General features: G+C 45.0%; 34 protein-coding genes across 58 annotated transcripts; 17 read left to right on the top strand and 17 right to left on the bottom strand.

Moving 5' to 3' along the window:
* Nucleotides 1-22,722: 22,722 nt before the first annotated feature.
* On the bottom strand, nt 22,723-24,934 carry brcc3 (BRCA1/BRCA2-containing complex, subunit 3). The gene is made up of 8 exons (XM_047020239.1): nt 24,716-24,934; nt 24,199-24,318; nt 23,917-24,004; nt 23,722-23,810; nt 23,540-23,595; nt 23,301-23,432; nt 23,121-23,164; nt 22,723-22,891 (listed from the first exon to the last, which is right to left on the bottom strand). The coding sequence occupies exons 1-8, from the start codon at nt 24,818-24,820 to the stop codon at nt 22,743-22,745; spliced, it is 783 nt and encodes a 260-aa protein (XP_046876195.1). The 5' UTR covers nt 24,821-24,934; the 3' UTR covers nt 22,723-22,742.
* zfpl1 (zinc finger protein-like 1) lies at nt 24,373-28,604 on the top strand. 3 transcript variants are annotated; one of them, XM_047020238.1, is made up of 8 exons: nt 24,373-24,444; nt 25,381-25,501; nt 25,645-25,756; nt 26,066-26,259; nt 26,357-26,435; nt 26,598-26,798; nt 27,047-27,170; nt 27,789-28,604. In XM_047020238.1, exons 2-8 carry the CDS (start codon nt 25,400-25,402, stop codon nt 27,973-27,975), a joined length of 999 nt encoding a protein of 332 aa, XP_046876194.1. In that variant the 5' UTR covers nt 24,373-24,444; nt 25,381-25,399; the 3' UTR covers nt 27,976-28,604. The 3 variants fall into 3 exon arrangements, with proteins under 3 accessions (XP_046876194.1, XP_046876193.1, XP_046876192.1); XM_047020237.1 differs by lacking the exon at nt 24,373-24,444 and adding an exon at nt 24,967-25,188; XM_047020236.1 differs by lacking the exon at nt 24,373-24,444 and adding an exon at nt 24,967-25,146.
* Nucleotides 28,605-30,479: 1,875 nt separating this feature from the next.
* LOC124468107 (phospholipase A and acyltransferase 3-like) lies at nt 30,480-32,454 on the bottom strand. The gene is made up of 3 exons (XM_047020686.1): nt 31,895-32,454; nt 31,314-31,582; nt 30,480-31,000 (listed from the first exon to the last, which is right to left on the bottom strand). Exons 1-3 carry the CDS (start codon nt 32,013-32,015, stop codon nt 30,899-30,901), a joined length of 492 nt encoding a protein of 163 aa, XP_046876642.1. The 5' UTR covers nt 32,016-32,454; the 3' UTR covers nt 30,480-30,898.
* A 491-nt stretch (nt 32,455-32,945) lies between these two features.
* On the top strand, nt 32,946-46,147 carry LOC124467727 (neutral alpha-glucosidase AB-like). 3 transcript variants are annotated; one of them, XM_047020118.1, is made up of 25 exons: nt 32,946-32,989; nt 33,424-33,525; nt 34,256-34,364; nt 34,791-34,918; nt 35,052-35,231; nt 35,629-35,694; nt 36,443-36,509; nt 36,822-36,897; nt 37,005-37,101; nt 37,285-37,465; nt 37,606-37,726; nt 37,962-38,197; nt 38,626-38,752; nt 38,999-39,078; nt 39,453-39,593; nt 40,037-40,133; nt 40,482-40,583; nt 40,872-41,115; nt 41,315-41,379; nt 41,526-41,602; nt 41,794-41,868; nt 42,091-42,204; nt 42,680-42,792; nt 44,582-44,682; nt 45,000-46,147. In XM_047020118.1, the coding sequence occupies exons 1-25, from the start codon at nt 32,970-32,972 to the stop codon at nt 45,107-45,109; spliced, it is 2,829 nt and encodes a 942-aa protein (XP_046876074.1). In that variant the 5' UTR covers nt 32,946-32,969; the 3' UTR covers nt 45,110-46,147. The 3 variants fall into 3 exon arrangements, with proteins under 3 accessions (XP_046876074.1, XP_046876076.1, XP_046876075.1); XM_047020119.1 differs by lacking the exon at nt 32,946-32,989 and adding an exon at nt 33,010-33,131; XM_047020120.1 differs by lacking the exon at nt 35,629-35,694.
* Nucleotides 46,148-46,830: 683 nt separating this feature from the next.
* LOC124467729 (solute carrier family 25 member 45) lies at nt 46,831-51,610 on the bottom strand. 2 transcript variants are annotated; one of them, XM_047020123.1, is made up of 7 exons: nt 51,355-51,610; nt 48,797-48,859; nt 48,622-48,665; nt 48,450-48,521; nt 47,960-48,148; nt 47,409-47,646; nt 46,831-47,206 (listed from the first exon to the last, which is right to left on the bottom strand). In XM_047020123.1, the coding sequence occupies exons 2-7, from the start codon at nt 48,831-48,833 to the stop codon at nt 46,923-46,925; spliced, it is 864 nt and encodes a 287-aa protein (XP_046876079.1). In that variant the 5' UTR covers nt 48,834-48,859; nt 51,355-51,610; the 3' UTR covers nt 46,831-46,922. The 2 variants fall into 2 exon arrangements, with proteins under 2 accessions (XP_046876079.1, XP_046876078.1); XM_047020122.1 differs by lacking the exon at nt 51,355-51,610 and adding an exon at nt 50,260-50,636.
* frmd8 (FERM domain containing 8) lies at nt 50,722-56,606 on the top strand. The gene is made up of 11 exons (XM_047020121.1): nt 50,722-50,912; nt 51,133-51,217; nt 51,637-51,804; nt 52,164-52,265; nt 52,535-52,593; nt 52,764-52,930; nt 53,157-53,372; nt 53,505-53,628; nt 53,805-53,954; nt 54,215-54,440; nt 54,803-56,606. Exons 2-11 carry the CDS (start codon nt 51,133-51,135, stop codon nt 54,913-54,915), a joined length of 1,410 nt encoding a protein of 469 aa, XP_046876077.1. The 5' UTR covers nt 50,722-50,912; the 3' UTR covers nt 54,916-56,606.
* A 51-nt stretch (nt 56,607-56,657) lies between these two features.
* Nucleotides 56,658-62,802, top strand: vps51 (VPS51 subunit of GARP complex). Its single transcript, XM_047020810.1, has 12 exons — nt 56,658-57,021; nt 57,249-57,378; nt 57,497-57,643; nt 58,276-58,495; nt 59,095-59,992; nt 60,469-60,684; nt 60,950-61,033; nt 61,292-61,426; nt 61,581-61,702; nt 61,792-61,879; nt 62,066-62,164; nt 62,289-62,802. The coding sequence occupies exons 1-12, from the start codon at nt 56,830-56,832 to the stop codon at nt 62,448-62,450; spliced, it is 2,493 nt and encodes an 830-aa protein (XP_046876766.1). The 5' UTR covers nt 56,658-56,829; the 3' UTR covers nt 62,451-62,802.
* A 300-nt stretch (nt 62,803-63,102) lies between these two features.
* tm7sf2 (transmembrane 7 superfamily member 2) lies at nt 63,103-67,027 on the top strand. The gene is made up of 11 exons (XM_047020416.1): nt 63,103-63,191; nt 63,455-63,522; nt 63,720-63,916; nt 64,116-64,170; nt 64,547-64,741; nt 64,933-65,036; nt 65,193-65,312; nt 65,493-65,661; nt 65,770-65,850; nt 66,225-66,347; nt 66,476-67,027. Coding segments are annotated over exons 1-11 (1,275 nt in total). The 5' UTR covers nt 63,103-63,189; the 3' UTR covers nt 66,637-67,027.
* Nucleotides 67,026-69,320, bottom strand: znhit2 (zinc finger, HIT-type containing 2). Its single transcript, XM_047020415.1, has 2 exons — nt 69,150-69,320; nt 67,026-68,961 (listed from the first exon to the last, which is right to left on the bottom strand). The coding sequence occupies exon 2, from the start codon at nt 68,899-68,901 to the stop codon at nt 67,060-67,062; it is 1,842 nt and encodes a 613-aa protein (XP_046876371.1). The 5' UTR covers nt 68,902-68,961; nt 69,150-69,320; the 3' UTR covers nt 67,026-67,059.
* Nucleotides 69,321-69,656: 336 nt separating this feature from the next.
* On the bottom strand, nt 69,657-71,202 carry mrpl49 (mitochondrial ribosomal protein L49). Its single transcript, XM_047020418.1, has 4 exons — nt 71,004-71,202; nt 70,597-70,747; nt 70,219-70,343; nt 69,657-70,071 (listed from the first exon to the last, which is right to left on the bottom strand). The coding sequence occupies exons 1-4, from the start codon at nt 71,112-71,114 to the stop codon at nt 69,925-69,927; spliced, it is 534 nt and encodes a 177-aa protein (XP_046876374.1). The 5' UTR covers nt 71,115-71,202; the 3' UTR covers nt 69,657-69,924.
* A 97-nt stretch (nt 71,203-71,299) lies between these two features.
* LOC124467907 (ubiquinol-cytochrome-c reductase complex assembly factor 3) lies at nt 71,300-73,262 on the bottom strand. The gene is made up of 3 exons (XM_047020417.1): nt 73,007-73,262; nt 71,587-72,858; nt 71,300-71,491 (listed from the first exon to the last, which is right to left on the bottom strand). Exons 1-2 carry the CDS (start codon nt 73,121-73,123, stop codon nt 72,727-72,729), a joined length of 249 nt encoding a protein of 82 aa, XP_046876373.1. The 5' UTR covers nt 73,124-73,262; the 3' UTR covers nt 71,300-71,491; nt 71,587-72,726.
* Nucleotides 73,263-78,291: 5,029 nt separating this feature from the next.
* cnih2 (cornichon family AMPA receptor auxiliary protein 2) lies at nt 78,292-81,816 on the bottom strand. Its single transcript, XM_047020894.1, has 6 exons — nt 81,706-81,816; nt 80,456-80,524; nt 80,058-80,105; nt 79,222-79,334; nt 78,778-78,921; nt 78,292-78,319 (listed from the first exon to the last, which is right to left on the bottom strand). Exons 1-6 carry the CDS (start codon nt 81,784-81,786, stop codon nt 78,292-78,294), a joined length of 483 nt encoding a protein of 160 aa, XP_046876850.1. The 5' UTR covers nt 81,787-81,816.
* Nucleotides 81,817-85,149: 3,333 nt separating this feature from the next.
* Nucleotides 85,150-88,903, top strand: wdr74 (WD repeat domain 74). Of its 2 annotated transcripts, none has more exons than XM_047020333.1 (10): nt 85,150-85,320; nt 85,601-85,707; nt 85,872-85,996; nt 86,367-86,430; nt 86,516-86,659; nt 86,854-86,955; nt 87,196-87,352; nt 87,725-87,867; nt 88,049-88,102; nt 88,350-88,903. In XM_047020333.1, exons 1-10 carry the CDS (start codon nt 85,260-85,262, stop codon nt 88,611-88,613), a joined length of 1,221 nt encoding a protein of 406 aa, XP_046876289.1. In that variant the 5' UTR covers nt 85,150-85,259; the 3' UTR covers nt 88,614-88,903. The 2 variants fall into 2 exon arrangements, with proteins under 2 accessions (XP_046876289.1, XP_046876290.1); XM_047020334.1 differs by having other exon boundaries at nt 85,281-85,320; nt 85,585-85,707.
* A 5,472-nt stretch (nt 88,904-94,375) lies between these two features.
* Nucleotides 94,376-107,930, top strand: ehd1b (EH-domain containing 1b). The gene is made up of 5 exons (XM_047020479.1): nt 94,376-95,183; nt 98,997-99,094; nt 105,201-105,613; nt 105,827-105,991; nt 106,209-107,930. The coding sequence occupies exons 1-5, from the start codon at nt 94,786-94,788 to the stop codon at nt 106,728-106,730; spliced, it is 1,596 nt and encodes a 531-aa protein (XP_046876435.1). The 5' UTR covers nt 94,376-94,785; the 3' UTR covers nt 106,731-107,930.
* A 205-nt stretch (nt 107,931-108,135) lies between these two features.
* On the top strand, nt 108,136-113,875 carry adssl (adenylosuccinate synthase, like). Its single transcript, XM_047020358.1, has 13 exons — nt 108,136-108,413; nt 109,024-109,126; nt 109,462-109,530; nt 109,694-109,744; nt 109,862-109,928; nt 110,319-110,426; nt 110,697-110,778; nt 111,053-111,179; nt 111,325-111,479; nt 111,607-111,731; nt 111,888-111,985; nt 112,253-112,402; nt 112,791-113,875. The coding sequence occupies exons 1-13, from the start codon at nt 108,186-108,188 to the stop codon at nt 112,841-112,843; spliced, it is 1,416 nt and encodes a 471-aa protein (XP_046876314.1). The 5' UTR covers nt 108,136-108,185; the 3' UTR covers nt 112,844-113,875.
* Nucleotides 113,876-114,255: 380 nt separating this feature from the next.
* Nucleotides 114,256-119,132, top strand: stx5al (syntaxin 5A, like). Of its 2 annotated transcripts, none has more exons than XM_047020359.1 (11): nt 114,256-114,357; nt 115,044-115,272; nt 115,421-115,491; nt 115,594-115,649; nt 115,739-115,809; nt 116,096-116,212; nt 116,302-116,358; nt 116,524-116,599; nt 116,856-116,956; nt 117,425-117,546; nt 117,769-119,132. In XM_047020359.1, the coding sequence occupies exons 2-11, from the start codon at nt 115,063-115,065 to the stop codon at nt 117,926-117,928; spliced, it is 1,041 nt and encodes a 346-aa protein (XP_046876315.1). In that variant the 5' UTR covers nt 114,256-114,357; nt 115,044-115,062; the 3' UTR covers nt 117,929-119,132. The 2 variants fall into 2 exon arrangements, with proteins under 2 accessions (XP_046876315.1, XP_046876316.1); XM_047020360.1 differs by having other exon boundaries at nt 114,321-114,411.
* A 487-nt stretch (nt 119,133-119,619) lies between these two features.
* Nucleotides 119,620-120,462, bottom strand: LOC124468236 (protein RD3). The gene is given in 3 exon segments (XM_047020895.1): nt 119,620-119,902; nt 120,172-120,252; nt 120,254-120,462. Coding segments are annotated over 3 exon segments (573 nt in total).
* A 7,313-nt stretch (nt 120,463-127,775) lies between these two features.
* LOC124468237 (potassium channel subfamily K member 4) lies at nt 127,776-131,106 on the top strand. Its single transcript, XM_047020897.1, has 6 exons — nt 127,776-128,002; nt 128,237-128,354; nt 128,666-128,826; nt 129,215-129,401; nt 130,031-130,173; nt 130,465-131,106. The coding sequence occupies exons 1-6, from the start codon at nt 127,814-127,816 to the stop codon at nt 131,104-131,106; spliced, it is 1,440 nt and encodes a 479-aa protein (XP_046876853.1). The 5' UTR covers nt 127,776-127,813.
* A 774-nt stretch (nt 131,107-131,880) lies between these two features.
* LOC124467805 (hatching enzyme 1.2-like) lies at nt 131,881-139,250 on the bottom strand. Its single transcript, XM_047020252.1, has 9 exons — nt 139,215-139,250; nt 134,328-134,471; nt 134,161-134,193; nt 133,921-134,061; nt 133,444-133,561; nt 132,845-133,023; nt 132,530-132,611; nt 132,166-132,287; nt 131,881-131,965 (listed from the first exon to the last, which is right to left on the bottom strand). Coding segments are annotated over exons 2-9 (762 nt in total). The 5' UTR covers nt 134,413-134,471; nt 139,215-139,250; the 3' UTR covers nt 131,881-131,963.
* Nucleotides 137,449-150,518, top strand: esrra (estrogen-related receptor alpha). Of its 2 annotated transcripts, none has more exons than XM_047020249.1 (8): nt 137,449-137,998; nt 139,604-139,716; nt 143,978-144,361; nt 144,743-144,859; nt 145,054-145,167; nt 145,361-145,528; nt 146,195-146,464; nt 147,398-150,518. In XM_047020249.1, exons 3-8 carry the CDS (start codon nt 143,983-143,985, stop codon nt 147,649-147,651), a joined length of 1,302 nt encoding a protein of 433 aa, XP_046876205.1. In that variant the 5' UTR covers nt 137,449-137,998; nt 139,604-139,716; nt 143,978-143,982; the 3' UTR covers nt 147,652-150,518. The 2 variants fall into 2 exon arrangements, with proteins under 2 accessions (XP_046876205.1, XP_046876206.1); XM_047020250.1 differs by lacking the exon at nt 137,449-137,998 and adding an exon at nt 139,314-139,519.
* Nucleotides 150,519-151,051: 533 nt separating this feature from the next.
* Nucleotides 151,052-154,546, top strand: prdx5 (peroxiredoxin 5). Its single transcript, XM_047020801.1, has 6 exons — nt 151,052-151,300; nt 152,130-152,264; nt 152,390-152,521; nt 153,081-153,119; nt 153,457-153,521; nt 154,034-154,546. Exons 1-6 carry the CDS (start codon nt 151,208-151,210, stop codon nt 154,140-154,142), a joined length of 573 nt encoding a protein of 190 aa, XP_046876757.1. The 5' UTR covers nt 151,052-151,207; the 3' UTR covers nt 154,143-154,546.
* A 910-nt stretch (nt 154,547-155,456) lies between these two features.
* Nucleotides 155,457-165,994, bottom strand: nxf1b (nuclear RNA export factor 1b). Its single transcript, XM_047020798.1, has 21 exons — nt 165,798-165,994; nt 164,778-165,015; nt 162,579-162,723; nt 162,376-162,459; nt 162,144-162,248; nt 161,735-161,815; nt 161,449-161,518; nt 161,258-161,346; nt 160,955-161,062; nt 160,708-160,817; nt 158,304-158,340; nt 157,734-157,805; nt 157,546-157,601; nt 157,287-157,394; nt 157,135-157,193; nt 156,712-156,827; nt 156,576-156,618; nt 156,382-156,454; nt 156,095-156,277; nt 155,731-155,791; nt 155,457-155,639 (listed from the first exon to the last, which is right to left on the bottom strand). Exons 1-21 carry the CDS (start codon nt 165,829-165,831, stop codon nt 155,601-155,603), a joined length of 1,911 nt encoding a protein of 636 aa, XP_046876754.1. The 5' UTR covers nt 165,832-165,994; the 3' UTR covers nt 155,457-155,600.
* A 429-nt stretch (nt 165,995-166,423) lies between these two features.
* Nucleotides 166,424-171,021, bottom strand: bscl2 (BSCL2 lipid droplet biogenesis associated, seipin). Its single transcript, XM_047020799.1, has 10 exons — nt 170,507-171,021; nt 170,207-170,285; nt 169,826-169,969; nt 169,241-169,375; nt 168,906-169,003; nt 168,530-168,671; nt 168,330-168,408; nt 168,168-168,242; nt 167,870-167,926; nt 166,424-167,691 (listed from the first exon to the last, which is right to left on the bottom strand). Exons 1-10 carry the CDS (start codon nt 170,821-170,823, stop codon nt 167,483-167,485), a joined length of 1,335 nt encoding a protein of 444 aa, XP_046876755.1. The 5' UTR covers nt 170,824-171,021; the 3' UTR covers nt 166,424-167,482.
* On the top strand, nt 170,958-175,258 carry gng3 (guanine nucleotide binding protein (G protein), gamma 3). 3 transcript variants are annotated; one of them, XM_047020807.1, is made up of 3 exons: nt 170,958-171,039; nt 173,893-173,992; nt 174,256-175,258. In XM_047020807.1, the coding sequence occupies exons 2-3, from the start codon at nt 173,894-173,896 to the stop codon at nt 174,382-174,384; spliced, it is 228 nt and encodes a 75-aa protein (XP_046876763.1). In that variant the 5' UTR covers nt 170,958-171,039; nt 173,893; the 3' UTR covers nt 174,385-175,258. The 3 variants fall into 3 exon arrangements, with proteins under 3 accessions (XP_046876763.1, XP_046876762.1, XP_046876761.1); XM_047020806.1 differs by having other exon boundaries at nt 171,034-171,121; XM_047020805.1 differs by lacking the exon at nt 170,958-171,039 and adding an exon at nt 172,540-172,719.
* Nucleotides 175,259-175,260: 2 nt separating this feature from the next.
* Nucleotides 175,261-177,321, bottom strand: banf1 (BAF nuclear assembly factor 1). 2 transcript variants are annotated; one of them, XM_047020803.1, is made up of 3 exons: nt 177,183-177,321; nt 176,562-176,731; nt 175,261-176,345 (listed from the first exon to the last, which is right to left on the bottom strand). In XM_047020803.1, the coding sequence occupies exons 2-3, from the start codon at nt 176,685-176,687 to the stop codon at nt 176,199-176,201; spliced, it is 273 nt and encodes a 90-aa protein (XP_046876759.1). In that variant the 5' UTR covers nt 176,688-176,731; nt 177,183-177,321; the 3' UTR covers nt 175,261-176,198. The 2 variants fall into 2 exon arrangements, with proteins under 2 accessions (XP_046876759.1, XP_046876760.1); XM_047020804.1 differs by lacking the exon at nt 177,183-177,321 and adding an exon at nt 176,865-176,956.
* Nucleotides 177,322-181,915: 4,594 nt separating this feature from the next.
* sart1 (spliceosome associated factor 1, recruiter of U4/U6.U5 tri-snRNP) lies at nt 181,916-183,867 on the bottom strand. Its single transcript, XM_047020800.1, has 7 exons — nt 183,461-183,867; nt 183,195-183,249; nt 182,991-183,046; nt 182,755-182,881; nt 182,465-182,567; nt 182,262-182,339; nt 181,916-182,084 (listed from the first exon to the last, which is right to left on the bottom strand). The coding sequence occupies exons 1-7, from the start codon at nt 183,738-183,740 to the stop codon at nt 181,941-181,943; spliced, it is 843 nt and encodes a 280-aa protein (XP_046876756.1). The 5' UTR covers nt 183,741-183,867; the 3' UTR covers nt 181,916-181,940.
* A 247-nt stretch (nt 183,868-184,114) lies between these two features.
* On the bottom strand, nt 184,115-187,151 carry si:dkey-175m17.6 (N-acetyllactosaminide beta-1,3-N-acetylglucosaminyltransferase 2). Its single transcript, XM_047020527.1, has 2 exons — nt 186,751-187,151; nt 184,115-186,137 (listed from the first exon to the last, which is right to left on the bottom strand). Exon 2 carries the CDS (start codon nt 186,126-186,128, stop codon nt 184,773-184,775), a length of 1,356 nt encoding a protein of 451 aa, XP_046876483.1. The 5' UTR covers nt 186,129-186,137; nt 186,751-187,151; the 3' UTR covers nt 184,115-184,772.
* Nucleotides 187,152-193,130: 5,979 nt separating this feature from the next.
* Nucleotides 193,131-200,503, bottom strand: si:dkey-175m17.7. Its single transcript, XM_047021014.1, has 6 exons — nt 200,117-200,503; nt 199,188-199,238; nt 198,362-198,446; nt 195,144-197,222; nt 193,994-194,299; nt 193,131-193,396 (listed from the first exon to the last, which is right to left on the bottom strand). Exons 3-6 carry the CDS (start codon nt 198,414-198,416, stop codon nt 193,131-193,133), a joined length of 2,706 nt encoding a protein of 901 aa, XP_046876970.1. The 5' UTR covers nt 198,417-198,446; nt 199,188-199,238; nt 200,117-200,503.
* Nucleotides 200,504-201,548: 1,045 nt separating this feature from the next.
* On the top strand, nt 201,549-222,768 carry mark2a (MAP/microtubule affinity-regulating kinase 2a). 12 transcript variants are annotated; one of them, XM_047021015.1, is made up of 20 exons: nt 201,549-202,349; nt 208,371-208,544; nt 208,963-209,016; nt 209,729-209,777; nt 210,023-210,088; nt 210,471-210,541; nt 210,694-210,750; nt 210,894-211,028; nt 211,170-211,271; nt 211,421-211,540; nt 211,989-212,130; nt 212,748-212,860; nt 213,047-213,182; nt 213,723-213,871; nt 214,061-214,149; nt 215,383-215,523; nt 218,097-218,360; nt 219,016-219,042; nt 220,804-220,842; nt 221,259-222,768. In XM_047021015.1, the coding sequence occupies exons 1-20, from the start codon at nt 202,302-202,304 to the stop codon at nt 221,683-221,685; spliced, it is 2,403 nt and encodes an 800-aa protein (XP_046876971.1). In that variant the 5' UTR covers nt 201,549-202,301; the 3' UTR covers nt 221,686-222,768. The 12 variants fall into 12 exon arrangements, with proteins under 12 accessions (XP_046876971.1, XP_046876973.1, XP_046876976.1 ...); XM_047021017.1 differs by having other exon boundaries at nt 220,807-220,842; XM_047021020.1 differs by having other exon boundaries at nt 211,989-212,091.
* A 418-nt stretch (nt 222,769-223,186) lies between these two features.
* On the top strand, nt 223,187-228,310 carry zgc:110782 (uncharacterized protein LOC541358 homolog). The gene is made up of 2 exons (XM_047020309.1): nt 223,187-224,129; nt 227,859-228,310. Exons 1-2 carry the CDS (start codon nt 223,599-223,601, stop codon nt 228,198-228,200), a joined length of 873 nt encoding a protein of 290 aa, XP_046876265.1. The 5' UTR covers nt 223,187-223,598; the 3' UTR covers nt 228,201-228,310.
* Nucleotides 228,311-228,388: 78 nt separating this feature from the next.
* On the bottom strand, nt 228,389-230,667 carry bada (BCL2 associated agonist of cell death a). Of its 2 annotated transcripts, none has more exons than XM_047020310.1 (4): nt 230,214-230,667; nt 229,894-230,041; nt 229,554-229,768; nt 228,389-229,393 (listed from the first exon to the last, which is right to left on the bottom strand). In XM_047020310.1, exons 1-4 carry the CDS (start codon nt 230,244-230,246, stop codon nt 229,295-229,297), a joined length of 495 nt encoding a protein of 164 aa, XP_046876266.1. In that variant the 5' UTR covers nt 230,247-230,667; the 3' UTR covers nt 228,389-229,294. The 2 variants fall into 2 exon arrangements, with proteins under 2 accessions (XP_046876266.1, XP_046876267.1); XM_047020311.1 differs by having other exon boundaries at nt 229,894-230,037; nt 230,214-230,659.
* Nucleotides 230,668-241,121: 10,454 nt separating this feature from the next.
* On the top strand, nt 241,122-256,975 carry slc8a4a (solute carrier family 8 member 4a). Its single transcript, XM_047020434.1, has 8 exons — nt 241,122-241,430; nt 242,074-243,099; nt 243,278-243,801; nt 254,007-254,113; nt 254,877-255,001; nt 255,136-255,235; nt 255,587-255,859; nt 256,175-256,975. Exons 1-8 carry the CDS (start codon nt 241,122-241,124, stop codon nt 256,552-256,554), a joined length of 2,844 nt encoding a protein of 947 aa, XP_046876390.1. The 3' UTR covers nt 256,555-256,975.
* An 8,838-nt stretch (nt 256,976-265,813) lies between these two features.
* ppp1r14ba (protein phosphatase 1, regulatory (inhibitor) subunit 14Ba) lies at nt 265,814-270,369 on the top strand. Of its 2 annotated transcripts, XM_047020793.1 has the most exons (5): nt 265,858-265,879; nt 266,151-266,508; nt 268,065-268,148; nt 268,486-268,518; nt 268,625-270,369. In XM_047020793.1, the coding sequence occupies exons 2-5, from the start codon at nt 266,314-266,316 to the stop codon at nt 268,709-268,711; spliced, it is 399 nt and encodes a 132-aa protein (XP_046876749.1). In that variant the 5' UTR covers nt 265,858-265,879; nt 266,151-266,313; the 3' UTR covers nt 268,712-270,369. The 2 variants fall into 2 exon arrangements, with proteins under 2 accessions (XP_046876748.1, XP_046876749.1); XM_047020792.1 differs by having other exon boundaries at nt 265,814-266,508.
* Nucleotides 270,370-270,435: 66 nt separating this feature from the next.
* Nucleotides 270,436-273,659, bottom strand: fkbp2 (FKBP prolyl isomerase 2). Its single transcript, XM_047020790.1, has 6 exons — nt 273,430-273,659; nt 272,235-272,395; nt 271,919-272,031; nt 271,587-271,633; nt 271,125-271,160; nt 270,436-271,028 (listed from the first exon to the last, which is right to left on the bottom strand). Exons 2-6 carry the CDS (start codon nt 272,391-272,393, stop codon nt 270,967-270,969), a joined length of 417 nt encoding a protein of 138 aa, XP_046876746.1. The 5' UTR covers nt 272,394-272,395; nt 273,430-273,659; the 3' UTR covers nt 270,436-270,966.
* Nucleotides 273,660-274,106: the final 447 nt, after the last annotated feature.

Below are 274,106 nucleotides of genomic sequence, written 5' to 3' on the forward strand. Positions count from 1 at the left end.
CCGGTTCAGTCTTTTGTGCAACCCAACAAAGGTCTTCCAGGGGACGAGATGAGGAAGAAGATGAAGTGTCTTCAAGATGGACACCTTGGCTTAGTTCTGGTCGTGCGTCCCCCAGGCTGAAGTGACAGAGATGTCCATTTGAAGGTTGGGACTGAGTTCTCAGCTTCCTGGTCGCCCCACTAACCTTCTCTTGCTCTCCGGAGACCACTGGGAATAGGCAGCTGATTGAGATGTGCTTTAGCATAGTTGGTCTAGGGCAGGAATTCTCTTTTTGTTTACAGTGCCTGGTAGCTGAGATGCGGTTACTTGGCGATATTGCTTCTAAATACAGACTATTCCTAGACTCTGACCATTATAACATTGTGAGCTATGCACTTCTGATGTACTCTCTCTGTGCACTATTGGTACGTCGCAATGGATGAAAATATCTGCAAAATGTGCTAACCATCAATGTAAGCAGAGACAGGGCATCATGTGCAGTTGAAGCCCCTGTCATACTGGCCTTGATCTGCTGAACATAAAGAACCCCTGCGTCTTCAGCATGGACCCACCTTCTCCACTGTGAAAGAGAAAGCACCCACAGAGATTGAGTTCAGATACATGAGAGGGGAATGTATGAATTCTCCACAAAGAACAAGCTCTGGGATGGCTCCATGCGATGGCTACACGCTTTGATGTGTCATTCTGAGGACTGATCTCTCCAGAGAATTTACCTTTTCATGGTTTCCATCTGTGGTCAATCCATTAAACAAACAACACATCTGTTGAAAACAGCCTGTGCAACATGTAATATGTCATGCTGTTTGTAAACGTTTGAAGTGACACAGTCCATTCAGACACAGCCCTAACCGTAAACCCAGAAGCCCATTGGGTTATTGACCAGGTTTTGTGTTCTAGAAGCTTCCAGTATTCCAGAATGTGTGGTATTCCAGATGTGGTATTCCAGAAGGTGTGGCGTTCCAGAAGGTGTGGTGTTCCAGAAGCTTCTGATATTCCAGAAGCTTGCAGAGCATTCTTAGGCTGTATGCGAGGGAGGGAGGGAGGGAGGGAGGGAGGGAGGGAGGGAGGGAGGGAGGGAGGGAGGGAGGGAGGGAGGGAGGGAGGGAGGGAGGGAGGAGGAGGGGGGTGTATGTACAGCCCAGCTGACCCGTTGGTGACTGCTCTACACTCGCGCTGCGTGCTCTTTACCAGGTTTTATGTGAAAGTAAGGAGGAAGAAATATAACATCGAAGGCTAATGAGAATCTACTCGTTTTTTTAAGCTCGTGGATGCTTTCTCTAGCATGTATCTGTCAAGGCAGGATGAATAATGAAGCAGATGAAATGCGTCTGAAACCAGCCTCCCATCCCAAACAGATGTTGTGGACGTCCCTTATTGAAGCTGGCAATTCACAGAGTTCCTGAGGGGGGAAAGAGGGGAGAGGGGGGAGGGCAGAGTGAAGGGTGAGGGGCAGGATGGGGGAGAGGGATTGTGCTTCAGGGAGTAACTAACCTAACTTCAAGGGCAGACAGGCCGACCAGCTGGTCAGAGTTACTCTGACCTGACTGAGTGACAGTCCGGTGTCCATCCAATGTTGTTAACCTGCTCAGTAGCCACGAGCAACTGTGGGAACAATTGTTTTGTGAAGCAGAAGACTAACTTAAACGGATGGTTAAGTATGATAGGATAGAGTTGGGTCTCTTTACAGTGGATACAGTACTGCATGGATGCGTGGTATCAACTGTTAACAAGTCAAGTAATGAAACTAAAGTGCAATGCTTTCTGGTTATGTTACATGGAACCCTTTCTGGTTTAAGCTTCTTCAACACGTCAGAAAGGGCTCATTAGTATTTTGTTTGTTTGTGCTGTTCTCTGTAAAATGGCCTAATCTGTGACATTATGTGACGTGAACTCACCCGGGCTTTCATGACAAGCTGTGGAGAGATGAGACGTTTAATCTTTAAAGTTACAAGTTGCTGCATGGAGAAGGCTCCAGAGGCCTCTTTCGTTTGATCTGTCCCACTAAAAGATTAACCAGGATATCCATCTGGTTCCCTCCTCGTTGAATTGCCAATACTTCAACAATTTAAGACCGGTTAGTCATCCTCAATCTGATGGAGATGAAACATAAGCTTTATTGGTAATGTTTTGGGGCCTAAACTATTATGTTAGAAATGTGTGACTATAAGATTAAATTTGTGAGTCTAATAAGTCACTGAATATGAAATCAAAGGCAGTTGAGTTCTGTCTTCACATTAGGAAATTGAAATATCTTTATTTTAGCCAGAACTGTCAGGCCGGAAACACCAGGGTTTGGTCATCAGTTCCAAATTTAATACATCACTTATATTGAGCCCATTCAGTCGTATGTATTTAAATTCTTTATTAAAAAACGGATGTGTCCTTTCCACAGAGAAATACATTCTTGTCATTCTATGAAAGAACTTCGAATGAATGAACGTCAATAAAACCAGGCATGAATTACTGAGTTTCCTTATGCAGGTCTGTGTGAGTGCAGTGAAAAACCAGAAAAATCAGGAGCTATTAAGATGTGTTCAACATCAGATCAACATAGAATCATTAGAAAACATTGCCATGTTCCGTTGATTCAGGCCGGAGCAGTACCTTTATCGAACACAGAGTCCAGAGTCCAGGGCCATTCCTGGTTCAATATCTGCAGTACATTAACCCTCCACCAGTAAACAAATGAATGTATTGATCTTTTCTGCACTGAGTACTGTATTTGAATTGTGCAAAAGGAAAAGGATCAAATAAGCAGCAAGCTCTCCACTAACCTTCACTAGGTCATTTCACTGTCAAATAACAGACTGGACAACTGCATGTGATGTTAAACAGGCCCACTCACTCCAAACATTTGACTGTGTAATTACCTTAATCTTAACCAGTACATTTAGTTTTATATTGTGCATTCTGACCTAGGGACTTTTGGTTAGCTGTAGTTGATTGTTAATGACAGACCTACCGTATGGAGTTCATGGTCTATTGTTGTAGCTTACAGGTGAGACCCCCTAAAATCCTCTTCTGTTTGAGCCAGTGACTGGTTACAAACATGGTGTCCATTCCTTGAATGTTGAAGGGAGAGTAAGGCGTAAGAGTTTTTTTTTTTGTGAGAAGAAAACAAATAGTGTTGAGAAGAACCAATTGTAGGAGATAGTTCTTGCCAAATGCAGTCATTCACTACCGAAGTCTGAAAACTTCGGACCTTGAACGTTGAACAGGGCCAGCGAGGCTGCAGTAAATTGTCGCCGAGTGGCAGTTCCCTTTGAGATCCCAAGGAGAAGTGTTAGAGTATGTGTACAGTTTTCCCCGGTTGCCAAGCACCGACGGAAAATCATCAAGGCTGAATTTTCTTCATGCTGTATATCAGCGCGTCCAAAATGTTTTTTTTGTAGCTGTTGCCGGCGAGGGGGGAGGGGGCGACGGGGGGGGAAGGGGGAGAGGGGGGGGGGGGCGTGGGGTAAACAGTGTAGAGCACATGAAAACAAAGCTCTTATCTACAAAAAGCTTTCAGAAGGCTCTCTCTAACTTCCTCTAGCTCTCCAGCATCATTACACTGTTCCCAGTGCCTCAGATGCATGGCTGTGCAACAGCCAAGGTGATTAGTGGTGCCATGAAATGCATCAAGCTGGACAAGTCTATCACGCCTTAAGGACACAGGAGCCCCGGTACGCATCCTGAACGGTTTTCGCCATACCGCACTAGCGCGCTTCCCGCCATTAGCAGGGGAATACCGGCCCACTGACAGTGTCTGGTCCCTGTTAAAAAATGCATTAGGGTAACGGATGAGCAACGGAGCCGGCCGAGTAGAGAGAACGGTCGCCAGCTTCTGCCGTGCAACCACAGAGGGATAGCAGAACATTTAAAAAGCCCCTCAGGGAAATGACATCTAGGAATGAGTCAAATGTACAGTTGGATTTACACCTTTGTGGAACCCTGATTTCACCCTGTAACACATCCCTTGTCACGGAGGAGTCTGCTCTGAATACTGATGTTTTGTTAAGGTTTCTTAGGGTTATTGTAAAAAGGATGTGGTAGAATACAAAGCTGGAGTCTTAGCACAGGGTAGGGGAGTCTCGCTAATCTGAGTTCACTGAAGGGAATCTTAATTTAAACTCCTATTTTACGATTGTTGGACCGCACCTACCACTTGATGAGCACCGATGACATTTAAATTCAGTGAGTCACTTCACAGGAAATTGTGAGAACCCAGAAGCAGCTCTGTCTGGTTTTAAAGCCATCTCACTTAGAACCTCATTATCGTGTCCTTCTGAATATTGTCCAACATTTTGAGAATGTCTCTGTCTAATAGGAATTAATTTGTCGGAATTATCGTACGCCATTTTTTAAGAGAAAAAAAAAAAATCCGCAGAAAGTCAGTGATCCTGCATTATGTGTGACTTCTAATGCAGTGATTTTTAACGTGTGGAAGGAGAGTCAGCATGTTTAGGATTAGTTCCCACTGTCAGGAAGGGTGATCATTCCAGGAGGCTCTTCAACCATAAATTCTAATTAAAAAGGCCAGAATCCAGATAACGTGGCTCTCGCGCCACCACACAAGACATCCTGTGTGCCCTATCGCAAAGATCACATCAGTGTATTAACCATTCATCTATTAGCATATTAACAAGATGTTTGAGGGGAGCTCGGGTAAAAATTTATACAGCTATTTGCCGGAAAGGAAATAAAAATGTTGAAGCGGAACATTAGCTCTGTCTGAAAAATTTCTGCTAAAAGCCCGGATGGAGAGATCCTGTCTACTGGGACTAATTACCAGGCCAGGAGGTAACCGTGAGTCGCTGTCTGGTCCTCGTAATCCCACTACTCCGTGCTGCAGGTTGGCTTTCAGATTCCTCACCAGCCTAGATAAGGAGAGTCTGTGGTACCTGTAGACATCCTGACAGACCAAACACCATCCCAACACTGCCCAGACAGACCAAACACCATCCCAACACTACCCAGACAGACCAAACACCATCCCAACACCACTCAGACAGACCAAACACCATCCCAACACTACCCAGACAGACCCAACACCATCCCAACACTACCCAGACAGACCAAACACCATCCCAACACTACCCACACAGACCTAACACCATCACACTACCCAGACAGACCCAACACCATCCCACTACCCAGACAGACCCAACACCATCCCAACACTACCCAGACAGACCCAACACCATCCCACTACCCAGACAGACCAAACACCATCACACTACCCAGACAGACCAAACACCATCACAACACTACCCAGACAGACCCAACACCATCACACTACCCAGACAGACCAAACACCATCACAACAATACCCAGACAGACCAAACATCATCCCAACACTACCCAGACAGACCAAACACCATCACAACACTACCCAGACAGAGCCAACATCATCCTAACAACACCTAAACAGCCAAACACTACATCAAATTTCTGGCATTTCCAGCGTAATTCTTTTTAGGAGTAGTTTTTCCAAAATTAAAATCACAATCTAGGAGTCATTGCCAATGGGCGCTAGCGGTTACCATGGTGATTGTTCACGAGGAACAGAAATGTACTTTAACCCTGCCCACCCAGCCCATACACCCCTAGCACGCCTCACGGGCTGCGATCATGACTAAACATGAGCCAGGACAATAAAAACAAACAATGGTGGTTACCATGGCTCCAAAACCAACGCACCGAATAAACCCATCTCCGAAACGAAGGAAATCTTCTGGATCGTTCTGTCAGTTGGAGCGCAAGCTGGTCCAACCACAGGATCTGTTAATTGGCTGGTTATGCAGCTGTGACATTTAGTGGACATTTCGTAGACGACAGTTGGGGGAGACGTTGTCTTTACATCAATATCCTAATCAGTGTCTTTTTGGGGAGATTCGATCACGATACGATTGTGCCTCCATCTCCAGGTCTCGCTCCTGTCGAGGGATCTGTCCCCAGCCAAGGAGACAGGAGAGGGGGGCTCCTCCTCTCCTCTGTAGGGGGCTTCCAGTTCCCCGAGGCTCCCGGCCCTCCGAGGCTGACAGCCAGACCTTCTCACGCCTCACATCTCAGCTGGGGAACCACGGGACCTCTCACGTGTAAGGCCATGTTGCTCGGTAGAGCTGACAGCCAGTTTACCCACAGCACTTCCTATGATGTTTCCAAATCCTTAAGATATGCTACTGTACTTTAGTCCAATTAGCGACTTTTTCGGCTGTTTTTTTTTTGCCTGGATATGTGAAGCAAAAAGCTTTGATTTGACACTATTCCTCTATTCTATACTATTCTATTCTATACTATTCCTCTGGCACAAACAGTACTTGACACTGGGCCACATAGACAGAGAGAGCAGGGACTTCTGGAGGACTGGCAGGGCAGTGTTAGCAGAGAGGCAAACACGCTACATCCATTCAGTGTTTCCTCTCGTTCACCGGAGATAATTGATTCTCTTTGTGAGTCTTGGGGGACAATGCATCAGTCACCACAGCATCATCACACTCTCCCACTGATGAAATCCACTAATTTGATTGGGAGACAGAGACTGTGTATGGCCATCTGGACCCCTTTTCCGCATTTGCCAAAGCCAGTGCTAGGAGGGAGCTCATAATAGAACTGCCGGTCAGAATTCCCAAAGACAGGACAGGGGAAAGCACCAGAATGGGAACGTGTTTTCCTAACAAGCTTCCAATCAAAAATGTCATCTGGCATAAATGGGTAGGCAGCGCTGATGTTAATTGATTGGATGCACTTTGCCTGTTGGAGAAAACTGTATTAGGTTGACCAGGATATTCCATAAAGTTTATATTTGCTACATGTTATTTGTATACTACAGAGATATCTACTGTACACTTTGTGGAAACTTGTCTTTGGATTCTGGCTCTGGAGGGAACGATTTAGTCAAGTCATCATCAGGTCCATTTGTTGAGAGTCTAAAAAAACTCAATAACTACGATTATTTTGGTCAAATATCCGACAGCATACGGATGCTTTGTCTCAGCCTGGCAAACAATTACTAGTTGGCCTACAGCAAAAACGCCTTGTCTACACAAGCCTCTCGTCTGATGAAGCTACAGTCAGCTCTGAACCATTTTCATCAATACATTAGTAGCACTGAGGGTTTCTGTACCCTCAGAGCAATGATGCTAGCCCGCCCCCACCTCTTCCTCTTCGTTTGCCATGGTAACATTTCACTTAAGACAGATGCAATGTGTTACCCAGCATGCATTGTGGATTTGCCAGCTCACTCTCTCTCTCCACATGGCCTTCGCTCTGTGTTTATGGCAAGAACTGCTGAACAGAGTTTATGGTCTAATGTCAGCAGAACAAAAAATGCCTTATCAAGGTAAAAGATTGTACCACCTTACAATTGTCTTCTGTTAAAGCCTGGGCAATCATTTGAACTTACAACTCTGGTTTTGTCCCACAATCTTCTCTGTGCTTCTCCTCCTCAACATAACCCTGACACAATGCCTCCTTAAGCTTCAATAGTACGAGTTTAAATCACATTTAAAATGTTGTTTGGTTGTTGTTGTTGTTGCAGTGAAGTCATTGGTGGAATCTGCAGCATAGTGCAACCTTGCACCCAATGCTTTCTAGTGGAGCCTTCAGCACCAAGGACAGCTCCCCCACACTGTTCTCCAAGAGACATTGATGTTCTTCTGTTCTGAAATACAGCTCTCCAGGCATGTTTGTCATCGCCTAGCTGTTCTGTGAAGAAGTGTTTCCCCTGTGTGTCTTCTTACACAATCACTTGTAATTTCTTACATTCTGACTGAAAAGTTGTTACAGCAACATTCACTCTATTATTCGTAGGTATTTTGAAATGACTGACATTGCCCATAACCATGATAATAGTAAATGTGACAATCCTAACCAAGATAATCCTAACCATAATGACCATAACAAACATAAATACTCATCCAAACTGCTTATTTACATCTACATGCTACATCTACAATTGAACTAAAACATTGGAGCTCAAAAGTAGACTTAATCGGCACATTTTATCACTCAGATTCTGGTTTCTCAACCTTACTGTGTGAACATTACCTGTACCATGTCTGACAATACCTGGCTGATGTTGTCAACGCACAGAAGAAAGCTTCCTTGCCAGTTCTGTCCATGGTGCGATTATACTGGTGGTGACAGTAGTCCATATTTATGTTTATGAACATTTAATCGAATGTAACTCTGGTTCTTCATCTGTTTGATAGTCAGATAATCATCAGTCAACCCTGTTTAGTCACAGCAAATAGATCTGCGCATCGGTCCACATAGCATCGTCCAAAAGCGTTAAAACAAATCAATTATGCTAAGAAGGGGGTCGGCAATCCAACTAAAGCAGTTCAGACAAAGTAAGACTCGTCACATGGAATCTATAGGAGTCTGTGTAACAGGGTCTGTCAGGTATGTCTATAAACGCTCTGTTGACAGAGAGCCTTCCCCTCTGGAACACAGCATCTCTCCAAAATGACTTCTATATGTTTTGAGATGATTCTGTCATGAGTCAAAGAGATACAGCTTGCCTGTCGATGAAGAACACTGAAAGCTTGTGATTATAATTTAGGGGGTGTGAAGTGGCTTTTAAAAGTCTTTACACAAATTAAGTGGTTATACTATTCTAGTAAGAATTGTATTACAGACAGATCTCACCTTTCCTTTAAATACATTTGAAATTGACGTCCATGTACGGATGTTTTTACAAATAAACATATTAAAACCTTCGTGATTGACTCATGATACCTCAAAGGAAGTCATTTGATCCTTCAATTCAAAATTATCTATTCAAATAATATTTTTCTGTGGATATGGTAACCTTCTTCAGTGCTAGATGATGACACTACATTGCACTGTAACAGTGGTGTAACAGCAATTGTTTCATGGTGGGGATATTGTCATTTCACCATGGCCCTTCCTCCTCCTCCCCCTTGCCATCCTTCACCCACGTATCCACTGTTCATTTTCTGGCAGGCATACAGCAAATCCTGGTGGATACACAGCATGGCAGACAGTGTGTCACACAGACCACACAGCCCTGCCCAACACTGAGGTGAGGAACGGCCTTCAACCTGAGCTCAGAGAGGGGGAGCTCTGTCCTCAGGCCCACAGACCAGCAGAAAAACCTTACACCCTGTTCTGGAAGACTGGGAGTATATATTTGGGGAAACAGAAACGTTTTGACCCAGATTTGTCATTTTGAATTTATCGGTGAAGGATCATCGTTGAGTAGGAGGGACTGAGTCGTTTCAGGGAGAAAACATCTCTGAAGTTGAGATGAAAAACCAGTCTGAACACGTACTTGGTTCTAGCGGATAGGAGCAGAGGAAACATTGCTGCTTGCATAACCGGTACAATTAATCATTTCCGTCCTAGCATCTAAAATCATGAAATTATTCAGACTGGATGAAAAATGGAAGATGGAGAATGAAAGATGTAAAGTGAAAGATTAAGCCCAGTTTAGAGACCTCGAGCTAGCCAGAAGGGCAAAAAGTCAAACTCTTAATCTGACGAGATAATGTTAAATCACTCTGTTCAAGTTTTGCCGTTAAAAGTGCTTCTCTCACTTTGTTAATATGGGACTGTTTCTAGACAGAACGACTCTCTCTGCCTTTTATTGGTCCCTTGGGGCTTCTCTGTTTTTGTACGCCAGCTGAAACAGAAGATGACAAATGGCTCTATGCGTGTTGTTTGTGTGCTTCCTTGCTTTACAGCATTTCCACCAATTATTTTCCAGCTCCTGACTTGGGCTCCAATCAGTGTTGACTCGTTAGAGGTCCAGCGTCGAGCTTTAACGGCGTCTCTAAACTCTCCTCTGTTCGGTCTCTGCGCGCTGCACATTAAGGATGTTTTCAGTCTCGTTCGCCCCTAAAACTTTTCCCTATCTCTCTGGACTGCATAGTTTTTTTTGTACGGTAAAGATAGAGATACTGTAGTCTTGGGTAATACTCATCTACAAGCCTCGTCGTCAAAGGTCAATTTAAAACGTAACTTTGCATGTTGTTTAGGCACTCATATCGGATGAATATTGACGTATTTTTAATGATCCGGGGTTTCTGGATCTCTGTGTACCTGTGCCTGTTCTGTTCCGCTGACATGTCGGGTCGTCTTTGACTGTGGAGCGGAAAAATCGGATGTCCCTCTGCCAGCGCGGGGAGGGGAAAAGGGGGGGGGGGGGGCTTGTGGAGCCAATGACTCCACAGCTGTGCATTGTCCTTGGAAAACATGAAGAGCGAAATGGGAGGGGGTTAGAGAGAGATACAGAGAGAGAGAGAGAATTTGAGAAAATTTGATGTAGAATTACATATCAAGATAAACTGCTATGCACACAAGACAAAATAGAATGTTGACAACTATGTGAAACACATTGGTAATTTCATCTTCTTGAATGGGTGCTATAGTTGTAAACAATTCCAAGGTATCGAGTGTTTGATGTGATTCTCAAACAACAGCGAAAAAAAAAACTAACCACGCACCTGTCTTTCTAATCCCTAATTCCTTATTGAACCACCGACTGAAGATCTGAAGATCTGAAGTTTCAGTAATACAGACTACAGCAAGGCTCAGTGATTTTGGCAAACAAACACAGTTGTAATAACGATAGTCCCTTGGGTGTGGCTTGGATTGTGTGTGTACTTGGTTCCTGTCCAGACCACCCCCACCCTCCCCCAAGCCCCCCACCCCTCCCACCCCCCACCTCCCTTGGGAGCAACACGGATGAGCAAGCTCATTCTCCTCGCTGGCTGTTCTCCATGCATGACTGATGTTGGGTTGGATATCCTTGACTGATTCCTGTTCCGCGGTGAGGGAGTGTGTCAGACCCTAGCCGTACCCTCAGCAGCCCCGTAGGTTTAAGCAGTGTCATGACCGCCCCGGGCCCCCCAGGGGACCCAGGCTGAAGGCCCTGACCACTGGGCTGAGTGGCCCTCCAGGGCCCAGGCTGAAGGCCCTGACCACTGGGCTGAGTGGCCCTCCAGGGCCCAGGCTGAAGGCCCTGACCACTGGGCTGAGTGGCCCTCCAGGGGACCCAGGCTGAAGGCCCTGACCACTGGGCTGAGTGGCCCTCCAGGGGACCCAGGCTGAAGGCCCTGACCACTGGGCTGAGTGGCCCTCCAGGGCCCAAGCTGAAGGCCCTGACCATTGGGCTGAGTGGCCCTCCAGGGGACCCAGGCTGAAGGCCCTGACCACTGGGCTGAGTGGCCCTCCAGGGCCCAAGCTGAAGGCCCTGACCACTGGGCTGAGTGGCCCTCCAGGGCCCAGGCTGAAGGCCCTGACCACTGGGCTGAGTGGCCCTCCAGGGCCCAGGCTGAAGGCCCTGACCACTGGGCTGAGTGGCCCTCCAGGGCCCAGGCTGAAGGCCCTGACCACTGGGCTGAGTGGCCCTCCAGGGGACCCAGGCTGAAGGCCCTGACCACTGGGCTGAGTGGCCCTCCAGGGGACCCAGGCTGAAGGCCCTGACCACTGGGCTGAGTGGCCCTCCAGGGGACCCAGGCTGAAGGCCCTGACCACTGGGCTGAGTGGCCCTCCAGGGGACCCAGGCTGAAGGCCCTGACCACTGGGCTGAGTGGCCCTCCAGGGCCCAAGCTGAAGACACCTGCCCAGGTGACGCTGCAGTGTCTCTGTCCTCCTCTGGCCTCTGACTAGTGAAAGTACTGCGGAGACTGTGTTCAGTTCAGTTCAGTCACCCTTATTGTCATTCAATTTCACTTTACAGTAACAAAGAACAACACTTTGTTTTAATAGGCTCATGATAGTGCAGTGATGTGCTTACATAAATAAATGGGTATACACACTATGTATAGAGTCTAAAATATATATTACATCTGTCATTCTATCTATCGATACCGGTATCTATCTCTCTTTGACTCTCTCTCTGTCTCTACATGTATCTATACATATACACACAGTATATACACTATATACACATATAAAAACAGGCAATTCATTGGCTGGTACCTTCTGTTAGGATAACATTGTCTTCATATCTTGGTTTTCAGAGCTATCCTGCATTTGAAACATATGCATTAAAGACACGTTTTCTGTGTCAAATCAAACAAATGAATAGAATGATTGTCCAGATGAGGTAAGGATGCAGAGATCCCATTCTAGATCTTTCTTTCTTGCTTTAGTTTCCACCTTGAAAAACAAGCTGAAAGTAGACCTGCTGTGTACTTGGTTTGGATCAAGAGCAACAGCAACATCTCCTGGTGATACGTGATATGCTGACATCACAGATCTCACCAATAATTCATCCTGATTTGTCAATCCATGTGTCAATCTGACCAAGTATCGTGTTGGATTTCTCCACCTACTTGTGTTAAACAGTTTTGTGTTGAATAAATCGTTTTTTGTTCTGCGTTGGACGCGCTCTGTATGAACAAAGTGTCTCTCCTGACCCATTTATGTTACGGACAGGAAATGATAAGCTACCCCCTGGTGAGAACAACTCAGAACATAATCCTGTTCAAGACTTTGACTAAGATTTTCAACAAATTCCAGTATGCGTGAAAAGAAAAAGTCTGTTGGATATCTCTTCAGCACGTGTGCATGACGTGCTAGAAAGCCTGCCTGTTTGTTCTTCTTCAAATAAGCCCCACCCCACCCCCCCTCCACCATCTCAACCAGAGGACATGGCTCCGATGATCTCATCAGGTCGACGGGAGATGATCCTTTGACCTTTGGGACATGTTGATCAATCGATACTCAATTACACATACTGACGTTCTGGCTTGCTAACCTCCCGCCACCTGCATCGTTTTTCAATATGCTGTATTTAGCCAGGTGTCATCCGCACAGGGAACACACAGGCTGTCGTTTATCACTGTCTGGTTTCACGCACCAGAAAAGGTACGGCCACCGTGAGAGGATGAGCAACAATGTCTGCTTTCCTGAGGGGGGGGGGGGGGGGGGGGGAGGAGCAATGGGGGGGGGGGATCTGACCTGCAAGGCTGTAACAACCCCAGGGGTGCCTGCTTGGTCAGGGCAACAACAAGAACTGAGGGCCTCCAGTCTGCTGAACAAGCAGCCGTGTTAGCGTAGAGGTCTCAAGCTCTTAGCGAGGTGGCAAGGGGGTGGCGGGTGTGTGTGTGTATGTGTGTGTGTGTGTGGGGAGAGCGGAGGGAGGTGAGTGAGGGTCATGGTGTTAAAGTGCCAGACCTCCCGGGGTCAGTCCCTCAAGGACTCTCACCCAACGCCAATAGCCCTCCCCCGTATCCACTCTCCAACACCCAATCAAATCACACATCCCCAATCACTCAGGAGCTCGACACAAGGAGCCCCAGCGGCGGCAGAACGTTCCAGAGCTCCCCACGAGCTGTGCGGACCAAGCCGAAGGCTCGGTGAACTGCATGCTGGGGGAAAACACAGCGCCACATCAAAGAAGCGGATGAAAACAAGTATATGCTCATCGCGTGGTTAAACACAACAAAATGGAAAGTTTGTTTTGTTCTTTGCAGTAGCCGTTGGGGACCGGGGGAACCACCTGGTAGTGTAGTGTTTCCCTCCCCCCCCCCCCTCTAGGACACTGAGCCGGGTGAGTGGGAGGGGGGGGAGGGAGGGGGGGGGGGGGAGGGAGGGGGGGGGGGGGGGATACATGTATTCTGGTCGTGCTTGAAAGTGTGGCTGCAGGATGGTGCGCAAAAACATCTCTGCTTTGCTGACTGGGGCGCTCAGACAACACAGCCATGGGTAACATGAGTGGAGATGTGAGTTTGCGGTTATCAAAGAGGGAAAAATAGCATGTGAGAGCATAGCACAATAGCGGGAATAAATAAAAAAGTTGATAAAGTAAATGGTAAAACACTGAGTCGGGTGCTTCTTCCCTGAACAGTTTTCAGATATTCACAGTAGGAAGAATGGCCTTGGTAGTTATCACAGTATCATTGTCAATTCACTCCCTGTGCAGTACCTGGTTAGTGGGCACACTGAGGGCCAGTCGGACAAGTGACAAGGCTAAGCATGCAGTTATCTTAATTTACAGTTATGTGACATCACTGCACTGAACTGATATGGCTGCATTTACTCTAAAGTCATATGACACAGCTGTATTTACGGTCCGATGATATAGATGTATTTACAGTTATAGGATAGAGCTATATTGACAATGATAGGATACAGCTGTATTTAAGGGGGACACTAGAATGACATCATATTTTGGATGGAAACAAAGTACCCCATATTAATCCATGTGTGCCAACGAAGCCTCGTCATTTAGTTCATCTGCTCATGAAATGATACAGCTGTCTGTAAATACCAACCACTGAGCAAGTCTCCCATCATTTCATGCTCAGGTAGTCAGAATGATGACCAGGCACAGAACAACAGAAATAATCCTGCACCACGAACACTGCAAGATAAATGTAACACGTGTGAGTGTGTGTGTGTGTGTGTGTGTGAGCGTGTGCGTGAGTTCTTTCCGGGTTATCTGCGTGCAGCCTATGAGAATGAACACTCTTCATGTGCCCGTACCCTCTTGCATGCACTAATGGCCTAGTGAGTGACTGGGGCCAATTGCGAATAAACTAGAGGGCACTTCAATAAACGCTGTAGAACTGAAGAGACGAAACTCGGAGCAGAGTGACTAGGGAAGGAAAACTACAGAAAAGGCTTCCACAGACAGCTGAGGGGCCCGGGGGAGAGGGGGGTGGGAGGGGGAGAGGGGGGTGTGAGGGGGAAAGGGGGGTGGGAGGGGGAGAGGGGGGGGGAGTAGGGGAGTAGCATCTGATCCATCTCCCTAGCGACCGCCTCTAACTTTTCCCTCTGATTCCAGAGTGGGTCCGGAACGTCTGTCAGAAGGTATGTCAGAGGCAGAGTTGAACAGTCGGTACTCTCAAGCTGCAGAGAAGCCTGTCTGAGGTAGCTTTGGTGGATAGAGAGGAGGCAGGAGATTAAAAACAAACATATTTTTTTGGGGGGGGTGGGGTCCCAATCTAGCCATTTCTCCTTCTCAATATTCTTCCAGGAATAAAGAATGAACTTGATTTTAATACAGCAATAAATAAAAGAATACAGAATGAAGAATAACCTGACTTAAACAGAGGATGGAGTCCAGACAGCAGGGAGACAGATGGTCTACTGTAAAACCATAAAGTTGGGATTGTGATGTGGGGACCGTAGCTCCAGTCATATGGTCCAGCAGAGTCTTTGTAATTCCTACCACACATGAGCCCGAGAGGAGAGTTAAGCTTGAGAGGGATGGAGTGTGAAAGGAGACGCCCCCTTCCAGCTCACACAGTCCTGCCCCCTCTCCCAGCATCCTCTGGGGGTTGAGCACAGAGACAAACAGGGGTAGGCCGTTCCGCTGTATTGACTTTAATTTGTCGAAAGTGCCTGATACAGCAAAACATCTTTTATTTATTTGCTTGGTAAAGCTCCCCCCATCAAATGAACCAGTGAACCTGAGAATAGCCTGCCAGACGTCTCTCAAATCTTACTCATCCCGTCTTTTATCGCTGTGACTCCCTTTTCGCTCCCTTTCGTCTTTTCAAAAGAGGCTTTTCTGTTTGCGGAAAAAGAGAGCGCGATGAGTAGCTAAAGCTTGATTTTACATGCAGACATAATTAGCGATAATACATTATTCATCTATTATGTAGCCGTATTTAGGTACGAGCGTTTGGCTGCCAGCGTAAAATTGGACGTTCGTCGCTTCCGTGGTAGACACATCAGAGGGAGGGAAACCAGCTTGCACTGAGGAAGTACAGTCTGAAGAGAAGGCCTTTTACTGTAGACCACGATCCACTGGCTGTGCTGAAGGACAAAATCACCAGCTGGCAATATCTAAAAACACTGTGCTAGCAGATGAGATGTGTTGAGAGTGTGTCGTAGATGGTTGTTGTTAAATGGTAAAGCGTTTGACTGCAGATCTATAGGTCACAGGTTCAAATCTCTCTCATTGCATGATACTTTGGATGAAAGCATTGGCTGAATGGATTATTGTATTTTATTATTATAATAGTCCATAAAACTCCCACATGACAAATAAGACTTGGGAGAGTGTGACTTTACATTTCTGCTGCATGTTGGAATGACCAAATGAGACTTCACTGAAAACTATTACAAACATGAACAAAAAAGAAGCAGCAAAAAGCTTATATATATTTTCTATTCTCTGAACTGTTGGGGAAGCCTAAAGATCAGGCACTTGATTGCCAAAAACTCTCTGTGAATGAGCATGACCACAAACCTGAACCTGAACCACTCCTATGATATTTGACCAGATAGCATTTTACATGTTGCTAAGGCTGTCTGCCTAGATAAAGAGGATTCACTCACCTAGGAGGGCCTAACTCTGTGACAGCTGACATCCCTCACTAGCCCGGCCATGCGTGAATGTGCTTCACATCTCGTCTGCGGTGACAAAACAAACTGTGATGATTGGAAATAATGGCCGGTGCATGCTGTCATCCTGTGTTGGCCTTCTTCTCGTCACACTAACCGAGTGAGACGATAAAACAATCGATCCACGGCGAGCTAAATATGACCTAGGATGGCCTCTTCACCACCAGACATGAAGTCAATGCTTGTGGCTATTTGTGTCTATGTGAAGTCTATCCAATCTGAGAGCATGATGGGTCTACTATCGACTGCTTTACATACAGTATCGTTAATCTGCCTGCAACTTAGCTCCAACAAAAACACTGTAAACAAACTCTCTCATCTTCAAACCGACAGTCGACCATTTTCACAAATGAAGCAGTGACTATGATCAACTCTAAAGCCCTCTTGTCACAGTGGCCTAAATGTCCTAACCCATTTCTAGGCTATTTGGTTTTGTACGGGGTGATGGAGTCCTAATTCAAAGTGACACCCCATCTTCGTGACACAGGAAGTGTAGTCACAGTAACACGCTCTGGGCACAGTAGATGTTCTCTGTGCAGAGTTCACAAAAGCCTGCCTCCTCCGCTTCACTTTAATTTGGAGGACTAGTTGATCTGTGTTCCGAGCCTGAGCGCTCCATTCACCTCATTTCTTTGTTGACAAATGTTTTCATTGTGCTCTTTAGTCCTAATCACTGTAGGCTTAATGACCCTCGCAACTGTAAATCACATTGCTTTCCTCGTCGTGATGGAATGGGTTGTGTGGACTGTGACAGGACATTGGGTTAATACTCCAAAGAAGTTCAGCCGGCAACAGAAAAGTGTCTTGGCATTTCCCCAAAGGTAGGGCAAACCCCAAAGGCAGTCTACAAACCATACCCATGAGAAAAAACATACTTAAAGTCTGCATATTACAAGAGAGTACATAAAATGTCAGTTTAATAAAGTTTTTATATCTTTAAGAGAGACTTCCACAATAAAAGAACAACCAGTTGAAATAATACTGCTTAAATCAGATTACCGCGCCGTAAACACACCTACCCTTGAGACCAGAACGATCCACACAGACACACACACAGACACACACACACAGACACACAGACACACACACACACACACAGACACACAAGACACACACACACAGACACACAGACACACACACACACACACAGACACACACACAGACACACACACACACAGACACACACACACACAGACACACACACAGACACACACACAGACACACACAGACACACACACACAGACACACACACACACACAGACACACACACAGACACACACACACACACAGACACACAGACACACACACACACACACACCACAGACACACACAGACACACACACACACACAGACACACACACACACACAGACACACACACACACAGACACACACACACACAGACACACACATCATCACCCCACCAGACAGGGGTCTGAATGCAGCACTATAATAATAATTTGGTCCATGATGCATCACGGTACCTGGGAGGCACATATGGATCCTTGTGAGAGGAGCAAAGCGACCATGAGTCCCTCCATGCTCACTGCATCCCCGTGTCGGAGGGACCAAAAGGACCCTTCTTTCATACATGGAGCCACTTAGATGAAATCACTCCGGAAAACGCATCACATTTGTCGCACTTGACTAATGTTAAACAGAACATGGAAAATGCCCATATTTTTCACAGAGAAGATTCACGACTCCAGCCCTCCAGGGAAGGTAGAGCTCATTCATTTCAGCTGAGCTCCACTGAGCCCGCCTCCGTACAACAATAAAACAACTGTACTGTATGGATCTGGACCCAGGCACCAGACACTGTCTGGCCAGAAGTGTTTTCACTGTTCCAGACAGAGACAAGTGATCCACACATCCCCATCTTGTTTCGTTTGACCTGTTTCTCCCAGCCTGCTGGGGTTGTTCACCCGGGGAGAGCTTGGAGAGGACTGCAGGCAAGAGTTTAAGACAGGATGTGTGTACTCTGTACAGAGCCTCTGACGTATGACTGGCCTTGCTCACAAGCTCATCCACTTTTTATTGTACTGTATGTCATTTATTGATCATTTTCATCCCCAATATTAAGGCCGACCTCCATGCTTTTCGTGGTTGGCCAAGTGTAGATTAGTTCTCAGGTAATGAACTTGACTAATGAACGGTGGGTTGAGCATGTGGGTGGTGAGTGAATGTTCACAGAAAGACCTGGAAATACTTTAGAAGTAACAGGAAAACTAAACTTAGATAATTCACGGAACTGGTTCACAATAAACTCTTGAGAGAAATCAATGGTTCTCATATGAAATCAGTCACTGGTCTCTGTCCCCTGCAGTTAGAGCTATATCTCTGTGGTTATGTTCAGGGCAGGGAAATGCAATCCCATTTTAGTATTCACTTCAACTTGTGCCTCACCTATAACATCCACCGCGGTTGGCTGTTACTGTCACATTCATCTTTTTTCTATTTTCAAGCGTTCCTTGATTTACGACGTCACCGGGTGTTATTAAATGGAAATAAGTAAATAAAAAAGCGGGAATGCCGACACCTCCGCTGATTGCTCACGGTAAACCACAAACTGCTTCAGATCTCAATGCATAGTGAGGAAGCATTCTTGTAATGGATTAATAAATCTTAGACGAAATCAAAGACGTAAATACTAAGAGAGCTTACAGGTTCGGAGCTACAAGACAGCTGGGGCTTTGAAAGATGAAGGTTTTCATGGCAGTAGATTGAAACACTCAAACCCAATCTCGGGGGGCTGTTGTGGCCATGTGCTGGAGCCCGTAAATAAAGTAAGGTACTGGAGACAGAACACAGAGTACAGTGGATTTAATTGAACAATTCATAAAATATATAAAATTGTTTATAGGCATAGGCTTTTCTTTTTTTATTGGAGTCAGAGATCAGAGCCGTTCTCTCGAAGCCAGTGTGACGTTGGCGAGGGATGCCCTTCAATGTAGCCCGGAGGCTCTGACACCGGAGACCCATATATCGCTTTATATCTCTGGGGACAAGGGGCACTGGAGATGGCTGTCTGACCTATTTAAATAAAGGGAGGATTGGAGAGAGTGTGGTGAAGAAAACTGGGGAGTGGATGAAACACCCCACGGAGAAATGGAAGAGGGGGTGGGGGGGGTTCACTCGCTAACTTCCAAGCTTAAAAATAGACACATTGTCTAGACAAGAAAAATCTCCCAAACGGGGTTTGACCACAACAATATGTTTTCATGAGCTGGAGTTGTGTGAGCCGTGTGAGATCGGCCCTGTCTATTACAGATATGGTCATTTGGCACAGTCGCTATCTGGGACGGAACTGTTCATCAAGATTTCACCCTAAGCCCGAGATGCACCTGCCTGCCATATCTGTGCCAGCCGACCTTGGCCCCCTGCGGCGTCCCATCACAGCCCGTCCGGCGATCTTCCGTTCCCGACCCTGTCTTCCAATCACTCTTTTATATTTATAGAGCCCTGCAGTTCCTCACTCCGTCCTATCATCACACTCGATTAAAGGTGACCTTCCGCCAGAAGCAATAAACACAGAAAAGATGGTTGGAGAGAGGCTGGGAGGGTGGTCGAGCAGCACTCTCTCTCTTTACATTTATTTGCATTTGCCTCAAAGGCCTAGTCAGACTGTGGGACTGTGTACCACTGTTGCAATGTTCTTGTACAGCGGCAGAATACAGATTTTGATCAGGCTTGCACTGCCCTCTTTTGGTGAAAAAGAATACAGCATGTCGTTTTGAGAGCAGGCAATCTTTGTTTCATCACAACTGATGCTGATGATGATGATGATGATATTCACAGTGCGCACCATCCAAGTCGTCCATTTCCATACTGAGACTGGGGAGCTGAAACATCTATGAATATAGCTTCCTTCCTCTGCAACCCCTCTGTAGGGCATAATAACATCAGTAATGGATGACCATTCTACTGCCAGAGAGGGTCTTCGATTGATTGAACCTTATGAACTACCCGCAGGACTGAACACAGGGTACCAACATCATCAACACACAACTTTCTTATGTTTCATATTTACATATTTATCTTTTTTCTGATGCATGCTATGTTATGCTCACGGATGTTCCTAGCACGACAGTGTGTCAGTTACAGATGATTCTTATTGTAATGACTCCATATGAAGCTTAACCTTTGAATTCACTTGTACACGGCCGTCCAAGGCTGGGGTCCCAGAGCTGCAGAAGGAGGAGTGTACAGTCTGTGAGCACCGTGTCATGGAGGTGGCTCTCTCAGAGACTGCAGAGCAATTATAGCAAACACTCAGAATTATATTACTACAATGTCACTACAGTGTCATGTGTTTTTACCCGATTATTTTCTATCTGTTGATTACGTGTGGTTGTGTCCGATGGATTAAACACATGTACTTCCGTTGCCGTAACTGGTGTGATATGACACACATGCATCATCTAAAAACAGTATCACCCATTTCTGTGAACCCGATAAAAAAGTCACCTGAAAGATTAAGCACGCAATGACTTTTCAGCATTCGTCTCTTCCGATGCAGTATATAACTGTTCTCTAACCTTGGCCCAGCTGAGACAGAAGTCACTGCGAGTTACACCCTTCTCCGTCAGCAGTTTAAAGTAATCAACCTGTCAGCTGGACTCTGTTTCCACAGAATCATGAGTTTTATTTCATTCCTACGCTGGAGGCTCTCTGGTTCACATACAGCCAGAGCCACCACACATTAGCAACCCTGTAGAAAGACACTCCATAGTCAGAACTACGGTGTGTAGACTGTTGAAGAACGGGGAAAGCTGCTGGTGGGGTTAGAATGGTCTGGTTTTTGTTTGTTTTGCTCATATCATAAGACTTCCTTTTGAGATAAATAATGGTTCTCTTTTCTGGAACAGGGGCATGAGACGAATTCAGAGATGGTAATCACAATATGGGATTGGAATTATGACATAACGGTCTATTGAGAATAAATTGTGTCGTTAGATTTGAACGGGCTTTTCACATTTTGACAAATGATTCCAACAGGAATTCTTATTTCCTCAAAAATACACATGGAACTAATTTACCTATCTACAGGCAATTTAGCATTGTGAGATATCGCTCAAAAACACCATAATGAAGATGTGTCTCTCAGGAAATTACTCTCTCTCTCTCTCTCTCTCTCTCTCCCTCTCTGACTGAGAGCACCGTTGCCATGACGCAGCCTGAATATTCAACCACAATCATGGGCACAGCTGTTCCTATAGCAACACTGACAGAAATGTTCAGATGAGACTCTTCTCAGAGAGCATATCTCTTTCCAACCTCTTAACGCCTTGTACAGTACACAGACAACTAGACAACCAAACAGAGCAACCAAAACATTAAACATGTTTTGGTTAAGAAAAGGGTCACAGTCCTTCGTTTAATCATCTGTATCAGATATATTTTGAGACATGTCAAGAGATGTGATGTATCCAAGACCTGGAATTGGTGGTGCATCAGTTGACAATTTAAAAACTGTAAATCAGCCCGAAAATATCTACATCTACAAAAACGTTATACTCCTCCGAACAAACAACAAGAAACATAATCATGACCGGTAAACTTTGAATGGACAAAGGGAGATCATTGACAGGGCATAACCAAAAACGTGTTTTAAAGAAAATAAATAAATACAACAATATGTATACACAAGCATTTCAATTGACTTAACAGGAGGCCTTTGTCATTTTAAGAAAGAAAGAACAAAAAGTTAAGTACAATAACTATTCATCTCTTAAGAATTGGCAATATACAGTTTCTGAGGGAATTCTTTCTTATCGTATCATCCTTCAATAAGGACTAACATCTAACTATGACATCCATCATGCTACTGAACCAGTGAGAAACCACGTAATTACATTGTGTTCTGAGGAGACAAATAAACAATTCAGCATCACACTGAAAACAGATGTCAGATGTGTTTATAGAGCATGGAGTCTCATTAGTCCTTCTCTGCCATCTTCACCTCACAGTGAGGAGGCCTCTTCAGTACTTGATCAACAGTTTATTGGCACTATGTCTGAGGAAGCGTGTATTGTTCCTTCTCCTCCTTTAACTCCTCACTTACCCCCCCCCCCTCCTCCTCCTCCTCCCCCCCCCCTCCTCCTCCTCCTTCCCCCCCCCTCCTCCTCCTCCTCCTTCCCCCCCCCCTCCTCCTCCTCCTCCTTCTCCTCCCCTCCTCCTTCCCCCCCCCCTCCCCCTCCTCCTCCTTCACCCCCTCCTCATCCCTCATCTACCCCCTACCTTCTCCTCCTCCTCCCCTTCTCTCCTCCCCCCTCTTCCCCCCTTTCCTCCTCCCTCCCCCCCTCCTCCGCCACCCCCCCTCTCCTCCTCCCTCCCCCCCTCCTCCTCCTCCGCCCCTCCTCTCCTCCCCCTCCTCCCTCCTCCTCCTCCACCCCCCCTCTCTCCCCCTCCTCCCACCTCCTCCTCTTCCTCACATGGCCGCCAGCTCGTGTGTGAGTCTGTCCTTCTCGTGCTGCAGCTCCAGGATGCTCTGCTTGTTCTGCTCCAGACGATCCTCCAGCCACTGCAGCAGGGGGCCGCTCACGGCTGACATCTGACTGCACAAGTTCTTAGTGAACACTGGAGGACATGCACAGAGAACATGTAGATATTTAAGGATGAAGATGTTTGTTTAGTAGATGGTTTTATCCAGAGCAATGTAGAACAATTATTGTATTAAATACAAGAGACAACCAAGGACTGGAAGTTCTACCAGTATTACAGTTGTTACTGCCAAAGAAGTCTGTGTTATAAGGCACAGTGAAACAACATCATATTTCATATACAGGAACAACAAAACTTCCTGTACCTGAGCCGTTGTGAATTTTTGTAATTGGATCCAGGTGAGTTAAGCTGCAAAAGGGAAAAAAATAAGAGTAGAAAAACTACAATTACCAGTAACCCAGACCTCCGCAGCCTTTACACAGTGTCTGTGTATCACAACTCACATGAGAACACGCTCATAACCTCTCAGAATGTGGCTATGTACCTGTGAATCTTCCTGTACGTGTCCTGTTCTTCCTGGCACAGGATTCTGGGTAATTCCACCGCTGATTCTAGGCACACTTTCCCAATGGCTTCATGAGGAACCACGTGAATAGGGATCTCAATTCTCTCGTAACTATAGGGACACAGAACATGGATGTTGATCAGTAATTTTATGCACAGGCAACTAAGAAACTGCCTTATTTGACTACCTTATTTAATGATAATGAAAATGCTACGTACTCTGAGCCTTTCTGAGCTTGCACAGACTGGAAGCAGGTGTACAGTACTCGTCCAGTCTTACATGGTTAAAAGACGATAAAATAGAGGGTCATAGAAAATTAAAGATGTAGCTTGAGCACCTTTGTGTAGAACTCCCAAGTTTATTTTTGTTGACGTTTAAAAAGTAATTATTCAGTCCTTACTTTGGTGTTCTTATCTTCTATGAAACAGGAGAATATCAGGCCCACGAAGCCCTGATCCATCATCTGGTACATCGCCTGCGTCCTCACATCTGTTACAAACAGTCCGTTAGAGGCAGTCTTCTTTTTCCAACAACCGGACATGACGTATACCAAGAGTCCGCAACCGCAGAGCTAGAATCATGAGACGATGCTTACCTACATGGGATGGCCACACAGTAATGTGGGGGTGAGAGTGGTACCAACCGACAACGCGCATGGGTCGTCCAGTCATCTCTGCTAACCTGTAGCTCTTGTTAAGAAAAAAGGGTTGATACAAATGTAGGTTAAATGTATTTTTACTGTTAGATGAACTAGACACAGAAAGGGAGGCGCACACTTTTTAGAATTGATCGAATTTGTCTCAAGTTTACACTCACCTAAAGCCCACAATCAACATCTTAATATTTTCAAGTCAGTCAAAAATCTAATAAAGGATATCTCTGCTTCTGTGGAAGCTGCTGACAGCTGCTCGGGTGAGATTTCTACACGGTCCTTCCTCTTGTCCGAACGACGAAGGATAATCACAGAATGAATGTGTACAATGCGGTTGGTGTCCACCTGTTGGACATGTAAAGGCATGTCTTAAGAAGCTTGGTACAAGTAGCGATCTGTGGACGAGTTATGGTGAACGTGTCTGTTTGAACTAAAGTCTTGAAATCAGTGGGTCACCAATAGTGAATTGGGGTAGGTAGCAGTGATCTGTTTTACTGCACAAACAACAATCTTCATGTTTGTAACAAGATAGAGCTATCAATAACATGGCTAACTAGAGAGCTGTTTCATGTTTGAAGTAAGTTAGCTACATAGCTTTAGCTAACCACACATCCATAAGAAAAATAAATACAGAGAAATGCAGTCTCAAAGTCAATGAACTGCATTTCATGGCAATTTTTTTCTTCATAATCATAGCTAGCTAGCCATCAAACAGTATCAAGAGTTGGCTAGCTAACATTACCTCCCCGATACAGAGTCCCATTACTTCTTCCTTCTCGGTACTTAATGCATGATTCATGCACACCAAAAAAGCATCCGATTCTAGATGAACTGCGCTAACTGCCATTTTTAGAAACTAACTTTATTGTCGTTTATACAGTATGCAAACTGCACTGGTATGTAGCTAGATAGCAGGTTACAAGGTTGTCACTTCCTTGTTCCCTAGCCTGTTACATCATAAACATCCGTCTGGAAACGTATGACATCATAGCATCGCGACTGTGCCCGGAAGAGACGTGGCAAAATATTCGTATCTGGCTGGGAGAACTGTTTCTTAGAGCATTTGCTAGCTGTTAAGCTATTTTTTTAGACATTCTTGCTACGATAAATTACCGTTGTACGCCGTCCTTGGAAACTCTGAGGAACCGTGTAGATAACCTGGGTGACACACAGGTAGCTAGCTACTTAGCTATGCAATTTTTATGGAATTGCTAGGTACAGTACGTAGCTCTAGCTAGCTAGCTAGCTTTACTAACAACTCTACTAACAGCTGATTATGTAGTTAACAAGCTATGGTTGTGAATATTCCTTTGAATTGTTATCTGCCTTGTCGCTTTTCAGATTTACTTTGTATATCATATGTATGGTTTGATTATAAATCATGATTCTGTCTTTTTGCTACTGTAGCTAGCACCAAAGACAGACCATGGGTCTGTGCAAGTGTCCGAAAAGGAAGGTCACCAACCTATTCTGTTTTGAACATCGTGTGAACGTGTGTGAGCACTGCCTGGTTTCAAATCACAATAAGGTCAGTAGGAAATTAAACCAGTATTAATAATGCGGCCAAATTAAATGTTGGTCAAGTTAAAACCAGCTGTGTCCTTTAAATGTACACTCGCATTTGCCATATTTAACGTATGTGTGTTCCGTGTTTTCCTATCTGGCCATTAGTGTATAGTGCAGTCCTACCTCCAGTGGCTTCAGGACAGTGATTACAACCCCAACTGTCGTCTGTGTAATAATCCTCTGATCGACCAGGACACTGTCCGGTTAGTCTGCTACGGTAAGTCACAGTCACTGCTTGTTATTGCTGCACAGTACTATGTTATTATTGCACTGTAGCTGAGCTTTAATTTTTGTTACACCATACCTGGTAGCTGAGATGTGGTTTTGTATTTTGCACAATGTACATATCAAATAATATATAACAATATAATATTATAAAATACATGATATAATAATTGCTCTGGATAAGAGCATCTGCTAAAGGACTACATGTAAATGTAATAACAGAAAATAACGTCACCCATAAAATAATAACAAAATGGCAAACATAACAACTCTGTCTCCACGCTTCTTCTGCCTTTCAAAGATGTGTTCCACTGGGCGTGCCTTCATGACCAGGCGGCACGGCTGCCCCTGCACACTGCTCCAGCAGGGTACCAGTGCCCCAGCTGCCAGGGGCCCGTGTTCCCCCCTTCCAACCTGGCAAGCCCAGTAGCTGACACACTGAGGGAGCAGCTGTCCTCCGTCAACTGGGCCCGAGCAGGACTGGGCCTTCCGCTGGTGAGGGCTGGGGCCTAGACAGGCGAAGCGTGTTGTCGTTGGCTGTCGGATGTTTTCGGTATTTGATTGTGTCGTGTTTTTACTGTCTGTCGGATAGATTGAGGAGCCAGAGGGAGGATTCGAAGACAGCTCGTCGAACGATGTCACAAATTATGCTGACTGGTCTACATTTGATGGTGAGTTTCTTCTTGTGTTTTTTCTACTTCTCCCTGTTTAGAAAGACCCCGTGCGTTGCCTCAATGCGACTGTTATAAAATGCTTATTTAGGATTTTCACAGGTGGTTACTGCAACATAGGTTTATCTTCTTCTTCTACTATCCATTCTTATTCTACCACAGCTACAGCCCCAGAGCCGAGTGAAGCTTACCCCACCCAGTCCTACAGCCCGGAGCCCAGCCCGGCCCCCACCCCAGCGCCACCTCCTGCACAGGAGGAGCAGGAACGCCTTCTAAACAACAACGGAAGTCTGGTGACACAGGAACACTCTGTGGCCAGCATGGCCACTGCACCTACCAGTGACACCATCACAATACATGCTGGTGAGGGATTATTATTATTATGATATTTTATTTTCATTAGGGACTCTGTATGTTACTCATGATCAATCTGTATTTTACGTCAGATATCTGTATAGAGGCTTGATTTCTTAACTATATCAGAAGTTCTAGAGATACTTTTTAGCTGATGTAACTGATATTCCTCATAACCGCTGCAGTTTTTTTTTACAAATATACTGTATCCTTCTCAGCTGATGGTTGTGTGTGCTACTTGGTGTTTGTCCATCCAGTATCTTCACCCAGAAAGATCTACGACACCCGTGAATCTGCTCATAGCTCCGTGACACAGATTGACTTTGATGATGACAAGTATCGGCGAAGACCTGCCTTGAGTTGGTTTGCACAGATTCTCAAGTAAGTAATATAATCTAATGATGCCAACGGTGGTTAGGGATTAGGGGTGGCCAACCCTGGTCCTAGAGAGCCTCAGTCCTGCATCTTTTAGATGTTTCCCTGCTCCAGCACACCTGATTCAAATGAACGGTCATTCTCAGGCTTGGATAACGACCATTCATTTGAATCAGGTGTGCTGGAGCAGGGAAACATCTAAAACATGCAGGACTGAGGCTCTCGAGGACCAGGGTTGGCCACCCCTGTATTAGAGACATCAATGTGTATAATATTTGATTGTGTTTTATTATAAAGTCGTTAATTACTAATACATTTGACAAACTCCTCCTCTTTACGTTCCTTTGGATAAAAGCTTCTGCTAAATACAATTTTAAAATATATACAATTTAATATTTTATTTGTATATATTTTATTTATAATTTACAATTTTTAATGTAACCTGTGCAATAATTTAGATTGTTAGTTCCTAGGATTAGTTAGAATACTGTACTTTTATACTTTTGATTGAAGATCCGTATATGTTTATTGTTGGCACCTCCCGGCCACAGTAAATTCCGTGTTTGTGTAAATTTACATGGTCAAATAAAACCAATATTCTGATCAAATAATGTACTCATTCAGGAACCGAACGGGTTCAAAGAAGACATCCTTGTCGTGGAAGCAGAGGGTGTTCATGATCCTCCTGGTGGGGGTCCTGGGCTTCTTCACCCTCATCATCATCATGGCTAAACTGGGGCGAGCCTCTGCTGACTCAGACCCCAACTTGGATCCTCTCCTGAACCCTAACATCCGCGTGGGGAAGAACTGAGCAGCGCCCCCTGGTGTCACACACGCACCCCTACAGGCAACGAGGATCTGGACAATGTACTTGGGACTAGGCGAGTTCGACGGTCAGATCTTCTCCTGGACTCGAGCGTGAGAATGAAATGGAGCGATCTGCACTGGGAAGTTTTAGTAGTTGAAAACACTTGTCCTTTTGTTTGGATTTGGCAGATGCTAATTCCCTATGCATATACTGGACAGAATTAATATATATATGTATAACGGTTTTGGGGTGTTTGCATTTGCCGAAACCATTTAAAACAACTTATTTTAGCAGATCCATATCTTTCCAACTGTTTTTGAGTGAAAATGGGTTGGTGAGGAGGTGATAAATATACACTTTTTCATAGACATTGTATTCTATCTATGAAACTATAGGCAGATGTATGGGGTAATTGTCATAACTTAATGAGTTCATTATTACCACAACCCCAACAAACAGTGATCTGTTATAAATATGAATCTGTTGGCTCATTTAGCTGTAGTTATTTGTTTGGTGGTGAGACTGTGGTTTGGGTTTAACTGGAAGGACAACACTGCATCTAACTCAGCAAATGTTTAGTCTTTTCATTAATTCCACACATATGTAAATAAGAAATTGAATGAAAGAAGAAATTGAGTGTGTGTGTGTGTTTTTGACCGAAAATTAAATCAGGTTGGAACAATAACTGCTTTCTGCACATATAGTAGTCTACCTTTTTTATTTTTCAGATCGCAACCTTTTTCTTATCTATTTTTCATTTCATGAAAATGATGGGTTTGTACACTGTTGTCGGTCCGTTTTGATTGTAAACCACAAGGAGATTCTGTTTGAGGCATCTTTTAAATCAAGAACAGAATTAATTTTACTTTGCCCATGTTTTCCCCTTTTTTTAATATTTTGACAAACACAGGTGGAAATCAGTTTCTTCTCTTACATTTTACATTTAGTCATTTAGCAGACGCTCTTATCCAGAGTGAATTACAGTAAGTACAGGGACATTCCCCCCGAGGTAAGTAGGGTGAAGTGCCTTGCCCCAGGACACAATGTAATTTGGCACGGCAGGGAATCCATCCGGCAACCTTCTGTTTACTAGCCCAACTCCCTCACCGTTCAGCCATCTGACTCCGATTCTGACTCTTGATTGCTACTGGTGACAGTTGGTGTCAAACTACCAAGTTCCTGTGAGAGATTGGTGCTTTTGGAGTGGTGGATTGTGTTAAAATGAGAAGTTACGTTTTATTTTACTGTACCACTCACATTACTTTCCAAATAAACAACAGTCCTTCTGAGGACTTTAATGGTTTGAGTTACACCACATCTTTTCATGAATTTTTGTCAGTTCACTACAGCCTCTCGCCCAGGGCATTAATGAGCAGTCTATTCAAATGTCCGTTCTTCAGAGGAAGTAGGAAGTCTATTTATTGCTGTCTCAGAACTCCTGTTTTCTGTACTGGATCGTGATGAACTCGTAACAGAACCGAGTGATGAACATCGCCAGGTTCAAGACTAAGAAAGAGCAGAGGTTGAAGCATGGTAGCAGCCATTAAGAGAAATTAACAGAGTATCACCTAGGTGATAAAGATAAGAATATCAGTGAGCAAGCAGGGAACGTTATTTACAGACTGAGAGAAGGGCATAGAACCCCATCTTGCGATATCCTGCTTGAAGGGAATACACAGAACCCAACAGGGACCAGTAGAAACTGACTACCAGGAACACCTGCAGGCAGGAACCAGAGGAATTCATCATATAATTGAAGGATTTAATAGTTAGTCTTACAATGTGATTGATATAAATATATAACAATTACTCATACATTTAATGAAATGATCTCAAATAAAGCAATAGAAAAGCAGTGCAATACTTTCCTATCTATTTTGGTCAAAGAGAGAAGAGGTGAGCTCACCAATATGGCCTCTGTATGGTTATGGCTGGAAAAACTAAGGTCTTTGATGACAAAATGCAGGATCATATCAACGCCCAGCAGGATCAGCTGGAACATGAAGAGCAGCAGAGACATAAAGATGTACAATCCTCGTTTAGAAACCGATAGAGACAGCAGCCACTCCTTCACAATCCACCAGCCGTCCTGAAAAGCCATAAAACAACCAGATGCATTTCAACTAAATGTCTGACAATCCCAATAGGGTATGGAGTTACATACATTTATATTAACTTGTAAATTACAGTTTAATATGTCCAGTAATTGTGTTCTATGATACTTTAGCATAATTCATACATGTTTCATTCAGACAAATACAAAACCATAATACAGTTTACATTCTTATGTTTTGAAATCGTTCCATATTGATTGTTGTCCATGTTGTAGACTGCTAGAGGCTCTGATTCCAGTATGGTCTCCATGTCTGGAGAAACAGCTGAGCACTTCCAGCTCAGGTAAAGAACAACTAGATTTGACAAAAACCAACAATGGAATTTTCAAACATCATATTCAACTATGACATCACATGAGACATGACAAATTAAGAACCAATTATCTTGATTTTCAATTTCAAAACTGTTTATTTATTCTTTTCATTATCTTATTATTTTAGTTGTTACAACTAGTTACAGTGTTAGTACACTTTATCACCAAGACAATCATGTTTAATACATCGAAAAATAATTCAATTTTTTACATGAATGAAATACATAATTTTGGGATTTGGGTTTACATATTGTGTTGATGTATCAAGTCAGTAACCAACACTGCTGCAAGGCATTACATCCACTCACTGGGTCCTTGTGAGACAAACATACACAGGCCATAAGTATAGGCACTTAGTCTCATCTGACGAGTGCAGTCTCATAACATGAAAGTCAGCTACAGTAGTTTGCTCTGTGGCTAAACTGTATTGTCTGTAAATCTTGAATGAGGCACATTCAGGGTTTCCAATGAGTCCTGTTAGAACGCTAGAAGGTTTCTCTATTGTTCTATTGTTCTGATGCAAGATAAGTTTGAAGCTGCAGTTAGTGCCTTCATACCAACAGCCACTGTCCCAACACCGACACCAACAGCATAATGAATCTGCGAAAACAAAATATCCACGTTGACATACAAGGGGAGATTTTATGGAAGCAAATCAGTGACATAATGTTTAGAAATTGAACATTTCTGAATAAATATTATTATTATTATTAATCTTTTTAAATTTTGAGGGGGGGTCTGAATTTTACTGTTAAAATTTAATTAACCTGAATTTCCGAACCTTTGATTTTTAGATTAGATTTTTTTTACAAGAAAAAATGAATGTTTCAATTTTAAAGAAGTGTATTCAAAACCATCAAATTCGTTGGTGTTTAAATGTCATTATTTAAGTAAGTATAAGTATTCAATGCACCTGTTGGGACTCCGCCTGCCCGTATCTCAGCTGAGTGACAAAATGTTCGCAGTTCCCTCTCAGGATGCAGTAGGGCATCTCCAGACCCAGCAGGCTGTGAGCGTCCCTCAGGATAGCGCACACTTTGCGGGGCTTGTGTTTACTGTCCAGCTGGTTGTTGACGTGGAACCTGCTCTGCCCCACCACCTCCACCAGGCCTTCCCTGGTCACCACGGCCCGGTCACACAGCACAGACATCAGGCTCCGAAGACCAGCGTCGGCAGCCTCAGCTTACACGTCAGGATCAGAGGGATGAACAGGGAGCAGACGGAGATCACATTAAGGATTGAGAACGCCCAGGTTATTTTAAAAAGTGAAAATGTAATTATGAACACCTCATAAAATGTAGGCATGGAATATGTTTGCAATGTTAACATGAACACCTATAAACACCTTATAAATTGGCATGACATGAGCGTAACAATTTATGAAAACATAATCACTTCACTTTCTGAAATGGCACATTCAATGTGACCATTATTATGCATGGGGTTAAAACATTTTTCAAGGTGTAGTAAACGGAGTGTCCTCCCACTACTTACTAGGAGGACACAGGTGGATGATGTCACCTTCGCCAAGATACAAAGCCCAGTGCTGATATGTCCCCCGGAATATCTCAATCAGATCGCCAGGCTCGGGCTCCGTCAAATAAGCATAATACATGATCAGATATGGCCTAATAACCAAGTAAACTATTCAAACGTATAATACAGTCGTACTAATACAATTAAGCGTGATTATTTTCATTGCCTTTACGCTTCAAATGTGACAACCAAAACAACACCAAAAGATAATGAAAACTAACCAGCTCCAAGACAACCGGACCTGAAGCGATTATTAATTGCATTTTTTCTTTATGTTGACTTACCATTTTGGGGACAATGACATTACAGTTCGTACAGATGAAAGACAATGTCAGATATCTTCGCCACTTTACCATTGATGAAACCTGTTATAGCACACAATGTTCTTCTGTTACACCATCGAGAAGCCTTTTTGTGATGTGCTTTCTCATCCCTCGTAATATAGTTCATATCTTGCTGTAAAGACACTCCAGACCCTCGCTGACAAGCAGGGAGCTGCCGCAGGTTACCATTATAATGTTTAGATGTTGCATGTATAGCCTAACTGATAGAGATCACACTAATCGGATCGTCACCGTATTTATTTATAGCTAATAGGCCTATGTGATCTTTGACCCGAGTGAGTACCTCGGAGCTCCTTACGGATAAAAAAAATACCACCAATCGCTTGCTTTTTAAGGTGAATTACTTAGGATGATTAAACCCACCCTTCAAAGGTGTAATAATATTAATAATAATAATAATAATAATAATGCACTTTATTTGTAGAGCTGTTTATAATATATGTTTACAAATTAAATACAATTGCAGAACATGTAGGCCTACATACAGTTTCTTGAACACAATCAGGATTTTGGATCTTGCTGAAAACGTAAACTGGTTTGTAATTCATGCAGGAAGCGTAGTTTGTCCAGTTTGACGTCCACCAAAGAGAATAAAAAGTATAAGTTATTTGGGTCCACTGAACTACAGCGCTCTGATTTGACCACGTGACTACATTTTGCACTGGGCGTACGAGTCAAGTGCAACCAAGATGGCGTGCTTTACACAGAGGTAGTTGTCTATCCAGTTTATTCAAAAGTCTATTTAAAAACAAATTATCGTTACGATACAGCTAGCTAAGGGATAGCGCTATACATCTGTAGTGTTTGTGTGTCCTTCTCGAAATGTGTATGCCTTAATATGCGTTTTGCAGGTAACAAACAACTCCTTAAGAACAAGTTATTGCTGGCTAGCGCGCTGGAAAGCTAGCTGCTTATGCTAATCATGCCTCTGGTTGTCACTGTGTCAGTGTCACTCCCAAATGCACACACTTGTTTCTTGAAAACATTAACTATTGCAAGCTACACGGCATGTTAAAATCACCAATCAACACAGGGTTTCAATAAGCTATCCTGTTAAGTTAATCTAGATTCCTTCCATAGCCTATTGCTAAAATGTCTCCTCTCTTGAAGTCTTGCCAATTTTTCTCCTCGCACCTCTTTCAGGATGGACATACCTCTCGTTCTGTTGATCTCAGTGATCCTCAGCTTCACCCAAGCTGTGGACCGAGGAAACTTCAAGACATGTAACCAAAGTTCCTTCTGCAGGTGAATGTCAATGTGATTGTGTGACGTATGCTTGCCATGTCCATTTTATTGTTCAGAATGGCCTAGTGTTATATACAGTAAGACAAATGGAAAGGTAATGTCTGGTTTTCAGTGAATTATTTAGGTTAAGACTAAAAAGTGGACCTAGTTGGAATTATGTTTAATTAGGCAGGTATTAGGAATAAACTGAGTTGGCTCTCGTGTCCAGTGAACTACCCTACTGTAGTTTCATGAAGTGGTCTTTCTCCCTCCATCTCTCTTTACCCCTCACCCTCTACATCCATCCTACCCCTCACCCTCTCCATCCATCCTACCTCCCTCCCTCCCCCTCCATCCATCCCCACTTCTCTCAACCTCCATCCCTCCCTTTCTCTCTCCATGTCCATCCATCCCACCCTCTCCCTCTCTCTGTCTCCCCTCTCTCTCGCCCTCTCTCTGTCTCTCCCTTCCCCCCCCCCCCTCTCTCTCTCTCTCTCTCTCTCTCTCTCTCTCTCTCTCTCTCTCTCTCTCTCTCTCTCTCTCTCTCTCACACTCTCTCGCTCTCTCTCTCTGTCTCCCCCTTTCCCTCTCTCTCTGTTTCTCGCTCCCTCTCTCTCTCTCTCTCCCTTTCTCTCTCTCTCTATCTCTCTCTCCCTCTGTCTCCCTCTCTCTCTCTCTCTCTCTCTCTCTCTCTCTGTCTCCCTCCCTCTTTCTCCCTCTCTCCCCCGTTCCCCTCCCTCGCTCCGTGCAGTCGTCTGAGAGGCATGAAGCCGGCCCAGTCCCCATACAGAGCTCTGCTGGAGACCCTGCAGCTCAGTGACTCTCGTCTCACTCTGCAGCTCATCAATGACAACAACAAGGTCAGACACCAAGCCAACTGCAGCTTCAACATTTCCCTGGTTATTGTGGGTTTCTGCAGACACTTTAGAAGGAGAATATATATATCATTTTAAAGTTTCTCCCGTGTTGAGTTTGAAATGGAGAAGCTCACAGATTTGTCAGATTCCATATTTTCTTATTATGCACCTTATCATTGCAGTGCTTTTCAAACCTTTCAAGTCAGGTTCCTCTTTGAAACTGGAAAAACATTCCAGGCTCCCTCTACCATTACAATCTTATCCTCTTTCTACAGCAGAGTACTTCCTGTTTGACAGCCCTGTGGCTTTCACATCCCACAGTTTGAGAACTGTACTCTGTGACAGAGAAACGTAAACGTTGTGACCTCTGTGAGAGCGAAACGTAAACGCTGTGACCTGACAGCGAAATGTAAACGCTGTGATCCGCAGGTGCGTCTGTTGCTGGAGCTGTACAGGCTCCAGGGGAACATGACCCGGGTCAAGATCAACGAGCTCAAACCCATCAAGCCTCGCTTCGAGGTGCCCGACGTCCTGATCGCGGAGCCTCCCACCGAGCCGTGAGCGTGCCTGTTTGTTTCCCCCCCCCCCCCCCCCGTTTCCCAGGTCGGCATGGAAACAGACAATGTCAGTCTCTTCTTTTCCCCCCTAACCTGCTGCACCCCCCCCCCCCCTCTCCTCTCCACCCCGCAGCTTGTCAGTGCTGACGCAGGATCGGGGGGCTGTGGTTCTGTCCCTGGGCGGGGGGGACCGCCGCGTCATCGTCAACGCTCAGCCCTTCCGCCTGGACATCATGGAGGGGCCACAGGTGCTGCTGTCCCTCAACGCCCGCGGCCTGCTCGCCTTTGAGCACCTCCGCTACCGCAAGGACACGTGAGTCTCCCACGGCCGTGACCCTCCACGCACGCGCCTCCGTCCGCACGCTCGCAGGTTGAACAGAGGGGACAGAAGTCGAATTTGGTTATCGACGCAGAAGAGTGTTGTGCTGTCGATTAGCTTAATGCATGCAAACTTTTAACTATACTTTTCTATCGTTACTTGTTAAAGAGGCATAAGGATGTATTTAGAAAGGATGATGTTGCATTGTTTGAATATTCTGTACGATTTCAGGAACGTTTGAGTCCTCCAAAGGCTTTTCACCTTGAATATGACAACTGTCCCTAACAACGATGCGCTCATTATTGACCTGTTTGCCCCTTCTGTTTCCTCCCTCTGTTCCTCTCTTCCTCTCCTCCTCTTCCTCTCCTCCTATTCACGCCGCGTGCTCCAGCATTGCTCACAAAATGAGTAGCACAGTCGGTAGCATGTGGGATAGGATCAGGAGCGTGTTCTCTAGGTAACTGCTGTCAGTCTGCCTGTTTCGTGCTGTCTCTTTTGCACACGGTCCTAACTGCTCCATAGGCATCTGCCTGTGATGGAATATGAATTGAAAACATTTGTGATTCGGTTTTATGCATAACCCCTTTTGTTCTTCTATCATTTTAAATGAACGTTTTCAGACATTGAAATTAAGCATTGTGTTGGCCCCAAATGGGACGGCACATGTTGCATGAAAGAAAAAATCCAAAGTCAATTATCAAATTGCTAAATTTCTGTCAACAATTTATCTCTCACCCGTGTTCAGCAGTTCCCTTAAGCCTTAAAGAGGAACTAAACACCCCAATTATTATTATTATTAAATTTTTTGTAAAATAATTTAGTTTAAATTAAACTTATCACTGCTTGTGTGTATTGATCTAACAATCTTTGACCAGAAATAATATCTGAGTATGTAGGAGCTGGCTAAGGCTGAGTTGGGGTGTGTAGGTACTCTTCATCATTCATTCAAGCACGCTTTAGTTTAAACCTAATCCTAGTTAACCCACAATCAGTTGTTCGGAGGTTGATTTGTAAACCTGTCTTGTGAACAAGATTGAAATGTAAAGCCATAGGGTCTGATTCCAGGTTTGCTGCAATCCTCAATGATCATGTTCAGAATCTCAAAACTTAACTCCCAGTCACCACAAAATTAAGCTGCTTTTGAATTCTGTCACGCCAGTCTGCTCTTGGTTGTGACCGCGGTATTTGTTTTGGTAAATATGCAGCAAGACTCAGGCAGACACTGAAGAGGAGGAGACCACAGAGACCACAGAGAAGCTGAGTGAGGAAAAGGTTTGTTGTGACCTTGTTTATATACACGGAAACACCCATGTTATCATCCCACACCATGAACTGACTAGTTACTGCACAGGCTCAGTCCACGCTCCGGAGGTCAGACAAAGACTGGAGCTAGCTGGAGCTAGGGTGGATTGAATGTGATGAAGACTTAAGACCTCAAACTAGACTTCAGCTCTAGATGTTCTAGATCTCTCCGCCCACTCTCCTTCCCTCCCTCTCTCTCTTTCACACACACACACACACACACCCCTGTACATGTGTGTTTGATGGTCATCCAACCTAAACTACCTCACCTTTGATTCTCAGGTCGCAGAGGAGGAGGAAGACCTGCCAGGTATGTGGGAGGAGACCTTCAAGTCCCACACAGACAGCAAGCCCAACGGTACATCCCACATCCCTGTCCTCACCTCCCCTCACAACTGCCTAATGTTTCTCAATTATTCTCAAACACAGAACATGTATATCTCACTCTAACCTTGTGTTCCACAGGGCCGTCCGCCATCAGTCTAGACTTCTCTCTGGCCGGAGTGGAGCACGTCTACGGAATCCCGGAACACGCAGACACTCTAAAGCTCCAAAACACAGAGTGAGAATCCGTCACGCCAGAGTCCGTCACTGCTAGCATCCACTAGCTTAACTATGTCCTGTCGGAGACCTCCACTAGCCCACTACATCTTGTGGCACGCATTACATCTGCCAGGTATTGTTGAAAGATCATTTTTGGTGATCCATCCGGTGCTGACTTCCTTTTTCCGGCCCGGTCCTCCAGCGGAGGTGACCCCTACAGGCTGTACAACCTGGACGTGTTCCAGTACGAGCTGGCCAACCCCATGGCTCTGTATGGTGCCGTGCCCGTCCTGCTGTCCCACAGCGCCCAGAGGACCATGGGCCTCTTCTGGCTCAACGCTGCCGAGACCTGGGTGGACGTGCGCTCCAGCCCTGCCGACCAGGTGGGTCCTGCCGCTCCCAGAACGCTAATCACTTATCGCTAATCACTTATCGCTAATCACTTATCGCTAATCACTTATCGCTAATCACAATGGGATTGGAGCTGTAACCGCTTGTGTTGTTGTTGTTTGCCGTGGAGCAGGGTGCCAGCCAGGCTGCCCACACGGACGTGCGGTGGATCTCAGAGAGCGGGATCATAGATGTGTTTATCATGCTGGGGCCCAGGCCCTCTGACGTATTCACCCAGTACGCTAGTTTGACAGGTACACACACACACTCCCTGACACACACACCCTGACACACACACACACTCCCTGACACACACTCCCTGATACACACACACTGACACACACACACACAGTGGAGCACAGGTGTTCCCCACACACTGAAGAACACACACAGAGAAGCACAAGTGTACCACACACACACACACACACAGAGAGAGACAGAAGCACCTAGTGTTCCTCTCCCAGCTAACACCCTGTGTCTCTCCTCTAGGAACCCAGGCGTTTCCTCCTCTCTCTGCTCTGGCCTACCACCAGTGCCGCTGGAACTACAACGATCAGGAGGACGTGTTGGCGGTGGACCGGGGCTTCGACGAGCACGACATCCCGTACGATTTCATCTGGCTGGACATCGAGCACACGGACGGCAAGCGCTACTTCACCTGGGACAACAACAAGTTCCCCCGGCCCAAAGACATGCTGCAGACGCTCAAGGACAACAAACGCAAGGTGCGTTCCTGAGGGTGGATCACTGAGGCTAGGCACATCATCATCATAAGCTATTATTTCAGACACTTACTAGGTCCGTAGAATAAAAGACAACATGCAGACAAACATATAATGGCCAGGGTTTCCCAGATTTGTTAAGAAGCTCTTAACGCTAAGAGCTTCTTAAGAACGTTTGAAGAGCGCTCTAAAACGCTCTTAGAATGCTCTTAGAACGCTCTTAAGAAGCTCTTAGCGTTAAAAGCTTCTTAAAAAATCTGGGAAACCCGGCCAATAACATCACGAAGTACATCATTTTTTGAGGAGGCTCAGACACCAGTGAGTCCACATATTAGAAAAGTATTGTACTGAACTTAATGCTGGATTGGTCAGTACCAGGATGATACTGTTCATCAGATGTATTGTTTAACTGTGTAACCCCCTTTCCCTAGATGGTGACTATAGTGGACCCTCACATCAAGGTGGACAGTGCATACAAGATCCACTCTGAGATTCGCTCCAAAGGCTTCTACATCAAAAACAAAGATGGTGGAGACTACGAAGGCTGGTGCTGGCCAGGTAGGCATGGCTCTTAGCTCAAGCCAGGCCAGTATGCTACGTGGCTTATTGTTATCCCAGTAAGCTATTTATTACAATGTCTTCTGAGGACAGAACTACACTTTTTACAACACTGTAAGCATGCTGGTCTTCTACACTACATCATAAAACACCTTGTTTGTGCATGGTAGAGTTAGGGGTGTGGTGATCGTGGTGGTGAGTTTCCTCACCTTGGAGACTAAGTGACTGTGTTATTTTGTTTCCTAGGGAACGCTGGGTATCCCGATTTCACCAACCCTGAGATGAGGAGCTGGTGGGCTAGCATGTTTGGATATGACCAGTATGAGGTGAGTCCATCCTGTCACATCTAGCAGGGGGTGGGGGGTTAGCCACACCTCCTCGTTCTCTCTCTTGGTTTAGCCCTCAGCCTGTCGCCCCCCCCCCCCCCCCCCCCCCCTTGTCTGTGCTCTGTTGCACCACTCAGGAATCTTTGTACTCTCCTGAATCTTCAAGGATGAGTAGATAGATAGGTTGCCCCCTCACTACTGATTTACCTTTATGACCCATGATACGCTGATCTGTGTGTTTCTGCTGTCCCGTCGTGCCTCTGTGTCCAGGGCCGCATGGACATTAACCGTAACAACAATGTATTCATAGATCTGTGTGTGTGTGTGTGTGTGTGTGTGTGTGTGTGTGTGTGTGTGTGTGTGTGTGGTCTCAGGGTTCCATGGAGAACCTGTTCACGTGGAACGACATGAACGAGCCGTCCGTGTTCAACGGGCCGGAGGTGACCATGCACAAGGACGCCCTGCACGGCCCTTGGGAGCACAGGGACGTGCACAACCTGTACGGCCTCTACGTGGTGAGGGGGGGGGGGGGGGCAGGGCTCACAGGAGGGGGGGGACCCAGGGCTCACAGGAGGGGGGGGGGGGGGGGGCAGGGCTCACAGGAGGGGGGGGGGGGCAGGGCTCACAGGAGGGGGAGGAGGACCCAGGACTCACAGGAGGGGGGGGGGGGTGGCCCAGGGCTCACAGGAGGGGGGGGGAGGACCCAGGGGGGGGGGGGTCAGGAGGGTGCAATGGTTGGGGAGGGGGGAAGGGGAGAAGGAGAGGAGATGTTCCTTGCTTTATTCTACATTGTCCATCGATCCGAAATACATTCGAGCAGACATTTTATGACTCGACTGTACTTTATTGCTCCGGGTACTTTACCTCAACCCTCCTGCTTCATGAATAATTAATGACTCGTTTAATTTTCCATCCATCTGTGTCGTTTTCTGCTCTCCTGTTTGCTGCCTCCTCCCAGCACATGGCCACAGCGGAGGGGCAGGTGCAGCGGTCTGGAGGCCTGGAGAGACCGTTCGTCCTGACCAGGGCTTTCTTTGCTGGCTCTCAGCGCTACGGTACCAGACTCACACCTCCACCTGACACCATGAAAACATTTGGCTCTTTTCCCCCCCACACACACACAATGAAACGACAAAGCAACAATTATTTGCGTAGAAACAAACGTTCTCACGTCTGAGAAATGTGCATGACCCTGTGGTGTCCATGTTGGGCTGTGGGTACGGCTCGGTGGGAGAGCATGAGACTGCAGATGGAGGGATCCCAGGGTCTGTAGTGCAGCAGGTGTCTTGACGTCCCTCAGTAACGCAGCGTGCTGCTGCTCCTGTCCTGGCAGGGTCTGTAGTGCAGCAGGTGTCTTGACGTCCCTCAGTAACGCCGCGTGCCGTCTGGTCCTGTCCTTGCAGGGGCGGTGTGGACGGGGGACAACGCTGCGGAGTGGGGCCACCTGAAGATGTCCATCCCCATGTGTCTCAGCCTGGGGCTGGTGGGCATCTCCTTCTGCGGAGGTCAGACTCGGATTCCAACCCTGTGAACCTCTTAATAATAATAATAATAATAATAAATTATATTTATAATGCACTCAATATTTAGACAATCTCTGAGTGCTACAAAGCATATAGTAATAAAATTACAAAAAAAGAATCAAAGTTTATTAATTTGTTATTTTAATTTTAAGATCAAGGTCAATAAATACTTCATTTAAAAAAACACATTTCATGAAAAGCTTATTTCTTAATGCGACACGCTCCCCCCATTGTCCTGTGGGTAACTCTGGCTCCTGTGCGTCCTCCTAGCTGACGTCGGGGGGTTCTTCAAGTCCCCCGGGGAGGAGCTGCTGGTGCGCTGGTACCAGGCCGGGGCTTACCAGCCCTTCTTCCGCGCCCACGCCCACCTGGACACCCCCAGGAGGGAGCCCTGGCTGTTCGGCCCCCAGAACACGGCTCTGATCCGGGATGCGGTGCGCCAGAGATACGCCCTGCTGCCCTACTGGTACCTCTGCTTCTACCAGGCTCACCGCAGCGGGCAGCCCGTCATGAGGTCAGAGGTCAAACTCCTACGGGACAGCTCAGATCTCACTGGGAATACTACGAGTTAATGAAATGTGTTCATTAAAGGTTGTGTTCCCCCTTCCTCTCTCACACTTTCACTCTGTCTCTGATCTCCTTCTCTCTCTACTTTTCTCTGTCTATCTCGTGGTCGCTCGCTCTCTCTCTCTCTCTCTCTGTGTGTGCTTCAGACCGTTGTGGGTGGAGTATCCTGAGGAACCGGCTACATTCTCTATCGAGGACGAGTATCTGATTGGTGAGAAGCTGGAGAAGGTTTCCTGAGTGTACACCGTGATCTAAGCTGTCTGGTGAAGCACAGTGATGACGAGTCTTGGATAAATGTTTATTACTACTGAGGCGCATGTAACAGTGATCATTAATGTTCATGATTCCCTGTGTCAGGTCGGGATCTCCTGGTTCACCCGGTAACAGACGAGAAGGCGTCCGGGGTCACCGTTTACCTTCCTGGGGAAGGAGAGGCAAGTGTCCACCAGCACAACCTCACCTTATATATTTCATTTGCTTAACAGACACTTTTATCCACAGTGACGTACAAATAGTGCATGTAGAAAATACAGATCCGTTGATGCGGAATACATCTGGAGTTTCTGCTAACATGGATCAGTTTTCTGCTAACATGGATCTGTTTGTGTTTCTTGTTGCCGGGCAGGTTTGGTACGACGTGCACACGCTCCAGAGTCACCATGGAGCTCAGAACCTGGACGTCCCCGTCACCATGAGCTCAGTGAGTTGTGTGTCCAGAGTTGTGTGTTTCATCCAGAGCTCTCTACAACAGTGCATGTAAAGTACAGCAGGAATTCAGAAGTACATGGTTCTGACAGTGCTTTGTTGGTCAAGGAAGTCGGGGAACAGTCTGTATTTACTAGCCACAGTGCAACCATGACAACACCTCCTCTTCTCCCAACTCTCCCCTGGCTCCTGTCCCATTCTGCCCTCTCCTCCTCAGATCCCAGCGTTCCAGCGAGGAGGGTCCATCATCTGCAGGAAGAACCGTGTCCGCAGGTCTTCACTCTGCATGGAGAGCGACCCCTACACTCTCTATGTGGCCCTGGACACACAGGTAAACACCTGTGTTATCTAACTACTATCACAAGACGGTAAACACCTGTGTTATCTAACTACTATCACAAGACAAGCTGTGGGTGTGAAGACTAGTAACATACTGTAGCCAAGGACAGAGAACACTTGTCAGATTACGACATGACTGAAGTGATAGTTTACTGAACTTGACTGGACTGTACTCATCTCTACTCAAGTTTGAGGCAGTTCACCGTTAGCAGAACATTGCAGACATGCAGTGTAGGGAAATGCCTCACGGGCCGACGGCGCTACATAATTAAATGAAACCAAATGAGTAAGCTCATGTAAAACAAATATGCAACAAAAACATCGAAGACAACGAAATAAAACATCAATAAATCCAGTGTGGGGAGGGGGAGGGTCTGGTGGGCTTGTAGCGGGGTGAGGATGTGTGGGGAGGGCTCTATTTGACTCTTCTATTCTTCTCCAACCCCTGGTCTTCCTCTCTGCTGTAGGGCAGGGCTGAGGGAGAGCTCTACATAGACGATGGCCACTCCTTCAAATACCAGACTGAGCGCCAGTTTGTCCACATGCGCCTGAGCTTTGCTAGCCACACCATCACCTCCAGGTAGGCCCTATTACATCCCGTGCATCAGGCCTTCTGCACTGTATATATACCCCCCTCTGTGTTCTCCTCTGGTTGTGCTGACGGTAGGATGACCTCTGGTTGTGCTGACGGTAGGATGACCTCTGGTTGTGCTGACGGTAGGATGACCTCTGGTTGTGCTGACGGTAGGATGACCTCTGGTTGTGCTGACGGTAGGATGACCTCTGGTTGTGCTGACGGTAGGATGACCTCTGGTTGTGCTGACGGTAGGATGACCTCTGGTTGTGCTGACGGTAGGATGACCTCTGGTTGTGCTGACGGTAGGATGACCTCTGGTTGTGCTGACGGTAGGATGACCTCTGGTTGTGCTGACGGTAGGATGACCTCTGGTTGTGCTGACGGTAGGATGACCTCTGGTTGTGCTGACGGTAGGATGACCTCTGGTTGTGCTGACGGTAGGATGACCTCTGGTTGTGCTGACGGTAGGATGACCTCTGGTTGTGCTGACGGTAGGATGACCTCTGGTTGTGCTGACGGTAGGATGACCTCTGGTTGTGCTGACGGTAGGATGACCTCTGGTTGTGCTGACGGTAGGATGACCTCTGGTTGTGCTGACGGTAGGATGACCTCTGGTTGTGCTGACGGTAGGATGACCTCTGGTTGTGCTGACGGTAGGATGACCTCTGGTTGTGCTGACGGTAGGATGACCTCTGGTTGTGCTGACGGTAGGATGACCTCTGGTTGTGCTGACGGTAGGATGACCTCTGGTTGTGCTGACGGTAGGATGACCTCTGGTTGTGCTGACGGTAGGATGACCTCTGGTTGTGCTGACGGTAGGATGACCTCTGGTTGTGCTGACGGTAGGATGACCTCTGGTTGTGCTGACGGTAGGATGACCTCTGGTTGTGCTGACGGTAGGATGACCTCTGGTTGTGCTGACGGTAGGATGACCTCTGGTTGTGCTGACGGTAGGATGACCTCTGGTTGTGCTGACGGTAGGATGACCTCTGGTTGTGCTGACGGTAGGATGACCTCTGGTTGTGCTGACGGTAGGATGACCTCTGGTTGTGCTGACGGTAGGATGACCTCTGGTTGTGCTGACGGTAGGATGACCTCTGGTTGTGCTGACGGTAGGATGACCTCTGGTTGTGCTGACGGTAGGATGACCTCTGGTTGTGCTGACGGTAGGATGACCTCTGGTTGTGCTGACGGTAGGATGACCTCTGGTTGTGCTGACGGTAGGATGACCTCTGGTTGTGCTGACGGTAGGATGACCTCTGGTTGTGCTGACGGTAGGATGACCTCTGGTTGTGCTGACGGTAGGATGACCTCTGGTTGTGCTGACGGTAGGATGACCTCTGGTTGTGCTGACGGTAGGATGACCTCTGGTTGTGCTGACGGTAGGATGACCTCTGGTTGTGCTGACGGTAGGATGACCTCTGGTTGTGCTGACGGTAGGATGACCTCTGGTTGTGCTGACGGTAGGATGACCTCTGGTTGTGCTGACGGTAGGATGACCTCTGGTTGTGCTGACGGTAGGATGACCTCTGGTTGTGCTGACGGTAGGATGACCTCTGGTTGTGCTGACGGTAGGATGACCTCTGGTTGTGCTGACGGTAGGATGACCTCTGGTTGTGCTGACGGTAGGATGACCTCTGGTTGTGCTGACGGTAGGATGACCTCTGGTTGTGCTGACGGTAGGATGACCTCTGGTTGTGCTGACGGTAGGATGACCTCTGGTTGTGCTGACGGTAGGATGACCTCTGGTTGTGCTGACGGTAGGATGACCTCTGGTTCTGTCTCCCTGCAGCCCCCTGTCCCCTGAGTCCGTCTTCTCCACGGCCTCGTGGGTAGAGAAGGTGATCATCCTGGGAGCCCAGAGACCCAGCGCCGTCACCCTCACCACACAAGGTCAGTCATGGGACAACTCTGGGACACCTACCGTCTCTGGAGATGGGGAGACCTCGCTGAATGGCTCCTCTGTCTTCCTTGGGGGGTAGTTTGGTTATGTGCTGGTCTGAGGGTGTCTATGAAGCATTCTGTGACTTGTTAAAGCGGCAGTACAAATAAGATTTCATGAACTGTCAGCTCCAGTACCAGAAGCATCTGTGTTTGGGTTTTGTCAGCAGTTGTTTTTGTCTGTCTTTCAGACTGGTGAAGAGTGTGTGTACTGTTATGAGGTGATCCCACAGTGACTGTTCCCCCCCCCCCCCCCCCCCCCCCCACAGATGGGAGCGAGTCTTCTCTGGAGTTTGAGTTTGACGAGGGCTCTGCTGTGTTGAGCCTGAGGAAGCCAGGCGTTAACGCAAGCCTCAGATGGAAGGTGCAGCTGCAATAACACAGAAAAACATCTTTCCAGTCCTCTTGAGTAATGGGGTTCTCTCTGAACCACACACACACACACACTACAAACAACACACACAAACAAACAAAATACACTTTAGAAAAACACACACACGGCCCCACAGACTACAAACAAAACAACAAACCGAACTAATTGTAGAAAAATGGACACTAGAGATGAGATAGGAATACTAGTAGGACTGGGATCAAAATATCACTTGAATCTAACTGTGGAAAGTGGAAACCTAATTGATTTATACTACTGGAAGTATGTTGGAGGGCAAGTGAGGAAAAATAATGGTGTTATAGATGGTAACTAATTATACTTGAACAGATACATGAAGCTGCAATCTCCCTCAGTAAGGGTTTGACATTCCCCAAAGCCAGCTGGCCAGCTATATTGTCTGTGTCGCTAGCCCACTCTGGGCCAAACAGAAACCAAATTCTGATCTGGGTCACAGTAAAATGTTTCATAAGCATATTGCTTAACCAGGAAACAAGGGATTTGATCAAAACGTTGTTTAGTTTTTAACTATTTATCCTCTCATCCCACAAAAGAACATTCCGGTGGCAAACAATTATTGTCAAGCCCTGATCAAAGAGTAGTGATTTTGGATACTTGCCTAAATGAATTTTGGAATAGCACAAATGTTTGATTATGATGACAATGATGTGCATTAGTATATATATTTTTTAATGTTTACATAGTTCCACAATTAAAGAAGTGTGCAGAACAATGCACCTGTGTGCCATGCCCCCTCCTCCCTGTCTGTGGGGCAGGCGTGTTGAGGACAGATGGTCCTAGTGTCCACTGTGTTTACACTCCCTCTCTCCTGTCAGGTTTGGAAGGGGGAATTACCAAAGGCACATAGAGGGGGGAGGGGGGGTTCGATTCTCTGGAATCGCAAGCAATGATGTAATCTCGAGGGGAGAGAGTATTTCCAAGGTTGTATGCATGCACTCATGACATTAGCACGGGTTGCCTCTTGACTTGAAAATGATCATGTATTAGGTTCACTAACCAAATTGTAAGGGGGGGAGGGAGGGATTTAAAAGTGTCTAATATGAGTTGTAATAAATGAAATAAAATGAAATAAACTACAATCACTGTTTTGTACGTTTATTATAAAGTCATATGAAGGCTTATATATGATATGAATACTACATACATACAGAACATCCTGGTTAAACTAGCAGCCTCCTCTCTGAAGGAAACGACATGCTGTCTCCACCCAGGGGGATGTACATGCAGTCTAGTGGACCATAGTGAGTACCCGAATCCATGATACCTAAAGAAATATTCACATCAGTCTGGTCACAGTATCATTTCATTAGGGCATACCGCTGAATGTTATGGAACAATAATGTGCCAAAAAGATAAAAGCTTATATCAGTTTTAGCATCTGCTAAAATAAAAATGGAACACATTCACATTCCAAAAAAGGCGTTGCCAAAACGAGGGCGCTAAAAAGAGACTTGAGGCCCAGACCGTAGCTGTTGTGTTCTTTGTTGTCAGCTTATCTGTCCAGAATTTCCTGCAGAAAATGTGTTAGTTAAGGTGGTAGGGTGGGGTTTACCGGGGGAGGGGGGGCTAGTTTGTGCGATAGACTAATGCGTTCTGCGGAGAAGGAAGACTGGCATTGGTCACGGTTTGGAATGGAAGGGAGAAAACAGGAGAACTGCGGATATCGCTATTTAAAAAAAAGAATGTTTTTTTTGGGACTACGTAGTTAAGGCGGCGGGCGTGTGTTGCTTAGGCGGCCGCAGTAAATGAAAAGTGCTGTGGGAAACCCTGCTGTCCTTGCGGGTCAGTCAGCTGGCAGGGAGGTGAAGGACCGCATGAGGCTCTCGTAGCTGAGGAAGGTGACAGCGTTGACAGGGAAGGCTCTCAGGCTGTTGAGCAGCAGGCCTTTGAAGAACACCCTGGGTCCCTCCTCTCGCAGGCTGACACGCATGCAGTGAAGGACCCCGTCATACTCCTGGCCCCCAGCGCCCGACATCTGCAGACGGGCTTTCACCACGTCCATGGGGGTGGCGAAGGCCCATGTGACCACGCCCGCCAGCCCGCCCGCCATCAACACTGCGAACGTACCTGAGGGTGACCGACCGACGTTTCAGACATTGTACAGTGTGACAGGTGTCATTGTGGTGCTCGTCGGTAGGACTGTGCCTGAAGATCAAGGATCAGGCAAGCACAGTTAACAACATACGCATACTCATCCACACCAACATGACCTCTGAGCAGGGGAGCGAGCTGCGACACGCAAACCGAAACCACGAGCGACTCCACTCACCCGGTTGCTTTCCGCTCTCAGTCAGGGCCCTGCATGTCATCTCGTAGGGCAGGAAGTACAGTCCGTAGCAGGGCACGTCCCTCAAGGCCAGGGCAAAGCCTCCCCGGAACAGGCCCCTCAGCCCGTCCGCTCTCAGGATCACCGCGGCACAGTGGACGGGGCCCCTGTATCGGCCTCCCTCCTGGGTCTGCGTCTGCAGGCGTACCTTCACCAGGTCAACGGGCGCTGTGACCAACACCTGGAAGCAAAAGCCTGTAGTGAAACACCTGTAAACGAGCTATGTTCCACATTCATGCTTTCACGTTTTAGTTAACGTCCACCCCTCCGTTTAAATACAAACCTCTTTAGAAAGGAAGGTACTTCTGTTCTTAACCCCTCCCACCTCTACCCCATCCCGTCCCCACCCTCGCTCCACACCCCACGTCGGGACTCGACCACCATCGTTTGAGAACCAATCACATCTTCACACTCACATTGTGTCACTTCAGCAGAAGCTGATCCAAACTCTCCTAACTTTTTATCCACGCTACAGCCGCAGCCCAGCAGTGTACCTGCGTCGCACCAGAGAAGCACCCGGCCGCGAACACAGCTGCCGCAGAGGCGTTGTTGCCTTTGCTCCTCTCGTTGCCCTGGGAGTGAGTGAGGTAGTCTAAAGCGTTGCTATAGGAGCCAAACACCACAGAGTTGGTGATGCCAGTGGTCAGGACCGGAAAGGCCATGCCTTTGAAGAACCCATGGATCTGATTCGACCAAGAGAAAACAAAACATAGATGAAAAAGCTGAATGAAGAGAAAACAAAATTACATTACTGGCCTTTCGATATGTGTATGTGAAGATCTTGTATTCGGTACAGTTCATTCTACAAAATCTAAGATAATTTTTTTAAATGTTCCCACCTGTGGATTATTAAAGTTTTATTTTATATATAAATAGATGTTAAAGAGAAAGAAAGTCATTTGTAAATGTACTACTGATGTTACTGACTACACTTGCATACACAAATTTCAAGCTTCATTTAGGGTTAGAGTATGCAAAGCCTACCCCTTCACGAGAGTAGGTCCTTGTTATGCAATCAAGAATCCCTTTATATTTACTCTGGGTCTGCAGACGCACCTACACAGGTATGGAACACGGAGGTTAGTAATGGTGCCTAAAAAACTGGAATTTAAACGTAAAACATAAAGATGACGTTCACGCTGACGTATATTCTGACCTTCATTGTGTCTATTGGATGGCCAACAGCCAATCCAACACCACCTTCATAAGGGGAACACAAGAACGTTCTGTCAATCTAGACCGCCAAGTATACCATTCAAATACAAATGTCATGTAAAGTTTTGATGAAATCTAGATTTTTCGATTTGACACGAGAGGATTGTTCACATTACCTGAAACGCATCCTGCAGCGAATTCCACCAAAGGCATGGCTTTTCCCGTCTATGCACAACTCACTGAAACGTGAAGCGTGTTGTTTATTACAGTTGCTCTCAATTGCTAAAACACTCAAACCCATTGGCTGAACTAAGTGCTCAGTTCCCTGAACTAATTGAGCTAATTGTGCTTGTCTGTTGTCAATACTGTAAACCATATCACCATGGTAAAACACAATTTGCAGATCTCACTTACACTTTTCAGCAAAACTCTAAACACATTCTCATTCTCAAAACACATTTTGCACTCTGATGCACATGTCATCCATACTGGTAAACACAAGTGGCAACAATCAAATACAAATAGAGAAAACATGTCAGTGACTGAACACAATCATTCAAAATTGATTTCACTTGTTTCAAATGATGGGACATAACCAGTATAAGACAGTTCAGAGAGCAAACAGCTTATTGAAGGTGAGAAAATATTGCTTGTGATGTTGACAAAGTGCTCTGGCCTGACCCAGCACAAAGACAAGAAGAAGCACATTGATCCCGTTTGCTCCTTAAATTTGAGTCCCTTTCAGTATTGTATACTGTAGTACAGTCATAGAGTACAGTGCATTGTAGGCTGTATACTGTACAATGAACAAATTGTATGGCCCTGAACATTGTGCTTTCCATTTGTTACAGTAACAGCACTGACTGCTCAATATATTTTGACTGGTTGCAGGTTTATATCAACAAAGGAGGAGAAAGAACAAAGAAAATTGCAAAGAGCAAAGCAGAGTAGTAATTTCTGATCAATTTTGAGCTATTATGATAGAACATGTTTTTGTTCATCAAAAGCCAATGACGGATAAATATGAAATTTGTTTTGAGATTAAAAATGTACTTCTCCCTGAGAATTATATGTTTTGAACAATGGGTTTTCTATTTTTTGGTTTACTGACTGCTTGATAGTGTATATCATTTTGATCACTTTGTTTATGATTTGAGAGCAGAGCAGTGTTTGATTTTGAGCACAGGTAAAATTGTTTTGATATGAAGTAGGCCACACATTAGTAGAATAATCTGGTGTATATTAGTGATTTTTCAGTACATTTTGAAAAAGTTATTAAGAAACTAACTTCATTTCGCTATTTAACTTCATAATTTGATGCAGATGATGATGCTGAACTTGAACGTCATACTTCAGATCGGTAATATGATCTTTGAACTCAACCATAACCTCAAACTATAATGTAGCCTATTCTTACAGTTCTAGTTTGCCAAGTGCTTTCCAAATGTTCTAATCCGGTTTATAGCATTTTTAAATTTATTTTACACATGTCAGAAATGTGAGATTAACTGATATTTGCGGAGAAGGGTCTGTGCAAAACACTTTTATGGTGAAATATTCAGTTTTTGTCTTGAACATAATGTACGCCACATAACAGTGGCAGACTGAGATTATTTACAGTAATACATTGTTAGCCTACCTGTTGCGCGTCACTTTACTGCACAATTAATACACATCCAAACTGTCTCATGAAGATCCTTATCTGAGTTTTTAACTTATTTTTAGCTTCTTCTGTACCCACGTCCTCATCTTTAGACTTGAGGCTTGCTGCTTTCACGTAATGTCCTCATTACATATCCTCAGTCCTGCCTTCCAGTGCGATTTGCTGCCGTTCCGTGGTGAAAATGTGCACTATCCAGTTAGCAAAATGTCGATAAAATATACTGTGTCGATACCCATTTAGAAAGACTGTGTCCATACTAGTAATTATTTCACATCGTTTTATTAGTTAACACATAGTGTATAGCCTACTAGTCAACCTACTTATTAGTTGCTTGCTCCACCCTTACAAATTGCAAATTGAACATCTCTTTCCTCCCATATTTTAAAGTGGTCTCCGCCGGTGCCTAAAACGTGCGTACCCCATGTGAAATACGTGGGCACGTCCAGAGGCGGTAGACGTTAGTGGGAGCTATCCTGTCTTGACATTTGGCGGTGCTTGACCAGACTTGTTTGTGTACGAGGGAATTGTTGATATTATTTTTAATTTTTTTTACAGCTTGGGAAGGAGACATCATACATATTTTACAATTTCTTACGGATTTTTGGACACTAATTTTATTTCATCAAAAGGTAAACGGGAGAAATGTGTTGCTCCACAGCGGTGGTGCTAGCTAGCAAGCTAGAACAAATCTGTCACTTCTACTGCTAGCTAGCCAGCTAACTTTAGCTTTACATTCCAGAGTTATCTGAAAGTGCTTCTTAAGAGCAGCGTCTGTCATTGATCTTGCTTAGATTAACATGCATGTCAGTTAACGTTTACAGACTTTTAATCTTTTGACTATTGCTTCAGATGGAAGGAGATGAGTGTGGTTTTGCCCCGGAGTCATCAGATGGACATTCGCAAAGAGGAAGCGTTGCCTCATCCGTCACCCGCGGTCAGTTGTGTAGCTGGTTAGCCAGCTTTTGTTTACAATCTATTGTGTCGGCTAAGATCGAGAACAATTAAGACTGGACAAACCTGTGACATTACGGTGTGTATGCAACTGAAAGTGACCTACTTCTAGTTATTTACCTTAGAAATTTCCATTAAGACACACATCTCCATTTCAAACGGGTCATGCTCGTCACAATCCATGAAATACCAAACACTGACGAACAGCAAAAACACTCCCACTGGAAGTGAAAAGTCACTCGGGGAAAGGGTTCGACAATCAACCCTTTGAATTTCCCATCCAGTTTGGAGGTTTTCATAAGACCTCAATAGTAATCCTTGATGGCCGCCGGAATGTAATCCTAAAGCCTGCTATTCTTATGAATTGTGTCATCGTTTCCCTGTGTGTGCTTTGCATTGCAGCCCAGGATGTTCTAGTCTACTTAGTTGGCGACAGTGCGGTTCACCTGTGTGTGGAGGGAGTTGGCTGTGTGAGTGTACACGAGCTGGGTCGCAGTGTCCGCGAGGCTCTCCACATTCCAGACGCTATCCAGGACGTCTTTGCCTTCTGGCTCTGCTCCCCCCTGCTCGGTAATAACAACGGTTCTTTCATACAAATACTTTTAACTGATGTGACCACCTTGAGGGACTTTTTTGTGGTTTGAAAACCATAGGATGCTGTTAGAATCATCTTTCAAAAAAAAGATGTGGTGTTAATGGAAACTTTTTACTGTTGGTCAGCGAAGATGCACAGTGTAATTTATGTATAATTCAACCTCTTGAGGTGACCTGTCTGAATGTTTCAGAATGACAGCGAATCACTATTCATAACCAAACTGATTACAGACAGTTAGAGACTAATGTTTAGCGTGCATTGTAAATGCCCTCTTCCTGGTTTAGTGAACTCTGCCATCTTGTTTTCCTTCTGCATCTTTCCTCTCCTCCCTCAGAACTGCAGTTGAAGCCGAAACACCAGCCCTACAAACTGTGCCGGCAGTGGCAGGACCTTCTGTATCGCTTCACCGAAGCCTCGCAGGAGGACATATCCGAGGGTGAGCCCGTCTGCCTAGCTGGGGGGGAACCATGCGTGCTCCCCTGGGCTCGCAGGTCATATCTCTCTCTCTCCTGCTGGAGGGTTTAGCCTTGTCCATTTTGATGATTCATTTTCTTCTAGAAATGTTGTTTGCACATTACACACAGTCAGTATGACCTGGTTAGTCCACTCTAATCCTAATCCTTGTTGTGCATCTGTCAGCAGTGGAATATGAGTCTTTTGTTTGTGTAATATCCTTTTGTTTACACTGCTTTATTCAACTTTTAGATGAACCCTGTTTGCAGTACAGAAGAAATGTGTTTTATCCCAAGTCTAAAGAACTACAGGTACAGTAAACATCCTTCCCACAACTGTGTCGACCAAACATCAGCTTTGTGCTTCCCTCGCATCACCAATACTGCTTAAAAAACAAGATTTATTATGAGCCAAAGGGTTGTAATGTAATCGGTTTCAAAGCCTGGTGTCTGCTGAGTGTATGTCCCATCCCTGGTTCCAGATTGAAGATGAGGGGGTGCTGAGGCTGCTGTACGACGAGGCGCGGGGGAACATCCTCCTGGGGCGCTACCCCTGCGACCCTGGCCACTGGACCAGCCTGGGGGCTCTGTCTCTGGCCCTGGAGGAGGGCACCGGCCTGGACAACCAGAAAGCCGCCGCTGTTGTCAGGTAACGCCCGTCTGTTGTCACATGCTGTGGTATTTCCAAGTCGTTTTTGGTTCAAAACAGCTTGAAAATAACATGTGAATGTACAATTAGCATAAGACATTTTTTTTTAACCAAAAATATAAACAAAGCAGGTGTTAAAATTTGCTTTTGTTTGTTTGTTTATGGATGGAGATATCTAGTTTTGGTCAGTCACAAACGTAACCCTCGTCTCTGGTTCGGCCCTCAGGGAGAAGAAGCTGTCGTCCTTCCTCCCCGTGCACGTAGCGGGCTTGGGCGGGGGCCTGTTCTCCTCCCTCTGGGGGAAGGGCAGCCGGCATGCGGAGCTGGAGAAGAAGCTGCTGGAGGAGTACCAGAGGATACGAGGCTCGGCAGGGAGCCCCCCTGAACCCACACAGCACCTGCGCCAGTACCTCAGCACCTGCCACTCTCTGCCTTACTACGGGTACGGAGGGGGGGGGGGGGGGGCTTAATAATTTTTTGTTAATTGCTCAAGAGGAAGTGAAAATAAATCGTTAGAATAAGCTTGTGTTTTATATGCGGGGGTAGTTCTACCTAACACCTGTGTGGTTCGCAGGTGTGCTTTCTTTGCTGGGGAGATTGACAAACCTGTTCAGGGACTCCTGCAGAGGTCTGGACGTAAAGCGGTGAACGTGGGGATCAGCCTGGAGGGCGTGTATGTGATTGACCTGAAGGAGAAGGTGAGGAGGGGGTTGGGGGGTGAGGAATAGATGAGGTCACAGGTTAAATGATATGTCATCCCTTTTTCACTCCCATGATTAAGGCCTTCCTTGTATCTCTCTCTCTCCCTTCCACTTCCTCCCTCCCTCTCCCCTCCCCCCTCCCTCTCTCTCCACCCTGACGCTGTCTCTGTCAGCATGTGCTTCTGGGCCTTCGCTTCAGTGAGCTGTCCTGGGACCACAGCTACCCTGAGGGGGAGGGAGACTCCCACATCCTGTGGCTGGAGTTTGACGGGGAGGACGCAGGCGTTCCTGTCAACAAGTTACTGAAGATCTACTCCAAACAGGTATTACATCTACACTGCAGACCAGTACACAGGCAAACCCTCAGGATCACACTGTGCTTAACGCTGTTAGTTCATGTATCTGGATGTACCGTATACCGTTCAAAACCCCCGTCTGTGCTTGGCTTTGGATACAAGCATCTTCTAGATGTACTTTGTATTCGTTGAGCAGAGGCTTCGATCCACAGCGACATACAGAATGGGATTTGAAGGAACATCATTGGTCAGTTGTCACATGACTCCCCCGTGTCGTGCGTTTCCAGGCGGAGCTGATGAGCGGTCTGATTGAGTTCTGCGTGGAGCTGCGCTCGACGTCCGAGGCTGCCGCCGTGTCGGAGGAGGACGGCGTGGCTCCGTCGCCTCAGACGGAGGAGCGGGGGGGAGGCGAGGGGGGCAGGCGGGGGGGCAGGCGGGGGAAGCTACGCAGGCAGAGCAGCGTGGTGTGCAGCAGGGTGAACTCTCTCAGCACCATCGACTATGTGGACAACGGTGAGTCATCGAGCCAGTTGTTGGCTCAGCTGCGGCACTTGTTTGGACACTGGTTTCTTTTCGTTCGCTGACTCACTTCGGCATCACTCTCTCTTACACTCTCCCCATCTCTCTCTATCTCTCTTGCTTGCTCGCCCGCTCTCTGATGTGTAAACCTCAGTGTTAACCGCAGTGATTAAGCAGGATGGGTGTTGCTCAGTGGTAGAGCCTTTTTCCTGCAGATCAAAGAACCCACATTCGAATCCTTTGTATACAAGTGTCTGCTAAATGATTAAACGATAAGCTGTAATTGTTTTATTTCAGACTTGGTGCTACGTAGACATTTAATTTATTCTTGTGTGTTTTCTTCTTCTCCTGGGCAGGTAAGGAAATTAAGCGTGTCAAGCCAAAGAGAGCTGCTTCCTTCTTCACCAGGCAGGCCCAGGCCCCCACATATTCTGCGGTGGAGGTGTCGGAGAGTCTGGAGCAGGGCTGAGGCTGGGGCTGGTCCTGGGGCTGGTCTCCACCCTCACTCTGTCTGGAGACCTTGAAGCCTTGACATGCAGGGACATGTGGGACAAATCAAAGATGTCCTATGTTTTTAGGGGTAATCACAATCAGTAGATCTAACACGAGCACGTAGGAAACACTTGGTTTCCCCCACAGACGAAACGGAAGGAGCTTAAGAGTTGATCTCCTGATATCATGCAAATGGACCAATTGAGGGACAAAAGTGTGAATACGTATTTATGCAGAAGTGTGTGTGTGTATAAAATGTAATATGAGAATATTGGGATAATGGGCGCCAATACCTACAGAAAGGATGTGTGACTGCATGTCATTAACCCTCAAAGAGGGACTCCGTGAGTAGAGCAAACATATTCCCTTTATCACGTATGCAAAACATGTAGAAACCAAACATGAATATGGGGAGAATATTATGGAATGGCTGGACAAATCATGATTGTGCAACTTTTGTAAAGACTGCTGTTATCTGTGCAACCTTACTCTAGATCAGTGGTTCTTAACCTTGTCCTCAGGGAACCCCTGTCCTGCATGTTTGAGATGTTTCTTGGCTCCAACACGTTTGATTCAAATGCATGTTCGTTACCAGGCTTCTACGGAGCTAGATAATGACCCATTTATTTGAATCAGGTGTGTTGGAGCAGGGAAACATCTAAAACATGCAAGACAGGGATTCCCTGAGGACCAGGGTTAAGAAACACTGCTCTAGATACAAACTATTTAGACAGTTAAGTTGTTTGGTTTTGATAGTGTTTGCATGTCTGTTTCTGAGCAGGTAGCTTCCCTGTTCTAGAATATTGCACATTTTATTAGTGGAGCTTGTTAATGACAACTCACCGAGTATGTTTACTTACGCAACAGGTGCTCTCTCTCAAGTTTGGTTCGATCAGAAGGATAATTTCAGTCAGTCAATACAACATCTCTAATGTAAATATAAGTTTACAAACTGAAGAATGTGGTCTTTTATAACATTGATTTGAATTGTTCAACTAACAGCTGCAAAAAAACATGGTCTTGAATGATGTAATGTCAATGTATGTTTTGTTGAGAGAAACCCATAAAATTGATAGGTTCACTTTCTGTATGATCCCATCTTTCAGTATTTTAAACTGCACTATTGATACATTTGAATACGGTGTACATTTCTATTTCTAAGTCTTTGTATCATTTTGATGTGGTCTCACTTTCACATGTTTGACCTCATGTTCACGTAAATATGAAGCAATAGGTCATGTAAAGCCTTATCCTTTCCAGTTAGCAGTGTCTGGATAGCTAGACCAAGTGCCTTTTTTATTTGTAATAAGTTGGCCTCTAGGGAACTGTAATGAGCTTGTCCAGCTGTCTCTCTGGGTAAAACGATGGGTCACTTTGGCCTTCAGTGTTTTTGTCATTAAGTTTTATTTCATCTTGTTTTGTGTATATCGAGACTGTGATTTCAATCTTAATCTTTCCTTTGTAATATCTGTAACACTATATGCACTACCATATTTAACCAGTGTCTTGTTCTACCCACGATAAATCATTCTAACAAATCTTTCTACTAATCTTTCTGAAACACTGTGGTTGAATTAAATAGTTAAAAAGACGGTTTTGTTTGTTATGTTATCCATTTTCCTTCATTTAAGTAAACATTTGTAAACAATAAAAAGTCAGTGGAAACTGTCTGGCGTAGGCTACGTCACTTGCACCCCCTACTGGAAGAATGAGAGAAAGCAGAAATACAGACAATGTTTACACTAGTCGTGGTAGCTAGCTCTGCCGGATGCTCGATTTGATGATGTGGTAGCTTTCCTGAGCAGGCTAGCCGGGTGGTAGCGAGCTGTCAGTTGAATCCACTACTTTTTCGGGATTCATATCTAATAGTACACACCGACAGTCTGTCAACATGGACAAAGATACAGGTTCTGCAGCTACGAGCTCTCCTGACTCCGACGCAGCGCGGAAGCGCAAAGTGCACGGCATGCTGAAGCTTTATTACGGTCTGAATGAGGAAGGAAAGACCGTGGATCAAGCTGAGTCGCTAGATCCTTGCGATATAAACGGGCCACATTTTGATCCTGATGTGTATCTCAACAAGGTAAATGAGACGTGTTTTTGCAATTTGTTCACTATTTCTCTAAAGCCGTATATGCTGTAGCGATTGTATAGTGTTCCATGTTGCCACACTATAGGCCTAGTAGTTGGTTGAAAGGTAACGTCATCTGGAGATGCAGTGAAGTAGTCGGTTAAGGGTGGTTCAGCTATCAGACAAGCTGTAGGCCAACTCTGTGTTGTTCATTGATTGTTTCTTTTGGGTGTTTGCAGCTGAGGAGAGAATGTTCTCTTGGGGAGTTGATGGATCAGGAGACCTGTATGGTCAAGCAGATCCGCTCCTTGGACAGTGACATGCAAACTCTGGTGTATGAGAACTACAACAAGTTCATATCTGCTACTGGTGAGAAGACGAATCTCTAGCCCAACCATGATCTTTTTATTTTCTTTCTTTTTTCACTGTAAATATTGGACATTATGATTTTGACCGTGATAAATCTTGCCCTGCTCGTCCTCACCAGACACCATCAGAAAAATGAAGAATGATTTCAAGAAGATGGAAGACGAGATGGACTGCCTCACCACCAACATGGCCGCCATCACAGAGTTCAGTGCCCGCATCAGTGGGACTCTTCAGGATCAGCACGCTCAGATCACCAAACTGTCAGGTAGAAAACCCACACAAGCAATCATCTCACGCTCGTATGCATCTCCATCACTATCTTGATAATGGGTATAGCTCAGTGGAAGAGCATTTGACTGCAGATTGAGTTCAAATATCCCCTCCCATAACCTCCCTTTCTCTCTTCTTCTCCTCGCTACCCCTCCTCTCCCCTCTCCTCTCTACCCCTTCTCTCCCCTCTCCTCTCAACCCCTCCTCTCCCCTCTCCTCTCCTCTCTACCCCTCCTCTCCCCTCTCCTCTCTACCCCTCCTCTCCCCTCCACCTCCTCTCCCCTCTCCTCTGTACCTCTCCTCTCTACCCCTCCTCTCCCCTCTCCTCTCTACCCCTCCTCTCCCCTCTCCTCTCTACCCCTCCTCTCCCCTCTCCTCTCAACCCCTCCTCTCCCCTCTCCTCTCTACCCCTCCTCTCCCCTCTCCTCTCTACCCCTCCTCTCCCCTCCACCTCCTCTCCCCTCTCCTCTCTACCTCTCCTCTCTACCCCTCCTCTCCCCTCTCCTCTCTACCCCTCCTCTCTACCCCTCCTCTCCCCTCCTCCTCCTCTCCCCTCCACCTCCTCTCTACCCCTTCTCTCCCCTCCTCCTCCTCTCCCCCCTCCTCCCCTCCCCCCTAACCCTTCAGGGGTGCACACCCTCCTGAGGAAGCTGCAGTTCTTGTTCGAGCTCCCGGCCAGGCTGAACAAGTGTCTGGAGATGCAGGCCTACTCCCAGGCCGTGAGCTCCCACCGTCGAGCCCGCTGCGTCCTGCAGCAGTACAGCCACATGCCCTCCTTCAGGGGCATACAGGACGACTGCCACGACATCATGGACAAGCTGGCGCTGGAGCTAAGGCAGAAGTTCAGGTAGGGCTTGGTCTCTCTCTCTCCAATTCAGGTAGGGCTTGGTCTCTCTCTCCAATTCAGGTAGGGCTTGGTCTCTCTCTCCAGTTCAGGTAGGGCTTGGTCTCTCTCCAGTTCAGGTAGGGCTTGGTCTCTCTCTCCAGTTCAGGTAGGGCTTGGTCTCTCTCCAGTTCAGGTAGGGCTTGGGGTCTCTCTCCAGTTCAGGTAGGGCTTGGTCTCTCTCTCCAGTTCAGGTAGGGCTTGGTCTCTCTCTCCAGTTCAGGTAGGGCTTGGTCTCTCTCCAGTTCAGGTAGGGCTTGGTCTCTCTCCAGTTCAGGTAGCGCTTGGTCTCTCTCTCCAGTTCAGGTAGGGCTCTCTTTCCAGTTCAGGTAGGGCTTGGTCTCTCTCTCTCCAGTTCAGGGAGGGCTTGGTCTCTCTCTCCAGTTCAGGTAGGGCTTGGTCTCTCTTTCCAGTTCAGGTAGGGCTTGGTCTCTCTCTCTCCAGTTCAGGTAGGGCATGGTCTGCCCCTCTCTGCACCTCCAGCCGTCTCTAGGAGGGGATCCCTCCGATCTGTTTTAAAGATCCCAGTTCAGATGAAGACACCTTGTGGTTTGTGTCCGCAGGGACGGAGGCTCCAGTTCCAAGGACCTGTCTGAGTGCGTGGAGCTCCTGCTGCAGCTGGACGAGCCGGCCGAGGAGCTCTGCGACAAGTTCCTGAGCCACGCCCAGTCACGGCTGGAAGCAGACCTCCTGGGGCTGGAGGCGGAGCTGGTCCAGCCTCCCCCCCCTTCCGCCGCCGCCGTGGCCGAACCCCCTGCCGTGTCCTCTCACAGGTCTCCCTCCGGCGCCTCCCCGAGAGCCAGCGCCCTGCCCTCTCCCAGCTCCCGGACGGACATTTTAGAATTCATTGACCGAGGTTGCAACGAGTTTGTCAGCAGTCTGTGCCTGGTGATCGCGTCTTACCAGGAGCTGTTCGTCAACCGGCCAGAAGAGGGCGACCTCGTGTCCCAAAACATCCCCGGGATGGCCAACGGCAAGCTGCATACTTTCGTAGACAACCTGGCCTCCCGCTACTTCTCCCTGGTGGAGCGTAGGATCCAGGAGGAGAGAGGGGTCGGGGATAACTCCCTGCTGGTCCGCGCTCTGGACCGCTTCCACCGCCGGCTCCAGGCCGTGACCAAGCTCCTCCCCGGGTCCGCGGTGCCGAGCCAGGGGACGGAGATCGTGGTGCGGGCGGCCAGGGAGCGGATCAAGCAGTACCTCGCGGCCCTCCAGAGCTTCTACCTGGACAGCCTGACTGACGTGAGGCAGGCCCTGGCGGCACCTCGGCTCTCTGTGGGCGGGGCCTCGGGGGTGGGGGGCCACGGGGGGTCATCCATGGGGAAAGACAACCCCACCAGCCTGCCAGAGCTGCTCTCCTCCCTGTCCGCCTCCATTCTCAACCAGATCAAGTCTGTGTTGGCGTCTGTGCACCTTTTCACGGCAAAGGACATTACCTTCTCGAACAAGCCTTACTTCAAGGTAAGGATGCTCAAGCTGAACCTGTGCAGTTAGGAAGCTCTTTCAAGATCTGATATGTGCCTTCAGATCTTGTTTTCTACCCCCAGATCTGGTTTTTATCCTGTTCCAACGTCTGTGTTCAGAGTGAGTCTAGAGCAGGTATAAATAGCTTCACCCAACCTCCCCCTCGCCCCCCCATCATCAACACCATCTCCTAGCCTCTATAGTTTGTGGGCGGGGGTCAGATGGCTGAGCGGTTAGGGATTCGGGCTATTAATCAGAAGGTTGTTGGTTCGATTTCCGGCCGTGCAAAATGACATTGTGTTCTTGGGCAAGGCACTTCACCCTACTTTCCTCGGGGAGAATGTCCCTGTACTTACTGTAAGTCTCTCTGAATAAGAGCGTTTGCTAAAATGACTAAATGTAAATGTTGTGCGACCACACCTGCTTACTGTGCGTCTGCCCGTCCTCCTGCCCGTCCTCTTGCCTGTCTGCAGGGGGAGTTCTGCAGCCAGGGGGTGCGAGAGAGCCTCGTGGTCAGCTTCATCAAGTTTGTGTGTCAGTCGTCCCGCCAGTTCTGTGAGAGCGCGGGGGACAGGGGGGGGTCCACGCCCCCCGCCCTTCTCTTGCTCCTGTCCCGTCTCTGCCTGGACTACGAGACCTCCACCATCTCCTACATCCTCACCCTCACGGACGAGCAGTTCCTCGTGCAGGTAACGGTTCACTTTGAAGATTCTTGATCTGAAGTTTTCCTAGATTTATGTTTATGAATGTACGCATATTAGTGCGTGTGGTAAAAAATAGCAGATAATCTAGTATCTGAAGTGTGTTGTTGTGACAGTGTTTCGCTGGTCAGAGTCAAGGAAAGGGTCTGTATTGTTTGCCAGGAACAGTTCAACTGTGATCTCTCAGTAAGGAGGTAAAAACAACGTCACGACAGGAACGTTGTGTGTTTAATCTCTTGCTCCTCTCCCTCAGCATCATAGTCCTGTAACCGCGGTAACAGCTTTGTGTTCAGAGGCTCGCGAGGCAGCACAGAAACTGCTGAATCATTACGTCAAGGTGCGTCATGGTTACAGTCATTATCTATTATATACATTGTTGATAAGAATATTAAACCAACATAGGATTAGAATTTATGCATGAATAGGATTAGGATAGACTGCTAGGAAACTTGGAAGAAGGCCAAAAATTAAAATGTACTTAATAATAAATAAACCTGAAACTAGAAAATACATTTATTCTGTTTTTCCAAGTACCATGGTTCCTCCCAGCCCGAACAGGGCTGTTATCTTACCCACCAACTGGCTCTGTGTGCAGGTTCAGGGTCTGATCATCTCTCAGATGCTGAGGAAGAGTGTGGAGACGAGGGACTGGGTCAACACCATCGAGCCCCGGAACGTGCGAGCGGTGATGAAGAGGGTGGTGGAGGACACCACGTCCATCGACGTGCAGGTAAAGCTCACATCCACACAGCCGGCCCTCTTCCTCATAGCATCATGTGACTCTCTGAGCAACCTCAATTTGTGCTACTGCTTCCTGACTGGCTGAATGTTGAGACCCTCCACTTGTTGTGCTGCGTCCTGATTGGCCCCCGTACTCCCTGCAGGTGGGCCTGCTGTATGAGGAGGGTGTGAGGAAGGCCCACAGTAGTGACTCCAGCAAGAGGACCTTCTCTGTGTACAGCAGCTCCAGACAGCAAGCCCGCTACGCTCCCAGTTACACGCCCAGGTTACTAACCCTTTCTGCTTGGTTTTTATACTGTAAACAATTAGATTTAGATTTTTGATATTTCATATTTGTATGACTTTCTTCTGCAGTGCACCCATGGATACCAATCTCCTGAGCAACATACACAAGCTGTTCTCAGAAAGGATTGATATCTTCAGCCCGGTAGAGTTTAACAAGGTAGGAGCGAACAAGAATAGGTTCTTAGTTAACCACACACCGAAAAAATCTGGATTTAGTTTGTATTTGTCTGTTGTATTTTCCTATCACGGCTATTGTACATTTCTTACATTGAAGAAATGTTGAATGTCATTCACCATCTTTCCATCCAACACCTTCTGTCTCTGACGTCATCTCTTCTCTCAGGTTTCAGTGTTGACGGGAATCATCAAGATTAGCCTGAAGACTTTCCTGGAGTGCGTCCGTCTGCGCACCTTCGGTCGCTACGGCCTGCAGCAGATCCAGGTACGGAGCAGAGCTTAGCGGGCAGAGCAGTCCCCTGCAGATTAAGAGGTCCCAGGTCCAAATCCCCCCTGTACATTGCTTGAAAAGTGTCTCCTTGGTGAACACATGTATTGTTCTTATCCAGGTGGACTGCCACTACCTGCAGATGTACCTGTGGCGCTTTGTCTCAGACGAGAACCTGGTCCACTTCCTCCTGGACGAGATCGTGGCCAGCACCGCCCACCGCGGCCTCGACCCCGCCCCCATGGAGCAGAGCGTCATCGAGGTCATCTGTGAGAGGGGTTAAAGGTCGAAGGGCAAGAGAGGCCTTGTCTTGAGTGGTGAAGACTGTGTTATACACTGGCTGCTATTCAGAAAGGTTTTGTGTGGATGTTATGTTTTAGGACACTCTTGAATGTTGGGACAGGGAGGCAAGTTATGGAGGTGGTGCTATATTTGAATAGTATGAATGATTTGTGAAAAGTTCTATTAAATCAAAACTGACAAAAAAAGAGTTATCTCTTCCTCATGTATGCTCTTAATCATTCCACTTTGTTCTGTTTTCATTTTTCACTGATCCTGCTGGCAAAATAATGATTATTGATGAAATGATTATGCTTTTCTGTGTGTGTACTCAATAAAGTAGGCCTATCTGACAATAGGATCGTTGACATGATTCTTCCAAAGTATTATTCAACTATATATACTATGTTCGGGACAGGGAACATTGTACATATTCAGAAAGACACGATTTGGTCGAACACGATTAAGCTTTTTAACTGTAGAAGCATGTTTCTCAGGTGTGTATACATTCTACGCTAACCGTTCAGGTACTTTTATTGTGAAAGTTAGTGTGTGTAAAAAAAGGTGTTTCCGGGAAAAAACGGTCATTTGATTGGTTAAAGGTTCCCCTCTCCACACTCATCTGATGTCCAAGACTTGATCTCATTGGTTGAGAGACGAGTCATGCACAGTGGGCCTGTTCTCGGGCGAGAGGCGTGAAACCAAACTTGCGGAGATGACAGCGACGCGCTGCTAAGGAAAGAATGTGAGAAACGATAACAGTAGAGTTAATATGCATGCTGAATGTAACATTGTCTTTATTTATTAGCATTGCGTCTCGGAATTCAGAGGGATTCTGAATTATATATTGCTAAACATAGAATTTGAACCCAAGTACCTCAGTGTTTTTTTTACAATCTGTTATTATAATCATCGTTCAGGATACCAGAGTATCAGATTTTACAACGCGTATTTATTTTTGTGCTATTCCTATTTTTCACATGTTCCCTGCCCCTGCCTTTCCAACAGGAGACGGAACATGAAGCCTACACACAAAAAATCACATTCAACTGAGAGGGAATTTGGAGGAACTTTAGGTGAGAAATGTATTGTCATGAAATAAGAATCAATTTAAACATTCACAAGGGATGAGTGACCAAGGGGTGCCAGGTTTAAACCCCCTTTCTGTGTATCACTTTGGATGGATAGTGTCTGAATGAACACACTATAATACATATAATTAAACCCAGGCTCATATTACATAACATCTTCTGCTTCTCTCCCCCCTGTGAAGGTGCTACGTGTATTCCAGTGTTCCTGCCTCTCACGGTCCTTTACCTGCTGTGTGTGTGTCGCTCTCCGGCCGCCAGCGTCCTCCAGTGGCCCCCGGTCCTGCCTCCTGCCAGCCAGCTATGGGACCCCCTGGCCCTGGTCCTCATACTGAGCTGGGTGGGCTTCCAGAGCTTCCTCTACCTGTTACCAATGGGAAAGGTGGGAATGATTACCTGGTTCAGAGATCCTGACACACACTGTATACCTTTAGTGTAGATGTTGTAGAGTGAATCCCAGCATTTAATGCAAAATAATGCATTTTATTTATAGTACGCCTTTCATTATCGAGGCGATCTCAGGGGGCTACAATTGTATGTCGTACGTATGCGAATAACAGTTTTCATGATCTTTCTTGCAGGTTTCTGAGGGATTGGTTCTGAGGGATGGATCCAGACTCAAGTATCCTATAAACGGTAAGGTAGGTCTTGGACAGAGCCCCTGCTGTGGCCAGTCCAATACTTGAGTAACAGATCAAGGCAGTTTGCCATAGTGCACCTTCTGTGTGGATGTTTTCGTTGAAGATTGATCAGATTGATGTGTATTACAGTTTAACTTGTTACTTTGCTCTTTATCTGTTTCCATGTCCTTGGCCTTCAGCCTTCGTACTACAGATTTTCCACCCAGTCCAAACTCCACACAAACGCACACACAGTACATAACCCTCGGTACATAACTCTCTCTCCCAACTGCAGTCGTTCCGTCCTTATAACTCTCCCCTTCTTACCCCATCCTCCTCACACACACGACCACCAATCCCTGACCAGCTGTTTCTCTCTCATCCTCCACCAGGTTTTTCTGCTCTTTGCATCAGCGCCGGGCTGTTTGCTGTGCTGCTATGGCTGGACATGCCGCTGGGGTATCTGTTTGAACTGATGTTGCCGTTGGCGGTGTGTGCCATCGGAGTCTCCTTCCTCCTCTCCCTGTACCTCTACATCCGCTCCTTCTGGGCCTCTGCCCCGGCCCTCGCACTGGGGGGCAACACAGGTCAGAAACTACACTAAAAGTTTCAGTGAAATAAGTTGTGAATGGAATGGGCATGGCTCTGTCGTAGAGCATTGGACTGCAGATGAAAAGGTTGCAGTATGTTCCTTTGCATTCGAAAGCATCTTCTAAATGAAATTGAAAAAAATATATATATCCACTTCCTGTGCGCACACCTTTGGTTTCCTGTCCAGGTAACCCCCTGTATGACTTCTTCATGGGACGCGAGCTGAACCCACGGATAGGAGTGTTCGATCTGAAATATTTCTGTGAGCTAAGACCAGGTCTGATTGGCTGGGTGAGTTCAAATGGGGTGTTAAATCCTAAGGTGAATAATTCCCTCCTTTATGAAATATTATTGCATAGCTGAACTGATCGGTTTGAAGGGGTTGTGTAATGTTTCCATTTGGGAGACCAAATGACCAGTGGTGACCATAAACTCTGTCCCTGTCAGGTTGTGGTCAACCTGGGGATGCTTATGAAAGAGGTGGAGCTGAGAGACTCACCATCCCTGGCCATGATTCTGGTCAACATCTTCCAGCTACTGTATGTAGCAGACGCCCTGTGGAATGAAGTGAGTCACAGGAATGGACTTCAGTATACCTGGTTTATAGTTTTACCACATCTGCATCCGTTAGAACCTTACACAGACTGTAATGTGTCTGTAGAGCATTTCACTGCGTCTCAAATACCCTAATCAACATCAGTTTAGGATAAAGGCATCGGCTAAATGAACACGTGATTATTTCCACAGGAGGCGATTCTGACCACCATGGACATTGTGCATGATGGCTTTGGGTTCATGTTGGCGTTTGGGGACCTGGCCTGGGTTCCTTTCGTCTACAGTCTTCAAGCAGCCTTCCTCGTCGTCCACCCCCAGACCCTGACCCCTCTCACGGCCACCGCTATAGTAGCACTGAACGGTACATAGCTGGCCCCAATGATTGATTGATTAAGATTTGTATAGACTCTCTTTCATAGACTGATAAAAAAAAAAGTAATTTAATCTTGTTGTATCTCACCCTATTTAGGAATGGGATATTTTATTTTCCGAAGATCCAACTCTCAGAAGAATCAGTTTCGACGTGACCCCACGCATCCCAGTGTTGCAAGTCAGCCAACATCCTGACACTTGTTCATGACATGGATTTATTTATTAGTCACGCATGGCCCAGAGGAATCAGTACCCTCTCTAAGAGCTGTTGAGTCTTGAGAGAAAAAAGAGAACTGGGTCATAGCGACAGCTACAACAATCTTATTATTGGCTATGGTTCATAGCATGTTCTTCATTATGTATCAAAGTGCATAATATGTGTGCAGTGTAAGGACGAATGTTGCACTGGAGAAAGATGAATCTAGGTCCAGCAGAAACAGCAGATGGAGCTTGAATATTTAGAGATTTTAACTATTTAAAATGGTTGCCAAAACTGAAAAAAAAAATATCAACTTAAGTCTCCACCCTTGCATACTTTTTTTGTTGTTGCAGAGCTGGAAACCATCGCCACAGCAACGGGGAAGCGCCTGTTGGTGTCTGGGTGGTGGGGTCTTGTTCGACACCCCAATTACCTTGGTGACCTTCTCATGGCCTTGGCATGGTCTCTACCATGTGGTAAGCAGCATCTCACCTCTGTTGTCCCCCATCACTGGATGTGCCACATCGTGTGACATTTCCATACGTGAATAATAAAAGTTCATCCCAGTCATAATACAGCAGGTTGGCTTCATTCATCTCTCCAGGGTTCTCTCACCTCTTGCCTTACTTCTACGTGGTGTATTTCACCATCCTGCTGATTCACCGCGAGGCTCGCGATGAGAGGCAGTGCAGGGCCAAGTACGGCCTAGCCTGGGACACCTACTGCAGACGAGTGCCCTTCCGGATCTTTCCATACATATACTGAACTGTGTCGCTCCCACCGTCAAGGAAGATTCGGCACGACGTCTTGGATGAAGTGCATTTTTCAAAACCTGATCAATTGAACCTTTCAATGTGTACATTTTCCACCTCCCTTGTGATGAAAAAGGTGGATTGGCTGGACTTAGTTTTGACCACCTGTTAGTATAGTATTTTTCTTAAATATTACATTGTACTGGGGCCTAAATAAAGAAACGTTTTTTTTCTGTAACTTTTTATTGTCATACATTAGCACTATGATATTTAGTTTGGTATAGAGTATATCACACCCAGGTTAATAAGGGAGTTGTAGGGGTTTCTGGAACAGATTAACAGAAAGGTAGGCCTGGATCATTTCTGAAACTTTGTTGAATTGTGAATTGATTAAAGGAATTAACAAATTAATAAAAAAGTGTCACAATGAAAACCTTTAATTTATTTCTTTGATCAACACACCCTTCCCTCTTCCTTTTTTCCAACTCTCTTCTACTCTCTTCTTCTCTCCTTCCAAAGCTTTCCTTCCACCCTCCCTCTTCCTCTGCTCTCGCCACAACTCCGCAGCCAGTTTACACAGCGGCTGGCCATTTTCAGACACCCAAGCTTGAAAAAATTCACACTTCTTCATGGCCAGGAAATACTTCCGTCTAGTGTCCCCGTCTCCCCCTCTCTTGGGCAGGGCTGCCCTGGCCTGAGACAGGGCTGAGCTGAGCTGGCTCAAAGCTGCCAGGCAGTATCCCAAAGTGTCCTGGCTACTCCTCCCACTCATAATATGAGCCACAGCCTTCACTGCCCTGTCTCCAGCCCCAGGGTCCTCTTGGTCAAAGTAGCCCCCTGCTAGAAGGGCAGCCTGTCCACCCTCAAGGGCTTCCGGGACCGAGTTGAATACCCGGCCTGAGCTCAGAGACTCAGACACAGCTAAGATCGTCTGGCAAAACTCCTGAGTTACATCCGGCTCCAAGTCACCGTTGAATAGTCTGAGGGCGAACGTGTAGCCGAACAGGACGTTGACCAGGCCATAACAAACGAGTGGGGATGGATTGGAGGAGAGTGAACTCAGTGGAGGGATTTGGAGGCTAACAGGAGGCACACCAGTTGTTGGTTTAGATCTTAGGACACTGCTGACAACGTTCTGTTTGCCGTTTTGTTTGCCGTCACCATCTTCAGTCACTAACTGCCCTCCACTCTCAGACAGCTCATCTGCCCACTTGACTTTTTGGCTTTCTGACCTTCGTTTTGGCTCGTTCAAAACCTTCTCCTGTTTCTGTGTGTCCTCTACATCTCCTGCACAGCTCCTTCCCTCCACGGCTGAAACACCTCCCTCCAGGTCGCTTGAATCCTCCTCCAGGAGCTCCACCAGAGCTTCCCCCCGCTCGCCCTCCTCGTGTTCCTCCCACCATGGCTTCCATAGGGGGACCAGCACACCCACCGTCCCCCCCTTCACCAGACTCAGAAACTGGTCCTTCTCCTGGCTGGTGAGGCGCTCCCACAGGGCCTCCTCAGATACAGTCTGGATGTCCAACCCAGATAGCCTGTCGACCAAATCTAGCTTCTCTTCATCCTCGCTTCCCTCATTGCTGTTTCCGTCAGCCCCTTCTTCGCCCAGCTCACCGATCTCTTTTAGACGGGCTAAAATGTCCTCAATCTCTTCAGGACTCCCGTCACCAGTTGACTGAATCTCAGCTAACCTTGACAGAAGCTCTAGAGACTGTGTGGTTTCTTCATCCTCCCCCTCAGCATCATCCCAGCCATCTTCCGTTTCCTTCATCCCACACGTCTTCATCCCACACGTTTCCACTCCCTCGGCCCCATCTGGAGCGTGTCTCAGTTTCAGAAGAATCTCTTGCATCCTTCTCTTCCCCTCGCTCTCCGTTTCATTCGTGGCCTTCAGTTCCCGCATCACAGACTCTTTGTAGAACTCCTCTGAACACACCGAGTGGTTTGTACTTCTGTAGCACACAAGGCTACAGTAGGGTACGTTGCAACGTGGGCAGGTGTAGCAGGAAAGTTGGGATAAACACAGCCCGCACACAGGCCTCTGTGTCTCGACACATGCATTATCAGAAGACCCACATTCCTTCCCGTCGTCGGTTGCCGGAGTCAAGAATTCACCTTGATTGACGCTTCCTCGGGCTGGGAGCTCAATCCCACCTCTTATAATAGTTCCAGGCTCTTCGTCAGTCCATTCGCTGCAGTGATGTTGTTCTCGGGGTCTGATGTCTGTCAATAATGTCCTAATGTTCGGGGGGATTCTCTGCCGTAGAACTGGATTCATGGTGTCTTTAAAACAGACGTGTTAACGTGGATTGAAACGTTAGTGGCGCTCTATATAATTCTGAAAAGAGACAAGAACTTCGTTGAGAAATTATGGTGGTTGGCATATGCTTACAACATGTTGCAATCAAGTTTCTTAGTTATAACCTTTTCGTTGTACTCTTAATAAAACTAATCGTCAATGTTACTGACTGGACATTTAGGTTATCTAGCTAAACAATTCGACGATAGCAGCTGTCTAATAACTACCTTAAAATTCTGAATCCATGGTATGAACGTAACCTCAAGAAACTGCAGTTATGTAGTCAGAACGTTCTACATATAAAGGTTTTCGGTCATTTGTTTATTTCATTGCCATTTTCAGAACCCACGATCGCATGTGTTTTGCCGCACGTTGTTTTAGTGGTTGTCGTAAATTGGATCTGGATGACGTCAAACTGCTGTAAAATAATTGCAAACGTAAAGTGCTTCTTTTTTTTTTGCAGTTTCTTGCTGACATAAGAAATTCATCTAGATTCAAGGCCTTTGCACTCTTTGACTCAATACCAAGTACACCAACATTTCTTAATCTCATCTGACATTTTGGTAACGTTAATGTAAAGTGGAAATGTTAAGAAAAAATGGTGTGCTGCATAGGAACGCCAGCAATGTAGTGACTAAATGTCTTGGTGAACAAAAATGTCTCATGTAACTGGCCCCTATCTGCTCCCCCACCCCCTCTAGAACCAGCTATGAATCCTCTTAAAAAGCAGGAAGTTTGCAACGGAGTATGTATTTATTATAAAATAACATATCAAAGACAACTGATGTTTTGAACTACATTTGTTTGTTGTGTTACATATAAATACTTTTTCTTGACATCTTGGACAAGCTTCATATTGTAGTCAGACAACAGTTGGATGTCTGACAGCATTAATGTTTACGTCTGTGAATCATGAAGTCGTCTCTTCCTCTGAGAAGTTACTGTAGAATTGCAGTGACTTAGCAATGGGCTTCCCCTCACTTGACTGACCCACTTGTCCTGTTAGAATCCCTTCTTCAGCAGCCACTCTTTCAGTTCTTGATCAAAGTGGCCTTTGACTCGAACTGTCATGGTCACCTCATTGACCTGTGTTGGAAGGTCTTTGCCTGTAACTTCTTTGAGGTATTCTTTCACATCCTTTTCAAGAGCCTGGCGAGACATTAGGAACATTCAATAAAGATATACCTCTAACAAAGAGAACTACTACTTAATTAAACTGCAAAAAACACCTACAAAAGATAAGTTCCTATGTCCTGTCCTTCAAACTGGCATTTGCTTGACTCCTAATCAACTCACCCAGATGTCTCCTTCTACCTTGCGTAAGAGTGTCGTTCTTCGACTGCCGTGTGTGATGTCAGTGTACACAGGGATGTTGTGCATGCGCGAGCGGCGGATCATGTACGGCAACGCAGGAACCACCTCTGTGAACAGATGTGAGTCAACAAAGTAATGTCTGGTTAACGGATTGTGAGAAACAAATACAGACATGATACATTTAGACCACTTGATGTAAACACCATCATTACAGCCTTGTTTCACATCTTCACAGATTCCCACAGATCAGCCCCTGTAACCAACCTAAATCATCAATGACATACATTACATCCATCATTTCACCAGTCTTTTTTTTCTTCTTAACCTTGAACCAATTAGTGGTGACATGTCGATTTTTACCTGCTGGAGGGGTCCATCCTGACGGGGCAGGACCATCGCGTTTAGGTGGAGTAGGCACTCGCGATGGTGGAATTAGTCTTTCTACAAATTTGTATTCAGCTTCCGACTCCTCCACTTTATGCTTCTGTTCTCCAACTGAGCTACACACTGTCTGAATTGGCAGATGAGACAGTCATTTTTCAAGTATAGCTAGCTAAATGCATATATATTAACTCGTTAGCTAAGATGTGGATAATGGTCCTATGTACTCTCTTGACAAACCGCATACATTACTTGGATAAGTATGCTGACCGTAGCAGGGTTATGTTACTGAGCTAGGTAGGTAGCAACGCGCTAGCTTGCTAATGCTGTGCTACCGTAGGTAACAAAAACAGATCTCCAATATTTTAGACAACATTCGAACTTACTCGTAATAGAGAGACATTGCTGGTTGTCTTCGGCTGATGTCTGTACAGCTGTAAAGAAGCCCTAGCCGCTCTGCATAACATTGAAACGCGGTGGTTGAAGGAGAGCGACATCTTGGTTCCAGTCGGACAGGTTGTGTGAGGGGAGATCGTTGCAGGAACTACGTCATTAAAGTTCCCTCCAGCTTTGTTGACAACAGTACCAACGACATGGTTTTCTACAAATATGATTGAAAGCGCCTCCTTTGAGCCTGCATGCCTCGACCACAACTAACACAGAGACTATTGTGTAGACGACATTTGTAGCAGTTGTTTATTGCATTGTTGTTTATTGCAGTTCATCTCTTACAATTTCAGAAATATAAGTCAGAATACAGATAGACTTGAAGTTGGTGACAAAGCTTGGAAAATGGCACGTTCACATGTTTACGTCTTCCTCTGCGATTTCCCCACCGGATCAGCAATGATCACCATTCCCCAAGCAGCCAAACCTAAAATGGTTCGAGTCGTCGATGTTAAAAATATACAGATCCACATTCAATGCTAACAACGAGAACGGATCACACAACACTAACTATTGACTCACTTGCTGCAAAAGTTATCTGAGCGACAGTTCCCACTGATGTTGTTCCGCCTTGTTTCATCACATTTCGAGCAGCTTGGAATACATATGCCGCAGACATCAACAAACCGCCACCGGTGACAGCCCGACAACTCCAACAGTTTCCAAACAACTGACTTGAATCCGGTGATACTGGGGGTGGTGATGCCGTGGCCACGGGTGGTGTCGCCATGGTAAGCTCAGATCAACTGCGTTAGCTAATTGCAATGTTCGGAAATATTTTAGGTTAGTTTGCCATAAAGCCTTAACCTACGTCACTCAAGATTCTTGGCTTGAAGTTGCATTCATTTTAAGTAAATGAACCTTCTGCAACAATTTGCACACAACCTTCAGATCAAGCATTCACACAACCGAAAAAGTGGGCAGTATTAACCGGTCGGAAATGGGTGCAGCACGCTTTTTAGTTCCCCCCACAACAGACATAAGTCTTTATGTCCCAACAATATTTTCATAGCCCAAACCAAAATGATTACGGGATTACACCAGGTTGTGTCATTACATATTTAATTTACGTACCTATACATAGCAATGACAATCAAACTTCCGAATCGGGAAAGTTGAATATAAATAGACATATCCCTTTATTGAACACATTTCCTTTCCGCGCTATGCGGTATGCTGTTGGCTATTCTAGAGAGTAACCAATGGCCAATAGTTTGACCTTCTTGAGCACACAACATCCTTGCATTGGCCAACAGGGGTTGGCAATCTCTTACTTAATGTCCTGATTGGAGAATACACGGGATATCCAAAGTTATGTACAAAAGAGCACGTCATAATTCCACGAATTTCCAGACTTGTAGCCTATGACTCGTGAAAGATCTCGTGCTTGTAGTTGGCCATAACCATAGAGAACTCAGGTGGGACAGTTCTAGCTTGAAATATAAATTCTCTTAAGAGACTCAGCAATAACTGAACACACTTGTGCTCCACAACATTCAATTCCGTTCTAACACCAATGAGAAAATGATCGTTCTTTACGGAACGAGTTTAAGGTCATTATTAGTTATTTCAGACCGTTTCAGTCACTGATGCCAGAACACTGTAGTTGACACGGTCTCTTTCCACCAGACTTCAGAGAAACCGTCCGCCTTTCCCGTAGCTCTACTTCTGCGCCCCCCCAGTTCCTCTGGCAATATTATCAGGCGTCTCCGCAGCTTCTTTAAGCACTTGCATGATGAGCGCGGTCCTCCTTCTCGACTCCTCCATTCTCACCGGGTTTGACTCTGGAAGATTCTGATCAGAGTTGCAAAAAGAGTGACGTGACAGCAATGGCTAGAGACTGCACATGTAGCTATTCATGCTAGCTCACAAAAACATGTTAGGCCTTGTTCAAAGCTTTATATTATGACTTACTCGCTCATTAGGTACGTGTACATCTTACCTTTATCAACTGATTCCTCCTGTCCTCCCCAGGTGCAACCGCTGCCCACATTGCATAGCCCATGCCAACTAAACCTAAGAGTGCAGTATAAGTGAAAATAACGCGTAGATTGCTCATCACGCTAGACAATAAGCTCCTTATATTAAGACAACGACTATTTTAACTGTATGATTTCTAAATGCGCTGTTTACAATAGTTCTTCAATAGGTCAGCGCACTGCATGGTGCATTACATCCGCCATAGATTGAAGTCGATGCAAGGCATTGTGGGATAGCCTTACTTAACAAAACATCCAAGGACATTCTGGTTTATTTTCACTATAAAGAAAAAATATAATAATACGATTATTACTATATTCCATTTGTCTTTTCTCTTTATTCATTCTTTTTTTTTTACATTCGTCCATATTTTCAATTTTCTTTATTTGCCAAAGTCTAATCAAAATCTTTGAATGACAGAAATTATTTCATAAATAATAACACGTTTTCGAAATGTACGATTCGACTTCAGTTCTATAACTGCGTTTTAAGCGACACATGGATACCATTTTGGCAGGGTTGAGGAACACGAACATGGCTAAATCCGAGTTCTCTGGCTATATCCTGTACATTCCACCAGGTGGCATTCTTGAAACACCGTTCCTTTGAAATAGCAGCGAGCAAAATTACCTGAGAGCAAGCGTTTACATTAGACATTTAGGAGAATATAGTGCGAGGGGGAGAGAGAGAAATAGAGAGAAAGTGTGTGTGTGTGTTTGCGTGTCTATGAGTCACATCGTGTGGGTGTATTGAGTGTTGAAGGGGCTTATAAAGTACATTCATCAATGTCAGATAGAGAGCAACGTGACAGCCTTTTGCCAGTGTTCAGTGCAGTAATGTAGCCTAACTTGAAAAAAGCATGATGGAACGGCCAATACATTGTGATGCATTTCAGATAAATAAACTCAGAAGAAGAATTTCTACTTGCTAACTTACAGTGTTCTTTAAACCAAAGACACTGACACATAACTGTGGAGTTAATAACACACTTTCTTGTCTCCTGTAAATGCAAAATAATGGTTTGTGTAATTGGCCAGAGGAATTGTTTGCCAAACAGAGAATTAATAACCGTCTTTTAGAGAGCCACCTTTCTCCACTCTAGTGAGGGAAACCTCATAGCTCACTGTCAAGCACAAACATATCCAATGGGTTTGTCCTGCTCATCAATCCAACCTGTTTCTCTTTGATTGAGACTGTGGCACTTGCAGATGCCTGAGCTCGTTGCCATGACACCCGTGTCTCCCGAAGGGGGTGTGCATCCGAATGAACATCCATGTGGACCTTCTTTGTTTGCTTGTGCCTTCCATCCTGTTTGCATGTTTGATTGTGTCCTATCATTTGGGGTGGGGGGTGGGGGTGGGGGGTGGGGGCGGACTGGCGCAGCACTTTAAAATGATAATGAGTGATCTGCATGCCAAGCAATGCAAGCTTTCTCTGTATCTGTTGCAGTCATCACATCTGCCATGCCTTGTACATGTCCTAAAATGTTTCTGTTTCAAAAGCAGCCGTGCAGAGAACAGGTATATTTTCCATCATGGGAAAGATGTGTGTGTGTTCATGTGGATGCCTGTATTTGTGTGTGTTTATGACTGGGTGTACAGAATGTGCTTTCCTTCTCAGAGTGGCAGTAATAAGCTTCTATTCAGCCCGGTTAGTTACATTTTGCCAATCTGGCCGAAACGTTGGTTCGTCTATTTGTGAGTTAGACTCACTAATCGCCTAAAGAGGGTTGATATGCAGATGTTATGCATGCTCTGTTTTATTCATGAGGAGACTTCTCCTTTCCAAAATACACAAACATATGTACACAAAACACGTACGTCTGATCATGTCACAGACGCCGACTCACAGTCTAGACAAACCACGACACGCCCTCGTACTGGTTTTTTCCCAGGAGTGCACGAGTCAATGTCATAGTGGCCCCTGTATTTGTCATGTCCACTTTTTGTTTAATATACTCTCCTTCTCGTGTTCCTCTTCCATTTACCTTCTAACAAGCAGTCATTTATCAGACTTCCCTCTGACTATCCATTAATCACCTCTCCTCGCTGCCAGATAAGATTTCTGCAGAGGTGTAATTATCTGTAATCTTCACTAATGTATTATTAATATTTTGCTCTGTGTGCCCCTTGTGGCATTTGAACAGTGGATATTCCGTCCAGTATATTGTACCTGTATTTTAACATGTGTACAGACTGTGTAGAATATCCAGAAATATATGTGTTGAAGACATTGTCCAATGCAATCCAAACGGGAAGCTCGACTGGCACAATGAATAAGCAAAATGTGTCCATGTGAGAGCAAGAGATAATTTGTCTATCCATGTGTGCATTATGCCAATGCTGAATGCAATGTCTCAAACTTTTCAATTGTAACCAGTTTCCATGGTAACATCTCTCTGGAGGCAGAGATGAGAGGGGGAGAGGGAAAGGGAGAGAGAAAGGACTGGAGTTGAGAAAATGATTATTACGGGGGTGTAGGGAAAGGCAGAGCCTAGACTGAATGAAAGACAGAGTATGGACTGTTAAATATGAGACAGGCAAAGAGAGGACGAGAGAGGGTGTCTGAGTGGCTGTATGCATGTCTGGGATTGCTATAATCTTTAGCCATGATTAAGTGTATGCTTTATTGAATGTTACAGTGTGTGTGTGTGTGTGTGTGAGAGAGAGAGAGAGAGAGAGAGAGAGAGAGAGAGAGAGAGTGTCATATTTAGTTGGCATTGGCAGGTAGGGGCTGTTGTAAAGAAATTGGATGTTGGAAAATTGGACGACAAAATACCAGTTTCATATTAGTTTACCTCCCTCGCCACTACTGTGTTTCCTGTACATGACTCACCACGGAACTTCGTTGCTGCCATGCATGTAAAACCTGTTTCAGATCTGGACTTTGAATGACTGAGAGCAAGTGAGTCAAATGGAATCTAACGCAATTTTGTTGCCATGGTGACACTGGAGAATGAGATGCTGTTACTGTCACTCCCCCCCCCCCCCCCCCCCCCCCCCCTTCCAATCTCCCTCTGTCACACTCTCTTCCATTGCAACCTCTGTTTCCGGTTTGGTCTCTCTCTCACCGACAACACAAATCTATTGATTACACATAAACATGTGAGGAATGGATCATTAACACATCCAGATGAGCCAACGTTAAACACATTGTTATTTTATTATAATACAGTATGTGATTTGCTGTTAATCTTTGTATTATAATGTATACAAACTAGCGCGCCAATAAATACTGGACCATACGGTAATGAAAGATGTAGAAAATACATATAGGTACTCTTAAATATATGACATTCATAGATGATCAACCTACCTATGTCTCTCTTTATTTTCTTCAGATTTTGTGCTTTAGTAATTGCCCATTAAATTTCCATCATGTTGGCACGAGTTAACACCTTATTGTCCTCTGTCTGTCTGAAGGGAATTAGACACAAACAGCACAGAGGTTTCTTGGCACAAGATCCCAAGCAAAACAATGTTGACACTCAGCTAATGGCTCCCAACATAGCATGGCTCTATCTGGTCACAGGCCAATAGAACATAATATTATATATTAATATAATATAATATCTATATAATAGAATATAACCACAATCACTACAATTCTGGCCAGCCTATGACAAACAAGTTCTCACACAGTTCTACGATGTTGGATGATACTGTGCAACTCTCTACTGAGGTTTAAATCACACGAGACCGAATTTATCTACACACAGAGCAAATTATGAACAAGATTAGCAGTGAGGCGGTGTAGCCCCCCGGTGGAACCAAAGCTTTGCCATGAACTGAGCACCCCCATGTCGTGATAATGTTACACTTAAGAATAAAGCACAGTTGTGTCCGTGCCATTGTATGACACCTATAGCAATACGTTGTAATGTTCGTGACAAAGTCGTCATTGAGTCACAATCAGCAAGTCACAATCATTTTCATCGTCATCGCCATTATTATCAACATTATTGTGCTTTCTGCTACACCCACTTTTAACACGCAAGGTAGTTAAAATTCCATTCGTACGACCCTCCGGGTTTTCGACGTCTCTGTGAACGACATTACATTGCTGTTTATTTGAAATTGCTTTTCAGAGAGAAAACATCTCGTTTGCTGTCAGAGCTGTGAAGAGGGTGGCTCTCTGTCTATAGTCTCTTCACGGAGCTAGGAGCTCTTTGGAAAGCCTAGGCAACATCAGCCCTTCCTCCCCTTGACAGACAAACGCTGACTACTCAAGCACCCTCAGCCCCCTTACTCTTCCCTCACCCCTCGCCCACAGCCCAAATATTCCTGTAATTCCTGAATATTTATCTTGGAGAGAAAAACGTCTGTTGTCCCTTTGGCCAGGGCTGGAGTTTGAGAGATAGGGCTGTGATTCAGAGAAACGCTGCTTGGGAAAGCGCTCGGGGGTGCCCGTGGTGTGCAGAAGCTTACTGGATCTCTTTTATCCAGTCAGACAGTGTGACGGTTTCATTATGTCCTCAACTCGTTTGATTGGTTTTCCTGCACTGAGAATTTGGCTGGACATTTAAATGTGGAGATTTTCAAAGCTGCGCCACTTTTATACTGGTGGCTAAAACAATAAATACACAGAAACCTATGGCATGGAATCATGGTATTTCTGGTTATATTGTATTGATAAGCTTTGGCTGTCTATTTAGGACTCAAACAACTAAATGGATTGAAATACCAAATGATTCACCAAAAGTTCAAGATAAATGTTGAACTTTTGTATTTTCTAATACTGATATGATCTATTTGTTTATTGTGAAGGTAGTATGATGTTTCCAATCTTTAACATCTGAACTAAGAGCGAGTTAAAACACAAGTGTTTGGGTTCACAGTTAAAAACTGCGCCACCAGGAACAGTCCAGAACGCTCGCAGCCCTTGAGGAACGTTACGGTCGAATAAAGGCAACACAAATACCACTGTAGCAGAGAGGCGTCTTGTCTGTCTGCGTCTCACTTCCATCCTCCTGGGATTCTGCCGTACTCCAGCCCACGTCTACGTACATGTCTGGACTGAGTCAGCAGTCTCACTCCACATATCGCCTCTCCCAACGTTCTCAGATATTCATCCGAGTCGTTCCCTCCAGAGGTTCGATGTGGATGAATCACAGAGGGGAGCTGAAGAATGGATGGAGAGGAACTGGATGCGGACCGGTAAAAAAAAAAAAAAAAATGTTTCTTGCTCTTTCTTTTGCTCTTTCCCTGCTCTCTTCACTCTTCCTTCAGTTCTCACTTGGTGTTTCGTTTAGAAGCTCACCAAGGCGTAGACCATACTTCCCACGAGGAGGACAGACACACAGATGGACAGGAGAACAAAAAAAAAAGACAGTGTGAATCACTGTCTTGCCTTCAGGAACATCAGTGAAGCCTTTTTAAATTACATTTTATCGGCCAGTTACAGAACAGCTCAATCAGATTATAATCCAAGTCACAAGTGAAGATGGCATAGTGAAGACACCATGTGAAAGGTGGTTGAAACAAACAGTTCCTTGACTCTCCCCACCAAAATACTTCATTTTGTACTTCGTACTTTAAGCTGTTCTGTTTGCTTCCATCCTGATTTCTTTCCATTGTGCACTATTTGTCTCTTTCGATAAAATCATCTACTAAATGAATACAAACGTAACGTTACGAAAGGTTCAACGATGAATTACGTTTGACTTTACATTTGAGTCATTTAGCAGTTGCCTTTCTCCAAAAAGACATTGACACTGGATGGAGGTGTTCTCACCTGTACAGGTAGTAGAAGAAGGAGAGCAGGTAGAAACCCAGCTTACACCAGGACTCCTTCTGGCAGTAGTTGAGGATGTCTGAGTTCATAACGCTGACTGGGTCGTACATGACCTCTGACCCGTCCGCCGGGCGGTGGAAGAACCTGGGGGAGAGAGGAGGGCCTCTGAGTGGAAGACTACTGCTGTGCCAGCTAAACCTGTGATCAATATCTGACACATATATATGTGGTATGGTATGTTGAACCTATCATGTATATGGTATCTTGAACCTACGTTCAGTACTGTAGTATATGTTGAACCAAATTTTGAAATGCTGTAGATTGAACCTTTAAAACATACTCTATCTTATGTGAATATGCCTATACAATACATATATTATATATACAGTATATGTATACATACATGTTGTATATGGAGCCAAGACTCCTATTGATGAGTCCTACCTCCAGAGATGGTAGAAGAGCAGAGGAATGTTGAGGCCCAGAGTGACCCACTCTCCAGCACACATAAACATCAGGCAGAACAGGCCGTGGATAGAGTACTCTGGGACCACCAGCTAGGAGGGACAGCAAGGGGTCAGGGATTGCAGAGGCAAATCCACACTCACACACACACACACACATACACACACACATTCACACACACACACACACATAAACACATTCACACACACACACACACACATAAACACATACACATTCACTCACATATCCACACACACACACACACATAAACACATACACATTCACACACACACACATGTCCAAACACACCCACACACGCAACAAAAGTGCAATTTTAGATAGGGTGGAAGCGATTTCCGACGTGATTTTCATAAAATCCAGGTGTTCCTTCCCTGTTCTTTTTCTGGCTCCACATCTTGTCCATTAACACCGACAGAGGAAATGATGGAGGGAGCTGGCAGTGCAGAGAGTTAATTATACTGTGTGTGTGTGTGTGTGTGTGTGTGTGTGTGTGTGTGTGTGTGTGTGTGTGTGTGTGTGTGTGTGTGTGTGTGAAGAAGGTGGGCTGCCGACAGAAGGGGAAGATATGCATCAATATGTCACAGTCCTGAAAATAGTCTCACAGTGAAATGTGTTCTAGGTACTTTTATGCCCTTATGTCTCATTCTCAGGTCAATGACTGTGTGTATGTGCCTGTCTGTATGTGTTTGCATGCAGATGTGCCTGTGTGTGTGTTTCTATCTGTGTGTGTGTGTGCGTGTGTGTTTGTGTTTGTGTGGGCGAACCAAGTCCAGAGCTACCCCTGCTGTACTTACCTTTCGAAGGAGATTACAGATTCTTTCAATGTTCAGAATTCTTTCCCTCTGGAAATTGAAGAGATAGAAAATGTCTTCACATTAGACAAGAACAAGAAGCCTGACAAGGGGAGATTAGAGTTCAGCGTGAGACTGACTAAAGCTGGGATCAAACTGACAGGATGACACAATCCAAAGGAATCTTGATTCCTTGTTTGAATCTATGTTTTGTAGAGTGTGTTTGTGTGTGTGTGTGTGTGTGTGTGTGTTTCTGTGTATGTGTGTGTGTGTGACAGAGTCCTGGATCTGTGTCCATGCTGTTCACAGCTGAGTGGCAGTTGCCTCTGAGCTGGGTGGATACACAGAACTGGGTCACGCTCTACAGAACTGAACTGGTCTCTTTGGGAGAGAGATCTTACCGCTCTGGTGGGGTTGCTCTGATCGATGGGGTTCTTGAAGTCGGTACGCAGCTCATCAAATGCAATTATCTGAAAGAAATGCAATGGGGTAACCTTTGTTGTTATTTGCATTTCAGATCAGAAGGGATAATCTACAGTTGGCTGTCACACAGATTTTTCCATCGCTTGACTTGTTTTTAAGTCTTACTAGATTTCTCTTAGTACATTATTGATTTAGACGTCATATGGCCTCTTCTCTCCTCTCTCGACTCCTCTCTCCTCCTCACTCTGCTCCTCTCCACTTCTCCCCTCTCTCCTCCCCACTCCGCTCCCTCTCCGATGTTTTATTGATCAGTTCCGATCCCTACAGCTGTGTTTTGTTCTAAACAAAACATTTTTTTCCTTTCCCTCCTTTCCCATGGTCTACAGAATTTCACTCCCCCTTCTCCATTTCCCTTCTCTCTGTTGTAAACAGATGCAGTTTCCATGGTGATGAGCCCCTCAGCCGGCACCATGGTTACTATAGAAGCGAAAAAGCCATCCGATTGGTTAAGAGCCACGCATAGATAGGGGGCGCGAACCACGGATAGCGGCAGATGGGGGGAAGGGGTGGAACAAAATTATATTTTGATAAGCATTTTCAATAACATGGTTCGTTGCTGACACGCTCTCACACACACACAGACTCCTTCTTTCCCCCCATCCATCTTCCATAGACACATTCTCCCACTGACTGACTCACCCACTTAATCAATTAATTAGTCAATACAAACCAATTCAAGCCTGTGGCCCACAAATAACAACCTGATAAAACAATTTTTTCCCCTAAAAATAATCCCAGTTGTCAGGTGTCTAAAACTCAGAGCAACAGGCTTGTGTGAGTGAGTGTGTGTGTGTGTGTGTTTGTTTGTTTACAGACAGACCACAGACATGAACACAGAATACTAATAGAGCTCGGATCTCCTGTGACGTCTGTTGAAAATTCCATTAATGGTTTTGCAGAGACACGGATGTGCTCCACTTAAGACAAAAGTTGGCAGTGACCGTGCACATCTCTGTCTTGCCTCCTTTCAACATCACATCCACATTAAGAATTCCTAACTCTCATTTCATCTTTCTCGTCCTCGTGTCTGCGTATTTGTGCGTGCATGAGTGTTGTGTGTGTGTGCGGTACTGTACGTGTGTGTGTGTGTGTGCGGTACTGTACGTGTGTGTGTTTACTTCAGCCTGTTGGACTTCCTTTGAAGGAATCATCGTAAGAGACGACTCACCTGCCATATGACGAAGAAGATGAGCGCAGCACACAGCACGAGGGTGAGCATGTAGCAGAAGGCAGCAAAGGTGAAGGCCATGTCTGTTCCAGCCAGCCTGGCGAGAAGATGGGTCGAAAGAGAGACGGGGAACTTTCCCCAACTCTCTCTCTCTTTCTATTGCTTTCTCCTCCTCTGGAGGCCCCTGGCTGGTCCTCTCCCTCCTTCCCAAAGGATGGGCGACCCCTACTCCGCGACCGGAGGCAGCCTCCGTGTTGGTCGTCACAGGTATCTAGGTTTCTCTCCTTCCTTATTCTAAGGTTCCTCCGTCTCTCTCATGTGTCACGGGCGGCAGGAGACATTTCTCTGGCGTTTTAAACCGTCGCTCTGCCTTGTGTGGACTGGAACGGTGGTCGATGAGGGAAGCAGATACCGCTGAGCTCTGGTTCCCGTGGCCCCTCTCAGCAGACTGGCTGGCTTAACGTCTGACCCCTCCCCCTTCTGTTACCTGCCCCCTGGACGGAAGCTAAACACCTTGTTCATAGTAACACATCAGCAGAGTACTTTGCTGATATGCCAAGCACAGAAACAAAGGCTGTCCCTGATTGCGAGTGATAAACGTTTCTATGAGGCGAGAGATGAAATGACTTGTGATTATTCAGTAGTTAGAGGGTACAGTGATTTGCAATCAATCGCTTGCTGGAAATCAATTATATACCATGATGGCATTCATTTTTTTATCATATTGGTTTCATTTGTAAACATTTGTGGTAAGCTAAACAATACGATAAGGGCTATGGGATTTTGTAAACTATTTTATTTCAGCAGTTATACAGTATATTGACCAGACAGATAGTACAATACCATTTACAGTCATGTCTATTCAAATAGGAGCTGGTTATTATTTAAAAACTTTTCATTGCATCCATGAGCCCGAAAAGAATGATCTCACAATTATAGTTGTTAATTTGTAATATACACATAGATCATCAATCTAACAAATGAATCAAATACGCAATTAAAATAGCTCAAATGAGTCAAATCACTCAAATGATGAAAGCGTCAAATCCAACAACTACAGTTAATATTGAAGTTTTCCAGATATTTCCTTATTGGCAAAGTCATCAACGGAGGAGACAGAAATGACAGTCTCCCCTTGCTGACGGTGTCTGGAGGAAACGATGAAAGATGAGAACATTATGGATGGCTTATGATCCTGAAAATGATGACCTATGATGGCGAGGATGATGAGAATGATAGGAATGATAATGCTGTTTATTTAAATAGATTTCAAAAGTGAGTCGAGTGTACCTGCATGTAATAGTAGATGCCTCTGACACTAAACATCCCTCTCTCTCCTCTCCCCACTCTGTCTCTGTCAATTTGGGTCGACACCATGTCAGAATTCTCTGCTTTGCCTCTCACTATCTATCTCAGTCGCGTCCATCTCACTTCTTCATGCGTGCGTGCTTTTCATTGCTCAGTTTCAGGTTGAAAAAAAAGCCAAAAAATCAACAGTTTAGATGCTGAGTGATGTTTTTGTTCTTATTTTGGAACGAGTCCTGTTCTCAAGATAGAAAATGTCCACAGCCCTTAGAAGTCTCTAAGTTAATTAATTCCCCTCTTCCTCCTGTCCCTCACCCTCCCCTTCCCTGTTCTCTTTTTTCCAAAGCTCCCCCTTATATTTTCACTCTTCCTCTAAAAAAAGAAGAAAACGATTCTGAAGACAGATCTAGAAACATTCTCCCTAATGCTCCTCCTTCTCTTCTTCTTCCTCTCTGACTCTGCTAGATGTTACAGTGTGTTTAAAAGAGGAAAAAGACGATCAAGCACATTCAACAGTATTTTCCTCAGTCTCTTTCTCTCTGCCCCTCTCCCCTTGCGTTTATCCGTTGTCGTAATCCCTCGCTCCCCAGAGATGGATAGGGGGGGGCAGGGGAAGCTCGGAATCTTTAATTTTTTTCGTTGGCTTCCCCTTGTTTGTCTCTATCTACCCCTCCCTCTCTCTGTGTCTCTCCCTCTCTCCTCGCGCGCTCTCTCTCGCTCTCTGTCTCTCTCCCTCTCTCCTCGTGCTCCCTCTCTCTGTCTCTCTCCCTCTCTCCTTGTGCTCTTTCTCTGTCTCTCTCCCTCTCTCCTTGTGCTCTCTCTCTCTGTCTCTCTCTCTTTCTCTCTCTATGTATTTATGTCTCTCCTTTGCATATCTCTTTCCTGCCTTTCTCATGATGTGCGTACCTTGTTAGTCCGTCGCTTACAGAAAGCCAAGAAGTGGCTTCGTATGACTCAGTGTTGTTGATTGCTTCATTTGTTCCTTATCTTACCTTCACTACACAACTCAATTTCAGGCTACCTGAGACATTTGCCCATTCCTTTGTCACTCTCTCTGGCCCTAACATGCTCAGAGGATTCCCTTAACCATCAAAACGATCATTCCCTGGGTTCTGGGTTTAGATCCCACTGGCTTTATGATTGCCTCTTTCTCCTTGGTCACCTTCTACCCTCACCAGAACCTCATCATCTCATCATGGATCCTCCGCATCAAGTCCACATTTTTCCTTCCTGATTGAGGGCCACATTGTGTCTGCCTCTCTCATCTCCCCCGTACGCCACAGATGGTACAAGCAGTGAGGATAGGATGCATCAGTGTCTCAAGGGTCAGGCTAAGGCCTGACTACAGGGGCCCAGGTTTGATTCTAGCCCAGGCCATGTCCTCCCCCCCCCCCCCTCTCTCTCTCTCTCTCTCTCTCTCTCTCTCTCTCTCTCTCTCTCTCTCTCTCTCTCTCTCTCTCTCTCTCTCTCTCTCTCTCTCTCTCTGTCTCTCTCTCTCTCTCTCTCTCTCTCTGCCCTACATTTCCCTCTATGCCGTCACTATCACAATTAAGCAGAAATGCTCAAAATGCATATTGTAAAAAAGCAGCAAGATTAAAGAGAAAACATAAAACATCAGCATAAATTAACATTGTTCTTTAATAATGTCGTTTAATCGGTTATAAAGTCCAGAACAACCATGAAGACTACAAATGGTTTGCATGAGCTTTGGTCTGTGATGCAACTCGTTTTAAGTGTTTCCGCTTTTATGTTCATAGACATTGACATTCAGTTTTGTGAGATTCTTTGTAACTGCCTTCAAATCATCTTATTGTTTAAAGCTCGAGGGCACCCCCTGCTGCATGGTTTTATGAAGGAACATAAAGGTTTTTTTCAGTTTACAGTAAAATGCAAGTTCGTTCATCCCCATTAATAAGAAGGAGTATTTAAATAGCCAAGCCTAAGTATTAGACTACGTTAAATATGTGTAGTAATGCACGTAGGCATTAACAGAAGCAGACGGTTGGAAAGGCTTATTTGCTATTAATTTATGAAATATTCCTTCATCTACATTCGTATTTTTGGTCCATCGCTGTAATTTGATGACCGTAAACATAGCCCTCACTAAACGTTGCAGGGTCGGAACCTAAATTCATGTTCGCCTTGTACCCTTTCGGAGACCATTACAGGCACACTGCAACGTGCAATCTTGTTGTTGTTAGCTACAGAGCTAGCTACTATTATTACAAACTAGCGCTACCTTTTCTGCTATGGCAGACAGAAGTCAAGTGTGTTCAATATGGGTGGGATCGGAAACAGGGATTCTGAAAGGTAAAACAACGTATTCTTCCAGAAATTCTGTGTTAATTTTGTAGCAAGACATAACGGCTAACAGATGTTACACGTGGGTTGCCTACAGAGTTCGTATTGACGCTGGACTTTTTAACAAACTACATGTTTTTAACAAACGACATGTTTTTAACTTAACTAGCTAGATAAGTCGAGCAGTCTAATGTAAACTAGGGGCCCATTGTATGCAATTAGCTTGTTACCCCTTCTAATGACACTGGCAACAGGATTACATACACTATATAGCGTTTTTCTTCTACAGGTGTCAGCCTATCCAAAAAACAGGCTTTCAATTTCTGTGAGATGAGTTGTCTGAGCCGAGACCAGGAGGTGTGCGCGCTGTGCTGGGGTGACCAACACGAGACCGAGGTGCGTGCGTGTGTGTATGTGTGTGAATGTGAACACCTGCTGCTCAGTAGTCAGAGCTTGCTGTTAAAACCAAACCAAAGTGGATGACGGACACAATCTAAGTGAACGGGAGATGAGTGGTGAGCCCAGTCCTCATACCACCCCCTCCCGCCTGTCTCCTCCAGGTCTTGGTGGGCTCGGTAAATGGTACGGTGAAAACGTTCAGCACTGAGAAAGGAATCTTCACTGAGACGAGGCAGTGCGGGGACATCGGCCAGGGAAAGTTCACAGGACTTGCTGTGACAGACAGGTATGGGCAAGTGACACTCCAGTGTAGGTCTAGGTCTTAAAGGGTCTCATTCAATGGTAGAGCATGGGGATGGGTATAGCTCAGTGGTAGACCATGGGGATGGGTATAGCTCAGTGGTAGATCATGGGGATGGGTATAGCTCAGTGGTAGACCATGGGGATGGGTATAGCTCAGTGGTAGAGCATGGGGATGGGTATAGCTCAGTGGTAGACCATGGGGATGGGTATAGCTCAGTGGTAGATCATGGGGATGGGTATAGCTCAGTGGTAGATCATGGTAATGCGGTATACTGAGTATGGTACTGTGAGGTGTGGTATGTATATCTGTTAATGAAAAGGATTAGTGGTTAAACTCTTGTCTGTCCGCGCAGTTCTCTGATCACGTGTGTGGAGTCGGGACTGCTGCGGGTGTGGAAGGAAGGAAGCACCGACACAGTGAGTGACTGACTGTGTCACATCAATTACAATCCTTCTTCACCTTTGGATCTAGTTAAGGTTCCACCTGGTGCTCTGTATCCAGGTAGAAATCAACGCCGGGAAGAACGTGTGTCGGATGCGTCAGAACCCTTCACAGCGCCACCAGGTGGCCACGGGGGGGAAGGATAATGGCCTGAAGGTGTGGGACTTGGAGAGACCTGACGCAGCCATATTCACCTCCAAAAATGTGAGCCTTCGTACCAACTCCTCAGGCATCACCTGTTTGTCTTCTTCTTTGTTTGATTAGCCCCCTGACATATTGTGTTTTGTCACGTGAGCCACTATTCTGCGTTGTCTGCGTTTTGTTTTAGAAGAAGTCATGTTTTCTTCGCAGCCTGACTGTCTGTGATAGTTGTTAAAGTTGTGTGTTTTACATGTCAGGTGCGTAATGACTGGCTGGACTTACGAGTTCCGGAATGGGTCAGAGACATGGCTTTCATTCCAAACTCTGACAAGATTGTCACCTGCACAGGTCACCACCAGGTTGGTACTTATCACTCTTTTTCTTTTCCCTCTCTGTCTCTGCCTCTCTCTTTATTTCTATCTCTTGGTCTCTCTTTCATTCATCAAATGGTAGTCTAATCAGTGGTTCCAAACCCTGGTCCTCAGGGCACCCTGTCCTGCATGTTTGAGATGTTTCCCTGCTCCAACACACCTGATTCAAATGAATGGTTATAAGCAGGCTTCTGCAGAGCTTGATAACGACCCATTTCTGTGCGCTAGGTGCGAGTGTACGACCCGTCCTCCCCTCGGAGGCGTCCAGTCCTGGAGGCTCAGTTTGGGGAGTACCCTCTCACTGCCCTGTCCCTGCCCGCCAACCAGGACAGTGTTGTGGTGGGCAACACACAGGGGCATATAGCCATTCTGGATCTGCGGAAAGGTGAATGAAGGCAACACGATTATGTCTGCTGCTTAGGGAGGGAGGGGGGGGGGGGGGGGCATTTACTTCATGTTATGTTGTTAAGTTAGTGGTTTTATGTTTGTTTTTATTTTACCCCCAGTTATTTTTTAGTGTGCACCACATCTAATGTGAACATTTCCTTAAAAGATAAACATATTTTTGCTGTTGTTCAGGGTTCCTACTAGTGCATCTAGACTCTGTCTGTGTGTGTGTGTGTGTGTGTCTGTGTGTGTGTGTGTGTGTGTGTGTGTGTGTGTGAGAGAGTCTGCGTTTGACTCCCAGACTATAATGTGTTTTTGTTGTGTAACCCCCCTCCCACTCCCCGCCCTCTCCCCCCTCCATGCGCTGCAGGGCTGGTGCGTAGGTGTCTGAAGGGGCTGGCAGGGGGGGTGCGGGGGCTGCAGTGCCACCCCTCCCTCCCTCTGGTGGCTTCCTGCGGTTTGGATCGCTTTCTACGGGTACACAGCCTGGAGGATAGTTCTCTACAACACAAGGTACACACACACACTCACTCTCACTTACATGCACACACACACACACACCCACTGAAAGAGCTCATTCAAGCACACTTGAAGTAAAGAAAGCGAAGGGGCCTTAGAAATGCCACCTACTCAGCTGTTGTTTATAATTATGTGCTGTGATAAGTGGTTCTCACCTCCTCCATCTCGTCCGCAGGTGTATCTGAAGTCACGACTCAACTGTGTGCTCCTGTCCAGCCGAGATCTCGAGGTACGGGAGTCAGATTCAGACTGGGAATCAGGCTCTTAGGAGTCGGTTTATTTTTAACATTCCATTTTAAGCTTCAATGTAAAAAAGGGTTTAGAGTTTAGACAATACTGTATGTAGTCCCCCAGGCTGTGCTCTGGGCTGCACGCATGATAAATATAATTAACGTGCCAAGTGTGATATTACTAATGTGTAGTAATGATCACTGATTACAAAGCGATTGAAATAGCTTCTGTTTTGTGTTCTCCAGCTGGGGGGCTCTGGAGAGCCAGGTGATGTGGAGGAGGTGAAGGAGGAGGCTGAGGACGAGGAGGTGTGGAACGCCATGGAGAAGGTTCAGGAGAAGCCAGAGAAGAGGAAAGGAGAGGAGATGGAGACTGCCGAATGTGTGGAAAAGATTACCAAGAAGAAAAGTGTAGAGAAGATTACCAAGAAGAAAAGTGTTGAGACGATTACCAAGAAGAAAAGTGTAGAGAAGATTAACAAGAAGAAAAGAAAAGTGGTCCAGAAGTGACAGAGCATGGAGAAAGAGAGGACTGTGATCTCTGAGACAGGGGATTAAGATATGAACGTGTGCTTAACAATGATTATTCTTTACATGCGACACATTGTATTGCTATCAACTTAGTTTGCTCATTTAACTATCTTCATTAAATATTTGATCCATACAAGACTTTGTTTTCCAAAGATAAAATGTATGTAATCTGATATGTTCACAAAAGTTACTTTGTATTGAATGTGATATTATGTAATGTTGAGAAGTGTATTAGCAACAACATTATAAAATACTGATATTCTATTTTATACAAGTTGTTTTGTTTCTTTCTTTAAGCCACAGTTATTTCGACCCTGACCGAGTTGGCAAAATGCTTCAGTCAGATTCTATTATTAGTCATTTCTGTTAGCGTGTGTGCGTAAAATGAAAGTTTTTTTTGTTTTCATAATTAACATTTTTTACTTCTTTGTTTTGCTGCCCTCTACTGAAGATTGGATATTAATCTATCTGATAATATTATGGATGTATTAATGCAAATAACCACTGACAATGGTTGGCAGCATTATACAGTTTATAAAAAGTCATCTATACAGTATAGAGAAAGTAAGAATGTGTTGTTCTAAGCCAAGCTATTTGATCATGTTTGATTACATTTTGCCAAGTATTACTGTCCGGTGCCATTTCAAGCAATGTCAACTGAATTAGCGTTTCATACGGTGGTGATGAGACCGAACTGCTCAGATTCAGGGGTAGCGTGTGATGGGTGTGTCCCAGACATTACCGTAGATGATGTCATACCTGCCTGTGCTTGGCTTTCGAGAGAAAATGGACTCTGCACACTGAAACACACCTTCCCTTGACCGGTTGAGATAAGAAAGAGTTTGTATGGGCGAGGATGCAGAAGACTCAAGTCTTTATTTCATGAACTGAAAGTGACTTCTACCGTATGTGGGATTTTACTGTTGTTACTGTAAAGAAAAAGCAACGTCCGTCAACCCACTCTCAACATATTGAAACAATAAACATTTAGAAAATGCTAAGGTTTTCATTTGATGTTGATGTGAGAGGTGATGATTCGTTGCAGAGGACGTGTTGGTGGATTTGTACCTTGTCCTTACGCCTCAGAACTCAACTGGTTAAGCTCAGGGGCAGACAGTGTTTTGCTGTAAGAGCTTAGCTAAGGTCAGGAGCAGGGTCCTGTGCAAGGCCCCCCACAACCACACCACTCAATGGTATTAGATGTCACTGTAATGATTCAAACCTTGTACCTGTTAACCCTGATTTTCAGCAATCATTTACACACACACATTAAAAGGCATTTTTATTATACTCTAATAAACGTATTTGTTCAGTGTTGAAAGTCCAGCGTCTTGATCTTACTCTTGCACTATTGCCTTCTGCCTTATCTCACTAAATTTCATCTTTGCTTATTCCAGTAATAAGGACCCTGTGACTGATAGAGATAGTGTATGCACCTCTGTGTGTGTGTGTGTGTGTGTGTGTGTGTGTGTGTGTGTGTGTGTGTGTGTGTGTGTATGTGTGTGTGTGTGTGTGTACATGTGTAAGGGAGTGTAGGGTTCAAGGTAATAATCACCTTTATAAGCTGTTACACAGATCACGTGCAAACACTGTACTTTTCTGTAATACGGTAATTTCATTACCGTTTATGCATGAGAATCTTAATAAATTGACTTCACTTGGTTCACAGTTCAAGAGAGCGGTGTCCAGCCCCTTACACTAAGCACACTGCATGGACTCAGATGGCTGAGTGGTGAGGGAGTCGGGCTGGTAATCAGAAGGTTGTCGGATCGATTCCCCGCCGTGCCAAATGATGTTGTGTCCTTGGGCAAGGCACTTCACCCTACTTGTCTCGGAGGGGAATGTCCCTGTACTTACTGTAAGTCGCTCTGGATAAGAGCAACTGCTAAATTACTAAATGTAAATGCATGGCTGTGATGACAAATCACTACTTATGATGAGTCAGGGTTGACCCTGTATGGGATATTTCAGGTGATTGAATCATTATCGAACGAAATGTGACAACAAATTATAGGAAAGCACTTTTACAGCGAGTGGACCTTATAGCTGTCTACAGCTATGTTTTTTGTATGTTGACAGTATAGAACATTGATTCACCATTCATAGTTTTGTAAGGGAAGAAAGTGTTAGTGTTTCACCCTGGCCCTACCTTGTGTGTCAGTCAATGTGGAATCAGGATGTTGGATGGAGGGGCAGGGCGTTATGCCAGTTAAATATTGACTGGGAGTGAATGATTAACCTTACTCTAACTCCAGATTACTTAAACTGGCAGCTCACCCTCTCTGCCATTGCGTTGCCGACAACAGCACCCTGAACTGGTTCTGCCTTCTAGACTCGTCTGTTCCCTTCATTGTCTTTCGTCGTCTCTTGTCTTGTCCTCTGTGTTTTCACATCTGTACCCTGGTACTGCTGCTCTCTGGCATGTCTTGTTCTTGCAAACGTCAAAAAGCCAACCCCTCCTAACTCTCCGCCCGCTGCCTGGGCCCTCGTCTGAAGGTGAGTACAGCTCCGCTAGCGTCCCTCTCCACCGCCGTCAGTGAAACTCCTGTTGTCGACCAGACCTCAGCTTCCAGCACGTTCTCTTCTTAAGTGTGCTGAAGAGCAACAGGAACTGTGAAGATAATGTAGCCAGTTAGCAGACACTTTTATCCAAAGAGCCGTACAATAAAAAGGAGAAGTTGAACTTGCAACCACTTGATTGGCAGTCAAGTGCTCTAACCACTGAGCTGAACCCTCCTTTTCTAAACCTGATGTGATGTGGGTCTGTAAGAGCAGAGAAGGCTACAGCTAGGATTCATCAGACGAATGTGCAAACTAACATCAGTGCAGAAAAAGCGCTGTGAAAATTTAAGAGCGTTTGAGGTTTATACTGTTTCAAAAATATAAACGAGCATGAGTTTTCCTCAGTTTGGCCTGCACAACATGGTCACACAACTGCCATGCAATTGCTACTGAATGATACGTTTTAGCTGTTACCGCTCATCTGATTGCTACAAAGCACACTGAGAGGGTGGATTGTGTGTGTCTATGAAAGAGGGAGAAGGGAGGCAGATGGCTGGATAATATTGATTTAAAACAATTTGTATATATGATGTTCATTAGTGTTTGAATTCCAATCAACAGGTTGGGTTGCTATGCAGTTTCTGTTATGTAGAACTATGAAGATTGATCATAGCAATGAAATGGGTTTATCAATAACCAAGGAAAACTTTTACCACTAGAATCAGGATTTTCCAAAAACAACATACAACAGTAGATGTTGGAATCAAAACTTTTTAGAAAATGCTGTTTAAGATAAAAAGGGTGATAACAGCAGATTTTAGGGACCACATCACCCCCCTTTTTAAATGGCTTTATTGTTTACAAGATATGGAGGAGATGGAAAGAGGTTTATTACCGGGCAAAGTCTTCAGAGATACCAGAGGTATACTTAGTACAGCGTGATCGTGTCATGTCGAATAAAAAGCAATGAATAACAGACTCACAGACTATGAGGGACAATGCATATGAAAACCGAATGCAACCGAGTTGGAGAAAAAGGAACATAATGGTTAACCAACTAGACACACCCAATGTGTGTTCATTCTCTGCTAAGCACCCTTGTGTTGACAACCACCATAAAAACTGTGTTATCTAGACAGGCCTTGGCCCTTTGGTCGTTCTGTTGGAAGATTGTGTGCTACAATGGCTTCTATGGCCAACCATAAAGATGGGAGTAGGGAGGGGACGGGTCAAAGTCAATTGCGGTAGCTGGCAACTCACATGTCCCAAATGACAGCCACTGGGTCAGAATCCTAACTTAACCTCATCATTCCAATGTTGTGACTCATTTGTGTGTCCTGTTTTTTTTGTTTGTTGTATCCCCCAGGTAAAGATCATTGTATGACCTCATGCCACCACCTGAAACAACAGAATAGTATTCTTTCACCAAAGAGGCAACACAACACTATTTGCCTGGCACATGCAAAATATATTTTGTCTGTTTGCGGCAGTCTGTGTGTGCACGTACTCATGGATACAGTGCTGTTAGTTGCCTGTAGGAGGCAGAGTTAGCTGTGAGGCACAGGTGACAAACTGGTGCTCTCTGGGTGTAACAGCAACTCCATGTGGAAGATTTCTCTGTTCCAGTGGAGATGCTGTTACCTGCAGAGGGTCAACACAAGCCACTGACTTTTACCCTTGTTTTTGTGTAATTTTTTAATGAAAAACACCTCCTGTTTATTCAGCTCATTAACGTATTTTCTCAAGTTTCTGTGTCATATTTTAGAGAAATTGTATTGAGAACAGTTGACCTACGTTTACAGTAGTTATTATTTCACACATCACAATTTGTGTTTCTCAACAACAACAAAAAATGAGTGTATGTTACGGAAATGTTTGTTAAGTGTGTCGAATGGTGCTGCAGCTAACTGAGAGCTCAGGGGCGCAGGGTGATGACCTATGAGAGCTCAGGGGCGCAGGGTGATGACCTATGAATTGACAGCCAGTGTTAGAAAACCAACTGCCTGTCAGTTCTGTAGGCCACTGCCGTGTCTGTCCCACTGAACACACACAGCCAACCAATAGTCACATTCCTGTTACAGTAAATGAATGATCAAGGTGTTGAAATGACCGAGAATCTGTTCACATTGTCCATGTAAAATATGATAAGAAAATGAATTGAATAAATAAATGAAGAATATATGAAACGATAATTGTTGATTTAATGTGTCTTATGTGCTTCTCATATCTTTCTTAGTTCACATTTTAATGTAAATGAAGATGCAATTCATTGTTGTATACAAATACTAGCACTAACTGGACTACTTATGCACAAGACATTGATTGATAGCTGTTTTTATCAGTTGTCTGTTGAGTTGTTTTTTGTCACTTAATTTAAGTATCTATAGTATAATTGAGTCCAGAAAAATGTTGGTTTTGTAACAGAAACCAAACAAGAAGCAGCAATGGTGAGAATCATTGAACTATCATTGGGGCTACATATTGTTTCACTGTCCTTATCCTACCCCATCTTCCTGTGTTAACTGTGATTTAGAAGAAATCATTAGTATGCACAGGTAATATCCCCACTTTCTACAGACATCTTACTTTCAGTTTCACATTGACGTTGATTGAAGGATGATTACCAGAGGTCAGTGTCACATTACACCAAGTCCCTCCCATACCGATCACTCCTCAACCTTTTTACATACTACCTTATAATTTTTTATAAAAACGTTTTGGAAACCAATAAGTGAAACTAAAAATGACCTTGGTTTCCCAGAGCTTATTATCTCATGTTTAAATAGCATTTTTAGCCGTGGGACGCAGACCACGCTTTTTTCTTATATATTTCCTTACAAATGTATTTCTTAACGTGCACAGGCTACTACAGTATCAAACCAGTAACGAGGGGGCTTTTATTGTCTAACCAAACCCTCAAAAGCTCTGGAAAAAAATTACAATTTATCTAGATCCAATGCCCTCAAGGTACATCTAATCTGACACTGGTTAAAATAGTCCAAAGGGGAATGAGATTTGATCTAACCGTAAACTTGCAAATATTTAAAGACCATGTATTTCAAACGGTTAAAAGATATACATTATTACACCCATATACATTATTACCCTTTCCCGTATTTCATATTCATAACGTACTTGCCATTCTTCTGACAGATTGGATCTTGTCGCCATCTGACGGCAAAACCATGTAGAGGGGAGGGATGCGAGAAGCTTGAGGAGGTGGTGTCAATCCGCTGTAAAAAATTCCCCTACCTTCCCCAGCCTGCTTTTTTAAGGAGCCAAGGAGATTGTAGTTGTTTAGACTCTTCTGTAACGTTATCTAAACTTCCACATTTCTTACAAGACGCGTATAGCTAGGCTGTCCATTGCTATATAGTAATAAGCCTGTGAAATTCTTGTCAATTCCAGTTCAAGAACACGTTGTCAGTTATCTCTGAATGGAACAGTGAGCTTTCGAAGCCACTTAAACCGTTAGCGTAGCTAGCTGAATCCAACAGACTTCAAGACTTGTCAGTGCAGAGCGACGTCTAGAAACTAGATATTTGGCGACAACGGACTGCAGGAGAGATAGCTATAGATAGCTGTTAACCTATACCAACGATTTGGCTTAAGTTTATTCTACAAGACAGGTTCTGCAAATTTGGAAGTCATGTTCAGCTGGTCAAATAAAGATGGCAAGAAAGATCCAGAACTATTTCAAACTGTGTCCGATGGACTGAGGCGACTCTACAGGAACAAACTATTCCCCCTTGAAGATGCCTACCGCTTCCACGACTTCCATTCACCGGCCTTGGAAGACGCCGACTTTGACAATAAGCCCATGGTGCTGTTAGTTGGTCAGTATTCGACTGGTAAAACTACATTCATCCGGCATTTAATGGAGCAAGATTTCCCCGGAATGCGAATTGGGCCCGAACCGACAACCGACTCATTCATAGCCGTTATGCATGGAGAGCAAGACGGGCTAATCCCAGGCAACGCTCTTGTGGTTGACCCCAAGAAACCTTTCAGAAAACTTAATGCTTTTGGAAATGCTTTTCTAAACAGGTAAATAGTTTCATCATTCAGTCATATTTAGCTAAACCCTTAACATGTTTATTTTATGTTGGAAATTATCTATAATTCTCACGCTTGATACCGCAAAGAGCTGAGCCCAGTGAAGTCAACAAAATATTAAATTTGAGGCTAGCTAGCTGAAGCTAGCCATTAAACTAGTAATGCCATTTCTCTCTCCTCAAATAGCTGTTTTACTTTTACTTTCAGAGCGCCCTGCTTTGTAACTTCAGTTCTTAAAGAAGGTTTGCCAATGTAACATTTATTTTGGTGTCATGCAAACGTCGCCTTTACTTCTTCCAGTGACTTCTTTTCATTCATTGACTACATAGTCCTGTGTAACAGGGGAGTGGCTCGACTTGCGCTTTAACTTTCAGCAGATCCCTAGCCCTCTCCCTTGTGTGTCATCTGCGTTGACTTTGCCGCCGCCAACAAATACAAAAGTGAAATAACCACACTACTATTTCTAGTTCCTTATTTGTGGTTAACCAAATGTATCTTCAAAGGGCACAGGGCAGGGTATTTCGCAGTGGGATTTCTAGCTCCTTGACAGTCCTCAGACGTTGTTGTAAATGGGTGTGGCATAGTTTATGCACCTCTGATTACTGAGGGTCATAGGCTAGTAGCGGTACAGACGAAGTCGTTTTCTAATCATGATTAAGCCTGTTTCCAAGACACTCAAAACTTGTAAAGAAAGTTGTTGTTATGTTATCTTGGTGTTATTACGCGGTGCCAGATAACAGCACTATAGATGTAAGTGCAGAAAGACCTCATGTCCCTTGCAACTAAAGATTGAGCAAATTTGAGTGCGTTTCTTTGGCTCTTGGATTCAATTAATCATTACTTGAAGCAGCTCACAGCTCCACTACCTCTCAAACAACTGTGGGGCTAACAGACTGCAGAATATATAAAAGGTCACCCAGCAAATATATAGCCTATTAACCTTGAAAGAGGTTTCTGGATGTATGGTCGTAAAAATATATATTTTCAAATATTTAGCATGCATCAGCACAGAGTGAGTGAACGGTTTATTTCCCTGCACTTTGAGCTTATTAAGCGGTGATAACCAGTGTGCTTTTTGCGTAGGCCATTGGTCACTGCATCCTGTTTTACCCACTTGACTACATTGTGAATGCTTTGGGTTGCTGTGATACACTATTCTAATGCAGCAGTAGGCTTTGAGAATCAGCCAATTCTGAGAAATGGTCTGGATTCACATGTGTTACTGTGGTCTTGGAAGTGATGATGTCTAGACAGGTGAAAAAGCAAAACAGGAATGTGGTGTTTGTGACAAGTTGTGACTTGTGTGACTGTCATCACATGACAGTTTTGTGCTTCAGTTTGAGTTCTCCTTGGTGACTCAAGCTAACACTAGTCTGCCTTTCTTAGGCTGATTCTGACAGTCATATGAGGAATGGGGCCCACTGTACTAAAAGGTCTCCCAGGCATGATAGGGTGGATTGGGTAGAGGTAGGGGTGATAGGAAGGCCATGAGGCTTAGTAATGACCACCTGACAGTCACGCTTGGTTGTCGAGTCACTAGAGTTTTCGACAGTGTCAAAAGAAAGGCACCTGTCTTCATGGTTCTCTGTGTGTGTGTGGTGCGGCCTCTACAGTAGAGTCTAGACCTGCGAACAAGGCCACTGACAGACTGTAAATCAATAGTAGACCTGTGACGTTTATAGAGGGTGAGCCAGTAGCTGAAAAGCCTGAGTCAGGTCTTCATTTCTACCTTGGCAGGAGCAACTAGGAAACTGACTTTGCTCTTTTTCCTCCTCCTCCACGGGACAAAAACAAGAGCTAGGAATGGCTCTTCCACCCTCTATCATTCCTGACCTATTACCGTTGTTCCTAGGCTATCTTTCACAGCCCTCCCTGTGTTCTACCTGTCACTAACCCCCTCCCTCACATTAGCAGTCCAGTCAGGGTGTGGGCTAGGCCTTGGTGCCTCTCTGGGCTGTCTCTGTGAGACTGAGCAGCTGTGCTATGCACTAACTAAAAGATGCAGAACACATGTCAGTTGGCAAACACACCAGCGAGGGAAACGCCAGGAATTCAGGATGAGAGTAAATGTGCTTTAAAGGGGGGAGGGGGGGGGGGGGGGGGGGGGGGGAGTGGAGGAGGGGGGGCGAGTGGAGGAGGGGGGGCTTGAAAGAAGAGGCAGGGGAAAAACTGAGGGAATCACCCATGGTGTAGATTGTGGGAGCTTCCCACTGCTCTGCTGAGGGCTGATACTGAGGACTGAGGATAACGTTCTGTGTGTGACGGCAGCTGGTAAACATGCAGTAGAATTGTGGAATGAGTGGGTGGGGGGGGGTCATGAATAATGCTGTAGGATCAGATGGTGGAAAGAGTGAGGTAAGGGCTGACAGATAAGAACACTGCCAAAAATGAGAGAATATCTGCGCTTCACTCATTATTTTGCCATTACTTCAGCCTAAAGTTATTTATTTAGTTTGAGGATGCAGGAGTAGTGAGGTCTTGTATAGTGGAGTATATAAACTCCTCAAAAAAAGCAACAGAAGAATATTGCAGGGGATTTTGGCAAAGAAAATTGGGCCGCTACCCACCTGGTTAGCTGTGTTGCTCACTCCACGAATGCACGATCCATACAAGTTGTACCTCGTTGTAAAGGTGACGAATCAGGCTTTCCAACGATATAAAATACAATACCAATTGGTATTATTGGAGGGGATGAATAATGGACCGAAATAACGTTTCCGAACTTTTTTGAGGAGTTTATAAGCAGTTTTAGTTTGTATGGTTGATTGATGTGTGTGTAATTTTTAATATTAGTTAGTTTAGTGGTTTATTTGAGATTGTGTTGGTTTTGCTCTGTGTCTGGTTAAATGGACTACAGTTCCTTGGCACTTACCACTGAAATACAATTATAACCATGCACTTCTGGCTCTTGACTGTCTTCTGGCCTGACTATACGCTCTGTTTGTAGGTCACTTTAGATAAAAGCATCTGCTAAATGAATAAAATGTTAAATATAAGCAATGGTGTTCCAGCGAGAGGGAGAAGGTCTACTGCTCTGACATGGATGGAAGCACATCTCCCTCCAGCTCACTGTTTTTAAATGGAGGAATCCTGTGTTCAGGCGTCACCTTCTGTCTTGGGTGTTTTTGGTAGCTGGCCAGCTTGTAGCTTAGAAGTGGGTTTGTTTAGGCAAAAAAACTCTTGATTCAAGGGGTTTATGGCAAACAAAGTGGATGGGGAAGTCTGAATTGAGTGTTGGATTGAGTGCGTGTAGGGTGGTCTGTGGCTCAATTGGAGGGTCTCCAGAAACAATAAAGACAGAGCTATTTTTAGAAGAGACAGCACCTCTCATCTATTGTCTCAAGACCTCATGTGAGGATGTAGGTTCACTTCAAAGACAAACTGCTACGAACAGATGTCAATTTTGTCAACGATCAAAACATGTTGTGTTCATCAGAGTCCAAGGCCTTTGGCAGTTGTTTAATCTTTCTAAATAATCTTTCATCGCTGATTGAAATGTATTGGACCAAGAAAAACGTGTTCATACTCTTTGGGCTGTTGCACTAGTAAACACAAAGTATACCGTCTCAGTATGTTTATGTAGTGAAGAGGGAACAGGTCGGTCGTGAGTGAATGTATTAATCCCCTTTTTAAGGTTTTAGTGAACGTATAGGACAAATGGAGAATGTATTTAGTGAGTCGACGATGTATGTGTGTATGGTTAATGCAAGGTGATCCCAAAGAAGAATTTCCATCCTGTATGGACAATAAAGTTGTACTTGATTGTATGGTTTGTTGATGTTGAGCTTTGTGTTCCTTTGGCAGGTTCGTGTGTGCCCAGATGCCCAATCCAGTCCTGGAGAGCATCAGTATCATCGACACGCCAGGAATCCTGTCTGGAGAGAAGCAAAGAATCAGCAGAGGTGCGTGTTTGAAAAGGGGATTTCAAACTGTAAATAAATAAAACATTTGTATTAATTTAGAAGACACTTTACACCAAAGCAAGGTGCAGGGGGTTGGGGGGGGGGGGGGGGGGTAGTACCTGAGACCTTTTGATCTCTAGGTAAATCTCCTCAGCCAAACGGTGTGTGTGGGGAGATCAGGGTTCTACCACTGTCAAGGTGAATGAATGAAAGTGTTTGAGAATGTACGTGTTTTTTGCACAACATGTAAGACCACACCTTCCAAGAGTGCTATCACTGAATCTCTTCCTGACTTACTTCCCATTTTCCCAGGTCCTTTGTTTTAGGATTATAATTTTTTTTACTTTGCCTTAGTGTATGCTTTTAGAGGCTAGTGTTTCCAGTCATGCAAGGGACATCTAGTCATATGGTGTCTCTGAGAATGTCGACAATGCTTCAGACACACCCAGAGTGAAGCCGTAGAAATGCATTGAATTTGTTTCATTACCATGGCATTACAACGCACATATTTTAAGCCGTCCTGTTTACATTACTGCATAACAATATCCCCCTCAGAATCATCTGTACCAGAAGACCACCACTTAACAACACGGGCCTGGCCCAACCCTTAAGTTAGGACGTTTTTTTGTACATGATGTTTTCTTTTGAGGTGATCGGTGTCAAGATGCAGTACCTTCCTGTCGTGTGGGTGTGTGTGTGTGTGCGTGTCAAACCTCGGAACCTTTGTATCCTTTCGCCCCTGGCTGGTGGGATGGCTGTGAGCGCCCTCTCTGAGATGGATGACCTGAGAGAGGAAGAGCAGCAGGGGCCAGGAAACAGTCACCCCACCAGGGATGGGGGGCAGGGGGGAGGACAGGGATGAGGGGCTGGGGGGCAGGGGGGCTGGATGTCAGATGTTGGCTCCTGTAACGGATAGCCGGCAGGGTGGTTCAGACAGGAAGTGACGGTGACTGACGTGGTCGAGTGGTGTCTTTATCAGGTGACTGACTGCTCCAGTTTTGGAGGGTGTTTATTTGTAGTCAGATCTACAGAAATACCTGTTCTTACCTCAGGGTGAGTTCACTTTGAATTCAAATGTTCTTCCAAATATGCCTTTGGCTTTCGGAAGTCTTTAGAACAGGATATGTTAAGTGGGCGTCAGCGATCAAAGTTAGAAATGCCTAGAGAATCACTTTGACCTTTAACCCTGTCTGAGTATGATGCTAAGACGTGTGGGTGTTGTGTACAGTTAGTGCCTGCTATCACTAGAGATGGCTGTGTTTTTGCACCGTAAGTTGTTTTTGCACCGTAAGTTGAACAGATCGTCAGCAAAGACTGTTGCCCTCTGGAGAGGTCAGGGAAGAGTAGGGAAGCAGAAGGAGGCCCTGGGTAGGGGCCAAGCATCCATCTTCAGCCCTGTGCAACCTTGACACGACCACGCAACTCCTCACCCTGGTGCGAGTATTTCCTCCACGTTCCTTCCAGAGCAGGGCAGCGGACACACCTGTTGATAGGTGAGGTGTGAGGAGACTGCTGCGATTGGCTCAGGGTCACCTCAGGGTGAACATACCTGAGGGGGAGATCAAGCAAAACACTTCCTTATCTGCTGTATGATATCATACAGGCTTTTTCTCTCGGGTATCTCCACGTAGCTCAACGGCATAGTTCAGTGGTAGAGCGTCTGACTGCAGATCAAGAGGTCGCAGGTTCAAATCCCACTCTGTTTGTCTTCCAAGCCATTGTCTAAATCAGTAGACATCTGTTGTTGTCGCCCCATCATTTGAAAATCACTGTTCAAGGCATAGGCTTTGGAGCAAAATTCTGGTGACTGAGAGAGAGGGGGGTTGTGGTGAGTGTTGAAAGACAGACAAGGCCTCCTGGTGAGAGAGAGGCAGATGGTCGTCCTTGAACCACGACCTTGGTAGCAGCCCGTCGATGTGTCTGTTGACTAGAGCTCCTCAGATGTTTGCTTCAGCCCCGGAGGCTGGAGAGATCGAAGATCTTTTAAAAACTCAAGAGGAAGTCTCTGTGTGTGAACCTGTACTTCTCTCAAGTGTTTACCAAGCACTTTAGTTGGTGGGTGTGGATGAGGCTATTATTGGACGTGACAACTGGTCTTTTGTGCACTTACCGAGGAGAATATTGAATTCTCTCAGGCTGATGTTCGCTTTCTCAGCCAGGAGGTGAATGTACACCTTCTTTCACCTTCTCCAGTGACTGGGATGCTGGACATGCCTAGACCTGGATACATGGATCAGATTAGTACAGTTAGTGGCAGAGCTGACAGCTGTGTTCTGATTGGTGGCCAGCAGATTTCATGTTGAAGGCAGGGCCTGACTCAGAAGACAATGCCCTGCTGTTGAAGTAGTTAAACAGTGTTGGAAAATGTGAGTTGGGCTTCGTAGTTTTCTCGAGCTTGTCTCCCTATAGCTCACATGCTTTGCACGTATGCACACACACACACACAGGAAAGCCACACCAGGGTCAGTGAAGGGTCAATGCAGTGCACTTCTCCATTGTCCTGTGGCAGAGGAATGGAACATACCAATGGATGGCTGTCAGTCTTTCCCCTCACCATCAGCTGAACCCGTCTTCTCCCCCCCTCCATGCACACCTCTATACACATGGATGCATCCATCGAGGGGCTCAGGGAACAGCATGTGTGTCGTTTGCGACAGATCCTCCTGATTCAATTGTGACTGGACTGTGTTTGAGTGTCCTGGCACAGACCTGGCAAAGATGGTTAATAATCTCCCCAAGTCTCCTGACTGTGTCTGTCCAATCCCCTCAACTCACTGACTGCTTAGCCTGGTTACAGCTCTGTTAATCATAATACCAACCCCTGGTAAAGAATGGAAAATAATATTCAGCCATCTGACGACAGCCTTGGTCATGCTTGTCCTTCTTCCTAGTCCTAGAGTTCATCACAACTTGAGAAATGTTGTATGATGTCATGACAGAGCCCATGTCCTAGACACACAAAGGGGGAGGTACTGCACTTCTTGTTTGAAAAGCTGTGAAGTTTGGGTTCAGAAGTGTTCTGCAGTGTCTCAGGCAGTGCCAGGTAACTTCACCTGTAAGAAAGGCCGTCTCTGTCCGTCTCCTGTCACTCCAGCGGAACCGACCTGGTCCACTTGGAGAGGGAGCGTTTATTATTTACTGTATACAAGCTCAAGGTCCTTAGTGACTGTAGGCTTTCACCAGGGTGTCAGGTTTCAGTGTCTCACTCAGACAATTCCTGGAAAATTACAAACTAATGAAGAGGCTTCTGTGTCTGATTTCAAGTTGGATGAGCTGAGGGTGCAATATGTGACCACTGAAATACTTTTGGAACGCTGCACTTCTGATCCTTGATCTGCTGTACTTCTTATAGAAAGGATTTGTATGTGGCATGGAGTAAAAAAAAATGGCTGCTAAATGAATAAAATGTAAAAACGCATCTCCGCCTTTATCTCAGTGTTATACGTGCTTCTGTGTGTGTATGAGGGAGAATAAGGAAGACTGGGGGTAAACTGTGTGTGTGTGTGTGTGTGTGTGTGTGTGACGGCTCGAGGTCTTAACTGCCAGTGCCTGGGAGGGCTGAATGAATGAATGTCAATTCAACCTTCGCTTCAGTTTGTGTGTTCATGTCGTACAAGTGTTTGTTTAATGTAGCGCTGTGACTGCTCATGTCATGGAGGGTCCGACTGGTAAAGACTGGCAGGTTGCCTCACTGCTCTAGACAAACACATACGTAATGTAAGGATCCAAACCAAGCTGTGGATCTGTCTGCTAACCGACAAACTATGTCACCTTATCACTGTATCAACACTGCAGTGGCACCGTCACAACCTCTATACCTCCTGCTGACTTGTATTTGTTTGAATAAAATGAGGCCAGCCCAGGTTCTGACCTATGGCTGCAATGTCAGGAAGGAGATCGCGTAGTGGAAGAGGAGGATGTTGGGGGGGGGGGGCTCGTTGATGGACTCTCTGGGCTCATGGAGGTGCCTGGGTTTACTGCGCTGGTGTTTTGACTTCATACATTCGAACAGTTAATACCTAACCCCAGCTGATGGAATGTGCAGACAAGGCTGCCGGTCATGGTATGGGCTGGGGGTAGAGGGACTGTGTTTGTAGTAAACTGGGCCTGATGTGGACACAGAGCAGCCGTCGGCCGGGACAGCTGAGCAGGTCTATTTCTGAGCCTTCCGCTAGCTGGTTTCAGATTTCTAATCTGTGCTTTCGTACAGGTTTAAAAAGCTGTGTCACTTACTGGCTGGCGTTCTGCAAGACGTGGCTCTGAGTCTGGTGCTTTCTCACGTCACAGTGAAACGGAGACTGAGGAGGCCTACCACACATCATCCTGTTTAATAACTTTATTCTCAACGAGGACTGTCATGTTGTCAGTGGAACATGATATCTGTGTGAATTCAGTGTGCGGAGTATAGTTCCTCACGGGGAATGTAGAGGGGGGAAATGTGTTTGGAAAGAACACAGGGTTAGCTGAGCCGCTGGAAAAACACGGTACAAAACACTCTCCCCTTTTCACCTCTGCCTCTGCTCCGTGTGTGTGTGTGTGTGTGTGTGCGTGTGCCTGGCTCTCTGCTTCATCAGGTCACTGGCTCAGCCGTGTTGTGTAAGCGGGGGGTCGTTTTGAGGCGTGACAACGATTACACAATATATCGAAAAAGAGGGGATTGGTTTGCCGTGCCGTTTCATCTCTCCTAGATTGGATAAGGCTGTGTTCTTTTACGAGTGCTTCCTCTGAACGCACTGGCTGATAAGAGGATCTGGTGCGGCAGGACTTTGCCAGGTCACGCCTCCGCTGGATCGGTCCAGAGATCACGCTTCCTGCTGACGTTGACAAAACACCACACAGACCCAGGACAAAACCTTCCTGTCTTTCATTAGGAGACGGCCTCTCCCGTCTAGGACAGACCAGGATCACTAATGCAACCCAGAGTTGGACTGAGAACATCCATCTCTCTAGCTGGCTTCATGTTAGAGATTATCTCAATGATTTATTAAGGATCAATCACGAGGCGGATAGGAAAAGGCGAGTTATCATACGCACACAGACGTTATCATTAGGTAGACAGTGTTCAGTTGGGAGTCATTAACAGTTGCTGTTGTCATTTAAATAACTCTTCAAGAATGTCTGCTTTGTCTCGCCATTATTGTTTAACGGATTGCTGAGTCAATAAAGGTTCCCTCTGCTCCTGGTCCCACTGTAGTTCTTCAGCTCATTTGAAAATAATTGGATGTTGATATTACAGTCCCCCCCCCCCCCCCCCCTCACCCCAAAGGGAATAAACTGAACTTCTGCGATTGTCTGGCCACTGTCTGGGCCCCCCCCCCCCCCCCCCCCCCCCCCCCCCCCCCCCCTATTGGTGTCACAGAGTCAGAAACACTCAGCACAGAATTAAAAAGATAAATTGCTGCTGGAAACAGTGGCGAGGGAAGAGGTCTCTGAGTGAGCCGAGTGTCTCCGCTTCACGATTTATGCGCCCGAGGCTCTTTCCTGTTTGTCATTCCGGAGGGGGATGCGTGTCGAGAGGGCTGAACAGACCAGCCCTGGACAGGCCAGAGAAAGGGCTGCGCTCAGAACACCACAGTTCCAGGTCACCGTTTGGAAAACACAATATACATTGATTTCCTTTTAATGGATGGTAAATGCAGTTGTTTTGGCCAGTGTCTCGATGATGAAATGCTCTTTTAATGTTAAACCTGAAAAGAAGTGGGGGTGTATTCACTGCCCTGCTCTGAGCCCGATGTGTGTTCTCTGCAGCCAGGGTCGTGTCACTGTCACACTCGGGGGAGAGAGGAGATGACAGATGAGGCTCTCTCTATTTAGTTTGAAGTTTTCCTGGCACAGGAAACACAGGCTTTGTTTTTCTCATTGTGAAATGTACCTTTGGGTAGACCTGTAGGTGTGTGTGAGTCGGTGGTGGGTGGTGGACAATGGAGACAGGATGGGAGGTGGGGGGGGGCACGCTGCTGCCATCTGAGTTGACGTATCTGCTCTTACAGAGAGAAAAAACCCACCTGACCAAAAGAAATGACTGGATATATGTATGATATCAAATTGCCATCCACTCTTGTAAAAGTCCTTGAGTTGACCATGCCCTTCCTCCTGTGCCTGGCAGGTTATGACTTTGCGGCGGTGCTGGAGTGGTTCGCCGAGCGCGTGGACCGCATCATCCTGCTCTTTGACGCCCACAAGCTGGACATCTCCGACGAGTTCTCGGAGGTGATCCGCGCCCTGAAAAACCACGAGGACAAAATGCGCGTTGTCCTCAACAAGGCGGACCAGATCGGCACGCAGCAGCTCATGAGGGTGTACGGCGCCCTCATGTGGTCGCTGGGCAAAATCGTCAACACCCCAGAGGTGATCCGGGTGTACATCGGCTCCTTCTGGGCCCAGCCCCTCCTGGTGGCTGACAACAGGAAGCTGTTTGAGGCAGAGGAGCAGGATCTGTTCAGGGACATCCAGGGGCTTCCTCGCAACGCTGCTCTGAGAAAACTCAACGACCTCATCAAGCGGGCCCGTCTTGCCAAGGTGAGGTGGAGGGCACTGGCCTTTTAGCACAGGAATGTCCTGCCTGTCTACAATTGCGGGTATATCTGTCACTTCGTTCACTTTAAAGAAGCCAAAGATGAATTTAAATATGGAATAGAACTGTAACAGAAACGTAATATGTATTCAGTGTGGCAACTAGAACATGTATTTAATAATTGATGTATTTCATCATTTCTCCTCGTCTTCCTCCAGGTCCATGCCTACATCATCAGCTCTCTGAAGAAGGAAATGCCCAACATGTTTGGAAAGGACAACAAGAAGAAGGAGCTAATCGCCAACCTGGGAGAAATCTACCTGAAGATTGAGAAGGAGCATCAGATTTCACCTGGAGACTTCCCCAAACTGGCTAAGATGCAGGTACGATACAACCACTTCCATCTTGTTTTTTCGACTTGATACTGTTAGAACGATGCACTTCTGATCCTTGATCTTCTGCTGTACTTTCTCCACGCACTATTTGTATGTTGCTTTGGATAAAAGCGTCTGCTAAATGAAGAAGACGTAAACAAAGCCTGTCCCTGATCCATCTATAACTTCATGGCCCTGATCCCTGTCTCTTCACCCTTGTCAACAGGAGATCTTGGCAGGCCAGGACTTCAGTAAGTTCCAGGTCATGAAGCCCAAGCTGCTGGAGTCCGTAGAGGACATGCTGGCCAACGACATTGCAAAGCTCATGACTTTGGTCCGCCAGGAGGAAGCTGCCATGCCCAGCCAGTCCGTCCAGGGAGGTGCCTTCGAGGGCACCATGAACGGACCCTTCGGCCATGGCTACGGCGAGGGCGCGGGCGAGGGCATCGACGAGCTGGAGTGGGTGGTGGCCAGGGATAAACCCACCTACGATGAGATCTTCTACACCCTCTCTCCGGTCAACGGCAAGGTGTCTGGAGCCATGGCCAAAAAAGAGATGGTGAAGTCCAAACTGCCCAACACTGTTTTGGGGAAGATCTGGAAGCTGGCCGACGTGGATAAGGACGGTTTCTTGGATGACGATGAGTTCGCCCTGGCAAACCACCTGATCAAGGTGAAGCTCGAGGGACACGAGCTGCCGACTGACCTCCCAGAACACCTTGTGCCTCCCTCCAAAAGGGGATTGTAGATGGGGACCGTGTCTCAGATGGAAGTATAAATGGGAGGGATCTAGATGGGGCGATAATGGGAAGGGCCAGGGTTAGGGGGGAAGGATGGGAGGAGTTAAAAGGGACTATGAAATTAAACAGGCGACAGATGTTGTTTTGTAAAGGGTAGGTTGTGAAAGCTGTGCAGCATGAAGTTATGGGGTTGAGAGGTAAAGGAATAGATTAGAGATTAACTATATGACCATTAGCGTAGTAGTCCATTTACAGATGCAAATGGTAGAGAATAATACGCATTTACTCATTAATTACTGAAAAACCTGATCCTCATGGCTATATTCCTAATTTTGTTTAACATTAGGCCATCAACACTCACTTTAAATCAATCATTAGATATTTAATATTACACATTTCTGACATTAATTTAGTCAACAGGATCCTGGCCAGTTACAACTATAGATGGAAGGATTTTCCTATGGCACAGTCATATTACTCCAATAGAGGTGACTATTGAAAAGGATGGGGCGTTTATTTTGCATTTATGGTGGGGATATGTTATTTAATCAGTTTTAGTTTCAAAAAGAAGTCACAACTTGGGTCTGGATGATTGTCACCAACCAAAACCGTGAACACTGGCTCTTTTGAATGAAAACAAGACACTCAAGCGCAAGGCCATACACCCTTCTGTTGTGTTCTGTTGTGGTTCCCAACATGGCACTACTTTTCACAATAAAGGTAGATTATCCTACAGAGAGAACCATTGTTGACACCTTGAATGATACTGTGACATAGGCGGGGGATGGCATGAAATTATTTTAGACTTTAGTACCTTTCTGACTTACCTAACCTCAGATGCTTTGTTTTAATAAACTTTTGCCTGAAGTTGCCTTCTGAAGCTATTGATATGTTATAATGCCACTATAACATTTCTGTAGTGTATTGCTTTCTCAAGCTGTAATATCCTAGGCATAGGGGGAGAGTTGCAGGCAATGGAATAAAATGACATTTTGAAGAGAAGTTCTGTACCCTCCAAATACCACTTCAGTGTTCATGGGTCGCATGACTCTCATTGTATGAACACCATTAACATCTTTGGTCAGCCTTAATACCAAAATTGTTGGAGTACTGTTTGTAGGTTTGCCTCAACTACTTTACAGTTCTCTCAAATGTTCATATGTACATTGTTTTTGGTCTATTTTGAAATAAAAGTGTATTATAATGTGCGTCAGATGTTGTACATTTATTCTGTGTCGTGTCAAATAAATAGTGTGTATTTCATATATTTTCTTTTACGTAAATTTAAGATGGACTGCAACTGTTTCCATACATGTTTGCAGTATTTTCGTGCTGTCAATGACATCACTAACTATCCATTTTTCAATCTGATCTGGGGTCCGTTGTTGCTAGGCTACTTCCTCTGCGAAACCGCGCGAGTTGATCTTCCGGTAGGCCACACGGAGGAAAGAAAGGCAGGCAGCATGGCAGCGGCAGACAGCACAGTGTCTAATGGACAAAAAACGGATTCCCTTAACGGCGAGCCTGCTATCAAAAGATCACGGGAGAGTGCACAGGTTGAGTCGCTGCGGATACCGAAAGAACCTCGTAATAAAGTTACGGTGGTTCTCGGGGCTCAATGGGGTGATGAGGGAAAGGGGAAAGTGGTTGACCTGCTAGCCATGGATGCGGACATTGTATGCAGGTGCCAGGTAAGGTTATGTCAGCTCTCTTTAACGAGTGAATCGAAAAAGTAATGAATTATCCTTGTTAGCAATGTAGATCAGATTTGTTTCAGATAATAATTTTGTTTTCAGGAGTTAATATTTGATTTTGAGTCTCAAAAGCTAGCTTACGCTTCGCCGATACAGCATGCTATCGTGTAGCCAGCAGCAAGCCCCGCTACTTCACTGTTCAGTCATGCAGCCGAGCTACAGAGCAGGTATAAATATCTAAACCAGCTAGGTAGCGATGGCTGGCTATCCAGTTACCCAGTTGGTTCGATAATAACCTGTCCGGACGTTGGCTTGAACAACTGACTGACTGCAAATGTTTGACCTTTTTTGTGACATTGCGCGCTTTCCGCCCATTCCCCCATGGTCTGATCAATTCCAAGAACAGCCACATAATGTTTGTTTTCTTGATATTATAGCGAGCTAGCTAGATAGCGGGACGCAATCACTTTTACCCAGTTGAAGCTGCCGGGCATCACGTTATTCTGTTGTCCAGTAACTTTTAGTGGTCCAGTGAATGTAATTGATTAAACAGATATAATGAGTGATTTTGTGGTTGTGGCCGATCCTATCTTCATGCTTGTTACAGGGGGGCAACAATGCAGGACATACAGTTGTTGTGGACTCTGTGGAATATGACTTTCACTTGCTGCCCAGCGGAGTACTGAACAAAAAGGCTGTATCGTTCATTGGTGAGTCAGGCGTTTCATACATAATTTGAATGTTGACATTTCCATTCGTTTATTTATTCCCTAGTTTGTGCGTATTAACTGAGGAAACTGGATTAGTTTGAATGTTCTATTTCAGTTTTGTAAAAACAGACAACACGTGGTACTTAAGATGTTGTTGTTACACTCTACTATCAGCAGAGTTTTGCAATATTGCAGTTAAGATGAAGATACTGTTGTGTCTGGAAAAACAGACCATTCCTTGGCTGTCAACATTGAAATACTGTTATAACTTTGCACTTCTGGTCTTTGATTATCTGCTACATCTTAAATGAATGCATTTATATGTAACCCCTCAGGTAACGGTGTTGTAATACATCTGCCTGGACTTTTTGAGGAAGCTGAAAAAAACTCCAAGAAAGGCAAAGGTGAGCAGAGATTTTTCAGGCTGTTTGAAATTGGCGGGAAAAATGACTGGTACAACAACTGTTGACCAGAGCCCTGTCTCAATTTCACTGTCCAGGTGACACACGTCACTCTGTATATTTGATAAACAAAAGACTATATCACTTTGCTTGTGTCCCGTTTCAGGCCTTCAGGGATGGGAGGACAGGTTAAAGATTTCAGACCGAGCTCATATCGGTAGGTTGTGTTAGTGGATTTATTGTTGAAGTATCTGGTCTACAACAACATTTCAGTGATGTTTTTTCATTTTATTGATTAATATACGTATTGTATTTCCTTTCATTGGGTCTTTAGTGTTTAACTTCCATCAAGCTGTAGATGGCATCCAGGAACAGCAAAGACAGCTCCAGGCGGGAAAAAAGTGAGTGATCAAACTGTACTGTCCAGGATTTCCCGCAGAAAATGTGTTAGTTAAGGTGGTAGGGTGGGGTTTGCCATCAGAGGGCGGAGGGGGGGGGCTAGTTTGTGCGATAGACTAATGCGTTCTGCAGAGAAGGGAGACTGGTGTTGGTCACAGATTGGATGGGAAGGGAGAAAACAGGACAACGGCGGATATCCCTTACATTTTTTAAAATAAAAAAACATCCGCCTTAACTGAAATGTGCTGCGGGAAACCCTGTGTCACGATAGCTTCTTCCTCAATTCAACAACGGCCGCTTATATTCAGCCGAGAGTCAAACTTGATCTAATGGAAAACCCTAAATTAATGTAAACGATTTATCTGCTCTTCTAATGTTCTCTTCTTTTCCAGTTTGGGAACCACCAAAAAGGGCATCGGCCCAGCTTACTCCTCCAAAGCTGCTCGCAATGGGCTGCGTGTCTGTGACCTTGTGTCCGATTTCACGGTGTTCGAAGAAAAGTGAGTGTTACATCGTAAGCCTTTAAACAACAAGAACCAGGATGCCTACCGTGTATATTTGAAGAGAGCTGTACCCAGATACAGTTTGTACAATTTGTACATATTTATTATAATGGATGCCTGGCCTGTTGAAACACCTTTTGCGGCCACGTCCTTGAATACACAAGACAAAGTTGTTAACCCTCAGGACTTGATTACACTTGACTAGCTAGCTCACTAGCCGTGAGCTTTGTTTTCATCATTTCCCTTTTTTTTCCCCTTTCCCTCCAGGTTCCGTGTGTTGGCAGACCATTTTCTTAGCATGTACCCAAACCTCAACGTTGATATTGACAGCGAGCTTCAACAGCTCAAGGTGAACAGAACATGGTGTATAAAGTACTGCAGCTAGTACGCTCCAACACCTAAGCCCTACCCTAAATGCAATTGTGGAGGAATTAGAAGGGTGTATATATATATACACATACAGAATGGCAATCACTTCTGCTACTTCCCTGTCTTACCAGCTGACTTTCCTCCTAGTATAATGAATTAACTTTTTTTTAAACATTCCCTCTACAAGCACTGATGTCATTGGATTAGTGGTTGTTTGGGGCTCTGTGGTTGCTGACTGCCTTTGTCTTTGCCAGGTCTATGCTGAAAGGTTGCGCCCTCTGGTGACTGACGGGGTGTACTTCATGCACAAGTCCCTAACTGGACCCAGCAAGAAGATCCTGGTAGAGGGAGCCAATGCAGCCCTGCTGGACATAGACTTCGGTAAATGATGGAGGGTTCTGGGATGTACATGGTCAAAGGATAACAGATGCTTTAAAAAAATAAATAAATATGAAAGTCATTTTCAAAGTGCAAAACTTAACGATTGAATTTCACGTCGATAAACAAACGTTTGTGTTCATCGCAGGGACGTACCCCTTCGTGACGTCGTCCAACTGCACCGTGGGGGGCGTGTGCACCGGCCTGGGCGTGCCCCCCTCCTACGTGGGCAGAGTGTACGGCGTGGTCAAGGCCTACACCACCCGAGTGGGCGTAGGAGCTTTCCCAACTGAGCAGGATAACGTGAGTGGTGACGGACGCTAGCGCCCAGAAACCCCGGCCTCTTTGTCACTGCACATTTGATACATGAAACACTTCGACACTGACATGATCTCTGTGTGTGTGTGTGCGTGGGGTGGGGGGGGTCCAGGAGACAGGATCCCTGCTGCAGAGCAGGGGGAGGGAGGTGGGCGTAACCACAGGCAGAAAGAGACGATGTGGTTGGCTGGATCTGATTCTGGTCAGATACGCTCACATGGTGAACGGCTTCACTGCGTAAGAATGTTTTATGAACTCTTTTGTTGTAATTTTTTTACAATTATTTGGTTTTCGAACCCCTGTACTGGTCCCTTGTTATTTGATGGTACTGTCAATCTGAAGTTGCGGCTGGTTGAATTGTAATACTTGACAAGCGTTGATCTTCTCTCCCAGTATTGCTCTGACCAAGCTGGACATCCTGGATACGCTGCCTGAGATCAAAGTAGGCGTGGCCTACACTGTTGACGACCAGCCTCTTCCTAGCTTCCCTGGTAAGCACAGCCTACTCCACATATCCTCTCATTCATGCTCCTCGAGAATCAGAATGGGGTTTTATTCGCCATAAAAGTTTGCACAGACAAGGAATTTGCTTTGGCAGGAAGGTGCAAACATTAAACATATAGGAATCTAAAATTTCAATATGAGGACTTACTATACTAAGTGTGCATAACTAGCAATACTAAGTGGAATTAGAATTAAAATAAACTATACAATAAAATATTCCCTAACCGCTCATCCATCTGACCCCCCTTTTATAGCCAACATGGACGTGTTGACGCGGGTGTCGGTGAAGTACGAGACCCTTCCTGGCTGGTGCTGCAGCACGGAGGAGGTGAGGAGCTTCCAGGGGCTTCCCCCCCAGGCTCAGGGCTATATCCGCTTCATCGAGGAATTCCTCCAGGTGCCAGGTGAGTGACAGAGAGAGCGAGAGAGAGAGAGAACTGGAAGTTGCCAAGCAACCAGGCCCGTCTCCACGTGCAGAGCAACTTCTGTCTGGGTTCTGGAGCCTCGTCTGTGTTTAGTGACTGCAGCTTGGATTCACCTTGTGTGTTTGGATTTACATTTTACATTTAGTCATTTAGCAGACGCTCTTATCCAGAGTGACTTACAGTAAGTACAGGGATATTCCCCCCCGAGGCAAGTAGGTTAAAGTGCCATGCCCAAGGACACAACGTCATTTGGCATGGCCGGGAATGGAACTGGCAACCTTCAGATTACTAGCCCAATTCACTAACCGCTCAGCCATCTGACTCCCTGTTTGGTGGTTCTTAACGGTCGTGCGTTTTCTGGTTTCAGTGAAGTGGGTCGGAGTGGGGAAGTCCAGGGAGAGCATGATCAAGCTGTTCTGATTGGCTCTGGGTTCAGGAACTGGCGATTTGCTCGAGCTGCTTGGAACAGGAAGGACTGAACCCAGCGTGGATTTTCAAAAACCCGACATCTGTCCTTAGATAACCATCACCAGCAAAGTTGTGTGTGGAATGTTTAGGGAGCCGTTTATGGTCCAATTTAAATATACCATATTTGTAACCTGCATTCCATATCTCTTTTTTCCCCCTAATGGGGCATGTTAAGAGCTAAATTGGCTCTGTTTTTGAGATGATATATCATTGTAGCTTATGTAAGGCAGCTGATGCACTGGGAATTTTCTGACCTCATGAGTTACTCTTGTTTTTGAAATTATAGACAACATTTTGGTCACAGCTTAAAAATGCAGTCTTTAATGTTTCGATGAAGCAGTCCCAGGTGTTTGCAGTTGTGTGTAGCTCCGGAGTATATCACAACCAAAAATAATCCACTTGCTTTCTCTGCTTTGCTTTTTGAGGATAAACAAGGTTGTTCATGGTTTAAAGGGATACAAAGTTAAATGCACCTCGTCAGGCCTGGCGTCGATCTTTCCCAATGATTTCTATAACTTGCAAATAGCTTCTAATATGATTATACAACTGCATGATTTTTGTTTTGTTTCAAATGTTCTAGTTTTAGATCTTAAATGGCCTCACAATGTAGATTTTATTCCCCCACAAATGTTGCTTACCATGACATGCAGAATCGAATCCTCTTGATTTGAGGTGCTTTGATGGACTTGGTTGTGGTAAAAAAAAAAGTTGTTTTGGCAAGGTGGATGATGCAAAAGGGATCATGTCTTAAAGCCTTAGCTTAATATTGGATCAAGAATGTTTAGTGCACAAAAACACATTGACCTGTGTTTAAAACAATTAAACTTAAAAATGTATAAATAATTTGGAGTGGTCTTCCACATAGTCAATGTATATAGGCTTCATTTACACTACTGTTGTCTAACATTCCATTCATTGTGTCAATAAAGTTTAAAAAAAACTTTACTCAGCTGTTCCAAATATATAAATAAAACGTTGGCCATCTATTGTCGCAGTCTTCACTTAATTAACACAAAACTTTTAAGGCAAGGGAAGTTTATTTCTATTGCACATTTCAACAACCAGGCAATTCAAAGTGCTTTACATAAAACCATTAAAAGCATCAAAACATAATGCAAAAGAAAACAAGATTCCCCAAAAAATTAAGAACATTCAATAGCAATTTCATGCTGATGCTATTACACTGTGGACACAATTCAAGATCCCTTCTACACTGGTGTGGCAGGAGGCATATTTTACATTTATTAAGCAGACGCTGTTATCTAAAGTAAATTATGAAAGTTTTTGAAGTATGTGCAGCGGATAATCAATCGGTTTATTTAATAATGGTCTGTCTAGGCTTCTGTACAATCAATGTCTCTTTATAAGGGGACGTGGCGCTGACGTCAATGCTTCGAGGAAGTGCCCGGATTTTAACATAAAGACGTGAGCAAATTGAGAAGCGAAAGACGAAGTACTTAGTAACGGTAAGGGATATTTGACTAAAACTTTCATGAACAAAATGCGGAGGAAAGTGTCCCGTGAGTTTTACTGTGTAATTTATTTGCAGCATGACAAATACTAGCTAGGTAGTAACTTGAAGTAGCCTAAAAGCTAGCTACAGTAGCCTACCTGTTAACTCTACAATATTAGACAAGTCCAGGTTAGCATGCTGCTAACTATCAACAAGAGAGACTGATACACCAACGTTTACCATCCTGATGTCAGCTGTTACTACTATTTGCTAGTTAAAGCCAGCTAGCTCTAGCCATCGTTTCTATTCGAACTTGTCATCCCGACCCGTTGCAAATGTATAGAGCTAGCACTACCTGTACTAGACTAGCTTCTGTACTGTACAATGATTTGGGGTTAGCTTTAATTAATAGCTTGGAACAAGATACACACTCTCAACCAAGGCTGGAACAAGATTCTTATATCAACTGTAGTATGTAGCTAAACATGAGTCATTTAAAACAGACTTTAAGACATTGAACGTTAAACTAAAGTCAACATGGGACGGTTGCTGTCTTATCTGCGTTATCACATAACCAAGCGTATGTTCTTGTTGTGTAATCGGAACAAACAAGATGATCAAGTCTTTTTGAAAGACAGCGCGCTGGTTTGTGTCCGCGTCGGCCACACTCCCAATTCATCCTACACTGTTCTCAAACAGGTGATGTGTCTGAGCAATCATGAACACGAGACGGCGCCACGGTCCTAGGAGTCAGGAAGGGGTTTATCAAGGACCTTCCCAGACACAGCCGCCCCTGCTGCAGACTCCAGACGGACTGTCTACCTCTGCGCCGTCTCCTCCAGTCCCATTGATGGACATAAGCAACATGTCTGGGAGAGATCGCACCAACGAGTTCCAGTCAGTTTGCCGGTCTCTTCAATCACGACAGGTGAGACCAGAGGAATCAGTTATGTCTTTAGCTATGATACTGAATTGCCTTACTGCTATATCAGTTTCAACCTGTCAAGTTCAGGAACTATAGATTTTGATTGAACATTGTGGATATAAGTTCTTACTTCTTGTTCTTTTTCCCCCAGAATGGAGTCCAGGCCAATAAACCAGCCCTCAGTGCAATCAGACAAGGCAGTGACTTCACCCTCATGGCTAAGTTAGTAACTAGCAGTATTTACCCATGTTACTTCTTCTGCTTTTCTGTTTACAGGAACTTTGTTCCTGTTTACATAATTTGTTTTGGTACTTTTCTCAACAGGAGAATCGGGAGGGACTTGAGTAACACTTTTTCCAAGTTGGAAAAGCTTACCATACGTAAGGATACAAACTGTTTTGTGTTTTATTTTCTGTCTTTTAAATCACATGTACGATGTTATGGATATTTTAATATTTCGTTCACACAGTTGCCAAAAGGAAATCCCTCTTTGACGACAAGGCTGTGGAGATTGAAGAGTTGACCTACATTGTTAAACAGGTTGGGAGAAACACATTTATAGGGGAAAGGCATTGTATTTGCATTGGCACATAATACATGAATTGCATCTTGCAGTTGCAATAGGTTTGGATGAACATATGTATTGTGGCGTTGATTACAAGTGTCACAAAGGTGTTGTATCCTTGCCTAGAGTGTAGTCTAGTAGTATAGCTTCCAAGTTGCTATATCGATGGTAATTTCAACATTAATATAGTTAAGAATTTCCATATGGATTTATAAAGTTTTAGATGATCTTAATTGAGATGTTGTGTGTTTCTCTTCACAGGACATTAACAGTCTGAATAAACAGATAGCACAACTACAGGGGCTAGTTCGATCAAGACAAAGTCAAAATGGACGACATCTACAGACACATTCCAACACCGTGGTGGTCTCCCTCCAGGTCAGGCCCTAGTTAAGACACCAGCACTTCTCTCTACAAGAGAAACCACCGTTGTCGCCCAACTGAAAATGCTTTTTTCCCCATTTCAGTCAAAACTGGCGTTGATGTCTAATGACTTCAAATCGGTGCTTGAGGTCAGGACTGAGGTAGGACTAGACCTCCAGACACACCTTATACACATTACACTAATTTGATAGTGATTTGGAAACTCAAATATATAAATGTGTCATTTGAAACCCTTATAATTCCTTTGTCTTGTTGTCTCAACTGTGCGTTATGTACCTCCCTCCAATGACGGTGTTCCCCCGCAGAACCTGAAAGAGCAGAGAACCAGACGAGATCAGTTCTCCCAAGCCCCCGCCTCGTCCCCTAACGTCAACAACTTTGGTGAGAGGAAAACCCATCGTCATGAAAGTAGCATCATGTATGGAAATAACGTATGTATTCATCTAGCAGACTCTTTTATCCAAGGCAACACACACAGGGACTTGAACCTGTGACCTCTTGATCTTCAGTTCAATGCTCTACCACTGAGCTACATATATCCTCCTGTGTTCAGTTGCTGTGCTGATTTGTTGTAAGGTATTTCTAACCTCACTATGATCTGGGGTTTTTTGCCCGTGACACGCCCACCCTCCTGTAGGTAACTCTGTCCTGATGCAGGACGACTCTAAATCGTCTGCTGATGTCGCTATAAACATGGATGGACGTGCCAGCCAGCAGCTGCAGCTAGTGAATGAACAGGTATTACCTCAGCACATCTCTTTGAATGGTCTCACCTAGCCAGCCTTTTTTTTTTTTTCAAACATTTCACGACTACTTCAGTTCCCACATTGAGAACATATTGCAGCACATCTCAGATGTTAAATCAATATACAAATAGTTAGTAAATCGTTGTGTGTATGAGTGTGTGTATATAGCCGCTGATCGATGACACAGTAACTCATTCTTGGCTTAAATGTCATTGTGTATCAAACCGCGCTCAGTAATCTGAGTAATATAGAGTCAGATTGCTGAGCAGTTAGGGAATCGGGTTAGTAATCAGAAGGATGCAGGTTTGATTCCCGTCCGTGTCAAGTGACTGTGTGTCCTTGGGCAAGGCACTTCACCCTACTTGCCTCAGAGGGAATGTCCCTGTACTTACTGTAAGTCGCTCTGGATAAGAGCGTCTGCTAAATGACTAAATGTAATCTAAATAATGTGTTTGCTCAGGACTCTTACATCCAGAGCCGGGCAGACACGATGCAGAACATCGAGAGCACCATTGTGGAGCTGGGCTCCATCTTCCAGCAGCTGGCCCACATGGTGAAGGAGCAGGAGGAGACAGTGCACAGGTGGGGGCAGGGGGGCAGGGAGGGATGTGTGCATGTGGATAGATGGTTGAGATGGAGGGATGAGATGAAGCTGATAAAGTGGAAAGGACCCTGGAGAACAATGGGGAAAAAGGTCCTCAAAGTTCGTGCCCCTACAGCTTTTGTGTTGGCTGGGCACAGGGTGGGTTCAGATTTGGGTTCAGTGTTCGGTCCTCATCTGTGTCTCTTTTCCGCTTCCTGTAGGATTGACGCCAACGTGGAAGACACCCAGATGAACGTGGAAGGCGCCCACACTGAGATCCTCAAATACTTTCAGTCCGTCTCCTCAAACCGCTGGCTCCTCGTCAAAATCTTCCTTGTCCTCATCATCTTCTTCATCGTCTTTGTAGTCTTCCTCGCCTAGGGGAACACCCCAGCTGGGGGGGGGGGGGGGGGGGGGTCTTTGAGTCAATCGTGAGAAGTGGACTAGAAAAGGGAGGGATGTGTTTAGAGTGGAAAAACGTGTGAGAAAAGAGGTTCTTTCATGTCTTTCTCAGGTTTCAAACTCTCACCCTTTTTGGTTTATACGAGGTGAAATCCAACACTTTGTGAACCAGGGATGTCATCTTCAGATGGATCGATGTACGCAGGAAAGGACATGAAGTAAACTGTGTTCGCCCAGTATAATGGTTACAAATATAAAGGCACTATTTCAGTTAGACGTAAACTCTATCTCGGCGCCTACTTTTGTAGAAAACATTCCTTTTTCTTGAAAGTCACGGTTAATCCAAAGAGGACATGGTCACAGAGAGACAGCTCTTGTTCTGTGTGGCCTTACTGCCGTCCTGACTCCATTCTGGGCATTCTTTCCTATGAAGCACCTCACTGCCGTCTGTGTTTGTGTGTGGAGTGGGTCAAGGGCCCAAGTGAATCATGTGAATGAACTTGACCTCCTGTGGTTCTGCTCTCATGGTTGGAAGAGCTGATTGGCCATGTTTTGGTAATGGCTCACCACCTCACAAGTCTGAACATGCAAGAATCTCACACATCATGTCGGTCGAATTGGTTGTCTTGGTAATGAATTGGTTGTCTTGGTAATGAATTGCGAGCTAAGTGTTTCGTTTTTTTTCTCATGAAGACTTCATGTTTTTACTTGTGCTGCTTTACTTGTCAAACTACAGGTACTGTCAGTACTGCTTTTACAATACAGCTGTTGTCTAATGTAAAATACAAATGTTCGTTTTATTGTAATTGTGTTCTTTCATGGATTGGACTTTGAGTGGTAGTAGACATATTTTCCTCTCAAACTCGTTCACTCAAAAATTCATATGGACAATTTTAAGTATTGTAATCTGTTTAAAAACTGTTAACACTTATTTCCTCAACAATTGTAACTCATGGAAGCACAAAAAACATTCTGAAATCAAGTTAAAGTACAGAACCCCCAAATGTAGAGCAATTATATGTTCCAAACATTTCCAACTAGCTTGTACTTTTAGTGCCACTTGTCAAGAAAGAGTTTTTGTTCTAAAGGAAACATTTAGATGCAGCTTACATAGAACTGTAATCTCTGCTTTCATGTAAAAAGTGCAAATAATATAAAGAGAAATAAATAAGATTGAAACTTTTTAAATTTTCACTGTGATTTGTAAGAATGTTCTGTCATAAACTTTTTCTTGTGATTTTTTTCAATAGGGTCCAGTTTGTAACACAGAATATCACATCCAGAAAGATGATTCAGGAAGGGCCAGTGGCAGTTCTAGACAAATTGTACAGGGACATTTTTACATGTAGAACCACCCTTGGAAAGTCCGAGCCAGACAAATTTAGCTGTTATCTATTTTTATTTACATCCGTGGATTATTTACTTAAAAAGCATTTCCAAAATGAAGTAAAAAGGAGGTCAAAGCGTTGTTTAAAAACCTACCAGGAGGCTGTTGGGCTGATGTATTTTGGCACTTTAAAAGATACATTCACGATTTTAATCTCTAAATGTGACGTGTTCTCTGTGTTCGCTCATCTCCTCCACAGCATGTGACGTTCCCTCTCAGTTGTCCTCTCCCTCCTCCATCGGGCTAATGTGGGGCATGCTCCTCGTCCTCCTGCCCCTCCTGCTCACCCCCACGGCCGCCTCCCCCCCTCCTCATCCCCGGACGCCGTCTCGTCCTCCTCCAAGCCCCCCGTGCCCCCGGGGCTGACCATTAGGTCCCAGAGGGGGTTGATGCGCCTCTGGAAGGTGATGTAGGAGAGGCTCTTGCTGCGTTGGTGTTCCCAGCGAGCAGCCCTCATCCTCATGACCTCCTCCTCCACGCCATCCAGACACTCGCACAGCACGGAGCGGAGGATATGGGACACCTCGCTGACCTCAGGCTCAATCTCTGTCACCAACTTCCTTGTCCTGAGGCAAGGAGGAAACATGGCAGACTGTTCATCTTATCGTGGGTGCAGCTCGGGTGTTAGAGCATTTGACGACAGATAAACACACCCACGGTTCAAATCCCTACTTTGTATCATCGATTTGAACAAAATGGCATGCTATATGAACACATCATCATTGTCACTGCTGTGTTTTTTCTTTCGATCTATTAAACTAGATTCTCCTCATACAACCAGAGTGTTAACATTGAAACTTCCCCAACGCAATTAATCATTCTTCTCCCCACTTACTTCAGCAGGACAGGTCCACACTGGGAAGGAGGGATCTTGGCCCACAGGTCTCTCAGCTCCAGCTGCTCCCCGGGGGTTGAGCACAAACGAGGGCCGGGGAGGGTCAGCCAGCCAGCTGTACTCTACCCAGGAGCTCCCGTGGCTCAGCAGCGAGGCCCTGTCCCGGGGCTGCCGCTCAGTGCGCCTCAGTAGGGCGCCCAGCTCCAGCATCAGCGTGTTGGTCACCTGGTCCTCCGGCGAGCGCTGGCACGACACCGCGGCCTCCGAGGAGAACACCAACCTCTGGAACATCTGAGCGGGGCGGGAGACGGATGTGAGAGAGAGGGAGTTTAGACGGATGTGAGAGAGAGGGAGTTTAGACGGATGTGGGAGAGAGGGAGTTTAGACGGATGTGGGAGAGGGAGTTTAGACGGATGTGAGAGAGGGGCTTTAGACGGATGTGAGAGAGAGGGAGTTTAGACGGATGTGGGAGGGTTTGGTTTAGGCAGCCCTGCACATCCAAAGGTCCCAGGTTCAAAACCCAGCCTCTGTTTTAGAGGAACATGTTTGTGTAAATCTCGTTTGTACTTTGATATCAAATCAAATGTATTTGTATAGCCCTTTTTACACGCAAGTATGTCACAGAGGGCTTCACATATGCCCATAGTACTGCCCCTCAGACAACCTAAACCCTCAAGCATGTGGCACTGTCGCAGGCACTGTTTGTGTACGTGCTCATCAGTAGCTGCACAGAAATTATACCTGAAGATTATTTGTAATGGCAATTATTGTAGTCCTCCATTGGTACATTTACAAAGCAATTCACACAAGTTTTGGACAGATCGGTCGTTATTTCAACAACAAAATACATGTATAAAGAAATAATGGAAAACTTTATTCAGTTTCTGTTAAGTGTAGTATTATATTGACTCTTACACCATGTTAACTATGAGATGGCAACAATGACAGTGCTTTCACTCACAGCAGGACAGCTTCAGATCCAGGGAGAGAGGCTGGAGTCTGTCCCCTCGGCCTGCATTCTAACTCCCTATTAATACCAGTCTGAGAGAGCATTTTCCTGACTGGATCAGCACTTCTCTATCCCTCAGACATCTTAATGTGCTTCAATGCCGTTGGTAAATAACGTCTGCAGTCTAAACCCAGGAGTATTTATAACGGGAATTAATTATTTTTTGTTATAATTATTATTATTTTAGATGTGATCAGTGTACAATATCTAGCCAAATGACAGAAAGCACGTAGAAAATGGTCTTGTCATGAGAGTAATACAGTTCTACCTCCCAATATGTGAAAGATTGAATTCTAATTATTGGAAATCCAGTCATAACTCTTCCAGATAAATAACGTTTTACGTCTTAAATATGTCTGTATATTGAACACCTTAGATTACAGTACAACTCAAACACATTTTGTATCTTGGTGCTGGCAGGTCAGGTCAGCTCCCTCTCTTTCTTTAAAAGCTTTTCCAAACCAGCTGTTATTAAATTAATGTGGAAAGGAAGTTTTTGTGAATCGATTCAAGGTGTAAGTGTGTGCTGGATGTTGTCAGGTGTCTTGCTGTCTGTGGTCTGGTTGATTTCCTGCCACGACTCTGTCTCTTTGTGGTAAGTCAACAATTGTAATTTAAATATTTCTTTTTTAGAATGACCTGAAATCATCTCTGAAATCTCAGTAATAATTACAATAAGAGTATTAAATTGTATTATAATTTTGTGTTAGTGATTTCATGCCATACAAAACACAGCAATTCATACTAGAAATCCAGAGGATTCACACCAAATGGTTCTTGTTTTTTGTTGTTTTCAGTGTGTTTTTTTTTCTTTGTTTTTTGCAAGCTTTCCTTTAACTAAATGGGTGAAAATTGCAGACGTCTACAAAATAATCAATTTCATCGGCTGAGAAGCTCATGCATCATCAGAAATTACAGAAAAAGAGGTTTAGAGGAAGAAGGCCCTAATGTGCTCAGGACGCAGATCTTCATCCACCACATCTTAGTTTCACTCCCCTCTCTTTCCTTGTTTTTAACTCCCTCCCCACCACCCCTTCTCCACCCCTTCTCCACCCCTTCTCCACCCCTTCTTTTGCTCATGTAATTGCTGGTAAACATGCAACTCATTCAATCAGTTCTCTGTAGATGTTTCAGCCCAGTCCTTTTCCTTGCTTCCAGGGGCCCTCTCCATGCGTTTCACCTCTCCCCGCTCATCACTTCTCTCTCCTGTCTCTGTATCGTATCAGGTTCTGTTCTTTCAGTCTCTTTTCCATGAGCCTCAGTTCTCCTAGTGCTTACAAACTGCAGAAAGGAAATATCCTAACTCAACGCAGAGGAAGGCGTTTGGAATCCGGGTTGTGACCATCTCTGGGGGATCAGAAGTAAGAACTCAAACTTTTCCTCAAAATTGTTTTTATATGTGTCATGTCTGTAGTTGATGATGATGACATCACAGCCATGAACTTTGACTCACAACTTGGACTTGATGTAATACAGTTAATGTGATAAAAAGGTTTTTAAAAACCATAAAGATAAAAGTGTTGCTACTTTTGTGTGATATTTTGAATTTCAAAAATTAGAAAGTATTTGTACGCACAAGCCCGGCTTAATATTATTCAAGTGGAGGCATCATTTTTTGTCTTGAGGGTCACTAATGAACAATGACTTGTTTTTACACTAGCCACTCAATCTTTCATCCTTTTAATATTCACAGTTTCAACTCTCTCAGAGAGTCTGTTTTCTGATGACATTGTGAGCCCACTAGATGATTTCACATTCTTGTCTATTTCTCTAAGTAAACAGTTCCTCACTTGTGTTTACTTCAAAGTGCTGTATATCTCCTGTGTCGTTCTAACTCACTACTCAGACTATGGCTTGATTTACTGAGTCCAAGCAATACGACTCCTGTTTCATAGCATTTGGATTCAGTTCAGATTTTGTGCCCAAAGGGAGGCAGCAGGCTCTCACTGAGATTGAATTGATGGAGCTAAGTGTACCTAAGAATTTAATTTGGTGGTTTTATTTATAAAAATCCAATATGTCCCATATTATCCTCGGCTCCTTTTGAATTCCAGTCAGATGCAAAAGTTCTCCATGAGATTACCGCAAATCGAAAGTAACCTTACGAACTTACAACTTTAAATCCCTGTTCATGTTGATGAGTTACTCACAGCCGATGACAAAGCAATAATTATTGATGTAGTTTCTTTGCGATACAATTCATTAATTAATTAAATAAATGTACACTGATGAAGTGATAGGATGCACATGGATCCTTGCCCGGGAAGCTGAGCTGGCCAGGGAGAGAAAGAGAGATGGAAACGTTTTTGTTTTCCTGTCAAGGCCTTGTTAAACTGAGTAGTAGACTGTGATCAATCATACCACCTGACGGGCAAGGGAAGTCTGCCCAGACTTTGCAGCATCAAGCTACATAAGTTAATTACATGCGGAGCTTTTTAATCTTGGGGAAGGTCTACAAAGAAGGTCTTTCGGGTCTTTGGAAGAGTGTCCAGGCTCCTCCTGGTTCTCCGAGCGGCTCCTCCTCTCCTCAGCGCCCCAGTGTTGTCCACAGACATCTAACTGTGTTAACGGTTGTCAGAGTGCTTCTCAAAGGTATTCTTGTTGTTTGCTTTCTCAGCATAACAGTACGAGTTTCTCATGAATAATATATACCCGTTTATGCATTTAAAATCCAGTTACATGTGTGGCTTCTCAGTGGAGATGCCATTTTGATACAGTTTATCAATCATGTATCATGGAACTTTTATTACGTGTGCTGCTGCGCTGCAAACTGCGTTCAATAAAACCCAAAGCGACGTACATAGAGAAGGAAGCCTGAACATGCACCAACATTTCACTTCATTTCTACATCCCCAATCAATTTCGACCTCCATTTTAGTGGTCTGTAAGGATAAACAGACTGGCACTCGCCCAGGTGGGAGGAGAGAGAGACAGAGTGTGAGAGAGAGAGAGAGAGAGAGAGAGAGAGAGAGAGAGAGAGAGAGAGAGAGAGAGAGAGAGAGAGAGAGAGAGAGAGAGAGAGAGAGAGAGAGAGAGAGAGAGAGAGAGAGAGAGAGAGAGAGAGAGAGAGAGAGAGAGAGAGAGAGAGAGAGAGACATGGCACACAGCAGGCTCCTGCAGGAACTGCAGAGTTACACCATCAGACCAACAGAACCGAGAGAAGATCTTTCTCTGGTCCTTCCTGTCTGGGGAGGAGATGAGGAGGAGAGCAGGAGAGGAAATGAATAAAACTGCCGATATCAAGTCAATGTAAAGTAATCACAAATATTGAGAGGTTTAATGCCAAGAGAACAAATCAGAAGCTGTTTTTTTGTTTATTCTTATATATGATCTTTTGACTTGAGCCTGTAGATTTTACTGTTTGTCTGACTTGGTTGTTCACGCTTCCATCTGTAGTTTCACCCAGGGGTGTAGCCCAAAAAATATTTTTGGGTAGGCCTAGAAAAATATGGTAAGGCATCTTTTCAGTTTTTTTTTTACTTATTTAATTTACGATGTGCAATGTAATTTTTCGGAGATAGTTTCGTTTTCGGGTAGGCCTTAGAACAAATTGGGTAGGCCTGTGCCTACCCGGGCCTACCCGTGGCTACGCCCCTGGTTCCACCTGTTCTAATTGCCTGTGTGTTAGATGACTTTGACGGTCAGAAGGTAAGCCAAGGAAGACAATCAAATGAATCTCCCTCAGTCCACAACAGAGTGATAGGCATGAGTGAGAAACATGTCTCTCAGATGGCAATTACATACATTAGCTGGACAGCACAGATATAGTAACCACCACAACATGCCCTTAAACAGCACACATTCCACGCATGATGCACAGGGGAAATGGCACACAGGTGATGCGGTCATAACTAAGTTTGGAGAACTATTATCTACTTCCTCGCTCTCCAGAGGTTACACAAAGTGCATTCCTAGATCTATCCATGTCCTTCGAGGGGCCCACGAGGCGACCTCTTCCTCACTGAGACATGAGCTGTGTATACAGAAAATCTGCATATCACTGTGTTAACAGGATTAAGAGTGTAGGCCTGTAACCAGCTTCAGAGTTTAACAAGGTGCAACCACTGATGTAAATCCTAACTGTAGGACCTTTTAATAATAATTAATATTTGCACCAGGGCACCCGTTAAATAAATGATTCACCAAGGTCTGAACCTTGGGCATGTAGATTCGGCGCTGGAACCATGTTTAAGAACCCTGAAGACACAATGAAAGGAAAGTTCCAATATCATCCATCCTTACTCTTTGTGTGCTCCAGTTTAAAATGCAACAAAGTTGTCAAATGCAACAAATATTTGGAACAGAAAATAAAGCGGCAAGCTCGTTTCAGCTGAAAGTATCTGCATTGACCCCTCCCTTCGGATCTGGTTCCTTATCTCTGACACATACATTTCTCTCCCTCATCTCTCTTTATTTCTCTCTCTCGCTCTCTCTCCCAATCTCTCTCTCTCTCTGTTGCTCTCTCTCTGTTGCTCTCTCTCTATCTCAATCTCTCTCTGACACACACATTTCTCTCTCTCCACCTCTTTCTGCCTGTGAGCCAGTTTGATGGAGGATCTTTTGGATTCTTGGGCATTCAGCAACAGCCTCTCTCCCGCACGCTCATACACACACATACACACACATACCGGTTAACCCAGCATCTGTCTGAGTGTTAGAGCCAAACACTCCACACAGCAGCCGATCAGTACGTTGATAGGATCCTTAATTTTGAGGTAAGACATCTCCCTGGATGTGTGTTGGATCCTGCATGGTGCCCTGTTATCATCCTGCTATCATCCTGCTATCATCCTGCTATCATCCTGCTTTTCATAGTGCTATCTTCCCGCTTTCATTCTGCTTTCATAGTGCTTTAGAAGTGTTTTTATTCAGCCTCACGCAGTGTGCTTCTCAAGAGTCAGCAGGGAGCTACCATATGCTATAAAATGGGAATAAAACGTTGTTATGGTTATTGGATGCAGCAGATTCTTGTAGAATGTGTCCACTGTGGATATTAACACTGGTTTCATGTCATGTCAGATTTGTCTGTTATATTTTGTGCTGTAGACCGTCAGATATGCAGCATTCACCACTCCTCAGCTAAAAACATGCATGTTGATATTACTACAGTATGTATAGTAAGACGCATTAGTCTGTGTGTAAACGAACATCTAAGACACAGGAATATTTGAGAAAAAAATGTGTGTGCTGAGACTGGCACATTAGAATGTGTGCCATTGCGTGTTGCAAGTATTTGAGTCATTCAATTGATGTATCCTGAGATGGTCTCAGGGTTGCTTGGGAGGGTGTATTTCACTCCGGCTGTGTGACAGTTTATTGGTCTCAGTTTGAACGAGGGCCAGAGGATCTGCTGACTGATAGACTGCTCGGGCGAAAGTTACACTGGCAAAGAGGCACATAGACCCAACCAATATCATTCCAGTCCAAATTCAGACTGCTTTATACAATATCACAGATGGAAGCAATACATTACAGATATATCAATAACAGGTTCATTGATTGACTGTAGAGCCATTGATTGTGTCCCAGGGGCTTTTAATGCTTCCACTTGAAATATGTGGCCGTATCAATGACTGGATTACCTAATTACTCACACTTTAGTGGCTGGGAGAAACCTTCCCACTGAAAACCTAATTCAGCTCTGTCATGGAACCGAATTGATGGGCCATTAGTTCTTAACACAGCCTGCAAATACTGCAGAGTATGTTGTAGGACGACTGGGCGTGCTGTGAAATAACATGCTGTAAGGCCCTAAGACAGGTAACTCATATGGACAGACACACACAAACACAAACACACACACATGTGGTTGTCGATTTTTTTTCTTTTCTATGTCCACTGGTATTACCTCTCTTTGTTCCCTTCTGCTTTGGCAGAAGGGGGTGTTTGGTCTAAAACAAAGTGGTTTCCATAAGACCTGTCAATACACCAGCTGTTTTCCATGTTCCACACCCCAGGCTCTCTGTGCAACCCTTCCCTGCCACAAACAAGAAGTCACACTTAGATCTCTTGGATCTTATCCGTTGAGGGGTTGATCTCACACATAATACAGTGTTAACAAACAGTGTGTTCAGTGTTTTCGTGTACACACAAAAAGATGATATGTTCACGAACATGCTCAGACAATGCTCCGCTCTCCTTCCTGATGGCGAAACTGCTTTCTTCTTCTTGTCCACCTCCCTCTGCTCTCCTGCTCAGTGTCGCCCCCTTCAGACGGCGAGGAGGGGCTGCCTCGTAGCTACGGGTCCAGAGACTCCATACTCAGCCACCGAGAGAAGAGGGCTTGGAGGAGTAGAGGGGAAGAAGGGGGAGAGAGAGAGAGGTAAACGTCACAGAAATGAACTGGTGGTGGTCAGTGGTGTAGCCAGGAAATCTTTCACAGGGGCTGTGGTTGAGGGTTGGGGGGCAGAAAAACAAATCGTTTGTGTCAGTCAGTGTTTGGGTGGAGGTGGCCCTGGGCGCTCACCTTGGCCCTGAACAGTAATTGTTGCAGTTAAAGGTCAGCGTTTCACCCAGGCTGCCTGATGACCACGCTGCTGCCTCCACAGCTGGGGTCCTGAGCGTGGGCGCTCTGAGAGAGGGGGGAAGAGGCCTGCAGCTCCAGTTCCGTCCCTGAGCGGACGTGGGTCAGCCATGCGCTGCTCCACCCTCCTGGGCATCCTGACCGGGGTGTTGCTCTACCTGATCCTGGGGGCCGTGGTGTTCCGCACCCTGGAGCTCCCCCGCGAGGAAGGCCAGCACATGCAGCTGCACGACACGCGACGCGCCTTCCTGGAGAACTACACCTGCGTCAGCCCCAACGTCCTGCAGGCCCTCATAGAGGTACGCTCACCTGGCCAGACCTGTGGAACACTCTGGTCACCTGGCTACGCCTGGAGAACAACCTGGTTGCCTTGGTTACCCATGCAGAGGCCTACCCTCCATGGTTTATGTACCTGCACCTGCACTATACACACACACACAACATGATGAGAGGTCACACAGGGGGGGCCTAGATTCACTGTCTCAGAGCCACTAAACACTTGTGTGATTCTTGTCTCTCTTTCTCCCCTTCAGGAGGTGGCCGATGCGATTGGTGCAGGCGTGGATCCCAGCGCCAATGAGACTTCCTTCAGCAGCCAATGGGATCTGGCCAGCGCCTTCTTCTTCTCTGGTACCATCATCACCACCATCGGTGTGTGTCCAGAATGTTCCCTGCATCCATCCAAACTAGACTACAGCATAATATCTTACCAGCATTCCGCCTCAATTCCTACAGTTTCCATCCAAATGTAATCAATTTAATCAACGCTTTCTTTCTCAGTTCTGCTCTTCTAGTTTGTCGTATGTCGTGTGAAGTATGCTTGACATCCCACTGTCCTCACACAGCACAGTTCATAGTCTTCATTTAACACCAGGAAGGATCTACAGGTCCATCTCGTGAGAGTGACATTAACCTCCCCCCCCCCTCTAAAAAACTGACATTTTTTACATTTGTTGCGGCAGGTTTTGGGAACATCTCCCCAAAGACAGAAGGCGGGCAGCTGTTCTGCATCTTCTACGCCCTGGTGGGGATCCCACTCTTCGGCTTCCTGCTGGCCGGTGTTGGAGACCACCTGGGGACAGGGCTCAGCAAAGCTGTGCTCAAAATAGAGACTCTCTTCCTGGTCAGACCTCTTACTGCTGTAACTGGTGCTGGATTTGCTGTCTGTCTCTGATGTTTTTCTGCGTTTTACCATGTGATGTTAGTTAATGATAGTTTACATGTTCCTGTTGCGCTATAATTGAGATGTTGTTATTGTAGCACAGAGCTTGGTGGCTGAAAATTTGGTAATTTTTCACTGTGCCTGACGAATAGAGACCCTTCCTTGACTCTGTCAGTTATGAGAACACTGTTAGAACCATGCACTTCTGATATTTCTATCCACCCTATTTGCATGTCTCTTTGGAAAAAAGCTTCTGCGAAACAAATAAAATGTAAACATCTCTCTCTGTCCGTCTATCTCCACCTGTCCACTTCTATCACTCCATCTTGTGTTCCTCCCTGTTTCCCAGAGGTGGAAGGTGAGCCCAACGATTGTAAGGGTCATCTCAGCCGTCTTGTCCATCCTGTTGGGGTGCGTACTCTTCGTTGCCGTGCCGATCATGGTGTTTAAGGAAGTTGAGAAGTGGTCTTTCCTGGAGTCCGCCTACTTTGTGGTCATCACCTTGACTACGGTGGGTTTCGGAGACTATGTAGCAGGTATGTTTACCATCGCCCTGAGCAGGGCCTAACTTTTCCCCCCTATACGGCGCCCCCGGCCCTGAGACAATATCGGTTTCTCATTATCTGTTATCTGTTGTTCTTACTTTTTGAATCCACGCTCGATATAAAATACAGTCAAAATGCAATTTTTTATGATTTTTATTTCATAAAATGTTTTATTGACACTTATAATAATTGAAAGAAGACTGTAGAAAACGTACCAGGGACATCTGTGAGGTTTCAGCACCTTCTAGTGTTTTCTTCTAGTAGTGGAATTATACTTTCTGCACGTCTGTTGATCTCAGATCGCAGAATCAAATCATTGTTTCTTGTTTGACCACAGTAGGCCTGTGAATTAATAGATGTCATTACATTTTTTAATTGTATTTTATTATTTGATGCAATAGTAATGATATTCAATTATAACCCCTATGTTGTCTTACTGTATTTAAGTAATGTATGACTGTTTTGTCACTTTGGTTTAGAACTAAATGCTCATTCGAATGAATGAGATCAAGGGTGACCTCCCGATGAACATGTTTGTCTTTCAGTCATTAAAACAGAACCTTCTCTTCAGTGTTCCCACCAGGCTGTGTGCAAACCACATCTCCTCTCCCTGTGTTCAGGTGACAGTGGAGACAGGGGGAGTGACCACTGGTACAAGCCTCTGGTTTGGTTCTGGATCCTTCTTGGTCTGGCCTACTTTGTTTCGGTGCTGACCATGATTGGGAACTGGATCCGAGTGCTGTTCAAGAAGACGAGGGCTGAGGTAAGAATGAGGGGATGGCATCACCCCTTTCCTCTCCTGCCTTCTCTCTCTGTCCTCCTTCCCCTCCCTCCCTCCCCTCCTTCCTCTCCCTCTCGTCTCTCCTTCCCCCTCTCTAACCACCCCACGTCCCCTCTCTCCTCTCCTGCCCTTTTTCTCCTCTCTCTAATGCCGCCATCCCCTCTGTCCTGCCCCCCTTCCGGCTCTACCTCCCCCTCATGCCCCCGCTCTGTCTGTAACTAACCCTCCCCGCCCTCTCTTGCCCATCCCCGGCCCCCCGTTTCCAACTCCCAGATGGAGGAGCTGCGTGCTCACGCCACCGACTGGACCCAGAACATCCAGAACATGTCTGTCGACTTCCGCATCCCGGTAAAACTGGACGACCCCTTCAAGGGGCGCAGGAGGAAGCGTCGCCATGGCGGCCGCAATCGCAGCCACGGGGGCGGTCAGAGCGTGTCCGTCACAGGCGTCCCTGGGGAGGGGGGCACGGCCATGGAGAACGACAAGCTGCCCCCGAGCCCGTCAGAATCCGGGTCCTCATCCTGCTCGTACTCCTACTCCTCCAACGAGTCTGAGTCGGGCTCCAGGACGGGGTCAGAGGTCACCCAGACCGAGCACGTGCCTGAGGGGAAAAGTCAAGATCTTAATAAAGATTTTTTCCCCGACCAACTTTACTGCCAGCCTCTGGATTACTTTGGAGAGAACCTGGCCTTCATCGACGAGTCTTCGGATGCTGTGAGCGGAAAGCTTCACTTGGATCCCCTGCTGGATCCAGCGCAGCCTGGTTCTGTCCCTCGGAAGATCAAGAGAAGACGTCATAGAAGACCACTTCCACAGAAGAGCCCGAAGACCAGCCCTTCTAACCCAGGGAAGAAAGAACCAAACGGGGACATAAATCCTCCTTCAAATTCTCCACCTGCTCCACCAAGGCCTTAATAGCTGGAGGAAGCCAAAGACTTTAACTTATGGTTGAATCACCTTAATATCAATCAAGAGTCAGGGACTACACTTGTAGCAGCACATCCTCTGGGCGAGCTCCGTGATCCGGATGAAAATTGGAAATCAAGGTTTGTTAAGGGGTTCATTGCTCATCACACCTGCTACTAAGGCACAACTCCAGAAGACCCTAAAGGGTTCACAGACCTGGGAGTTGCAAGTGCGACATCTTGACAGATCGTGTTCGCCTGTCTGCTTCAGAGATGTCGATGAATTAAATACCTGCAACTGAAATCAAATTAACTTTGCATGTAAAATGTCATGGAATTAATTTTTATGATCACTCAATGTTGGGATCATTATACATTTAATTTTTTATTAATATTCATGGTCTGACATGGGAACTCTAATGCAATGCATCCATGCCAGCTGTGTGCCTTTCTGAGAAGCTTTCAGCCTCCATCAGATGAGAAGTCTTGTTCCTGTCAGCGTGTGGAACCCCCGGTGTCTGTTACCAACTCCAGGTTGGCACAGTATGTAGGTCTGCTTGCTCTGTGTGTATGCTTCAGTTTTGAACTGTTTCAATTGAGAATCACATTAGTTCACTGCTAACTGTTATAAGAAATATACGCTTTTTTTGGTGAAAATTATATCGAGGCATGTATTTCTGTAAATGAAAAGAAATGCTAGACCAAAAAAGTAATTTCTCTAGTTTTATTTTCAGAAAGTGAAGACAATCAGTAAATCTAGGAAATGTAAAGTACTACTAGCATGACGGACCTTCACTTATACAATTTTCTTTGACTGATGACTCCTTTGAGAGACACTTTCTAGGCTCTTGTCATCTTTCTTCACACTTCTGCAATGAGAAACACAGTATCGTTATTTTCATAAAGTGAGTCTGTGACACGTTAATTACAGTGGGGTATGTTTTGGTGTACGTCACAAATAAGACCAACATCGAGGAATCTGAATGTATTTATTGGACTATCGAGGCTACTTGAAAAAAAAAACGTTTTAATGGGTCAGGGTAGGATGACATCATTTAACTTGACTCACAGCATTCATAGAGTTTGTTAACCCTTTCGATGTCAACCTTGGCCATCCCCACCCTCTGGCCGATGGTCGCAGAGGGATCAGGGATGGGGGTGATAGTCTCCCCTCCTCGAGAGAAGGCGTATCTACCATGGAGGACAGGAACAAAAAAATATTCTGTGTTAATCAAATTAAAATCAAGTCAAATTGTTATTGCAAAACCCTTTTTACAAGCGATATCACAGAGGGCTTCACATACATAAAACGGCATAAATTCTATGTTAATCTGATAAATAATCTTATAAATGAGGTGTAACAGAGTAATCAAGAGACCGTAACTCATGTGTTGACAGGCTTGCATGACTAAAGCATAGAATTAGGTACATACTTTCCATAGTGCATGACTGAGGAGTAGTCATACGGAGTATTCAGGTTATTAGTATCTTGCTTCATGAAATCCTTAGTATTATCTGGAAGGATGATTCAAGGACGTTTAGTAAGTACAACTTGATACAGGGAGTGTGGATTACATGGTTGCTACATGGTTACATGGTTGCTAACTTTGTTATTGTACTGTTACATAGCTACCTTAGTAAAAAAAAAAGTGTTCCTATGCAGTCACATGGAAGTTAATGTAACCTTAATGTAAAGTGTTTGTGCCATGATTCATCATGATTCTGACATGGTGGCAGTGAGTTCTCACCTGGCCTTACGTTCTCAAAGTTGACCCTGATGTACTGGTCCCTGTCGCTGCGGGTGTGCTCATGGTAGAAACCCAGAGCATGGAGAAGCTCATGCTGAATCACACCGTTACTCATGCAGCCGCTGGTATCCAGGGACACCTGCTGCCCCCCTCGCTGCCTCCCCAATAAGGACCAGCATCTGTGAGGAACAAGAGCCGGGAGACAGGAGGAAGGAGAGAGGAGGGAGTTGGCAGAAGGCAGGAGGTAGGAGACAGGAGATTGGAGGGATGAGACAGGAGGCAGGAAACAGGATATATCAGGCAGGAGGGAAGAGATAGGTGTGTGGAGACAGGAGAGAGGAGACAGGAGAAATGCACTTCTCCCCTATTTAAGAACAGGATGTCAGCTTCCACAATGGGCTTTTCCAACACCTCTCTAGGTTAAGTAGGTTTCACTTAGGAAACAAACATCACATTTAGAAGATTCTTTTTCATCCACCTCATTTTTAAAATCAGTATCACTGCATATGATTCGTCAACTCTTTCATGCCCCCCTAACTTATTCCAGGAAAACCTACACCCCGGCCACACCCTGATTGGACAGGTTGGTTAGAACTCACCCGCCATTACTCTGAATATCAAGGTGGTTCGTCTGGCCAGCATATGGGACGAAGCGAATACAGGTTTGAGTTGCAAACCCATTCATGGCTGTTTTTATGGTGTTTACTTGATGACTCTCTGTAAGGAAGACAAGATGGTTAGGTGAAACATAACATCGCATCTACCGAGATGTGCATTTCAGAGCCTAGTTCTGTGTTGTATGCAGATTTGTATTAATTTAGCAAACACTGATCCCAAGCAACAGTAAATAGGGGGGGGGGGGGGGGGGGTCAGATGGCTGAGCGGTTAGGGAGTCAGGCTGTTAATCAGAAGGTTGTTGGTTCGATTCCCAGCCATGCAAAATGACGTTGTGTCCTTGGGCAAGGCACTTCACCCTACTTGCCTCAGGGAGAATGTCCCTGTACTTACTGTAAGTCGCTCTGGATAAGAGTGTCTGCTAAATGACTAAATGTAAATAGCAATGCTTTTTTACATACGAAAAACAGTGCTGATCTTGTATGGCACCTCAACCAGTCCAGATGCAGATTTAGGCCATTTGCATTGTTGGCTTAAGCATTTCATAGCATTTCTAGTTGTTGGCATTGCTACATCTCCTTCCAGCAACATATGGCTCATCCCTGGGTTGGAAAGTTGAACGAATCAGAATTTGATGTGATATGTTTGTTTGATTTAAATTACTCAGTTGGCGTATGTAGGAATAGGTATATTATATTTACCTTTGTTTGCCTCAATAATCATTGTAGAGACGTCTGGAAAGGCAGACGTGTAAAATACAATTAGGTACTTAAGGTGCCCAAGCACATGCTATGTGTCATGTCACTGGCAGAAAACAACGTCATTTGATTGTCAAACAAAACAACATTTTGGCGCGGAAAACACTCACCCGCCACCACATCTTCCCCCTGCAGAGAGGGCTGTGTGAGGCCTAGAAGAAGCACCAGAACAGCTGAGACAAAACGATGATCCATGTTCCCTCAGGGTAGCGTGAAGCACTGAAGAGATGACTCTGAGGCAGGTTTTTATACATCTCCATGAGGGCAGAAACAACGGTGGGCATAACTAAACATGTTGAGCCTTTAACAGGTCAGGTTAAGCTACAACAGTCCACACCCATGGAGTAAGCCAACACGAGATAACTTAAGTACTGCGACTGTCTAACAGTGTGAAAAGGTATAGGTTATAAGGAATGGCCATGTTATTGGTGAAAATTCATCATTGTACAGTTTTGGATTATAATTGGCTGAGTAGACAAATATAACACAAGCTACAGTAACAAAGTTACTTGTAATTCTGAATTGAAAAGTCTGTCCATGTTTTCAAGCCCAGATCACAAAGATGGTCATGAGTTTTGTGTAATTCCACCTAATCCTTTTCCACCTCACCCCAACAGTAAACAGTGTCATTTCATGTTTTAACAACATAAACTAAGCTAAAAACACCAACAAAGATAACAATTTAGTTTAGAAAGGAACCTTCAATATGACTTGAGAAGAATAACTATGACATCTGAATTAGGCAACCACCTGTACTGAGCAGGACAGTGTGTGACCTTGTATTCAAGGACAAACTGCACGCAGTCATCAGGAGTCGTTTTTACGTTTTAACCAAGACGCCACCAGGGGGCGTAAGACCACTGAATGTATTAAATGGTGTTGTGTTTTCTTCAGTAAAGTAAGCTGTACTTGAAATACCGCTGACCATGCACCGTAAGTCTCGGCATTCGTTTTTTGATATACAGCCTACCATTGTTTAAAAATAAATAAAGGGACTTTCAAAGTCAACGGTATCTGTACGTTGTGCAATGATGACTGGTGACAGCAGGTGTCCCGGTCCACAATGGCCCAATAATAACTGATACACGTGACACACACATTCTTGCACTTGCATGCATCGGTTACATGTGTGTAAGTAAAACGAATTTATGTATTTTCCACATTCAAAAGGGGTCAGTTGGCCTATTTTGGTATTTGGTTTTATTGCCATGCTTTCTCAAGGCTAAATGCTGTCCAGCTGACCATTTCCTCTCTGTCATCCTATTTTTAAAACTGTTTTAGCACTTTGGAGTCCGTCTTTTTCAACCCTTCCCCCATTTCAATCATGTATTCTGTTCTCATTTTGTTGTCTACACAGCCTTGTGGTCAAAAATTAGCGGATGGCGTCCCAGTAAATCATTAAGCTCTTTAAAATGTCAATTGCAGTTGTCTTCACCTGGCCTACAACCAGTTTGGCAGATCCCCAACGCTGGACAAAATTATAATTATTAATTTTGCCTTTTATATATTATTTATTTATTTTGAATTCATTCAGCTCTGTCTAGGCTTTGAGGCAAGGCACATAGAAAAGTGGTAACTTTCTAAGGGTAAATTGAAATAATCCACCAATGCTATCATTGATATTTAATGTGTACATAAATAAACATAAATAAGCAACAGTAGGCTATCAATTGTTTTGAGAGAAAAAAATACATAAAATTGGCCTGTGTGTGAATTGGTGCATTACCCACTACCCATCAATGACTGCTTTGTTAGGCAATGCTAGTGTATGGCGTTTAGGTTCACACCTGTCTCAGGATCACGAGATGTCAGATACCGGAGCAACACAGACCGTGACCCCCCCCCCCCCCTCCGCACAAGACATTTCATTCAATTCTATTAAAGCTTCAAAGACAGAGGCTACATAAATAACTTCAGTAAAGAGAGAGAGATAGAATAAGCTACGTTGCTACATGAACGGTTGCTACAAAACACTGTATCTGGTTAAATAACAGTAATCTATTACTGGATCATACGAATTAATATACAGGTTTTGGAAATCTGAAGAAAACAAATACATGTATCGCCTCAACAGCTCCCCTGCACCTCCTCCCTTTCGTTTTCCAGGGACGGATAATGCGGAGCCTGCAACATCTTGCTGTGCGGCTGAATTGCAGTGTCTGCGGAGCCGGTGGATGACCTTCAATTCAAGGTCGTTGGGAGATTTTCAATGACATGCAGAACACTAGCGTATTTTTCTCCCGTATAATAGAGTAATCACGACTCAGTCGCCTGTTCTTTCATGGTACACTATAACCTTAATATGCTTAAATTGAGATAGATGCAATAAAAAGCATGTAATAACCACTCGATTACACACATTGTAGCCCCCATTGAGTGTGTTTGTGTGTGTGTGCGTGTGTGTGTGTGTGTGAGTGTGTGTGTGTGTGTGTGTGTGTGTGAGAGAGAGAGAGAGAGAGGGGGGGGGGGGTAGGCTGTTTTGTACTTCTATGAGCTCTGAACAAATTGAGTCATACAATTCATTACTAAAAATCCATAGGTTTTTGTCTGACGCTGTAGTCAGCTGTTTTCCGTTACAGCGCTGCACGAGTCTCGAGATAGAATGCCCACCCCCGCTCCCTTCCTCTAAGCCAGCTGTTATGATCAAGTTACCAAGCGGATTCGAGAACGGCTTCTTCCTTTTCTCATCTCATTGCAGTTATCCACTGGCCCCCAATTCCCTGGCCCAAATCCAGCAACTGCTTGGCGTACCAGCTGACGAGTGTGGCCTAGTAGCGTAGGGAGCCGGGGTTAGTGTCACAAGACCGAGTTGACTGCGCGCGGCTGCAAACATTTTCCAGGCCATCTAAAGAGATGTGAGCGCGCTATTGGAACAATTGAACCATTACTGAAAAATAACCGATTGGTGTGGAAATCGCTTTTCAAGGTCGCACTATGATTTTACTCGGAATTGACGAAAATACTGTTCACTATATAGGCCAAACTAGTACTAGTCAATTAGGTCAATTGATCAGTCAATGATCAGTTGTTTTAAGACAGTTAAACTGCACATTTTTGGGGGATCCGATTAAAACGTGTTAAATCGTACAAGTCCTCTAATGTGACAGTTCCCTAACTCTTTTAAACATGTGCTCTTGGAAACGTTATTCTTTAAACCAATGAGTCAGGCAGACCCTATAGCCAACCGTAGACTGGGACCGTTCCTTCATTGTTGCAATGCTGATGACGCCGACAGAGGGAGGCAGGATTGGCGGACTGGTACGGACGTAACGGAGACACAGCATACGCAAGTGGTTGAGGGAGGAGAGTATAGAGGTATACGTAACTGAAACCTCAGTTGTAGCCTATAATACCTCCATGGTGGTAGCAGCGAAAGGCTAGGATCTAAAACCCAAGTACAGTAACATCAATGCGGAGAACCGGACGGAACAAGAAGAGAGTAGCGTATGGATTTAAAACGCCAAATGGTTGACTGACCCTTTTTCGTCTGAAACCGTGTTTTTGGACCTGCGTGTATTACGTATGCTACGCTACGTTAGACAATACATCGCCACAGTATATTTCAGAGACAACGCGGTACTTGTATGCTTGTGCATTTTACATTTATGTAAAAAATAAAGGCCATCCATCCTCTTCGTCAACTAGCATACTCGCACTCCTAATGCAATGATGAATGCCCGGTGAGGTTTACGGTGGCTAAGCCGGTGGCCAGACATCAGTGGAATAGGTAGCATAGCTGTTTCTGTACCGACATCCTGTGACGATGTGTTCACATGTACCAGTAAGTATTGACTTACTTAAATAGTATAGTGACCCAATTATTTCGGATGTTTGCATGTGGTGATCATTTCGTAGATAAGTTTGGGTGACTATGTTTGAGGGGACACGAGTTGTGCTCTGTTTGTTGCTGTTAGAATTGCCGAATGTGTTGGCATGTTGTGTCTAGAACATCGTGACTGACCCGCTGATTGAAGACCACCCCCTGCATATTTCTCAATTTAATAATATGTATAAAAATAATGTAGCCTAGCCTATCCAGTTGGCAATGGTCATGTACCATGTCTCGCTAGGCACTAACGTAGCCTAATAGGTGTAACCTACTATTGGTCAAAACCTAAACTGCAACTGTTTTCTACCATGTGGTTGTCCTGCTAACTTGAGTCTTAGGCATCCAGCATATCTCTCACACACATGCCTGCTATTCACCTAGTATATTTTATGTCAAGAGTGCAGGAGGCAGTCTCTCCTTAGAAAGACCTGTGGTTCTTCAGGTTTAAGATTGAGATTCCCGATCTTAAGAAGCCCTAATCCAGTTTAGCAATTAACCTTTAACCAGTCTGCGATCAGTGGACAAGGTCACCTCCGCTGTTCCCTCTGTCTCCACAGTGCGCCGGATGTAAAGCTGTCAAAGAGTTTAATATTAGTCACACTATCAGCTCCCACTATCACTAGAACCCAAAGACCAACAAGGCTCTCACGGAGCTTGTAGATAAAGAGCACTGAAAGTTAACAAAACATTGCTGGACAAACAGGCAGGGAGTCTTTCAAATTCCACAGAAAATTAGTCATTGTGCTGTTTAGCTAAGTAAGTTATATAAAGAAAATATGCAATATTCATCCTTATCATTTTTGATGAACAACCCCCCTGTATATATTTGGTACTATGTAGCCTTATCCTAACTTTTGATGCATTTGAAGTAGACTATACTTTGCCATTCAACATGCATGATTTGAGTGCCAACTGTCTACAAGCACACTTATCAAAAATCTTATATATATGTATATTTTTTTTTTTACTTTCCTAATACATTAAAAGAATAGTTCCCGAACTAACTAATTCAATACAATATTAAATGTTTATGATTATGTTACAATACTTCCTGTTCAACTCATTCCACTCATATTCTCAGTGTGTCTTTCTCAAAAACCAGTTTAGAATTAACTCAAACCTCCTGAGTGGGCATTTGTGTCAGAAAGATAGGCATTATAGTTATTACCATGTCTGTCCTTCAAGCTTTCGTGTGACTTTGACCTTTGGAATGTGTCACTGTGTATGGGGGAGGGGCGGTAAAGTCTGGTGCACAGAAACGTATATTTACAGTACGCTTGCCCGGCCCCGGAGTGAGAATATGGATTGCATGAACTCACAAACATTTATAAATACGAACGAAATTGTACAAATTATTTCGAATACACAGTGCAGACATCCTTTAAATAGCATTTCTTAGACTTGTATTTACAATTTCCTAAGGTGCATTGAGCAAACTACTGATTAGCCATTTCAAGATCGGATGCTTTGAAGGTGCAACGCAAGTTAACTGTTAACAGTAAAAACTAGACCCATACGACAGCAAAAACGACGACCTAATCTTGCCTCCCTTTTCAGGTTTCGTGATAACTGGGAAGTTCTACCCTGACTGTACCAAGAGCGGCGTAGCCTACTTAAGTGGATAACCACCATTAAACACGAATACATTAATTCAGCGGTCTGGCACACAGGTAAACTCGTTTTCTTGTATGTTGTTGCCCAATGCCGATGTAAACTGTAGCAGGATTATATTATAATTCAGCCCTCCCATCCACTATAGCTGCATTTTAGATCGGCTATCTCTTGCTACGAGACACTTACAGTAACAATGTACCCCTCCCTCCCCCATTCACCCAGAACCAACATTGTCTATCAGAAATGTCTTGTCTCGAGTAGGCTATGACATATCACAATTGTAAGTAGGGAGGACAAACGTTCTGCTCTCAATGTAATCACAACGGAGAGTTCCAAGCGTCAACAAATGCCAAACTGAACTTACTCCTCATTTAACATTGTGATAAAAAACACAATTGTGATATTTAATGTACAGTACGATGTACGCTGATATTATCAGTACATTTACTTTCGAAAACAGTAGTCAATTTTCGTTTGATGACTGAGTCGTTAGCGTAATTAGCCTCTGTTTAACGACATATACGATAGCGGTCTGTGATACATCCGTTTTCGATCGTTAAAATAATAAACATGCCTCACATATCGATTAACCTTTTATGATTTATTATGACATTATATTACTAGTAAACAATTCATGGGTACAATTGTCCTTATATACCTGTAGTTTTAAACCAGTGTAGCTCACTGTAATGCTGTACGCGACGCGGTTTAGAAAAACTTGTAATTCTACTGCTGTTTAGGAAGCCAAACGGCGACAGTAAAATCTCGGCACTCCCCTTACAAAAATCAAAATTCCCAGATGAGTTTTTCAATTGGTGAATCAACCTGTCACTCAAATTAGAGCCAATCCCTGTGTGAATACCATCCCGTATGTGGCACAGAGGTTTTCCCATTTTAAGAGGTCTGTAAATGGCTGAGAGCACTTTGAGCCATTGCCTACTAACCTGAACTTCAATGCCACAGCCTCAATTTGATGTCATTGTGTTCATGAAGGTCTCCTCTACAGGACTGTGAAAACCGCGAACATTTCCCAGCTGGGGGATTTTTTATAATCGAGCTTATGTCCTAGGAGTGCCCCTGTTTAAGAGCTACATTTTGAGTGCTAACAAACTCCCTATCGCTCTACCCAGCCAGTTAGCTTGCCACGAGCATTCCTCTCCCTGCTTCACTAACAAAATATGGACAGATGTGCCTTGTTTTCGCTCATTTAATCCGATCGCCCTTAAAATCGGTTAACATATAGTGGAAACGTACATCTACGAATCTGTGGTCTCAAATATACATAAAGATGAACATTTTTTTATTCCAGCGCGTTCAAACAGTCCCCTCAGTAAAGGTTGGCTAGCAACTTACAGCAGCAGCCTGGCCCAGACAGGTGGGGGGAGGGGCGCAAAGGGCACACTTAATAGTGGTATTTTGTTCCAACTCATTTTTTAGACAACTCATTCATTTGTAGCAGATAAACATCTAAAAACATTCGAGCTAGTAGGCCCGAAAACTAGGATTGATCCAATGCCTGTGTGAATACCGTCCCGAATGTGGCACTGGCGTTTTAACAGTTTAAGACGTCTGTAATTAGCCGAGTGGTCTTTACACCCTTGGCTACTAACCTGAACTTTAATGCCACAACCTTAACTTGATGTCAATCTGTTCAGAAAAATGTCCTCTACAGGACTGTGAAACCGCAACATTTTTCCAGTTGGGACATTTGAGTTATTTGAGTTTAAGTCCGATGAGTGCCTGCAACCATTCACTGCAACGCTTCATGGAACTCGACTCGGAATCTGAGCTTCAGGGACGCTTGTCAAAAAAAGACAACATTTGGCGTGTCAAGCATTTTAGAATTGTTAATGTGATGTGTTCCCTTCGTATTTAAGACAAAATACTTCACAAGCAAGAGGTTTGTTAATGTAACTGTATACATATCTCACTCATATTGGCTAATCAGCTAACATGTTAAAGTAGTTTACATCCAAAGTCGCTGTTGTAAAACTAGCCTCTTTTTCACAAACTGCTGATTAACGGAAGTAGCTTCGAGGTAAAATTCAAAACCTTTAAAAACGTCTACATTTAGCAAATATTGTTGATATTATTGTGCACACGTATTTTAATATCGTAAATATGTCATTTAATTCCATAATTTCACCAGGAATAACTAATAAAAACGTATTTCAGGAAAAACGCTCAAACGGGTTTGTCCTCCCTATTGTAAGTACACAGTAGCTAACTTGTATATGTTATACTGGTCAGGACGCTTTACTAACTATATGACGACAAAGTAGAAGCCACCTGCCTAACAAGGTTACAGTACTGTACCGTGGTGTTAAGACTCCTTACGTTTTGGTTTTTCCTTAGTCTACGTACACAAGCTGTAACTGTTAGCTAGCTAGCTGTTTCTCTTGCTAGCTGTTAGACGCAGTGTGTGTAAAGAACGTGTATAGTAGCAACGTTATGTTCAATAGTTCCTGGCAGAGGTTTCTATCATGTCTGGTCATTAATGCAGTGTATCGTTTAGTTAAAATGCCAGGCAGGTAGTTAGCAAGCTAGTAGCATTGGCTAGCTATACTGGCACACATCAAAGGAAGGTGCTGTTAAAGACTCGTTTGTTTGAATTCAATTACGGCCGCTAGGCTGGAATTCTGTCAATTTTGTGTTGTATGCGGCATACGAAAATATATATCTGCGTTACATCACACAAGCTGGACACCGGCTCATCAAAAAGAGATTAAGAGTGGCTTGGACGTTCCCGTATTTCAATATTTAAAATGGTACTAGCTCGGCTTGTATCATGCTCTCACCATGAGGGTTTCGCCCTTGAGCAAGCTAAATAAGCCATCCCTCCTTTATTAAGCTAACAATATGTGCTAGCTTGCATATTGAATATGTTTTATTTCTACCAGCGTGTCGCTTGTGTCAGTTCAGCGCAGAGGTTTTGGCAGACTGCCCATTGACAAGTAGTTGCAAAGACCTCACAGACGGGTCAGTTTAGGTGTTTCAGTCACTTTAGCACTTTTGAAATATTAATTTGAGAAACTTGGGGAAGTATGTGGTACCAGAACATCAAACATTAAGATGGTCGTCTCCTAATTCACAGATTTATTTACCACACCCCAGACATTATTTACAATGCCGGTAAATAAACCCATGGGACATGAATTCCTGTACACATTCAGGAGAGTGATTTACTTGAGAGCTAGGCCTTTGTCTTCCATTTATTCACTGAACTGTTGAGATGTACTAAACAGTGTCATGTAAGTGAGTTGGAGAGATGGGGCAAATGTCAAAGTTGACATGTTACATAAACACGTACAGATTAGAGACCAGTGTACAGGAACTGGGAAGCGTTGGGTTGGTGGACTGGGGGCAGTCTGTTGGCCTGCATTGCAACACCTCATCCCAGAGCTGTGTCAGAGAGCAGTAGAGACAGTGTGCGGTCTAGAGTTCATGATGGCACCCTGCTTTTACACAATCCCCTGGCGATGGGTTCTGCACACCCATCATCCCAGGCGCACCACAGGAAGTTGTACTCCCACTAATAGGCCTTTTAGTGTCGTCTTGTGTGTTTAAACTGCAGGGTTTGTACCTTGTAAGTGTTTAAAGCTTTTGTATAAAATGGTAGTTTCCTTTTAGAATGTCTAAGCCCAGGTTGTCAAGACTGACTGAATTTGTGTTGTGTATTGGTTGAGTGAAAGCTCTACTGGGATTCTTTATGAGGGGTTAATTAGAGGATTGGTCGTCCTCTGGTCTGGATTACTGACCCTAATCTGAAGAGGGCGGAGTAGGTTGGAGCTGGGATTACGCTCGCTCTCCTTCAGGACCCGAGCTCCTTAGCCCTCATTCTAGCACAAACATTCAAATGCTAACACATCTTTCATTTCCCCTCTCTTTTATTTAGCATGCAGGCCTAGCTGCAACTTTCTTTTTTATTTATCTTCCTACTGCATAGACAGTCTGCTCCAAGCAGCTTACCTCATCGTATACAGGGTGGGAGAGACCAGACTATTATTACTCTCTGCAGCTGTTCAGGTGTTTGCTGAGTCGGATAGTCGTTTAGAAAATGGGACCATGAGGACTGACTGTGCTAATTTCCTGACTGCTTTTCCTGTGGATTGATGATGGCTATATGTACTTGAAGGGCCACGTTGATAACGGACATAGTGGAGCAATCTGACAACTTTTGTTGTCACTCTCCCCCCCCTCTTATTTCTCCTCCCCCTCTCTCTTCCTGTCTGACTCCCCCTCTCCTCTCTTTTCCTCCTCCCCCTCTCTCTTCCTGTCTTCCCTCTCTCTTTCTGTCTTCCTTCCCTCCGCGTACAGAGATAATGTCTTCCAGGGAGCATCGCACCGACCTCTACATCAAGGCTGAGCCCAGCAGTCCGGAGGGAGGAGGGGGGGGGCGCAACAGCCCCGGGGGGGCGTCCTCCGACTCCTCCCAGAGCGGCGGCGGGGGGACCAGAGGCGACGGAGCGGGCCGCTACTCCCCGCCCCTCTACGCGCCCGCCATGCGCTGCCACTTCAAGGAGGAGGGCGGAGACGCGGTGGAGGAGGGGTCTACCGGCAGCGGGGGCGGGCGGTGCAAGTACGCCCTGAGCACGCTGCCCAAGAGGCTGTGTCTGGTGTGCGGAGACGTGGCCTCGGGGTATCACTACGGAGTGGCCTCCTGCGAGGCCTGCAAGGCCTTCTTCAAGAGAACCATACAGGGTAAAGGAGACTGACTTGAAGGTGTTTCACACGATGAGGGTGTGACTGTGCTGTACAGTGGGAAGATGATATATTGTAAACGTTTGTTTTCTGGGATACGGCTACTTAAATGCTTGTGTGGTTGTGCATGCTTCTCCATTTCACAAGAATTGTTTTACATTACATTTAGTAGACACTCTTATCCAGAGCAACTTACAGTAAGTACAGGGACAGTCCCCCGAGACAAGTAGGGTGAAGTGCCTTGCCCAAGGACACAACGTAATTTTGTGCAGCCGGGAATCGACTAACTGCTCAGCCATCTGTCTCCCCACCAGTGTGCTTCTGTCTCAAGGCTGCCGTTATTGTCTCTGTGGGTCCTAACGTCAACTCATCCTGTTCCAGGTAACATTGAGTACAGCTGTCCTGCGTCCAATGAGTGTGAGATCACCAAGAGACGCCGGAAGGCCTGTCAGGCCTGCCGCTTCACCAAGTGCCTCAAAGTAGGCATGCTGAAAGAGGGTGAGCGACATACAGGGATGACTACAACAACAAATGGGACATTCAGATTCGTTTTTTTTTAAATAATTAATTTGGTGATCTTTTTTTTAATTCTTATTGTCTGACTTTGTATTCGTCTTTTCTCTCTCTCGCTCTCTCTCTCTCATTCTCTTGCTTTGCCGCCTCTCTCTCCTCTCTTCCTGTCTGTATTGTAGGAGTTCGTCTGGACCGGGTGAGAGGCGGAAGGCAAAAGTATAAAAGGCGGCCGGAGGTGGAAAATGCCACTTACCAGAGCGCCCCTCTCCCGCTCAGAAAGGAGGGGGACAAAGGTAAACACACCAGCCCCAGCCAGCAGCGTTTCCATCACACTCCAACTGCCTGGTGAAAAACACCTCCAGCTCCCATGTTTCTTTTCGTCCGTTTTTCCTCATTAATCCAAAGGCTGACCTACAAGTAGGCCAACGTGTACTAAGCACATCAGACCTAACAGCTGTTTTGATTGGGTGTGACCCTCTAACTCAGGCTCGTCCAACATCATCGTGTCTCACCTCCTGGTGGCCGAGCCCGAGAAGCTTTTCGCCATGCCCGACCCCCTGCAGCCCGACACAGCCCAGCGCACACTCACCACCCTCTGTGACCTGGCCGACCGCGAGCTGGTTGTCATCATCGGCTGGGCCAAACACATCCCCGGTAAAGAGAGGGAGGTGGAGGTAGGGCCAGGGGAGGGAGGTGGAGGTAGGGCCAGGGGAGGGAGGTGGAGGAGGGCCAGGGGAGAGAGAAGGAGGTAGGGGTGGGGAAGAGGGAGGTAAGGGGATGGAGAGAGGTGGAATGGGGTTAGGGAAGGAAGATGGAAGAGAGGGGGGTGTATGGGAGAGGGAAAGATGGAGGGGGTAGTGGAGCGAGAGATAGAGGGGGGAGGGAAAGAGATGGATGGAGGTGCAGGGCAGGGAGAGGGGGGAGGATGGGAGACATGGAGCGGGAAGGTTGAGGGGTAGAAATGGCAGGCTGGTCACAGTGATGTATGGGTCATGGTGAAGTCATTTCTGATGACTACGTCCACAGAGAGGCTGAGATGGTTCATGTTGTCAGGGACCAGAATACATTGTCCTTTTATCCCATGGTATAATCACCATACTATCAGTCTGTCTTCTATAACCTTGAATTCACCTTCCCCCCCCTCCTCTCCTCTCCCCATCCCCCTTCCCTCCTCCCATCTCTCCCCCTGCCCCCCCTCCTCTCTCTCCCCCCCTCTCTCTCCCTGTCCCCCCCTCCTTCCTCTCTATCCCCCCTCCCTCCCTTCTCTCGCATCTCCCTTCCTCCCTCCCGTCTCCCTCCTTTCTCCCTCCCCCCCTCCAGGCTTCCTGTCCCTGTCCCTGGCAGACCAGATGTCGGTGCTGCAGTCTGTCTGGCTGGAAGTGCTGGTGCTGGGGGTGGCCTTCCGCTCCCTGAACTGTGAGGACGAGGTGGTGTTTGCGGAGGACTTTGTCCTGGACGAGGAGATGTCTCGCGTGGCGGGCCTGACCGAGCTGAACGCTGCCATCAGTCAGCTGGCCCGCCGCTTCCGCGCCCTGCAGCTGGACCGCGAGGAGTTTGTCATGCTCAAAGCCATCGCGCTCACCAACTCGGGTAAAACTGTCCTTTTGATTTCAATTGTATTCATTTAACAGACTGCTTTTATCCGAAGCGATATTCAAATAAGTGAAAGCTAAAGTACAGCTCACTGGTTAAGTGTGCATACCACATCGGCTGAGGCCTGACTGAGGGGAACCGGGTTCAAATCCAGCCCGGGCCATTTTCTACGTGTCATCTCCTTTGTCTCTCCCCTACCGTTCCTGTTACTTCTCACTATCCAATAAAGCAGAAATCCCCCCCAAATATATCTAAAAATTAAATTCAGGGATCAGAAGTGCATAGTTTGAAGAGTATTTTGGCTGTTTCTGTCGGGCAACATCTGCATAGGAGACACACGTCTCACAATCCTTCAGACCTAAACATTGTGATATCTATCTGCTATGACAACATTCAGCGCCAAAAATATATTTTGGCTTACATTGCATCTTTGTTTAGAGTAAAACATGAGTTATGAACTAAGCGTAAACATGTTCAGGTGTGTCTTTTCTGTCCCCAGACCTGAGCGATTACTATAAACATCAGATCTGCTCTCTGCTTAGACCACAAAGCATATTTGTTTTGACAATAGAAAAAGTCTCATTACCTTGGACCAGTGTGTCCTGTTCTAGGTTTGCAGCCAGGCACACAATCCTGCAGGAATCTCTTTACCGTTTAGTTATTGAGTACACAACTTCTAGATCACCCCCACCACACTGTCTTACCAAGGCCCCTCTCCTCTCAGTTATCAGTTATTAGTGTCAGTTATCTCTATATTTCTTTCTTTCATATTCCTCTCTCTGACTCTCTCCTTCCTCCCCGTCTCAATCCAGACTCTGTGTACATGGCTCTGACTCTCTCTGACTCTCCCCTTCCTCCCCGTCTCCCTCCAGACTCTGTACATCGCTCTGACTCTCTCTGACTCTCCCCTTCCTCCCCGTCTCCCTCTAGACTCTGTATACATCGAGGACATGGAGGCGGTTCAGAAGCTGCGTGACCTCCTCCACCAGGCCCTGCTGGAGCAGGAGTGCCAGCGCCACTCCGAGGACCCTCAGCGGGCGGGGCGCCTCCTCCTCACCCTGCCCCTCCTGCGGCAGACCGCCGGCCGCGCCCTCACCACCTTCTACAGCATCAAGACTCGCGGGGGCGTGCCCATGCACAAACTGTTTCTGGAGATGCTGGAGGCCATGATGGACTCTCCGTAGGGACTGAGGACGGAGCGGGGACGATCGTAGGATGTGAGGGCTTGAGGACATGGGTGTTCACAATTGATAGACGAGTGTCTGGTGTGAATGGGAGAGGTTTTAATAGAATTTGATGCTTACGTGAGGATAATCTTTGGATAAAAAAAACTAAACATTTGGCCTCCTAAGAGATTCACAAACTGTGTGAGATGGGGAACCTAGTGTACGTGTATATATGCTCCTTTATTGGGGTTGACGGTGGAATTAAAACACGACTGCCAAATTTCAAAGAAAGGCTCAGACAATTTAAATGTGGGTAAATGCGAGAATGAGGCATTCAATCGTGTTGAATGTTTCAATCATATTTATAGTATCGCTATGGTCTGTTCTGCGGCAGCCTCGACATGCAGGTGTAATGACTGAAGGACTACATTGATATATCTTTTAGACCACACTGGAACCATATGTCTTTGACCTTTCTGCAAACGATGCAATAGCGCCCTTCTCTAAAAAGCCATACTGAAACACCTGGCAAATGTCCATTGACAACAGCAGCAGTATAGAATCGGATTCACAAGCTTGAGTAGTTGTACTTCCTAAACTGCAAATACAGGTACTGTTTTTCATAAGAATTACTTGCAATATATTAAAAGCAATATAATACTTAAGTTACAATGAATTAACTGACAAGCTCAAAATATGGATGACGAAAGACGACCAGATGTGTGTAAACAGTGGGGTGGGTGTGGAGAATTGATTTATAAAAGGCTGTGCAATTGATTGTTAGTCCAAGAAAAGGGAAACGCCATCATGATAACTAAGCAAACGCTGTAGTGTGTCCGTGCATCTTATTTATACGGTACGTCGATCCGACGGGTACCCCAGAAACTGAATTGTGTGTCCGTGTGAGTTGGGTTGAATGTGCTCTAAATGTGTGCAGCTTAGATGTCTACATACTAAACTAACAAAAGCGCATCAAGATCAATGAAAGGGCAGCTCTGCTCGTCAAAGGCCAGCCTGGCTACGTGATTGGAGGATATAGGCTGAGGCAGGAACTGAAGGACTCCCTGACTGTGGTCTGATTGGCTGCTTGAGCCTCCTCCTCCCTTTGCTTGTTCTCACTTACCATTCACGATTCGGATGGAACATGGTTCGAATATGCTTCTCATTGGACACAGGCTCTTCTGTGGAACATTAACTTTGGATGTCTGCAGTTCTCTGGTCTTCTTGCAGTCTGTTGAAGGACCTTTATTGTTTTGACCAGGTGCTTTTCACATTGTGTGTAACATTTAGGCTGCAATTGTCCTGGTGCCCTTTACGGGCAAAGAGCAACTTGAAATGCAACAGGTTCAGCCTAGGATAGCCACCTGCAGCCCTGCCTCATCCAGACCACCCTGTTCCTCCATCGTTTGCTCCTGTGTTTACATGCTTGGCAGACATCTTAGGGATGTATTTGATGTAAGCAATGATGTCAAAGTGTGTATGTGGAGAGGGAGTTAAAAAGCATAATTCCCTCGTCTTTGAGGCACATGCTGAATTTAGATTGACCTTTTTTAAAAGACCTTCCTAAAAAATATTATTCATCCATATAGAACGCTGTGATACTGTAATGGGTAACAATGCTCTATTATGATTGTAGGCCCTCACTGTTGAAAGTTAAACTTATTTCTAAGATGGACAGCTAAACCCAGCAAATGTGACAAATTCCCAGAAATAAATAATTTGATTGATTACGTAATACAGGATAACGTGCTGGACAGTTTTTTGCATATTGTCTTCTGGGTTTTTAATGATGTGAACAGATTTCGACAGTTACTCTTCGCTTCAGGTTTGGGATTTGAATGAAGCAATTAATTGACAGTTATGTGAAAGCAATTATTTTAAATTGAAATAAATGTCAGTCTTGTTTCCTCTTTGAAGTTTATTAAACGTATATTAAACAGTTTCCCAGCAAAGAAAGGCAATGTTTCAGCCTTGACTAGATGGTTAAAAGCTGCAAATGTTGATATTTCAAGTCCCAGTATTTCTGCTCAACAACTCATGATTCTTCATGATTGTAGATATGCACACAACAGCATTTGTGTTTTATTTTCCACAACACTAATTAACAGCTGGTGTAATTCTGTCTACGTTTTCCTGTCAGATTTTTATTTTATTTTTTATTACTGTTAATTTGATTTCTAAAAGACAAACTAAGAATTTTGAATAATATGTAAGCAAACATGGATGCCTGGATCCAGCTTAACAAAGTGATAAAAAAAAGTTGTTAGTTTCAACAATAACTAATGTAGTAACACAAATGTAGAGTGTTCTGAAACAATACTTTGTAAATTATAGGTACGGTTGGGGTGGAGGATGGGGGGAGGTGTAGACCTTCCCAATAGAGAATTTAAAGTCATTGGTAGTTATTAGTGTATGTATGTATGTATGTGTGTGTGTGTGTGCGCGTGTGTGTGTACATTGATGTAAATGAGCAATACAAGAAATTACCAAAACTCTGTTTTCACATTTCCTTGTATAGTCACATAGTGTAAATTAAACATCAACAGTAATGGTGGATTAATAATAGCAGTACTAAAGCTTATGAAAAGGTTTAAATCAATATTTGTATTTTAAAAATACTGTATTTAAAAGATTAAATTCTATTTTTTACTCTATTTACTGTTGTTTGTTGATACTTGCTTTGTTTTATGTCTGTTAAAAAAAGTCTAATGGTTGTAAATGTCTGTACTATTTTAAGTTGAGGTAAAATTATTTTATGTTGTTGTCTAAAAACGTTCAGATTAAATCACTGTGAAGAAAAGATAAGCGCTACACTGCAGGAAACAAAACGTAGATGAACATATTGTAGGTGCTTTGTGTTTTGTAATAAATTAACACACCATCAGGTCACTGGTCTATGTCTTCTGTTACAATCTGTAACTACCTTGTTTTGACCTCACGAAAACCTCACCTCTTTTCTAGAATTAAATAACTTCATTCCTTTTCAGAACCTGATTTGTGTGACAGTATAGAATTCCGCCAAATCTTAGTTCTATATATAGAGCTATATATATCTGAGACTGCCATACCAGAAAAAGTTCAGGTTTGAATTCTGACCATTTGACCAGAGGATAGGGTTGTCCCTTTGGTGATTGGACCGTTCCAGAGGCTCTGACCAATAGACATGACTGACTCTGACCGTTGCCTGTAAAGACCAAGTGGGTGCAGCGTCCATTGCTTCCCGTGCGCAGTGTGTCTTGAGAATTTAGTTCCGCGTTACTCTGGTGACAGATTCACCGTGTAAACATCTAATAAAGTATACACTATATTGTGTACTATATTTGTATGGACATACTTGGATGTAAAACAACTTGATGTGCAAAGTGACCATGATGGTATCAAGACATGCCAATAATGAAAAAAGCCTACATGAAGCGAGAAGCTGATTTAAGCTTCAGTATATCCTAATCTTACGGTCCGTGAGGTAACATAAGTGCTCCAGCGAACTTTTTGTGGCAGTGCAGCTAATGTACTTTCTGTTTGCGGTTGCTGGTCTAGCAAGACGTCGTTAAAGGGGCTCACCCAACATAGACCAATGATTTCCTCCGCAGTAATTCTGAAAGGGACCCGTGCCGTGCAGTTCACAAGACCGCTACACACCACGCTTTTCGCAAAAATGCCGATTAAGGTAAGCAAACAAATGCTTTTTGGAAACAGAAAAGCGGGTTTGTCGTGACCTTGACTGCAGAAAACAGGATATTATATTTATTAATGCGTAAATTAGTTAACTAGAGATCTAGCTAGTTAGCTATTTGTCGGACGTGAGCTGGCCTATGTAGAATTGTATCAAGCACGAATTGAAATATAATCGTACGACAGACTCTCAGTCGCAAAATGAAGTCCCAGTGGCTAGCTTTAGCCTCCCTTTTTAGGATAGATTAGATTACCGGATGAGGGTAAAACCAGCAACAAATAAAATCCGTCTGATTTGCAATTTCAGCTAACTCTGTATAATAAACTCGCTGGCCTGACATTAGCTGTCTCGCTATCATGCCCTTCGTCATGTCGTAAGACTGATCATATTATAGCTAGCAAACTAGCGTACAGCTACAAGCGAAGTAGCTTTATTTATCCAATTCGATTTTTACATCCCGTTGTCAGTTATACGACAATTGTATAAGGCATATAGTCACGTCACGTGTGGGTTCCCCTTCACTTTATTTATGTCCTTTATTCCCATGTCCCGATGGTGTGCCATTACAGTGGTGGTAGAGGCCTTCATAATTCACGCATGTGCGAATCATAGCCAATAATTAACTCCGAAAATCCAGCCGCTGAAACAAACCACATTCTGGATCGGCTCAGGGATTTAATCAAATCGTGTAACTCTAGACAGCTATCAACTCGGCAGAAAACTTACCTCCTTATGCCTGCGCCTCGTCCGTTAATCGTATATATATTTGTCTATATCTAAAGTACTCGATGCCTGTTTGACATTCGTCACCCCACACTCTCAGGTTGGAGAAGCCCTCCCAGCAGTCGAGGTTCAGGAGGGGGAACCTGGAAACAAGGTGTCTATGGACCAGCTGTTCAAGGGGAAGAAAGGAGTTCTCTTCGCTGTGCCAGGCGCCTTCACCCCAGGATGCTCCAAGGTGACTCCTCATCCAGCCTGGATGTGCACTGCGTTGATTTGTCCCTCGCCTGAGACATTGACTATTCCCAACCCACAACCCACAGTGCCGCCGTGGTAACCCTCAGTTCCTCTTCCTGTGTTCAGACTCATCTTCCAGGGTTTGTGGAGCAGGCTACGGCGCTGCGCAGTAAGGGTGTCCAGGAAGTGGCCTGTGTCTCTGTCAACGACGCGTTCGTCATGGCTGCCTGGGGGAAGGAACATGGCACCGATGGAAAGGTACCTTGTACAGAGCGTATAGACTACAGAGCGTATAGAGTACAGAGGGTATAGAGTACAGAGCGTATAGAGTGTATAGAGGACAGAGCGTATAGAGTGTATAGAGGACAGAGCGTATAGAGTGTATAGAGGACAGAGCGTATAGAGGACAGAGCGTATAGAGGACAGAGCGTATAGAGCGTATAGAGGACGGAGCGTATAGAGTGCGGAGCGTATAGAGTACGGAGGGTATAGAGTACGGAGGGTATAGAGGACGGAGCGTATAGAGGACGGAGCGTATAGAGGACGGAGCGTATAGAGGACGGAGCGTATAGAGGACGGAGCGTATAGAGTGTATAGAGGACAGAGTGTATGGAGTACAGTCCTAGAATAGAAACATTAGAGGACAGTGTAACACAGATACAGTACTTGATCAATAGGTTGCAAGTTTGTTGCTTTGGATTAAAGCATCTGCTAAATGGACACATGATTTATAATTGGTATTATTATTATTAGTGGTTGTAGTATTATCGTTATTGCCATCCTTTCTTACCAGCGCATGCTTGCTCCTCTCCTGCAGGTCCGCATGCTGGCGGACTCCACCGGGGCTTTCACCAAGGTCAGACATTTCTATATTCAGAGTTGGGGCTGGGCTCAGATGGCTGAACGGTTAGGGAGTCGGGCTATCAATCAGAAGGTTGTTTGTTCGATCCCCGGCCGTGCCAAATGACGTGTCCTTGGGCAAGGCACTTCACCCTATTTTCCTCTGGGAGAGTGTCCCTTTATTTACTGAAAGTCGATCTGGATAAGAGCGTCTGCTAAATGAATAAATGTAAATGTAATGATATCCAACATTGTGAATACATGCTACCAACTTGGTATAACTCAGTGGAAGAGAACTTCACTGCAGAGCAAGAGGTCACAGGCTATATTAATACATCACATTCACTCTACAGGCAGTGGACCTAATGCTGGACAGCGATCAGATCGTGCAGGCACTTGGCAACAAGCGCTCAAAGAGGTGAGACTTCTGTAGGCAACAGAAGATGACCTCTCATACTCCTGAAGCCATCAGCACATTATAAAACAATGTTTCAATGCATTCATTTTGATTAACAACACATTATAGCACAGTGATTCCGACAGATCAATCTTAATGAACAACATGTTAAAGTGTGTTTTTTAAATGGATTCATCTTAATTTACAAACTTTAAACCCAATGTTTTGCTTTACAAAAGTGTATCAGTGCAAACTTAGTGTGGGAATCTTTTGGTACCTCATGATTCGATTCTGGGGGTGTCGATTCAATTAAAAATCGATTCATGACTTTTTGATCAAATTTCGATCGAATATATGCTTACCTTTCACACGAAAAAAAATATCAAAAAAACTATTTGTGACTTTGGATAAAAGCATGTGCTAATTTATGTTTATACATTTTAGTATGTTAAAATATATTTTTTTTATTCACAAACTTGCTTTAAAGTTAATCAATGTGAACTCAAACTGGGGGATTAAATTGCGTTCCCCAGGTATGCGATGCTGGTGGAAGATGGCATTGTGAAGAAGGTGAATGTGGAGCCTGATGGCACTGGGCTGACCTGCAGCCTGGCCTCCAACATGCTCTCTGAGCTGGTCTAGAGTCACACCCTGCATCAACTCACCTTCCTATCCTACCAATCAATGCTAAAAGAAAATGATTACAACCAGGCACTGTATGGTTTATAAGCTGTGGTACAGAACCTTCATGAACATAGTTAGCAACTGTAGTAGACATTTAACGTTCAAAACGCTAACTACTGATACTAGCTTTACAGATTATTTCTCAGATTATACTCCTCTCTGGAAATGGGAAGTGTTTTGGTTATAGTATTATAGGTAACCTTGACAGTGTTCAGGGTGGTGGTTGAAAAATGAAAGTTATACAGCAAGATCAGTGGCAGAAATGCATACGCACAATTGTGACTTGATTGGCAAGTTATTGCACTTTCCTCATTGTTTACTGAATTCTTATTGTACCTAATAAAATCTGCTATGAGCAATAATCCTGCGATCTGTTTTTGTTTTGTCACTTTGTCCTTTGATTTGGGTAGAAATGTTCTGGTATTAAAGGGGGGGGGGGCGGGAGGGGGGTATTTCACATCTCTAATGGAGGCAGGGCAGTATAGTCTCCATTTTTGTTTAATGTTTATATGGACGATGTTAATGCTTTTAAATGATTGTAGAACGGGTTGTAGGGTTGGTAACAGTATCATCAGTCATCTAATGTATGCTGATGATTTAGTAATTCTGACTATATAGTGCTGGACAACAAGAGATGTTACAGGTGTGCTCCAAATATGTATCCGATTTTGATATCCAATACAATAAAAAGAAAAGTAACATGATTTCCCAGAGCAGGGGGGACTCTAAACTCTCTTCCTCAGACTTCTTGTCTGGAAACAAACAATGTTATTGATGAATGTAAATATCTGTGCTGACCTGTCTGATGACAGAGACATTAATAGACAGTGTCGAATGCTTAATGGACAAGCTAAAATGCTGATCCGAAAGTTTGGTGCATGCTCACCACCAGTTAGGACCAAACCTTTCAACGCATACCGTACCCCCATGTATACTGCCCACTTGTGGAGGCACTGCAAAAAGAGTAGTATGCACAGACTGAATGTTGCCTATAATGATGGCTTGCAGATGCTGCTAAGGGTACAGTGCAAGCCAAATGTTTGTTAATGTGGATGTGCCCACCTGCCCTGCTGTGCTGCACAGACTCATGTACAGCTGCATGTGCAGACTATGAACAGTATCATCCTGGTACTGACCAATCCGGCATTAAGTCTAGTACGATACTTTTCTAATATGTGGACTCACTGGCGTCTGAGCCAACTCAGAAAATGATGTACCTCGTGATTTTATTATGTTTGTCTGCATGTTGTCTTGTAATCTATGAACCTAGTAAGTGTCCGAAATAAAGCTTATGATGATTTATCAATTTTAATCACATTGGGTATACATAGCTCTCCAAATGAGAGAATCTGTTCAATGAAAGGAAAAGTTGATATGACAAATTAAAAAGTTAATACATTTTACAAATCGGCCTCTTCACTTGATGAAAGCAACATCTGGGATCTTGCCATGGGCCTGAGGAAATAGAACAGTGTTCTAGGTGAGGCTTTCACACTGAATAAAACACAGAATAAAAGTGTTATCCACACAAAATTTGCCTCAGTACCTTAAGGTCTGTGAACACTTGCGCAGCCAAGTTGAAGTCCCACTTGTTATCCTGCAGGCACCTGAAACAGCAAGGATGGTCAACAAACATCCAACAGATACAATTTCTCCCACAAAAACAGACAAAAATCAGGACAAAATCAACCGCAGAGCTGCGTTAACTAGGGGGTCAGATGGCTGAGCGGTGAGGGAGTTGGGCTAGTAATTAGAAGATTGCCAGATTGATTCCCCGCCTTGCCAAATGACGTTGTGTCCTTGGGCAAGGCACTTCACCCTACTTGCCTCGGGGTGAATGTCCCTGTACTTGCTGTAAGTCGCTCTGGATAAGAGCGTCTGCTAAATGACTCAATGTAAATGTAACTCACTTCTGCGACCACTCCAGGTTCATGCCAGACTTTAGGGAGAAAGCCGTGAGCATCTCCTGCTGCGGGGCGGACAGCGAGGGCACGGGGCTGCTGGAGGGCGTGGGCGCGGGCGCCACGAAGGCGCGGCGGATCTCCTCCGTCGAGGCGTTGCGTACAAACAGCTGGTCGTTCACGATGCACAGACTGGGAGCCGACAGGGGGACAGGGTGAGTCACGTGTACAGAAGATGTATCACAGATTCGGTTTGGGTGCGGTAGGAATGGGTTGAATCAGAATCAGAACTCTACCTCGTTCCTCCTGCCGGGACTGTGACGAACACACGAGTGAAGGCTCTGACAGAGTCCCTGGATTTACCTTCAACTGAGAAACAACACAAGGAAGAAGTCAGGTCAACATTCTAAAAGCTACTCCATTAGTCCCAGAATTCTCAGCGAGGATTAGAACAGAATTCTCAGTGAGAAACAGCTCCAGACATACACACCCTCTTTGAAGATTCCGCTGACGGTGAAAGCTAGCAACGTGTTCTGTTGGGCGACAAACAGGGAGTCCAGTTAAGGTCACGATCACAATGAGAGACAAGCTTAGCCTGGTGAGGTAATGGCTAACGGCTAACTCACAGTGAAGGTGTTGACGTCGATGTTGAGGGACGTGGTGTCGTGCTGGGTTTTTGGCAGTTCATTCAGGAAAGCCACCACGTTCAGACGTGTGTTTTTTAATAGGCGAAACCGCGTAGCTGTGGACCGAGACACAGGACGTTTTTCCTTCTTAAAGTAATAAACCAATTACGAATGTTCTCCTTATACAAAGCAGTCAACAGTAATGACTTTGAACCCATTAACCAAATAACTGTTTAATTTGGTATTTAAAGTAGTTAGTGACATCATTTTTTACTACTTATACTAAGCAGTGACCTTAATACTCGTTTACTTATTACGCAATATGATAAACCATCTAATTATAAAAGGCGAGCGATTCATTTTCCAGAAGATTGACTTTGTCGAGCTCAACGATCAAATAAAACATGCAGGAGTGAGACTCACTGGGGTCTTTCACCTTCTTCAGATTGCGGCTGTCTTTCTGATAGTCCCCGAGACTGCACCTGCCCACGCGAGAAACCAGCGGTAGTTTAGAAGAGAAACAAACGTCCACGCCTTTCTGTGTTTACAGGAGGAGCTGTGGCTACGTCTTGTACCTGGAGGGATTCTGCATGGTGAAGGGGATGACCAGGGAGAAGGTCGCCACGTCATGGTAGGCATCCAGCAGGGCCTGTCGGTCTCCGGAGTCGTACACACTGTAGTATCTGTAAACACATGGAACCAAAACACACGCTTCAAACTAAACACTGCGGTCAGAAAGCATCTCGCGCTGGCTAAATCGCGTAAGCGCTTGCGTCAATGTTTGCCCACGACGATCTCTCTCCTCGTGTTTTAGCGTGAAGAAAGGAAACTCACTGGTGGAGGAATGCCAGAATGGGACCTTTGATCTCTTCAGAGCCGAAGTAACTGGGCTGGAAACGTATACCAGAGATGGAGAATTCTTCATTTAATGGGAATGTTTAACACACTAACCCTCCCCCTCAAATATATGAACTATATGGTAGTAAAGCTCTTAGCAGTACAGCGATGGGGCGGCTGGTTACCTTGCAGGGGGGCAGGGCGGCAGGAGCCACCTCCACATCAAACCCTATAGGGGTGGGGAGATCTTGACCATCCTGAGAGAGAGAACATGGAGGTGTGGAAGGAGAGAGAGAACATGGAGGTGTGGAAGGAGAGAGAGAACATGGAGGTGTGGAAGGAGAGAGAGAACATGGAGGTGTGGAAGGAGAGAGAGAACATGGAGGTGTGGAAGGAGAGAGAGAACATGGAGGTGTGGAAGGAGAGGGAACAGAAAACCCCAAACAGGTCAATAAAATACATCCTGATCCCTAATCCCTTTGCAAACGGTGAGCTGAGGTTAGCTACTTGGTAATTAGTCTGTTCTTGACTCCGGAATAGTGTGGACTATGCAGAACTGATCCTAGCTCTTCTGCTGTTATTTCAATATATTTGTTAGTCACTTTGGATAAAAGCATAAGCTAAATAAATCATGTATTTATTCATGTTAATTAATGACATGTTTTTAAAAACATGATTGGTTAACTTATTTTTTTTAAATCATTTTAGCCTTCACAATGTCACGTCAATGACCAGTCTTTGATCCAGATGCTTACCAGTTTGAGGAGCCGGGGAAAGCGTGCCCTCACAACGCTGTCTCACATCCACACACACAGGAGAGGAGAGTACAGGTGTTTAGAGATAACACAATACAAACACAGATGTGGCTCACATTACCAACAGAACACAGTACCCACAAAACACTGCAACTCACACCCAACTATATCCCCTTATGCACACACACATCACAACACTAAACCAGACTGTACCAATATTGCAATCATCCCTGAGACTGTTTGTCCAGACACTATTGTCAAATGAGGGTACACACATTTAAAAAAAAGTATAACCAAAGTATTTTAAGTAAAACAAATGTATACGTACTTATCTAAAAGAGGGCCAATGCTTTAACACAGTGCATTTGCAGGAGCTTTTTGTGTTTAGAAAAAGTGCAAATAACATCCCCAATTCTGCGTTTGGCATTCATACCCCGCCCCCCCCTCTTTTTTCCAACATGGTACTCACCCCTCTGTGATACTCACCATTCCCCCCCCCCACACACACACACACACACCGGTACATACCAACACGCAGTCTTGAAGGGGGTGGAAGTGGTGTGAGGGGCATTTGTTGCCATAAACGTTGGTTGACACAACCAAGAAACATGTTGCTTTCACCCCACAGGGGAGCAAGTGAGTGAGTTGAAATGGCCCATTCAGTGGTTAGGGAGATATAAAAATAATGTTGCCTAGCTATATTGTACCGTAAATGAACAAACAGACATGGAAGAAAATAAATTATAGTGTGTGAAAGAGCCTAGAGATGGAGTGAGTAGTGATGAGTCCAATCAATCTGCTCATTAAGAAAAAAACCATGTCAGAACTGCATCACATCAAAACCAAGATAAAATAGCAGGCAAGACAGCCAGACATTGAAGTTAGTATGTGAAAAAAAAAAAAATTAAATAATGAGTGAAAAAATAACAATGAAGATAAGCTCTGAAATCCCCGACATTACACGTGTAACATTGATGTAATATAGCAATCTGAACCACACCTTTAAAATGCCCATCGTGTCATGGATTTGGGATTATATGGTGTAATTATTAGAATAGGGCAGATCAAGTACTTTAATGCTCTTGTTGTTTCGGAGGGCTGATTTATCAGAGCCCTAAACTCCATCAGAGTCATCTCCGTTCTGGAATACATTTAAGATCTGCATGACCGTGCTGCCCTTCTAGAATCCATTTACGGAACGTTCTAGAATCCATTAAGGTCTGCATGCCCATAGAAAAGCATCCTGTCCTTCATTCAAGGTCTTCCTTCCTCTCTGGCTGTGGACCAACGTGCCATAAATCACTGATAAACTCGTGCTAAGGGACTTTACATGGCATGGCTCTTCAATTACAAAGAACTCTCTCCCTCCCCAAACCAACAGCCTGCTCCTCATTCCTCTCGTCATCCGTCCCTTCGTCCGTGGTCGCGTCTGTATGAAACAGCTTGTGCAGCGACAACACGGAGTCGTCAAGTGCGTGACTGTGCCTGCCTTAGGTTGCCCCGGATCTGGAGGTAGGGTCTTACCCGTCTTTGGCTAACCAGCCTTCAACACTTGCGACGTTTTTCAGGCTGAGTATGTGTCAGGGTGGAGGGGAGGAGGCAGCCAATCAGCCAACTCAGCAGAGGGTCCCCATAGGAACATCACAGGATTACAGGGGGGTTTTCCCCCACAGAGCCAGCTCTTGACAAAGTTTTGGGGGCACCAATCGACAGGCGCCCAACGTAGTCTAGCCAGAGTTTGATGTATTCAAGTTTAGGTGTAAGTGTGTTGAAATGCTTTGAGGAATTGAATGGGTTTGGTGTGGTATGTTTTTGTCAAATGCACGTGGGGAGCAGGGGGGTTCAGTCTCATCTCCACTGCTGATGCTGATGTGCAAAGAAGATAAGGGATATTTCAAGAAAGAGGGGGAAAAGTGATAGGTTAACATAGGAAACTAAAACCAGTACAGTTGAGCCCGTATCTAGAATTGCACAGGAGTAGCATAGTTATAAAGGCCAGATTTGGATATGCAATTAAGTAACCATATATATATATATATATATATAAAAAGATACAGGGGCAATCTCAACAAGTGTAACGCAGGGATGGTATTAAGCAGGTGTATCCAAACATCCCTCCTGAACAGACTGGATGTCAGGGAGTGGCCCTCAGAGAGTACAGGTCAGACTGCTCCCAGGCTGGACAGATAACACAGCTGACGCACAGCTAGGGCTTATCTAGAATTAACCACCAAGCGGTATCCTCCCCCTCAGGAGGAGAATTTAATCCAAATAATCATCTTTCCTCACTCCCCACCCTTATTCACTAAAAGGTATACTAACCCACCCCCCTTCCTATCCACCTCCCAGTATACGGCCCCCAGAGAGCCCCCCGTCCCCCCTCCTGTTGTGAGCGTGGGCTGACCTGATGTAGGCGGCCTGGTCTTTGAAGAAGCTGCAGAGAGGGTTGCTATCCAGCCACAGCTCGGCCAGCTTCAGGCCCTTCAGCTTGTCCAGTTCGCGCTCCGCCTTCAGCTGAAACCACAGGAAAGGGAACCGACTGAGACACGTGTGGCGTGTGACCTGAGTCACATGGGTTCAACTCCCTCCTCCAGGGGCCCCCGGCGGCAGGAGGGCAGTGTTGTGTTGGGCTCTGGAGCCAGCGGCCTTACCTCGTTGTGGGAAAGATTAAGGGTCTTCAGATTGGGAACCTTCTGCACCAGCTCTGCTAGATCATCCAGTCTGGACAACTTGTTGTTGCTGAGGTTCAGGCAAACAAGCTGCAGTTGTTGGGGTGGGAAAGAGATCAGCAAGACATGAATACATGGTGTTTAAAATGTATAACTTTTTTGTTAAAAATATTTGACGTTTGATATATTATAATTGCTTTCTTCAAATGTACTAGTATTTACTGCATGCTTCAAATGACTTTTTTTCTTCCTGTATCATATTGAGGACATTCTATTCCGCCTCACCTCTGGAATGTTCTCTTCAATGATCTTGATTATAGCTTGCATGGAGTTCTTTCTGTTTAATGCCACATCAATGTTCTGAGACACAAGATCTGTGAAGACAGGAAAGACACAGTCAGACATGGGAGTTGAAGATATGGGTTTAGAATTGATGCCTACCATTCCTGTTGAATACTGAATTAACGAGTATTTACCTGGGTCAATCTGGATGTTGTTCAAATCAAGCGCTTGTTGAGAGCCATCAAAGCGTTTTGCCATGCATTGCTGTGAGGAAACAAAGATTGTACAGGCACCCAAACATTAAGAGGAAGTACATAAAAAGAGAGTCATGAAATCACATAAAGACCCAAGCATCACAAAATGCTGTCAAATGCCAGTCAAGTGAGCGACCTCAGGTTGGATACAATTAACAGTAAAAACATCAGGCATCTGGCACTTATCAACTCCTTATTACCATTATACCATTCATCACATTCATACCTTTAAGTGTTCCAAATCCTCGGGTTTAAGTTCGGTCTGAAGAAACGCAGGTGGTGCACACGGAAACATCATCACTGTCACCTGCAAAGAGATTGTAGAGTGAATACATCTCAATGATCACATTAAGCGATGGATGATATAACTGCCCTGCACTGGAAGTCCCTTCTGATATACTCTGAGGGAGTCAGATGGCTGAGCGGTGAGGGAGTCGGGCTAGTAATCAGAAGGTTGCCGGATCGATTCCCCGCCCTGCCAAATTACGTTGTGTCCTTGGGCAAGGCACTTCACCCTACTTGCCTCGGGGGGAATGTCCCTGTACTTACTGTAAGTCGCTCTGGATAAGAGCGTCTGCTAAATGACTAAATGTAAATATACATCATCCACACAGTGTGTAAAGCGAGGCTGGTACCTTGTAGCCCTTGTTATCCGTTATCCTCCGTGACACCTTAGTGAGCGCATTCGCAGTGGTTGAATCTTCTATGTAGAACTGTGCTCGGTTGCCTTCTAGGTGGTACTTTGAAAAAGAGAGGGATGAAAATCATATTCAATGGATAGCCCACAAAAGTAAACCTAGATGTGTAATATAATGATGGACTGGAAGATTGCACAACTTAAATGCAACCTCTCCAACACTGCCTTACCTGTACTGGGGTGAAGGGCATGGTGCAGAGGTTCTGAAGCGACTTTAAAAGCCAATCTTTATCATATTTCCGTCCATGGGGAATCTAAACAAAAGGTCATTTCCCATTGAGATAAATCAGAAAGCAACAACAGTGAAACTTAATTATTATTCTTGATGATTTGGTGTAAAGAACAGTGCAGGACTTGACAGAAGCACACTTACAGATATCCTGAACCAGGTCTTCCGGCCACCTCCGTTTCCATCCCCTCGGTGGTTCCCCCGACCACGCTGACCTCCTCCCCCCCCCCCTCTCGAGCCCCGATCAAAGCGATCATCTCTACGACGATTAGGCCTCCCATAAGGATTACTATTGGGGGGAAAAATAAAGAACAATAATTATCACTCCGGCCATTTACCTTTAATTCATTTGAATAGCGACATACAGTTACTGCATTTAGTACGTTAAGAAGAAAATCAAGGATCTGAAGTGCATACAGAAGTTCTGACTGTATTTCAGGTCACTAAGAGTCTAGGAAAGGTCTGTATTTGCCAGGCAACAATAACAAGGCAACATTTAAATATCCCTCATAATTTGTTCATGCAGACAGTAGGAGCTAAATCTTTTTTTGCGTTTTGGACGTCCATATGGACGTCCATAGACTGACGGCGATGGCTGCTGATCTTTGCATGGATGGACGGACGGCGATGCTGTTCAGAGTGCCGTCCATAGAGGGAGCATATATTTTGGACGGCGTCATAGCCGTCCATACGGACGGCGATGCTGTTCAGAGTGCCGTCCATAGAGGGAGCAGATATTTTGGACGGCGATGGATTAGCAGGGACGTCCCTCGTGCCGTCCATAGAGGGAGCAGATATTTTGGACGGCGTCATAGCCGTCCATATGGACGGCGATGCTGTTCAGAGTGCCGTCCATAGAGGGAGCATATATTTTGGACGGCGATGGATTGAATGTTTAGCAGGCTGTTGAGCTAACAGAACTGCCGAAGGCTACCATAGCATGTAGCTAGCTACATTAACTTTGGATGACTCAATCTTTTGTCAAGTTAATTTGTATGAATTGCATGTTAGTGCAATATTTACGCCTTCTGTTTTTTTACATAATCAGCAGTATGATCTCATGACAATATAGACTTGAAAAACAATATGTTATGGTTTGGGTTTGCCTATAGGCTACATATATTTTAATTATTTCGAGAATTGTTAATAAAGACTCATTTAAAATTTTAACATTGTGTTATGACCCTATGAAATACAATGCCTTTTAGGGCTTTACATAATCATCAGTATAATCTCATGACAATATAGACTTGAAAAACAATATGCCTATGTTATGGTTTGGGTTTGCCGAGATATAGGCTAGGCCTGCATATGTTTTAATTATTTTGAGAATTGTTAATAAAGACTCATTTAAAATGTTAACATTGTGTTATGACCCTATGAAATACATTGCCATTTAGGTCTTTTAAACCGTCAGTTTTAAGTGTTTTATGGGTGGATTTGGAGCCACCAGTCAGTAGCTCCAATGTTGCGCACGAACCACTTTGAGCGGAGACAAATGCAAAACGTAATAGCCTATGGGCCTAACACTCCAAATTTTAAAATTTTAAATGAGTCTTTATTAACAATTCTCGAAATAATTAAAATATATGTAGCCTATAGGCAAACCCAAACCATAACATATTGTTTTTCAAGTCTATATTGTCATGAGATCATACTGCTGATTATGTAAAAAAAACAGAAGGCGTAAATATTGCACTAACATGCAATTCATACAAATTAACTTGACAAAAGATTGAGTCATCCAAAGTTAATGTAGCTAGCTACATGCTATGGTAGCCTTCGGCAGTTCTGTTAGCTCAACAGCCTGCTAAACATTCAATCCATCGCCGTCCAAAATATATGCTCCCTCTATGGACGGCACTCTGAACAGCATCGCCGTCCATATGGACGGCTATGACGCCGTCCAAAATATCTGCTCCCTCTATGGACGGCACGAGGGACGTCCCTGCTAATCCATCGCCGTCCAAAATATCTGCTCCCTCTATGGACGGCACTCTGAACAGCATCGCCGTCCATATGGACGGCTATGACGCCGTCCAAAATATCTGCTCCCTCTATGGACGGCACGAGGGACGTCCCTGCTAATCCATCGCCGTCCAAAATATCTGCTCCCTCTATGGACGGCACTCTGAACAGCATCGCCGTCCGTATGGACGGCTATGACGCCGTCCAAAATATATGCTCCCTCTATGGACGGCACTCTGAACAGCATCGCCGTCCGTCCATCCATGCAAAGATCAGCAGCCATCGCCGTCAGTCTATGGACGTCCATATGGACGTCCAAAACGCAAAAAAAGATTTAGCTGCCTCTCCATGCAGAAGAAGAAAAATGGTACTGACAATCTTTGTTGAGAGGAAGAGTCCTGCGAGTTGCTGTCCATCATGGCGACATCCCCATCCTCGTCATCAAACCTTGCTCTGGGTCCAGGGCCGCCACCTCCCCCCCTCTGACCACCTCCTCTTGGGCCCCCATGTCTGGATCTTGCCGCTGGCGCTTGGTCGCTGTACATAGGAGCTCGGAATGGCCCCCGACCTTTACGATTGCGAATCTTCTGTCCTCCCACTCGGTCATCATGATCTGGTGGGCGAAGGGTTACCACACTGGTTTAGTCCACTACAAAATGATATTCAGATGCTACTGGCGGCAGTTGTTAAATTGAGCATTTAACCTGTTATGTTAGGACACAACTTTTGGTATCCCTAAAGTCTAATAAATGATGTTCGACAGAACATTCCTTCGTTTAACTAGATGTCTATAGACTGCCCACTCAAATCGCTGTAGCTAGTTGGCCGTATGAAATATCTGACTTGATACTAGCTAACACGAGCTGTTTGTTTACGCACGTTGTAGATTAAGCCATTTTGCTGGAAAGCAAGCCAAGCAATGGCCTGGCTGACTAGTTAGCAAAGCTGGGAACTTGTTGACGTGTTTTGAGTTTAATAAGTATTACAATTTAGGTAGCTAACTTCATAACGTGTGACCAGCTAGCTATTTCACAACAGCGCTTAACTAGCTAGCCATGTTTCAGACGAAGCATTATCCAGCTAACCACTAGGTTAACGTTGATCATTGTAAGCTTGCTACAGCTAATGTTTACTTACTAAAACAAGTGGGAAATCATCATAAAATCTCGCCAGATTGCTTTTTAGCTACACTGTTACACACAACCCCAAGCCATGGACGTGTTCATAGTTGTATACACCAAAGAGAAAAATGACCCACAACGTTGTCATGTTAGGTAGCTACCTACTGTAAGCTAGTAGTTCTAACATAACACAACCAAGCCAGCTAGCTCGCAACGAAGATCAGGCTAACACATTAGCTGTCTGGCTAAATTAGTGTTGAAGTACTGGACATACCGTTGTTAAAACGTGAATCGTCAGTTGTTGACATACTCAAGTCCCAAGTAATGCGGGACCAAATCAATCTCAAAATAGCGGGGTTGTGTTTTTAGCTCGCTAGCTACTTCGATTAACAGAATCAATTCATTACTAGCTATCTTGCTAATATCGCTAGTGTTGCTTTGTCCACGCGGATACGTACGTTTGAATGCGTTATCTGGGCATGTGCCGTCATAGGCGGAAATGTCGGGGGGGACATGGGGGACACGACCCCCAACCCTGGGAAAAATAGGATTTTTTAATAATATACATTTAACTTATTACAATGTAGGCTATGTGTTACAGCAGTAATTTTGGTGTCCCCCTCAGGAATTGCTCTTGAGAAAATGTCATATAATTCCCCCAAAATTGATAGCAGATTTTCGCAACTGTGTGCTGTCAAACTTTTTCAAGTCAAGGAAGGTCAGAGCAGGGCTTGATGCTGAACACGATCCGTTTTGGAATAGAAGCAATTATTTTATTTTTTAGCTTTTTCTAAAAGTTAAAAAATAGCATTCCCGAGCAATTCCCTCCCCAAGTCTACATTGACAAATAAAGCATGAATAAAAATCATGATAAAAAAAGAAAACTCCAATAACTTTATATTAAGCAGAACCAGGACAGATTTTAATAAAGATGCATTACAAGAACTGCTCTTTCGTGTACCATTAGTTCACCTTTAGTAGCTAGGGAGGACCTAGGTCATTAATCAGTGACATTGGATACAATATATTTATTTCTACTTGCTTCATAATATTACTTTATTTTCATTCATACGAGTCAATATATGATTATCATTGTCCACAAGTGCATAAGTTAAGCACGAAAACATTACATCCAAGAAAATACCACGTAACAAGGCCACTGCCACGCTAACAAATATGGTTCCCATTACACTTCCATTTGAACTTAACACATCCTTCCTAATGTAAGCATCTATATAAAACCTAGAAATGAATTAGACAAAAGACAAATACAATCGTTTTAACAAAGTGGCCCTAAAAACTAAGAATACGTATAATGACTGTGAAGTGAAGAATAAGTCCTCAAGAATAGGACTTATGACAAAACGCTGTAGGCCTAGTAAAAATCTGAAACTGATTTTAGAACCAAAAGGTAACACTGATGCTGATGTGAATAAGAATCTTGTTTTTCTAGAGTTTTGCACAAATGTAAGGCTTCCAACAAGATATTTAATTTTTTTCTGTAGCTTCATCCACATCTAAAATGTATCCTAATTATGTAAATAATTCAGGCTAAAGAATACCCAAAGCACAAGTAATGAAATAATCATTTAAAAGAGGCCTGTTGGTAACAGTAGGGAATTGGCTTCATCAAAGTGATAACCTGCCATGTCTTGGCTGGTTGTTTAAATACAAGTAGCATAAATTCATCCATGTCCCTTCAGAACTATCTAGGACCTGAATACATACATGAAAAGCGTAACACAGGATCTGAGGTTAAGGTTTTGAATGAGGTAAACTTGTCATCAAGACAGGAAAATAAACAAGTTTGCCAAGCCGATAAAAGGAAAAACTTGCACGTGCATCTTGCGTGTATGTTAGTGCCCAATAGTCTTTGTTTGCTGTTGACAAGTCCGGGTTTTTGTTCTCTCTCGTTGAGGAACCCCTGATCGTGTAGTCATCTGAGCACTGTCTCGTGATTCACAGGCTCATCCAGGGGCCCTGTCTCTGGCGAAGTGTGGTTTCACCCTGTTGAGGCACCTGGGGTCCCTCCGCGAGGTTCCTCCTGGTATCTTTACCCTCCAGGCCATTCAGATTCTCAGGCTCCTCCGCACTCACGTTAGTCCCAGCGGCCTGGGGGACCTCCAGGAACACCGGGGGATCGTCAGAAGACGAATCCATAGTTGAGCCTGACACCAGGAAGCAGAAAGAGAGAGAGGTCATTGAGGAATGCTGACCCCCATAGGGAAGACATGGTCTGTGCTGTGCTTTATGGTCTGTAGTTTACACTGAGTAAAAGACACCAAGGAAAGAACTTGGATCATTCTGAGGGATTCTGATTTGATTTATTTTTTGCCTGACAGTTACCTGTGTCCTCAAATGTCTCGTTCACAGAACCGATCACATCAGGCGTTTCAAGCTCCCCTACAAACACAAACAAGCAACACATTTAACTGTGAAATAGACTTTATAATGCACAAAAACAGTCTTACAAATGAGCTTGGGTAATAGGTATAGCTCAGTAGTAGAGAATTAAACTGCAGATCAATGGTTTGTATGTTCAATTCCTTTTATGTCGCTTTGAATAAAAGCATCTGCTAAACGAATACATTCTTTTTACGAGTTATAACGAAGTCCCTTTGAACTTCCACCAATTCCTTCTCACCAGTCTCTTTCAAACTTAATGCTTCTTTCGTTTCCTGATCTTTGTATGGCTCTTTCGCCTCCTCTGCGATCCTTGCTGAAAGACATTCGCATTATGCCCCTGTTACTTCAGGCATTCGACAAGAAACGCTGAATGGATCTGATGTGTTGTTAAGTCACTCACTCTGGGAAGAGGCTCTGTCCATGCGCTTCCGAGCCTCATCTCTCCTCTGCTGCAAGCGAGTGGAATCACCCATCGTGACCTTGGGCGTACACAAGACAAAACAACATCGATAAGGACCAGGCTAGGCCAGTCATAAGCAGGAATCCATGTAAGACTAGGGTTCACACAAAGCACAGAACAGAAGATGGTCAGTCTTTTACCCGGACTCGTACTTGCTCCGGGGGCCACGGCCCCCCCCATATGAACTGCAGGTAGCTGAAGAGCATGATGGCACTGAGGAAGGTGAAGTTGCTGAGCACGCCGATCACCGCAGACGTCAGGGGGAAGTTGTAGAGAATGTACCTGGAATGAAGAGGAAACCAGGATGAGGAAAATACCTAGTAGAATGGCATGAATAAATACTTATTGAGAGAGATACAGAATCATTAAAGAGAAAAATCAAGTAAGGAAATTATCCACTGGAGGAGCCATGTAAAACAAATAATTTCAAAAGAAAATAATATTAAGATATTCCATAAACTTTACCAGGTATATCCTAATCTGAGGTAGTTAAACTAATATTATATGTGACAGCACCTGATTCCAGTGAAGTAAGCATGGATCCGAAGCTGGGCAGAATAGATCTGTACACGCCGAGATTGGAATTCTATCACTGCCCCAATAGTTGGTTGATACTGTCGTCAAGGAGATAACAGATCACAGTTTGAGCTACTGAAGATATAGGGAGGGAACATAGGAGGAGAAGTGCTATTTCAAAGAAATCATTAGAGCTACACACGAGTAAATCAGATTACGTGGACCACTATCAAATGCTGATCACAAGACCAATGCAATTCAGTAGCATAGACAACAGGAAACGCCAAATGTGAAGGCAGTGTTGGAGAGGAAAATGGATTGGAAATGCCACATACAGAGTTTGTCTTGTAGTCTGAGTAGAGCTCAACGTCAACGAGCTGCTTCTGCTCTACCATCCCCGTCACCAAGAGAGGAGAGAACAGGAGGGTACTCAGGGTTTGCAGAAGACTTGACCGATAGTGCAGCATTGCCTGAAGGGAAAATTAGTTTTAGGAGGCACAAGTTATGAAACGATCAACACATCTACACTTTGCTCTACAGCTGAATTGACCCAATAGCTGTTCTCGCAAATGACAAGCTGTCTATACGACTTCAATAAAGAAGCAGGGATTAAAAGGAAGGCTTATTAACCAAACTTTCTCATTGCCATTTTCAATTATTGCATTGAAAAAGTAAGTAATATCAGAAAAGCTAGGGTAAGCTAGCTAAGAGTGTACCTGGGAATAACAATATGGCAAAGTTTGACAAGAAAGACCATAAAAGTAAATAACCACTGCAATAAAACCTAACAGAACAGGCTAACAGAACTTTATTAGTCACTTAGTTTACATTGTCATATGAACTGGCATATACTGTGTTTACACTGAACAACAAAATTCATCATTGCAACCGAAAGCACCCGAACTGTGTGCATCACTCACCGATCGCGCTACAGATGATACAATCTGCCCGTTATTGGAGTAACAAGACATCTTAATCATAAACATTCCCAGCTGTTCATTGACTGGAGATTCAGGCATTTCCAGCTCTAATGAGATTCTATATGGCTGACCATGGATCATGACCTAGACCAAGCAACAAAAATACAGACTTTGGAAGTCAAGGTTTCATTTATCGTGCATCATTGCTTAATTGTTTAGACATACATGGTACAGTGGGTACTCTTTTTTCAGACTATAAACAGAAACAAATGAACTGGTTTCTGACTGAAAAACGTCTTAGAGATGCTAGAGATTATACATGTTTGCTAAGGGTGAAGTCAAATAGGGATAGGTCAACTAAATAAAGTGACAGAAGCAAACCTGATCTCGGCCATTCTTCAACAGAGAGATGTTGCCAACGGGGAAAGAACAAATGGCCTCAGACGACTCGCAGTCAGTCCTGAAAATAGCAGAGGTCAAGAAACGAAGCATTAGACTCAAGGAGCGTTTGCAGTAAAGAAAGAAAGAGATTACTCAACCAAAAGGTATCCATTTTACTCTTAACTAATGTAGAAGAATGCAACAGAGAGAAGTGAGGAAAGAAGTGAGGAAAGGAGGGAGGCTGGGGAGGAGGCACAAAACCAACAACCGCCAAGCTGGATCTCTGATGACTCTCAGCACCTGTAGTAGTAGTGCACTGGCGTGGAGAAGCTGACCGTGGGCATGTAGGAGTAGTAGAAACTTCCGTAGAGGAAGATGGCCACCCAGAGAATCAAGACCAGAACGCAGAAAAGGATGGCAGCTCGCAGCAGAGTCCGGCGAGCTCGAAGGAGAGTGACAGCTGCCACATCTTGCAGCCACAGCAGGACGGGTCCCATCACACGACCCATGATGTCTAACCCTGCACTGATCTGCTCAGACTCCAGTCTCCAGTCCTGAAGTCCCAATCCTTCCTCCAATCTGGTACTGCCCTTTCCCTTGGAGGTGGTTCCAGTCATTTACTGTCCTCTCTCTCTCTCACTCTCTCCCACCTCTTTTACACACGCCTTCTCTGTGTTCTTACTTGGGACAGTATGGGTTTCCTTGTATATCTATGACTGAGTCCAATTTTCTTTTCTGGGAAATTGGGTACCACAATCAAACCATCCAAGACTTGCAATTGCAGTTGTGTGGTCACATAATGTCAATGTCGGATTCGATTCGAAGCAAGTAAGGTAATTCTTTTTGTATAACATGACGATGGGACTGAATTATTGCCGCGACGTTTGTTGGATATTGAAATAGAGAGCTGAAAATGTAAGTGAAGAAAAACTTTTATTTTACTGGCCCAATCAATTTGTTCTTCTTTTGAAATAACATATATATTTTTCATAAAATTGACAATTAAACTTTCTATGCTTATTGGTCACATTTAGTTTAATGGATAGGACTAGAAATAAGCTAATAAGTGTCGTCTTTAACGATATAAGCTAGCTAGACAAGCTAACACAAAATCTGACGCGCTAGTTCGTTTAGACAGCCAGCAAAACACTAACTAATACAACACTAGCACTAACTAGACCAAACCCTTCAAACTACAGCTATCTAGCTCTACTGTAGTGCTACCTACTTCCCTAAAAAACTAATAGCGCAATATTAATAAAGCCAACTACCACTACCATTTGGCAACGTGGTGATTATTAGCGCAATAGATATTGCATATAATACGTGAATGAAATGTCTTCTACATATGTTGATAGATCTAGTTAGATAATACTTGGTACGCAGCTGTAGCCTAGATACTGTACAGTCATTACACTAATAATGCCAAAACAATGCGTTGACAGCTTGCTGTGAAATGTAAAATCAGAAGTACTTACCACTGCACCAACAGTAAACTAGTATGCATGATACGTTACACTGACTAAAATCATTTAAATGCGAAATATTACTTCACTTCGCACAAGTTTATAGGCTGCTAGCTTACGAGCTAGCTAGTAGCTACAGTCTACCCATTGCCATGCAAATCGAGTACTAGTAGAACAGCAAAACACATTCGACTCGGTACGGCATTCACGAAAGGACAGTTTTCATCCAGACCTGAACATGACAGTGCATTGTTTTTTTTTACAACGAATGTGCATCCGTAATTTTTACAATTAAATCAGACATACACTAGCGATATAACGAAACAAAATCTTTATGTTTTAGTTTTCGGCAATTACTTCTACCAGGTTTTTAGTGTTAGTCATGTGGAGCAGGGCGATGCAACAGATAGCCTACTGTATCATGTTCAATTTTTCTTAAGACCCTGTAATTAGATGATTTTGCCATAATAAATTAATGTACAAATAAATTCCTCTATGGCAAAATCATTCAAAGTGTCATAATGATAGACTTGAATGTTAAAGACAAAGGACCAGACTGCAGTAGTTCCCATGGCAACAGAGGGGAGAAGGGGAGGAGGATAACTGATGCTAATTTACACCTAAGGTACCCAATTTATTTCACCAGTGCATTTCAAATACACATTATTTAGCTAGAGCATAAACATCATTGGTAAAAACATGTTCCTCTTGCAATACATGAATAATTTCCTCTGCAAGCATCCATTTACTATTTCCCCTATTTCAAATGAGAGATGGTTTGGCCCAGCCGCATGATAAAGTGACTCCAATAGATCTCACTCCCTTTCCTTGGAAGGTTCCACTCACTGCAGAGGGGCTTCTTATCCATGAACCAGGAATCTGGTGTTCATTGTAGCAGAATTGCATGCACTGGACTGTACAGAGCAGATCTTATATTAGGGGTGGGGTTCATCTATACAGAAATTACAAACAGACAGTTTGAGAGTGAGAGGGAAAGAGAGAGCGAAGAGGAGGGAGAGATAGCACCAGAAGAGGAATTCAACAAGGGTAAGGAAGAGAGAGAGGATTAAGGAGAGGAATAAGAAGATAAGAAAAGGCAAAATTATTGAAATTGACCCAGTCCTTCATGGACTGGTCATTTGGCCTTTTTTTCTCTCCGATCATCCATTTCCTCTCATGCTCTTCAGCCATTCATGTTTTTCACTAATCTTCTATGTATTGTCCATATAACGTCAGTTGAATATGTTTGATATTTTCTTCCCATTTTCTGTTACGCAACTATATTTAAATATGTGTTTGTTTGGAAACACTAGTCAGGGGGAATCTGAATGTGTATTTAGAAAGCATGTCTGTGTTTATGACACTGTGAACAATGTAAATGGGTCTGTTGTATTCACAACAAGGCCCCTTAACTGATTATCATTTATATGTTAAGAATATTTTCTATTTCCTGTTTAATGGGTCTTGAATGAGAAGCTTTGTGCTTTGCTTATTACTGCCATGGGGAAAATAAATTTTAAAAAAGGTCTGTGTGCATGACTCCCTAAAGATAGACTTGATATGAGATACACTTTAACAGACTTCCTGTTTATCAAGCAAAGATCCAAGCTGTGCTGTGTAATAAATATACACGATAAATGCCCTCTGGACATGAGTCACCATGAAGTTATACTTGGTACTCCAACTGTAGTCTGTCTGTGAGGTAGAATCATCTACCTCTTACACTCAGATGTCAGGTTTTAAGGTCAAAGAGTCCAAGGTCTCTGTAGAAATATAAACTTGATTCAACATAGAAAGCAAAACAATGGTGCATATTCCAAAGTAAAATCACACAACAAAATAAAGCTCAATGTGATTTCAAAATCTATTAATAGGCTTTGGACAATTTTTTTTTTGTACATCTTTTTTTGTTGTAAGGTATTGGATTTCTAGCGCAAAGAGCTTTTAGCAGGAAGTAGTAAATGACACCAGAAGCCCCTGAAGAGATGGAGAGGCGGTTGGGAGGGGACGGTGAATTAGTTTTATTCTGTGTGCGTACAATCCGACAAGGAGGGACTTGAATCGAGCAGCCATTCATTTTTAGTACCATTCAGTTTCTTTGCCAGGGAAAATTACAATTTAAATTGACATATGTTGTTGGTGTCAAGACTGGCACAATCTTATCACAAATGTTATTGAAGGATTAGGTGTGTAAGTACAGTGTATGTTTTGCTGTGACAGAATGAAAGGAGACACCCCAGTGAACAGTACCATGAGTGTCGGACAAGCCAGGAAGCTGGTGGAGCAACTGAAGATTGAAGCAAGTTTTTGTCGGATCAAGGTAGGAATATTTGAATGTTGCACCTGATCAATACAAGAATTGTATTATACTATTTGTACACTAATACTGTAATGCAATTTGATTGAATTTGATAGCACTGAACTCAAAACATACTGCAAATGAACACAACAGAGTCCTGGCAAACACCCTTAATCTAATTTGTTCACAATCAGATCATTGACTGAGGTCACAGTTGTCTTCCATCCCAGAGGGTGAGAGGTTTTTACTGAATGACCCTGATCAGGTCTACTTCCTACCCACAGGTATCAAAGGCAGCTGCAGACCTTATGGCCTACTGTGGAGCCCATGCTCTGGAGGACCCTCTCATCACCCCAGTGCCCACCTCAGAGAACCCCTTCAGGGAGAAGAAATTCTTCTGTGCACTGCTTTGAGCCAACTTAGGGGGAAATTGTGATTAGATCCAGATAAACATATGTGTGCAGATGTACATGTGTTCACTACATACACAAATACAATACAGGCTGTGTTATAGCTCTCCTTTAAGACAGTACATCTTAAGCTGAATTCAATATAATACCCCGTTGTTCCTTGGAAAGTTCCCAGTTCCTTGAAAAAAATATGAATATTTGAGTGAATTCCTTATCACAATTGACATGTAATATTGTCCTATATTAAATGATGATAATACATGACAACATCCACAAAACAGCAGACAACCATGATTGAGACTTTTCATTTCCATACACCAACACATGCCAACAGGTGCAGGGAAGCAAACTGTGTAGTTATCTGGAACTTTTAATACACTTGTAGAGAATATGAATTGCTTAAAGTGTCTTTTTGTGATATTCTGATATTTGAGTGTCATTTTTTTAAACTTTATTTGTTTGTTTGTTGCAGTAGTACGTTTGTGTGGGTGCTTTGTGAAGGGTGGGATTTGGCTCACTAGCTAATCAACAGGAAGAGCACAGGGCAATACATACAAGTCCAAACATTCACTGCAAGTGAAACAGCAATGATATCAGTCGACTTCAACATTTTGCATAGAAGGGCCACCTGATTACTTTGTTTAAATTGGCTTGAGTGAGGAAAATACGATTCACTGTAGCTTATGGCAGGTGCATTTGGTAAGAGGGAAATACAATTGTTAACTGTTAATTTCAGGGATGTTATCACTTACTTGATCAGTGTTCACATATAGACCATCACTGTATTGCAGATTTCTTACCAAAAAACGAATGCAGAGCTTTGATGGAAGTAAAAAAGTGGGATATCAAAGAGGAAAATAAAATCTCTTCTCACAAATATCAAGTTTGCCTTTCATTTCTTTATTTCAGTGAATGTGTCAAAATAATCTTAACAAAAGCAAACATTGTCCAGACTGCAGTTGTCCTTCACATATTTAATTGAAAGAGAAATATAAAAACAAACATGCTTTCACAGTCGATTACAAAACATGAGTCGGTGTTTCAGTAAAACCATCCATTAACCATTAAAACCATGAGCAGCAGAAGAATTCTCAAGATCAGACCAACGCTACATAAATATTTCAGTTTGCGTTTTGCTTTTACAATTGCAAAGTGATATGTGGTGGTTGTGTGTACTACCCCACAACTCAATTAGCTGACTATTGATGACTGAATCAAATCACGTTAAGGCATTTCTTAAAACAAAATATTCAGCATCAAAACTCAATATGGTGAGAATTTAAGAAAGCTTATCTATTGGTAACATGAAAATAACATCTTGATATTTTCGGTTTCTAATAAAAAGCTATGTGGCTTTGAAATATTCTACAATGTGATTACATTTTCATTGTTTTTCATGTTAGTGAACAGGCAAACAGTTTAACAATTTCAGCAGTAGTTGCAATTCTATTGTGATTAAATAATTGATTTTGTCCCCTTTAAGTCTAAATTGAAATACACCAGCACAGAAACAGAAGACAAATGCATCAAAAAGGCTTCGGTGACGCCAAAAATATAGATGTAAAAAGGTCAGTATTTATAAGTTGCTCTGGTGGTTAACTGGAACAAAAAGATCTGTCTTGATATTTAGTAGGTCTCTGTCCAACATAATATGGTCTTATACATCTGGCTAAACTCCCTCATTCGTTTGTCAGTCCATTTGAGGTGTCGCTACGTTGGTGTGAGTCCAAAGAGGAGGTAAATATATGTTTGGAACCAAAAAACAAAAACAATCCCACTAAAAACAAACCAAAAACCAGGAGGAAATATTGTGTAGTTTACAGGAAGGAATCACACCACTCACGAAGGCAGCCATAGCAGTCGCCTTGCTGTTTCACGTTTGCCCCACACGTATCTTTCAGCCAGTCCCGAAAGAGCTCCTCATCTTTTTTCAGCACCAAGAACTGTCCAAGAACAACATAGGCCTGTGGGGGAGAGGGCATGTATGTTACTTACATGTATGCACAGTGCTATCTTGTCTGGCACCGTCAAATCAAATTTATTTGTATAGCCCTTTTGACACGCAAGCATGTCACAGAGGGCTTGTCAACAAGTGGAGTGCACTTTTATAAAGCCAATGCAAGTCTTTAAACAATATCTTACAAGACCTATAAAAAAATAAAATTAAAAAAACATTTCACCTTGTCAAAGCCTTTCTCCTCCAATCTTTTGCCGAGCACTTCTCCAATGCCTGCAAGAGCCATCACCAACTTTTCCCCCATGGGCTCTGCCACAAACTCTTTGTGTTTCTGGGATGTTGAAGACATGGCTCCTTTGTAGTTCAACGATCCTTTTCAATAGTTGCTTGGAGCTTTTAACGATAAATAAGAAAAGAAAATCATTATTGTGGGATCTTAAACCTAGCATGCCATGTTTACCGCTTAGTTTACCGCTTAGTTTACAAAGTATTAAGGCAAATAGCTAGCTATAGTCTGATTACCAACCTTGATGCACATCATGATCTCTCTACGTTCCAACTTTCACTTTCTACTTAAACCTACTTCCAGAGCCACGTGTACATATGGCGTTCCTGGCCATAATTTATCATTCTAATCTGTTATCAACAATGAGTTAGCTAACTGATTAGCAGGTAAGCTAGTTGTTCAAATAGAAAGTCAGAGCCGAGCTAGCTAGAGCTAGTTAGCAAACTAGCGAGAAAGCTAGGTGGTAAGCTAGGTAGGTTTACACCGCTAAATTTACAATACATCGACATTTGTACATTTTTACTGACGTCCTTCATAAGTAGAATGTAGGTTTACAACCTTATTACTATCGTAGACAGTTCGTTCCTCTCCGACCACTGCAGCTCAACCTGGCCTGAAGCGGTAGATGCTATCAATAGAGCGCCGCTGCGTTTAACACATTCTAATCACTTCCTTGTCCCGCCGTTTGGTCGTTTCCGTTTCCGTTAAGGTATTCATCTGATTTTTTTCCCCCTATATTATTTGGTAAAAGTGTTTTTGAAGGTCATAGTTAGAATGTAAAATAGTTTGCATTACTTATATGTTTAAATCAACCTAAATGTATACTTCGCCCCCGTAAGACCCCACAAATGAACTGTTGGCCAGTATTTCCTTAATGCAGTTTCTTCATTATTTGTTGAAAAACAAAAAATGCAAACAAGCTAATTCTGTCAATTCTTTATTACAACAATGATAAGCATTGTAGACATAATATCCTTAGTCAAAACAACAAATCCACTTTATATATAACAATAGCGACTTGACTTGATTCAATTGAGAACAAACTTAAAATGTGTGTGTGTATGCGTGTGTGAGAGAGTGAGAGACCAAACAGGAAGGGTCATCCTTGTCAAGCTCATTTGGTGATGTTGTTTCTGAGGACAGAAAAATAAAAAAAATGTTAGTGATAGGATAACATATAAAAAGTGGGATAATATATAAATAGTGGAAAACAGTATTTTATCTCATTAGGTAGACAACGCCAAAGGTTAAGTAACATTTGATAAATTTAGCAGATTATTTTATCTAAGTAGAGGAAGGTACCTCCGTTTGAATTGTATGACTACTAATGGAAACAGAGCTAATCTATCACTAGGTCTCCAACTAACAGAGAACATCGTTGGTGTCTTTCTGTTGGTCCTCAAAGTTAAACTGCTGATCACTCACGCATTCATGCTCTTTCCACTCCCACTGAGGACTATGTAGGGGGTTTTCTGTGATTTCTGCTTCTCCTGTAGCAAAGCTACTGTCCCCAGTGGAGTGTCACTACTGCTCATTTTTTTCAGCAGCTGACGAGAGAAAGAAAAATACGGTTAATCAACCGAATCTCAGGATAGGAATGTAAGTAACGTGCCACCCTTTAGAACAGGTACAGTCACAGAGTGAAGAATGAGCTTACGGCTTCCTCCTCCAGTTTCTTCATCCTCCTCTCTGTCTTCATCTTACCAGACCCTTTGCCATGGAAACGATGTGACAGTTGCCTGAACGCCTGGAGAAGGAACAGGATTAGTGCACGAAATAAATACATTTATGAACAAATACATGAATTCAGGTAAAGCGGTGCATTTTTGTTTCGTCAACCTATTCCTCTAAACAATAATTTAAAAAAAAATAATAATTTCCAAAGCCACATGCAAATAGCGTAGTTTCTCTCCAGGTCTGCAATCTGGTTACTGCAGACTTTACAATTACAAGTGCTGCAAGGTTGCACAAAATGAAGGCTGACAGGACAACCATACCTCTTTTGGAGTCAGCTTTCTGCCAGATTCGTCCACATATTCGATTTTCACATCTGGCTTGTAGGCGTCCTTCTCCTTGAAGTCCTGAGTGAAGCCTCTGTACTCCTCCCTCCGGCTGTATTTGTCGTCTATCGTCCTGGAGACGAGGAAAGGACGTGAACAAAGGAACCACGAGTGCCGTTGGATACATGCTAACGCCATGTAGATTTGCTTATAGAGATGTTAGAAATAGCTGGGTTCGAATTTGTAAGTGAAACGGTCACTATACTTTGTAACTTACATTTTGTCCTCAATGCAGTAATTGTCATTTGGCAGGGCGCCCTTCGGTGCCCTAACGCGAGCTATCTTCTGCATCTGAGTATCCAAGAGGCCTGAATGAAGAAAAGGAACAAAACAGAAAGCTAAGTAAACAGTTGGGGTTTTTTTTTACCCCAAAAAATGATTACAAGCCTTTCGTAATGACCAAGTAACTGATCACGTCAAAGGCTGATAACTTAAGTCTGGGGGGGTGGGTACACCTCAGAGGTAGGGCAGAGCATTTGGCTTCAGATCAATAGGTCCCAGGTTCAAATCCCCCTCCGTATGTCTCTTTAGATAAAAGCGTCTTGATTGAATGAAGGCATGATCTCACCCTTGTTTTTGCAGAGATGCAAGGCAGCAGCTAGCCCGGAGTTGACGATCGGCTCTTCATCCAGAATGGTGGTGGATGCCGTGGAGAACTGCAAGCGAGGGAAGACACACGCACACAATTAACCGAGGAATAAAAGTTCTCTACCTGGCTTATTGTTATTCTATATTATGACCACTAGGGGGCTCTGACAGCACAACAAGAGAAAACACAGATACAGAAGACGCTTCAGAAGAGAAGGAGGATGGATAGAATTGTTTTGATCCCGGGGGCAGGGGGGGGGGATCGCAATTTTTCAGCAGACATGAACAACGAGCAGACAAATCCAAACAAGAGGCAGAGGGACACTCACGTCTGGTTGTTTCATCTCCTCGTCCAGGTTCACCATGCTCCAGCCAACATTCTCATCCGTCTCCGAGTCGGAACCCCCAGCGCCATCTCTCTCCGCCTCCTGCTCGAAATCCTGAGAAGAAAAACAAAACGATAAGGGCACGCACCTTACTGTCAACGTTTATATTAATTTCTGGAGGCACCCCAACTACATAAACTGTGTAAATGTGAGGATGACACAATGTATTTATTGGTCAGATGCGTTAATCTTAAACGATGTACAAGGGGATATGAACCTGTGGCCTCTTGTTCTGCAGTAATTTGCTCTACCACTAAGCCATACATACATCTGTGGTCATTGAGATGTATTGCAGTGTTGACCTAAACAAAGGGGGTCAGTGGATGGCTGAGTGGTTAGGGAGTCGGGCTATTAATCATAAGGTTGTTGGTTCGATGACGTTGCGTCCTTGGGCAAGGCACTTCACCCTACTTGCCTCGGGGGAATGTCCCTGTACTTACTGTAAGTCGCTCTGGATAAGAGCGTTTGCTAAATGACTAAATGTAAAGTTCCCGGTGGTGTACTAACCATGATGTCCTCCTGATCCTCTCTGTTTCCTGAGAGGCCGTAGGTGGGGATGTCACCCAGCGTCCTGCAGAACTCAGAGGTGGCATTGAACACAATGTTGTTCTTCCGGTCAGGATCGTCAGGGTTGTCACCTTCCCCACCGAGCACCTTGACCTGCTCCACCACCTGTTCAGGAAGGTAGACAGAGTCAGTGGAATACACATTTTTTTTGTTTGTTTTAACTAAAGGTGACTGAATGCTAGACGTCCTAGTGAAGTCTTAACAGGGCGTCGGGCACCACTGCCAGACAGTCCCCACCTTCTCTCCGGAGTCTTTGAGCAGCTGTTTCTGCTTCAGTTTCCTCTGCTTCTCCAGCTGCTTCTGCAGTTCAGCCTCCGCCTCGTCCTCCTCCATCACAGCCGGCTCCGGGGACACAAAGTCCTCTGAGGTCACACAGAACAGGGAGCGGAGGTGATGATGTGGACACTGACCAACAAGGTCAAGCGACCGTTAAATGGGCATCGCCACGGGACACTTAAAGGGCTCAAGAGCTGGAAGGTCATGTAAGGTCACTGAACGATCTCAGGACGCTCTCTTTGAGGCATGATCATATCATTGATACATTAAATCATTAACAAGTCTGTCTCACCTTCGTCACTGATTTCCATGTCGGCCGTTCTGACGTCGTCGGACTGCTGGGGGACGTCGATGGAGGTGCTGTTCCCCTCGGCCCCTCCCACCAGGGCCTCCAGAGCCTCCTGTTTGCGGCCGCGGCCCCGGGACCTGGGAGGACGGTTAGAGGAGAAGGGTCTCAGTGACACGGGGCAGTGCAACCTCACCTGTTCCAGACATAGAAGAACCTCACGGTTCCACACACACACAGAACCTCATTGTTCAGAATTGTAACGTTCCAAACAGACAAAGTGAACAAAGCAGAACCTGGAGCCGAAGTCGGTACTGCGTGTGTCGTCCAGGCGAAGCTCATCGGGCAGAGACACTTTCTCCTTCTTACGGATCTTCTTGATGCGTCGCTTGGTCTTCTTAAAACCCACCTAAAACAAGAGCATCCAGAGACCGTCTCTCAATAACGACAACAGAGGGAAACGAACGAATGTGCCGACGATAAAACGCCCACGGCCATTACGTAACCCTTTCACCAGTATAGGCATTCACATTCGAACGCAGTACATTCCCAAAATTGAGAGACCCATTCTAAAAGGTCTTCAGGGTTCAGATCAGGACTCACCATCTCCCCGGGTGAGTAGTACTCTGAGGCGATCATGAGAGCAGGCATCTGCAGGGACTGGGCCTGGCTGCGCAGGGTCTCCCGGATGGCCTGCAGTTCCCTCTCCCTCTCCCCCTCAGCGAAGCCACCGGTACTCAACCGGAAGCTCTTTTTCTGCTCCCCGTCGATCTCCTCGTCATACTTGCCCAGCACGATGCGGGGCTTTATCTGCAGGATGAGAGCTCACAATTCAGACACTGGACCTTAGTTAAGTAATGAGACATGATGGAAAAATGGGGCAAATAGGACTAATATAAAGTTGTTTTCATATTATATTCTTGGGCTAAATGTAGGAGTTTTTCCTTTCAATAGAACCTCGGACTCGTCTTACCACAGCCATGTCATCGACGCTCTCCTCCTCTTCGTAGGGTTTGTATTCCGGTTTTTTCTTCTTCAACTCCACGTTCTTCTCCGCCCTCTCCTTGTCCACCAGGCCCACATTGACAAGCACATCATCTTTCTCCTCCAGGACGCCTGAAACGCAAGGACACAGGTTACAGAACGGCTGCAGTCAAGAGGAAGGTTGCTTTACATTTCCTGTGCTCCTCCAATCACCTTTGTCCTCCAGTGTAAGGATGACTGTCTCTCCCTCATTGAATGATTCCATCTTGTGCTGCACTGTAAGGCCCTTTAAGTCCCTGGAACTGTAGGCTACCTATGACAGACAGGAAAAATACAGGATTTATTTGACCAAGTCTTCATACAAGTTTGCTCTTAATGTCAAGATATGCCACAACAGCAGCGTAAGCAAAAAGCTCTTGTAGCAGATATTACAGTCCTGAGACTGTAAAGATATGACAAGTAGCAAAGACAAGTGGACTTTAATGCATACCTTCTTTGCCTGACCAAACTCCTCTTCCACCAGACTGCTCACACCAAACTCTTGGTCCATCTCCTCCAGAAGTTTCTCCTGGACGGGGGATGAATTTGTAAAAGTAAGTCATAATGGGAAAGTGAAAAACTAATGTTAACTACACTGATGCATCTCCTGCCATCTCAAGGCATTCCTCCATCAACTGCATTTTCATCACTCACTCTCTTCTCTGCCAGTTCTTTCTCTTTGGCCAGCTTCCGGCTTTTCTCAACCCAGGCAGTGGTGTCATCCAACCAGTCTTCCTCTGCTAGAGTCTTCACTTTCCTGAACGGAAAGAGTGGATGTATAAATATAAACAAATGTAAAAAAACATTTTACTAACACTTTTATCCAAAGTCTCAGAAGTCTCATATCAGTATCCATATTTTCTCTGCAGTAACAACAGTAACTGTTTTGCTTGCGTGCTTATTAAAAGTCTTCCATTAGGAGAAGTCTTCTTAAGAGTACTTACCCCAGTTTCTTATTTAGGAGGCGTTTTTCTTTCATAGCCGCTAGTTTCTCCCTCATGTCCTTCTGCTTTCGGATAGTGACGGGGTTAATCGTCTCTGCCACCTTCGGGTCCTCCTTGGTACCAAGCTCTAGGACAGCAGGGAAGACGCGGTCAGTCAATGAACAATACTGCAATACTCTCCCATTTTGTTTTCACGTTTTGGAGTCTTGTTCCGGACATCTCAAGGCGTGACTCACCTTTCTTGGCTTCATTTAGTTCCAGCGGTTTTAGACCCAGCTTGGCTCTCAATTTGCTGTCAGGGAATAAAGACAAACAAGGTGTCAATTACACGTAAATACAAGATAAGTAAATTCACAGAAGTAATCATCGGGGTTTCAATGCGTTTACCGCCATCATTCGGTGAAGCTGCATTTTGTTTACATCTAATCCACGTTACTTACTTGGTCTCCTCGATGCTCAGGGAGGCATCGCCACTTGCAGATTGTGGTCCAATGTCTGCAGTAAAATGAAAGTCGTTTGATGAACCAATAATTCCATGTGACAGCACAGATAACTACCACACATGATAAAACAATAAGCATATCTGCTTTAGTCTGTCCACTAGTACATTATTGCCTCAATGTTAAAGGCCCAGGCAAGCCTAGTGCAATTGCTGGAAAAGCTACCTAGCGTTAGCAACCATTGCTAACTACCTAGCTTTGTTTACCTGTGGATGTGCTCGCCTCATATCCAGACTCAACCTTTTCTTTCTTGACTCGGGGCTCTCCGGTACTCTTGTCGGCTTTGCTTCTACTTTCCTTCTCTGTACCGCGTCCGCTTCTATCCTTGGACCTAGACCGTTTTCGCTTTTCTCTGTCTCTGGTGGCATCCCGTTCCTTATCTCTTTCTCGGTCCTTGTGACGGTGTTTTTTGTGTTCCCGATGACGATCTTCTGCATCTTTATCTTTTTCTCGTCCCTTTTCCTTGTGTTTTTTGGAGGACCCCATATTGATAACAACGTGAGGTTGAGTGGAAACTAGTGCGTCTTAATAGCTGCACAATTCAATTCAATTGACGGTGAGCTACCTCACTAGCAACAGTTTGCTTTAACGGAAACGACGAAGATACGATGATTTGACCTCACCTCAATTGGACTTGAAGCACTTCCTGGGTCAACTGAAACGTCACATTAAAAACGAGGGGTCGCCCACGCAGATGTCAAAGCAAAAGATTGGTGTAAGAAGCCAACATTTTACCAATCATGTTTGCCTTATGTCCACATTTTTATGCAAGGGAGTAGACAAGTGAAGACAACTGGGCACACGTTGCATCTATTTATTCACCGCTTCTTCTTAACTTTTGTTGTATTAATTTAGGCAACACCAAAAACCAAGTCTAAATATATTTAAAATCATTAACAGGTTTCCCTCAAATACACAGGCATAAACAAACGGCATGATAATAAAAAATGTGCGCGAACTAAATATTTAAGTATTGCACCAGCACATCAATAAATACCATTTGGTGAATGACAATGTTTTCTGAAGTATCGCTCAAGTATTGATGTATGCGCTGATTAAACAAAATGATTGAGGCATCTACATTAGGCGTACTTATAGATTTTAAGATGTTGCAATTCTCATATTGTATAAATGTTTATACATACTTACAGATTCCATAAAAGCAAAAATAAAGACAGGCACAGTTCAATCAAACTGATTGAAATGTTATTTAAAAGTTTTTGATATCAGGCCTTTACAGTTTCTGTGTGTTTCCTGTTCACATGCTTTATACATTATGATGTCCAGGTTTTTTCTCCTTCCTGCCAGAGATGTCTCTGACCATCCTCTACCTGTGTCTCAGTGTAACTGTGCTTTGGTTCCCCTCTCACTGTGTGTCTCAATAATGTATTTTATATATAATAATTTACAGCCGCATTTAACCCAAGACGACATACAGAGGGCATTTTGAGCCTGTGACCTCTTGATCTGCAATCAAATACTCTAACCACTGGGCTATTCCCATTCCCCTCCCCTTCATCAACACGGAGAGGGAGGCGTCTGTAGCTTGCTCCACAGTGTAAGCATCTCCTTGGGGCTACGCTTATGAACAAGCATCACAGAGCTGTATGCGCAGGGCTTGTCCCTCTCTGATTCAGGGAGGTCAAAGGTCAAAAACCCGGGGTGGTGTCTTGGAGAGAGCCCAAGCCTGTGGAGGCACATGCCCAGGTACACGTCATCGATGGGGAACATGCGCACCCTCTCGGACACCTGTCTCAGGCTCACGGCGAGGGAACCAGAGTAGACCACGCCCCCTCCTCCGGCGTAAGGTGGATACGCGCCCTCGTAGAAACTCTCGGGGATGTAGTACTTGGTGTTGGGCGCGCGGTTCGGCATGGCGTTGCTGATGACGTCACCGAAGAACAAATCCAACGTCTCGGTTTGGTTTCTACTCGCCTGCGCCGCGTCGTGTTCCTCTCGTTGTTTGTGTAGGTAATCCAGAAGCGCGTTTGTCCTCACGAAAACATCATCGTCGCCTTTGAATATGAACTGCGCGCCTGGACAGTGATGCTGGAGCCAGTGCCAGAAGAGAAGGTCCTTCAGGGTGAGGTTGAAGAAGGAATCCCTGAAATCCCACTGCAGGATGTCTCTGTATTGCTGGCTCTCCAGATCCAAGAGGCCTCCGAGGTCCGGATGGGGCCCCGTGGTCGAGTCCTGCCTCCCCAGGAGGAAGACAGTGCGCACCAGACCTCCCACCCTCCCCTGCTCCCCCTTCACCAGGCCGCTCCGGCCCCACGTCTCCCGGATGGCCTGCCTGTTCTCAAAGTTACCCACCTGGGACTTGATGGCCATCAGGAGCATGGGGGTCTCCCACTCCCCGCTCTCGTTGCTGGCGCAGACCCCAGGCTGGTTCCTGAGGAGGGGGTACTCTCTGCAGTGCATGGACAGGACAAAAGCCTTCATCTGCTCCGGGAGGGTGTTGTAGTCGTGGAGATGGGCGCCCCAGCACTGCTCCGAATCAGAAACGCAGGTGGAGGAGCACTCTCGGCCCTGCCACGGAGCTCCCTCGCTGCCCTGCCTCGCGGAGGAGGAGCTTGCATTGGTCACGTTCCCCTGTAGAATAGGGTTGTACCGTCTGTCCCAGGTGTGTTGAAAACGGTTCCACAGGGCTGTCTCCTGCAGACGCAGGTTCCAGAAGGGGCCCAGGGGATGGGATGCCAAGGCCCCAGAGTTAGCAGAGGCCCCCGGGGCGATGAAGAGTACCGGTACTTGGGGAGGGGAATAGGAGACCGTGATGAATATAGACACCATGATGTATATGACAAGATGACCCATCATCACACAGGGCAGGAGGCACAGGCACAGTATCCGTCCATTGCACCTGCATCGCGCCATTGGCTGCAGCTTAGAAGATGAGAGATGGGATATAGACAAGAGTTTAGTAAAAGGTAAAAAAAAAAGAAAAGACAAGCAGAAAAAACGGGTTCTGTCATGTGTTCGCCGAACGCTGAGCTTTTTCAACACGTTTCCTGACGACGACATCGGACCAATACAGGGAGCCTATGCTGTCTTAAGGAGCAACCATCACTGGGGAGTTGGTTTCCTAGGTGATGCACCATGGTGGCTTGTTATGTGCCTGGCTAAGGACTGAAGATGCCATACAGCCATAGGTACATCATGTACCCCTAGGCAAAAAACAAGTATGGAAAAAGTAAAATAGTACACTTGGATCCTAAATACATATTATTATTTTTTTTAGAATGTTTAAAAAAATTAAGCTTTTGCATGGAATTTGCATGGTGTTGCATTATATCTGCCAGCTACTGTGGTTAACATTTCCCTAGAGTTGAGTTGGCATTAGGCTGATGAACAAAGAAGGATTGTGTTGAAACAATAGTTACCATAACATTTAGATGTTAACATAAAATCATTACCACAATCACTTAGTCTAGCCTTAAGATAAACAACTGCAAATGATAAGCCTTTACCACAGAAAAAGTATAAATAAACAACTTACATGTGTGGTAAGCTATCAGACAGGGAAGACGCACTGAGATAGAGAAGACGATTCCAGGATTTAAAAAATAATTCAATACTTTCAGATGTGCTATATCACTTTTCTTCGGCTGTTTGGTTTCTTTGAACGGACTAGGCCTACAGTACAAACCATTTCAACGCTCGGATCTGTGCGTTGTTTGAAAATAACCCACGGAGAGAAAAAGCATTGTACCCCAGGTACACTCGATCATGCGCTCCCCAGCGAATTCCATACGTAGCCTAAACCATGTCTCCGCATCGTATTGCCTAATGCGTAAACAAAGTGTGCAAGATATATTGAAATTTTGTTATTTTTATTTGTTTTGTTTGTTTTGCATGAGGTTTAATCACTACTAGCTAAAACCAGCGCAGGTATACTCCGCAGGTGCGTATTTGCAAGTCATCTAGGACGTGGGAGACCAACCACACCCGGAAGAAAAATATAGGCTACCGCTTATGCTTTTACATCTCTAACTAAAAAAATATTTGTTTTGTTAAGCAAATGATCTATTGAGAACATGGTGGCAGTGTAGGGCTATGTACCCATGTACAGACACCAATACCCATCTCCTCACCATAACCCCGAAGAGAACATAGATAATGTCATATGTCAAGTTATGTTTGATTATTGCAAAATTGACCTTGGTTTTACATGACATGGATTGTCATGTCAATCTTCATCCCTCCCTCTCTAACACACCTCTCACAAACAACTCCCCTCTCCTCCACACACAAACAATACATTTGTGAACACACACCCTGGGGGGGATCAATCACTGGGTTGCTATGGTGCCATAGCAACCCAGTGATTGATCCCCCCCAGGGTGTGTGTTCACACCATCAAGCCTTCCAAACAGGCGCTTATGTAATGCCTTAACTAGGCAGATCTGGGGTTGGCTGAAAATCTGAACCGTCAATGGCAATCTGACAGTCCCATTGATGGTAATGTAACTGTTCAATAATTTCCAAACCAACACTTCTGTTGTGAATGGACTTCAGATGGTGGTTAAAGAGGAGTCTTTGTAATTCACTCCAGCATTAAGTTAGCATTATACTTAGGGGATTATGTTTTCATGGATCCCTTAAGAACACTAACATGCAAACACACGCATAGCTTCTGTTTACGCTCTTCAAAATATACACATTTAGTTTAGAGATTGAGGTCTTTGTGGGTCACATAACCCTGAGAGATAAGTGACGTCTCAACAAATGAAAATAAATTCAGTTTGTTGTAAAAAAAAAAAAGAAGTTTATTCCAATAGCCAGTTCCGGAGTATTTTCACATTTTATATCTGCATATCTGCTTATGTTCTTCTCCTTGACATACATGGGTAAAACATATTTTTAACATACAATATTGTAATCATGACTATTAATCAATATTGTTGGTATTCATTACACAGATTATTATTGTTGCTGTAAAGCAATACCACAGTTTATTCAATATAGACAGGTGTTGGACATACTGTAATGGGGTTTTAAAACGCTCTCAATCATCAAATATCCTTCCCCCCCTCCAACACACGGGACATGATGAGTATGGTGAGAGCCAAGTTGTGTGTTGCTGCACACAGATGGGACTGAGATAGAGCAGCACTGTCAGAATGGCAACCAGTTGCTTTGAGGCGTTTTCACCCACATACACATTTAAAGGGGGCAATGTAAAATAGCTCTTCCACGTGCATGTCCAGTCACCCTGGCGATAACAACCGCTCTGCATCAACGTTTCGTCAGCGCTGTGACAACATAGCAGCATCATAATAGTCACAGTGCACCCATTACAAAGAGTCATTGATAAAAGTCATAGGAAGAGACAACTGTACAGGTAGGAGAGATGGGGGGGGGGGGGCATTATGACAATATGAAAATATTATACTTCAGAGAATCTGTGTTTTCAAGAGGATGGAGGCAACAGGGATACAGGAGGGTTGGTCGAAACTGGCCTTTTCACAATTTCTCTCCAGGAAGAAGGTATATGGGATAGTGGTACAAGTGAGACTACTAGTGATGGTCATACATGAAGAGTTCTGCTCCTGTAACCCATGAAGGGTGTCCATTTAGTATCATACCAGCATTACTGCTATCATCGGACCAACTGTCATCCTCGAATTCAAGATTTGGCACAATAAATAAGACAATAAAAAAACAAGCGGAATCATACAAACATTGATAGGTGTAAGCTGACACGAATAATCCATTTACAGACTTCAATGTTTAGAACAAGTCATTTATGAAGCGATCATGGGTCGAAATTGTTTCGTTTTATGTGCAAACCACAAACGGAAGAGTTTCTCTCCTTGCAGTTCTTGTTCAAGAGAAGTTCTCGTTCCTTTTTGCTCTATAAGAAATAATCACAATTACATTTTGCTCTTATCATGGCTGAAACAGCCAAGATGACTCACACAGGCCTCCTTGTCCGCTTGGATATTCCAATTCTTTCCCCAAAGAGCCGGCTCGCACCATCGGTTTGGGGAGTGGGTGAACCATGCTACTTTCTCTCTGAGGAGACAACTCGCCAAGGAAGAATTCAGACATTTTTGCATAACTCCAGTGCATCCTTCACAATATTATTAATACCAGGCCACATTGCAAAGTGGTGATTCAGCTAAAGATGTGGAGCACATTAGAATGTAAGGATGTAGCATTGGACACCCCCCCTCCCCCCCAGAACAAAAATAAACCGGAGGTCACAGTGGAGTATAGCCTGACACACTGCACGCCCTCAAGTGAGGTTTGAGTTGGACGACTGAATAATATAGAGCAAAAGAGCGTCAGATAGTCTTTATAATACCTGGTAGAGATGCTTGGAAGAATAAACCTTAGCAGGACTGATGTGCCATCCACACAAAACCGAGATTTACAGTCAGGAACAAATACAGAAGCATGTACACGCACACACACACACACACACACACACACTCACGATGGCGTTATAACCATGAACAAACATGAATGTAGAAAAATATAGCCTACGTCACACAGCTACAAAGTAGGCAGGAAAAATCCCAGCTATCCAATTACAAGTGAACATAAATGGTTGTGTCCTCGGAAGGTGACACAAGCTAAGCCAAAGGCATTGTTGGTTTGAGATTGAATGCTAGTGGTATTTCATACCAAATGTTTTTATAAATCTGTAAAAGGGTTAAACTGGCAGTTTTAGATCAAAAATATGATGAGAAAAATGATGCATTCCTGGCAAAATATTTATGGATCGCTTAGCAAAGGTCACCTTGAGCCCACTGAACAGATGCTGTATGAAAGCCATTATGTCAAGTAGAAAAGTTCAAGTTTTTTTTGTTTGTTTTGTTTTTGACACGTATTGTTCTAATGTTCTAATTCTTTTTACAGCAGCAACACCCTTTCACAAGTGGCATTCTCTCCTCATGCCAAACTCAGAACCCCCACCTTAAATTCAACGCTTTCATCGTAGCATCTATCATCCGAATCTCATTTGTCATGGTCTCATTACTGCATCACAGATGACAAGGAAATATGCACACCTCGAGACTGGTCGCCGGCGGAATCTAAACATCAAAGTAGACATAATGATGAAATCTGGATCATGACAACCGGTATTGAGCGCAAGGCCATAATACAGTCAATTCCAAGTGATTGAAGGAGGATCAGAGACCAAGGCTTCATCTAAGGGAGGTGGAACTTAAGAGGTGACAGACCAACCCAGGTGGAAAAAAGAGAATACTTGAATCTAATTTAAATGTGTTAGATGAGAGCTTCATATGTTATCATTACAGTTATATTTTACTACACAATCCAAACTGTGCTAAAAATGTAGAGATTTTATATCTTCACATACTTTTTGACAACTTGAATATACAGTATGTGAGTTTACATTTCCTTTGTTAAGTATACTTTAAGTATTGTATTTTTTCACTTGGAAACCCCAGGACATGTCACATGTGTGATTGGTTTAACCTTGACGACTGAGGGTGAGGACATAACCATATTTGAAGAGGAGTGGGATTCACAGTGAACGTAGTGATAAAGCTTTGCTTTAGTCTTTCACGTATCCAACCCAAGTCTTTAAAGTAACAATGCATAGTTTAGCAACGGAGGCCACCGACCATATGGAGGCAAACCAGAGGAAGAGGGAGAAAGGCAGGATATGGAACTAAGAGGCGTGAGAGTGAAGCGAGCGTCGGTTGATGTCTGGGACGAGGAATCGGCCAAATCCTGAGCATTCTATACCCGCCTAGCATGAGCTCCATTAACACGGGTGTAGAGCACGTCTACATTTTAACGATTGGCTGTCATGTAATAATAGAAGGATTTCTAAAACCTCAGAATGACTCGAGATTAGGATGTAAGCTATATATATATATATATAGACTGCAAGATCAAAAGACGAAGCAGAGAGACAATGCAGGTAAAGACTTGCCTATAATCTGACGGCTGGATAGCCAATTCGTCAAAAGCAATCTGGATTTTGACTTCAAAGTATTTCTTTTGGCAATCCAAAGATAGCATTGTTGTCACAGCATACATAAGAAGATAAAAACGGAAGTTATATTCGTTGACATGCTCATCGAGACCGAGCTATTCAGAGGACAGTCACTTAAAAGATTGTCTCTCTGCTGTCTTGTTTATTGAACTGATGTTAGTTACGTTATTCACTTTGAGAACCGTGACTAGGAAATCAGTTTCCTCCTGTCTGTCCCAGTAATGTACTTCCCAACTCAACACAAAGAAGGCATACATACAAATAAGTTGAAAGCAAGGACATAAACATGAAAAATAAACGGCAGTTGCAAAATATATATAAAAAAAAATACTCTGTACATATATCTCTGAATGAACCCTAGTAAACATTTACAGGAAAAAAGTATTACCCCCAGTAAACATCCAGAAGCAAAAAGGGGCCTTGAAGAACTGAACTTTGAGCAGGTCTGAGGCTTAAATCACACAGCCAATGTCTGTTAAGCCCTTCCATTCACACAGTGCTGAGTTTGTTCAGGGTTGACAAGTAAGTCTCTTATTTTTTTATTTTTTTACCACAGGTGTTTGCAGTTCTGGTCTCCTTAGTGTTGTTGTTGTTTTTCTTACCTAACATGTCAAATTGGCATGTGAACCCAGCTTTCTCCAGCCTCCACTGTCCACTGCTGCTCTAATGCACATCTCCCAAGAGGTCAGGGTTTGAAATGACTTCTGACTCTTAGATGGGCCCCCAAAAACGTCATCATAAAAAGCTAGCTATGGTATGAGAAAAAAAAGCTTTTTAATGTTTTGAAATCTTATGTTTGTATTTTAAACATTTTGAACTATAATTTAAGATCAGCCTACCTGGTGTTCACTCCTGAATATTTTATCTAGCCCCACTGACGTGTTACAGGTGACAAATGCCGAATTTGTGGGACCCAAACTCACAACAAAATTATTATGGGGGTCCCTGTAGACTCATGGAGGATTTCAGACACGCCCCCCCCATTTCGAACCCTGCAAGAGGTTATGAAGATTTATGAAGTCATGCCTAGTAGAAAATCATAAGAAGCTAAAAGTAAACAACACTGCTTATAAGCAGGTCCATCAAATGACTTGACTGAATATAGTTAACAACGATGGCTGAACTCAAAGAGTGTTTTTTTCCACTGTTTCCCAACACCTGTCTCACTTTAACGGAGAAGCAAGTCAGTTAAACAATCAAACTTAACTATACATGGTCAATAAAGTGCATTGTAATAACCTCTTTGAGGGGAAAAGAGCAACAACATTGTGGACACAGTCGCAGCCTGTAGCTGGATGATCAGCTCACCATGGTATCCTGTACTCTGAATCTGCAGGACTTATTGATTTTGTTGTAGGGAGGCTTTGTTTCAGACCTCCAGCCTGAACATTTCACTCAGTAATATGAACCCCTCAGTAACAGACGCATGTCCATCAGTGGATGGTAAACAGTGATATCCCAGCGCTGTCGTACGTAAGAAAACTTGGCACGTCATTGCAAATGGTCGTGGATGAGGATCAGGTTGGCCAGACAGTTTGACGGCCAGTGAAGCTATTGAATTACCACCGGTTTCTAATTCACTACAATAGGAAGATGAGCCATATCAATCAAGGTGCCTCTCTCACTGTAGCAAACAAGCATGATATTTTCCATCTCCCCCCAAAGCTCTCCTTTCCTGTGTAACATTGCTCTTCTCGGGGTTGTTTAATATTAACATAGCTAAACTCCCTCTTTATAAATTATATAGTTCTGTAACACTTTAGAACATAAACATTGCTGCCTCTATGCTGTCTCTATACCCCTTAACTCCTCAGCCCCCTGCCCCTCCAGCCCTCCAATCCCCAGTCCTCCAGCCCCCTACCCCCCCCCCCCCCCCCCCGCCTCCCAGCCACCCTGCCTCCTCAGACCTGCGTCTCCAGGCCACTGAGTTTGGGGGTCAGGATGCGGGGAGTCACCCCTGAGTTGAGGTCCCTCTCGAACTCCAGAAGCTGGCCCATGAAGTTGAGGTTGGGGGACACCACAAGACGACGGCCGCGCACGTATTTGTAGGCGTCCGTCATGGTCATGAGCGTGTGCTTCATCAGGTAGGCGATGACGATGGTCGCTGAACGGGACACGCCTGCCTGGCAGTGGACCAACACACCACGGCCGCTCTGGTGAGCTTCCTCTGAGGAGGAGAAGGAGAGGAGGAGGAGAGGAAGAGGAGGAGACAAGGAGGAGAGGAGAAGAGAAGGAGTAGGAGAGGAGGAGAAGAGGAGGACAAGGAGAGGAGGAGAAGAGGGAGAGGAGGAGACAATGAGGAGAGGAGAAGAGAAGGAGTAGGAGAGGAGGAGAAGAGGAGGACAAGGAGAGGAGGAGAAGAGGGAGAGGAGGAGACAAGGAAGAGAGGAGAAGAGAAGGAGTAGGAGAGGAGGAGAAGAGGAGGACAAGGAGAGGAGGAGAAGAGGGAGAGGAGGAGACAATGAGGAAGATGGGGAAGTGGCCGTGAGAAGCTCCATAAATCAACAGACATTCAAAGATGATTTCCAGTCAGGTCTGAGGCTCTCTATTTTCTCGTCCTGTTTTGAAATTTGTCTTTCAGTATTTCTGATTTCAAGGAAAGATAGACTGTTTTGAGGAAACACAGCAGAGGAAGAACACAAATACATTAAAAACAACAACAAGGAGAAAGGAGAAAGTAGTAAACAAAACACACACACTTACACACAAACGTACACACACCCACAAACACACTCATCTCCCGAACCTAATGTCATTTTCTCACCGATGAACTCGAATACCTCCTCAAAGTACTGCCGCAGGTTCTGCTTGCTGTTGTCAGTGGCCGGCAGCCGTTTGTACCGCACCAGACCGGAGCCCAGGTGATACAGCGGCAGGTGAGTGGTGACGTTGACCACGTAGCCGATGTTGAAACGCAGCAGCAGGTCCAGGTCCTCCGCGTCCCTCTCGTTCCCCAGGAACAGGAAGGGCAGGATGGGGCTGATCACGGCGTTCTCCACGTCAGGGGTCATCCCGCTCTCGTCCGACAGACAGGTGGGCAGGGAGGAGGAAAGAGGCAGGGTCAGGTGCCCTGGAGAGGTGACAGGACAGTGAGACACAGCACAGGATGAGGCTGATGGTGTTTAAACCATCACTCGCCCTGATGAGGAAAACTGGCAAACAGAGAGAGGGGTGAAAGGAAATAGAGTACCAGAAAGACATGAGAGAAACCCATGAGGAAAATGGATAAACCGTACGTATTAATTAGTGAAGATAAGTTTGTTTAATAGGTATTAACTTCATTTTGAGTTGACCCAGCCACTGTTGATGCGTTCCCCGTCTAATTCTGACAGAAGTAGCAGGGCAATAACAGTCCTCATTCGACCGTACTGGACGTCTTAACAACATCCAGCACTCTCTTAATGCAGAGTTATATAACAAAATATAAGAATACATTGTATCTCTGGGGGGGTTTTGTCATTTAAATGGAAAAAGCCTTATCTCTCACTGACAGGACCCAGAGTCGGCGACCCCATTTCCAGCAAGTGACATTATTTTAAATAAATAACTTCAAATCTAGTCTTTTATCTGCTTTCTTTGTACCCTGATCACCCTCCCTCTATTTCTCCACTCTCTCTCTCCGGAGCCTGAGCCATAATTACCAGCCATTATCCCTGAGTTCCTTTTAAATAACGAATGTTGAAATAACATGGAGAGAGACAGGGAGGGGGAGGAAGGGGATTTAATAGAAAAGTAAAAGAAGACCAGAAAATGAGACAGTAATGAAAAGAAGAACAAAGAGAGGGAAATAGTTTTTCTTCAACACCTGCTGCAGAAAAACCGCAAATCAGTTTGCCCCTGACAAACCCTCAGCAGAAAAAAGACAAACTCGGTTAGAAAAAAGAACCAAAAACCCAAATTAAAAAACGTCTTACCTCGACCGTTCTCCTCGTCCTGTTCTCTGTTGAGTGAGTTGAGGACCAGGTGGAGGGACTGGGCAGAGGGAAGAGAGTGCCCCCCCTCCCGGTCTCTCTGCCTGGGCTTAGGCTTTATGAGGGTCCCAGGGGCGGAAGGTGGGGGAGAGAAGGAAAGGGGAGACTGGGGAGAAGGCGAGCGTGGTGAGGGGGAGCAAGGGTAGGTCATATCATCATCTTGCCCCATGCCATCCCCCATCCCTGACCCCTCTCCTTTGCTCCAGAGCCTCTTCAGCGAATCCCGGCCTTGATCTCGTCCAGACACTGACCCGGACCCGATGAAATCCAGGACGGCCATCTTGCCTTGCTGAAGCCTGCGTCGACCTGCGTGGTCAGTCACCTGCGAGCGCGTAAACTCCAACAGGTTCCGACAGTCCAAGATCACGGGACTCGCCCCATTGCTGCTGTTCTGGTTCTGGTGCGTTTTCCCCACGCCGCCTCCCATCCCGGCGTAGACCTGATGGTTCTGCTGCGTTTTCGATCGAGTCATCTTCTTCGCCAGCTCCTCGGGCCAGATAGTGCGCACGCTGTAATCGTCGTCGTCCGGTGGGAACGCCGCCCCCGTCGGATGAGGTCCACCCATCCCTCGTCCCATCCCTGGGGGTTTGCCTCTGCGAGGGTCATAGGTCACGACGATGGGGTCGCTGCTGCAGTAGCTGCAGGTGGAGCTGCCCGCCTGGCTGGTTTTGGGGTTGCAGCCGGTCACACAGCTCTGCAAGGCTCGGAGAGGGGCGGTGGAGGACAGAGGGGCGCACGGCAGGCACCCCCCCACCAGTTTTTTGCGGAAGGCGGCCGGACTTTCGAAGCTCCCGGCCTCACCGGCGCAGGAGGCGCAGCGCAGCGGCCGGAGGAGGCCCGTGCGGCAGTCCGACACCGTGCTGTTGGAGGAGGACGTGTTGGTGGTGGAGGCCGTGGACAGACACCCTCCCAGGGTTCTCAAACCCATGGCTGCTGCGCTCCGGCTCACCCCTCCAGCCTGGTGGGCGCAGGATAAGGAGGAAGACGGACTCCCCCCGCCCGCCTGGCAGCCCGTGGAGTGTCCTCTGGCCCCTCGGCAGCGAACCAGCTTCCAGCAGCCACAGCTGAAGGGGCGGGAGAAGTCTATGGTACAGGTGTGGTCGGGGCTGGGGAAGCCACCACCATGGGAGGAGCAGGGGGAGAGGGGCAGGCCGTGAAGGAAGTGAGGCCTGGAATCCCGGTTCCTGGAGGGTCGGGACTGGTGGAGCTGCTGGAAGGAGGCAGGGGGGAGGGTGGGGCGGGGTGGAGGGGATGAGGGGTAGTGGGCGTTCACGACGGAGGCATGGGGTACGGGGACGGACGCCTGGTGGCGGGGGAGGCTGTGAGGGTTGGAGGGTTGATGGACGGGTCCCAGTTTGGAGTTCTCTTTGTCACCCGTGGACGGCACCTTCCGATCACCTCGGGGAGAGAGCGTGGCGTTGACGGAGGGAGATCTGAGCGGCTCCTTCCCTCTCCTGGACGTCTGTCTCTGGGCAGGGACAAACTCCAGGACCCCTCCGGGGCTCACAGCTAGGTGGTTCTGGGGGTGGCTTCCTCTGGCGTTTCTACTCTGCTTCGGTGCGTTGTTCCGGCACTGTTGCACCACGACGTCCGGCTTCCCTGGCGAAGCCCCGGTCTTCCTCTCCGCGGATACCTGATCCAAGCGTAACGACACCCGTTTCCCACGGTTACCCTTCACACTCCCACCGCGGCTTAACGAGTTGCTACGGCCTGCCTCTTTTGTGCCTTTGTCTACGGACACCCGGATGTCGATGGTGTGTGTGTGTTGTCTAGGCCCGAGAGTCACTGTTCCGTTGCTATGACAGTGGCTAGGGTTGTAGTTGACGCCTTCCGTGAGGACGGCCCTGTCGCCCTTGGCAACCTGGAGACGGGATGATCTGCGCTTGCATACCAGAGAGTGGGAGTTCGAGGAGGGCGGATGGGGACAGGACGAAGGAGGGTGGGGTTGGAGAGGGCGGGCGAGATGTCCGTTTGTGGTGGCCGATAAGTGAGAGTGGGACTGTGGGGTGGTCTGAGGGGAACCTGCACATAGAGCCAAGCTTTTAGGGCGCTGAAAAACCACTATGCGCTCGTCAAGAGGGAGAGGAGGCATCTGGGTCTACACGAAGCTGTGTGTTGAAGAAGAGGGAGAAAGGGGGGGGGGGACAGAGAAAGAGAGAGAGAGTGGGAAGGAGAGAGGAAGGAGGGAGATCGAGGGAATAAAAGAACAACAAATGTGACTATATAGTTTCCTTTTTGTAGTTATTACTATAAATTATCTTAGAAAACAACACAGAACAAAATACCTTGAACTTATGAAACATACTATCCCGCACATACCTCATACAAGATAGTGGCACATACATGTAATATAAAATGACTTCCAAGAATTTGAGACTGCACTGTACATATAACAGTACAACACATTTCAATAATGAATGCTTAGAAGAATATGAGATGCATATTTCTCTGTAAGCCATCCGTAAAATGCCTTCAAACCACACAGCACAAAAAAAAAAGGATCACCAATCAAAACCAAAGCAGCATAATAGCAGGCTATTTGGTTTTGTCACTTTTAACAGGCCAGTCATGCCTCTTTTTCTCAACAATTTGTTGAATCGTAAAGCAAATCCGTAATTCTACCTCTGACTGGCTAAAAGACTGAGTGTATAGCTAGGCCAGTAGCCCTACTGGAGCGATAGCTGCAACAGCCAGAGGCACAACACCCCATCGATGTACGTAGCCTATAAATAAGCACTTCATCATAAAATACTTGCTAAATACTGAAGGAGAGGTCGTTGCGGGTGAATCATTAGCATCATTAAATGAATGCATTACTTAGTTGTGGCGTTAATCCTGTCAGGTCTGTCTTGACAACAGAGGTTGTGATATATGGTATTTATCTTTGATTAAGGCGTAGTATGGAGAATTCAACCTTAAATATAACGCAGGCTTAGTGGCGTCAGCCTCTTCGTATAAGAGAGGTCCTTCTTGGACAATGCAGCAGAAGAAAGAAACTGGGGCTGGAAGGGTGAGAAAGAGAGAGATGGCAGAGCACAGGGACAGGATGGGACGTGACAGGGCAGACCAACGACTAAAGGGAGGAGGAAACTAGTCACGGTGCGCCAGGAACATATTCACTCCCACGCAAAAACACATAGTGATCCATAGACAAAACACACCATGCTCGTATTCTTTCACATGCATACATCCACGCACTGGTGATGGTCTTCTCATCTTATCCTTTTGCAGCCTTGCCTTTGTAGCCTGTGGTGAGGGTGGGGGGTGGGGGTGAGGATGGGGGTGGGGTGGGGGTGAGGATGGGGGGTGGGTAACATTGACCCAGTTTTGTCAACATGGAAGTCAACATCACTCCAGTCACTTTCCCCTCACACAATGTTAACACCTCATCAGTATTTAAATTAACATAGGTTTTTTTCCAAAGTATTAATTCAATCAGCACCAGCTATCATCAATCAGTACGGCACGAAAACAGAATAACAGTCAAGCAATTGATGCCTCGTGAAATCATCATCCTTGTTGGTGATCACATCTATATTATTACCATAGGTCTTCTGTTTGAGGTCAGTCCTAGTGGTTTTAGAAATTAAGTAATCAGTCTTTTTAAACAAACCTTAAAAAGCCTTCATATGGTTTCACTCCCTGAAGCTGTTGTGCATGTTGCTGCAATTGTTCGTTATGATCTTAGAGTAAGGAAGAAATGCACACATGCTCCAAACTGTTGTTTCACACTGGGCCCAGGAGCCAGTGGTGTAAGCTACTGAGGCCTTCTGATACTGTTGTGGAAGACTGTGTGTATTTGTAAGGCCTGTTAGTGTGGGATCTTTGAAACAGCACCCTCCTGAAATATATTGGCAATCCTGCTTGAAGCCTTTAATCGGCTGTGTCCTGCTGTGATGTCTACGTATAATAGTGCCTATTGATTAGGATTTTAAAGCTTTTTTTAAATATTGGATAATGCTGTGTTGATTACACAGGTCGGCCTACCTGTAATACCGTTCACCTCGGTTGCTATGGACAGTTAATGGACTTCTCCTCCTGAAAGGAAAACATTATTGGACACGGGTGGAAAAAATATATATTGTAGTACCCTGGCTGCTTAACGGGGGCCCATAAGTTAAATTACGTGGAATCGGAGTGAAATTATTTCTCGCATCGTCTCACATCATTACGCGTAGGAACCCTCTCTGTCTCTGTGAGTAACTAGCAGCGAGTAAGAAGCAGTCTATTCTCATCTCAATGAGTGACGTTTCACGGTTATCCTTTGTTCCTGTTCCTGCTTTAAAATTAGGCTGGGTTTATGCTAATGTGGTCATAATAACGGTAATTTCAACAGTATGCATATCGGACAATCTCTCTGAATTACATGTTGACATATAATAAATCATGGCCCATGTATAAAAATAAATAAATACAGAACCTAATGTTAAACTATGGCCTTCAAAGGCCGTGGCCTCATTCAGGCTCCTGCAGATTACTGTCTAGTTTAGTTATGTGTGTTCAATAAACCAGCATATCACTTTCACTACACGTTTTGCCCCAATAAATAATAAATAATATTTTAGCACAGTCGGCAGAGCTCATGATACCGTCCCCTGTCAGGATAATTAATTAGTAATGGAATTGCATTCAATCTCTCTTGATTCATTATTGTATATATAAACGCAAATATATATAAATAATTAAGCAAGCCCAAGCCACTGTAGGCTCGAGCCGAATTCGTGTTCCTCGTTTTAACGCATTTATGCACTGCAAAATATGTAATTTATGAGTAGGATACGTATCCTTGTGCTACCTTGTCATGTGGCATCGAAAGCTCAATCAAAACGCTCACTCGGCTAATTTCAGACGAAGAAGTGTATTCGTTTTAAGTGAAACTGGCTTTGGTCTGTGGATTAAAAACTTGCTATACTTACGTTAAGAATGGCAATTCCGTTTTATGTTCATGCTCTTAGTGTAGTCTACGAATCCTCATATCGAAAGGCTTCCAAATTCTCTGAAGTGGTCCATACATTTGTTTAGCACTTCCGTCTGTGCAAAAGAAAGAAAAAGCTTGAAATGCATTTTAAAAATATATCATACTGCCAATGTTCTGTATAAAAAAACCTCTACACTCCATATAAAAGTCGCATAGGCTACCAACGTCCGTGCTTATGAATGTGCCTGCGCGCTCAGATGCGCGTGTGGAGACAGTGGGTCTGGTCTCTACAGCGGATGACATCATACTAGACCAATGGTAGGCAGAATGAGACAAGGCACCCAGCAAATTATTCTTGGTTTTAAGCACGTGTGGTATGGGCTGCTCTTGCGTTATAGGGGACCGTTGAGGCTGTTGGGAAATGATCCAAATGATAGGGGTTTTATTAGCTCGGGTTATATTAACAGTGTTTTTAAAAAGCCACACATGTATAACAGCCAATTTCTCACAATAAGTCTCAATTAATACATGCAGGAACTCAAATGTGTCATCCCTGCACACAAAGCGTAATGAAAGAGAGAGCGCGAGAGAAGGAGAGAGGGAGAGAAAGATGGAGAGAGAGAGAGCGAGAGAGAGAGAAAGAAAGAGAGAGAGAGAGAGAGAGAGAGAGAGAGAGAGAGAGAGAGAGAGAGAGAGAGAGAGAGAGAGAGAGAGAGAGAGAGAAAGAGAGAAGCTACTCTAATGGAACCGGACAAGTTAAGTCAGCACATTGATGCAATGCCTACAGTGACAGAGCCTGAGTTGAGTTGTCTGTTTTGTGCGCTCCATACAAAGTCACAAGACACTGTCAATTGTATGGTGCAGTAGATCCTATTGTACGCATGCTTACACCAAGGAGTGAGAGCAAACTAAAGGTGGAAGGATAGATCAACATTTTTGGTACAAAATGTAGAAGATAGGAAACACTATTTGCGACAAAACTTAAAGGAGGTATAATGCACCACTAAGGCCTTATCATCGTGACAAAATGGCACAATAGAACTAGTAACAGAAAACGTGTCCTCTTGTGTGTCTAGATTTGTGTTTTACTGTTTCGAGATTAGAGATCATTTGAGACTGCCACTGCCACAGCAATTCGTAAACCATTTGTTAGTACAAGGACAGGGAGAAAATCAAAGGGCACTGCAGATCGTTTTCAACAAAGCCCAGAAGAGGGCAGCACGAGTCTATGTATGGAGCACCCCACTATGACAGTCACATTTAAATGACTGGTAAATGTGTTTAAATAGGCTTCCAATGTGGTGCGAACCGCACCGTGGTGGTACTTTTTGTAGAATGTAAGTGCTACCTACTCAGACCAAAACAGCCATGTACAACTCAAAGCAAAGGTGTTGCAGATAGACGACTCTCACATCCATCTTGCTTCAACCCATCCATTACGTTAGACCTCTGCAATAAGTGCAGGGCTGCAACGCAGCGTAAGCGCCCGCCGCCTAGCAAGAGAGATTCGGCAATCCAAACATGATTTCTGTTGCGCTTATGGTAAAGACAACGTTGTGCTGACTTGGAAATCACTACAACATTACGCTAAACCAGCAAGTTGTCTGGTAGCTCAATCGAAGTTAGGCAGGCGAGGCAGGAAGAATACACAGCTGTAACGACGTCGTTGTGGTGGTGTTAAGCTAGCTCGAGTGTCGTTTAGCAGACAAGTCAAGGCGGACGGATCCCTGTCCCTACCCTGGTGTAGACTAGTGCGGGACAACTTGACAGATGGTGGCTAGCTAGTAGCTAGCTTGCTAGCTAGTCGTTTCTGTGGTTATCTGTGGATTTGGCAACTTAAAGTTTGCTAGGTGGCTGTATATATTATATAATTGAACGTTAATGTTGTTAGCGAGTTGTACATTTCATCCGTGTAGCTAGCTAGCTAACTAGCTAGCTAGTTACTTCTTGACTCAGACTACTCTAGTTATCGACTCCACTCAGGAGTAGCTAGCTAGCTAACTTTTGTGCCCATAAAGATAGCTAGCTAGCTAGTCGTCAGCTAACTAGTTGAGGTTGAGGCAGACAGAAAATAGTCCATGTTAATTTCAATTCCTCACAAGATTTAGACGGCGAAGGCAAATGTCGTTTAGTTGGATTTAAAATCATTCTGTCAGCGAAGATCGTGTCTCCTAAATCCTAAAATGTCAACACGGGCGCCAACGTTAACAATCGAACATTCGTCTAACCAGGTAAGTCAAATCACTGGGTTCGCTAGCTACAAGCTAGCTAGTGCTAGGCACTTTTTTGGGGGGGGCACAACAAGCAAATGCCACAACACCAGTCCTTTGCCATTACAAGCTAGCTTTACTGTAGCAACTCAACGCTACACATCAAACCATCAATCGGAATAAGTTGCTAGCAGTATATCAGTATTTAAACCCAAGCATCCGGGTGCATGCAAACTTTAAATTCATTCAGGTAAGGTGAAGCCAAAAGTCAGTAAAGGGCTAGTAGTGCTAGCTACTAACTAGTTTGTTAGTTGATAGACTAATACTTTTAGCTCGCTAGCTAATTGTTGGGCCTAAATAAAGAGCTACAAAAAGGGGCCTATAGATTTGTATGTATTGCTATATATTATTCAATTGAATTGGTTTGAATCCAAGCAATATGTAAACACACGTTACAACAGATATTTAAGTTCATATCTAAAGCCAAATTTTTGTGATTAGCGCAAGGTAGCTAGTTCATCAGAAGACATATCTTCATTACTTGGTTTACTACCAAATCTGGTGATCTAAAAACGTAGACAGGTACTACTGCTACAGTACGTAAGGGCGTATTTAAATGGTTTATTAGTTTGATAGCTTTGTTATTCATTACAAATGTCAAGACTGGATTTACATTTTCTGGTTAGTGCTGAGAACAAGCCTGGACACTTGAGAGCTTGACGATACTCTATTCTAAGAACTGGTTAAATTCGAGTCTCAAACATTTCTTTTGGGGTCTTTTACCGAAGTAACTATGACATTACGAGCCAGTTCTCATGACGTAAATTTCATGCGAGATACTGCTTAGATTAAAGGTAAGGAGTGGCAAAACTCAACCAAGCCCTGCCTAGCTTGTTTGACACCTCAAGACGGCTGTTGATACACGGCATTCGCATGGACTCTATACTTCCTTCCTCCGCTTCTCTATTTGTTAAAACCAGCATTACCAGTTGAGCTTGTAGGTGTGGAGGGGAAGAGCTCAATTTCTCATTTTGTTTGGGATTAACGTTGGTGTAGGCACACCAGGGATTGTACTTGTAGTGTATGTGTTTTTTCCCCCCAGTATCACTTTGTATCATCTGTTACATTGCTGTTGAAGAGTTTTAAATCCACAGTACATTGTTTAAGAAAAGATGGCTTTGAATGTATCGCCCTTCTGTTTTGAAGGCTTGAAGTTGTCTTGGTGAATCGGCCCGTCTCCGATGTTTTCTTTCCTCGCTGCTTTACTGTAGCCTACACTTGGTTCTGTTCTGTGGTGTTTCTCTGTCATGACCGAACCCGACTCATGTATCCAAGCGCTGTATTAATAGAACATAGGGAGGGGGGCAGGGGAGGGATGGTGTGCCACAAGCATGGTGGGTTGATTTAAAACCTACTGTCAACACCCCTCTTCTTCCTGCTTTGTTTAAATGCTCGTCTAGGTGTAGTTTCCAGATTTGAAGGAACATTTGTCAGTACTGCTATTGCTTTTCTCAAGAGCTTGTGTCGTTCTATATGAGAATAAGTCTTTTAGCCAGATGTCTCATATGGTGTTTACAAAGCCGTCTTGTTGATTACTGTTTTTTTTATTATTGGTGTCGGATGTAATGCTTGAGTGACCATAAACTGTTAAAACTAGGTTTTTTGGCCAGTAGTTTGTGTCACAGTGTTTTACAACGGCCTAATCCCTTTGGCTAGGACGCAGCCTGGGTCTAAAGCACCATTAACTTTGGTCCCATTTTTGTTTAGATGATTTGCATTAGCATTTTTGTACTACATTTTATTCAATCCTTTGATTAATAGAGGGGGGGGGGGAAAAGAGTGAATTTGACGCATGTGTATTTCGCTGCTTTAGCTTGAATCTGGGATTTTGAGATTAGGCCCCAACTTCAAAGTAGGTTGCAACCAGACATGGTTTTGTAATCAGATGTAAACTGCAGTTGAGTAGGAGAAGCAGGACCGACTGTAGAGGGGGACAGCCCAGTTGGTGTCTATTTGTGTCCCTGGTGCCACCAACCCCACTGAAAATAACTGTGGTGTGATATTAATACCCAGATAAACGACAAGCTGGCTCAAACACCTCCTTTATTCACTGGTCCTCCCTCTTTGTCAGTTTGTATACCCGCCCCCCTTCCTCCCTAAAGTTCCTGTCTCAAAGAATGGAGGCTGAATCTTGGACTAATGACCCTGGGGTTCTTTACACAGATGGATCCTGAGCAGGATGTGTCAATATACATGCACAGCGGCAGGCCTGGAGTGGACTGGGTCTCAAGTACTATCTGGTGTTGTTGATGGGGAATGTGTTTTACTGATGCAATACCAGGGAAACATAAAGTATCTAGTGATAGAATCATAAAGAAAGCAAAACCTATTGAATTCATTGGAGCTGATTACTTGAACACTAAACTTTAGACCTTACCTAAACCTTCCTTAATACCCAACCTTCTCAGTGAACAGAGCTTGCTTCCTTGTCATGGGCAGTTTACATTTGAATCCCTACTGTCGTAATCTAGACTCTGTAGTGGTGTTGGGCAGAATATTGCCCTAACACAAGCTCCAGCACCTTGTCTGTGGTATATTAAAGCCTTGCATCAGAAACAGTCCACATCTAGGCCTACTTGTTTTCTGTGGAAAGTAAGAATGTGGACTTTTGGCAAAACACTGAACTGAAATGATTGTACCATACAGGAATGTATATTTAATGTTGTAAACTGCACTGCCTGTTTTAGACCTATCTACGAGCAATACAGTTTGTGAACATTCGTTTTTAAGGTAATATAGGCCATTAGGTGTAGCCTTCAAGTTATGAGGCAGGTAATGTATGTGGGTATTGAATCATTGCGTTACTTCCCTGTCTGCTCAGCTGTACTCTAGTTTCTGAACATACCCATAGATGCAAAGCTCCTGTCAATACTTCTTTTATCTTAAATCATTTCATCATCCTCTCTCTTTTTTTTTTTTTTCCTTCTCTCGTTTTCTTGATTGTGCAAAGCCCACTAAGCATGTCTGCTCTTGTCCAATGGGCTACCTCCTTGGCCCTGCCTCACAATGATGGCTGCCTTGACGGGCAAACCCAGGCTTGCCTCACCTTGTCTGTAAGCTTGACCCTGTCATTGTGTCTTCCACTGCTTACTTGTTCCCTCTGTCGGCGTGCGGGAGAGGGATATAATTGCTGTACTTGTGGTAAAGACCCAAACATCCTGTTTAACATTGGGATGGGACAGCCTTTGTCTGGTCGTTTTTTGCACGGCCCGTGTCTGTTGCCTAGCCCCAGAATACCCCCGGCTTCGTCTGAGCGGTGAAACATCATCTAAGCATTACTTTCGCAATTTTAAAAGATTGATATATAATGTAATCACGTGGAAAGTTCTGGAAGAGCCATGCATGCATGGGTGTTTTCAGTCTTTGCTAGTTGCTGGTCGTCGGTGACACAACGTCGCTCACTGTGGATCAGTACAGTGGTTTAGCGTTGCACATTGTCTCAAACCTTAGATTCTCTTCAGGAGACATAAAGGGCCGTGTTGATTAACCTGGAAGCTGTTAAATATTGAAAGGCCTCGATGTAGCTCTCACCCGAGGCAGGCCTGGATTGAACACGGCCGTGCATAGATCTCTACTGGGCGGCTGGAGCCCTTTATCACACGGGCTCTTTCTGAAGTCCCTGGTCACCTCTCTTACACTGTGTCTCTACTAGCTGAGATGTGGTCATCGTCAACTGTGCCTGGTAGCAGAGATGTGATCAAATACTGTTAAAACTACGCACTTCTGATCTTGCATTTTCTGCGTAACTATTTCTATGTTGCGTAAAAAAATGTCAGTTGTGATGTTCTACTGGCTGTGAGTGATCTGCAGCTTAGCCAGGGCTGGGAGAGAAGGACGGCGGGTCTGACTGTCAATCCGTTAAATCAACGGGCATTTAACGGGTTCTTCTGTAACGGTGTCTCTGTAATATCTCTGCTTTATATATGTGTGTGTGGGGGTTCTTTCTAGCAGTCGATGTGTGTCTTTACATGTTCCGTGTGTGTGTGTGTGTACGGACGGGTCTGGTGTATTGGCTGCTGTGCTGAAGGTCAGAGCGGTGTGTGTGTGTGTGTGTGTGTGTGTGTGGACTGCAGACTGCATTGCTGACACTTTACGTCACTGCGGAGCTTCTTGGCGGATCTGTGTGTGTGTGTGTGTGTGTGTGTGTGTGCAGGACACTTTTTGACATACACCGCACGCCTTACTGACGACAGAAAACTAAATGGCAAGTTTTTTCTTCCTGCCTGTTACACAACGGCAAGCTCTTTATGGTGGCATGGTGAAACGCTGTAAGACCCATCTAGGCAGCATCAGCACTTGTTTATCTTGTTACTCGAACGTTCCTCTTTTTAGCTGTTGATGTGACAAGGTTCTTGTGTGTTTTGTGTGTGTGTGTAAAGAGGGTTGCTTTGGTGACAGCTGTCTTCAGAAGCAGTGGTCTCCTGGTGATTTTGCTTTGAACAGTGGTCTGATTTACACGTCTATTCATTTGATCTCGTTACATAAGCTAATACTGGAATAAGATTAAGGACGAGGTAGGGGGAGGAAGACAGGCTAGCAAGTGACTGCCATGCGGGGAGTTTTGGAGTCGATCAGCTTCTGTTTTTATACTCTGGTTGTATAGAGTTTCATACAACCGTCCATCCTAAAGTACATTTACAAACATGACGTGTTTGGGACTGACTTGACGTGAACATCTTAGTGAGATTCTTATGTTGTGGATGAAGATGATGTAGGCCTAACTTGAATATTAAAACTGGGGGTTATAGGCACGCCTCCGATTCTGCCCACAAAGAGAGTTTAGCCATGAAGAGACAGCTGGAGGCTCCAGTTGTGTGTTTGCAGGGGAGGATCAGAGGGATATATCAGTGTTAACAGACTGCATCAAACACTGTTTTCCAAACGCTGCTTCCCTCCTTCTCTCCCCCTCTCTCTTGATAATGTGTTTCCTCTTCTCTAGTGCTACAATCATCTCTCTCTCTCTTTGTCTCTCTCTGTCTCTGTCTCTGTCTCCCTACTCCCTCTCTGTCCTGTCTTTCCGTCTCTCTGTCTGTCTCTCTCTCTGTCTCTCTGTCTCTCTCTCTCTCTCTTTGTGTCTCTCTCTCTCTCTCTCTCTCTCTCTCTCTCTCTCTCTCTCTCTCTCTCTCTGTCTCTCTCTTTGTCTCTCTCTCTCTGTCTCCCTACTCCCTCTCTGTCCTGTCTTTCCATCTCTCTCTCTTTGTCTGTCTCTCTCCCCCTCCCTCTCTCCCCTCCCTCTCTGTTTTCTGTTTGTCTCTCACTTCTCTCTGACTCTCTCCCTTTTGTCTCTTTATTTCTCTCTCCTATTCCACCCTCCCCCTCCCTCCCCCCCCCCAGCAGATTTGATCTGCTTGTGAAGAGAGACAGAGGCCTCCTCAGCCAGCCTCCTCAGCAGCTGTGAAGGGCTGACTCCACAGACGCTGATGTTTCAGTGCTGTAGGCCGCTCGTTTTGATTATGTACACAGAAAGGCCCTGGGTTACAAGCTCCTCGGCCGTGAGAGAATGTACGCAAGGTTTATAGAATGTTCATAAGTTCTTGAATCTAGACTGTATGTAAGAAACATATTGGTTTAGTAGTAATGAATAAATAGTTTATTTATTCCTTTAAGGCGCTTGCTTCTCGGAGCAGATATTGTGTGTAGGTGCTTGCACACTGCCCCAAACATACAGAAAGAGCAACACTAATGTTGGTGGTTGTATTTAGAAGATTGTCTGAAAAGGTTCAATGCAGGCCCTCGAGGCAATCACACGCTGACCAAGACAACAGCTGTTCAAGCACACAGTTAACTGGTGTAGCTAGCTGTCAAGCCACAGGAAATCTCATGTGGTCAGAAGCCTGGCGACAGTTCACAGTTGTATCAGCTAGAGACAGTATCCATACACAACGTTCTTTCTGATCACTAAAAACATAAAAAATGTATCTATCTTAAAAAACCCTGAAACAAACAGCTGTTGTTTAACCACCTTCATCCTTCCTCCCCCAGCCTCACAGCGACTCCAAGGCGGGCAGGCGGCCCAGCATGCCGCGATGCCGCAACTCGGTTGCCACGACGGCCGACGACCAGCCTCACATCGGTAACTACCGTCTGCTGAAGACCATCGGCAAGGGCAACTTCGCCAAGGTGAAGCTGGCTCGCCATGTCCTCACGGGAAAAGAGGTGAGGATGAGAAGACAGGCAGGTTCACCACGCCCAGAGGTTGGAGCCGCACAGGGCCGCTGCACACAGGAGAGCAGGCTACTGATGTAGGGCACCCCGTCATGGGTGAGACAGAGGGGGCGTTGAAGAGAGTCTTCGTGGGCTTTAGCTTGAAGAGTCTTAAACTGACAGGTGGGAACGTTGTGGGGGAAGAGGTGTAGCTCAGGCTCAGTGGAAGAGCTTTTGACGGACGATCAAGGGTTTGCTGGTTAAAAAGTTTTGTATGTTTACTTGAATAAGTGTCGGGTCAATTTAATACATACAAATGAACCATGCGCCACTTACGGAGTGTGTAGGTGTATAATTTGGACAGACAGTTCAACCAAGTTTAACATTTTTTTTTTTTTTTTTTTTTTACAAAATTTTTTTTTATTTTAAGGTGGCGGTGAAAATCATAGACAAAACTCAGTTGAACTCCTCCAGTCTTCAGAAGGTGAGTGACAGCTCTTGTGAAGGAAAGGTAAAGGTGAGACCAGCTGACGAGGTCCTGCTCATGCCACCCTCTGACTCAGGGACAGGAAGCAGGAAATGGAGGAAATTATGGGAAATTAGACCCAAGTACTTCCTGTTGTGAGGGCTGGGGTTGGGTGTTGCGTTTCTTGAGGGTGGTGTGTGTGTGTGTGTGTGTGTGTGGGGGGGGGGGGGGGGGGGGGGAGGAGAGAGAGATTATGTAGAGAGACAGGAAAGGCGGGGGAAAGGGGATGACATGCAGTAAATGTGCAGCCCAGCAAGTGTCATGTTGTTCTTCCATTTGGAGGGAAGTTTGAGGGAACTTCTACAAAGTTGTTCTTCCACTAGAGTCTGTGTAAAGTTCAAGGAGAAGACAAATATGTTGAGGCTTTCAGTAGGCAGATGTTGATTAAACATCCCGGATCGACAAGAAAGCCCCCCAAAAAGATCAAAAGTAAATAAACAATAAAGCTCTAAAAGAGAGGGCTCAATAAAAATTCATAATGTAATTTTCTTCTTTTATTTTTCCCTCTCTCTCTCTCTCTCTCTCTCTCTCTCTCTCTCTCTCTCTCTCTCTCTCTCTCTCTCTCTCTCTCTCTCTCTCTCTCTCTCTCTCTCTCTCTCTCTCTCTCTCGTCTGTCTCTCTCTCTCTCTCTCTCTCGTCTGTCTCTCTCTCTCTCTCGTCTGTCTCTCAGCTGTTTCGAGAAGTCAGGATCATGAAGTTGCTGAATCACCCGAATATTGGTGAGCTCCTTATAACGCTCCCAGCCGAGAGCTCTCAGCCTGTTCTTTTGTTAATGAGAAATGGCACGACTATGAGAAACAGTCTGTTGCTGTTCAGGGAGGGAGGGCAAGGACAATCCAGCTCTGATAGAAAACCTTCAACACTGGCAATGACATTTCCTCCATAGATGGCATTTCAATAATGTGACCTACATTTCCTTGAAAGACGGTGATCTATTTTCGATTTTCTCCTGTCTTCTTTGTAGTTAAGTTATTTGAAGTCATTGAGACAGAGAAGACACTCTACCTGATCATGGAGTACGCCAGCGGAGGTGAGTTTAACTTCAGTCTCTCGTGAACAAGAAGCTTTTAGAGGGAAACAAAACTGAACCTGTCTTAGCTGAGATGTGGTCACGTGACACAGTAAATACAGACCGTTCCTTGACTCTACAGTAGTTTTGAAATACCTTTCACTATATCATAGTCAGTCCTGCTCGGCTCATCAACCAACATGGCTGCCTCTGTTTCTCTCACCCTCGGCAACAACGCTTATAAACACAGGCCCTCACTCCCCTGCAGTGTGTGACTGACCCACCCGTCGTCCCCTATTTGTGTCCACTGCTTTTCTTCTCTCTTTCTTTCCTCTAACACTAACCTGCTGTGTCGTTTGTCCTGCCCCCCCTCCCCTACCCCTCACCCCCCACCCCTCTTCAGGTGAGGTGTTTGATTACCTGGTGGCTCACGGAAGAATGAAAGAGAAAGAAGCTCGAGCCAAATTCAGACAGGTGACGGGCTATTTTCTTCATTGTTTGCTGTGTGAGAATGTCCCTGTGTTATGTTTTGGTTACTCAATTACGTCATTGATATGGATACCAGTCATTATGATACATCTGTGGTGAGATAACAACATAAGTCTCGCATCCTCTCTAAACCACAGATCGTGTCAGCGGTGCAGTACTGTCACCAAAAGTGCATTGTTCACAGAGACCTAAAGGTGAGTCCTGTCTGCCTGTTCCCCCTATGCCTGCTTGTCTCTTCGTTTACCTGCCTGTCTACCTTCCTGTCACTCTGTCATTTCGATAAAAGCATTCACTGTAAACGCACGTCTCCTGACTCGACCCCACAACCCTACTCCAGGCAGAGAACTTGCTTCTGGACGCTGACATGAACATCAAGATAGCAGACTTTGGCTTCAGCAACGAGTTCACCCTGGGGAACAAGCTGGACACCTTCTGTGGCTCTCCCCCCTACGCCGCCCCGGAGCTCTTCCAGGTTGGAGACGTGAACACTCTCGCACACTCTCCTTCAGTCACCACGCAGTCAGTCAACCCTTCATTCAAAATGATCTCCCTTCCTCCCTTTATCTCTCTATCACCCACTGCCATCTTTTCATCCCTCCATCCTAAATCCCAGGGGAAGAAGTACGACGGGCCCGAGGTGGACGTGTGGAGCCTGGGGGTCATCCTCTACACGCTGGTCAGCGGCTCGCTGCCCTTCGATGGACAGAACCTCAAGGTAGGAACGAGCCCCACCCCCCCACCCCCCGACGAGGAGGGACCAGAAATAAACAACAAGTAGTAAATGATAAACTTAGAACTTGAATCAACAACTTCCAGTTTCTCCTCCTGGTCCTGATGCTGTGTCTCTCCCTCCCTCCCTCCCAGGAGCTGCGTGAGCGCGTGTTGCGGGGGAAGTACAGGATCCCGTTCTACATGTCCACGGACTGCGAGAACCTGCTCAAGAAGTTCCTCATCCTGAACCCGACCAAGCGAGGCAGCCTGGAGGTTAGCGCCCCTGTCCCGCCTCCCATTCCAGACTCCCCTGCTCGCATGCCATTGGGGCTGTGGAGACCACTGGATTGGTGGCCGTAACACCTTGCACGTACATCCTACATTTGTGTTCATCCTTTTCTCGTCCTGGTTTCAGCCGAGGATTAGCTACAGCTTGGTGGTTGAACAATTTGACTTTTTATTTACATTCATTCGTGTTTATCACTGTGTCATTGTCTGCTAAGCCTGTCCTCCCCCAGTCACTCCCCCAGTCACCCCCCAGTCACCCCCCAGTCACCCCCCCAGTCACCCCCCCAGCCTCCTTTAGTCTCCCTCGGTCACCGCCAGCCTCCCTCAGTCACCCCCATTTCCCCCAGTCTCCCCCAGCCTCCTTCAGTCTCCTCCATTCACCCCCAGCCTCCCCCCAGCCTCCCCTCAGTTTCTCTGTGCTCTCTGCGTCCAGCAGCAGATCATGAAGGACCGCTGGATGAACGTGGGCCAGGAGGAGGAGGAGCTGAAGCCCTACGTGGAGCCCCAGCCCGACTACAAGGACCCCAAGAGGACAGGTCAGCACCCCGACCAGCGAGCAGGAGGGTGGAAGAGAGGTGGGGCAGGCGTCTGGTGGAGGAGCTGGAGAGGACACACACACACACACACACACTAAACCACACACACACATACACATGCAAAAACATACACGCACACAACATGAAATCTGGATGAACGGGTTGATTGATGACTAACAAAGTGTGATTCATGTAGACTGCTCTCGGGCGGGTGTCGTTCCATTAAGATGTTGTCTCACTCTGTCCCTGTTCAGACCACTTTCACAAATATGGGACATTAGTATGTTAGGTGTCAAAACTAAAGACACGTTTTGAACAGACCGCATTCGGTGCTCACCTCGGAGCCTCTCTTCAGCTACATCTGACGATGTAGAACATTTTGAATTTGATCTTGTTTAACGTGCATTCATTTACTAACCATATTTGTGTCGCAAAGTGTTAGAATGTGTTAGTATATGTTGTGTTAGTATGTGGTATTGTGCTAAATGTGTTATTTTAAAAACAAGTCATTGTGCTGTATGTATTGCCCCCCCCCACCCTTCTTCTGTTGATATTTCTGTGAGTTGAAGATGTGAATGTGTATGTTTGTAATGCAGTCTATGTCCATGACCTTAGCCCACAATGGAGTCTGACCATTTTGCTGTATTTATACCCAGATATCATGCTTCAGATGGGATATTCTCAAGAAGAGATCCAAGACTCTCTCGTCAACCAAAAATACAACGACGTTATGGCCACATACTTGTTACTGGACTATAGAAACTCAGAGGTACGACAAAGGAACTTCACATTTCCATTTGACAGTTTATCCAAAGCAACGTACAGATAACAGTGCATAATGAAAGTACAGCAGAAGATCATGGATCAGCAGTGCACGCTAACTGTCCACCTCACTTTGGATAAAAGCGCCTATTAGATATGGAATTCTTTATTGTTGTTATTATTCCTTCCTCAGCTTGACGAGTGCATCAACACGTCTATCAAGCCACGCCCAGGAAGTGACATGACGAACAGCAACACACACTCCCCTTCTCACAAGGTACAGCGAAGCACCTCGTCCAATCAGAAGCCCAGGAAAGCAACAGATGCGGGTAAGTAAACTGTGACATTTTATAGTTTTTATTATTTGTGGTGTTCTAAGCCAAAATGACTGTGATGACCAGTCTGTCAGTCGCCCGTTGAGTGTCTCACATATGAAACCCAACTCATCTTCCTCTTGTCCTCTCCTCCTGTCTTTATCTTCCTCTTGTCCTCTCCTCCCCTCTCCTGTCCTCCTGTCTTCATCTTCCTCCTGTCCTCTCCTCATGTCTTCATCTTCCTCCTGTCCTCTCCTCCCCTCTCCTGTCCTCCTGTCTTCATCTTCCTCCTGTCCTCTCCTGTCCTCTCCTTTCCTCCTGTCCTCTCCTCCCCTCTCCTGTCCTCCTGTCTTCGTCTTCATTTTCCTCCTCTCCTCCTGTCCTCCTCTCCTCCTGTCCTCCTCCTCTCCTCCTGTCCTCCTCCTCTCCTCCTGTCCTCCTCCTCTCCTCCTCCTCTCCTCCTGTCCTCCTCCTCTCCTCCTGTCCTCCTCCTCTCCTCCTGTCCTCCTCCTCTCCTCCTGTCCTCCTCCTCTCCTCCTGCTCTGTCCGTCCCAGGATCATCTGCCTCCACCAAGCGTGCTCAGGGGGACAGTAAGAACACGGTGGAGGACTACGCCAGGAAGGGCTCGTCCGCCTCCACCAAGGTCCCCGCCAGCCCGCTCTCCTCGGTGGACAGGAAGAGGGGCACCCCCACCCCTTCCACCGTACGTCTAAGACCGCTGCGTCAACATTCTCTTTAACAGTAATGTCCACCAGCTCAGGTATAGCTATAGATCAAATTCTAGCATCTGCTAAATTAATACTTTATTATTAGATGGTAAGTGATGCCCCTGCGCGCCCCGCCCCTCCCGCCCCACCCCGTGTCGTCACATCTCTCTGTCTCTGTGTTACAGAACAGCATCTTGTCCACCGGGACGAGTCGCAGCCGCAACTCCCCCGTCCCAGAGAGGGACAGCCTGGGCGTCCAGAACGGCAAGGACAGGTATCCCCCTCACCCTCACACGACCCAATGCTCCCTCACACGACCCAACCACCCTCACACGACCCAACGCTCCCTCACACACACTCGCACACCCTCACACTCACCCTCACAACCACCCTCACACCCTCACACATCCTCGCTCACACCCTCTCCCATGGTGGTGCTAGTAGGGTTACTCCTGTATGTAGGCGACCATATTTACAAGCCTCGTGGCCTAACGCCAGTCGGTTGAACATGGGCCAGCTGGCAGAAATCCAGCCAGTTTAATTACAAAACACACACACACACTCACTCGCACCTACCATGTTTTACATCTCACATTCTCTCAGTGTCGGGTCCCGTTAGCAAAGTTATTCCCCGGATGTATAACTGGGCCTGCTACTTTAGACATACTAACACACTTTCAGGAATTAAACAGAGTGACCCTGATAGTCCGATCTCTGTAATCTGGAATTAGTGTCGTTGGCCCTTCGCCACTTTTATGCAAGTCATTTTCAGGCCAGGAAGGGAGAAATAGGGTGGGAGTCTTGCTTAAGGACAGGGTGTTTAGACAGATTTAACAGCAGGGCCAACACAACATGTGACTCACACCTGATTGGCTGATCAAGATTCAGTTTTAAGTGGCCAAAAACGTATTGTGTGTATGCGAGTGCGTAACGGGATTTTGTGTGTGCGCGAACGTATCTGCACATAATCAGCATTAAATCACACCACTGCGGTTTACATCACCTTCAATGTTCTCCTTTTACACTTAATAATCTGGTTCACTGTGTGTTTGTCATTTCCCGTCATGTCAGTGACCCCATGTTCCCCTGGGTCTTGTAGTTCTTCTGTCAAGTTCTCTTACTCTGAATGTTTAGACCAACAGCTCAGAGGAACAAGTGTTTCAGGAACATTAGCGTACAAGTCTGATTGCACCCAAGTTGCTCTTATGCCACTGTAATAATGTTATGCAGTAACAGTGTTATATTAACTACTATAACGGCTTAACGTAATTTACTAATTCATCTATTACATGGATGAAGAGCAACTTGTAAATTGACATGTTTTTCCTCATGACTGACTTGACTGCTCATGTCCATCTGCATCAGTGTGTCAGTGTTCCTGTCTTGCTCATTGCTCCTGCTTCCTCCCTCGTTTTGTCGTCTAACTGTTCCATCCTTCCGCCCCCGCCGCCGCCCCTCTCTTGGTGACCGTTCGGTGCGGGGGGGTCGTTGGCCTCTCTTCCCCCAGCCTCAACACTCCAGGGTCTCGGGCCTCCACAGCCTCCGCTGCGGCCGTCCTCACTTCCTCTTCCTCCCGCCCCCGACATCACAAATCCCTGTCCACATCGGCCCACCCCAGCCCCCCAGACCTCCACGCACACCGTCCCAGGCAAGTGGCCCCCCGAAGAGGAAACGCAAAAGAGGACCTAGCGCCCCCTTCAGGCTGGAGGGGGAATAGCTGTAGACTGATTTGACCGGGGCGCTGGATGAATGATCATGGGTTTATGTTTAACGTTTGACTTTCTGAGAAAGGTTGATGCCGTTCTGAAAAGGTGCTGGCAGGATATGTATTTTCCGTTTGGCGACTTGGCAACTTTTATTTGTTTATGAAGTTAAAGTGAGAGCTGAAAGGACTCCACCATTAGTTAGTCATCCTACTGTAATGATATGCTTAGGGAAACAGTGACACTCCAAATGCCAGGCAGCAAAAAAAAGTATCCTTCATAGTCAAAGAACAGACAGAAGGATGAATACGAGTTCACAAAAACTTAAATAACCTGTCAAAATGGCAGCCATTGCCGCCTAATGCCCATTCCCTCTCTCTTAGTAACCTGCGTCTCCATGACCTCCACAGCGGTCCCCATACACGACCCAGCCTGGTCCCCATACACGACCCAGCCTGGTCCCCATACACGACCCAGCCTGGTCCCCATACGCGACCCAGCCTGGTCCCCATACGCGACCCAGTCTGGTCCCCATACGCGACCCAGCCTGGTCCCCATACACGACCCAGCCTGGTCCCCATACACGACCCAGCCTGGTCCCAGTACACGACCCAGCCTGGTCCCCATACACGACCCAGCCTGGTCCCCATACACGACCCAGCCTGGTCCCAGTACACGACCCAGCCTGGTCCCCATACACGACCCAGTCTGGTCCCCATACACGACCCAGTCTGGTCCCCATACACGACCCAGCCTGGTCCCCATACACGACCCAGCCTGGTCCCAGTAGACGACCCAGCCTGGTCCCCATACGTGACCCAGCCTGGTCCCCATACGTGACCCAGCCTGGTCCCAGTACACGACCCAGCCTGGTCCCCATACACGACCCAGGCTGGTCCCAGTACACGACCCAGCCTGGTCCCCATACACGACCCAGTCTGGTCCCCATACACGACCCAGCCTGGTCCCCATACACGACCCAGCCTGGTCCCAGTACACAACCCAGCCTGGTCCCCATATACGACCCAGCCTGGTCCCAGTACACGACCCAGCCTGGTCCCCAGTACACGACCCAGCCTGGTCCCCATACACGACCCAGCCTGGTCCCCATACACGACCCAGCCTGGTCCCAGTACACGACCCAGCCTGGTCCCCATACATGACCCAGCCTGGTCCCCATACACTACCCAGCCTGGTCCCAGTACACGACCCAGCCTGGTCCCAGTACACGACCCAGCCTGGTCCCCATACACGACCCAGCCTGGTCCCCATACACGACCCAGTCTGGTCCCAGTACACGACCCAGCCTGGTCCCCATACACGACCCAGTCTGGTCCCAGTACACGACCCAGCCTGGTCCCCATACATGACCCAGCCTGGTCCCCATACACTACCCAGCCTGGTCCCAGTACACGACCCAGCCTGGTCCCAGTACACGACCCAGCCTGGTCCCCATACACGACCCAGCCTGGTCCCCATACACGACCCAGTCTGGTCCCAGTACACGACCCAGCCTGGTCCCCATACACGACCCAGTCTGGTCCCAGTACACGACCCAGCCTGGTCCCCATACACGACCCAGCCTGGTCCCCATACACGACCCAGCCTGGTCCCCATACACGACCCAGTCTGGTCCCAGTACACGACCCAGCCTGGTCCCCATACACGACCCAGCCTGGTCCCCATACACGACCCAGCCTGGTCCCCGTACTAATCTAGTATTAGACAGCTGCTTTGTGCCCATTCATGCCCACCTGGCTGCACACCCTCAGGTGTACACAGTGGACGCTGCTTACTGTGACCATGTGTTTGATGTCATGTGTTTGATGTCATGTGTTTGATGTCATGTGTTTGATGTCATGTGTTTGATGTCATGTGTTTGATGTCATGTGTTTGATGTCATGTGTTTGATGTCATGTGTTTGATGTCATGTGTTTGATGTCATGTGTTTGATGTCATGTGTTTGATGTCATGTGTTTGATGTCATGTGTTTGATGTCATGTGTTTGATGTTATGAGCTGAGCTGCCATCTGCTGTTATGGTCATCTGCATGTCACCGCAATCACAAGCCATCAAGTCACCAAGTCATACAGTCACAGGTCATAAAGTTACAAAGTCGTACAGTCTCCTAGTTGCTGGAGCAGGTTTATTGAAGGGCATAGCCAGGTTACAGAAGGCCTTTTTGGCATGTTATAACACTGCTGGCAGCTCCTTTTTTGGAAAGGTTTCTGTCAGAATATCAATGTGTTTGGTTGTTCTATTCTCCACGCTGTTATGTTTTAGTATTCTACGTACGAGACCTGTAAATGGCTTGATCAACATAACTGCTGCTTTTGTGCTTTGCACATAACAATGGATGAATTATGAGGGTTATTTTCAAAGTTTTGCCAGGGTTTTATATCTAATTTATGCTTTTTAATAAATTTAACAGAGCTCACTGTCACAACAAGGTTGTGAAAACCCCTAACGTGCATTGCATACGAGTTTGTAAACCTAACGTGTCATTTATCAAAAACAGCACTGCCCCACAGAGAGTACCAGTGGCCTCTCCCTCTGCCCACAACATCAGCAGCTCCACGGCGACGGACCGTACCAACTTCCCCAGAGGGGTGGCCAGCAGGAGTACCTTCCATGCTGGGCAACAGAGAGCGACCCGGGACCAGCATGCATCAGCCTACAACGGCCCCCCTGCGTCCCCCTCCCTCTCCCATGGCAACAGCCAGGCTAGACGACCTGGGGCCTCTGGTATATTCAGCAAGTTCACCTCCAAATTCGTACGCAGGTGAGAGAAAAGGGCAAATTTGAGATTGGGATTGAGGTTGATTATCTGAAAACAAGCATGTTGTTTATTTTTTTATGGTGTTGCTTTAACATCCCAATATTCATGATCTTGTACCTTTTACATTGAGTGACCATGTGAAAATAGCAGGTTAAAAGATGTTTGCATCATAAAACAAGAATGGGATAGCCAAAAAGAAAGTCATGCAGCCCAACCACACCTTTTACAAGAATGTTCTGGTAGCTGTTATCAAAAGAGGAATATTAATCTACAGAAGTCTTCGGTTTCTACTTCAACATTTACTTTATATGTAGTCAGTTATGGTGAGCAGTGAAGGTTTGTAGATGAAAGGCCTTATAGCATTGACCCCATTAGCCGGCATGGCTCCCTCCAATGCTAACCTGTGCTAATCCGTTCATGTCATTGTTCCATGATCTTAATTAACATGACTTGACCACCTTGACAGAGTGCGGTTGCACAAGTTTCAGCAGCCATTTTGTGGCAGTTGTGGCTTAAACCCCATCTTCTGTAAGACACCCGTGGAATATTAATCTCTCAGTTGACGTCTGTTATAACAGATTTGCTCTGGCTTGGTTTGCGCACGGTTGTGTACATACACTTTTCTTTTTCTGTTCCTCCCCCTCTACCTCTTTTGTAGAAATCTCTCATTCAGATTCCCCAGAAGGTAGGCAACCATAACCACAACAAGTCTTTCTCCAAACCATGACCTTTATGTGTCGCCCCATCCTGTGTTAAGCTATCACATTGTGCCATGCCCATTGCTTAAAAAGTGTGTGTGTGTGTATATATATATTAATACCTACTTGTATGGGTTTTGCTTCATACTAACAGGCTGCCCTTCATAGCTTAATCCTCCCCTCTGTTCCCCACTTCTGTCTGGTTCATCAGTGGCTCCTCCATTTCTGCTTCTCTCATCCCAGCCTACTTTTGTCTCCTAGCTTATCATGTGTCGTCCTGTGGGTCCTTGGCTCTGTGAATAGAAAGCCCTTTTGTGTTGCCAGACTGGGGGAACGCCATGCTACCCAGAGTGCATAAAGCCTTAGAGAAACGATGACTGAAAAACAACTATCTCTCAATTGTTAGAAGCTTCCGACTGTTCAACCGTGCTCAAGGAGAGGGACTTAATGGAGAATTGTAGACTTGAGTAAACATCCGATAGCCTGTTTACTGTGGTGGAATTAAGCCTGTTAGTGAAAGAGAAGTGTATTGACTGTTGCAGTTGTTTTTCATTAATCCGAGATTGTTTTTCTGCCCAAGCGATACCTCATTAAACGGAATTACTAATGTTGTGACGTGCCGAGACGTCTATACTGTTATTCTGCCACTGTAAAGCTTGATTTTTTTTAACGTTGATTTGGAAGTGGAGGCTGTCGATCACGATGGTCGTTCAACTAGAATATAAGTGATTAATTACTTTATTACTGCAGCTCTCCTGTGTACACCTAGTGCACTAGACTTGTCTGTTTCAGAGCGAATGTATTCAACCTATTGGTGCGTCAACCTTACAAGAGGTCGCACATCGTTCCTCAATCACTGTTGCCAACATAAAGACAATATTATCATAGTGGATGAAAAGGTGTTGGTTTGTGCAGAGTGCTGAGGCTTTATCCAGATTTGATGGACTTTAAGATGACATTTCAAGATGTTAAAGAGCACAGTCATGCTGGGCTGTCGTGTTAAAGAACTGGTAACACAGGCAGTGACTTGAAACAGCCTAAAGGCCAACTGATTTAGTACTTCCTGAATTGTGTAAGGTTTCCAGAACATCGAGCAGCGTGATTGGTCTGCTGCACAAAGAAGCTTGGTTGCCGTAGAGATGGAAGTGCATTGTGGCCCTATAGCATAAAAACGCAGAGAGGGTGCCCCGAATCGTCCCTCAAGTCCGTCCGCGGAGGTTTGCTGCACGATGTGTAATGTATAAAAGGTCTGATCGGGCCTTCAGGTACACGGCTGTTGTCTCTGCCTGCACATGCATCTGTCTGAACTTCCCTGCTGCTGAGATGGGACTACTGGTGTCGGGCCTATTAACAGATCAGGGGCAGATCAGATTACTTAACATCTTGTTTTTATGTCAATTGTAGTACCTAAATGTATTAACTTTTCACTTAGCATACGCCTTCATCCAAAGCGACAAAGTACAGGGGGATCTGAACCTGTGTCCTCGATCTGCAGTCCAATGTTGTAACCACTAAGCAGTACCCTCCTTTACTTTAAACTCTCTTGTTTCCAAAAGGTTGGGGAAACTGTCCTGATGCACTTCACGTACAACACAATACCTCCCGATATATTTCCAAGAAGGGAAGAATGTAGTATTCTAAACTAGAAGGTGCAGGGGGTTGCTGTGAGCTGGTGGTGGTTCTAACCTGGTCGCGTGCTGTTGCAGTCTTTAACTAGGAAGACTAAACTTGTGTTGATTTTCTTTGAGGAGCCCGTATGAGGGAGAGGGTCAAGATGAGGTCTGCAGGTGAGACATACGACCGTCGGTCTGCTGATGTAGAGAAAATAACTTCCTATCAGATAATCAGTTGGATGTTTGGGTTTGATTTGGGTGGAACAGAATTGATCTTAATCAAGAAATGTCTCTATCAATTAAAGCCATGTATCAACACTCTTGCACTAAAGAACACATTTGCTGATGTAGTTGATTTCTGGTCTAGTTGCTCTGTAAAGTCTGAGTTTAGACGCACAATTTACATGAATGCTTTATGCGCCTGTAGTGTAATTGGCTCCCTCAGTGGTCAAATGCAGCTTAAACCATGACCTTCAGTCATGCTGTCTTGTCTTGTCTCTCTCTGTCTCTCCCATCCTGTTTCCTCTGTCTCTCACCTTTCATCACCATTCTCTCCCTTCTCCTTTACAACTGTCTTTCCCACCTGGTAGACCCATGCTGACCACCGCGGAGAAGCTGGAGAAGGGGAACCTGGGCTCGGCGGGCGACGAGAACAAGGACTCCCTGTCGTCGGCCTCCACCGTGACCGCGCCCAACCAGGCGTCCAAGGACACCAAGCCCCGCTCGCTACGCTTCACCTGGAGCATGAAGACCACGTCCTCCATGGAGCCCGGAGAGATGATGAAGGAGATCCGGAAGGTTCTGGACTCCAACAGTTGCGAGTTTGAGCTCCGCGAGCGCTACATGCTGCTGTGCGTGAGCGGGAACCCCGCCCGGGACGATTTTGTCCAGTGGGAGATGGAGGTGTGCAAGCTGCCCCGCCTGTCCCTGAACGGCGTGCGCTTCAAAAGGATCTCGGGGACGTCCATCGCCTTCAAGAACATCGCCTCCAAAGTCGCCAACGAGCTCAAACTGTGAGACGGTGATGGACGGAGGGGAAGAGAAGGATGGAGATGGAAACACAAAGAGGCTGAACTTTGAGAAAGGAGAGCTGACTACTTTTTTTGTGGAGGTAGAGGAGGGATGGTGGAGTGTGCAGGGGTGAGCAGAGAGTCTTGGATAGGTTGTCATGGGGTGGGGGTGGGGGGGTGGGGGTTGTGTGTCATGTATATATCTTGTGAGGGGGCGGTGTTCATTTCTTCAACGGGGGGAGTTCATTTCTGGTTTGGGTTTTCTGTTCCCCCTTAAACCCCTCTCCCTCCGGTTTTCTGTTCTCGGAGACTCTTTATTTCTTAGTTATTCCTCTTAAACTTCTCATTTCTTTCTGGAGGAATTTTTTTTTTTTGGAGGATGGAAAATATGAAAAGGAGAATATATCTTTTAGGAGGAGCTGATTCACTGATTTGTGCATATCGGTTTTATGATATTTAGCCCCGAATCATCCCTGGACTCAGCTATATCCTCTACTCCCCACGTCCCTCCTGTAACCCTCCCTAGTCCCAGGCTAGGTCCAGCCACCCTGTTACTGTTCCGTCACCAGACTCCCTTTGTATGTTTTCATGAGATGAAGAGACGCAGTTTGACGCTCTGAATGTACAACGTGGCTGGTAACAGGCTCTAAGGTACAACTCGCTCACTACAGCTGTAAGTGGTTTTCATATCATGTCCTCGACTTGTATCGGCCCGGCGATGGCTACTACGGTTACCGCTCTCTTCTGAGAGCAGCGTCGCCATTTTTTTTTTTTTTGTCACAGCACAATGTCTTATTTGAGGGTACATTGGAAGTGCATACTTGAACTCTGCTCTGAGGGTGAGCCTTCATCTTCCTGCACCTCAAGCCCCTTCATCCTAGTTTTTGATTTTCTACAAAAGTGGTGACTTACTTTAGCCAATACTAATAGAGGGGCAATTGATTATTGGTGGATTGTAATGTAATTAAGAGTTGCTGGTTGGTTTCGATGTGCTGCACTGGAATGTCCCAGTCCCAGAATTCCTTCGCCCTTCTCTGGAGAAAATAATTATTAATATTGTTATTATAAGAATAAACAAAGTTGGATGATTTTTTTTGCTTTTGGTCCTTCATTTTGTTATTTGTTACTAATTATAATGGGTGCCACAGACTTAAAATGCAATCCACAAACTCATATGATCCTGCCAGATTTACAAACAAAAGTAGTTACCAAAGTCAACCGTGTGTGCATGCAACCACATATCTGCGAAAAAACTAATCAATTCAATCAAAGGAAATAAATCCGAGCTAATCGAGCTGTAGGGCCTATGATCAAGAAATCCCCGTCGTGATTGCAGCCCATGTCCATAATTAACATCTGCAAAAGACCTGATGTTATGGCTCATCCTGGGGTCGTTGCTCAGGTGTATTGCGTCCTCTGCTGGTTGAAGCTAGTTTTTTACTAAATGCTTCTAAAACGTGACTGTTGAGTGGTCCATTTATTCATTTAGCAGAGTGGTAAGATTGGGATTGTCGCCAGCTGATGCAAATCACCTCCAGATTCAACAAACAAGATGACCGATAATTCTTTTCGTGCGTTTTCAAATGATAATGGATATAAAGGTATGGTGGTAGGGTAATGTAGCTAACCTGTAGCTGGCAAGGACAGAGCACGCTGCCTCGTGCCTGCACACGAAAAGACAAGTTGTTAGTTTAGTATGCCTGTCAAAAGGAATGTGAATTACGTGAATTGTACACGGTTCCCATCTTTTTGAGGCTTGCTATCAGTGTTTCACGCTATGCAAGCTAATAATTTTTGCCCAAATCTTTTCATACGACTTGTGTTAGTGTAATTTTGAGTTCCTGCTTCAAGTTTACTTACAGGAATTCTGACTAGGTATCTCTCACAGTGCATAAATGTGCTTTTTTTGACGTAGTTGAGATGTCTTGTGACCTGCCATGTTTGATACTGAACACTGGTGCTCGGATGCCCATCCTGGGACTGGGAACATACAACGTGAAGGGCTCAGAGAAGATGCACCTTATTATAGACGCTGCCCTCGAGACAGGATACCGTGCCTTTGATACCGCTGCAGTCTATGGCAACGAAGCGGACCTCGCCAATGCTCTCCTGAACCTCATGCCCAAGTACGGCTTGACCAGAGAAGATCTTTTTCTCATTAGCAAACTGTCCCCGGCTGATGCGGGGCCCAGGGCCAGAGAGGGTTGTGCCCGAAGCCTGGAGATGTTAGGTATTGGGGGATACATCGATCTGTATCTGATCCACTGGCCAGGAACGGAGGGACTTGAGTCAGATGATGTGAAGAACTCCCAAAATCGAGCCCAGAGCTGGGCTGTTCTTGAAGAGCTTCATGGGCATGGGGCGATCAGATCTATTGGCGTGTCTAACTACACCGTACGACACCTGGAAGAGCTGTTGCAGTCGTGCACGGTGCCTCCTGCCCTGCTTCAGGTGGGATTCTTGTCTTTTGACAACATTTCCACAAGTTCTACTAATTTAAAGGGGCAATTGACTGCAAAACCGATTTTACCTTGTCATTGTTGAAAAACGACAGTTCGGAGGGTAAACTGAACATACCGTGAATATCAGTCTATTGACACCTCTTTCCTATTCAAATCTCAAAAAGAGAAAATTTGGCTGTAAAACGCTAGCTTTTCAACAAAGCCACCGGTCCTACGTAGGACCGGTGATCGCCCTCTTATTGGCTCTGGTCTGTATCTTTGTCACGCCCCAGAATTTACATCCAGACCAGCCAGAGGTAGCTTCTATCTCCATACTAGTTTAGCTGCGCGCTGCTCTGTGTAGGCTACTTATAAGGAATTACAAAGAAGAACGTTTTGAATTATAACAAGGATATTGATTATGGATCACGGTCGTAAATGCTGTGTTCCAGGCTGTACAGGGAAGGCTAACACTTACAGTCTTCCCAAGGAGCCAAACATTCAACAGGCATGGCTGCTGTTGTCTATGAGAAGATCCAGGCAAAGTTCGACACTCAATCATTCATTTGCTCTGAACATTTCACCCAAGACAGTTTTGACAACCTTGGACAATTTCAAGCAGGATATGCTAGGAAGCTGAACCTGGAAAGAGGTGCTGTTCCAACCGTATGCTCATTGCAACCGCAAGCTATAAGGACAGTATGATGTTGTGCTAACAGTTATTAGCAATGCTAACGTTTCCTGTATATAGTATACCAGGTAGAATGCTAAATACGTTTCTACACACATCAAATGACTCTAGCTAGACTATCTGTAGTCGGCATTAGAAGGGAAGCTTCCGAAAAATAGCCAGAAAACGAACTGCAGTCTGGCTTATTGCTAACGCCTGTCTAGATAATCTATTTGAAAGAACTGGAGAAAGGCAGGTTTTAGATACAGGATACGTTAGCATTGCTAGTAACTGTTACTAGTAACACCTAGACTGTAGGCATGTAAACAAGTTTAGCTTGCTAGTTAACGCAAGAGCATAGAATGTGTGATCATTTAGCCTAGTTTATTGGCAATGGGGCTAACGTTGATTCATGTTCCTGACTGTGTTTCATTCAAATAAATAACCTGTGTAATGAAAATCTACAATTCACGATGCATGTTTGTCCAGATCTTTGTCATGTTATTTTACAGCAAGATATCTAGAGCTAGCCTAGCTAGCTAACTGAAACCGAGTAGAATCACGATTGCAACAACGTTTGGAGAGGCAGCTAAATCTTTTTTTGCGTTTTGGACGTCCATATGGACGTCCATAGACTGACGGCGATGGCTGCTGATCTTTGCATGGATGGACGGACGGCGATGCTGTTCAGAGTGCCGTCCATAGAGGGAGCATATATTTTGGACGGCGTCATAGCCGTCCATATGGACGGCGATGCTGTTCAGAGTGCCGTCCATAGAGGAAGCAGATATTTTGGACGGCGATGGATTAGCAGGGACGTCCCTCGTGCCGTCCATAGAGGGAGCAGATATTTTGGACGGCATCATAGCCGTCCATATGGACGGCGATGCTGTTCAGAGTGCCGTCCATAGAGGGAGCATATATTTTGGACGGCGATGGATTGAATGTTTAGCAGGCTGTTGAGCTAACAGAACTGCCGAAGGCTACCATAGCATGTAGCTAGCTACATTAACTTTGGATGACTCAATCTTTTGTCAAGTTAATTTGTATGAATTGCATGTTAGTGCAATATTTACGCCTTTATTCTGTTTTTTTTACATAATCAGCAGTATGATCTCATGACAATATAGACTTGAAAAACAATATGTTATGGTTTGGGTTTGCCTATAGGCTACATATATTTTAATTATTTCGAGAATTGTTAATAAAGACTCATTTAAAATTTTAAAATTTGGAGTGTTAGGCCCATAGGCTATTACGTTTTGCATTTGTCTCCGCTCAAAGTGGTTCGTGCGCAACATTGGAGCTACTGACTGGTGGCTCCAAATCCACCCATAAAACACTTTAAACTGACGGCTTCAAAGACCTAAAGGGCAATGTATTTCATAGGGTCATAACACAATGTTAAAATCTTAATTGAGTCTTTATTAACAATTCTCGAAATATTTAAAATATATGTAGCCTATATCTAGGCAAACCCTAACCATAACATATTGTTTTTCAAGTCTGTATTGTCATGAGATTATATTGTTGATTGGCCTACTTTTGTATGTTAAAAATAAAATAAAGGCGTAAATATATAGCCTTCACTTAAATGCAATTAATACAAAATAACGTGACAAAACTTATTGAGTCATCCACGGTTGCTGTAGCTACATTCATGGTAGCCTTTGACGGCTTTGGTTTGGCTCAACACATCGTATTGTGTTTTGCATTGGTCTCCGCTCCAAGCGAGTGTTTGTTGTTTTGCGTTTGTCTCCGTGCGCAAAGTTCGTGCGCAAGATTGGAGCTACTGACTGGTGGCTTCAAATCCACCCATAAAACACTTTAAACTGACGGTTTAAAAGACCTAAATGGCAATGTATTTCATAGGGTCATAACACAATGTTAACATTTTAAATGAGTCTTTATTAACAATTCTCGAAATAATTAAAATAAATGTAGCCTATAGGCAAACCCAAACCATAACATATTGTTTTTCAAGTCTATATTGTCATGAGATCATACTGCTGATTATGTAAAAAAAACAGAATAAAGGCGTAAATATTGCACTAACATGCAATTCATACAAATTAACTTGACAAAAGATTGAGTCATCCAAAGTTAATGTAGCTAGCTACATGCTATGGTAGCCTTCGGCAGTTCTGTTAGCTCAACAGCCTGCTAAACATTCAATCCATCGCCGTCCAAAATATATGCTCCCTCTATGGACAGCACTCTGAACAGCATCGCCGTCCATATGGACGGCTATGATGCCGTCCAAAATATCTGCTCCCTCTATGGACGGCACGAGGGACGTCCCTGCTAATCCATCGCCGTCCAAAATATCTGCTCCCTCTATGGACGGCACTCTGAACAGCATCGCCGTCCATATGGACGGCTATGACGCCGTCCAAAATATATGCTCCCTCTATGGACGGCACTCTGAACAGCATCGCCGTCCGTCCATCCATGCAAAGATCAGCAGCCATCGCCGTCAGTCTATGGACGTCCATATGGACGTCCAAAACGCAAAAAAAGATTTAGCTCCTACTGAACGTTTGGTTGCTAAGCTGTAGCCTAATGTTCTACCCACCTAAGTCAATCCAGTTTGCTTCAACAACAGAAGTGGAAACAAGTAATGTTATCATTTCAAATGTTATATAGTCAATCTGTTGAAAACAGTGTTGTGTAGACACAATAGATTTATTTGCGCGTTTTTATTTCAAGTCTCCAACTTCAGTGTTTCAGCGAGTGCTGCTGTTGGCCGTGTTGCGTTTTTGCTCCCAGCTTCACTCGTTGATAACCAACCAACCAATCAGCGCGCAGCTTATCTAAATATTAATGAGCATACCATAAAAGGAGAAAAGCTAGTGGTTTTTCCCGTGAACATTTCAGAGGATCTGGCAGAGGGCATAGAACAGCACCCGGGCCATTTTCAACCCAACCAATGTTACATACCCTATTCGGAGACCTTAAGGAACAGTGTGAAATACCCAAAAAACCCAGTCAATTGCCCCTTTAACAAATGTAATGTACATTAATTTCCAACACTCAGTCAAGCTACATGTTCTTTAACTCATCCTGCAGGCGGAATTTCACCCAAAACTAGCACAGATGGAGCTCAGGACCTTTTGCATGGAAAAAGACATCGTCTTCCAGGCATACTCATCCCTGGGGAAAGGAGGCCTGTTGTCGAACCCGGAGATAGTGGCGGTAGCAGACGAACACGGCCGAACTTCCGCGCAGGTGCTACTTAGGTGGGCGATTCAGCAGGGCGTGGCAGTTTTGCCCAGGTCCTTGCGACCAGAAAAGGTGAGAGAGAATGGAAAGGTTTTCGACTTTGTCTTGGAGCAAAGGGGGATGCAAAGACTGTTGGACATGGACAGTGGGGTACGGTTCTGCAAGAGAGATCCAACTCGGGTTGTTTGAACCTTAACAGCGCCCTTGGTCATGGCCTATATTGTTCAATTAAGTTACTTAAAATTTACCGGCAAATGGTAATGTCAAGTTTCATGAAAGGTTCTTAGCATTTTACAAAACTGGAGATGGATGTTCCTGTAATTTCATTTGTTGATAGTTGTCTGACTTGGATGAGATTCTTGTTCATTAAGAAAACATTTAATACAAATTTACATTTTTATTAAACGTGTTAAAACATAGAAAAACCATATAAAACAAGTACAAATGTCAACAACTGTTTTATAAAAGAGTGAATTATTAAATACAATATTATTACATCCAAAGTTTCAAGTACATCAGTGAGAACTGATGGCAGTGAAGCCCATATTTTTTTATACACCAGTTTGCCAAATACACTTAACTTCTCAACAGTATTCAAAACATTGTTATATAAGGCAAGTAAGCAGAAAGCTTGCAGTGTATTAGAAACCATGTATACTCAAAATTTGACAAGTAAAAAAAACAGTAATTCTATTTAAGACATCACAATAAATATGTATAATATTTATACTTTTTCGGATTCCAGCACACGTTAACATTTAATTCGCTGGCATGGATTGTTTTACTTCATTGTAGTTCATAAGTCAACCATTGAAATATATATACTTTAACATAAAATACCCGTATTTTTTTTATTGTCATCGCAAACCATATTCCACCCCTGCAGTTTCATAAGTATTTAAATGTAAATTTTTGTGAACCTGGTAGCATTAATCGATGTCAGAGAATTCTTAATTCATTAAAACTTGGAACAATATAATATCGTAATGTAGATATATTAAACTTTTTTTGTTACACAGACCATTAAAAATTGGCACAAGAGATTGTCACGTTAAAAAAATTCACACAACTTATTGCAATATTTTTAAGGAAAGCTTGGATATTTGTACATTGTACAGATGATTGTTCAAAGGGTCACATTTGATTGGATTTCTAAAATGACCCCTAAAATCAGTTGTGGTTTCCAGGCGCCACAAACGATTCTCCTGAGCGACTTCCTATTTCTCAGGCAAGAGATGTTAAATCTACTTCCTGTGAGTCACACGTTGTTGCTGATTGGTCTGTCACTCCCGGCCCTCCACCTCCTTTGGAGTCCAGAGGAAAGAGAACCATCCTCGAGCCGTCTGCTGGGCTGCACCTCGGCACACTCCTCTCTTCCCCTCCTGAGAACGACAACAAGCTTTACTACGTTTCTTAGGTTTGCATTCAAGCACAATCGTTTTTAGCTGTGCATTCAACCTCAACATTTATTATTGAACCTCTGACTTCAATATCAAATATCTTCTCATTAGGTTCTTATCATCATCATCCCTGATGTCTTACCCCTCTATCGAGCCATGTGTCAAATTCATCACTCATCCTCCTTAACTGGCGGCCATATTTCTTTGCGGCCCATAATGCAGCGGGGGCCGACTGAGATCTGCCTCTGAACGGAGCCCCGTCGCTGTCATGTGACGAGTCTTCCTGAAACTCTGTGTCGTCCCCTCTTCCGATCTGAGAGCAAACCTGAGATTCAGAGTACAGGCGGACCCGCCCACCTAATAATGAGGAAATAAAATAGGCGATTTGTTTAGATTAGTCTGTGGATAACTAGATTATTGACATTCCAAATGCATTTACAGTTTGTCTACTGTCTACAGTCTGTGCTGGTTAGGAATCTGACCTGGTGGTTGATTTGGTCTTGTCATGCTGGGGACAACTTTAAAGGTACATTTATTGGTGTATGAAGGATTTGAGTGGTTGTCATTTTCTGTTTCAATCATTTGGTCTACTTTGCATCCATCACAACCCGTGGCCTCGTCCATGACTTCCTGTGGAAAGAGAAAAACATCCACTGTGAATCACTGACCATAGATTTAAACCATGGGTTCAAATGCACATAACGTAACTAGATAACTTTGAGATTTATAAGTAGCAACTTAATGGATCACACGGAGTTAATAGGGTGAAACAACTTGGTTTGCCGGCTTAGTTAATACTCACCAGTGTAACAGAAATGTGTTGCACAATGTTCATCTAGCTGAAGTAATGGTTTTCCTGAGTTGGATCAATTATTTCTTGTTTTTTTGTTTCCGATATAAACTGTTCCAATTTAACAGTCTGCGTTGATAACGTCTCATGGCAAGTCTGTTGCACCGTAAAGAAACCCGAGTTATGTGACAAGCTAACAACAATGAACTTGCTGACGTATTATGTAGCGGGCTCAGTGCTCTGTTGTACCATATAACTTAACTACCCTTAATTTTTCCCCGAAACGAACTAAATAAGTGACGTTGTATGATTGTCTATGCAAAATCTTGTTTTATTGGTCGACGACGCTGAAATTAGTTCGAAATTCGCCTACTATCATGATGCTAGCCGTAGCTGTCAGACCTCGTTGTTGTTGTCTTCAGTCGTCGAGTTGCAGCGTTGTGTAAAGTGTGCACGAGACGGCGCTCCCTCGCTACCACGTCTAAACCAATCGCCTTCCAGTTTCAATAAGGTATAGCCAATGAACGCGGGCTGCTAGGGAGATTTGGGCCGATCTCTGGTCTTGAGTGGCTGGTATATTGCGGCCCTGTTATATGTCAAGACTTGTTTACATCTCTCAAACCCTCCACCCGGTCATCAACGCGCAAGAAGGGGTCTGCGCAGAAGAAAACCATACTAGTACTACTTCCATTCAATACTACGTTGAATCTACTACTTGATCAATGAAATATATTTTTTAAATAATAATTTTATTTTTTACAGTAATGTTCAGCCAAAGTATGATCTACCAAAATATAAACACCATTGTTTTTTTTGCCAGGCTAGTCTCAGTTTACCTGAAATGTTGTGTTAAAATATATATTGTAACACATAAAACATTTTGTTTTCAAATCAAGGAATGACAACGTAATGTTCTTCCTTATTTACTCGTTTTTAGCACTTCCCTATTTGCTGTTGTAGTGGCGTGACATTGCTCCTAGATGGCAATATAGTGTAAGTAGACAACGCTTCTGTTCTACAAGACTACTGAATAATTGATCCTATTGAATATAGACGACTCCTTTTATGCTCAATCTCTCCCTGGAATAGGATAAATAACCTGATGTATGTTTGGATTCCAGGCTTTTTAGATTGTAAGGGATTGTCATGTTTAACCTCGGCCAGGTGTGGTTTTGGCGTACATAAGGGCTTGCCTTAGTACAATTTACAGCATGGTCTGAGTGGTTTTAGGATTCAGAAAGGCAAATTTCTCTAATTAATCTAAAAACAAAATAGTTACTATGTTGGTGTAGTAAGCTTGCAGAGGACTCTCTGCGAGGACTGTGAAACGATTACAACAGGACTAAAAGCGAAAACAGAAAAAAAGGAAGAGGTTTGCCATGCTTCAGTTGATTATACAGGGGGGACAATACTAGACTTTGCATTTTGAATGACATATCAAGTAGCAGGCATACATTTTCACAAAGTGTGACACTGTCAGTTTCTCAAAAACTTAAAGACAAAGGTGGGATAAAACAAACAAACCTGGTCATACTTATTAATACAAACACATATTAACAAACAGCCATGACTGTCGAATTACATTAGTAGATTTTTGCTCCATCAAACACGTTTCGAGTAGGCTATGATAAAATACTTTTGTGACATTTCTTCTGCGCGTTGCTGCAGTCCTGTTGTGCAGTGAGCAAATGATGCTGAGACAAGGTATTGAGATGTAAACGATGGAGGCTAGGTCTGCTTAGGCTGTCAGTTGGAGCTGGGCCAGAAAGGAGTGGTGCAAAGTGGCTTTTGATGTACGATTATGCAACCTTGGACACTGTGTAGCTGACCAACTACAGCACAGGGTCACGGGCAATCCTTTACAGATCTCAGGGCACTGGACGCCTGGATCTAAGTTTAAGGTTGCACACATTTGGATTGCTTTCCAATTCGATTTCTTTAATGATTCCACTTGCATTTCCATTAGGCTGTCCGACACGATTTACAACCACTTATAAGATTGTTCAGATTCCTTTTTATATCAAACTGTTGGCCGATTATAACTGGAAGGTTTACTGTTGATAATTTTGAGTGGGCTGGAACTTGAAACATCCCTTGGGAGAGTAAAACCACTCAATCCAGTAATTAGTGTGAACTTCATGCGCAGTCTGTGTGAGCACGAGCAGCGCGAAGTAAAGCCAGCTGCCTTGGAACGTCCCCTCCCCTGGCTCTGCAGTCCAGGCTCCGCGAGCTGCTGCTCCTGATCGCGCTGTTTCTTGTGACAAAAAATGTGTCTGAAATGTAAGAGGGCTACCGTTTACTCAATGCTATGTTGTTTTTCTTTCTTTTTTACATTTGTCACCGCTTATGTTTCTAGTGTGATTTCTTTTTTTTGGGGGGGGGGGGGGCGGGGGTTGCGTCTTTCGGTAGTCTCCGTCACTCCACTCATTTGCGCCTACACCCATGTGCATTGTTTGTATTCATGGCGAAACATCTCAAACATTGAGAAAGAAGCACCTGTCATCGTGTGTTTATCAGTCCAAAAAAATACACACTCATTTTTTGACTTGCGTTTTTGTGAAATGAATTTCCTGTCCGGTGATACAAATATTTATACCGTCTATAATTCATAGACTCATTTGTCTTGGCTATTGGTGCATTCCACAAACCACCGCACGGTAAACTGGATTAAAGACGAATTGGGATTTTGTAGATATAAAATACCAAAAGACGTAGGTTAGGATGCTTAACTCATCGCACACCAATACATGGGGGATGCATAACGTGAACCAATTACGAAGCAGTCAGTTTTGAGTTGGCGACGTTATGAGACAGTAGCCTTCACGCGAGGAGGCACCAAGACGAGCGGTGCGTTCTCTCCAGGACTGACCGCGAGACCCAGCGCCTCAGTGCAACGCAACTGAATCTTAATTTTGGCACACCGTGACTTTCTCGTACCAGTGTATATGCAGATTCATTAGAAGACGAGGATCAATTTAAGATCTGCCTCTGTGAGTATGGTTTAAATGCGCACATGATCGACCCTACACCAATTGGAGACATTGCCATTCGTACTACGCATATGCTGCTGTGGATGAATGTTCATGTCATTTCAATGTTCATGTCATTTCTTAGATTGTTTTCACTAGCTTGTAAGTGTATACTAACCAAAAGACATATTTCATAGTCAACGTAAATCTTCGTGGGGCCACACTCTTTGACAGCCAGTGTCATGAAATCTTGACTCGTCGCAGATGTTAATATAATATCATCCTGATATCTTTCAGCAACCCACTCTTAAGAAAGCCGACTGAAATTATCATTTTCATTTCTTGCAACAGTCGGAAGAGGGTCTGACTTTCCCCTGTCACTTCAAACAGATGGTGCTGGTGGCTGTCTGGTAAAACCAACACTTCACCCTGCTACGGTCAGCTCTGCACAGGTGAGGAATGCTATGAGTAACTAAAATACCCGTTTTTCCTTTTATGACATAAGAAAAGCTCATGGGTCTGCAAGTGGTATTTCAACTGATTTGGGGAAATGGTACATCCTGCTGACATAAATCACTGCTGAACAACAACAGATTTTATGCCAAGTGCAATTTTCCAGACAATCTGCATGATTTTGTTCTTCTCTGAGAGCCATGTTTGGTAAACTCCCAAGGTTCATATGCATGTAATATGCTTAAAACCTAAATGTCTGTCTTGGAACAGTATCGCACATGTTTCTATGACAGAGTGGAAATTCATCTCAAACTGCAGCTCCAAATACGTACGTGGCCAAAAGGAAAAAAAGAGGCAAATATTGTTTTTATTTTGTTGCACCTTTGCAAGAAATGAACCTGCACATCCATTGCTCTGTGCTTGAGTGATTCTATAGTAGTGTCATGGTGTGTGGGCGTGATGTAGGATGGAGAGAAATGAAGCAGTGGAAACAGTTTTTCTTGACAGTTTGATCCTCTTCACACTCTGCCTTCCCCTGTAATAATATCACGTAGAGATTTTGTCATTCTGTTTTAGTCACATCCCTGTCAATTATTTTTTTTCATCCTGTTCCCTGGCACATAAGATGATGTTTGAGGGAAGAAGGAGATGGTCTGAAGGTTGTTTTGATTCGAATAGCTCTGCCTTTTTCCGCATGTTCTTTGGTTGGATTTAGTCAGCAATGGTGAGGAGGCGTGAAACGTGATTAGAGGCATTTGGGTAGAAGTTATCGGGCCATCCATCGTTACTAGCAACTGAATTCATCAGAAGGATCTTATTTTTAATGGATCCTGTTTAAAAGTGAGTAGAAATTCAAATCCCTACCTATCCAGACAGACACACAGACTTGGGGATTGCTTTTTGACATTGAAAGCCAGTGACAGGGTGACTTTTTTTTTAGTCCTATTGAGAACGATATTGTTTTGATGGTGGACTATAAATGATGGCGTTTGTTTTAGTTACGGTGTTCTGCCTGATTTATAAACTTGGCTGGGGATCAAATGCAATTTCAACATGGATTGTAAGAAGTCTGCAGTATTTCTGTCAATTATTTGTGTTTCGCTGTCACCATGAGTTAGTATTTCTCTGTTTCTGTAGTGCCACAGTGACCGAGGACTTCAAAGGCACCTCATACAACAACTGTTCTCCTTTTGTCAATAAGCCCTAATTGTCTGAAAAAGCAGAGCCGAGAAATAATTGCAGTTAACTATTGTCTGTTGCTGACTGTTCTCTGCCATAGCAGGGTTTAAAAATGGAAAATAATTGAACACAATTAACGTTGCAGCGGTTGTCCCCTGTTGAGTAGTGTATGAGAGTGTGTCTGTATTCTGTTGTACAGCGTCCACAAGTTCCAGTTGCTGTCCGTGGTCCTGAATGTGCAGCTCTGCAAAGAGCTGGTTCTGGAAGAGCTGGTTCTGGAAATTGCTATTGATTCTATTGATTATAAGGCTGAAATTAATAGGAACATATAGGTAGCAAACCTCTGGGTGAGAGAGTGTTGTCTTCCCGGGCTCTCTCTGTCTCTCTCTCTCTGTCTCTCTGTCTCTCTGTGTCTCTGTGTCTGTGTCTCTGTCTCTCTCTGTGCCTGCCTGCATCTCTCTAGCACCTCTCTTATTTCTGTAATTGTTTTTATGTCTCTCAGACACACCTTCTCTTTTCTCAGAAGCTATGTTAAAGGTCAGCAGGAGGTGTTTCCCTATTCCCGTCCTTGCATGTAGATGAGTGTTTGGTACGTGAACAGTCTATTTTATTTCGAATCCAGTCATTCCTGGATGGGCTTTGGAGATTACATTTTAATAGGAAAATGCTCATGAGTTTGGAATGGACATTTTACGATATCCAACATCTCACAATAATTCCTATCTCTCTCTCTCTCTCTCTCTATCTCTGTCTCTCTCTCTCTGTCTCTCTCTCTCTCTCTCTCTCTCTCTCTCTCTCTCTCTCTCTCTCTCTCTCTCTCTCTCTCTCGCTCTCTCTCTCAGCAGTGCTCTGTAAGCATTTTCACACATGAGTTACCATTCTGAAAGGCTCTACCCATCATAGTGTCAGGCTTCCCTTTCTATAGCTCAGAAGGTCAAACCACCAACACGAGACAGATTTGATGCATCCAACAGGTACAGCTTTTTACCCACCTGTGCATGCCGCCAATTCAATTGCTGATGATGGATGCCAAAAGGTTCCAGACGTGGTTGTGTGTGATGTTTGCCACGTGAAGTGAATAACTGATGGTGAGAGATATAAATAAGCTGATCCCTTCCCTTGTTGTCTTGATTTATTCTCCGCTGCTGGCTTCCTGTTTGAGGACTTATACCATTACGTATTCAAAGATGAAAATGGACTTTCAGAGTCCGGAGCATGTCAACAACTGTTGAGTGTAAATTTGCCGGCGAAGGGAGAGGAGTTAAATGGAGAGGAGAGCAGATGAAGTAGGTGAATAGACAGATTAAAGGGAGAGGGAGAGACGTGCCTAAACAAAAGCTGTTCAGGTTCATGGAACTCATTTCCACTCTGCATGCATGAGCAGAAGGTTCTGGAGCCCGGCCGGCCAGCTGCAGTGTCAGACTGGGCATCCTGCTGTGTTTGCCCCGAAAAGGTCACCAACTGCAAGAACAGGCATTAGAAATACGAAAGTTGTTTTTATTCCGTGCTGGCAAGTGCCATATGCGACTGAAGCTGCCGCCCCTTCCTCAGTTGCCTGGGGAGTTGTAAATGGTGGTCTCCAACACCGCCCCTCTACCCATGGCACAGCAGACCGACATTTTATAGAATCGATACGACTGACGGGTAGCAGAATGCTTGCATTTGATGAATGCGAATTACTGGTGGATTGTTCTTTGTGCCTGGTGTTGCTTGTCTCCCTGGGGAAGTGTAGTACGTGGCCAGAAGAACGTAAGGGTTTTGGCTGAGATGCTGCTGAAAAAGACAGAACCGTGAACCAACCCATCTAGAGCAAGACTAAATCTGCTTGGATGCATTATCCTCCCCGTTGATGGTTCTGACTGAAATGAGATAAGAGGTTGGAGGCTTTGAACATGCGGGAAGCAGGACTAGAATATCAAATGTTTTTGCTGCTCAAGGGCAGTGCTGCTAATGTATTGTAATGGTTGCAATCTTATTGATGCCTTACAACGCATGTTGTGCAATGGGTATAATTGCTAATTCCATGTGGACATGGTCGCATGTTCTTGAGTTTGTATGAAAGTGTCTGCAGATTCTACAGAATGGGTATTTCATGGAGAGGTGACCGGAATGCAGGTCATCACGTATGACATGCTAATGTTGTTCCAAATTACTGCCGCCAAGCATATGGATATGGTGCCCTCCCCCTCTCCCCATCCTTGACTTCAAAGCCTTCAAGTCTTCAACCTCTTACTCCCCCCACAGGAACTGGATAAAAAAACCTACTCTCTCCTCTCCCTCCCAGTCTCCTCTTCTCTCTCTCTCTCCCAACTTCTCTCTTCCCTCTTCCCTCCATTTCCTTCTCCTCTCCTCATCTCTCCTCTCCATTAACTCTCCAGTTTCCTCTCCCCTCCCTTACCCTTTCCTCTGCTCTCCTCTGACTCTCCTCTCCCCCCTCTCTCTCCTTTGACTCTCCTTTCCTCTCTCTCCTCTCCCGTCTCTCCTCTGACTCTCTCCTCTCCCCCCTCTCTCTCCTCTGACTCTCCTTTCCCCTCTCTCCTCTCTTTCCTCTCTCCTCTCCCCTCTCTCCTCTGACTCCTTTCCCCTCTCTCTCCTCTCTCCTCTCCCCTCTCTCTCCTCTCCCCTCGCTCTCCTCTCTCTCCTATCCCCTCTCTCTCCTCTCCCCTCTCTCTCCTCTCCCCTCTGACTCTCCTCTCCTCTCTCCCCACTGTTGTGTATCTGCATTCTCTCTTCTTCTGTCCTACTTGGTTATCCCTGTGTGCACGCTCTAGATATGAGGAGTAATTTGAAATGAGCTAAATGAACAACAAAAGATTGAAACCTAATTTCTGTCTTTCGCTGAAAGGAGTGCCTTACATATTTGAAGTAAATACTTTTGCTTATCTTTGAGTACTGTGATGCTGAGGAATGTATTAACAGAAATTACTTCAACAAGGTAATGGCATTTTTGTAATTCATTTGCATAAATTCTTAATTCAGGCTTGTCAATCTTCTGGGTGGAGGGCTTAGTAATTTTCTTGTTTTTGAAAAGTAATATATTATGTGTGTCTACAGAGAAAGGTGTGAAAACGAGCAAGGTACTCTGCTCCTTCGGGAGCCGGGGGAAGACAGGCATTTTTTGAAATTCATACACCTTTTATTTCATGATTTCCATAATAAATGCAACTGGCTGTATCGTCTTGGATTGATTTTAGTAGTTGTTGACAGGACTTTTTTCCCGTTGGTTGTTGTTGGTGTATTCATTCAAAACGCTTAATTTCACAGCCACATAATTACCTGGTATTTACTTAAAAAAGCTACATGGTAACAGCAAAGCTAATTGCACAATTATTGACCTAGTAACTACTTAATTTCAGTAGCTGCAATGAGGGTCTCCTCCATCGCACGCAAAAGAAACAAGCGTTTCTGATGTGCTTCCCTTTTTTAATAAATGTCTTTAACAAGTGAGACATTTACAAGATTCAGGAGTCAGATGGCTGAGCGGTGAGGGAGTCGGGCTAGTACTCAGAAGGTTACCGGATCGATTCCCCGCTGTGTCAAATGATGTTGTGTCCTTGGGCAAGGCACTTCACCCTACTTGTCTCGGGGGGAATGTCCCTGTACTTACTGTAAGTCGCTCTGGATAAGAGCGTCTGCTAAATGACTAAATGTAAATGTAAATGTAAGATGGTATCAATTGTGTTGTAATGACGGCCCTGTCTGGGCCCAGCCGTCGCGCGTGCGGAGCACAGACCCCCCGCAGGATGTTTTCACTGGGAAAATAGCGAGTCTGAATAAAGAAATTGTCTCTGAAAAAGAACTACGATCTGATAAAAGAAAAGCAATTATACTGGCACGGGGTGACGGGAGTGAGAGAACAGTGACTGGGAAAAGGGCCTGATGGGCAGGGGAGCAACGAGACTTTCCAGGAACATCTCTCTCCCTCTGAGGCCTCTCGCTGCCTCACTCGCTGCCTCACTCGCTGCCTCACTCGCTGCCTCACTCGCTGCCTCACTCTGGGCTGTGGCATTGAGCGCCCCTGTGGCGAACCCACAGACAGAACTAACGCTTTTTGTTGTAGTTTATTACACTATTAACCAACGCCACCCGGGCAATTTGTCCAATTGAATCGCGTGGACTGCAAACACAGACGCGAGTTTTACAGCAGCTATCAGGTAATAGCTTTTATGAACAAGCATAAGCATGTCAGTTGTGGTTGTCGTCTTGATGTACGGGACATAGTCTGTGTGGCATGGCTCACATGGTGGTATTGGATTCCTGTCATACGTGTTGAGGACAGATGGTGTGTATATATATTGACTTATCTGAAGGTGGAGGAGATTGGACACATTTGGTGCCCTGACAACCCTGTCTGTCAGACGCAAACCAACCCAACAGGAATATAACAAACCAACTCATATACAACAAACCTTGCAGCTATAACAAACCCAATAGGCTTATAACAAACCCCCCCTGTAATCCTGGCCTTAGACGACCATTATCCCACTTTATCACCTTACCTTAGCCATATTGTTGCAGGCCTCCATCCCCTTGCGTTCAATTACTGAATGTTATTAAGATCCATCAGCATCGTGTCTGGCTAGCTAGTTTTGTTTGGGGAAGATGGGCCATGTTTCGGGATGCAAATCAATGAGCGGAGCAATTAGAGGGATCTCAGAGGCTCCCATTACCAGGCCATTTGACAGAGCACCACAAGGAGTGTTCCTATTGTCTTCACTTTCATTAGATTGGGGTGTGGGGCTAGGGAGGGGGGGTGTTTGTGTGTGTGCGTGGGTGGGGAAAGTGTGTGTGACTGTGTGCAGGCCCGTGTGTGTCTGTACCCGTGAATGCACACGCGTGCTGTGTGTGCTTCCATGCTGCAATAGTTTTGGTGTAACACTCACCAGAGAACAGAAGGCAATCTTCAGACTGTCACTGTGCGGTTATGTTGCGTGGTAACTAAGTTAATTTTCGAAGCTGTCCCTGTCACCGAGGACTAATAAACTGTCAGCTTGATAAGGTGAAAATAGCGCTGCAGTTTCTCAGCCACATCTACTAGACGTTTGCTCTTCTGGTTCAAAGACCAGGACTGTGGGTCTTGTGTGTAAGCGTGTGTTTGTAGGGGGAGTTGCCTCTTTTCCTATTAGCCGAGGGGTTCATCCGCATGAAGTGGAGCCAAGTAAAGAATAAAGTAATATTAAGACTGTTCCAAGTTCTTTTAAGCTGCAAGAAGAGCCATGGGAGTATTATGGATGGCAGATAAAAATGTCACAACACCGTGAATCATAGACCAGATCTTCTTCAGGAAACGCTATTCTTTGGTTGCTAATCTCCACTAGAGCACGTTTAATCAACGTGAACAAATGCGTCCACCGTTCCCCTGTCAGAATGTTGCTGTTATGTTTGCCTTGTACTCCTCGTATGGGAGCAGAGAAGGGGAGATATGAGGTCGTTGTTAGGGTCAGAATCAGTATTCTGAATGGTGAAGTAGCCCAAGGGATGCTGGGAAGTGTGAGGTGAGAGGTGAGGCGCTTCAGCTTGGAGATACACAAGCGCTGTGTGTGTGTTTGGGGTGCGATGGGATGGAGGAGAGGCGGGAGGTAGCAGAGGCGTCAATGGTCATCCATGCATGATTCAAGCTCTTATATAAAACACGACTCAGGCGATACTCTTCAGGGATGAGAAGAAAAAGCTCTCTCTCTCTCCCTTTCTCACTCGGGCTTTATTTCTCACTCCTTTATTTATCATCCGTAACTTCTGTGCCGGATTTTATTGCTGGCTCAAAGATTTAGTGTGTACAGTAAATACACAAACGGATTTAGCTCGACTTGTGTGGAGCTAACAAACCTAGTGTTCCATGGACGGGCTGGTATTACCAGCTAGCGACTAGCTAACACCTCCAGGCAGTTACAAATCAAAGTTCAAATAGGGGTACTTGAGTGAATAATGAAATAATTTGAGAAATGTTTGAACTCGCTAAACCTCAGCCCCTAACCCTGTTCCTGGAGAGACACTTACATGCTCCACTTGTTTTCATTGTAGTTTGGCCATCAGTAGAAATTGACAAAGCCATTTTGTGAGCTTTCTCCCCACAGAACTTCCTACTTCCGGAGTCGATGCCAGGTTTCTAACGAGCCAATCAGCGCTCCTGCTAATCTTGTGCTTCTTTCTCGCCCTCCGTTTTCCAGAGGTCAGATTCAAGGCGATGTCTGATTTGTCGTTATTTAGTGTTCTGCTCTCTGATGGGTTGTTTTCTTTGTCCCGTGAAGAAGCTGCTGGGTGCGTGGAACAGATCTGAGACACCAGCCGTCTGACTGACCGACCGTCCCCACCCGCCGCCATGTTCCTGAGACGCTTTCTCGCACTCGCTCAGCCCTTCACCTCCTGCTTGTCCACCTCCCTCCTCCTTGTCGTCCTCCTGGGCCTCACCCACCTTTCCCAGGCCAGCTCAGACCACGTTCCCAGCAGCCCCCCGAGGAACTGCTCCGAGGAGGACAGCTGTGCCGACGGCGTGGTTCTGCCCATGTGGAACCCCCAGAACCCGTCGGTCGGGGACAAGGTGGCTCGGGCCATCGTGTACTTTGTGGCGCTCATCTACATGTTCCTGGGGATGTCCATCATCGCTGACCGCTTCATGTCCTCCATAGAGGTGGGGCTGTCACTCTGTTTAAGTCTCTTTCTCTGTGGGTCTCTCTGCCTGTCTGCCTGTCTGTCTGTCTGTCTGTCCGCTTCATGTCTTCCATAGAGGTGGGGCTGTCTCTCTGTTTAAGTCTCTTTCTTTGTGGGTCTCTCTGCCTGTCTGCCTGTCCGCTTCATGTCCTCCATAGAGGTGGGGCTGTCTCTCTGTTTAAGTCTCTCTCTCTGTGGGTCTCTCTGCCTGTCTGTCTGTCCGCTTCCTGTCCTCCATAGAGGTGGGGCTGTCTCTCTGTTTATGTCTCTCTCTCTGCCTGTCTGTCTGTCTGTCCGCTTCCTGTCCTCCATAGAGGTGGGAGGGTCTTCTTTCTTTTCTTTTTTCTCTTTGTCCCTTTTTGTCTCTCTCTTCATATCTGCCTGTCTGTCTTTGTCTCTCTCTCTCTGTCTGTGTTTGTTCTCTCTTCTTTCTGTCTGTTCCTGTCTCATTCTGTGTCTTACTGATTTTATCCTTTTTTGTTCTACTGTCCTCTACCCAATTCAGTAAATTTCATTTCATTCTATTTTTATCGAATTTCTCTTTCATTGAATTGACTGCCCTTCCCCTTCTCTTTATATTTCACACACCTCACACACATATCTTTCTCACACACACACACCAGGTGATCACCTCCCAGGAGAAGGAGATCACCATCAAGAAGCCCAATGGGGAGACGACCACGGCGACTGTGCGTATCTGGAACGAGACGGTGTCCAACCTCACCCTAATGGCCCTGGGCTCGTCCGCCCCGGAGATCCTGCTGTCCGTCATCGAGGTGATCGGCCACAAATTCGAGGCAGGGTCCCTGGGCCCCAGCACCATCGTGGGCAGCGCCGCCTTCAACATGTTCATCATCATCGCCATCTGCGTCTACGTGGTCCCGGAGAACGAGACCCGCAAGATCAAGCACCTGCGCGTGTTCTTCGTCACGGCGGCCTGGAGCGTGTTTGCGTACATCTGGCTCTACCTCATCCTCGCCGTCATCTCCCCGGGCGAGGTGGAGGTGTGGGAGGCCGTGCTCACCTTCCTCTTCTTCCCTCTCTGCGTGGTCCAGGCCTGGATCGCCGACCGGCGCCTCCTCTTCTACAAGTACGTCCACAAGCGCTACCGCGCCGACAAGACCCGCGGGATCATCATCGAGACGGAGGGAGACGGCATGTTCACCAAGATGGACATGGAGATGGACGGCCAGGGGGTCAACTCCCACCCTAAGGAGGTCCTGGACGGGATGCTGGAGGGGGTGGAGGAGGGCGGCGGGGGGCCGGGCGACAGGCCGGACCAGGAGGATGAAGCTCGTCGGGACATGGCCCGCACCCTGAAGGAGCTGAAGCAGAGACACCCAGACAAGGATATGGAGCAGCTGATTGAGATGGCCAACTACCAGGTCCTGGTCCAGCAGCAGAAGAGCCGAGCCTTCTACCGGATCCAGGCCACGCGCATGATGATCGGGGCCGGCAACATCCTGAAGAAGCACGCGGCTGACCAGGCGCGGAAGGTGGTGAGCTGTCACGAGGCCAGCGGGCAGGAGGAGGACCCTCACACCGTCTACCTGCAGTTTGAGCCCACCCACTACCAGTGTTTCGAGAACTGCGGCTCTCTCAAGATCTCCGTGGGTCGCCACGGAGGGGAGGCGGGCTGCACTGTCAAGGTAAACACGGTTCAACCGCAACTCCCTCGGATGGCGTTATCACTCGGAACCAAGTATAATCATGTCTCTAAGGTTCCTCGACAAGTCACGGCTTGGGAGACGCTTTATCAGATGAATTCGTGAAACATTTTTTGGGGAACAAAATGTTTTTTCTCTCCCTTGTTTTTTCTCGCTCCAGGTGGACTACCGTACGGAGGACGGGACTGCGAACGCCGGCTCGGACTACGAGTTTGCGGAGGGCACGCTGGTGTTCAAGCCCGGGGAGACGGTGAAGGAGCTGACCGTGGGCGTGATCGACGACGACATCTTCGAGGAGGACGAGCACTTCTACGTGCACCTCAGCAACCCCCGCATCGTGCACCGCGCCGAGGTCTCCGTCCTCCAGCCCAGCTCCGTCGCCACGGGCAACAGCATGGTGGTGGGGGGGGCGTCGTCCCACGTGACCCCCAAGGCCGCCCTGGGCGTCGCCCACACGGCCACTGTCACCATCTACGACGACGACCACGCGGGCATCTTCACGTTCGAGAGCGAGGCGATGAGGGTTAGCGAGAGCGTGGGCACCATGCAGGTCAAGGTTCATCGGACATCCGGCGCCAGGGGGAAGGTGGCGGTGCCGTACCACACCGTGGAAGGGAGCGCCAGGTCTGGAGACGACTACGAGGAGGTGGCCGGGAAGCTGGAGTTCCAGAACGACGAGACCATGTGAATAACAATGCTGGACCTTGGCCTGCTGGGCCAGAACACCACTACAGTTTAGTAGAGGATCGCATTGCAGGGTTTCCCGCAGTATTTGTTAATTAAGGTGGTAGGGTTTGCCGTCGGGGGGGGGCTAGACTAATGCGTTTTGGGGGGGGGGTAGTTTGTGCGATAGACTAATGCGTTCTGCAGAGAAGGGAGACTTGGGTTGGTCACAGTTTGGAATGAAACAGGAGAGAGTAACACGGCGGATAGCGCTATTTAAAAAAAAATAAACTACAACAACGACGTAGTTAAGGCGGCAGGCGGGTGTTGCTTAGACGGCCCACTTAGCCGCAAAGTGCTGCGGGAAACCCTGCATTGTATTATACAGTATAGTACAGTACACTGTATAGGATAGAATGGTATAGTACAGTAGTGTATAGGATAGAATGGCATAGTACAGTAGTGTATAGGATAGAATGGTATAGTACAGTAGTGTATAGGATAGAATGGCATAGTACAGTAGTGTATAGTGTATTATAGTGTGCCCCTTATTAACATATAGGGGTTGTTGCAGTACGTGGGGGTTGTCAGCTGGCCAATCACTGCTTCTGTAGTAATGAGGACATTTTTATTCACATTTAAATCGGAGGAGAGGCAGAGGGAGTAGCTCATTCAGGGAAATTCACAATGGGACTGATGTTCAGGGGGAGAACCGGATGAAAGTGATGACGGATGAGCAGAAAGTAGCTGTATTACAGGCTGTTTTTAATGGTGTTCAATCAGAAATGCTGCATGTGGCCGGGCGGCACTGGGAGGCCTCTGGAAGGAGGAGGAAACAAGAAAGGAGCTTGAAGGAGACATGATGAGTCTTAATAAATCTCACTGTATAGGGTAGTTAGGGTGGAAGATGTTTATGGAGGGGGAGAGAGAGAGAGAGAGAGAGAGAGAGAGAGAGAGAGAGAGAGAGAGAGGGGGCGAGAGATACAGGAAGAGACTTCAGGCTGAGGGTAAATCTGGTTTGTGTGATGCTGATTCATGCAGCGTTTGAAGGAGAGACTGGGGATGGATTTAGCTGCGGTGAGGCAGAGAGGCAGGTAGGAGGGCGGAAGGAGAGGTGGAGAGGGGACGAGAGAGCAGAACGGTGCGTTTCAACAGTTAGTCTCACTGTGGGCGGGGTCTGATGGCTGATGAGGAGAAGCGCTTAGAGAGGGGCGTGTGGGCGTGTGCGCGTGTGTACTTCAGGAAAACGTGTAACAAGAAAAATTATTGTAATCATGGTTCGATTAAAAGTGGTGTGTGTGTGTGTGTTAGTTGTGTGGGTGGGTGCACAGGTGCATGCGGCGTCTATTCACATGAGTGTGATTTGAGAATGTGTGTGTGTGTGGGGGAGTGAATTGTGTAGGCTGGTTAAGTGAGGAGGTGGGCAGGCTAGCTCAGGCTACCTTTGTCACTGGCGTATTGAAATGCACATACTGTATGTTCATGAGTAAGTGTGATAGTGTGTGTGCGGGGGAGAGAGTCTACATGTGAGTGTGTGTGTTAGAGAGAGAGAAAGTGTGTGTTTATGAGTCTACGTGCGTGTGTGTCTGTGTTTGTGTGTATATGAGTCTATGTCTGTGTGTGTTTATGAGTCTGTGTGTGTCTGTGTGTTTACGAGTCTGTGTGTTTGTGTCTGTATTTGTGTGTGACCACGGGTGAGTTGGTTTCTGCTGACCAGACAATTGAAGCTCTTCTCTCACCAGCAGAAGAGGCTTTCACTAACTGGCTCTCTCCCTGTGCTGCCACAGCTCAAGTGTGTGTGTGCGCGGGTGTGTGAGTTAGTGTGCCTCTGTGCTCGCTAGGATAGTAAAACAAACCTGTGTGTGCATGTGCATAATGTGTTTGCGTATAAGTGTGCATGCATGCGTGAGTATGTTTGGAGTCTTAAGTTAGCTGACAACCTTCGGCAACAGAGCTGAGAGTAATGCACCATAAGGGTGTGTTCTCTGTGCGCTTGGATCCAGAGGAGAGATTAGGGTTTACTCACACAAATCTCCCCAAATTCTAACAAAACACACACAAACACGTAAAGAAAGAGAAAAATGTTGTTCACTCTGCGCACTAATCCGCCAATACAGTCTTTGCATAAACCCCATTTTTCTATTTCTGTAACACTGTGTCTTTGTGTGTTTGTGTCTGTGGCACCACAGAATGTGCAGTTTACATTTACATTTAGTCATTTAGCAGACGCTCTTATCCAGAGCGACTTACAGTAAGTACAGGGACATTCCCCCCGAGGCAAGTAGGGTGAAGTGCCTTGCCAAGGACACAACGTCATTTGCCACAGCGGGGAATCGATCCGGCAACCTTCTGATTACTAGCCCGACTCCCTCACCGCTTAGCCATCTGACTCCCAGTTGTTGCAGCATGTGTTTATCTGAGCCAAGAGAATAAAACAATAAGAATGGAGAAGCCGGCAGGTAAAAGGGCCAGTTTCTCTCTCTCAAACACATAATCTATTCCGATACTCAAACCTGTATCCCTTATATAAGATGAGATCAAATGAACAGACACATTCACTGTCAAAAAAAAAAATCTATACCTCAATATACTGCCTGGATCAATACCCATATGAGCATTCTGAAACACACAGTGTCTGAGTTCAGGAGTCAGCTGAGCTTTGAAGACATGCTAGTCAGCTTGATATTCAGCGTAGAGACTCCCACAACAGCTTACAGCAGTTTATCTGCACGGCTTTTGAGTTTCAAGTTGTCTTATTTAAGAACAAGGTTCGTTCGTTCTGTTTAAGTTCAGTTCTTTGGCCGAATTGATGTTTTCAGAAACGTCTGAGAATTTTTATAGCTCATAACTTCTCACATGTTTCTTCACCCTCCACCCCGTGAAATGTCAACTCAAGCGAAATATTCGCGTGACCGTGACGCTGTGTTGCGAAAGTTGATCAATGTTGAGATGTCACTGACATTTTTTTATAAATGGAGGGCAGGAGTATTGCAGCCGTCTGTGGGCATCTTCTGCTATACGACACTACTTCCTATTTGTTTATAGTAGTCATTCGGGACATGGTTGACGACGAAAAAAAACGGTTGGCTTCTTGCCATCCGCAACGAATAAACAAAGCGAAATGTCCTTTCATTCGCACGAATAATTTGCGTCGTGTTCGATGTGAACACAGCAGAAAGGTTAGAGGCTACCAAAGTAGTGGGTGTATTCCCTATAACTAGCTACATCCAGGAAGCTCTGATGTCGACTAAACACTTCTCCCTTTGAGGCCAGTCATAGATTGATTAGGGAAAACGTTGCCCCATTTCTCTGACAGCTTTGATTAGCATCTGCAGTCTGTTTATTTTTTTTGTGTGTGTGTGTATGGGATGGGGGGGTTGAGCCAGTTAAACACTCTCGCAAACCAGATCAAACGGTCCCTGAGATCACACACAAAACACACACACAGACTCTCGTCAAGGCAGCGATATATAATCTGTAATCCCTGTGGCGTAAGGTTCAGCTGCAGAAAAATGAACATCAGGACATCAGCCAGAAGTGTCGTTACCTTACACTGAATCAGATGACACGCTCCAATTTGAGAAAAGAAACACCTCAAACGAACTCATTTGTATTTTCAGAAATGTCATCTATTCTGTGAATGCCTTCAAACCACAGCTAGAGTCCGTGTTGAAGACGCTGTCTGATTTCACACCGAACTGTGACAACAAAGGAGGAACGCACTGTAGGCAAAACCTTGAGCAGGTTCGATACCGTCTGTCTGTCTGTTCTCAACAAGAAGACCCAGGACCTTAACCCCCAGAGACCTAGGACCTTAACCCCCAAAGACCCAGGGACCTTAATTCCAAAGACCCAGGACCTTAACCCCCAAAGACCCAGGACCTTAACCCCCAAAGACCCAGGACCCCCAAAGGTAACGAGGGGAAAACTCAAAGGACAGAGACAAGCGTTCCAGTAATAACAATCTACAGGATAGATGCAGCCCACAGTAGACAGGAGTAGACAGGCCTTACATTGTATATCGACTGTAGTCAAAAGTAAAAATAAAGAAAGTACAAATCGCAACTGAACATTGTATTTCTAGCGCTCAGTAGCTTTCCTCCGTGTTGGTTTTCTCATCTATGACGTCTTAGCGCTTCGTACGAGCCGCTTGCCTGCTTCCAGCCAAACCGCTGCTTGTGTGTCCAAGTTTGAGTGCATGTGTGGACAGAAATAGACACCCGCCCACATATCGTTAGGGAGATGGAGGGAGAGAGAGAAACAGACTTAATGTGCGAGTGCAGCGGAGGAAGAGCGCACACGTCAGCTCCGACAGAGGCGAGCTACAGAGCGCAACACAGACACATCTACATATCCAGCTTCCATTTGCTGTGGCTGAGTGTCTGGGCCCGGACTCACTGCCAAAGCTGCTGTTTATATTCGTACGTTAAAAATAAATAGAAATACGTGAGCAGCAACATCAAAACATAGTCTGTGTGCGAAAGCTTACACTATCATACATACACGCTGGCACACACACACACACACACACACCTATACATACACGTAAGCATGAACGCACACACACAGTCTCACATGCCACACATACTAGGTGTGTTCGACTTCATGCAGCACTGGCGTCGCCTGCAGCCGCCTGCAGCCCGGCTGACTTGAAGCAGCCAATGGCAGGTGACCGTCGGCGCCGCCGGCGCTGCATAAAGTCAACACACCTATTGCCATGAGGAACGTTTTTGAAGAGTAATTTGGCTCCATGCCCCTTCAGTGTTCTACTGTGGCAGTCTAAAAGCCGCTCCATGTTTAGCCCTCTGATGAATGTGTTATTCTGGTTCATGTTTCCCATGTAGACACTGTGTCTACACAAACATGGCCGGCCTGGAGATCCGGCACATTTCAGCTATCTGCTGTAGATGGGATATCTACCTGTCTCCCAATCCCATAAAGCTGTCTCCAGATCACATGACCCTGTCTCCAGATCACATACCCTGTCTCCAGAATACATGACCCTGTCTCAGGCTCAGGTTTGAACCTTCAGAAGAGTGGTCAAGTTGACAGGAAACCCACACAAGTAGAGCTATGGACTTGCATAATGACCTTTTTCAACATGTTTAAGTGATTGCAGTCATGGGAAACTGAAGTTGACCTGAAGTGGTGACATCTTTTAGCTAAAGCGGTTTCCATCTTTTAATGAGTTGTTCTCATTTCGCTGTGTCTGATGTTGTTGGATAAGAGAAATTATGCCGTCACGTTTTTCCTCAGATCAGCTGGAAAACCTCAGAAAACGAAACTGATTTAAATCTCTCTCTCTCTGTTTCAACCTGTGCTTATCTCGGTGCGTCTGGATTCAGTGAGTCAGGCATTTACTGTGTCCACACAGCACAGCTGCTGTGTGTGTGTGTGTGTGTGTGTGTGTGTGTGTGTGTGTGTGTGTGTGTGTGTGTGTGTGTGTGTGTGTGTGTGTGTGTGTGTGTGTGTGTGTGTGTGTGTGTGTGAGAAATCAGTAGTGCATTCTTTTTCACTCTGGGAAGAGAAGAGACCGCTAGATGATGGATGGCGAGATTACTGCATGCATCCCTGCTAGGCTATTAACAACATCACCTTCTCCCTCTCCTTGCTCTCCTCACTCTCCTCCCTCCTCTTATTCCTTCCTCTCCTGTCTCCCCCGGCCCACCCCTCATCTCTCAGTCTCTGGCTGCCGATGCCTCTCGCCCACACATTAGATGTTAAAACAATAAGGGCCTACAAAGGTGTTTTATTCCTACACCAGGGATGAGAACTGGGGGAAATTAATTACATTCTTATATCTCAGATCTCCTTTCTCTCCCTCTCCCTCTCCCTCTGTTCTCCTGTGATCTTGTCCCTGCCTCAGCGGTTCTTGTGCTAACTCGCTCCATCCTCACCTTCTCTATAAAATATGAAGGCTTTGGGCCGTGGAAGTGCTTGTGGAAGATGCTTGAAAGTTGAAAAGGTTTCTCCCTCACAAGTAAAAATGTACTGCTGATAAGTGTAACTGTGTTGCAATATGTTAGTGTGTTCCAGTGCTGCAGTGTTACAGAGTAAGTGTTTGTGTGTTCCAGTGCTGCAGTGTTACAGAGTTAGTGTTTGTGTGTTCCAGTGCTGCAGTGTTACAGAGTTAGTGTTTGTGTGTTCCAGTGCTGCAGTGTTACAGAGTTAGTGTTTGTGTGTTCCAGTGCTGCAGTGTTACAGAGTTAGTGTTTGTGTGTTCCAGTGCTGCAGTGTTACAGAGTTAGTGTTTGTGTGTTCCAGTGCTGCAGTGTTACAGAGTTAGTGTTTGTGTGTTCCAGTGCTGCAGTGTTACAGAGTTAGTGTTTGTGTGTTCCAGTGCTGCAGTGTTACAGAGTTAGTGTTTGTGTGTTCCAGTGCTGCAGTGTTACAGAGTTAGTGTTTGTGTGTTCCAGTGCTGCAGTGTTACAGAGTTAGTGTTTGTGTGTTCCAGTGCTGCAGTGTTACAGAGTTAGTGTTTGTGTGTTCCAGTGCTGCAGTGTTACAGAGTTAGTGTTTGTGTGTTCCAGTGCTGCAGTGTTACAGTACAGCAGAGGGGGATGTGGAATTGAGTGGAGGAAGATTATATAGGAAGTGTGTTACAGAGCAGTGTTTTACACACAGTGTGTACAGAGCATGTGTTACTTTACAATGTACAAAACAGAGCTACAGTGTTACAGTACAGAAAAGGGGACAGGGAGATGAGTGAAGAGGATCATAGAAGAAGCGAGAATGAGTAAAAACAAACAATTAAACTGAGGGAGCAACCATTAATGAAGAGCTGACGAAGACTTAACTATTCAGAGAGGGGCCATCTACGCTCAAACTGGGACGGCCCCGAGAGTCAAACTCTACAAATGAGGCAGCACAGCTTGGAGAGTAAACAATGTGCATTGGTTCGATCCGAAACCCCAGAACCCCCCTCCTGGGCGGAGTTGAATGCTTCGCAGTGCTGTCGGCCCTGTGCTACGGCATGGGGAGTAGACACATGGCCTGACAAGCCTCCACTTCCTCTCTGCTGAACTTGCATCAATACTAGATTAGCCCGGGTGAAAGGCTTCTGTAACTCTGCATGGATGCAACACATGCAGCTGTATACGTTCATGGAGGTGTGTGGGCTGGGAGGCAGGAAGGCAGACTGGGAGAGAGGGAGGGAGAGGGAGGGAGAGAGGGAGAGAGAGGTGCCCAGTCATGTGATGCAATGTTCACAAGGATATTTCATCATTAGCAGGACACAGGATCAAGACACGCATCATAGGTCTGCGGGATTCTACTGGAAGAGAGGAGAGAGCGAAAGGGAGAAACTGAGAGAAACAGAGAATAACAGACATAAAAAGAGAGAGAGAGAAAAGAGAAAGGGAGAAAATTAGGCAGGGATAAAGAGAGAGAGGGAGAGAACGAGAGAGAACGAGGAGACAATAACACTGCATCAGACACAAAGCCAAAGACCCAGTTTTGGAATTGAAGCAACCAGATAGAATCAATATTTGATGAGTGAATGAACAAAGGAGAATAGCTAAACAGGCATCCAGTGTGTTCCAGGTGAGAGGAGGGAAGAGAAGGAGGGAGGAGAGGAGAGGAGAGGAGAGGGAGGAAAGGAGAGGAGAGGGAGGAGAGGGAGAGGAGAGGGGCAAGATGGGAGACAGGAAGGAGGAGGAATAAAGGGGACAGCTTCCTTTTGGTTCTCACTAATCGTTCCCCCTCGGGGATTCACTTGGTTCCTTTTGATCAGTGAACCAGCAGTGTCTGTCAAAGACAGCAGAACAGAAAGGGGGCCAGGCGGGTGGAACCGCATAAGGGAACAGGGGTGGTTGTGCGTGTGGAACCTCCCGTTTCCTCTCTCTCCTCCACCCCTCTCTTCTCTTCCAGCGCTGCTATGTAGCCATGGGCTATGACTTCTTAACAGAACATACATTACACTATTTCCACCTGTTGCCATGCCAACTCTTGAATTTGTATCTCTTGCAGTATGAGGGGGTGCACAGCCATGCAGACGACACCCCTTGATACTGTTTGTGTGTGTGTAGGGGGGCTCACCAGAGAGGGGAGGGGGAGATAAATGGGTGGCTGTTGGGGGACATGAGGAGGGGGGGGGGGTTACCAGAGGGGTAGGGGCTCCTCTCTACAACCACAATGACCCTCCTATTTAAGGGTATAAGTTGGTTATAGGTGCTGATCTGTGGACCTCAGTGACCATGGCGTGTAAAGAGGGCTTTACAAACAACACTAGATTAGATGGGATTCTCCGCCTCAGTAACCCTGTGGCCCCTCACGGTGTTTGTCACGTGCTCGTCACGTGCTCGTCACGTGCTCGCTGGCTCGCGTTTTGTTCCTTTGTGCACCCGAGGGACTAAGTCAATTTGTTTACGTTACGTATATCAAACTGTGATTGGTTGTGTATGAGTGGGTGGGTGTGCATTTGTGTTTGTGTGAATATGATTACGCCTATGTATGTGAATGTGTGTGTGTGTGTGATTATTTGCTCTGGTGAGCAACAGTGTCACTCGTTACCTGAAGGCCACAGCGTGTTGCTGAGGCCCTGTGCTTAATGAGATGCAGCAGTAGCTGTGCTTAATGAGATGCAGCAGTAGCTGTGCTTAATGAGATGCAGCAGTAGCTGTGCATCACCAACAGAGCATGTGCATCTCTGCCTATCTGTGGAGATAGCAGGACTGGGTGTGTGGGTGTGTTTCTGTGTGTGGGTGTACATGTCTGCCTGTCTGTGGAGATAGCCAGGACTGGGTTATCTCCCTGTATCTGTGTGTGTGTGTGTGTGTGTGTATCTGTATCTCTGCCTGCCTGCCTTTGTTTTCATGTCCCCCTGTGGACAAGTCTCTGTGTGTGTTTGTCTGAGGGGTGGTATGTTGGAATGGAGGGACCCACACGAGACACCTGGGGCCTCTCCATGCATTCATGTGTCAGAACCTTATGGTGTGTGTATGTGTGTGTCAGAGGGGGCCTGGGCTCTGGAGGAGCAGCACAGCTGAATGGCTCTCCTTATCTCTGTCCTAGAAAGAGCAGCTCATGTAGCACCACTCCAGCAGCTCCAACAAGGAGCCCCTGATAGCTGCCTGTCCTCCTGCGTGCCTGTCTGCTCAGGTCCTGGTGGCTGGGCTGGGCTGGGGAGGGAGGGAGGGGCGGGGAGGGAGGGAGGGGGGGGGGGAGGTGGGGTGGGGTGGGAGGGAGGGAGGGACAGCAGGGAGGTGGGGTGGGAGGGAGGTGGGGTGGGAGGGAGGGACAGCAGGGAGGTGGGGCGGGAGGGAGATGGGGTGGGAGGGAGGGAGGGACAGCAGGGAGGTGGGGTGGGAGGGAGGTGGGGTGGGAGGGAGGGAGGTGGGGGCAGAGGTGGAGTGTGGGGAGCTGAAGTGTGGGGTTTACCCATGTGATGAATGTGGTGTGCTGACCAGTAGAGATTATATCCTATAGAATGTGATTATATCTAGGTCTGAAGAATAAGCGTCCAGTCTGGCATGGGTGGGGAGATGAAAGCCAAGGAGAGGTTCATCCATATCAGTGATGCGACACAGAGACATTCAAGTGGAGGCTGGAGATAAGGGTTTTTAAACGGAAGTGTGTGTGTGTGTTTGTCAATGTGAGGAAGAGTGTGTGTGTATAAGAAACAAAGTGTATATGACTGTGTATGTGTGTCACTGTGTGAGAGTTTAAGTGTGTGTGTGAGAGAGGATGAGTGTGAGCGAGAAAGTGTGTGTTTGTAATTGAGAGAAACTGTTTGGAGTGTGTGTGTGTATGAGAGAGTATGTGTGTGTGTGTATGAGAGAGAGTGTATGTGTGTGTGTGTGTGTGTGTACTCTGGGTTTTTAATTTCAAACGCTAGACTTCTTAATTGTTTGTTCCCTCATAGAATGCCAGGCTCTCTTATCATTCATGGCCCATAAAGACCAGTGTCCGGAACATCTGTGTATATCTCTGTGCTCTCCCCTTCCTCCTGCTGTCCCTCTTGCTTCCCTAACTAGGATAAAAAGACAGTTTTCTCCACACATCTGCTCCTTGCCAACTGGTAGCCTAACCCAAGCTGTCACTGTTGTTCAGTCCCAATTGTATTAAACGAGCTAACTAACATGTTTCTGTCTGTCGTTCTGTCTGTACCTACCCACTTGTCTATCTACAACCTGTCGGTCTACCTACCTACCTCTGTCTGTCTGTCTACCTGTCTCTCTGCCTGTCTGTCTGTCTGTCTACCTGTCTGTCTGTCTGTCTGTCTGTAGGAAGCTGTTGGATGTGAAGATCATTGATGACGAGGAGTACGAGAAGAACAAGACCTTCACCATAGTCCTGGGGGAGCCTGTGCTTCTGGAGGTGGGACAGAAACATGGTGAGTTTCCAGCACTCTGACATGCTTATAACACCCTTATGCATGCTTATAACACCCTTATGCATTCTTGTAACATCCTTATCTGTGCTTTAAACAACTTACCTCTGCTTACACCATCTCAGACATGTCTTGTCTGACAGAATCACGTGTGTCAACCAGCAGTCTGGAACTGGTTTTCACCAAGAGAAACTATCCTACACTTGGGTTAGGATTAGGGTTATTGGCTGGAATTCAAGAGTTCAGTGGTGACCGTTAGTCCTCAGGGTGATCAAATTCCCATTCACCCCATAATTGATTTATTCTAAACACTCATTAAATACATTTAATGTCGCTTTTACACTGCCAATATAGCTTTCCAGCTAATGTACACTGATTAAAATGTTGCATGGAACATTAAAAGAACATTGTAATGTGTTTTATATTAATTGGCAGTGACTGCAGGCAGACTGTGATTAGGGCAGGAAGTAAGTGGTCCATGTTGAAACTCTCCAGGCTTTCCTCTCTCACTGCATATTTATAACGGTCTTTTACACGAATGTAATGACCTCTGTTCACATCACTTGTTTCTAGGATTGTAATAATGTTTGAAAACCCTACTTTTCTTGGATACATTTTCTCTCAGTATCTATATATCTTTCTCTCTCCCCCCGTCTCTCTCTTGAGACTGTTTGGTTGTCGGTAGGTGATTTCGTGTTTGAATATCCACTCGGATTAACGTGTCCATGGTGTCACACCAGCTCAGAATGTTTTGTTTGTGTCCTAGGGGACTCCAATGAAAACAAGCCTGTTGTCGTGGGTGACGAAGAGGAGGTGGCAAAGATGGGCTGTCCCAGTCTGGGTGAACACACCAAACTGGAGGTGGTGATCGAGGAGTCCTATGAGTTTAAGGTAACCCCCCCCCACCCCAAAGAACCAAGACCTCTCCTTCCTCCCTGCAACATCTACCTGCCTTCATGTCAAGGAAACGCACGTTCAGCTAAAAGTGTCTAATGAATAAAGTGTGTGTGTGTGTGTGTATGTAGAACACAGTGGATAAGCTGATCAAGAAGACCAACCTGGCTCTGGTAGTGGGCAGTAGCAGCTGGAGGGAACAGTTTGTCAATGCTGTCACTGTCAGCGCCGGTGAGTGCTTCTGTCTGTGTGTCTTACACCCCCCCTCTCTCTCTCTCTCTCTGTCTCTCTCTCTTTCTCTGTCTCTCTCTGTGGTAGTAATAGTGTTTAGAGTTACTTTATTGATTGCTGAGGGGAAAATGCAGTGTTGTAGAAGGCAAGTAGAGGGAATTGGAAAAGAAAGACGACCAAAACAAAATGTTTCTCTTTCACTCCTCTCTTGTTCTATATAGTTCTCTCTGTATTTCTCTCTTTCTATCTCTTCACACTTAAGGTGTTTGGAACTAAGTCACAGTTAACACAAACATACAAACGACTCCTACACAAGGCACCAAAACCCCTCTCCCCTCCCTCGTGCTTCAGGTGACGACGACGAGGAAGAGAGCGGCGAGGAGCGTCTGCCCTCCTGCTTCGATTACATCATGCACTTCCTCACGGTGTTCTGGAAGGTTCTGTTTGCCTTTGTCCCGCCCACGGAGTACTGGAATGGCTGGGCCTGCTTCTTCGTGTCCATCTCCATCATTGGTGGTCTGACAGCTGTGACCGGTGACCTGGCCTCTCATTTCGGCTGCACTGTGGGCCTCAAAGACTCGGTCACTGCTGTGGTGTTCGTGGCTCTGGGCACCTCTGTTCCAGGTGGGTAGCTAGTTGGTCTGGAGGTTTGGACCCATCTGGCTTTAATCTGCTGTCAGGGTTGTTGGTGTATAACAAGCGAAGTTTGTTCTGTCAGCTGCTGTCTGTCGCCCCAACTTATTGTACAACCTCTCAGCCTATTTTAGGTTTCACAGTGAGCTAGTGAGCTCTCTCTCTCTCACACACACACATACACCTCCTCCTCCTTCCTCTCTTCTTCCTCATACTCCCCTAACTCACCTCCCCCCTCCCTTTCTCTCTCCTCCTCCTCCCTCTCTCACCTTCCTCCTCCTCCTCCTCCTCTTCCCTCGCTCTCAGACACCTTCGCCAGCAAGGTCGCCGCCATCCAGGACCAGTACGCCGACGCCTCCATCGGCAACGTGACCGGCAGCAACGCCGTCAACGTCTTCCTGGGCATCGGCGTGGCGTGGACCATCGCCGCCGTCTACTGGAGGACAAAGGGCAAGACTTTCCACGTGAATCCGGGCTCGCTGGCCTTCTCCGTCACCCTGTTCACCATCATGGCGCTGGTGTGCGTGATGGTGCTCATGTACCGCCGGAGGCCCGGCGTGGCCGGGGGGGAGCTGGGGGGACCACGGACCGCCAAGCTCATCACCTGCTTCCTCTTTGTCTCTGTCTGGTTCCTGTACATCCTGCTGGCTTCTCTGGAGGCCTACTGCCACGTACCCGGGTTCTGAGCGACGCGGCGGAGAGAGAGAGGAAGAGGAGAGGAAGAAGAGGAGGAGAGGAAGTGGAGTTATCTCTTCTACTTACTGTTTACCTGTCAAAGCCCTTCTCACTTCCTGTTGTCTAAATGTACTTCTCCTGGGTGTTTTTAGGTATTTGTATTATTGTCATTTATACAGTAACTGCTTGACTGTGGAGCTGTGGATCCTGTTTACAGTGATAGCCTTAGTCATTGGAAGCCTGGCCAAACCTGCTGGATATCCGAGTGACATCTTTGGAGGGCTCGTAACTTTATCACACCTGATTCTGGCTGTCTGCACAAGGAAGGGACCCAGGAAGGTAAACTACACCTCACTCTGCTCAGAAAACTCTGATCTTGAACTTAGCGTTTGAGCTCTGAGGACTTTCATTCACACCAGATCGGCCCCCCGACTCCACCGGGCCCCCACAGGACAGCCACCCCACTGGCCCCCCTCTCCACCAGCCCCCCTCTCCAAGCATGATCCCTTCTACTCTTCCCACTCTGCCCCCCCCCCCCGCCATGCCCACCTCCCTACCCTGCCATTGTGCATATGATAACCTACAACCTCTGACATGACCAGTGATCCCCCCCCTTCCCCAAACCCCCCTTCTCTCCCTCTCTCTCTCTTATTTTACTTAATGACGTAGTGTTTGTTTGGTGAAATTTGTAGAGGGTGATTTTTTTGTGTTTTCGAAAAGCCAAGGTCTTTGGAAATGTATGAACAGTAGAAGTGTAGGTAGATAAAACAATGGCAACTGATCAAGGTGCTTGCAGCCGATCTTGTGACTCTTTGGCTGTCTGCCAAAAGAGTTATGACAAAAGGAAATGATGCAGTGTGTGCATGGTGTTGAGTTAGCATTAGCAGACATATAGACCAAAATAAAAGATGCCATATGTTATCCAAGAAGTGGTGACCCGTTGAACTAATGTTTGTGTTTGTTAATAAGATGAATATTCATATTTATTATCTCAAGCTATTTATTATTGTGTATTATGTATAAGAATCTTGTGTCTGTACATGTGAGAAACACTTACAGGATGAGTGTGTGTGTCTTAATTTAGCATGTACTGGGTGAAAACTTTCTGGTAAAAAAAAAAAAAAAAACGATATTATAATGTTTTGAAATATTGTACGTGACCTTTTTGATATGGTTGTGGGTGTGAAGTTGTAGATGTGAACCACAGCTAAGCACAGCGTTGTGTGTGACTCTATCACTGCCTGGTGCCCTTCCTCTCTCGGGGGGGAGGGGGCGGGGGGGGTACGACTGGGGGGCGGGGGGGTCCACGGGTTGGGTAGGACAGAACTAGCCTAGGGCCCTCCAGGGCTAGCCTGGAGGCCCTTAAAGGGCCGGCCTGTAGGCTTACAGTTAACCTATAGGGGGTTCTCCAGGACCAGCCTGTAGGCTTACAGTTAACCTATAGGGGGTTCTCCAGGGCCAGCCTGTGGGCTTAGAGAGTTAACCTATAGGGGGTTCTCCAGGGCCAGCCTGTGGGCTTAGAGAGTTAACCTATAGGGGGTTCTCCAGGGCCAGCCTGTGGGCTTAGAGAGTTAACCTATAGGGGGTTCTCCAGGGCCAGCCTGTGGGCTTAGAGAGTTAACCTATAGGGGGTTCTCCAGGGCCAGCCTGTGGGCTTAGAGAGTTAACCTATAGGGGGTTCTCCAGGGCCAGCCTGTGGGCTTAGAGAGTTAACCTATAGGGGGTTCTCCAGAGGCATTTTATACAGGACACTGGTCAGGTCTAAACGTAACTCAGACCAGTGGAAGTGGTTTACAGCTTCTTTGGCATTGTGCAATGAAATATATATTTGGGGACCATGCGTGTGGGTGTCAAAGCACATCTGTGTGTGTGTGTGTGAGATTGTGAGAGAGTAACTACTATAAGTACAGTATGTGTTTGAGTGTAAGAAAGATTGTGTGTGTGTGTGTGTGTGTGTTTGGGTAACTGTGTGTGTATTGGACTAGTCCTTGTAATCAGCGCTCAATTGGAGGCATGGCTTTATCTTATTAAGGAATGTTTACTTAGACATCCAGTCCAAGGTTCATGATACCTAAAATGAGTTTACAATTGAAAACTACAAAACCTTTTCAAAATAGGGTCTGAATATACTTTTAACATATTTAAACTACACAGCAGTGACGGAAGCACAGCTTAGTTAAGGGTTGAGGATGGTCCTTCAATAAAGCCCTACACGTTTACAATGACATCTACAGTATAGATAGAGCCAAGAATCAAATCAAACAGCCTGCCCTTTTGTGTTTCATACAGGTGTGCTGGCTTTCTGTTTCTGAAATCTGTAATTTATCAGAACTATTTATAGGCCACTAGGTATGTTCTGAATGACTTTGCTGCTTTATTTTTACGTTTTAACTCTCGCTAAATATATGGAACGTGGAAATAAACGTTGTTGCTTTTGATGATCATTTTTGTAAAGTTTGATTCAGATGTATGTTAAAGCCATAATCTGTTTGTGAAACGTCAGCTCTATAGTGTTCACTTGATGTACAAGGCACAGAAACCATTAGAGCGTGCACAAAGATTTATATTTTCTCAGAGTATTTGCGTATAAGGATTAACATTGAAGGGGGAAAAAATAGCACCCTTTATTGTTTCTTGAATTCCTATGTTTCTGTTTGTTTTACAGACACGGCAGTTACACAGGCAACAGATTATGGTTTATTTAAATACATTTGAATTTGGGCCTTTCGCTATCAAAACAGATTACTATGTTTAGGAGAGATACAATATATATTGTGTGTCTCAATAGATTTATTTTGCCCCCAAAAATGCAAGAACAGATTAAAAAAAGGCAAAAATGAAATTTATATCAATATTTCATTCCAATGTAACTGACTAACAGTAAAACAATGTAAAAGCACATTTGTCATGAAAATAATGAGGTAAAATGTTACTGCAGCTACTGTAGGCCCATGTACATTGATACGCCTTTAAGGCTAAAGTCCTCTGATCTTCTTTGCTCAGATCATTAGAAATGCAGTGACAAACCAAGCTTGGATATCCCCAGGAATTGTTTAGATTTTTTTTTCTCCTCAAGATGCACAGCAGCCATCACCTATCTCAATGTATCTCTCTTTGTCCCCCCAGTTTTTTTGTTGTTGGTGAAAATCCCCTTTCACAACTTTTTCTGGGTTACGTAACTGTTCACTGGTGTCTCCGCGCTCTGTTTCCATGACACCCACCATATGGCTGTCTCGACCTGGGACATATGCTACAGGAAGTGTTCATGGTGCTTGTTATTGCTGTTGTTGTTTGGCATCCAGAAAGTAACTTTCTTGCGAATAGGGAATAGATAATTTTCAGCGACAACAAATTAATGGAAGGGTGCCTGAACTTACACAATATGAGTAGTCTAGTGATCGACAAGCGACGGCGAAATTGGGTTGTTAGTAGATTATTCTGACTGTATGACGTCGTTCCTTCACCTTCCGCGGTCTGGCTATCTATAGTTTATATATATATATATATATATATCTAAGATCTATAGTTTCTGACATCAAGTCAAGGCAAAGGTTCTAGTCCATTTGGAAAATTACACCTCAAAGGATATTAATGGGGAAAATATCCCACTAGAATCCTTGTCGTTTTGTTGTTGTCATTGTGGACTTTAAGAAACTAGATAATCATAAACATGACTATTTTGGCAGAGTACTTAAACAAGATGAGCCCCTCCAGTAGTAGGCTAGTGAACGGAGGAGAGCCCCATTACTTCTGCTGCAACACGGTCCTCTCAAGTAAATTACTGGTCTTGAGCCAACAGTAAAAAAAAAAAAAAAGGTTAATGTGCTTACACATCGCACAAGTGCGCATATGAATGTAACAATAATATTGTTTGGTGGAAAACACGGGGCTCGGATGAAGTATGCACACCTGTATGTATTTTTAGTGCTTCCTGTTGCTAGGCAACCCCTCAAAGAGTCATTGTCTTTCTGTCATCGCGTTGTCTGGTGTCAGTGTCGCGAGGTGGGTGTGAGGGGGAGGGGGGGTGGCGCGGGCTCGTTTGTAATTTCCATTTGGGCTACCGGGGGAAGAATTTCACCTCTGTTCCAACTGTAATACCCGTGCAGATGTACGTGTGTTTGATTCTGTTGTCTCGCGGAGAGAGAGAGAGAGAGAGAGAGAGAGAGAGAGAGAGAGAGAGAGAGAGAGAGAGAGAGAGAGAGAGAGAGAGAGAGAGAGAGAGAGAGAGAGAGAGAGAGAGAGAGAGAGAGAGAGAGAGAGAGAGAGAGAGAGAGAGAGAGAGAGAGAGAGAGAGAGAGAGAGAGAGGAGAGAGAGAGAGAGAGAGAGAGAGAGTGCAACAGAGTGAACAGAGTGCTCTCGGGTGAGGTTGCCCCAGGACTGTGAGTCATGAGACGGTTCCATGTTGCACACCTACACTATGACCAAAAGACAGGATGTGCTATAGAGTTAAACAATCGTGAGACCTGTAGATGCTCAATCCATTCTCTGTGTAACATTGCACCAGTGTTGTGCTTTGCATGCGCTTCACTATGCCTGGTGGCTTGTCTTTTCTATACATTGTTGCTTTGACATCTTGTGCTTGGTTTTATGTTGTCTGACAGAAATACCTAGGCCTATTCAAAATGCAGGGAAAAAAGACACAAGATACATTTTATAATTGTTCAATCATTGTCTTGTACTATACAGCAAATATGATTATGATCAAAGCGGGCACATTCTGGTGTGACTTGAACTCTGCTACCCTGTGTGTGTGTGTGTGTGTGTGTGTGTGTGTGTGTGCGGGTGCTTGTTCACGTGTTTGTGTGTAGGCTATATACTGTAAACTGTATAACAGTGTATATCTCACATTCCAATGAGTTATATTGAATTGTAAACTTCTTGATATTCTCTCAACATTATGCTTGCTGTATTTTTCAATTGTGTGAATAGAATCCTGCATTCAATTTGGCAATTGCATATTATTACCCTTTTGTGAAAATTTTTGCTGCAATCTTTAATAGTTAAGACCTTGTTAATACCAGTGCTTATGTTATATTGTGTACCGGCTATGGGAAAAAACACTTTCAAATTAAACATTGAGACAAATCCAAATGTCCTTGGTTCAGAATCTGGTCATTTAGGCATTTCCAAAGTTCTGGTATAGAAGAAATTACGTGTTTGTGAACAGAAACAACACGCTTGAGCAATGAGCATCACGATTTCCCGTCTCTTAAGATGTTTCCGGTGTTACCAGAATGTTTGACAGATGGTTCCAAACCCAAACTTATTCCCCTGAAGACAGGAGAACCACCCAGCAGTGCACAGCAGTCATTAGTGAGACACAGAAAGGGGAGCAGGAAAAGAGACATGTCTGGAGAAGCAGAAAGAAGAAAACACAAAAACAAAACAGAAAAAAAAAATCGGAAATTCTCCCTGGGCTGAGGAACTGTAAATACCTCTATTAATTCAATTACTTCAAAACACTGGAGCTGAGCCTTGTCAAAACAATACTCTAAAGATTGGTGATCTTGGTGTATGGACAACATAGATTATGCAAGCAATACTAGTGGAGATTCTGTTGCTAGTCTGATAAAGGATAAGGAAGGAAAGCTATCTTGTGTTCATGAATGCATGGATGTGAATGACGTGATCATGCATGTTGGCCTTTAGCTTTGAGTTCCCATGAGTAATAACAAGGAGCCGAGGGTAAGGTCTAATGCTACAACCTTCTGGTTCGTTACAGGACGTAGACACTGACCCTGCTGGATTAGCGAGTCAATTTGGTGTCAACAGCACGTCGAACACACAAAAACCCCAGCTCAGATATGATGTTCTGCAACTTACAACCCCACAGCAATGACGCAAGAAATAAAACAAAAGAAATATTGTTCTGGATATTTCCAGACATCTGTAAATATTCGTTTCACTACCTTTTGTGTGTAGAAAGCAGATCACCCTTGAATGAGTGCTGTTGAAGCATCAGAATAGTAAATGATGGGAGGGGGGGGGGGGGCTTGAACTCCGATGGAGGTTTTGTGTTTAATAATGCATCTGAGCTGAATCACACTCGCTGCATATTAATATCCCAGGCCTCACCCAAAGGAAAGCCAGTGCTTACCCCGTGCCCGTTAAGCGCTTTTGGACTGTCAAGTGAGCCTGTCTTTGTCTGAAGCCTGGAGGCAGCTCTGTATTGCAGATCACCCCCACCTCCTCCTCCTTCTCCTCCTCCCTTCCCCTCAGCGCCCTATCTCCTATCCCTGAACACCAGCACATCTAATCCACAACCATCACCCTAAGATTCACCCGAGTCACTTGAAGCATTTTTCTCCATATGCTTCTCAGCACCAATGTTCAGGATTAATCTGGTTGCGTAACCACGTTTTCATTTCTCTTTGTCTGTACCAGCAGCAAGACTCTGAGAAGAGATTCTTCTATTCTTCACTTGACAAATGAAAGAGGATTCTGGAGGGAGGTTGCTGTACAAACTAGCTATCTGTTTCATGCAACATGGCCGTCAGTCTAAGCACTGTGCATGGCTGGGTCTCAGAAATGTTATTCTCAGTTCCAAATAGCGTACAAACTACAGCTACAGGGATTTCACTCAAAATGGTATATGTGTGTGTGTGTGTGCAGCTATATTTTTAACAGTAAGTTGTTAAGTCAGTCTGGTGATGGTTTGTGGCAGCAGCTAAATACCTCTGTCAGTGTTTATTTTACAGCACTGTGACCTCAGACAGCCTGTTATTGTAATTCATATTTTAAACTCACTGAAGCACCGAGGTAAAGTGACGGGACATGTCGCTGGTGATATTGTGTGATTTGTTCAGATCACTTTGTGTTGTCCAGTAAATACGTTGGATGGTTACAGCTCAGTGGTAGAGGATTTGACTGCAGATTTAGAAGTTGCAGGTTCAAATCCCCTTGCACAGCCCTTTGTAGAAATGTTTGATATGTAAGTGATATCTCATCCTATGTATGTGATATGGAAATTATATCTAGTGACGTGTAGGTGGTATTAAATATTGACATGTATTGTATTATCTAGTGGTATGTATATCATGTCTAGTGATATTACGCGATATGTACAGTACGTCACATGTCAGGAATATGAATGTGATATAGTGTGTATGTGATATTTTGTGCTAAGTATGTGATATCTGGTCATCTCTAGTGATATGCGAGTGCTCCATAACTCAACAGTCATGCTATGCCATAAGTCAGGGGTGTCGAGCTCCGGTCCTCGAGGGCCGCTGTCCTGCATGTTTTAGATGTTTCCCTGATCCAGCTCACCTGATTCAAATGAATGGTCGTTATAACAACCCTTTTAATTGAATCAGGTGTGTTGGAGCAGGGAAACATCTAAAACATGCAGGACAGCGGCCCTCGAGGACCGGAGTTCGACACCCCTGCCATAAGTCATTGACCACAGTTGCAAGGTAGCAGTTCACACATGCCTCCAGGGTCAACTTAATGGTCAGCACATCACTTGTCAGTACAGTTTTTATTGAATAATTGATTCAATTGTGTTTAATTAAGCATGTCATGTTTCATAGAACTCATATTCACAGCTGCAGCCTCCTGCCACTGCAGAACTGACACAGATATTGCAAAACAAGACGAGATTCGTTTTTGCGATGTTATCGTACATGAACCAAAACAACGCAATAGACATTTTCCACATAATTGGATCCTGCTTCTTGGAGTATCACCACTGGAATTTTGAGGCTCACTGTCACGGTTAGGTAAATACACAACATCTTCTGCAGGTTTGCAATTAGAAAGCCTTCCTTCAAAGCTAGATGTAATCATCTTTATGGAGCTCTCAAATTAATCTAATTATATTCATGATGTCTTTCCTCGTTATCACTAGTGAATAGACTAGATATAAATGGCATTCACTGATGTGTCCAACGAAGCATCAGAGCAGAAGAGACCTGTCATCTAAGGGGGATGGGGCCTGTTAGTCTTTCACAACTAACATAGTTGAGGATAGAATAGATATGCCGCTTAAGACAGTAATGTTTGTGTAGCCTTTTATGGCTTAAAAGCAAGAGGAGAGCTTAAAGCAAAAAAGCTTTCTGTTTGTTATATTTCCCTTAGGGACTCACTTAAAATACATTATTAGAGACTATTCCCTTTTTTTGTTTTTACACTTTGCAATGGGATGGGAGTCGCTATACATGCTATCCTCAAAGGGAGGGAGAGGAGAGGAGAGGAGGAGGAGAGAAAGGAGGAAAGGATAAGAGGAACCAAGGGACAAGAGGAACGGAAGGAGAGGAGAAGGAAGAAGAGGAGGAATGAGGAGGAGGGAAGGAGGGAGTAACTGGGAAGAGGGAAACAGAGGGAAGGGAGAGGAGGAACAGAGGGAGGGGGGAAGGAGAGGGGGAACAGGGGTAGGAGAGGGGGAATTGAGGGAGGGAGCAGCACCCTGGAGAACCACAGGGCTCTTGTCTGGATCAGGGCCTGATGCATAAGGCTGCTGAACCAATTTTATGCTGCATTAAGAGGAGGGATAGAGGGATGGAGGGATGAGACAGAGATGTAATTTAGAGGTCCTGCAGGAGGTCTAGTCTCCTCTTCTCCTTTATGTGTTCTCGGTTACCACATCAGCCATGGAGAGGACTGTACAGAGGCTGGAGCACATCCTACTGTGCGTCTAGAGGTATTGTTAGAGAGATAACGATGTTTCAATGGCCCTAAATCACACCCACAAGAGATCTCCCATGTTTCCAATGTGATGGATCGCACCAACCTCCAAGCGTGGCTATATCCTCTGGATTCCCATTCCCAGAGCTGTTTAACTGCTTTCTGCTCTGTCCTAATGCTCTCTAAACCTTCTAGATTCTTCTCTCCAAACCGTGGCTTAATTAAACCCAGCTTCAGATGTCATCGTGGCGTTGCTTGTATCTACTTCTGCCCCCTAGTGGTGAATTGATAACAGTACAGAATGCTAGATCTGGTTGTTTCCCTCCTCAACAGGACCGCTAATCAAAATTGACTTTTTCACAGTGGCTGTCTGCCCTCTAGTGGCCAATAGTTGCATAGCGAATGTGTGACATGAAGGCCTCTGCTGCCTCCTCATTCCACACAGCCAGACATACCTGATTGTTTAGGCCTTATGTCTGGTGTCATCCAAATGTTTGCTATTGTGTTAACTTCCTTTTACACAACAGCTACTTTTGGTTCACCTTGGGTTAGGCCAATGTCTAATAATGAAAAATGAGAGGGCGAGAGAGAGAAGAGATATACAGTAAGAGACAGAGAATGAGAGGGTGAGGGAGGGAGGGAGGGAGGTAGTGTGAGAGAGACAGAGTGAGGGGATTGTTGCAAAGAAGGGCAGAGCATCAGCAATAGAGGTGAATAACATTATTGTAGGTTTGCCTGTATGTTACTGGTATCTACTATACTGAGAAGAATTTTACATCGCCTTTGACAGCAAAATATGTCAACATATAAGCTAAGAAGACAAGGATAATAGACTGAATATGATCTAATGCTCGACTTAACTGCTGAGAGAGAGCGACAGTCATGAGTGCAGCAGTTGCCTATTTCCTTTCTATCCTTAGGACAATATTCTGCAATCAATAAAATCGACTATCAATTGTCATTAATAGACCTTTACTTTAGGTTGAAAGCTGCTGTAACAATTGGAGGAGAACTTACCTACAATGCAAGTTACCTCTGGGAGAACAATAGAGGTTAGCACGGCAGCTGTTTAAACTGCTCTCAGAAATACACCGAACAACCGCATCTAAACGGATCCTTTATTTTTGACTCGCATAGTTGGACCATGGCGACGATCACTAAACAGGACTCAAACGCCCAAGCACGGGTTTATTTCAAAACCCCTCCCGGTACCGAAGATTCTGAAGTAGTGCAAAAGCAAGGGCGGGTTACCGTCAAATACGACAGAAAAGAACTGAGAAAGAGACTCAATTTGGAAGAGTGGATAATTGATCAGTTAACGGATTTATACGACTGTGAGGTATGTAGTCATGTATTTTCCTTTCTTTTGCAATTTACGTCAAACACGAACATATTATATTATAGGGTACCGACTGGAAATAAATAGCTTGTGTGTCTCAAGCTTTTATTCAACAATTTGCAAGTGGAAACTGTCATTTCAAACACAATGTAGGGCGTGGCCATCTTCTAGTTTTTGTGAAATTGTACAAATTGCCAACCCTATGCCATGTCAGCATAATCAGGTGATCCCAACAAAAGGTGAGCATATCATGTAAGCCTATTGTTAAGTGGGCCGTGTGTCAAACAGCTGCACTAAGCACCACTCTCTCTTGACTGAACCTTAAAAGCATCATAGGCTACACTTAAAATTGATTACAGGCAATTTGACCGTCTGAACGTCTTAAGTCTAAATATTGGTTGGCTTTTAATAATTAATATGCAATAATCGTTCAGATAGCGTATTGTAGAAATACAATAGAGTCCCCCTCTGTCTGTTTTATCACACCGCTGCCATGATGCAATCTACACAACACGGCCTGTCTGAAGACAGCTTGGATGACCGTTCTAAACATCAATTAGCTCAAGACGCCTTTATCTCTCAAGGAATGTATTGAAAAGCATTGCATGTTGCTAAATCCACGAGGAGAATCAGGGGCAATTCTTTCTGACAGGCCAGGTAATTTTCATCACAATAAGACAAAGATGCATAAGTAGGCTATTGCAGACAGGAAAGTGTAGGAAGAAAATATTGTGCAATATTAACATACTGAATACAGGTAGCCGGTTAGCAGCAATACCCTATCCGGCACACTGCACCTAATTGGGCTATTAATGAAACTGCTCATTCGGATGTCCGACGGTTCTCCGCGAACATATGGCCGAGCAAACGAGAACCAATTATTAGATTCATTTCGTCTTGGCCTGAGTACAGGGCGGCATATGGTGAGAGATACAAATGTGTTTGATCAGGGCTGGCTGTAGGAAACAAACACTGGTAGTAGACTGTAACGTGCACCAGCCAGCAGTTTAGCAAGGTGGGACGGGGTCCATGACCCAGTTGAATGGCTGGGCTGGGGGGGACCCAGACAGGCGGATTAGCATATCGGTCAGATTAGCATATCGGTAGAGATTTTGACTGAGGAAGAAACGGAGGTCCCAGCTTTAGGTCCCCCCACACACAACCCACTCATACCATTGTGGATAAAGGTGTCTGCTAAAACCAATACACTACACCCATAGCTGGAAGAGAAGTTTGTTTAGTCGATGAAACCTGGAGAGAGACTCACAACAGGCCCCTCCCTAGTCAGGGAACAATGAGAAACTAGCAGAGAGTCAATGTTAGTCAGGAAGGCCTGTACATGGTTGTTAGCGTTCAGCCCTTCCTGTTTTGATCATCTATATTGTGAGGGAACCAGGGAGGCAGAGGACATGGAAGAAGTTCTGAAAGACCTAAAAATAAAAGTGTAATTTAATGCTTTCCCTCAGTGTGGTCCATTCACCATTGTTCTCTCTTTGTCTGCCACTCTCTCCATCTTTCTCCTCGTGTCTCTCTCCCTGCCTGTGTCTTCTTCCCAGGAGGAGGAGATTCCTGAGCTGGAGATAGATGTGGATGAGCTGCTGGACATGCCCACGGATGGAGACAGGGCCTTGAGGGTCAAGGTGACAACCCCTTCACCGATTAAATCCAATATTCTTTATGCATCAATATACATTAAACAATGTTGTCAAAGTAGTCCACTGTGAAGAGATGACACATGAGCGGGAGTCAGGTGGCTGAGTGGTTAGGGAATCAGGCTAGTAATCAGAAGGTTGCCGGTTCAATTCCAGGACGTGTCAAATGACATTGTGTCCTTGGGTAAAGCACTTCACCCTAATTGCCTCGGGGGAATGTCCCTGTACTAATTGTAAATCGCTCTGGATTTAGACTGCAGAAAAATAGTTTGAAGATGATTTTTCCTTATTTTCAAGTAGCATTCATTTTCTATTCCTTTTCCAGGGTTTGTTGGTCGGCTGTTTCAAACCTTCAGATGTAAGTTAATTCGGGGGTTGGTGTTGGTCAGTAATCATCATAAATATAGCACAATATTAAAACTCACCACCCAGCTAGTTAAATAACTGTCATGTATTTATTGCAGGATTTTATCACGGCACTTCTGGAGAAGGTCAAAGGTCTTCAGAAACTCAACACTCCCCCCAAAAAGAGTGAAAAAACCCCTCCATAACCTCGTAAGAACCACTGCTTCGTTAAAAACAACTCAGTTCAACACAGGGATGACCAGCTACTCCCAGAATTTCTCAGTCAGCAACATTGGGAAGAGGACCAACCAATCAAATCTCTAGTGCAGGGATTACTTAGTCTCTTTCTTTGTTACGTCTTGTCTATTTATAAACATATACATACACAGGTGTCAGTGATCAATGTTTTATTATCAATAGCATAAGTTAGCATTGTATTGATAAACCAATGAGTTGACATTGAGAAGGAGAATGTTTACTTGAGCTATGAATCAATAATTATGAGCATGATACTTGCTTTAGTGTGTAATGGCTCACGGCTCATAGCGAGCAATGACAGAACCCCCAATTAAATCTCAGTAAGTGGTGAATTGGCCTACAACTATACATTCTTATAACATTAAGATTCTTATAGCATTTGCTTTCAAGTCGTAACCTAAAAAAGTGACAGACATTGGTATTGTGGCATTATAACTATGGGAGTCGTAGTTCAAGTACATTTCTGTCATTGTTGACTAAGAATGCTATACGTGAAATAAGGTAGTTAACGCTGTGAAAGTCCTGTATAATGACTTCACGATAGTACTGTAGGTAAAGAATAGGCTGTTACTAAAGTCATCATCTTTTCAAACTTCTATTCTGAAATAGGAAGTGTGTTTTCTGTGTTGGAGAAGAATGTGTTGGCCTGTTGAACACAGGCAAACATACTAAAAACATGTTTTAACTTTTGAAATGAACTTTGATTACTATAGCATACTGTCAACCCCATAGAGTTGTTGCAAACCCTATATACTATAATCCTGATGGTGTGTACCGTCTGTTGACCCCTGTTGACCCCCAGGTCAGGTCTGTTGACCTGACCTGCGGGAGTTTAGACCTTTTCTTCCATAGCTTTTTGTTTCTTAAACTAAATAGAAATACGCTTGCTTTTGATAAAAGTACTGCAGAATGGACCTGATAGACCTGAGGGCATATTTGATGATTGTATTGACTAGCCTACCTTTTTTGATCTGTGTGTGTGTGATATTAGATAGTGGGTTGTGTGTCTGTTTAAAACACATTTTAATGATCAAGCTGTCTCCCTCACCTTCCATTTGACTGTTTCCTGCACCATGAAATACATCTACACATTAGACTGTGACCTAATAACCACTGTTGGGCTAACATTTAGGTGTGATGTTCAGTAATATGATATGTTGTCCTATGGAAATGGCTAAGCCTACAGGTAAACAGCCATAACTGTGTGTTTTCATTTTTAAATACTGCGTCGTCGTTGCATCTTCATTTACAAAATCAGAACGGAACATTGGATGAACCTCCAACTGTCTCTCCAGCCAAGGCACATAGCTACAGTTGTTCATTGCTGATATTTCTGTCAACACAGTTAAGGGCACATCTTGGTTGCTGAAAGCTTGTCAGATTGTGGCTTAGGTAGTCAGATGTTATTGTAGTATGTATCGATGGCTGGGCATGAAGGTCAACAGGGTGACTTAACTTTAGTGCTGCTGGCATGACGGTCAAGCTGCATGTGAGTGGTCAAGATGTGATTACAACAACTGTAGTGATGTAATGTAGCAATACTCAATGGTGCTGTTTGCCAATTTGTTACCTTTTTATGACAACTCAATAAAGTGTTTTACTTCTGTTTGTTTTTTTGAGTCCCCTCACTATTAATGCAAGGAGGCAGAGGAGATAATGCACCATTCAACACTGAAAATCAAAACCTTTATTTTTTTATAATTTTACTTACTAAAGTAGGACTCATTGAAAACTCATTTGAATCAAGAACTGGAATACTGTTACAAACAATGCCTTACATGTCCACCTAAAACATTGAATACACAATGAATGTTGTCAAAACTCACTGACAAGTATTACATGACTGGACCCAGTGGGCTCTGTAGATAAGAAAATTATTCTAAACTCTACAACCATAAACCAGAGCAAGGTTGGGAAAATTAGGAAAAGGGAATTATGCCAATGAAGTCTGGATTTACCAACTGTTATTCATAATCAGCCACAACATTTTCTAGCATGTTGTTGCACGACAGGTCTTTCAACAACATGTAACATTTCTACAACAGTTATTCATTGCTCAGAAAAAGGTTAATTGGGACGTTAAGCAATGTTCCTTGGCAAGTGTTGGTTCTAGGCTTCAACTGATATTATTGGTAGGTCTTTAGTAAATCACTGTAACCTAGAAAACAGAGTAGGCAACTGATTTGATGTTGGTCTGCCATCACTATAAGTCAGATCTACGTTCAATGCTCAGCAGTTCAACTTCAAAAATGAGTGTGGCGCCACCTGGTGGAAAAGTGTAACGACAAAATATTATGACGAATCAAACAAGACTTGTTTGAGAACGTTTAAAATGTGAAAACATTTGAAATACTGAATTACCTGGGATTTTAGGGGGTGCTCCTCGGTCTCCATATCCTTAAAATGAATCAAACTGTCATTTTCCAACAGAATTCAAGAAGCTGTCTGTGATGCATACATTGTGTGTTTTAGGTTATTTAATTGTGAGCTACCATTTGAACTATTTTGACAACAAGCTAAAATTTGTCCTATTAAGGGTAAGCCTAAACCAGGTTGATTGACATCATAATTAAGGTGTTGAAGCGAGGTAAAGTAACATCATAATTAAGTTGTTCAATCCAGGTAAAATTACAATATAAATAACATATCTTTGCAAATTCATGCGACATCACAATTAAGTTGTTCAAGCCGGATAAAGTGTCAACATAATTACGGTGTCAAAACCAGATAGTGTCATCATGAATAAGTAGTTAAAGTCAGGTAATTACAGTGTCTGGAAATGTGATATGATCAGCATGACACGACAATGCTGGGAAAACTCACCAAGCTCTGAGGGAATGACAAGCTTTCTCTTCTCACCTTCACACATACTAACAAAGAGGAAAGTAGGAGTCAGTCAACAATTATAAATAACTTCTGTCTCACTGTAGGATTTTAAATGCATCACCATGGTAAATAATAAATTGTGTGTGTTTTTATACACAAAAAAAAACAGTTCCTTTGCTCTAACCACTGAACCAATATCAGAACTATGACCTTCTGATCCATACTTATCTGCTAAACTTCCTATAAGCGGTATTTCTATGTCGCTTAGGATCAAAGCATCTGTTAAAAGAGTTCATGTTTAAGTGAAAGGGGTTAATAAAGGGCCCTACCCCAGCAAGCCCTGGTCCCAGCCTTTGATGACCTGGCCGGTACCGAGGGTAAAGGTGAACGGCTGGTTCCTAGGAATGCTGCTGTCAAACTCCGTCCCATCTTCCAGCTTCCCCTACATAGGGAAACACACCACCTTCATTATTAAGGCACGAGGAGGTCTTCCTAAATATTCCAATATAAATACACTTAAATAATCCTGATGAAAATGTATGTGTTTGCAGAATAAAGTATTAAAAGACATAGGTCGCACATCATAGGGTGTATCCAATGGCAACAAGAACTACATTGTTGTTTTTGCTGGGTTGGGTTACTCACAGTGTAGTGCATGTTCAGCACATCCCCCTTTCGGGATTTGATGGGGCAGTTATCTACCCTCTTCTTGATGCCAATCTGCAACTTCTTCTTCTCTCCTCCTCTAACCACCTCGGGAGTAAGGGACACCAGCGTGACCGCGACCAGAAAAAACAGCCTCATACCTTCGGAGCAGATAGAGAGATGGGGTGAGGGATGATGAGAAAACTGCGTGGTAGCCAACACCATGCCTAAGATATTCATCTCTTCTATCACTTTGCAAGCAATTTGCACCTTGTTTTCTTTTAAAATGTCATCAGAGCCCTTTGATTAACCTCGAAGTGCACGTAGAAGGGTTTGAGTGGGCTGCTATTCAATTGTGACATTCATCATCCATTTTGTGTGAACGTTTGAGGTACTAATGACACATAGAATGCCCTCAAGCCTTCCCAGACACCAAATGGTTGATTTGGGCCAGAGCACGTCCATCTTTTTAGTAGGCCTTCTTTCGAGACTTCATCTTCACCTAAGTGCGCCTGAAATTGCCAGTCCAGTGAACTAGATAAATTGATAGAATGCGTACCCACCATTTGGTAGCAGACACACTAGAATTACACGTCATCAATCACGGTCTATATCTGGCATTTGGGCATGGTACAGTGGACAAAGGCTTAATACAATTTTTCAACATGGCTCTGGTAGAAAAAACGCCATTATGACATAGAACAAATATATTACTTTGACAGTTTCTTTCGGGATCAACAAGAGAGTAGCTACTTTTACCAGGAAATAGCTAGACTACAGCGAAAATTTTAGGAAGCATTAAACTAGCTATCATCAATGATTCATCACACCGAGCGTGTGTGCACTTAGCACGTTAGCTTCGTCGGCCCAAGGTTTAACATGTCCTCTTTAGCGCTGTGTGGCTTACGTCCTGACCAATTGTCTTATAACTGTCAGCACTGTTCAGCATATTTAAATTGTCTGAACCAGCTAATTATACAATGTTCTGAAGCACAGTGCCATAATGGAGCTTAGCTACCAGCCTTGCGCTAGCAAGATGGTGCTAGTTCCTATTGTCACCGGCGCAGAACTTTTTAGCGTTAACTATTATGATCTATTTCACTGCCAGCATCAGCACACTACAAATAATCAACCACATAGCTAAAAGAAGTAAACAGTCAATACAGTTGCAAAGTGTTGCATATTACCACCGTACCTGCGTTGCAGACAAACAGGCAATAGACCAGACCTTTCTTAACAATGTAAAAAAGAAAACCTCAATAACAAATATTTCTACTTCCGGTTCGAAATAAACGTCACGACAAACGATTGCATTTTTTTTTACGATCCTTTGAAAAACTTTCTACCAGATTAAGTTAGGACTGGCAATACTGGTATACAAATCTTAAGACCACGAAACGATGATACGAGCAAAATACTGATTGATGTGAGAGTGGGAGAAAGTAAATTACCTGTGATAAGAAGTGGGGTCTGCCACCAATTTCAAACCATTCGGGTACAATCAGACTCTTATTTTGAAGGAATGGAGTAATGGGAAACACGATTTATGAGCATGAGGCAACGTTTACGAATCTGAAAGAAAATGAATGAATAAGTGTAGCTTTCAACTTCGTTGTCTTCTGTTTTTAGACGTCATCATTAATGTTCAATGATTTAGTTGCCAAAAAAAGGTTAGGTTAACTTTAATATTATATTTAACCGTCTGGTCTTTTGCTGAAGAGGATGACTAAACGTAATATTGCTTTCGGTCTTACTTAGACGCAAATAACACAGTTAATCTGATTCGATTTGGTACAAAGCAGTAGTTTGAAGCCCGGATGTGATACAATACATTAAACGGTTGTAGCCAGGCAATGCGTAACTAGCCAGTTC

Source organism: Hypomesus transpacificus, chromosome 5, assembly GCF_021917145.1.
Source record: "Hypomesus transpacificus isolate Combined female chromosome 5, fHypTra1, whole genome shotgun sequence".
NCBI classification, from domain to species: domain Eukaryota; kingdom Metazoa; phylum Chordata; class Actinopteri; order Osmeriformes; family Osmeridae; genus Hypomesus; species Hypomesus transpacificus.

Coding starts and splice junctions, on each gene's coding strand:
- stx5al (XM_047020359.1), top strand. CDS start 115,063: ATGAACACGAGACGGCGCCACGGTCCTAGGAGTCAGGAAGGGGTTTAT. Junction 115,273..115,420: donor GGTCTCTTCAATCACGACAG/GTGAGACCAGAG, acceptor TTTTTCCCCCAG/AATGGAGTCCAGGCCAATAA. Junction 116,600..116,855: donor CCCTAACGTCAACAACTTTG/GTGAGAGGAAAA, acceptor ACCCTCCTGTAG/GTAACTCTGTCCTGATGCAG.
- adssl (XM_047020358.1), top strand. CDS start 108,186: ATGGCAGCGGCAGACAGCACAGTGTCTAATGGACAAAAAACGGATTCC. Junction 109,745..109,861: donor TTCAGACCGAGCTCATATCG/GTAGGTTGTGTT, acceptor TTGGGTCTTTAG/TGTTTAACTTCCATCAAGCT. Junction 110,427..110,696: donor TTCACGGTGTTCGAAGAAAA/GTGAGTGTTACA, acceptor CTTTCCCTCCAG/GTTCCGTGTGTTGGCAGACC.
- mrpl49 (XM_047020418.1), bottom strand. CDS start 71,114: ATGTCGCTCTCCTTCAACCACCGCGTTTCAATGTTATGCAGAGCGGCT. Junction 70,748..71,003: donor GCAATGTCTCTCTATTACGA/GTAAGTTCGAAT, acceptor CTGCCAATTCAG/ACAGTGTGTAGCTCAGTTGG. Junction 70,072..70,218: donor AGGTAGAAGGAGACATCTGG/GTGAGTTGATTA, acceptor ATGTCTCGCCAG/GCTCTTGAAAAGGATGTGAA.
- bscl2 (XM_047020799.1), bottom strand. CDS start 170,823: ATGACTGGAACCACCTCCAAGGGAAAGGGCAGTACCAGATTGGAGGAA. Junction 169,376..169,825: donor TATCATCTGTAGCGCGATCG/GTGAGTGATGCA, acceptor TTTTCCCTTCAG/GCAATGCTGCACTATCGGTC. Junction 167,692..167,869: donor CGAGACATTTGAGGACACAG/GTAACTGTCAGG, acceptor TCCTGGTGTCAG/GCTCAACTATGGATTCGTCT.
- ehd1b (XM_047020479.1), top strand. CDS start 94,786: ATGTTCAGCTGGTCAAATAAAGATGGCAAGAAAGATCCAGAACTATTT. Junction 95,184..98,996: donor GGAAATGCTTTTCTAAACAG/GTAAATAGTTTC, acceptor TTCCTTTGGCAG/GTTCGTGTGTGCCCAGATGC. Junction 105,992..106,208: donor CCAAACTGGCTAAGATGCAG/GTACGATACAAC, acceptor CCTTGTCAACAG/GAGATCTTGGCAGGCCAGGA.
- LOC124467727 (XM_047020118.1), top strand. CDS start 32,970: ATGGCGTGCTTTACACAGAG. Junction 37,102..37,284: donor CTAAAGCTCCAAAACACAGA/GTGAGAATCCGT, acceptor CCGGTCCTCCAG/CGGAGGTGACCCCTACAGGC. Junction 42,793..44,581: donor AGCCACACCATCACCTCCAG/GTAGGCCCTATT, acceptor GTCTCCCTGCAG/CCCCCTGTCCCCTGAGTCCG.
- ppp1r14ba (XM_047020792.1), top strand. CDS start 266,314: ATGGCGACGATCACTAAACAGGACTCAAACGCCCAAGCACGGGTTTAT. Junction 266,509..268,064: donor CGGATTTATACGACTGTGAG/GTATGTAGTCAT, acceptor TCTTCTTCCCAG/GAGGAGGAGATTCCTGAGCT. Junction 268,149..268,485: donor ACAGGGCCTTGAGGGTCAAG/GTGACAACCCCT, acceptor TTCCTTTTCCAG/GGTTTGTTGGTCGGCTGTTT.
- cnih2 (XM_047020894.1), bottom strand. CDS start 81,786: ATGGCCTTCACCTTTGCTGCCTTCTGCTACATGCTCACCCTCGTGCTG. Junction 80,525..81,705: donor TCTTCTTCGTCATATGGCAG/GTGAGTCGTCTC, acceptor CATTTCTTTCAG/ATAATTGCATTTGATGAGCT. Junction 80,106..80,455: donor AGAGCAACCCCACCAGAGCG/GTAAGATCTCTC, acceptor TTCAATTTCCAG/AGGGAAAGAATTCTGAACAT.
- LOC124468237 (XM_047020897.1), top strand. CDS start 127,814: ATGCGCTGCTCCACCCTCCTGGGCATCCTGACCGGGGTGTTGCTCTAC. Junction 128,827..129,214: donor AAATAGAGACTCTCTTCCTG/GTCAGACCTCTT, acceptor CCTGTTTCCCAG/AGGTGGAAGGTGAGCCCAAC. Junction 130,174..130,464: donor TCAAGAAGACGAGGGCTGAG/GTAAGAATGAGG, acceptor TCCAACTCCCAG/ATGGAGGAGCTGCGTGCTCA.
- vps51 (XM_047020810.1), top strand. CDS start 56,830: ATGGACAAAGATACAGGTTCTGCAGCTACGAGCTCTCCTGACTCCGAC. Junction 57,022..57,248: donor CTGATGTGTATCTCAACAAG/GTAAATGAGACG, acceptor GGGTGTTTGCAG/CTGAGGAGAGAATGTTCTCT. Junction 61,703..61,791: donor GCTCCCAGTTACACGCCCAG/GTTACTAACCCT, acceptor TTTCTTCTGCAG/TGCACCCATGGATACCAATC.
- prdx5 (XM_047020801.1), top strand. CDS start 151,208: ATGATTTCCTCCGCAGTAATTCTGAAAGGGACCCGTGCCGTGCAGTTC. Junction 151,301..152,129: donor TCGCAAAAATGCCGATTAAG/GTAAGCAAACAA, acceptor CCACACTCTCAG/GTTGGAGAAGCCCTCCCAGC. Junction 153,120..153,456: donor CCACCGGGGCTTTCACCAAG/GTCAGACATTTC, acceptor TTCACTCTACAG/GCAGTGGACCTAATGCTGGA.
- mark2a (XM_047021015.1), top strand. CDS start 202,302: ATGTCAACACGGGCGCCAACGTTAACAATCGAACATTCGTCTAACCAG. Junction 208,545..208,962: donor ATGTCCTCACGGGAAAAGAG/GTGAGGATGAGA, acceptor TTTTATTTTAAG/GTGGCGGTGAAAATCATAGA. Junction 212,131..212,747: donor AGCAGGAGGGTGGAAGAGAG/GTGGGGCAGGCG, acceptor ATTTATACCCAG/ATATCATGCTTCAGATGGGA.
- gng3 (XM_047020807.1), top strand. CDS start 173,894: ATGAAAGGAGACACCCCAGTGAACAGTACCATGAGTGTCGGACAAGCC. Junction 173,993..174,255: donor CAAGTTTTTGTCGGATCAAG/GTAGGAATATTT, acceptor TCCTACCCACAG/GTATCAAAGGCAGCTGCAGA.
- LOC124468107 (XM_047020686.1), bottom strand. CDS start 32,015: ATGTATTATGCTTATTTGACGGAGCCCGAGCCTGGCGATCTGATTGAG. Junction 31,583..31,894: donor CATCCACCTGTGTCCTCCTA/GTAAGTAGTGGG, acceptor CTGACGTGTAAG/CTGAGGCTGCCGACGCTGGT. Junction 31,001..31,313: donor GGCAGGCGGAGTCCCAACAG/GTGCATTGAATA, acceptor TTGTTTTCGCAG/ATTCATTATGCTGTTGGTGT.
- znhit2 (XM_047020415.1), bottom strand. CDS start 68,901: ATGAATCCAGTTCTACGGCAGAGAATCCCCCCGAACATTAGGACATTA.
- nxf1b (XM_047020798.1), bottom strand. CDS start 165,831: ATGTCAACAACTGACGATTCACGTTTTAACAACG. Junction 165,016..165,797: donor CGATTCACGTTTTAACAACG/GTATGTCCAGTA, acceptor TTCGCCCACCAG/ATCATGATGACCGAGTGGGA. Junction 161,063..161,257: donor TTGAAGAGAACATTCCAGAG/GTGAGGCGGAAT, acceptor CAACAACTGCAG/CTTGTTTGCCTGAACCTCAG.
- banf1 (XM_047020803.1), bottom strand. CDS start 176,687: ATGTCTTCAACATCCCAGAAACACAAAGAGTTTGTGGCAGAGCCCATG. Junction 176,346..176,561: donor AGGAGAAAGGCTTTGACAAG/GTGAAATGTTTT, acceptor TCTCCCCCACAG/GCCTATGTTGTTCTTGGACA.
- esrra (XM_047020249.1), top strand. CDS start 143,983: ATGTCTTCCAGGGAGCATCGCACCGACCTCTACATCAAGGCTGAGCCC. Junction 144,362..144,742: donor CTTCAAGAGAACCATACAGG/GTAAAGGAGACT, acceptor ATCCTGTTCCAG/GTAACATTGAGTACAGCTGT. Junction 145,168..145,360: donor CAGAAAGGAGGGGGACAAAG/GTAAACACACCA, acceptor CCTCTAACTCAG/GCTCGTCCAACATCATCGTG.
- zgc:110782 (XM_047020309.1), top strand. CDS start 223,599: ATGTCTTGTGACCTGCCATGTTTGATACTGAACACTGGTGCTCGGATG. Junction 224,130..227,858: donor TGCCTCCTGCCCTGCTTCAG/GTGGGATTCTTG, acceptor CTCATCCTGCAG/GCGGAATTTCACCCAAAACT.
- fkbp2 (XM_047020790.1), bottom strand. CDS start 272,393: ATGAGGCTGTTTTTTCTGGTCGCGGTCACGCTGGTGTCCCTTACTCCC. Junction 272,032..272,234: donor TGCTGAACATGCACTACACT/GTGAGTAACCCA, acceptor TTCCCTATGTAG/GGGAAGCTGGAAGATGGGAC. Junction 271,161..271,586: donor TGTCATTCCCTCAGAGCTTG/GTGAGTTTTCCC, acceptor ATTCATTTTAAG/GATATGGAGACCGAGGAGCA.
- slc8a4a (XM_047020434.1), top strand. CDS start 241,122: ATGTTCCTGAGACGCTTTCTCGCACTCGCTCAGCCCTTCACCTCCTGC. Junction 243,802..254,006: donor TTCCAGAACGACGAGACCAT/GTGAATAACAAT, acceptor GTCTGTCTGTAG/GAAGCTGTTGGATGTGAAGA. Junction 255,002..255,135: donor AGGAGTCCTATGAGTTTAAG/GTAACCCCCCCC, acceptor GTGTGTATGTAG/AACACAGTGGATAAGCTGAT.
- si:dkey-175m17.6 (XM_047020527.1), bottom strand. CDS start 186,128: ATGGCGCGATGCAGGTGCAATGGACGGATACTGTGCCTGTGCCTCCTG.
- bada (XM_047020310.1), bottom strand. CDS start 230,246: ATGAACATTGTGCAACACATTTCTGTTACACTG. Junction 230,042..230,213: donor AACACATTTCTGTTACACTG/GTGAGTATTAAC, acceptor CTCTTTCCACAG/GAAGTCATGGACGAGGCCAC. Junction 229,769..229,893: donor AAGACCAAATCAACCACCAG/GTCAGATTCCTA, acceptor CCTCATTATTAG/GTGGGCGGGTCCGCCTGTAC.
- sart1 (XM_047020800.1), bottom strand. CDS start 183,740: ATGGGGTCCTCCAAAAAACACAAGGAAAAGGGACGAGAAAAAGATAAA. Junction 183,047..183,194: donor CTGAGCATCGAGGAGACCAA/GTAAGTAACGTG, acceptor ATTCCCTGACAG/CAAATTGAGAGCCAAGCTGG. Junction 182,085..182,261: donor AGTTTGGTCAGGCAAAGAAG/GTATGCATTAAA, acceptor TGTCTGTCATAG/GTAGCCTACAGTTCCAGGGA.
- LOC124467907 (XM_047020417.1), bottom strand. CDS start 73,123: ATGAGCAATCTACGCGTTATTTTCACTTATACTGCACTCTTAGGTTTA. Junction 72,859..73,006: donor GGAGGAATCAGTTGATAAAG/GTAAGATGTACA, acceptor AACTCTGATCAG/AATCTTCCAGAGTCAAACCC.
- si:dkey-175m17.7 (XM_047021014.1), bottom strand. CDS start 198,416: ATGAGAAGACCATCACCAGTGCGTGGATGTATGCATGTGAAAGAATAC. Junction 197,223..198,361: donor TGTGAAAGAATACGAGCATG/GTGTGTTTTGTC, acceptor CTCTATGTGCAG/GTTCCCCTCAGACCACCCCA. Junction 194,300..195,143: donor GGACGAGGAGAACGGTCGAG/GTAAGACGTTTT, acceptor TCACCTCTCCAG/GGCACCTGACCCTGCCTCTT.
- brcc3 (XM_047020239.1), bottom strand. CDS start 24,820: ATGGCAGTTAGCGCAGTTCATCTAGAATCGGATGCTTTTTTGGTGTGC. Junction 23,596..23,721: donor TAGAAGATAAGAACACCAAA/GTAAGGACTGAA, acceptor TAACCATGTAAG/ACTGGACGAGTACTGTACAC. Junction 23,433..23,539: donor CAAGCTCAGAAAGGCTCAGA/GTACGTAGCATT, acceptor GTGTCCCTATAG/TTACGAGAGAATTGAGATCC.
- LOC124467805 (XM_047020252.1), bottom strand. CDS start 134,412: ATGGATCATCGTTTTGTCTCAGCTGTTCTGGTGCTTCTTCTAGGCCTC. Junction 134,062..134,160: donor GATTATTGAGGCAAACAAAG/GTAAATATAATA, acceptor TTTCCAACCCAG/GGATGAGCCATATGTTGCTG. Junction 132,612..132,844: donor CTTTGAGAACGTAAGGCCAG/GTGAGAACTCAC, acceptor TCATCCTTCCAG/ATAATACTAAGGATTTCATG.
- frmd8 (XM_047020121.1), top strand. CDS start 51,133: ATGGAAGGAGATGAGTGTGGTTTTGCCCCGGAGTCATCAGATGGACAT. Junction 52,266..52,534: donor GCAGGAGGACATATCCGAGG/GTGAGCCCGTCT, acceptor TTCAACTTTTAG/ATGAACCCTGTTTGCAGTAC. Junction 52,931..53,156: donor AAAGCCGCCGCTGTTGTCAG/GTAACGCCCGTC, acceptor TTCGGCCCTCAG/GGAGAAGAAGCTGTCGTCCT.
- tm7sf2 (XM_047020416.1), top strand. Junction 65,037..65,192: donor GACCAGGTCTGATTGGCTGG/GTGAGTTCAAAT, acceptor TGTCCCTGTCAG/GTTGTGGTCAACCTGGGGAT. Junction 66,348..66,475: donor GGCATGGTCTCTACCATGTG/GTAAGCAGCATC, acceptor TCATCTCTCCAG/GGTTCTCTCACCTCTTGCCT.
- wdr74 (XM_047020333.1), top strand. CDS start 85,260: ATGGCAGACAGAAGTCAAGTGTGTTCAATATGGGTGGGATCGGAAACA. Junction 85,997..86,366: donor GGACTTGCTGTGACAGACAG/GTATGGGCAAGT, acceptor CTGTCCGCGCAG/TTCTCTGATCACGTGTGTGG. Junction 86,431..86,515: donor AGGAAGGAAGCACCGACACA/GTGAGTGACTGA, acceptor CTCTGTATCCAG/GTAGAAATCAACGCCGGGAA.
- LOC124467729 (XM_047020123.1), bottom strand. CDS start 48,833: ATGCCTTTGGTGGAATTCGCTGCAGGATGCGTTTCAG. Junction 48,666..48,796: donor CGCTGCAGGATGCGTTTCAG/GTAATGTGAACA, acceptor CCCCTTATGAAG/GTGGTGTTGGATTGGCTGTT. Junction 47,207..47,408: donor TGAGAGCGGAAAGCAACCGG/GTGAGTGGAGTC, acceptor GGTCACCCTCAG/GTACGTTCGCAGTGTTGATG.
- zfpl1 (XM_047020238.1), top strand. CDS start 25,400: ATGGGTCTGTGCAAGTGTCCGAAAAGGAAGGTCACCAACCTATTCTGT. Junction 25,502..25,644: donor TGGTTTCAAATCACAATAAG/GTCAGTAGGAAA, acceptor TCTGGCCATTAG/TGTATAGTGCAGTCCTACCT. Junction 26,436..26,597: donor TGACTGGTCTACATTTGATG/GTGAGTTTCTTC, acceptor ATTCTACCACAG/CTACAGCCCCAGAGCCGAGT.